Raw genomic sequence first — 288,358 nt, 5'->3', positions numbered from 1 at the left:
CGAGTTGTATGTGACTACCCAGCAGTCTTCCCTGAAGAGTTACCGAGCCTAGTACCAGACAGAGAGATTGAATTTGAGATAGAACTTATCCCCGGTATAAATCCCATCTCCAAAGCACCCTACCGCATGGCTCCAGCGGAACTGAAGGAACTTCAGGAGCAACTACAGGAGCTGCTCGACAAGGACTTCATACGCTCTAGTCACTCACCATGGGGAGCGCCTGTGTTGTTCGTGAAGAAGAAGGACGGAAGCATACGCCTGTGTATAGACTACCGGGCACTAAACCAAGTCACGATTAAGAACAAGTATCCTCTTCCCAGAATAGATGACCTGTTTGATAAGCTAAAGGAAGCAGCAACGTTCTCTAAAATAGACCTCAGATCGGGATATCACCAGGTGAGAGTTAAAGAAGGTGATATACCCAAGACAGCTTTCAGGACCAGATACGGACATTATGAGTTCGTAGTCATGCCCTTTGGCGTGATAAATGTGTTAGGATCGATGATCGTGGCTAGAGAGGGGGGGGTGTGAATAGCCGACCCTAAATCTTCGTTTCTTCCTACGATTAGGGTTAGCGCAGCGGAAATAACTAAATAGAAACGCAAAAAGGAAAGATCAAACCTCAAACTCGAACTCGACGATGTAACGAGGTTCGGAGATGAAACTCCTACTCCTCGGCGTGTCCGTAAGGTGGACGAAGCCTATCAATCCGTCGGTGGATGAGTCCCCAGAAAATCGGCTAATAAGAACTCCTTCTGGAAGGAGAAACCTCGCCACAATGTTTTTCAAAAGCAATACAGGAGTAGAAAGCAGCAAGAAGCAAAATACAATACAAATGTATGAAACACCTTCGCTTACTTGCCTTCTCTTCGACTGGATGAAGCAGCAGCTTCTCGGATCCAACCACAACAGCAACAGCAACTGATCAGTTGGTCCCAGCCGAGTGGAAGCTCACAAAAAGCTTCAGGAACGAAGAGCTCAGCAAAGCTCGCAGAAGAACTTGCAGCAACAAGAAGAAACAGAGAGGAAGAAGAAGAAAGCAGAAGTAGCCCTTGATCTCCTTTTATAACATCTGATATCCTGAGCCAACCTGCGAACCTGCAAGCAAAAAGGCCAGAATACAGAAGCCCGAAATAACCTAGCCGTTGAGTCACAACGGCTAGGGCCAGACCGATCAGGCATCACCCTGATCGGTCTGGGGCTGATCTGATCGGTCGTGGGGACCGATCAGGCTCTATGCTGATCGGTCCCCAGACCGATCAGAACGCTTTCACAGAGAGTTGCCCAACTCTCTGTGCGTACCCTGATCGGTCCCGGGGACCGATCAGTAAGCTCACAGAGGCACACTGATTGCTTTCTGATCGGTCTCCAGACCGATCCAAGTCTTGGTTTTTGCCCAAATCAAGTCCAAACCAATATCCGGTCAACCTTGACCTCTTGGTACATCATGCTTAGCATCCGATCACTCCCTTAACCTGCTAAGACTCCCCACCAAGTGTCCGGTCAATCCCTTTGACCCACTTGGACTTTTCTCTTCGTGTCAAGTATCTGGTCACTCCCTTAACCTACTTGACCTTCTCAACACCAGATGTCCGATCACCCTTGATCCATCTGGATTTTCCCTTGCCCGGCTTCACTCACCAGGACTTTCACCTAGCTTCACTCACTAGGGTTTTCACCTGGCTTCACTCACCAGGATTTCCAATCTGCCCGGCTTCATTCACCAGGACTTTCCAACTGCCTGGCTTCACTCACCAGGACTTTCCCACTGCCTGGCTTCACTCACCAGGACTTTCCGTCTGCCTGGCTTCACTCACCAGGACTTTCCACATCCGGTCCAGAGAACGAGCTACCGAGCCCTCTCTGACCACAGTTCGAAGAAAGAGCTACCGAGCCCTCTCCGACTTCCATCCGGTCCAGAGAACGAGCTCCCGAGCCCTCTCTGACCACAGTCCGGAGAACGAGCTACCGAGCCCTCTCCGACTTCCCATGTGCCAAGCTTTCATACTCGGACTTCTCCGTGCCAAGTCTCCATACTTGGACTTTTCCCGTGCCAAGCTCCCTGCTTGGACTTTTCTGAGTCAGGTCAACTCACCTCAGGTCAACCAGGTCAACCTTGACCACGGGTTGCACCCACAATCTCCCAAGCTTGTTCTCGTCAAACATCAAAATACAACTCGAGTCAAGTCAACTCGAGTCTGGTCAACCAGGTCAACCTTGACCTAAGGTTGCACCAACAATCTCCCATCATGTTCTCGTCAAACATCAAAATACAACTCGAGTCAGGTCAACTCGAGTCGGGTCAACCAGGTCAACCTTGACCTAAGGTTGCACCAACAATCTCCCCCTTTTTGATGTTTGACAAAACTCATAATCAAGTTAGGTTAACCCGATAACCTAACTTAGGTTTTCCAATGTTCTTCCCTGAACATTCTCTATTCTCCTCAAACCTACACTCTTCCCCTTTTTGACACACATCAAAAAGAGTGAATCAAGGTCAAGAGTTTCTTTCTAATGAAAGTCTCATACCTTTCATTGAAACTCTTAATTTCCCCCTTGATACTAAGGTCAACAATTAACTTAGTGATAATCTCATATCACTCAAGTCTTTAGGAGTAAAAACTCCCCCTAAAAGTCAACTCCCCCTTGACTAATAGGTAAAACTCCCCCTAAAGGTCAACTCCCCCTTGACCATTGCACCAACAATGTCTTGGAGAGTTTCAAACCTTTAGAACTCTAAAACACCACTTCCATAGCTGCAATTTCAGACAAACAGTCGAAATTCAACAACTTGGCACGCCCTGATCGGTCACCAGACCGATCAGGGATTCCCTGGATCGGTCACGGTGACCGATCCAGGCACCCCTGGATCGATCAGACTCCCCTCTGATCGGTCCACAACTCTGATTTCTGATTTCTTCTCCCGAAATTCAGAAACCTCTAGAAAATCACAAAAAATTCTAAAAATTGTAAAATTTTGAGGATACACTCCTCATAACATATACTATCATGGAAAAATAGTTTTATATGAAAATAAGTTCCATTTTCAAATCTTGATACAAAGTTCAAAAGTCTTTGAAATAGCTCAAAGTTAACTCATCTTTGTATCACTTTGCTCAATGATGAATGCTATCACTAGAAAAGCTTCATCAAGGTTTTTCAAATCAATTTTGAAATGATTTTAAATCATTTAATTTAGGACCACAATCTTTGGGCTAAATGTACATGACTTGTACATAAGCTTTCCATATGATCCCCACTTTCGAATTAGGCTCATCTAGGCACAAGAACTATGCACCTTGATCCTAACTCATCATCCTAATATCTCACACACATCTAAGGTGTATCAAACACATCCAAGTCAATTTTGATGTGAGATATGGGTTTAGGTTATCTTAGGCTAAGGTCTCATGCATTTTCTAAACATCAATTTGATCTCCATATTAAATTGTGTTTTTAACCTTAAATCAATTTCATTGATTATAAATGCAAGAAATGATGACATGGCATAAAATGATATCATACATAATAACATGTGCCAATGTCATGATGTCATGGCATAAAGTATGAAACTTAAATAAAGCATGACATTTAACTAACCTAAGCATTATCATGACATTTTAAATGATCATAGATTAAATATGATGTCATGACATGGCATATGGCAAACAATACATGGCAAATAGCATATAAAGGTATAGAAAATACCTAATTCTATCCTTAGTTGCCATTTTTGATAATTTCGATCATTTTGCCATAAATTCTATATTCCTAAGTGTGATAGACCTCAAGTCATATACCAAAGATGTTTAGATCACTATGTGCCAATTAGATTGACTCTAGACAACTCCTCAAATTTGATTGGCACATTCTAATCACCTTAGGAATAATTCTTAATTTCATTTTCAAGACTTGATTATACCTTGAAAAATCCTAAAGTGCCATCTTTTGCCATGATTAGGTTAACTACCTATTCAAGTAAGGTTGGCACACCCTAACTCATCTAGCGTGATGAAATCACGCTCCTAGGAACCCAATACCTATTTGAGCTCATTGGGTTCACTAAATATTCACTAGGGATGACTTCCCTAGCAACCCTCCTAATGACCCTCCTAGGCTTTGAAGCCTTGGTCATTTGGGACTCATCAAGATCAACTCTAGGGGTGACTCCCCTTGTGACCTTGGTGATGGTCTTCCTAGTCCTAGGTTTTGTTCCATAATCGAATGGAACATCATGGTAAGTGGGCTTGACCACTTGGGACTTAGGTTTGTGACCCAAACCTTTCTTGTCCTTGGACTTGGGTTTTTGACCCTTAGACCCTATAGTTGACTTCTCTAAATTTTTAAGGGTCTTTTCTAAAGTGTCAAGTCTTGACCTCAAGACTTGATTCTCCTTTTCTAATACCTCAAGTTTTAATTTGTCATTGTTCTTTGAGGTACTCCTAGGCATATGTCTAGTTGTTTTGGGATTTCTACCTAGGTTATCCTTAACCTTAGATGAGTTGATCCTAGGGTTGGCTTTCCTAGTGTTATCCTTATCTAGGCTCACATGTTTGGCACCTAAGCATGTGTATCGATTTCTATAATTATCATGCTTATCATTATTGTCAATTGCAATCAAACTACTAGCATGCATCTTACTAGTATTGCAATAATGTGCCTTAGAGATTACCTTAGGGTTTGCCTTAGCTCCCATCGATGTGCTCGGTCTCTTGTCCTTGTGAGATTGCCTCCCCCTCGGACATTGGCTCCGATAATGTCCCCTTCGCTTGCATTGGAAGCACACCACGTGCTCCTTGCCCTTGCGTGTTGGGACTCCGGCTTCCTTGACCTTTGGCGCCGGTGGAGTCTTTCTAACCCTCTTTGGACATTTACTCTTGTAATGTCCAAATTCCCTACACTCAAAGCACATTATGTGTAATTTGCTAGAAACTAAATGGCTTGAGTTACCCAGAGTTGAGGATGGATGAACGCTCTCTCCTTCATCCCTTCCGGAGGTAGAAGCTTCTTCTTCTTGCTCCGAACTTGAAGAAGAACTCTCCTCCTCTTCTTCTTTAGATGTTGAGTGGCCCTCAACTTCTAAATCCATTTCTCCATGAAGTGAGCTACTTGGCTCACTTGACTCCTCTTCATGACTTGAAGTGGAGTTCTCCTCATGGAACTTTGCCAAGTTGTTCCACAACTCCTTGGCATCGTTATATCCACCTATCCTACACAAAACATCATTAGGTAAAGAAAATTCAAAAATTTTCAATACCTCATCGTTGACTAGGGATTGGTGGACTTGTTCCTTGGTCCACTCCTTCTTCTCTAGGGTTTCTCCTTTCTTGTCCATCGGAGGCTTGAAACCTAATTGAACACAACTCCAATTTTCAAGGTTAGTCATAAGAAAGTACTTCATTCTTACCTTCCAAAATGCGAAGTCGTCGCGATCGTAGAAAGGTGGAATTGTGACGTCTTCTCCAAATAGATACATTTTCTAGCTCGTGCTCCCCCGGGTGTTGATCCAACGAAGAGCGACCTCGCTCTGATACCACTTGTTAGGATCGATGATCGCGGCTAGAGAGGGGGGGGTGTGAATAGCCGACCCCAAATCTTCGTTTCTTCCTACGATTAGGGTTAGCGCAGCGGAAATAACTAAATAGAAACGCAAAAAGGAAAGATCAAACCTCAAACTCGAACTCGACGATGTAACGAGGTTCGGAGATGAAACTCCTACTCCTCGGCGTGTCCGTAAGGTGGACGAAGCCTATCAATCCATCGGTGGATGAGTCCCCGGAAAACCGGCTAATAAGAACTCCTTCTGGGAGGAGAAACATCGCCACAATGTTTTGCAAAAGCAATACAGGAGTAGAAAGCAGCAAGAAGCAAAATACAATACAAATGTATGAAACACCTTCGCTTACTTGCCTTCTCTTCAACTGGATGAAGCAGCAGCTTCTCGGATCCAACCACAACAGCAACAGCAACTGATCAGTTGGTCCCAGCCGAGTGGAAGCTCACAAAAAGCTTCAGGAACGAAGAGCTCAGCAAAGCTCGCAGAAGAACTTGCAGCAGCAAGAAGAAATAGAGAGGAAGAAGAAGAAAGCAGAAGTAGCCCTCGATCTCCTTTTATAACATCTGATATCCTGAGCCAACCTGCGAACCTGCAAGCAAAAAGGCCAGAACACAGAAGCCCGAAATAACCTAGCCGTTGAGTCACAACGGCTAGATCATCGTGCATCACGGTCTGGGGCTGATCTGATCGGCCGTGGGGACCGATCAGGCTCTATATCGATCAGCCGTTCTCCTTCTTCAGCATTCTGTCTGATTACTGATCGGTCCCGGACCGATCAAATGACCCCCGGCGATCAATAAGCTCACAGAGGCACACTGATCGCTTCGATCGGTCTCCAGACCGAGGTCTTGGTTTTGCCCAAACCAAGTCCAAACCAATATCCGATCAACCTTGACCTCTTGGTACATCATGCTTAGCATCCGATCACCCTTGACCTGCTAAGACTCCCCACCAAGTGGTCGGTCAACCTTTGACCCACTTGACTTTTCTCTTCGTGTCAAGTATCCGGTCACTCCCTTGACCTACTGACCTTCTCAACACCAGATGTCCGATCACCCTGGATCCATCTGGATTTTCCCTGCCGGCTTCACTCACCGGGACTTTCACCTAGCTTCACTCACTAGGTTTTCACCGGCTTCACTCACCGGATTTAACCGCCCGCCCACTCACGGGACTTTCCAATCGCTGGCTTCACTCACAGACTTTCCCACCGCGCTTCACTCACTGTAACTTTCCCACCGGCTTCACTCACCGGACTTTCCGTCTGCCGGCTTCACTCACCGGACTTTCCACATCCGGTCCAGAGAATGAGCCACCGAGCCCTCTCGACCACGGTTAAGAACGAGCTACCGAGTCCTCTCCGACTTCCATCCGTCCAGAGAACGAGCTCCCGAGCCCTCTCGACCTACCGAGAACGAGCTACCGAGCCCTCTCCGACTTCCCATGTGCCAAGCTTTCATACTTGGACTTCTCCGTGCCAAGTCTCCATACTTGGACTTTTCCCGTGCCAAGCTCCCTGCTTGGACTTTTCACCATGCCAAACTCCCTGCTTGGACTTTTCCCATGCCAAGCTCCCTGCTTGGACTTTTCCCGTGCCAAGCTCCCTGCTTAGACTTTTCTGAGTCAGGTCAACTCACCTCGGGTCAACCAGGTCAACCTTGACCACGGGTTCCACCCACAATCTCCCAAGCTTGTTCTCGTCAAACATCAAAATACAACTCGAGTCAAGTCAACTCAAGTCTGGTCAACTAGGTCAACCTTGACCTAAGGTTGCACCAACAATCTCCCATCATGTTCTCGTCAAATATCAAAATACAACTCGAGTCAAGTCAACTCGAGTCGGGTCAACCAGGTCAACCTTGACCTAGGTTGCACCAACAAAATGCTCCAGCTACTTTCATAGATCTCATGAACAGAGTATTTAGAGAATACTTAGATAAGTTTGTTATTGTGTTCATCGACGACATTCTTATCTATTCCGGAACTCAGGAAGAACACGCAGAACACCTGAAAATAGTACTGCAGACCCTCCAGCAGAACCAGCTGTACGCCAAGTTCACGAAATGTGAATTCTGGCTCGATCAGGTATCCTTCCTGGGTCACATCATCTCCAAGGATGGTATCATGGTAGACCCTAGTAATATAGAGGCTATGAGTAACTGGAAAAGACCTAAGAACACCAGTGAAATCAAAAGCTTTCTGGGACTAGCAGGCTATTACAGAAAATTTGTAGAGGATTTCTCTAGGATAGCCTCCCCACTGACAACTCTCACCAGGAAGAACAGAAAATTTCAGTGGACAGAGGACTGTGAGAACAGCTTCATCGAGCTAAAAAGAAGATTGACCAGTGCTCCCATTTTGACTCTGCCAGGAAACACAGACAGCTTTGATATTTACAGTGATGCCTCTAAATTGGGACTAGGAACAGTACTTATGCAAAATGGCAAGGTGATCGCCTATGCCTCCAGACAACTCAAGGACTATGAGAGGAACTACCCTACTCATGACCTTGAGCTTGCAGCAGTCGTCTTCGCCCTCAAAATTTGGAGACACTACTTGTATGGAGCTCAGTGCAGAGTGTATACAGATCATCAGAGTCTGAAGTACTTCTTTACTCAGAAGGATCTGAATATGCGACAGCGCAGATGGCTCGAGCTGGTCAAAGACTATGACATAGACATCCTCTACCACCCAGGAAAAGCCAATAAGGTGGCAGACGCACTTAGCAGGAAGTCCAGTGTCACCTTACTATCCCTATCAGCCATGTCACTACCCTTATAAAAGGAGATTACATATTTCAGTCTCGAACTTATAGTTGGACAGCTCTCTACCATGACATTAGTATCTACTCTGCTTGGTGACATCCGGACAGCTCAAGATCAGGATCCTGAAATTCAGAAAATCAAGCAAGGGATAGCAGAATCAGGAAGTGGAGAGTTCAGAGTATCTGATGGGGGGGTATTGTATTTTGGTGACAGACTATGCGTTTCAGATCAGGAGGAACTACGGAGGAAGATCCTAGACGAGGCTCACAGGACTCCTTATGCGATACATCCTGGTTCCACCAAGATGTACCAAGACCTAAAGAGACATTTTTGGTGGCCTGGGATGAAAAGAGACATCGCTAGATATGTCAGTACCTGTCTGACCTGCCAGAGGGTCAAGGCAGAACACCAGAGACCAGAAGGAGTTCTGCAGCCTATTCAGATCCCAGAATGGAAGTGGGAGGATATCTCCATGGATTTCATAGTGGGACTACCCAGAACCACGAATGGTTTTGACGCCATCTGGGTGATAGTCGACAGATTGACTAATCAGCCCACTTCTTAGCTATCAGGATAACCTACTCCATGGAGCAACTAGCTTAGTTGTATCTCAAGGAGATTGTCAGACTGCATGGAGTCCCACGGACCATTATTTCAGACAGAGACAGTAGATTCACGTCACACTTCTGGGAGTGTGTACAGTCCGCAATGGGCACAGATTAAAGTTTAGCACAGCTTTCCATCCTCAGATAGATGGTCAGACGGAGCGAGTAAATCAGGTACTCGAAGACATGCTCCGAGCGTGTGCCCTAGACTTCAATGGAAGTTGGTGCAAATATCTGTGTTTAGTAGAATTTACATACAACAATAGCTATCATACCACTATCGGCATGGCACCCTACGAGGCTCTTTACGGATGGAGGTGTAGATCTCCAATCTGTTGGTATGAAAGCGGTGAACAGAAAGAACTAGAACTTCAGACAGATCTAGTAGTAGATACCACAGCAGCTATACAGCAGATCCGCCAGAGGATAGAGACAGCTCAGAGCCGCCAAAAAAGCTATGCTGATACACGGCGCCGACCCTTAGAGTTTTCAGTGGGGGATACAATATTCCTCCGAGTGGCGCCCATCAGGGGAGTAATGCGTTGTGGGAAGAAGGGCAAATTAAGTCCCAGATATGTGGGACCATACCTTATCACCAGAAGAGTTGGCAAGGTAGCATATGAGTTAGAGCTATCCCAGGAGATGTCACCTATCCATAATGTATTTCACGTCTCTATGCTGAAGAAGCATATCCCAGATGCCACCCAGGTGATTGAGCCTCAGTCGGTACAAGTCCGCGAAGACCTCAGCTATGACAGTCGACCTATTCAGATAATAGACCGAGCAGTTAAGAAATTGTGAAACAAGGAGGTACCATTAGTAAAAGTGATGTGGCAAAATCACACAGCAGAACAGGCAACTTGGGAGACAGAAGCTAGTATGAGACAGAAGTACCCAGAGTTATTTTAAGTTCGAGGATGAACTTTTTATAAGGTATGGGGGATTGTAACGCCCGAAAATTCTCAAATAACTTTTAGAAATATTCTATTATTTTTCTAGAATTTTAGAATATTTTTATGGAATTTTTGGAGTAGCAGAAGTAGCAAAATTAAATAAAAACGTAAAATAGCCTAAGCAGGAATTGAGCCCACGACCTATCAGACCCTACGACTTATAACATGACTTTTGTAACCAGGTGGCCCCAGTAGGGGTGTACTGAAAGAAGAGGAGAGAAATTATATTTATGATCGAGTTGGGTCGTATTACTCACTTAATATAAATAGAGAATTTAAGTGAGGGTTTATTACTTTGGATCAACAACTCTTCCTCACGACAAAAAAAAACGCCGACCTCTCCTTCTTCCTTACCCTCTTGGCACACCAAGCCCCAAGAGACCTAGGGTTCCATTCATAGGGTCGTAGGAGCACCTTCCGGCGACGACTTCGACACGAGGACGCTCCTCTCCGCGAGAAGAACGCGTAGACGCAAGAAGATCGCCGAAGAGATCTTCTCCTCCGGAAATCTAGCGATCAGAATTGTAAGAAACCTAGCGCAGGAAGTAAGTAACCCCTCACCTATAGTATAAGTAGCTAATCGCACGATTTTATGTTTTTAGTTCAGCCATATGCAGATTTTTTTCTCGGTATGTAGGGAGTATTTGACCCTCCCCGCAAGTTTAGAGTTTATTTGAGCACCTCTAGATGGGTCAGACGTGCATTCCCCTCCAGTTATGGGGTTTTAGACGCTGTCGGGTGCCTAGAGGTGGTCCCCTAATAGAGAAGAAAGTTAGAGCACACCAAGTGCTCGATAAAATGACTAGTACAGTTAAATGCTACAGTAGGTATTTTAATAGTTCAGTTAAATATCATAGAAGCATTTTAAATAGTATGCTTAGTCTTGCTTCAGTTTATATGGGACTACAGCCCATAGGTTCAGATAACCTAGTAAGAGCAAGATAAGATAAATCAGCTTATGAATCGATATTTTACTTTTATCAGTGGCACTGTACTGGATTCTTAGTTGTCCTTGGGTTGGGCTCGCATAGTCATCCCTAGGTTTAGATAACCTAGTAAACCTTACTAGATTCGGGACTAGCTACCTCGGGTCTAGTTAGAGATGCGCACATAGCAAGTACAGTTGCCGGGCCCATCAGCAGCATGATTATTATTTTTATCTATTATGAAAATAGTTTTCAAAACTTTACAAATTAGTTATACAGTTCAGATTCAACATTAGCCTAACATCAGTTTAGCTCAGCTTATGTATCAGTTCAGTTTTTTTATTGATACTACAAGATAGTTCTATGATCTGTATTTGATTGTCATGACTCATATATCAGTATGCCATGTTTTTAGCATTTCCAGCATAATTATCAGCATATGTTACAAATAGCATCTTTTAAAAGCATGATTTCATCGAATGCATGTTTTGTGAGGTAGATGGTTCTTACTAAGCTCCCAAACTTATAGTTTCCTTTTTCCTTATACTGCAAATAAAGGTAAAGGGAAGATGGATTAGCGGAGGCTGGAGGGCAATGTGTCAAGATGTGTGTGAGAAGGAACTTGGAATAAAGACTCTTGGGGACTAGCAAGTTTAAAGAATTAGAATTTCTTACATTCTTATTATTTCGCACCTTTATAATGTTTAAATGTCATGAATTGTGAAAGTATGCACCATGCTATGCCTCGACTATTAGTTATTTTGATGTTAGTTAATAAACTATGAACAATGACAGTAATGGCATGCCTAGTAATGTTATGATGCTTTTCACTTGATACATTGAATTGTATACGAATTAGTTGAGAAATGCTTATCATGCACTTACTCTGTTATATGGCATGTTTAGTTTGTATAAATGCTTAGTTTTAGTATGAAGTTGATACAAAGCCCATGGCTCCACTCGTATGCTTAGAAAATGCCAAAGCATGCTAAATTTCATAAAAACATGTATTAAATAGCTTAGAATATTAGTATGTGTTCTATCGTATGACAATTGCATGATAAGCTTAGATTCCATCCTTCAACATATGTACAATAATGAAATAGTTTTTGAATATAAATTCCAGATGTTATAGCAATTAGCAGAGATTTTAATTAGTTCAGCTTTCCGCACATTATACTTCAGTGATAGCCACAGAATAGTTTAGCACCCGTAGCCCCCGACCTTACAGCTTAGTCAATAGAAGGCGAGGCATTACAATCACGGACGATGGAACGTGTTGCTACAATGTTATATTGTTCAGATTGAAGAATGTTGGTGTCACCTACCAGAGGCTGATAAATAAAATGTTCTGATGACATATCGGCTATAACATGGAGGTATATGTCGATGATATATTAATAAAATCCCTCCGAACTGTTGACCTTTATGCAGACATCGAGGAGACATGCCGAACCTTAAGGATATATGGGATAAAATTGAACCCGAACAAATATATATTCGGAGCAAAGAGTGGTCGTTTCCTCGGATACATCATCACCGAACGGTGCATCGAGGCAAATCCAAGTAAAGTAAATGCACTACAGGGTATGCCCAGAAACTTGAAGGAGGCCCAACGACTGTCGGATGGATCACTGCGCTGTCAAGGTTCATTTCTAAGTCATCTAACCAAAGTCATCTATTCTTCAAGGTGTTGCACCGAGCGACAAAATTCCAATGGGATGCAGAGTGCGATAAGGCACTGAAAGAGCTTAAGGAGTATCTCAACTCCTTGCTTATATTGGCTAAGCCGAACGCTGGCAAGACGCTCTAGATCTACCTATCATCCACCGAGTATGCAGTTGACTCGACATTAGTAAAGCAGAATGATCACAAACAACAACTCGTGTATTTTTTGAGTCATATATTGAAAGATACAGAATCCTGCTATACCTGTCTTAAAAAATTAGCATACGCATTGGTGCTAGCCGCTCGGAGACTCCACCCATACTTCCTAGCGCATCCGATCATCGTGATGACCAACAGCGTCCTGGGAAGGGTCTTTCTTAACCCAGAGGCGTCTGGGTGGCTGATCAAGTGGGCAATCGATCTGAGTGAGTTTGGCATTCAATATTAGCCCCGAACGGTAATTAAAGCTCAAGCCTTAGTTGACTTCGTCACTTAAGTCCCGAATACTGAACCAGACGAAACCTGGAAAATATATGTCGATGGCTCGTCCACTCGGCAAGGCAGCGGGATCACCATTCTATTGATTTCACCGAGGGAGGATAGGATGCAGTTGTGATGTGCGTAGATTATATACACTTTTATACATGTTTGGACACACATCTACTTTATTGCACCCTATTTCTTTATAATATCATTCTTCCATTATATTTTGTTTGGAGATCTGCTCTTTGCTTATTTTTATTGACAGGACACTATTTAGAGTGAAAATGGAGCAAGAACGCACACGAGAACAACTTTAAAAGAAATCAAGCCAAGGTCGTGTGACCCACACGACCGTGCTCCCCCATTAGAAGCAAATCAAGCCACAACCGTGTGAACCACACGTAAGTGTCAACTTCCCTGTGGCCAGGCAGCACACGGTCGTGCTAATGTTCCAAAGACAAAGAAGACCACGGTCATGTGATCCACACGACCGTGTCAAATTACCAGAGGCGAGGAAGGCCGCGGTTGTGTGACTTTGGTAGAGAGGAAGAAGGTCATGGCCATGCTGAATTCTAGGCAGATTGCAGACCGATCGTAAAATGGCTATAACTTTGTGTTTCATTGGAGTTTCGGGCTGTTCTTTATACTGAAACATAGCTAACTTCAAGATTTACAACTTTGCTTCAGATCCAATAGAGAGATAGCATTGTCTGCCCATGCTAAATGACACGGTCGTGCTTCCCAACCGTGGGTTCATCTGGACCTCTACCCAGACTGCTGATCAAACTTTGAACCACCATAACTTTTGCCTCGATTTGAGTCAGAGCTCAATCCAAGTATCAAATTGAAGATAATTTCAAGAGATACAACTTTCGTTCAGGGTGAATCACGAGAAAACCTAGTTTAATAGGTGAAAAACCTGGTTTACCGGACCCCTATAATTCTGATTTTCATGGGCAATTTGAAGGAGGAATAAAAGGGTCATGATCCTCATTCTTTGACTCATCTTGGGTTTGGGACTTCGCCCCTCTCCTTGGGGAAGGGTTCTCCCATTAGGGGGAAACCCTAGAGCTTTATTCACTTCCATCCTTTCACGATTTGTCCATCTCCGGAGCAAGGAGGCATCCCCAAGACATCGGAAACATCGACAAGCATCTCTTCTTCCCCTTCTTCTCACATCTAGGGTTGTGAGTATGCTATATTTTATGTTTTAGGATTGTTCTTCCTTTGCAATGGAGTAGATCTCCAGATCTAGGATGTAGGAAGTATTTGTGACGTGATGGAGATGTAAAACTATGTGGATTTAACATGTTTCTATTCAATGACTTGTTAATACCTTGTTCATGTTTGATGATGTGTGTGTGTGTGTGAATGCTTATATATATCTTTTGCATGTTTTATCAAATAGTTGTGTAGAATTGTTAATCCCATAGGGGGTACCTTAGATCGTATGACTGAGGGGCATCGTGACAGGGCTGCCCCGCTAACAGACGTCTAGGGTATCACCTTGAAGGGAGAAGCAAATCTCCATAAAGAAGTAGGGGATCAGACTATTTCTATCTCTATGTTATTATGTGTTAGTGTGTTTCTATGTTGTATGACCGAGGAGCGTCGTGACAGGGTTGCCTCGCTAACAGACTTCATAGGAATCACTTCCATTTAGTAGCATAGGACATGGAGTAGGAGATCATGCCGGCTTATCCACTGCAGGGGAGAGTCGATAATGAATCTAACTTCCTTCAAGAGCATGAATATAGAGGATAGGAACTAAGCAATCTATGTAACACCACCTAGCATCACAAGGAAATCAAAATTCTAGAATCACACCTTAACCCATCTCTCACATCCTCTTAGCTCAACCCCTTTCAAGATACATTCTCTCTCTTCTCTCTTTTCTTTCTCTTACTTTCTTTCCTAGCTAATCTTACATTTGTCTAAATAATTCACCGTGCGAAGTTAACTAATGCTTAATCAACAGTCCCTGTGGATACGATAATCTTGTATATTATTGATGATGTAATCGTACACCTGCGGTAACGTAACAAGTTGTCCATTCATTTGGATTATCGGGACACCAATAATGAAGTTGAATATGAAGCTACAAAAATCCTTATCCACTCGAACTCTCAGTTAACAACTCAGTAGCTATCAGGGACGTTCAAAATAAGCAGCTCTAGACTCAAGCTATATACAGAAGCCTTCGAGAAGCTAAAGGCAAATTATCAAGAAGTCATTATACAGAAGATGTTGGGTTTTTCGGGCCACGAAAACCACTTTTTCGCGTCGCGAAAATCCCGAAACCCCCGACCACCGGATCCGTGCGAAGAAAAATAAAACAAAATATGAGTACAAGTTTCTATAGTCTAGATTTACACTAGATAAGAGCGTTACCCTCGATACGATGCCCTTCGCTATTCCACTAGTCCAACGGTTTGCCGGATCTCAAGATTGTCAAAGTAGACAACCCTCTAGAAGTATCCATGTAGGACCGTTAGATTCGATAGAGGGGGGGTGAATATCGATTCGAAAAAGACGAGTATAAACGCAGCGGAAAAATAAAATAGACACAGATGTTTTTACTTCGTTCGGAGCCTGTGACGACTCCTACTCGAAGGCCCGTGGTCCTTGACCACTTTCGTTGGGCAATCACTAACAAGTCGAAATATAATTACAGAATAAGTACAGGAAATGCTAGTGACAATAAAGCAATACCGACAAAGAAAATTAAATAAAAACCGGAGGAGCACTTTTGTCGGAGCATTGTTGACGTCGCACTTGAACGTCGAGCAGCAAGACCAGCAGTAGAAGAGTTCTCAGTAAAAATTGATTGTACTGAAGCTCCTGTCTGGGGCTTCTTTTATATGCTGTTCCAGGCGCCTGGATCCCTTCCGGGCGCCTGGAATGTGACGTAGCTGCACAAACCATGATGCTCCACGTGGCGACGACTGGTGGATAGAATTCGCCTTGGCGCCGGATCCCTGGCACCGGACCTCCGCCTTGGGACCACCTTGTTTGAAAACTCCCTTTTCTGCAAAACAAAGTTAGTCAGAGGCAAATATGTATCTGTAAAACAGTTAGCACAGTTAAAGTTCAACAGATGGATAAAAAGAGTATGACTTAGATTCCATCTTTCCAGGGGAATCTAGTCACGATCTCGACTTAGACATCCGAAATGGACCTAAGCGGATCGGCCTAATGTCCCTTCCGGGAGCGCGTCCTCACGGTCCTCCCCTCCAATGACTTACCTCACTTACCGCCAGAGGCTCAGCCCATCGACCCGTCTGGACTTCTCGCCAAGCGTCCGGTCAGCCCGTCGACCCGCTTGGACTTCTCGCCAGCTATCCGGTCAGCCCGTCAACCTAGCTGGACTTCTCGCCAAGCGTCCGGTCAGCCCGTCGACCCGCTTGGACTTCTTGCCAACTATCCGGTCAGCCCGTCGACCTAGCTGGACTTCTTGCCAGACATCCGGTCAGCCCGTCGACCTGTCTGGACTTCTCCTGCACACTCGATCAAAGTGTCAGACAACAACACAACTAACTTAACCTATTTGTCATTCATCAAAACCTGGGTTAAATCGTTAGTGCTAACCGCACCAACAATCTCCCCCTTTTTGATGGAATGACAACCTGGTTAAGTTAGTGTTAACATATGCAAGAAACAACATGCATTTATGTGGTTTTTAAAGTTAGTTTGTATTTTCAAGTTGGTTTAGCTAACTTAACCACCTAACCCTCCCCCTTTGGCATTCATTAAAAATAAGCAGGGGTAAATAATCATAGTGTTGAGTTACTGCAAAAAGTAATCAGATTTTGCAATATATTTTGATTTGATTTTTAACACCAAAAAATAGCCAAATTGACTTGGGGGAGACAAGTTAAATTTTGAAAAGTATAAAGTTAATCAAGTTTCATTTTTCAAGTGTGTAAAGATTTTCAAACAGGTTTTCAAATTTACTTTGCATGTTTAAATAACATTTACTTTTCAACAAGGTAAATTTTCAACTTCAAATTTTCAAAATAAAGCAAAAATTGAGCAAGTAAGAATAATTTTTCAAGAAGTAAAATTTTTGCCAAAATAAAGTTTTAAGGCTAATTTGATAAAAGCTAAGTTTGGAAAGTTGAATTTTCAAGCATATGTTACAAAACTGAATAAGTTTAAATTTGCAATATTCAACTTTTAAAATCAGGTTTAAAAATTAGGTGGGATTTAAACTTAGTTAAATTTAACTTTTTGAAAACTGGTGTTTTAAAAATAAGTTAGTTTTAACATAGATGTAAAAAAAACATTTTTCAAACATACATTAATTTCTTCCCCTGAACTTGACACGTATCTAAGATTGTGTTTACTGCCATCGGTGTTTTTATTTCTTTTGTATTTTCCATTCCGAATTTTTTAAGTAATTCTTTGGTGTATTTATGTTGAGAAATATAGTTTCCTTCATTTGTCTGTTTGATTTGTAATCCTAAGAAATAGGTTAGTTTTCCCACTAAGCTCATTTCAAATTCTTTTTCCATTAGATTAATAAATTCTTCTAAAAATTCTGAATTTGTTGAGCCAAATATTATGTCATCCACGTATATTTGTGCAATAAATATGTTTGTATTTAATGATTTAACAAACAAGGTTGGGTCAATTTGACCTTGTTTGAATCCTTTAGATGTTAGGTAAGATGTTAGCCTCTCATACCACGCCCTGGGTGCTTGTTTAAGTCCATATAGGGCTTTCTTTAATTTAAAAACATAATCAGGGTGTTCTAGACTTTCAAAACCAGGAGGCTGACCTACATAAACTTCTTCTTTGATTAGTCCATTAAGAAAGGCAGACTTAACATCCATTTGGTATAGTTTGAATCCCTTATGGGCTGCATAACTTAGTAACATTCTAATGGATTCTAATCTGGCTACTGGGGCATATGTTTCATCATAGTCAAGTCCTTCAACTTGACTAAATCCTTTAGCAACCAGCCTAGCCTTATTTCTAGTAATTTCCCAGTTTCACTTAGTTTGTTTCGAATACCCATTTTGTTTCTATTATTTTCTTATTCTTAGGTGGTGGGACTAGGTCCCAGACCTCATTACGCTCAAATTGGGCTAGTTCTTCTTGCATAGCTATAATCCAATCTGGGTCTAGTAGGATTCTTCCACTTGGTTCAATCCTTTGGAAATTAATGAAGACTTATTTCTAGTAATAAAGATGATCTGGTTTGAACTCTTAAGTCTGGGTCACCAATTATTTGATCAGTTGGATGATTTGGGTTTACCCTTATTGTTTTAGGAGGTTGATTCTCTTGATGTTGTTCCTCTTCTTCATGACTTAGAGTTTGGTTGGTTTCTGGAACACACTCAGGTGGTTGTGTAGGTTCGATGTCTTGTGTAGTTTCTTTAAATTTTACATTAGTAGTTTCTTCAATTTTTAAGGTAACCTTATTATAAATTCTGTAGCCTCTACTATTTAGGGAATATCCTACAAAAATTCCATTTTCAATTTTAGAGGTGAATTTTCCTAAGTGTTCTCTTGTATTTAAGATAAAAACTGGGCACCCAAATACCTTAAAATATTTTATGTTTGGTTGTTTATTATAGAACATTTCGAAGAAGGTTTTGTTATGAGTTTTGTTTATTGTTGTTCTGTTCTGTACATAGCAGGCTGTACTAACGGCTTCTGCCCAAAAGTATTTAGGTAGGTTATACTCATTTAACATTGTCCTAGAAGCTTCAAGTAAGGTTCTATTTTTTTCTTTCTACAATTCCATTTTGTTGGGGGGTTTTAGGACATGAGAACTCATGATGGTAACCATTTTCTAGACAAAAACTGTTAAAGTTGTGATTTTTAAACTCTCCCCCATTGTCACTCCTAATTCTTTTAATTTTAATATCTTTTTCGTTTTTAATCTGTTTGCAAAAATTTGTAAAAATTTCAAAAGTTTCATCTTTATGTTTTAAGAATTTTACCCAAGTAAACCTAGAATAATCGTCTATAATTACTAAACAATATAAGTTTCCATTTATGGATTTGACTCCATGGGAGTCAAAAAGGTCTAAATGTAGAAGTTCTAAGATTGAGTTAGTTTGTGGTTGATTTGTTTGTTTGTGGGTTGATTTAGTTTGTTTGCCTTGTTGACAAGCATTACATATGGTTGAATCTAAGTTAGGTAACTTTGGTAAGCCTTTTACAAGTTCATTTAGTTTACTTATATTTCTAAAGTTGGTGTGAGACATCTTGAAAATAATTTTTAAGTTAAAAATTTTGAAAATAATTTTTAAGTTTAAAATTTTGAATATAATTTTTAAGTTTAAGATTAGAATTTTGAAAATAAAATTTTGAGTTTGAAATTAAAATTTTGAAATTTTTTTTTTTAAGTTTAAAATTAGAATTTTGAAAATAATTTTTTAAGTTTAAAATTGGAATTTTGAAAATAATTTTTAAGTTTGAAATTAAAATTTTGAATATAATTTTAAATTTAAGATTAGAATTTTGAAAATAAATTTTGAAATTTAAAATTTTGAAAATAATTTTTTTTTAAGTTTAAAATTTTGAATATAATTTTTAAGTTTAAGATTAGAGTTTTGAAAATAAATTTTTTAGTTTGGAATTAAAATTTTGAAATTAACCCTTATTCATCTCACCCGATCTATATTATCAATCAGGGAGTCCTATGATTTTGTGAGATGAAATTAAATTTTTTACTTATGGAGTTTTGGTTTAACTTGTGTTAGATTCAGCTTTGGCCTCCACAAATAGGCATTTTTCGGATAAATTTCTAAGCTTGGTGAGTCACATGGACATCATTAGAAGTAACCAACCTTTCGAGATTTTTCGAATAGTCCTATCCACGGAGCTTAGTACTAAATCTTGATCTAACTGATTAGGATCCATTTAAGGGTAGCTTCGGTTAGTTCCACTTGGCCAAATGCACCAGATCGAAGCCATATCTTACTAGACATGCGATGCCCAAGCTTCCCTAACGTACTATCATCCAAAAACTTCTCCAGTACCATGATTCAGGTTAAATTTGGTCTCTAATTCTAATTACCCTGCCGGGTTAGTTAGTTTTGGGTTACCCTGTCGGGTAGGTTAGTTTTGGAGGTGCCAACTATTCTGGAGCCTCCCCCTGAATCATTGGCCATTCATTTGGTTTTAGGTTTGTGTCGATTCTTTTTATAGTTATGGTTAACTTGGTGATAATTTTGTTGATTTTTAAGGTGTTTAGATTTTGAATTTGTTTTAGGTTTGTATTTTGGATTTTGGTTTGGTTTATTCGATTTTATATAATGTATTTTTTCTTTAGGTATATAATATTGATTAATTCCTACTTGCGTGGTCAGACACGCTTTCGAGACCCAAGCTTGATTAGTTGATTTGTATTGAGTTATTAACGACTTAAAAGTTTTATTTGAGTTTGACTTGTATCCGAGTCCGGTTTATTATAACATGCCTTTTGATTATTTAGGATTAAGTCTAAATTTTTTGATCTTGTTGTGAACTTTTCTAACATTTCCTTTAAATTGTTGATCTCATTTTTTAGTGATAAATTTTCTTCCTCAAGTGTTGGATCTTGAGTTGGATTTGAATTTATGATTTGTTCCTTAAGGTTTTGATTTTCCTCAAGAAGTGATTTGTTTTCATTTTCTAAGTTAGTTAATTTACTATTTAAATAGGAAATAATTCTAAAAAAAAATTTGTTAAAATTAAAGTATACCTCATTCGGGCCTTCGGAAACGAGTACGGACTCGTGGCTTGTTTCGGGTTCAAACCCGTCTTCATCTTCCGATTCGTTTTCTGTTTCAGCTTCGCGGGCCATCAGTGCGAGGTGGCTCTGATGTTTCTGCTCTTCTTCCTCCGATTCGTCCGACGAGTCGTCCCACGTTGCTTTGAGTGCCTTCTTTTTGGTTGGCTTTGATTTGTCGAACTTCAGTCTTGGGCATTCGTTCTTGTAGTGTCCCTTTTTATTGCAGCCGTAGCAGGTCACGTTCTTTTGTTCTGAGGGAGAGTTGATCTTTTGAAGGTCCTTTTTGCTGAAGCTCCTCTTTCTCCTGGTGAATATTTTTCTTACCAAGTTTACCAGGTGTTCTTCATCTTCGGAGTCTTGGTCGGAGTCTTCTTCAAATTTAGGCTTGCTTCTCTTTTCTTTGGAGGACCCTGCAAATAGAGCTATACCTTTCTCGGCTCCAGCATTAGTTTGTTCGTGTAATTCTAATTCACAGAAAAGCTCATCTAATTTTAATTTAGAAAGATTCTTAGAAATTTTGTAGGCATCCACTATTGATGCCCACAAACTATTACGTGGAAAGGCGTTTAATGCGTACCTTATCAAGTCTCTGTTCTCCATCTGGTGGCCTATCGCATGAAGCCCGTTGAGGATGTCCTTGATCCTCGCGTGGAGTTGATTCGCTGTTTCTCCTTCCTGCATTTTTATATTAAAAATTTTATTTAAAAGCAGGTCTCGTTTTGTTACCTTAGCGTCGCTTGTTCCCTCGTGCAGCTCGATCAGTTTGTCCCACAGTTCTTTAGCGTTTTTGTGTGGACCGACTCTGTTTAGCTCTTCTCTTGTTAGTCCGCACTGTAGAGTGTTGATCGCTTTGTTTTCTGTTGACGCCTTCTTCTTCAAGTTAGCTGTCCATTCTTCAGGATCCAGTATATTCCCGGAGGTGTCTGCCGGAATTTTGTAAGGTCTCGTAATGCTCATCCACTGGTCAAAGTCAGTTTTGAGGTAGACCTCCATGCGCTTCTTCCAGTATGGAAAGTCGTCCCCGTTGAAGAGTGGAGGTCGTACTGTGCTGAATCCTTCTTGTTGGGACATTCTGTGCACAGGTAAATAACCAAAAAAAATATCCCAAGACTTGGTCTTGAATTAGTAGTGCGGGAAAAAATAGGAAAAATAAATCTAGATTCGTGTTGTACTAATATAAATTGATTAAGTTAACGAAACACCAGTTTTAAAATTAATAATAAAAAAAAAATTCACCCCCTGTCTGATTGGTGGTTGCACCAAATCAGGCGATACCTGCTCTGATACCACTTGTAGGGCCGTTAGATTCGATAGAGGGGGGTGAATATCGATTCGAAAAAGACGAGTATAAACGCAGCGGAAAAATAAAATAGACACAGATGTTTTTACTTCGTTCGGAGCCTGTGACGACTCCTACTCGAAGGCCCGTGGTCCTTGACCACTTTCGTTGGGCAATCACTAACAAGTCGAAATATGATTACAGAATAAGTACAGGAAATGCTAGTGACAATAAAGCAATACCGACAAAGAAAATTAAATAAAAACCAGAGGAGCACTTTTGTCGGAGCGTTGTTGACGTCGCACTTGAACGTCGAGCAGCAAGACCAGCAGTAGAAGAGTTCTCAGTAAAAATTGATTATTCTGAAGCTCCTGTCTGGGGCTTCTTTTATATGCTGTTCCAGGCGCCTGGAATGTGACGTAGCTGCACAAACCATGATGCTCCACGTCGCTGGCGATAACTTTTGAGTTTCGAGCCCCCGGACCACCTTTTTCTAAAACCTTCTTTTCTGCAAAATAAAGTTAGTCCAGGCAAATATGTATCCGTGGTTGTTATGATGTAATCAACAAGATAGAGTATGACTTATTTTGATTTTGATCCCTATGTCTAAGTCACGATCTTAGGATCGTAGGAATCGAACGGAAGACGCGCTACCGGGAAGCCCCTCACAGTCACTCCCCTCCAGTGACTTACCTCACTTACCTGCCAGACGTCCGGTCAGCCCGTCGACCCGTCTGGACTTCTCGCCAAGTGTCCGGTCAGCCCGTCGACCCGCTTGGACTTCTCGCCAGCTATCCGGTCAGCCCGTCGACCTAGCTGGACTTCTCGCCAAGCGTCCGGTCAGCCCATCGACCCGCTTGGACTTCTTGCCAGCTATCCGGTCAGCCCGTCGACCTAGCTGGACTTCTTGCCAGACATCCGGTCAGCCCGTCGACCTGTCTGGACTTCTCCTGCACACTCGATCAAAGTGTCAGACAACAACACAACTAACTTAACTTATTTGTCATTCATCAAAACCTGGGTTAAATCGTTAGTGCTAACCGCACCAACAGTATCCACACGAACAAAAGTAAGTGGAGGGGACCAAACAAAGGTGTGCTAGCACCTATGGTGTTCGGCCAAGAAAAGAGAGGGAGAGCTTGAGGAAGAAGATGATGGAATGAATAAGAATTACTCACAAAATGAAACTCTTCATGCAATTGATGTTGCCGACCACATTAAGAGGAGTTGTAACCTCTATGGAATGCCAAGAGTCACAACTCTTGATAACTCCCATGAGGTGGCATCCCACTTAAACAACCATGATGATGTGGAGCATCATCATTGGCCCACTCATTGCCAACTCACCAATGAGGTGGCATAAAATCAAGTCAAACTTGACTCTTCATCTTCCTCTCAAGTCAAGTCAAACTTGACTTAATCTCTCTCATGGTTGATCTAATCCAACCATTTAATTCAAGCCAATTTAATATAATGAATCTAATTCATTTAATTAAATTGATTCAATGAGTCATAATCTAAATTAGACTCATTGAACACATGAATTAACTTGAGTCAAACTCAATTAGCCCAATTAGGATTACTCTTAATCCAATTTGATTCATCAAATGAATCTAATCCTCTTAGTTCATCATATGAACCTAATCTCCATCTAATTGTCCTTAGTGTGTGACCCTATAGGTTCTTGTAACGTTAGCAATGCTTCTAAACCCATTTAGAAGCATAAGTAATGAGCGGTATCTAGCAATACATCATTACTACCCAAGTTATAAGAATGTTGAGATCCAACATCACCTTGTGACTACTAATTGTGACTTCTCACAATATATGACAAGTGTCCTTCTATCCTAGACATCTAGATTGATCAATGTGAGGCATAGACTGTGTCATCCTCTGACCAATCTAAATCTTGAACTCCAAGTAGACTCACTAAATCAAATGAGCTCAATATCTCATATTGACTCATTTGGGCATGGCCATTCACTTCGTGGTCTACTCTATCAAGAATATCGATGTCACTCCCGTCATGTAGGAGGGATAGATCCCATCTACATCACTCACATCCCTCCACATAATTTGTTACATACCCAGTAATCGCCTTTATAGTCCACCCAGTTACGGGTGACGTTTGACGAAACCAAAGTACATAACTCCTTATGTAGGGAACCATGGTGACTTCAGGTCTAAGGACTAGTAGTCATACTAATAGTCACATGAGAAAGTATATGACACTCATATAACAATCCATGATACTTTCTCATGGCGGGTTATTCAGTATACATTCTCCAATGCATACCCATGTGTCAACTTGATATCTCTATATCCATGACTTGTGAGATCAAGTCATCAAGTTGACCTACATGCTAGTCTCGTCGCATTAATATTGTCCCTGAATGTTAATACTCGACTAGGAATGATTAAGAGTAGTGTTCCCTATATCATCTCACTATCGATTCAACCAATCGATTGATATAGGTAAGAACATTCTACTTAAGGACGCTATTATACTTAGTTTATTTGGCATCAATACAAGTAAGTATAATAACCAAAAATAAATACCTTTATTTATATAAGAATATGATATAACAAGTCCATAATACAATCATCAAATGATTGGCTCTAGGGCTCTAACTAACAATCTCCCACTAGCACTAGTGCCAATCAGTGTAAGCTCTAAGCCCCAATGACCTAGTGTGACCATCATACTTCCTCTGTGCCAAAGCCTTGGTCAAGGGATCTGCGATGTTAGCCTCTGTAGGTACTCTGCATATCTTCACATCTCCTCTCTCGATAATCTCTTGAATGAGATGGAAGCGCCGTAGTATGTGTTTGGTCCGCTGGTGTGAGCGAGGTTCCTTCGCCTGTGCTATAGCTCCATTGTTGTCACAATAGAGCTCAATAGGGTCAGCGATACTGGGAACCACCCCAAGTTCGATGATGAACTTGATCAAGCGCCTCTTCATTTGCCTCGATGCGGAATGTACTCGACCTCGTCGTAGAATCGACTCGTGTCCTGCTTGAACTCTTCCACTCACGGACCACCATTTATGCTAAATATGAACCGACTGCGATCGATAATCATCACGATCGGTCTAGAAGCTAGCATCACTGTAACCCTTTGAGGTAGCTCATCATTGCCTCCATATATCAAGAAATATTCTTTAGTCCTTTTAAGTACTTAAGAATATTCTTGACCGCCATCCAATGACTTTCGATCTGACTGGTATCTGCTCATCATGCTCAAAGCATACGAGACATCGGTCGAGTACATAGCATGGCGTACATGATAGATCCTATGGCTAAGGCATAAGGGATCTGATCCATGCTGTCTCTCTCCTCTCTAGAAGAGGGACCTTGAGTCTTCGAAAAACTCACGTCATGTGACATCGGCAGAAATCCCTTCTTGGAGTTCTACATGGCAAACCGAAGGAGTACCTTGTCAATATATGTACTCTGACTTAGGAGAAGCAATCTCTTAGATCTATCTCTATAGATCTGTATCCCTAGAATGCGGGATGCTTCACCTAAGTCCTTTATTGAGAAGCAACTCCCTAGCCAGGTCTTGACAGACTAAAGCAAAGGGATGTCCTTCCCAATGAGTAGTATGTCATCCACATACAATATGAGGAAGACAACTATATCCCCTACAACCTTCTTGTAGACACAAGGCTCATCTTCGTTCTTGATGAAACTAAACTGTTTGATTGCATCATCGAATCGAAGATTCCAGCTCCGAGAAGCTTGCTTTAGTCCATAAATGGACCTATGCAGCTTGCATACTCTGCTAGTATGTTGTGGATCTACAAAACCCTCAGGTTGTGTCATGTACACATCCTTGAGCAGGTTTCCATTCAGAAACGCGGTTTTGACATCCATCTAACATATCTCATAGTCATGGTATGCTGCAATTTCTAGCATGATCCGAATGGACTTAAACATCGCTACTAGAGAAAAGGTTTCATCATAGTCAATACCATGAATCTGCTTGAAACCTTTAGCCACCAAGCGACCCTTATAGATAAGTCCATCCATGTCAGTCTTTCTCTTAAAGATCCACTTACACCCAATGGGTTTTACCCCTTCAAGTGGATCAACCAAAGTTCATACTTGGTTGGTGTACATGGATTTCATCTCGGATCTCATGGCCTCTGGCCATTTCTCGGAATCTGGTCTCATCACAGCTTCCTGATAGGTGGTAGGCTCATCATGGTCAGACAAGAGAAATGAGTATCTCTCAGGCTGACGACGTACCCTATCAGACCTGCGAAGAGGTATGTCTACTTGAACTGGTTGTTGTTCCTCATCTCTTTGTGGAACAACATCATCCACAACACTTTGTGGTTCCAGTTCAACTTCCATCGAGGTTTCAGTGCTATGATCCGCATCTTGAACTTCTTCAAGATCGAACGTACTCCCACTAGTCTTTCTAGAAATAAAGTCTCTTTCTAGAAAGACCCCAGTCTTTGCCACAACTACCTTGTGCTGACTGGGAATGTAGAAGTAATATCCCTTAGTTTCCTTGGGATATCCAATAAAGTAGCACTTGTCAGATTTAGGTCCTAACTTGTCTGAGACTTGACGTCGAACGTAAGCCTCACAACGCCAAATCCTCATGAAAGACACCTGGGCATCTCTCCCAGTCCATATTCTATATGGTGTCTTTATCACGGCCTTGGATGGAACTCGGTTGAGTATAAAAGCTGCCATGTCTAGAGCATAGCCCCAAAGGAATGTCGGAAGATCTGTGTGACTCATCATAGATCGTACCATATCTAATAGGGTACGATTCCTCCTTTCGGATACACCATTCCACTATGGTGTTCCAGGAGGAGTGAGTTGGGATAGAATCCCACACTCAGCTAGGTAGTCACGAAACTCATGGCTAAGGTATTCTCCACCTCGATCTGATCGAAGTATTTTAATACTCTTGCCAAGCTGGTTCTGTACTTCATTCTTGAATTCTTTGAACTTTTCAAAGGATCCAGACTTATGTGTCATCAAGTACACATAACCATATCTACTGAAGTCATCAGTAAATGTGATGAAGTACCTATAACGGCCTCTAGCAGCGACATTGAAAGGGCCACATACATCACTATGTATAAGACCTAACAAGTCAGTCGCTCTCTCACTGTGCCCACTAAAGGGAGTCTTGGTCATCTTGCCTAATAGGCATGACTCGCACGTCTCATAAGATTCAAAATCAAATGAGTCCAGCATACCATCCTTATGGAGCTGGGATAAGCGCTTGTCATTTATATGACCTAAGCGACAGTGCCAGAGATAGGTTTGGTTCATGTCATTTGACTTGAACCTCTTGGTATTTATGTTATAGATAGGGCTTTCAAGGTTTAGAATGTAGAGTCCGTTCATTAGAGGTGCACTACAATAGAACATATCTTTTAAATAAACTGAACAACATTTGTCCTTTATTATAAAAGAGAAACCTTTCTTGTCCAAACAAGAAACAGAAATTATGTTCTTAGTTAATGCAGGCACATAACAACAATCATCCAACTCTAATACAAGCCCAGAGGGCAGAGATAGAAAATAAGTCCCTACAGCAACAGTAGCAACCCGTGCTCCATTGCCTACGCGTAGGTCCACCTTGCCCTTCGCCAATGCCCTGCTATTTCTCAGCGCCTGCACATTAGTACAAATGTGAGAAGCACATCCGGTATCTAATACCCATGATAAAGAAATAGATAGATTGGCTTCTATAACATATATACCTGAAGTGGAAGTCTCACTTCGCTTCTTCTTAAGATCTTACAGGTACACCTTGCAGTTCCTCTTCCAGTGCCCGGTCTGACCGCAGTGGAAGCAGGTAGCATCCTTGGCGACCCCTCCTTTAGGCTTCAGTGCCTTGCCTTTGCCCATGGCTTGAGACTTTCCTTTGCCTTTGGGCTTGCCCTTGCCCTTGTGTTTATGAACCATCAGAACAGAGTGGGGCTTTGCCTTCTTAAGGTTCAGCTCAGCAGTTCTTAACATGCTAAGCAGGTCAGGCAGTGGCTTATCAATTTCGTTCATATTGTAGTTTAGAACGAACTGACTATAGCTATCCGGCAAGGATTGCAAGATCAGGTCAGTGGCCAGCTCTTGGCCAAGCGGGAATCCCAACCTCTGTAGGTTTTCTATGTACCCAATCATTTTGAGTACATATGGGCCTACGGGAGCCCCATCTGACATCTTGCACTGAAACAGTGCCCTTGAGATCTCAAATCTCTCATGCCTCGCTTGTCCTTGATACAGTTGACGAAGATGTTCAACCATATCATAAGTGCTCATTAACTCGTGTTGCTTCTGAAGTTCAGAGTTCATGGTCACGAGCATTAGACAGGGCACATCTAATGCGTCATCTTGATGCTTCTTGTAAGCATCTTTGTCTGCTCGCGTGACATTGGTAGGAGGAGCCTCCGGAATGGGCTGCTCCAGAACGTACAGTTTACGTTCCTGGGTGAGAACTATTCTCAAGTTCCTGTACCAGTCCAAGAAATTTGCTCCGTTGAGCTTGTCCTTCTTAAGGACTGAACGCAGGGAGAAGGAGTTCGTATTCGATGTCATGGTTATCTACAACAGAAAAATGCAGAAAATAAATATCATATTCTTTTAAATCATTTAATTAGGCCTTTAACTAAATGATGCTTCCACTGAATTCTATAATTCATGTGGGACAAGATCCATATCATACTATGCCTTGAGTTAGCTTTGGCTAAATCGCCCAAGACTTAGTATTATCGGTAGGTAACGATTTACCAATTACATCTCTATGCAACTCTTGTTTATAGGATCATTATCCGCAGTTATATTAAAACTTGAGTTAGCTTTGGTTAATACGCCCAAGAATTAATATAAATGTGATTATGTCCTATATTCCAACCGTTGGAAAATGCCTATAGTTAAACTCGATCCAACCGAGTTAACTAAGAATACTCAATCTAATTGAGTTTGTACTCGCCCATGCGTTGATAAGCGGGACCAAGATTGTCCCTCCGTACCCTACCGAGATAATATGTGTTGCTCTGCTTTGGCATATTCAACAACACATGTGATCGAGGTAGTGATAGGCATCACGGCACGGTAGGCATTAGAGTTGATGCGATTGAGATCTAATCTAATCGAGAGGGTGCATCTTGTACACGATTTAGATCTAATCTAATCGTTAGACACTAATTAATTACCAATCATGCATCACATACATACAAGCAATTAATTAAATTAATTTGTGATTAGTCATGACCCCACTATGATCTTCTCAAGCCAATGAGAAGATCAGATGGTCAACCTAGGGTCAACAGCTTCTTAAGCTCCTCCCTTTGACCACCTTGTGTTGCTCACGCCCTCCTCGTAACTCCGTCTCGAGTGGACCTTCCACGGCTCCAATTTTATACATTACAATTTTGAAACTCGAGTTACATTTGAGTCTAAACTAATTTACAACAAAAATAAATAGAGAAAGGCACGACGCGCAGGTCGCGTATCAAAAATACAACACACACAACCACACACTACAAGAAATTTTTGATTTAACCACACCTAATAGACAACAGTTTTTCAAGAAATTGTTGTCTTTTTTCCATTTAACAATAGTTTTATCGGAAACTGTTGTTGTTCACCATAATATTTTTAAAATAACAACAGTTTTTCAAAAAACTGTTGTCTAATATATGTTAAAGACAACGGTTTTAAAAAACTATTGTCTTTTAGTGTTGCTTATATGATAATATACAACAGTTTTATTAAACTGTTGTCTATTGAATGTTGTTGAATCTTAAAAACATAACAGTTTTATTAAACTGTTGTCTATTGAATGTTGTTGAATCTTGAAAACACAACAGTTTTTTTAACTTTATGAAAAAAACCTAAAACCCACTTCTCTGTAACTCTTCAACGAATAAAAACCTATCTCCGACTCCTTCACGACTCCTCCGTGAAAGACGCTCCTCGTCGCTCTCGCTGGGAACCATTAGGCGATGGGCTATGGGAGGAAGGACCTAACTTAAATCATTAGTCGAAGGCGACGGGATTTATATATAGAGTCCAATGCGGCGGGGAGGCGAGCTTTCGCTCTCCGATGGCTGGGAGAATGGCGCGGGGGAAGGCGGAAGGGGCCGTCGCGATTTGGGTCGTTTTGGTTTGCATCTGGATTTGCGATCCGAATCCGAGCTTCGCTTTTGGCGCTACCAATCCCAACGACGGTGAGTGAGTTGATAGTCTCGTTGAGGGTTTGATGTGTGCTTTCTCCTGGAAAGGGCTTGAACAATTTCTTGGCGCTCTTGAATTGCTTTTCTGACTTGGTGTTTTGGTTGATAAGTGTCAAATTCACGTGTTTGCAAAAGGTTGATTTATTTTTTTTCCTTCTGCAAATTATGATGCTGATCGATTAGTTTGCTTCATTTAGTTGCCGAAAGAGATTTTTTTTAAGGCTTCCTATTCTTCTTGTGACTCTTGTTTACCAGATTTATTATTCTAGGTATTCATCCAATAAGTAGAAAACAGGAAAAGAAATGTTTTAAATTTATGCAGTTATCCCACAAGAACTGCATGGTCTGAGTTTTACCTATAATACGCTTGGAGAAATTGTTACTTTATCCAATTCAACTTGATTCTTGTACTCAGTTTTCATGGTCCCTGCGCTGCTTCTGCTCTCTATGTTCTGTTCTGTTCGGGAGTTTGAATTCAGCATCATAGCTGTATTAGTGGGTGAGAATATAAGATATCGTAAAATAAATAATAAATATTATTGGACGAAAAATTTTATTGGATTTTTCAGAAATTTTTAGAAATTTTTCGGGATTTAAACAGGATTCATATGGCTCGTTTTGAGGGGATGAACCGATGGGACTAGTTGGAGGTCGATTTTGAATATCCAAATTAGTGGGAGTTAGATTAGGAATGGATTTAGGCTTTAATTAAAGCTAACCTAAGTTGAGATTAAGGTTAGCCTTATAAACGTCGAACTCCTCTTCTCTTCCCCCGATTTTCCCTTCTTCCCCTAGTCACGCGTCCCGAGCCTCACCACCGGCGATTTCTCCTCTCCGCTTCTTGGTGTCGCCGACGCAGCTGATGGTGGAGCGTTGAGGGAAGGCAAGCTACAAGCGTTCCTCTTCTCCCTCTCCCTCGCGGTTCCCCTTCCTCTCTCGCGCTCTCTCCTCGCCCGATCGCCGGCCGCCGCGAGCCCACCGCCGGCAACAATCTCTTTCTCCAGCGTGTCTCGGCTGAGCCTCCCCCTCCGCTCGCGACTCTGCCCTAGATCGCCGACCGCGCCTCCTCACGCCATCGCCCGACGCTATGCCACAGCAGTCGCCGGTGAAGCTTGGTGTTGCGATTATCCGAGGGTTGGCTTACCATATCTCTCTCTCTCTCTCGATTTATTGGCCGTACCCTAGCTCCGATTTGCCGATTGTCGCAGCCCTGATTCTCCGGTCATCGACACCTTGTTGTAGCTTTCTCTTGTGGCCAGCCATCGCGACCAGGTGCGAGCCCTAGTTTTGGTTCATTGCTTTGAGTGCTCATAGAACCACCACATAGAGAAAGTGGTATCCATGGCTAGGCAATACATTCACAACATCAAAGCTTCTGTTAAAAAACTAGCATTAATTCTTTCACCGTCACATCTCGGGTCTCATGATAACCTTTGCATGCCACACGGAAGCACGGAAGGCGACACACTTGCTCGGTGCATTTCTGAAAGCTACAGGTTTTTAATTCCATAAGCAATTACTTTCTTAAATATGTTTTCGGTCATAATATGGTAGACAGTAGATGAACTTTGAATTGTTTGCACTACATACACCAGTTTAAATCCTGAAGATATTTGTTCTTGTCAAAGTATATATTCTAACAAGTTGAGTCTTGCATGAACTTCTTTTATATGAAAAGGGGAAACCAATGATATTGCATATCTATCTATCCAATCGATTTTCTATAGTAACATTTTCAACTAATTTACATCAAAGATTTGTCTTTTTTCACTTTGGCACGCACAAATGACCAATTGGTCCACTGTCACCATTATGTGCCTCAAGATCTTAACTAATTGAGGGAAAAGACTTTATTATTCAAACGTAGGTTATATTTCTAGTCGTATTATTCCGTGTTCTTTGCAGCTTCAAATGTTTTCCAATATATATATATACATCTGTTCAGAAAAAACTTTTAGTAATTAAATGGTTACTCAAATTTATTTGTCATTTCTAATCATTTATACAATATCTTCTTTGTGGCATCTGATAATGTAAATGTCCTTGCTACTTTGCACAGGGTTTATTCAGGATCAGAATTGCTTGAATCTTCCACTGATGGCAGTGATTCACTTCTAAAGATGCTTTGGCACCACTCAAATGCAATTCTGTGCTGTACCACGACGGTTTGCACTTTACCTTTTTCTTTCATTATAGTTAAATTCAGAATCAACTAGCAAGATCGCTTTTTCCTCATGATATACTTTCTACTACTGTCTTCTCTGTTGTTCCATTTCTGTCATGAACTAATGAGCTAATTTCATGCATAGAAAAGGAATACCCCTTACACATGTTTGAAAATTGAAATCTCATGTCGGACAAATGATCGAAATATATCGGCATAGGTCATAACTATTTAGAAGTAGTGTTCATAGTGACCTGAACTAACCAGTTATCACCATAGATTTTATATCTCATCTTCACTTTGTTTTGGATGTCTCCGTTAAACATGGCAAGCGGTGCTTCAATATCTTTGACATACATAGCTTTCGAAAGGGCAATCCCAGGGTATAACCTTTTCCCTTGTTTATTCCAAAGTTTATAATTTGGAATACTTGTTTAGTTCTTGCATCAACTTGCAGATACGGAGGTGGAATGAGCTCAGCAAAAGCTGCATTGGAGAGCGATACAAAAGTAAGTTCAACTCTTTTGTAATTGTTGTATGTGAAATTGATTGTCAAGTCCGGCTAGTGTTTGGAAATATTTAAACCCAAACTATATGGTAGTTCACTCATCTAAGATTATATTTGGCAAAATATAGATTCAATAATTTTGATGTTTTCAGCATTTGTTTTTGGATGTAGGTGCTGGCTTTTGAACTGCACTTGCTTGCCACAAAGCATCAGGTAATTATATAATTAGTAACCATTTGGTGATTGTTAGCATACACGATATGATGGCTTTTCTTCAGTTCAATAGACATATTTTTACCTACTGCTCTGTATTCCTATGTTCCTTTCTCTGTCTATGCCATGTTTTACATTGATCTTTCAATTGGCATTTGACTCGAGATTTACCCACGCATGAAATTCTGCAGTTTGTTTATATCACTTGATTATAGAAATTTGTTGAAGAGTTGTCCTATTTTTGTTTATTTGATCTATGAATTTGTTTGCATTTGCATTATTTAATGTATGACTTACTCCTTAGCATCATATGGAGTGTGTGGGAACGTTTGCATTAGATTGTACCTTTTAGAATTAATGCTGCTTGATCACTGGGAAAAATAATGTTTGCATGGTTTATAATAGAAGCTTTGTATGCAGTGACATAAAATGAAAATTCTGCTTAATAAGAAATTTAAGAGCCACCATATTGTTTCAAGAGGTTACCATTTATGTTACATAGATAACGCTTTTTGCACTTCTGTTAGTTGACTAGATCAAATGATTTTTATGGTTATGTAACATTTATGCAGTGCAATTAGAATCACGCGTACAGTTTAGTTTCTAATTTGTAATATATATCTTTATTCGAATAGGTGCCCTCAAGAGTACTGGGAAGAATGCCGACAAACTAAAAAAATGGAGAGACTTTAACCAATTCTTCTTCACCGACATCTAAGTAGAAAATCTCGTGTTATATTGTTCTACTTTTGTTTTAATAGTGTTATCATTTTGTTGGTTGCTTATGAAATTTCTTCAGAATGTTATAAATATTATTTTTGAATGTTAGAAAATTGTATATTAAATTTTATTTTGAAATTTAATATTTTGAATGATTTATAATATTGGAAAATTGTGTATTAATTTTTTTTATTTTTTATCTAAAAAAGACAACGATTTTTCACCGTTTTCGTAGATAGTTTAAAACTGTTGTTGAAGATCCTGTTGTTAAAGGTAGACACTCAAAGACAACGGTGAAAAACTGTTGTCTTTGAAGGAAAAGACAACAGTTTTTCACCGTTGTAAAAATGTTGTCTTTGCCTTCAAAGACAACGGTTAAAAACTGTTGTCTTTGGGCACCCCTTTTAACAACACGGCCTTTAACAACAGTTCAAAATGGGCTACGACAACGGTGAAAAACTGTTGTTGTTAGGCTTTTTTCTTGTAGTGACATGACGGCACGCAGGCCGTATTATGAATTACAACACAAAATATACCAATCCAATTGGGTCCTTTTGGGCCATGACTATCACAAATTATACATAATTCTAAATTATGTATTTTCTATAATTTTCTGCAATTTTAATACCAATTTTTACAATTGTTACGAGTAAAAATTTCCGACGGTCCCGTTTAGCGATTTTCGGGCGCAATCGCGGAATGAACCCCCTTGCGGGGCCAGGGGCAGCGCCCCTACCCGCGATCTAACCATCGTGAGTGTCCCTAAGCGATCCTACAGCGCCTTAGTCCACTGTCCCAAAAAGTTTTGGGCCGAAACCTTGCCGTTTCGGAAAAAACTTCTCGGTAGTCGAAGCCTACAAGTGTATAAACACATGTGCTTCGCTTCTATGAGAAAATTACTCATAAAAATCCATAAAAACTTAAATTTACAGAAAATCACAGAAGCTATATTTTTTATAAAAATCAAACTAAACTCGTACAAGTCTTCGCACGTGGCTTTGATACCACTGTTGGGTTTTTTGGGCTGCGAAAATCGCTTTTTCGCATCGCAGAAACCCGAAACCCCCGGCCACCGGATCCGTACAAAGAAAAATAAAACAAAATATGAGTACGAGTTTCTAAAGTCTAGATTTACACTAGATAAGAGTGTTACCCTCGATACGATGCCCTTCGCTATCCCGCTAGTCCAACGGTTTGCCGGATCTCAAGATTGTCAAAGTAGACAACCCTCTAGAAGTATTCACACGAACAAAATTAGGTGGAGGGGACCAAACAAAGGTGTGCTAGCACCTATGGTGTTGGGCCAAGAAAAGAGAGGGAGAGCTTAAGGAAGAAGATGATGGAATGAATAAGAATTACTCACAAAATGAAACTCTTCATGCAATTGATGTGACCGACCACATTAAGAGGAGTTGTAACCTCCATGGAATGCCAAGAGTCACAACTCTTGGTAACTCCCATGAGGTGGCATCCCACTTAAACAACCATGATGATGTGGAGCATCATCATTGGCCCACTCATTGCCAACTCACCAATGAGGTGACATAAAATCAAGTCAAACTTGACTCTTCATCTTCCTCTCAAGTCAAGTCAAACTTGACTTAATCTCTCTCATGGTTGATCTAATCCAACCATTTAATTCAAGCCAATTTAATATAATGAATCTAATTCATTTAATTAAATTGATTCAATGAGTCATAATCTAAATTAGACTCATTGAACACATGAATTAACTTGAGTCCAACTTAATTAGCTCAATTAGGATTACTCTTAATCCAATTTGATTCATCAAATAAATCTAATCCTCTTGGTTCATCATATGAACCTAATCTCCATCTAATTGTCCTTAGTGTGTGACCCTATAGGTTCTTGTAACGTTGGCAATGCCCCTAAACTCATTTAGAAACATAAGTAATGAGCGGTATCTGACAATACATCATTACTACCCAAGTTACAAGAATGTTGAGATCCAACATTACCTTGTGACTATTAATTGTGACTCCTCACAATATATGACAAGTGTCCTTCTATCCTAGACATCTAGATTGATCAATGTGAGGCATAGACCGTGTCATCCTCTGACCAATCTAAATCTTGAACTCCAAGTAGACTCACTAAATCAAATGAGCTCAATATCTCATATTGACTCATTTGGGCATGGTCATGCACTTCGTGGTCTCACTCTATCAAGAATATCGATGTCACTCCCGTCATATGGGAGAGATAGATCTCATCTACATCACTCACATCCCTCCGCATAATTTGTTACATACCCAGTAATCGCCTTTATAGTCCACCCAGTTACGGGTGACGTTTGACGAAACCAAAGTACATAACTTCTTATGTAGGGAACCATGGTGACTTCAGGTCTAAGAACTAGTAGTCATACTAATAGTCACATGAGAAAGTATATGACACTTATATAATGATCCATGATACTTTTTCATGGCGGGTCATTCAATATACATTCTCCAATGTATACTCATGTGTCAACTTGATATCTCTATATCCATGACTTGTGAGATCAAGTCATCGAGTTGACCTACATGCTAGTCTCGTCGCATTAACATTGTCCTTGAATGTTAATACTCGACTAGGAATGATTAAGAGTAGTGTTCCCTATATCATCTCACTATCGATTCAACCAATCGATTGATATAGGTAAGAACCTTCTACTCAAGGACGCTATTATACTTAGTTTATTTGGCACCAATACAAGTAAGTATAATAACCAAAAACAAATGTCTTTATTTATATAAGAATATGATACAACAAGTCCATAATACAATCATCAAATGATTGACTCTAAGGCTCTAACTAACAGAAGATCCCCCGAACAGACAACCAGGCAGCAAATGAACTAGCTAAGTTAGCTAGTTCATTATCCCCGGTCATGATAAACCAGCCGATCTAGCATGTCTCACTGGTGGCGCACATCGATCAGATGGAGGGAATCACCTTTCTGAGCTACTGGAGGACACCGTTGATTGAATTCCTTCGATCAGGCGGCACCCCGGTCGATCAGGAAGCAACTCGTCTATTTAAAAGAGGGTCAGAAGATTTACCCTGATCGGGGACCAGCTTTATAAGCGAGTTTTCTCAACGCCGTTGCTCAAGTGTGTTGGATTAGAAGACATATAGTACATCCTCCAAGAAGTACATCAATACTCCTACGGAAGTTATCCGGGTAGCGATCACTAGGCCGGAAGATCCTTCTAGCTAGATATTTTGGGCCCATGCTTCGAGAAGACGTCGTTGGATAGTAGTCACTTGCCTGTCTTGCCAAAAATATCACAATATCCTGCACCGACCGATCGAGGAGATGAAGGTATTCATGATGTCTTGCCCGTTCGACTAATAGAGCATAGACATCGTTGGATGGTTTCCAATGACGACTGCTCAGTGAAGATTCTTACTCATCACAATGGATTATTTTTCAAAATGGGTGGAGGCTGAGTTGCTAGCAAAGATAACTGAATAGATGATCTTCAAATTTATCTGGTATAACATCTTGTGTCGATTCGGTATCCCTCGTCAGCCCATCTCAAACAATGGGAGGCAGTTCATTGGACGGAGGCTCAGGGAGGGTACGAAGGCTATAGCATTTAGCAAGCCTTCACCTCAGTGGTTTACCTCCAGAGCAACGACCAGGTGGAAGTCACCAATAGGGAGATCCTTAGAGGCTTACAGGCTCAGCTCGACCATGCAAGAGGTAGCTAGGTCGATGAACTTCCCAGTGTCTTATGGGTTCTTCGCACGATATTAAAAGAAGCGACCAGCGTCATACTATTCCAAATGGTGTGCGACGGCGAGGTGGTGGTCCCTATCGAGGTCGGAGTAGAATCCAACCAGGGGCAACTCTACGACGAGGGGAACGTTGAGCGAAGCCTCATGGAGCTCGATTTGGTGGATGAAGCCCGGGATAAGGCCACCATCCGGCTCACGACATACAGGTAGTGAATGAAGCAAAACTACAAATGGAGGGTGATCCCGAGGTCCTTCCAAGTCAGCGATCTGGTGTGGAAAAGAATAAAGTTGGTCAGCAACGTCATCAAGCTCAAAGCCCCGTGGGTGGGGTCTTACAAGGTAATGCAGAAACTTAGCTTGAGAGCCTACTACCTGCAGGACGAGGAAGGAACAAAGCTCGAACGACCTTGGAGTGTGAATCATCTCCAACCATATAGGGTCGGGTGAGAGGTATGTGGATGAATTCAGATGTATTTGTATAAGTGTATGTCTTGTGGATGCAAGAAGAGAATGAATAAAAATCCCAAGTATTCCAGACTTTTGTGCCGATCGGCCAAGTTAAAAGTCGAGCGACAACTATAAACTCTTGTCTACGCAAAGTCACCGTCAAGCGACGATGTTAACCCCTAGTCTTTACCAACTATTGAGCGGTGATGTTAAATCCTGATCTTCACCTATCGTCGAGTAGCAATGTTAAACTCTGGTCTTCATCAACCGTCGAGCAACGACGTTAAACTCTAGTATATACCAACCCTTGAGCGGCGACGTTAAACTCTAGTCTACACCAACTGTCGAGCGGCGACGTTAAACCCTCGTCTACACTAACCGTCGAGCGATGACGTTAAACCCTGGTATTTGCCAACTGTCAAGCGACGACGTTGAACCCTGATCTTCATCAACAGTCGAGCGGTGACTTTAAACCCAAGTCCGCGCCTTCAACAGTCAAGCGGCGACTATAAACCCGAGTCTACAGTGAATAACAGTTGATCGGTCGCTCTAAAACTAAGTCTACGACAAATGAAGAGGAACGACCAATATGTAAGCCAAGAGTAAGGCTGACCAGGAAACGTGCTGCTCGACGAAGCAACAGTTTCTACTAAAGTAAAGTCGTTTGGTAACTTTGGAGTGATCGCTCGGGCAAAATAGAGACTAGTTACATCAACGATCGGGCGAACATGGAACCACACTTAGAAATTTCTCACAAAATGTAAGTGGCTCGTAGTCCCACTTGAGCCAAGTGACGATGCAAGAATAGATGCGACGACCAAGAAAGCAAGGAAATGCCGAACGGTGATGTGTGACGATGCTTGAAAAGACATATTCAAATGAACAAAGGTACGTCGAACGGGCGATCTTGTATTACCGCTTAGAAAATTTTTACAAGATATCAAGGGGCAGCTCAAAAAGAGGCAAACTTCGTAAGAGGCAGGTTCACTAGAGGTAGTCCAACACATCATTAGGAAGCGACTTGGTCAGCTTGTCCCGACTGATGACTTTGTTGGTCAGAGTGGTAGGGATATAGCCACCACCCTTCAGCTGGTCAAGCATCCCATCAATGGCGACGTTGAAAAGGCGGAGGGCTCGGTCGGTGAGCCGATCATTGAAAGGGGTCGAGTGTAGGTAATCCCACTTCATAAGCTCAAACCGGCTTGACTCGATGCCTTGATAAATCTCCAAAGTCGTTCGAGAGGCCTCCAGTTCGGCTTTCATGGATGCTAGCGCGTCATCCTTAGCGTCTAACTTTTCTTATGCTGCTGCTTGTTCAGTCGATCGACACTCCCTCTCAATATTCAGAGATGCAACCGCCTCCTTCAAGTTTTGAGCCAGGATCCGAGCCTCCTTGTTCTTAATCTCTAGGTCCTTGATAGCTAGGAGCTTCCTAGTTCTGGCTAAAAGGATCTTCGCCTTGAAGGAGCTGGCCTGCTTATTGAGCCTCGCCAGTTGTGAAGCTTACTCGACACTCTTGCTCCTCTCTGCCTCTAGCGGCTCGGCGCTCTTTTGTAGATCGGCCTTCAGTTGAACGACCTCAGCAGTCAACTGCTCCACTCGCACCTCAGAAGCTATTGATTGGCTGCTCGGAGCGCGTAGCTGTTGGACTTCGTACTCCAAAAATGTGAGGCTTTGGCACATGGCCAGACTCTCTACCCAATACTCAATAACCAGGGAATTGTAAGGGTCGAGTGGATAAAAATAAGCAAACATAAAGGTAAGATACATACCCCAGTAGACATGTGGGTATGACTATTCGCGAGCTCCCCCTGAGAAATAGCCATCGTGTGGGCCCGTGTATCGACCCATATTTACACAAGCGGCCCTTGGATCCTTATTTGGTGCTCGGGGGTGCGACATGCGATGTCTCTGGGCCGTGCTACTCGTCTATCGGCAAATGGATGATTGTCGTTATTTGTCTCTGGTCGCTTGGGCCAAAAGGTTCCGAGGTAGCTCTACCCGCATACTAGGACGTTGGAGCCAGTTGGATGCGAGACACTTGGGCCACTGGCAACGATTGTGGCGGCATGAAGGTGATCGGAGGTGCACAAATGGTCCCCAAGGGTAGCCCGGACAACGATGGTGTCTGCTCAGATGAAAGGGAGGTGTGGAGTGCTGCGACTCCTTGTTCAGGAGAAGCAGATGTCGAAGTCTCGCCTCGCTCGGAGGATGGTCGCGAGCCTCCTTGCACTGGAGTTTGTAGGGCAGAAGTGGTGGAACGGGAGGATACTATCGCGTGATGTCTCTTACGCTGTCGCAGTGGCTCGCCAGAAGTGGTCGACTCAGAAGCCACCATAATTGGCAGCATAGAAGGTTGCTCGGGAGGAAGATCTGCTGTAGTGGTTGCTCCACTAGCAACTGTCTGGCTAGCTCCTCCTTCGCTAGCCAGCGCTTGCGTTCCTTCAGCTTCACCGAGCGGATCTTTGAAGGAGCCGACTAGCTACAGGTTGCGACTCTCCAGCTCAGGCATTGTCGCGGCATTGATCTCTGCGTCTGTGAGCTTGCTCTTGTCGGCCAGACACACCCTTAACATGATGGGAGCTGCAAAAGAAAGCAAAATCAATTAGATTCAAAGGTGAAGAGAAGAAAGAGTATACCTAGGCTGGACGGAAGCCACATGTGGATCGGGCTCAAGCCGAACACGTAAAGAACGTCTTCCAGCAGCAATCGATGAATGTGGTATTTCTAACTGGCCAAACTTGAAGCTGCCTAGAAATAGTGAGATCAACTTTTGTATTTCCTGAGCGATGGGGGATTCCTCACCTCTAGCTGCCAGCCGGTTGGGAAGTTTAGCCGCTTAGGAAAACGAAGGAAGAAGTAATTGTCCCTCCAATGTTTGTTGAAGGATGACATTTTATAAAAAAAGATCAAGCCCACTCGAGCTTGGAACAAAAAGGTCTCCGACTTGTATAATATTGGGTAATAAAAATAATGAAAAACCCGAGGGGTCAAAGGAATGTCGTGCAGACGGAACAAGACTACGACCCCGCACAGCAGCCTAAAAGAGTTCGACGCTAACTGATTGAGGAAAATATGGAAATATTTACAAACAACAGAGAAGAATGGATGAACGGGAAAACAAAGGTCGGCGGTAAACTGATCTTTAAAGAAACACAAAAAACCCGGTGGTGGCTCATGTGGCCGGTCGAATGCAGAAGGAATAGCGATTTGGTAGTTGGATGGAAATTGGTAGGCAGATTTCAGACTCTCAACATTGTCCCCGTCAAACCTGGACTCGGTGGAAGTATACTAGAGCCCAGGGACGGGAACGAGGGGTTGCGAGGAACTAGCCATCGAAAATAGAGGAGTCGATGAAGAACAACGAACAGATTCGAGTAAGAAAAAGGCAAAAAAGCTTACAGAAAAGATCACCATAGAAGAAGAAGAAGCGAAGCGTCACGGAGAAGGAAGAAGATGAAAGTGCAAGGAAGGAAGAAGACGGTGACGCAAGTGATGTTTATAAACCTCGCGGTCGATCTACCTAAGCCGTCCGATCTAGAGCTGCGAAAAACTAGGAGAAGATCCAGCTGTTGAATTTTGAAATGGCGCCTATCACGTTGCTAGTGGATATCCGCTTATCACGTCAAACATGCGACGACAGAAAGTGGGACACATGACGTTCAACTAGTGAAAGACATTAATGAGACTTAATTAAAAGGTATGGCTGCGTGTTCAGCCATAATTATCAAAGATTTACATGATTTTCAATAAATTTAGATGACGTTAGGACGCTTAGCTGAGGGAGCACAAGGAAAGGAGAAAATTCACCAAGTGTTGTCACCCATCATCCTGACCGGGCACAGATAATGGACTGTGACACAGCCGAACGACCAGGGCACCATCTACTTTAGGAGGTGTGCTCCGAGCGCCAGCTATTGACCCAGCCTGGCGAAACGAAGCCGAACGGTGAAGACGTTTGTGCCAATCAGAAATTCGGGACCATATGTAGGATCCGATCGGTTGTGCAAGACACCGGAGATGCTACTTGTCCAGTCAACCCGACTTGCAGCCTCCTTTAATTAGACTTGAGGGGGAGGCTTTTGATATGGTGATATAGGGGGCCTACCTAGCACGAGGTAAATTGCTAAGGTGGAGGTCAAAATCAAGGTGGTCAATGTCATAGTGTCAAATGACCGAATGGAGGACGATTGCAATGGTCGGTCGGGGCAGTCAGTGCTCGACCAATGGGAGATATGCTCGAGCAGACCATTCGTCTAGCTTGTGATAATATGATAAGATAATCGAATGCTCAATGTGGAGCAATAGGACGCCAAGGAGACTAGAGAGCTTATCTGAACGAGGAGGTCATGCTACTACACGGTCACCGTAGGGAAGAGCAACTGAGGTCGACAAAGCGAAGGAGTCCCGACCGAGCAGCTACCATGCTCAACCAAGCAGCGGGACCATTGTCAACTCTCTTAGGCCGACAAAGCAGAGGATTCACGGGCGAGTGGTTACCCCGCTCGGCCAAGCAGTGAGACCTGACCATCAATGGAGCGGAGGAGTCCCGGCCGAGCGGCTACCTTGCTCGGCCAAGCAGCAGGACTATGGTCGTATCTCTCAATATTCTTCTGGGAGATAGTGTCGCTGACAGTAGGTATGATCGACAGGCGGATCATACGGTGGAAGCTTCTACTGTCTTGTAAGAGATATGTATGTCCTGTTAAGGTATGATGTCAGAGGTCCTTTCCTTATATGTCCCTTCATAGGACATATTGGAAAACATGGGCAAGCCTCGAGGAGTGTGCACGTCACCCGCCAGAGCTCTATATAAAGGGAGGTTCATTATCAGCGGAGGTACGCATTATTTACTAATTGCGCTAGGGTAACTGTTGCTCCACTTTCTTCCACTATTCCAGTGACTGACTTGAGCGTTGGAGGGCCAACGCCGGGGACCCCTTCCTTGGCTCAGCATTGACATTACTTGTTTTGCAGACCGGAGTGAGGTCTACATCCAGTCACCGAAGACTCTGTTGGGATATGCCCGATGCGGTGTGTGCTAAAACACGTTTCGTAAACATACGTAGTGGAAAAAAAAATAATAATAATTCCTAAATTATTACATCACAAGCACCACATGCATACAAGGATACAACATGCCAAATATGATCGTATAATTAAATTTTTACAGAAAGTAAATTTACGTTAGGTGTACCTTACGGATGACCTGTAACGAGAAGGACATTAACCGTAGCGACGTTGTCGAACCTCGCCTCTATTCGTATCCACGCCGAGCTCCTCAAAATAACTCTTTGAGTACAAGTCTATTTTTCGGAAGTTACTAGCCATGAGCGAAGAAGAGGGATCAAGAGGAAGAGAAGCACACAAGGGAAAGTTTTCTCCCTTGTGGTGGCCACGGCAACAAAAGGGAGAGGAGAAGAGAAGTTGGGTTAAGGTTTTATAAAAACCTTACAAGCCAATTAATGATCTCATGTGTATAATATTCTCTCAACCATATCAACATACAACCCTCATTAATGAGTTGAATTAGAAAACCCAAATATAACTCATTATCCCTTAACAAAAAAATTAGCCCATTAATCCCTTGGTTTGATTCAAAACTAAACCAAGTTGGTTCGGTTCACAACTAAACCAAGTTGGTTCATAACTAATTCATAATTAAACCAAATATGGTCTAACTCTTCCATAAGAGATGTGACACATCCATGCTTCCATTGCAATAAATATTTCTAATTTATCTTATATATGGTCCAACCAAACATTTATCTCTTGATATAAAAATCCTATTCTTTAACTTGTTTTACGCCTTTTAGAGATTCGTTAGTGCGTGTGACCCAATAGGTTCCCGATTTATTTTGGTCGTCCATAATTAACTACTTAATTATAGAATGATCATCAGTGATACCTAGTAGTACATCATGATCTCTAATCAGCCAGAAAATCATAGTTGATCTTATAATTAATTCTAAACCCTTCAATATCTACAGTGAGTCCTGCCTCGTTCCTTTCACTCGTCTTATACCCACTTGGTTCAGGACATGATCTATGTGTCTTGTCCCGACTAGGTTGAGTACATCACACCTAGTCTAAGTAATACTTCCTCGTTCTGCGGATTCAAATTACTCATACACGTGGTCAAAAATTTAGTACTCTTAACATGTGATGCTTTGACCAAATACTTTGAGTAATAATCCTAATGAGTGACCATAGGGTATATGTTCCCTCGTAAGGAGCGATGAATCCTCTATGGGCTATTCAAATATCTTCGGACACTTCAACTTATATCCAATCATCCCGGGTCTACACCTCAATGAGATGCTTGCTTAGGATGTCAAAGTATAAGTCTTCATGACTAAGATAACTTGTATACCTCAAGTCGAAGGAAACTTGTACTCTTGCTGCAGTAAGAACTTTACAGACATATCTATATATATGTAGAGAACCATATGAAGTCTTATCGCGAGTCACTCTAATGAACTAGTTACTACAATCAACATCCACGTTTAACTCTCTACATCCCAATGTCTTCACCCAGTGAGAAAACAGCTGCTTGGTTGAATCAAGGAGTATAACCCGTGCCAGTCTTATAGAATTGATGATGTCCGCTGCCACATCCCAACTTTCCACCTTCTTACTTTCAGACAGGATTAGTGATGATTTCTTTGTATTGTTAATTTTGTTATAAATTTATGATGAATATTTTTATTCGTGAAAATTGATTGCTAAATCCATGTTTTTTTAGTGAGCAGTGATTTGAAATTTTTTAAAGTTTATGATTTTTAGATAGTTGGCGTATATACATAATTTATTATAAGATGTCAAAATTAAATATGAATAACGCTATTTTATTATATGTCAAATTTTTAAAAATCTAAATCTTTATATCTAACAATGGATTTTGACAAAAATTTATTAATGGACTTATAAAGTTTTGATTACATCGATTCTAACTCCTGCATACTTCTTTAGTACTCTAGAGTCAAAACATGATATTTTTTTACTATTTTTTAAAAATTAACATCATATTTGTTTAAGTTATAGTGTTGATTTTTAAATATTAATACCACTGTGTTTTTTTGTATAAAGTAGAGAAGAAAAGAAAAAAATCTAATAAAATTTAAGAGGAAAGAGATGTGTAAAAAGAAAAGAGAAAAAAACATTTATGGCAAGTAGAAGAGAGAGTAAAATAAAAGATATAGGAAAAAGTAAATTTTACCAGATGGGTAAAAAAAAAAATTGCATCTTGGATCATCTCAAACCTCAATTGCACGATTTGAAAAATTATCAAAGTTAAAAGGATAGATAAATATTTAAAATTATTTTAAAAATATATTGAAAAGTTATTAAAGGTGAAATTAATATTTATCTTTAATATTTTTATGTTATTTTTTAAAACTATAAACTAAAAAGAAATTAAAAATCAAATAGGGCTTTGAATTGTTATTATTATTTAAATTTGATTACGCCCAATAAGAATATTGTGCATTAAAAAACATTGAATAACAATTGACTCTAACCTCGCACAAAGTCTGCATACGAGGATCCGCCCTAACTCCCTAAACGAATCAGAAAGATGCGGTCGGCAGCAACTCACAGTCAATATAAAGCCGACATTAGGTCTTTCTCGTATTTTATTCCGCCATCACCCTCCGTTCTTCTCCGCTCCCGGCCAAAGGTGAGGCTTAACGGGGACACCAAAAGGGCGATGCCTCCTCCCTCCTCCTCTTCTCCCGCATCTTCGCCCCTCCTCCCTCCGCCCCGCGAAGTGAAGTCCGAGAACAGCAGATCCCCGTTCAAGCTCACCGAATCCACCTTCTTGGCCTCACTCATGCCCAAGAAAGAGATCGGAGCCGATCGGTTTCTTGAAGCCCACCCTACGTACGATGGGAGGGGCGTCCTCGTCGCCATTTTTGGTGGGTTTTCTTTTGTTTCTTTTCGAGCAACCTGAGCGAATTAGATGCTGAAACTAAGTTATAGAAGTTACTTTTTCTGTCGGATGGTTATAAAGTGATTATCTGTTGGACCCCTTGACACCGAAGAACATCATGGAGTTGGTTCTCTCGCTTCATTTTTTGCAAGTTGGTCGGTGTGCCGTGTGCTCTGTAAATATGAGTTTCTATGTAAGCAGCATTTTAATATATATTGATATACTAGTTAATTTCTCTAATAACTCATACTAGTAGTTATTACTTGGTAATGGTAATATCCTAAGATATGTTTTTTAATGCTAGTAGTGAAGTATTAAATACCTATATACTATTAATTTTCATAAATATTTAATTTTCCTTTTTTTTTTTTTTTTTTTCCAAATTTGTCTTTCCTCAAAAATTGATGTTGATTGCACAGAAATGTTGATTTTCATTTCTGACTTAAGTTCTCAAATTTCAATCAATTTCATGCTGATCCCTATTAATTTCCTCTAACATCATATTTCTTAGAATAAATTGATAATCCAAGTTAATCTACATTAGGAATGGTGGATTTTGAGTATTATGACCTTAATATTATTTACTCATTTTGCTAATATAGTTAAAGATTAGTCCATCTCTCAATCTAGATGTGCTTCCTTTGTTACTTATCCCATGACACCCTCTTGGAGACAGTGTCATAATAGAAAATCAAGAGCCATGCCAACAATCATTAAATATGAAATTTTTATCAAACAATATATATTCATTTTTTTCCGTAGAAGATACAGAAAAACCATACAATACCAAAAAATATATAAGGTATCAATTAAAACCTAAATCCTAAATCAACATATTAAGGATCTCTGTGCAACTTTATATAATGGTTGAGAGCAACTATAAAACTACCTTTGCTTGCAAAATTGGGCCAAGATAAAGAAAAAAGTGAGCACAAATGGGTAAACATGAAAGATATACTTGATCTTGTACATTAGATAACTCACCTTTTATATTACATCTTCAAGTATATATATATATATATATATATATATATATATATATATTTTCAACTCTTATTTTCATTTCAGTTATTTATCATCAATTAAAGTAACCAACTGTTCCTCTTATTTATCACTATCTTTTATCACAAGTTAATATACTTTTAATTATCATCTTCTTGTCAATATTAATAAATCAACTATCAATAAAACTATCACCAATAATCCACTAAGAAGTGAATTTCTAGTGGGTGGTGTTAGGTCCTCAAAGCGTAATAATATCATTAGACATCTGGGTTAAAGCTCTCTCTGGGGATATAGAATGACATATGGCTCTCACACAAATAATTATTGACTAAGGGTGACCATTCACTACCACAATCATGGGTGTGGTTAGGTACTGTAGTATAAGGGTTGTCTCAAAGTTTTACGTTTTAGTATTTTTTTTATTATTTATAATCTTTATTATTTCACTTTAAGCTTTACATCCTGAAGAAAGAGGGAAAAGGAAACAAGAAAGATGAGGAGACTAAGAGGGAGGGGGAAGTTAGGGAGATCGACGGATGTTAGCAACACATGTGTGGCACTAGAGATGTTTGGTGGTGTCGGAGAAAAGCATGAGAGAGTAGAGATCAGGTTGGGAGGTGGTGCACTAGTGTTGGGTGAGGACATGTGGGAGAGAATAAAGAGGGCGAGAAATATATGTAACCCCCAATTCCTAAAAATTTCTCGTCATTCGTCCCTTCTTGACTAAATTGGACTATCTCCATATAGAAATTTGGTTTGACCGCAAGTCTCCCAAAATAAATCTAAGCTGATCCCGGTTTGAACCCTTGTGACTCTAATCTTTATGCTTATTCAAAGGATTCCATCCAGACACAATTTGACTTCAACTCGATGCCAAAAATACAATTTATCAGTTAAATCTAACTTGGTTGTATAAAAGTTTTATAACAATTTATGACACGGAAAAATTAAATTGGATAATTTTTTGGTGTCATTCCAACTCTATTGATACTCAGTGGCCATATGTTTCAGTCACCTCAATGAAGTTTGATGTTTTAATTTGTTTATAATAATACAGTAACCATCATTACACATTGTTCTGGTTTCTGGTTGTTGTGTTAGATCCTCCAAGTTTGATTTTGGTTGAACATTTACTTCTAGTGTTTGTCGATATATACTTTTATAGTTCAATATTTGGGATCTGAAATGATTGTTGCTCTATTTTTGTTATTAGTGTTGACACACTTGTTTTCTTGTATTACTGACACTTGTTTTCTTGTTTTATTGACACACTTGTTTTCTTGTAGTATTGACAAGTAGTTTCTAAATTTTATGTGATGATGGTTGTGCAGTTTTATCTTTTCATTAAGTGTAATTATTATCCGTATTGTCAAAATTTGCCCTTAAAATGAATGTTGTTGGTCGTTTTTCTTTCTTTCTGAGTGAATATAGGGACAAACTGTTGCATTGCATGTGCACAAATGTTTCATACGAGTAATTAAATGCTAGAGAAATTTCCACTATTGAAAAGTCAAACCTGTTTTTTTTATTTACATGAATTAACAAAATTGACTTGGTTTCTTTAGTAGGGCAAAGTGAATCAGTTATGTGATAATCAGTATCATTCACTGTATAATTTCTATAGCATAGGCAAAATGTTTTAGATTATGATGACACTTTAATTGCACGTTTCATTATTATTTATCTAGGTTTCTTCATTTGGATATTGAGGAATTATGATGTGTTAGTATTACAGATGGGGAGGGAACTATATTTTTTCCAGTACCAAATACATTGTTGTTTTTCTAACTTATTTTTAGAATGATTTTTTTTCTATGAAATGGTGGTTTGCTTTACTGATTATGAGTAATGGTTACTTACCAACCTGTAATATTTTGACAGATTCTGGTGTAGACCCAGCAGCTGCTGGTTTGCAGGTGACATCAGATGGAAAACCAAAGATCATTGACATACTTGACTGGTAATTTCAACATTTGGAAGTGCTTGATATGTGTTGCTAGCATTGACTGGAAATTTGTCTACAAATTCTTAGTTCATTTTCTATCATTTATTTATTGTATTTCAGCACTGGAAGTGGTGATGTCGACACCTCCAATGTGGTGAAAGCTGATGTCGATGGTTCATTTGTTGGGGCATCTGGTTAGTTTGCATTAGCCAGTTGGTTCTTTAACCATTTTTCTATTTGATACAATTTAGGAAATTAAAAAGCAATTTAAGTGAAGAAAGTTATTCTATTTTTACATATTTGTCTTTTCCTATTCGTATCCTTCTTTTTTGACTTCAGATAGAACTTGGTGTGTTAGGCACTTGTTAGTCCCACAAACTATAAAAGTTTGCAACAAATGGTCCATCTAGTACCAGGATTATAGAGTGGCAACGAGTCTTGTCTCTATTTTCATACTTCTACTTATGTGTATACTAGATGGTTATTTTTGTAGGTACCATTTGTGTTGTAATATCATTAGAGAGGCGATGATGCATATCCAAATTATATATAGTTTTGCATGTATATTTATTTATTAAAATAAAAAACAGTTGCTATAGATTGGCAGAATTGTAAAAATTGAAGAAAAACTAAGTAGCTGCAAAGAAGCTAAAATTCTAAAATTTAGCTGCACCTCCAAAATAATGCAATTATATTGAAACATAAAGGCCAGTAGCTTATGGTAGTTCTATGACTAAACCAGATTTCTGTTTTATTAGTTATATCTAAGACAATTTATTCAAAAGTTTAATAGTGGCTTTTTCAATAATTAGTAGTTTTAAGAATCCTGCATTATCTAAAAGGATCTCATGTACTTCAGAAAAGAAATGGTTATCTTAAGAGTGAATCCTTCTTTAGCACTATGTAGGAGCATGTAATGATAGGAGATCTGCTTCCTATTATTGTACTTATTTTTGGAAATATAGTAACATAGAAGAGTGAAGAGTAGGTAATTAAATTTAGTGGCTTGGTCCAATGTGAGCATGTAATGATAGTCATAGGAGATCTACTTTCAGTTATTGTTCTTGTGTCTGTGAAATATAGTAACATGGAAGAGCTAAAAATAACATGTAGGCCTCATGAAGCTCTAAAGCTGAATGCAGTTATGGCTCATGCTTCCTCTGGGATAATGTGGGTTAAACTCTTGTAGAGGAGTTTTGAGTCGCCTACTTTGGGCTAATGGTCACTTACTTTTAGCCAATTACGAATTGTGACAAACAGGCATGTATCTATGTTGCTAGTTATTATTATTTATGAGCTTACCAAGCATTTTGAGGTCAATTGCAATTTTATATGAGATGCATAGATGCGCAAGAAAAATCCCTGCTACTTTCAACTCAAAAGCTGAACTTGCAATTATTTTTGCCAAATCAATTAGTTTGATGCATATTTCTAACTTATGTACTAAGAGGAGTGTTGTAATAGTCACAATTTGAAATCTCATGCCGTGCCATGTGGCGCAATTGAGAGAGACCATTTTTTAAATTACCAACACTCTATATATGGAATAGAATTAAGTGAATAAACCCATTTGGACTCATCTCAACAATCTTTTTTCACATATTGAATCATATTGAGTACTGGATCAATATGTAACTATAAAATTTTAAAGTGGAAGGGAATTGAAGGAGTGTATTTAAATTTATTTCAGCATACTTCAGTACATGATGAAGCATATTAAGTGTAAGTATAGTACAGTGATTAAATGATACTACTTATGCGACAGATTAGTTGGTTAAATTTAACTTCATTTAGCATCATATCTTCGCAGTGAGGTCTCTTGACTCGTGCACTCAATCTTAAATAATAGAACTCTTTAATTTTACTTTTTTGTGTCTTCTTGGCTGCTTCTCTATATTTTCAAGCAAGTTGCTACATGCTAAATCACTAATAATTTTTATGGTCTTCATATTGTGCTTTAGATTTCTTTTCTTTTATTATCTTTTGTCTTATTTATTCATCTATTAACATCTAGGAAGACGTTTGGTTGTGAATCCTTCTTGGAAGAATCCATCTCAGGAATGGCATGTTGGAGCCAGATTAATTTACGAGTTGTTCACCAGCACACTTTGTTCACGGTTAAAGGTGTATCTTCCTACTTGTGTCTACATTTTTCATATTATACTTGTATATTTTTGTTTACTTGTTGGCCTTCCACATATAACACAGAAAGAAAGAAAGAAGAAATGGGACGAAAAGAATCAGGAAGCAATTTCAGAGGCTTTAAGGCAGCTGAATGAGTTTGAGAAGGTCTTAATAACAATAGTTAGCAAATGCTCAATTATCTCTATCTGCTATTTCCTATCTATCTATCTTAAGTTAAATGGTAAATTTTCTCCACTGTCTGCATTAACTGTTTCATTCAGTTTGTCATCTACTTTTTGGTGTTCAGTAAGATTCCTTAAGGTTTGTGTTATTTTACATGGTACTCTGACACAATGTCTTCTATTCATTGTTAGCCATTTTCTCACTTTCCATTTTTTGTTGAATGTGCTTCATGAAACATTACTTTTGTGTTGAGTATCTTTTGAAACATGACATCATTTATTGCAGTAATAATAGATCTTAAGCACACTCACTTTCCAAGACATTCATCCATCCCATTCCTCCATTTGGTTCGATGGCAGATAACATTCCAACATTTATTTTCCTAGAGTTGACCAATCCACAAGTTAAAAGATAAATGACAGAAAAAATCATGTGGAGTTGTAGTTCACTGGTTCATATTCTGTATTTAGTCAAATAGTTAAATTACCAAATTTGGAATCTCTTAAACAGTTAAGCTAATATTTATAATTTTCAAGATGTGAGGTCATTCATAACCCTTCGAAGGGTCACTCTGTATTGTAATTTTAATTTGTTTTTCATCTTTTGATCTGTTTTTGTTCAATTTATGGAGTGGGCAAAGTGAAGTTCGTTGAAGTACTGATTGTACATTTTTTTTTAAAAATTGTTTCTCTATTTGCTCTAGATTTTTTTTTAATTGTGTAATGGTCCATGAGTGGATATAAAAATCATATTTTTATGCATTTGTGCAGAAGCATGTAAAATTAGAAGATTTGACGTTAAAGAAGGCTCATGAGGATCTTCAGAATAGACTTGATTTTCTGAGGAAGCAAGCTGAAGTAGGAAAGCTTACTTTGTTATTATAATTAACTTTCTTATTCTCCATAGTGATTTAAGGTACTTTCTCGTGTTTCAATGTTAGAGCTATGATGACAAAGGGCCAATTATCGATGTTGTTGCCTGGAATGATGGTGATTTTTGGAGGGTGGCTGTGGACACACAGAGCCTAGAGGATACTCCTGATAAAGGGAAACTTGCTGATTTTATTCCTTTGACAAATTATAGGTTTGTTCAATTTGTCAGTGCTGACTTGTTTTCAGTTGCTAATGTTTCTACTTATGATACTGTATGGCCTTTTGTTTTACTTTAGAGTATGAATGTTTTGCTAAATCAAGAGCAAGAAATACTAGTTTTTTGCTTGTATGAGAGTCAACTGACACATTTTTTGTTGCATTTTCATTGATAATATCTAAGATGATAGTATCTAAGATTGGAGATGATAGTATCTAAGATGAATAGATGGTCATGATAGTATCTAAGATGAACTTTACTGTCATTTTTTTTTGCTTGAGCTTCAGGATTATCTGGATTCTCAGCTACTGAAAGCCTTCCTACCAAGTTTGCCACAAAACATGATTTGGTTTTCTAATTGTAATTATATATTTTACTTCATATTTATCATACTATTATTATTATTTTAAGAATAGCTATATTTTTACAAATCCATCCATACTATGAACTTTTTCAGATTAGGTTCACTTGAGCCTAAGGCCCATCTATTCCATTTTCATTCCCATTTAGCAAACAATTCCTTTTTCTTCTAGCTTTGCCTGATGATATCTATTCATTGTTCTTTCTTCTTTTGGGAGTGTTATTGTTTTTTGACATGCTCGATGGTTATCCAATTGGGAACTAAATGTGCAGGACCGAACGGAAATTTGGTATCTTCAGTAAGCTGGACGCTTGTTCCTTTGTCACAAATGTTTATGATGATGGTAATCTCATAAGTATAGTAACAGATTGCTCGCCCCATGGTACACATGTTGCTGGCATTGCAACAGCCTACCATCCTGAGGTGTCATACATTTTTAAATAAATATAATACTGTGGTTATTTTCTTCAATTAGTTTTTGTTTTCATCATGCATTTGTCATCTAGGAACCATTGCTGAATGGAGTTGCTCCTGGAGCCCAATTGATATCATGCAAGATTGGAGATACACGCCTAGGCTCCATGGAAACAGGAACTGGTCTTACTCGAGCATTAATAGCTGCAGTTGAGGTTGGCTTAATTTTTAGACATGTAGTCAAATTTATTCTGGTGATCACCCCTGAAGTTACAAGTTATCCGATCCAAGTAGAATCTTTGAACTAAGGTCTTTCTAACCCACTTAAATTAAAATTAAGTCAAGTTTTGATAGCTGTGATTACTTGAGATTTCCCCCCTTTGATTTACTGTGATTTTAGATTTAGTAAGAAATTTTGGTTGATATTTTTTTGTAGTCGTACCATTCTTATTGAATCAAAGTGGCGTTTAACATGAGTGAAGCACTCTCATTCTTATTGCAATGACAGTACTGTTCCAAGTGCAGTTGATATCATCAGCATGGTTTATATGTATTATCATTTGCCTATTGATATCGATACTTACATTAAAACAAGTGGAAAGGGAAGACGAGAAACACCAATAGATGGTATGAATTGGGACAACAGGATTCTCTTCCATGATTCACTCTTTGATTCCATCTGCTGATCATAAGGAGTAGACGAAAGTTAAAGAGAGAGGGGAGGAGAAGACAAGATGTACCAACCTAGAGATCTAGAATAGCAAAGAGAAATGATATTAGAAACCAACAATAGCAAAGAGGAGTGACACTCTCAGTTTTAATTGTGCTATCTTAAGTTGACTTCTTAGTGGTTAGTTAAGATATCTGTGAATGTGAATACATAGATGTTCTTAATACATATATGGATTTAGGAAAATTATGAAATCTATCAAAATATGATATTGCAAGAACCAATGCTACTATCCAATGCACAATTTTCATTTTGGTATTAGGAAAACATACACATTGGGTGCTCATTGCGTTTATGCTTGTTGCCCACATCAATTAGTTTTGCAATAGTTATTGGCGTATATTTGGAGGTAAACAAGCTATATGGAAGAGGATTATAGATTATTTTATTTTTTCATTCAAACAAATTTCTAAATATGCATTAAATCACCCTGAAGTGTGTTGAGAGTAAACATGACATGGTACCAAAATTATGTCATTATGCTCTAAGATCAAATTCAATAATGAAAAATACGATTAAGGCTTATTGTCTATAATGGAATCCCGTTGAAGAGAAAGAATTATTAAGGAATGCTTTATATCAACATGGATGTGCAAGATTTAGCATATCAATAATTATCATTCTAATAACATCAATTTTTCTTAACTTCTTTGATCGGATTGATCTTGACCATTTGATTTTTTTAGTCAACCAAGGTGGCTTGGTTTACCATTTTTTGTTTGTCAATTGACACTATTAGCACGGTCAACTCCCGGCTTGAAATCTCATGTGATGCTAGAGTTTTGATCTCAAACCGAGCAATATGATTTTGGCATAGTGTGGTGTTGATACTTGGCACGCAAAGATACATGCCTATTCGTGAAGATGAATTCAAAGTAGCGTTAATCTTAGAATCCTCATTCACTTATCGTATTTACTTTTAAGCATAAATTTGTAGCAATTAGAAAGTATTTGAATTAAACTATCATAGTAATAAAAAGGGCAGTCCGATGCACGAAGTAGCTTTTGCCAATTTTGGGTCTCGTGGAAGAGTTAGACCACATTGGGTCTATTGTACGTAGCCTTACCTTGCATTGCAAGAGGCTATTTGATTAACATATCATAGCAATAAGACAAAATATTACTAGTGTTTGCACTATTGTACTATTGATTGTACTTTGCTAATATTAAATTGCTTTCACGCATAGAACATTAGTAAAATTTAAAGTATAGCTCCTTTCTAGAGTTTTAATCCCAACAATCGCAGAATATGGTCCTAACCAAGGTTTAAAATCTCGACCCGTACTGCGATTTTGGTCCTACACCGGAACGATACAGTTTTGGTATCGTATCGTGCCGTGCCGATACGTTTTTGATATGTTTTATTTAAACTTGAAATAATCTTCTAATAATAATAATTCAACTATCTCAATTTAGAATGATCAGAGGTGCACAAGATTAAGTGTTTTATTAGGAATAAAAAACTTGACAAACCTTTATCAAAATTTCTTAAAATAAATGACATATAATATTTCCTAAGCAAATTAATAAAGACATTCTAAGATAAAAATATATGTTTCATATATTAAGGAAATAATAATTCTAAAAGTAAAAAAACTAAATATCTTAATATTCATGGATCTAAATTTTAAATTGATTCTATATTTTTTTCTATAATAGTTATATAAACATTAAAAAATGCTACGTTATGTATAATAATTATATAAATTAACTATTTTTTAATTTAGATTAATTATTATTTTAAATAATATATATTTAAAATGATAAAACAATAGAATATTAATTAAATAGTAAAATGGGAAAACGTAAAATAATTAAAAAATATCAGAATATTTATCTGATTTATTAGAATTTTTATTTTTTTTAAAGATTTTTAAAATAAAATTTAAATTAGTAAAATTAATTTTCAGAATATTAATTAATAAAATTTATTATTATTTTTTTTAAATTTTAAATATATTTATATTTTATTGAGATAATTTAATTAGGCTTTATAAAAGTCCCTTTGAAATATCACACTTAGGAAATGTTTGAATAAATTAAATCAAAATATTTAATTTTTAACTTGAACGCCCCTAAATTAGCGAAATTCGCGAAGATGCTCCTCCGGCGACGTCGGAGATCCGCGGGGATGCCTCTGGGCCCACCGGAGGAGTCATAGGACTCCTCCGGTGCCGCTGGAGGAGGCGTCCTGCGACTCCTCCAGTGCCGCCAGAGGCCTCCCGCGACTCCTTCGGTGCCGCCAGAGGCCTCCCGCAACTCCTCTAGCGGCGCTGGTTGCGATGGAATCGCGATACACCTTCTGTCACGTGACGAAGAGCGTGTGCGATTGTCGAGCAACAACGAGCACGCGCGATTGTTGTGCGCGCGATTCCTTTGTCGCGTGTACGCGATGACGAAATTGTCACTAGATTAGTGCCGGTTTCGTTGCGATATCGTTATGCTCGGCACGGAACGAAATTTTCAACCATGGTCCTAACATCATGTTTTGTTGACAGTTGATACTCTTCAATATTGAGATGAAAAATGTTGTTTTACTTTTACTCTTTTAATACCCTTTAACTTAGCTTGCCCATTTGTAAAAACAAAACTATAACTATGACTTCAATTACTTGAATTTATTTATCTTGATGTGTGTTGAAACTTGAAACATGCCAAGTGTTGGGAAGATACGATAAGCATTTCCATGATTAACATGGATGACACGAGAGATATTACTTGACCTGATCATACCAAATTTTGATAATTTTCCTGTGTGAGTACATGACTACCATTGTACAAGATCCTCAACATTGGGTTAGATTATGCTTAATCCATGAAGATCCCATTAAGTTATATTTTAATAAAATTTCCTTTGTTTATGGATATTTGCATGTCATCCCCTTATGCTCACCAAAAGCAATGATTAGCTTTGCACTTGCATAATGTGCGTGAGAAGGACTTTGCATTTTATCACTTCACTTTGTTGTTTGGCTCACCATGTTATGACAAATTTCCTATTTGGGTTAGTTTTTGCTAGTGACGCATACGGTAAATCACACTGCTCCATCCACCACTTGGGAATAGTATAAGGAAATCACTCTTCATTTTCATTCTTATCTTTTATTTGTTCTTTTGCAATGTTTCTGTAGACATTTGATTATTTAGTCAACAAATTCTCTTACATCAAGGAAATGGTTGCTCTTTCTGTGTGAACCTAACCCATCACCATGCATGGGGATATGATTTATAGGACTAGTATGAGGAAATCACTCTTCATTTCCATTCCCTATCTGTTACTTGTTCTTTTGCAATGTTATTGTAGACATTTTTGATTATTTATCCAATAGATTCTCTATCTAAGACTTGTGAGACAGTGAAAAATTGATTGTTTTTGCTGAATGAACCTACACAATTAGTCATGGGCTATTTGAAACAATAATGACCCGGCAAGTGGTAGTACCACTAACGGGACAACATGAAATCAATGGAAGCAGAAAAGAAATGTGAAGAAATTTGTGTATATCTCATTGAAAGATGATACAAATATATACACAACTCTATAATGTATAATCTACCTTAGGAAAAAATTCCTATAATTAAGCCAAATAATTACATCATACCTTATTTGAAAGATTATGATTTTTATTCCTTATTTTACGTAATCCTTATCATCTCTTTCTGATATTATCTTTATTCCTTATTTTCCATGATAACTTTCCAACACTCCCCCTCAAGTTGGTGAATGGATATCAATCATTCCTAACTTGGATACATTTTCTTCAGCAACGGTTTAGTAAGAAGGTCAACATCTTGTGATTTTGAAGGCACACCCATGTTCAGTCTCAGATTTTATAAAGTTTCTGTCGATACAAACATGCTTTATCTGATCATGTTGAATAGGATTGTGAACCACTGCTATAGTTGATTTACTATCACTATACAATTTCATTGTCTTCAAATTGAACATGTAGATCTGACAATATTATCACTTTTCTTGAGAAGTATACCTTTTCCTGGAGTCTCTTCAAATATTGAAGAATCTGGTCGATTGCAATTTGATGTCTTAGAGTGGGGGCGTGGATAAATTGACTAACTATGATAGCACTATAGGCAATATTAGGCCTAGTAAGTGATAGATGGATTAGTTTTCCAACAAGACCTTGATACCCAGCATCATCTTTTTTATTTTGTTGCCTCAATTTTTTTTTTTTTTTCCATTCGAGCACTTGCTGGATGAGAACCAAGTTTTCCTATTTCCTTTAATAGATCGATTGTATATTTCCTTTGTGAAATGAAAATCCCAGTTTTGTTTATAGCTATTTCCATTCCAAGGAAATATTGAAGCCTTCCAAGGTCTTTTACCTTGAATTCAGATTGTAGCAGCCTTTTGAGGTTTGCAATCTCATCATTGTCATCCCTTGCGATCACCATATTATCAACATACATAATCAAAATAAATTTCTTTCCATTCATTGACTGTTTGACGAAGAGAGAATGATCCGCTTGACTTTGTGTATACCCAAAGCTTTTCATGATAGTGCTGAATCGAGTGAACCACACCCTAGGAGATTGTTTTAATCTGTATAGGGACTTTTTCAACTTGCAAACTCTTGATGTTTCCTTGGTCTTCATCATTAAGAGTCCCATTTAGAAATGCATTTTAAACATCTAATTGATGCAATTCCCAATCTAAGTTTGCTGCAATGGATGGAAGCACCCTTATAAAATTTAACTTTGCAACGGGTGCAAATGTTTCCTCGTAGCTTATATGTTTGTGTGTATCCCTGAGCCACCAAACGTGCTTTGTATCTGTCTATCTTGCCTTCCAGCTTCATTTTGATAGAAAAAAATCCATTTACAACCTACTATCTTCTTTCCTTTGTTCAGATTTACTATTTCCCAAGTGTCATTATCATTCAGTGCTTTCATTTCTTTAAAAATAGCATCCCTCCACTTTGAATTTTTTAAGGCATCGTATATATTTGCAGGAATCTCCACGTGATCAAGTTGAGTGATTAATGCCTTGCGATTGTTACACAACCGATCATAAGATACGTGCCTCTCAATTGGATGATGAGTACATACCCGTGTCCCATTCCTTAGAGCAATGGGAATGTCTAGATCATCTATAGGAACATTTCCTTGTGAATCTTGTTGTGGATCCACTATCATTTCTGATGATTGTACCTGCTAAGTAATTTGAGGCCTCCTTGAATAAATAATTGGTTCATTTTGTTGTTGTAATGATGACAAAGGTTCTTGACTAATTTATGTGATTACCTCATGTGATGATGTTGGTGGGAGAGTCCCAATGAGTAAGGATGACACAGGTAAAGAAATTGAAGGATCCTAATGATTAGCTTCCCTTGAATTCTCCTCTCGAAGATAAGCATTGGAATAGGACTCATCCTCTAAGAATGTAACATAATAGGACACATAATTTTCTTGTGATAGGATTGTAGCACTTGTATCCTTTTTGAGTGGGTGAGTAGCCAATGAATATGCATTTGATGGCTTTTGGGTCAAGATTCCCACATGCAGGACTGTTGTCATGTACAAACACTAGACACCCAAATACTTTTAGTGGGAGAGAGTTAAAATGAGGGATATAAGGGAATCTGTGTAGCATGGATACGGGTACGGGTATCGTATCGGACACGACACGGATACGGCGATACGAAATTTTTTGAAAATATAAGACACGATACGGCGATTATTAAAATATATAAATATTATATATATATATATATATAATATAAAAAATTAAAAATCCTACAATAGAAACCACATTACATCAATCATAATATCCATTACAAACAAAAAGTAAACATAACAAAATACAAAACACCAAATCCATCTTAAACAAGTAACAAAATCAAACATCCATATTTGTATCATCATCAACACCACCTTCGTCAGTAAACAAGACCGACTCCAACTCAGGTTCATCAAGAGACAAATTGGCAATTTCAAGGATAGAAGCACCCTCCATGTCCATAGAATCAAATCCATCTGCTCTAACATCCCACATCTTACTTTCTCCTTCACTATAATGTGGACTCCTCCTAGATAAAAGACGAAGATTATAGTGAACATACACCAAATCTTCCGCTCTTTGTGGTGTTATCTTGTTCCTCTTCAATGAGTATATGAAACTGTAGGTGCTCCAATTTCTCTCACAACAAGAAGAAGAAGATGGTTGTCCAAGTAGCTTTAAAGCTAAACTTTGAAGAGTTGGTGCAGAAGCACCATGGATAACCCACCACTTAGTTGGAGACATTAAACCTCGATCACGCATTGCATCATTATCAGAAAAATCATCAATGGCAGCTGAAAAAGAGGCAAACTCCTCATTGACACTTCTTCGTTCGGATGAATTGGAGTAATATCTTTCAATGCACTTTTTCCTTTCCCTTGAAACTTCGATGTCCCTATGAGGAGGAAGACGATTGGGAGATTCTTGGAGCCACTCATGGCTATAATACCTATATAAAAAGATTGATAGTTTAACATCATTCACAAACTAATATTTCTAATTTGCTAAAACTTAGAAAGTTAAAATTTTTTAGAGTTTTACCTTGGATTCAAATAATGCGCCAAACAATGTAGAGGTGTATTGCTTTTATTCCATCGCTCCACCAGAATATTATGAACAACCTCATAAAACTTTGAATCTTCACTATGAGCCCCCTTTGAGATAGCAACTCTCATTTTCTCTATCATTTCATTCCACCACTCATAGACTAAATGAAGACAAGGTTGATCAGTGTCTACTTTCCTTAGCATCTCATAAATCGGACTTGTGAAAGCAAGTATATAATCAATCTTTTCCCAAAATTGATCATCCAATATCTTGTATTTCACTACTCTAGCCTTCACTACATCATCCTCCTTGTACACATCCCATCTTTCACTAATCACCATGTTTTCAAGACATTTCTTGATTTGTCTGAACCTTTTAAGCATAATGATCGTGGAAGCAAATCGAATATCTGCAAGTGATAGCATCTTCAAGTTTGAGTTATCGTTGAACATCGATAGTCTCATATTGTGATTCAGGATAAAATTCTTGATCAATGAAGCATCATTTGCTACTTCTGCTATCCACTTGCACTCATCAAAGGCTTCTTTGTTTTGTAGAGAGTCAGTTGGTGCACAAATATTCTTCAAAGCAAGATTCAATGTGTGCACAACACAAGGAGTCCAAAATATGTGTGGATACTTTGCCTCAACGAGTAACCCAGCAGCTTTGCAAACAGGAGCATTATCGGTGACTACTTGGACAACATTCTGATGTCCCACTTCATTTATAACATTAATGAGCAACTTAGAGATGAAAATTTTATCCTTGTACTGGCCTTCACAATTTATAGCCTTCAAAAACATAGGACCACTTTCACATACGGCTATGATATTAATTAGCGGTCTTCTTTGCACATCCGACCACCCATCACTACAAATACTAACCCCCTTTTGTTTCCAAGCAGTTTTTGTTGGCTCCAACAACTTTTCAATATGAGCTTTTTCTTTTTGTAGAAGTGAAGTTCTCAATAAATTGTATCCAGGTGGAAGATAACCCGGAATCGTTCGTTGAGTAGCCAAACTGAAAGCACGAACATAATGAGGATTCCTAGCAATATTGAAAGATAATCCCCCAGTGTAAAAGAGCCTTGCAATTTCAGAGTGGAGCTCATCTCTAGCATTCAAGTTAAAAGCTTTTTCAAGAGGGCCAAGTTGTCCTTTCCTCTTCTTTGTTAGAGTTGGATCATCATTTTGCAAAGGACCAGGACCACTAAATGATGATTTTGAAGCCATGTTTGATGATACAGATGACGAAGGCAACGAAACTTCTTTTGGTTTAGAATTCTTCTTTCTCAATTCTGCATCATCCACAAGTTGTTGCATGCGCTTCATTTGATCCATTGTAACAGCTGTACAACCAGCAATTCCAGCCCCTTTTTGTTTTAACAGATGTGCTTTCACCCTCGAATATGATCCTTTGCACACTTTAGTACATATATTACATGACCAAGTGACATTTCCTCCTCCAACTCCCTTTTCCACCTTGGTTACAAATTTCCACAGAGGAGAATAATCATCAATATCCTCCTGTCCACTCTCATTTTGAAAACTTTCCATAGCAAATAGGCTGGAGAAATAACATAAACATATTGATCAATAGACTTTCCAGTTTCCAACAAATTAAAAAAGTGTTGTTCTATGGACTGGACCATTGCACTATTTGCACACTGTACAGGAAGCCCTAACCAAAATGTGCAGTGCAACTGAAATGTGCAGTGTTAAAACTGCTATGAGAAAGGTCTCATGGATGTGCAGTTCGGCAGTTCCTTTCTTTCAGATGAAAGAAAAGCGAAAAAACAAAAAAACAACTTCAGAACCGTGATTTCAGAAGAAAAAATAGAAAGGGAAACTTGCCAGAAAATAGAGGGCGGCAGCGAGTACGGCGAGCACGGCGAGCAGATCAGTGGCGAGGTGAGCAGAATAATGGCGACTCTGGCGAGGCGAGCAGAGCAGGCGAAGCGAGGCGAGAAGAGAAGCGGCGAGAGCAGAGCAGCGGCGAAGGTTTGCACGAGCAGCGGGGAAGGTTTGCAGCGAGCACCGGCGAAGGCTTGCACTTTGCAGCGAGGCGGCGAACTGGCGAAGGTTTGCAGCAAGGCGGCGAACGGGCGAAGGTTTGCGGCGGCGAACGGGCGAAGGTTTGCAGCGGCGAGAGTCGGGAGGAAATAATCGGGAGCAATACAAAACCAAAGGAATTTAGGGTTTTGTTATGTCAAATTCATTTTAATTTATTTATTAATCAATCCTTAGAAATTTATTATTTTTCAATTTGAGCCTTATAATTTTTAGGTTTTTTACATTTGAGCCCAAATATATCCGAAAACGTGTCCCATCCGTGTCCTAGCCGTATCCTAACCGTATCCGGCTGGTCAAACTCTAAAAAAGTCAATGACACGGATTTTGCCGTATCCGACACGCGTATTTGCGTGTCGTGTCCGTATCCGTGTCGTGTCCGATACTTGAAAAAAAAAAAATCTGCAGTGTCCGTGCAACATAGAAGGGAATTCTTTTTTTGAGACAATTGATTGGTGTTCTAAATTTAAGGACTTTTTTGGAAGCCTATTGATGAGATTGAATCATCCCAAAAGTGATGAGAGACAGAATTGGTGAGCATGAGAGATCTTGCCACTTCTAATGGATGACGATTTTTTTGTTATACAATCCCATTCTGTTGAGGTGTAGATAGACATGAGCTTTGATGAAAATTGCCCTTTTGAAGAAGATAATCCCTAAGCTTGTAAGCAAAGCATTCTCCCCCATTATATGTGCGGACTATGTGGATGTTACATTGGAATAAATTCCTCATCATTTTATGAAATTCTGGAAACACATATTCGACATCAAATTTATGTTATAGAGCAAACAGGTACGAGTATGGTCATCTATGAATGTGATGAACCATCTCTTGCCTGTTAAATTCCCCACCCTAGCTGCCCCCCAAATATCACTGTGAATTAGGTGAAATGGTTTATAAGATTGATAATTGTGCATTGGATAATTTTTTCTAGTTTGCTTAGCAAGGACGCATGACTCATAGTGAAAAAAAGATGGATCATTATTAAGGAATAATTTTGGATACAAGTGCTTCAATTATTGAAAACTTGAATGTCCTAAACGTCTATGCGAGTACCTCCAAATTTATTGAACTAAACACAGAGAGAGTAATTGTTGGCTTCAGTTGTAGGGAAGAACTAGTGAGATAGTAGAGACCTCCTCGTTCTTCAGTATTGCCAATCATCTTCCTCGAAGACGAATCATGAAATACACAATGATCATAAAGAAATGTTACTTTATAGGCTTGATCCTTAGTTATTTTGCTAACAGATAAGAGACTGTATTTTAAAGTTGGAACATGCAAGATAGATTTCAATTGAAATCCTTGAACAAAAACATCTCCAATCCCTGCCACCCTAATTGTATTTCCATTTGCCACTGAAACTTTCACTTCATCGGTGCGTATTTTGTAATTTGAAAAAACTATGCATTTCCCGTCATGTGATCAGATGCACCGGTTTCAACAATCCATTTATCTTTATCATTCCTTTGTGATAATAAGGTTGATGAGATATTACCTCGTCGGGTAATTGCAGCCTTAGGCGTGGAGTCCAAAATTTTAGGATTTTGATTTTTGTGGAATATGGACTTCAAAATCTCCATTTGTTCATGAGTAAAAGTTGCGGGAGGATTCTTCTTTGGCTTAATGGATTCAACTATGTGAGTTGATGGTTTTCCTATCCTTTGATTCTGCGGCTTCCAATCTGGTGGTTTTCCATGAATGTCCTAACAAGTTTCGTTGGTGTGATTTGGCTTCCCATAATGCTCACACTGTAGTTTATTTTCTCTCCGTTTATGAAATTGTGGTCGAGTGGCTGCCAAGGCAGATCCTTGCAGTTTCTCTCTGCGACGTTAAGAGTGGAAGGAAGAGGTTTGACTCCCAGAATGCAATCTTGCACATCATCCAAGTCTTTGTTGAGGCCTTAAAGAAAGTTGAATATCCGATCTTTTTCAAGGGCCTTGTTATACTTATACAACATTCCATCTTCAGCACACTTCCATGGGATTGTATAAAAAAGATCCATTTCTTGCCATAGATCAATCAGCTGGTTGTAATACTCAGTCACTACATTGATCCTTGCTTCATGTTCCGTCGATTTGATCAGATTTCAAAACTTTGAGCATTCTTGTAGAATAGGTAAGTCCTTCTAATTTGAGGCTCCATTGAATTAATCAACCAAGCCATAACAATGGAATTTTCAGCTTCCCATGTGTTGTACGTTGCATTGTTGTTGGTATTGGTGTTTCACCAGTTAGATAACCCATTTTTCCTTTTCCTCGAATCATCAAAAGCACGGATTGAACCCATTCTATGAAATTTGACCCATTCAATTTCTGTTGGGTAATTTGCAGAAAATGATTCATACTCGAAGCTGCGACAATGGTTCCAAGAGAATTTGACTAATCCATGGTCGAACTTTTGGTGTGATCGGGATCTTGCTTTGATACCATGAAATCAATAGAAGTAGAAAAGAATTATGAAGAAATCTGTGTATATCTCATTGAAGATGATACAAATATATACACAACTCTATGATCTCTACCTTAGGAAAAAATTCCGATAATTAACCTAAATAATTACATCATACCTAATTTGAAAGATTATGATTTTTATTCCTTATTTTATGTAATCCTTATCATCTCTTTCCGATATTATTTTTATTCCTTATTTTATGTAATCCTTATCATCTCTTTCCGATATTATTTTTATTCCTTATTTTCCATGATCTCTTTCCAACACAACATTGGTGAGTAGTGGTGATTGCTTGTTTGAAAAGGAAATCAGGGAAGGGTTTTTGACCAACATCATCTACTGATGAAATTTGCACATTGGAAGCAACAACAATACAACAAGATTCAACATTAGAAACAATATGAGCATGTTTCTTCCTCTTGGAAAGTAGGATGGACTTGCTGGTTGAGTGTGGATTGGGTCTCATCTTGGATGTTTATCTGTCATGAAGATTTGGATGCATGGGATGTGCTGAGCCTTGATACAAGCAACCTAGTGAAGACATCAAGAATCTCTTTAATGCTTGTTGGAAGATATTACTGATTAAGGCTAGATTAACATTGCTTTGGTGCTTCTTGTAAGAAAAAGACAAAGATCATGCTTATAATTTTGCCTAGCACCATTGCTAATCAAGGTTCCAAATCTTGAGTTGTGTCAAAATTTTGGTCTTTAGTTGGAATGATACAATTTCGGTATCATGCCATGCCATATTGTCCTGTAGTAATATGGTTTTGTGACTTATTTACTTTGAAATATAAATCTATACATTTATATTAATATTTAAGAGCAATAAATTTCAAATTGTTAAAAGCATCTTGTATGAAAATTGATATGTTAAATATTTATATTAATCTTATTAAACTTAGTATAACTTTTATAAGTTATTACTTATGATTAATTATATACTTATAATTATTTTTTGACATCTATCTACTTATAATTATGATGAATTATTTATTAATAACTATTTACTTGTAATTATGATTAATTATAAGTAAATAATTAATTATAATATAATTTATAATAAATTATAAATAATAGAAATTAATTAATATATTATATCTATTAATTAGCTGTCTAATAAAAGACTATCTTATATGGGAAAAAGAACGTAACTTCCCTCTAAGCCCTAACCTCACACTTGTTTGCTTCTTGCTATTGATAAATCACAACTCCAACAAGGTCCATGATTTGGAGAAATTATCCCTTCGGCATCCTTATCTCACTCCATCAATGTCCTTCAATTCTACTACTCTTTTATAGTATCTCCATTCTCTTCCCCTCCCTATCACTGACATAATTTTTTTTGACCACATACTTTCATGAGATTTAAGAGGGATGTTTATGAATATTAGGATGATCTAAAGCTGAAGATGCAGACAAATCTTTCTCATGAATGAATTTTATCCCTCGAGGAAAGTTGACTTTATTAGGGCAGCACAATTTATTATTGTAAAAAATTCTAGAAGCACTTTTTCTTGCAGAACAGTTATGAGGTGGACTTTAGAAATGCTAATTGATCTAAACTATTCATGACCTGGAATATGTGGACCTTGATCCCTTTTAGTACGAGATATAGAAGATACATAGGTAGGTTACTAGTAGTCTGAAATACGTATATATTTACTTTATATATATATATATATATATATTAGAAAAAACATGAGGCCACTTGTTTTGCCTATGCTAGGTTCTGCTCTAACCAATTAAATGTAGACCAGACATGCTGTATTGACACCCCTAGTCGATTGAATAGAAGTTGCATTACAATATTTAATCAATGAGTAAAACAAAGATTGTGGCAAAGAATCTATATACTTATTCACAAGAGCTATAACGGAAAAATATTTCAACCCTACTCACTATCACTATAAAACTTTGTGTGTGCGGCACTCACGAAGGTGGACAGGGACAAAGGAAGGGAACTTGAGGAATTCTTCAAAATGCTCAGACTCTTCCCTAGAGTTGTTACACAGAAGTCTATGTATTGTCACAAGTCTTCTTCTGTATGTGTGTCCTCAATGCCTTTGTATTTGGCCTACTAAATTCATGTGATGATTCCAAGGGCAAGAAGGAAGAAGCATCATATTTGAAGTAATCCAGAATGCAGTGATCTCCCTGAAAGCAGTGGAGGGTCCTTGCAAATGAGTACAGAAGTTGGAGCTTCTTGATATTTTTTGATGCTGTTTAAGCTCACATATAAAAAGTCAGAGTTGAAACATAGACATGAAAATTCACTTCCCAAGCTAATCTTCATGGATATCAAGCTCAATGTAAAGAAGATTTGCACATGTTGACTCTTGAGAAACTAATAACTTCCTTTGCTACGGTAGAGGCAAAACACCTTGGCTTAGTACATATGAAGAGTTTGAAACTGGATGAAGGTCATCAACTCTGTTCAATTTGGAAATGTTGGCAGTTTGAGGTGAGTTCCCTTAAGCTAGAGATTGAGATTAAAAAAACAAGTTTCAAGTGGTGTTAATTGATGATTTCAGAGTTGCCCATTGGAATAAATTTCTTTGAAAGGCTACATGCTAGCCTAATTCCCATTGACAATGTTTCATGCATCACAGATAGTGACGTAAATTATAGACTGCATGATTTCATTAGTCAGTAAAATTGCAAGCGTGCCTTTTAGAGACACTTCATCTAAGGGAAACAACAATCAGTAATAGTTATCTTGTAAATCTCATTGTTAGTACTTGTTATTTATCTGAGTTATTGTTATTACCTTTACCCTTTGAAAGAGGGTCTAGTGGTAAAATAAGTCTTGACACTTGCATTTCTTCTAATTTGATGGACATCTAATATAATTCTTTTCAGCATAAGTGTGATCTCATTAATATGAGTTATGGAGAGCCCACTTTGCTCCCTGATTATGGGAGATTTGTTGATCTTGTTAAAGAGGTAGTATGTTTTGTATCTTAATATGCCCTGCACCTTTTAATCCATTTAATGTTTTCTAAACTACACTAATTAAATTCTAAATTGTATCTTTAGGCTGTAGACAAGCATCATCTGATATTTATTAGCAGTGCCGGGAACAGTGGGCCTGCATTAACAACAGTTGGTGCACCAGGTGGCACCACAACAAGCATAATTGGTGTTGGTGCATACGTTTCTCCTGCAATGGCGGCTGGAGCTCATTGCGTTGTTGACCCTCCAGCTGAGGGTTTGGAATATACATGGTAATAGCTGCAGTTGGCTCTAAGAAATGCAACCTTATTAACTCACTTGGGAGTTTGCTTGATATCTGACAGGTCTAGTAGAGGCCCAACAGCTGATGGAGATCTGGGTGTGTGCATAAGTGCTCCGGGGGCAGCTGTGGCACCAGTGCCCACGTGGACTCTGCAGAGGCGTATGCTTATGAATGGAACTTCAATGGCATCACCATCTGCATGTGGAGGTGTTGCACTTCTTATTAGTGCAATGAAGGTTTGTAATTTTCTCAATTTGTTTGTTGTTTGTCTCTCTTTTGCAAATTAAGTTTCTCGTGAAGAAAAAAATATTAGCTTTTCCTTTATGAATGTTAGGCTGAAGGAATCATAGTCAGTCCATACAATGTACGGAGAGCACTGGAGAACACTACTATTTCTATAGGTGATGGGGCTGAAGAGAAGCTAACGACCGGCCAGGGGCTTTTGCAAATTGACAGGTTGCTTCAGTTTTTTCTTTCTTTTGATTCTTTATGATGAGCCTACCATTGATATTTCAAATTGGTAGTTTTAATTTGTAATACCTTTGAATCTTATGGTTTTTTTGTTTCACATGTCAGAGCTTATGAATATGTCCAGCAGTCTAAGGATCTTCCATCTATTTCCTATCATATTACAGTCAATGAAGCTGGAAAATCAAGTGAGTTATTCCTTTTTTTTTAGATTGCAATCCTTCTAAATTGATGACTTGATGTACATATGCAAAGGTATTATTATTTTTTTAGATTTTAAAATGTTCTAGGCTATTTTGAGTCAATGCCAGAAGGCAATACATATTTGTTTTTGAGGATTGTGAATGCTGACCTAAATATATTGATTTTGTGAATGTTGCTTTTGAGGACCAAATAGAACATGCATAACTCAATGTAGGTTGTTATAAATTACTCCATTTGTTTTCCTTTTAACTGCTGGTGGTTATTTTTGTTCTGTTCAAAGTAATCAATGGAAGATGGAAAAATATTGCTACTGAACTTTCCAACTTCAATATTTACTCGACAATGAAATATTGAAGAAAAACTGGTTTTAATTATTCTAAAATTTATGGATGGCAGCTCCAACTTTTCGAGGAATCTATTTGAGAGGAGCTAATGCTTGTGACCAAGCTAGTGAGGTAAGCTGTTATATTATCTCAAAGAATAACTCACTTTTTATGTCATATATCTAATATTTAACATTTGGTCAATGATGGTACCATGCTCATGAACATTTGTTGATTTATCACTATAATGGATCGATCCTCGGCCAGAATGATACAGTGCCAATGCCATGCTAGCTGTGTTGATAGGGAACCATGAAGGAAAAGGAAGGAGCTGCGATACTAATTCAAGATTGGATCCAGTAGATGAACACTAAGATGAAGAAATGCATAGGAGGAGGTGGGGTTGGTTTACCTTGAAAAACACACCAAAATGGAAACAATCCTCATGTTTGCTTCATGAGTCATCCTATTGCAGAAACTTAACCCACGCATCCCACTGTGACTTGCATTAGGCAAGTAGAAGTGTCTGGTCATCGATGAGGCTGGAAGCTCTATACTCGGCAAGTCATCTCATCATAGAAGCTCTTCGTGGAAGCCTTATTGCAAAACTCTAGTTTTCACTTCTAGTTGCCCTTGTGGAAGGCTGGAAGTGCCCCTCCCATTGTGTCACAACTTGTGGAAGGCCGGAAATCTCGCCCTTGCTTTATCTTGAGTCTTGAAGGAGTTTCAAGTGTCGGTTTGTGGGCGAAATGATGTTACGGTTCAATAGGCATAGCACATGATTTAAAAGCCAAAATAGACAAATATGCTAGTTCTTGTTTGATCACTGTGGTGGCACAATAACGTGTGACTAAATGCTATGAAAAAACTGGATTGTGGGCTACTTTGTAGTTTCTCACTGTTGGCTACGTGGTAGGCTTGGCCTTTAGCAGTTAATAAACAGATGGCTCAGGCATGTTCGAATACAGTCATCATACCTATAAGTAGGGACATGAATTTCATATTAAATGAATCTTCATGGAACATGACAAGAAGAAAATGTAAATGGGCTTAGATAAAGAATTAAGTTTGTCTCTGATAAATGTGAAAATGATGATGTTTTCCATATGTGACAAATATACACTGTCTGATACTAATGTTGACATATATTGTTGGTTGACAAAGAGGAAATCACTTTAGGATGTTTTTGTAATTTAACTTGTCATGACATAAATTATAGTTGAGCTAATTATTTGAGACCTCATTGAAAAACATACACAACAACAACAACCAAGCCTTTTCCCACTAGGTGGGGTCGGCTGTATGAATCCTTTTACGCCATTGAGCTCTATCTCCTATTATATCATCATCTATATTTAAATAAATTTTATCTTGTTTTATTGTTGCTAACCAAGTCTTTTTTTGGTCTTTCTCTTCCTCGTTTGATATGTATGTTTATTATAGTTTCACATCGCCTAACTGAAGCATTTATTGGTTGTCTAAGTACATGTCCGTACCATCTTAAACGTGTCTCTCGGAGTTTTTCCTCAATAGATGCAACTCCGACTTTCTCTCTAATGCTCTCATTTCTTATTTTGTCCATCTTCGTATGTCCACACATCCACCTTAACATCCTTATCTCTGCAACTCTCATCTTCTGCTCATGTGCTCGAGTCATAGCCCAACATTCAGCTCCGTATAACATAGTAGGTCTAACTACGGTTTTATAGAATTTACTTTTAAGTTTAAGAGGTACTTTACGGTCACATAAAATACTCGATGCTCCCCTCCATTGCACCCATCCTGCTTGTATTCTATGTAAGACATCTCTCTCAATCCCTCCATCATTTTGCAAAAATGATCCTAAATATTTAAATCTCTCGGTTCCGGGCATTTTTGCTCCTGATATTTTTCAATTAATTGTCTAAGAATATGTATAGCTTCTATTGTCGACCTTCCAGGCATGAACCCAAATTGATTTTCTGTCACTGTGGTCTCCTTCCTTAATCTTTTTTCTATTACTTTTTCCAAAGTTTCATAGTACGACTCATTAGTTTAATACCCCTATAGTTTGCACAATTTTGTACGTCTCCCTTGTTCTTATATAAGGGAACTAGAGTATTTATCTTCCATTGATCAGACATTTTTTTCGTTTTCAATATCATGTTAAATAATTTTGTAAGTCATTCAATACTTTGTTTCCCTTAGGCACTTCCATACCTCTATCGGAATATCATCTCATCCAACGGCTTTTTCATTGTGCATCTCATTTAAAGTTTGTTTTACTTCTGAAGTTTGAATTCTACGATAAAAATTAAAATTTCTATGCTCATTTGACCTACTTAAATTACCTAAGTTAAGTTGGTCACCTAAACTTTCATTAAAAAATTGATGAAAATACCTCTTCCACCTCTCTTTTATTTCTTCATCGTTTACTAATAACCTATTACATTTATCTTTAATACATTTTATTTGGTTAAGATCTTTTGTTTTCCTTTCTCTCACTTTAGCTATTCTATAAATGTCTCTTTCCCCTTCTTTTGTATCCAATTTTTGATATAACCATTCAAAAGTTTCATTTTTTGCTTCACTCACTACTTTCTTAGTTCTTTTCTTGGCTATTGTATATTTTTTTAAGTTTTTCTCGTTCTTACAAATATATAATTCCTTATAAGCTATTCGTTTTTCCTTTATTTTTTCTTGTACCTTCTCATTACACCACCAAGATTCTTTACTTAGTGGTGCATATCCCTTTGACTCACCGAGTACACTCTTAGCTACTATTTTCAACTTTGATACCATCTTATCCCATGTTGTATTAGAGTCATCGCATATTTCACCTAATGCTTGTACTTCTACCTTCTCCTTAAATATATTTTGTTTCCCATCTTTTAACTTCTACCACTTAATTCTAGGAATTGTATATATTTTCTTTCTATTGATACTATGTTTGAGGTGTATATCCAACACTATTACTTTATGTTGGGTAGTTAAGCTTTCTCCAGGGATGACTTTGCAATCTTTACAAATCTTTCTATCCTTCTTCCTAACCATAAGAAGGTCAATTTGCGATTTATTATTCTCACTTTTGAATGTGACTAAGTGTTCTTCTCTTTTCTTAAAAAACGTATTAGCTAATATAATGTCATATACTATCGCAAAATCTAATATAGCTTTCCCTTCCTCATTCCTCGTTCCAAACCCATAACTCCCATGTACTCTCTCATATTCCTAGAGTGACATGCCCATTTAGATCACCTCCTATTAAAATCATTTCATTTGGTGGAATATTTTGTAATATTCCATCTAAGTCCTCCCAAAACCTTGATTTAGTAGCTTCATCTAATCCTACTTGTGGTGCATATACGCTAATTATTTTCATAGTTTCTTTCGCCACTATTATCTTAAGGGTTATAATTCTATCCCCTTTTCTAACTACTCCTATAACTTCATCCTTTAACAAACTATCGATAATAATACTCACTCCATTTCTCGCTTTACTCTTTCCAGTGTACCATAACTTAAAACCGAGTTCTCTATCATCTTTGCCTTCTCGCCTGTCCATTTTGTTTCTTGTACACATAAAATACTAATTTTTCTCCTAATTATTATATCTACTATCTCCATTGATTTACCAGTGAGAGTTCCTATGTTTCATGTTCCAAATCTTAGATTATTAGTTTTCCTATCATATTTGTTCTTATCCAACATTTGGTGTGAGAACTCTTGCCTATTTAACACTACACCAAGTTCTCATGGAGATGTAGCGGTCCTTGCTGAGACGTTACAGTCGGACCCTGTAACGTGAACTCTTGCATATTTAGCACTATACCTGAGTTCTGGAGATGTAGCGGTCCTTGCCAAGACATTACAATCGGACCCTGCAACGCGTTCCTTCCGGAGAACAACCTAGCATTAGCACAATAGTTTAATGGATTCATTCATTGAATATTTGTCTCATTGAAAAACATAAAAGACACAAAATTGTATATTAGCTTGTTAAATATTTTTGCCTAGGATGAACTCCTTGGTATGAAACTATGGATAGATAACATGAAGGATGCCAAACTTTCTTTTATATATAAAAAAAGGGTAGCCCGGTGCATGAAGCTCCCTTATGCAGGTCCCGGGGAAGGATCCATTGTACGCAGCCTTACTCTGCTTTTTGCAAGAGGCTATTTCTAGAATTCGAACCTGTGACCTTTTGGTTACAAAGCAATAACTTTACTGTTGCGCCAAGGCTCCCCTTTCCCAAACTTTCTTTTATCTAAATGAAATTTTTGGGTGAGTTATTTTTTGAAGGTTAGGAAATTATATTGAACTTCCTAGTTAATTAGACAGTGACGGAGGCACATGAATCAATTTAAACTAAACCTAACTATCTTTTCCTGCAGTTCTAGATTTTGCAATTCATGAGCCTCTTTGATGTGGATACCCATCATGAAGTGTAGTTTAATTAACACATTCCACTTCAACATTCATATTCTAGTTACTTGAACAAAATGGTGCGCTATTGAATTTGCATGAATATATCTATTAAAAATATGAAGGTCACAATATTTAGAAGTTGTACGAACTCAGTTGTCACACCAGGCCAAAATAAAGAAAAGCATTTTGAAAATACTTATCTGTGTGGTGTTCAAATATTGTGTCAAGACAGAGTGACAGATATGAATGGGATCAAATTGGTTAATTATGTCAAAGGTGTCGAGATTCACATCCAGCCCTGATCCTCCTCTCTATTCATGTTCAATAAGTCAGTAAAACAGATGGCTACTCGTTTTGCTACAAAAATTACCTAGAAGTATCAGTTGTTATCTTGACAGTTATGTATTTCACATAGAGAATCAGTGTTACAACCATGATTAGTTTCTGTTTTCATTAGTTTATGAGAAATTGGAACCAAAGTTACTCTTCTGTTGATTATTATTTGTGTTATTTAATTTGAAGTTTTGTTGTAATCATTTCCCCTTGTTTTAGAAGCTAAAGTTAATATTTCTATTTGCCTAGTGGACTGTTCAAGTTGAACCCAAGTTTCACGAGGATGCAAGTAATTTGGAGGATTTGGTCCCTTTTGAGGAATGTGTACAGTTATATTCAAGTGATGGAGTAGTCATCCGTGCTCCTGAATATCTGATGTTGACACACAATGGGCGTAACTTCAAGTTTGTTTCGGAACCTTGTTGTTTTTCTAATACATTATACTACCACCCACATTCATTTGCATCTATAGATTTTTAATAAATATTAGTACTATTGTATTGTGTAATCTATGCATCCATCAATACACCTACATGTGCTGTGATATGTGCTCACATCTGCATATACTTTCACATATTTTAGTTTCTAACTGGGTTTGGGTACCAAGCTAGTTGATCACTTTAATCCAACTTATGGCATGTTTCACTGATCTAGTTTATGTTTAATCCATGCAAACATAAACATTTACAATTAATGCTTAAGGCATAAACAAGTCACACTTTGTTCATGCTAGAATCTTCCTGGAGCTAATGAGTTATTTCTTCTCTTAACTAAGGCAATCTAGATTCACTATATGCCTAATAAAAACTAGTACAATTTTCACAACATAGCTCAAACGGAGGAAGGAGAATGATCATTATGAGGAGTTTATTGATTATTTTCCATTTTGAATATGATTATTATACATACCTGCACTTCATTTATTTTGGATCTCCCTCCCTCACGTACATCTCTTTTACTATCAACTCAGAGTGAAGCAGTGGTAATATATTTTTTCTCTTTGAACTCTCTTCCTCCTCTCTCTTTTTATCTAGGCCAAAAAGGCATACGCTGGGAGTAAATGTAGCATCTAAATATTGAAAAGCTTTTGATATTCAATCATGCATTTTGTAGCTGCTTTTGAAAGCTATATGCCGAATGCCGAAGTAGACATGATGACGAAAGGATCTATGTACAGAAGAAACAGAATACATAAAATCCATCTTATGCATCTGTACTATGGAGCTGAGAGAGAGAAGATGGGACTAGGCAATGATTCCTACTAATAGGAATTTTCAAGCTTTGTTCTCGTACACATTCACAACATCATTCAATTTGTTCATTAACATTTGAGAGTTTTCCTAGTCCTTGAAAGCAAGGTTTGGAACCTCATTCGAAGATGGGGTTGGTCTTAAGTTGGGACAAGAAAAATGTTGTGCCATACCAAGGTGTGTTGACACATCGTGCCAAATTCATCAAGAAGAAGGAAGAGGATAGGGGAGAAGAGGAGGAAATTGATGCCCAGAATCATTGTCATTTGTGGCTACGTAGTTTCGTCGTTTGCATTTTCATCTTTACATTGTTTGCGGCTACAGAACAAGTGTCAGGGAAAGGATGTTGTTAGTTGGGGAGAAGGATGAACTCGTGATGGAAAAATGAAGGAGATGAGCTTGTGGCTTGCTTGCTGATGGACTCATGGAAGATGATGGGCTTGTGTCTCATTTGGACAAACTTGCGGACAAAGGATGAGCTTGTGGATGAACTCGGGACGTAGGATGAGCTCACGACTGAAGGATGACCTCACAATAATGGATCGGCTCGCTTGTGGATTTCACAACTTCTGGCATGCCAGTTGGGGGGCGAAACAACAAATTTTACCCGTGCCAATCAACTCTAAACCAAATTTGAATCACTGCTTGAACAAGCATTATTTATCTAGCTTTTCTTGACTTGTTTGTGGCCTTAGGAAGAATTGGTCTTTGTTAGACAAATGAAAGATACAAACACAAAGCAGTCATCCAAAGTGGTTCCGTGAGTGGCCTGGTCAATCCTTAGAGCTTTCTCTATGCCCCAAAGTATAGCTCAAAAGCCTCTGTCTACATTTGTGCTTTATGTTCTGGTATTCACATCAAACATATGCATGAAATTAGAAAGCTTTCTCAGCAATCTCAAGAATTGACATGATGACATGAAAAGTATTCAGAATATCTAGCAAACACACCACAAACCAAATTTTTGAAAAAATCTTATGTGGTTAATGCTTAAAGGGGGAAAAAATCAGGAGGCTGAAAATATGAAAACAATGTATCTAAACAATACAATGGAGGAATACCGTGATATGTCAAAGTAGGGTAGAAAAGTTTATATTTTTCATTGATCCTCTAGGAGAGAATTCAAGCATGGGTCACTGTAATCACCATTGTGTGCTTGGTTCACACCAGCCTTCTCACATGTTTTAGTGGTTGCTTTGGGATTACTGAATTCTCAAGGATGTCCTGACAACTTGTGGTTGACAAAGTCTATTAGGTGTGTAGAGCAAGAACATGGCAAAGATAGAAGTGCTAGGGCAACTATTGCTTCTGCAGGAATGGTCTTCACAGTCGCCATAAGTACTCAACGTTTGGGTATTGCTCGTTTCATGCGTTTGTGGGATCGATGACCAATGAAGGTGCTGTGGGAGACGACCAAGGTACCTGATAATTAACATGCTACATTCAGTCAATGCAGACATAGACGCCATGTCATACTTTAATGGCTACATGACAGAAATTAATAGAAAGATTTGTTATAAGCTTTGATATTTTAAAATTGAAAGAATGTAATAAATCTAATAACACATAATAAGTTTGTAATTTTATCGATGAACTCTAGAAAAATGTTACAAGTGATTAAAATGTTACCACCAATATAGTTTACATAGAGTTTAATTTAGGATACAGTTGATGTGGCTGATCTCAAACAGTTGGATTAGCACTGATTGATGGAGATAATGGTTTATTTTTGAAGGTTTTCTTATTTGTCAGTAGAAACACTTGTGAAAAGTCACCTTTTTTGATTTAACATTAATATTGTTAGTTTGTTATTGTTGAAGGGGAGCTTTGGAGCAACGATAAAGTTGTTACCGTGTGATCTTGTGGTCACGGCGCGGAAATAATCTCTTGCAATGCAAGGTAAGATTGTGTACAATAGACCCAATGGGGTCCGACCCTTCCTCGGGACCTCACATTGATAGGAGCTTCGTGCACCGAGCTATCCCTTTCTATTGTTAGTTTGTTATTGTTAATCTTATTCTTTGGTTCAAGTGTAGTTTTGCATTGAGCTTGATTGAGGATAAGATGATAATGGATTATTTTAGAAGTTTTTCCTAGTTGACAATGGAGACACTTGTGAAAAGCCACCTCTTTTGATTTCACATTGTTATTGTTACCGTGTTATTGGTTAAATCTTATTCTTAGGTTCCAGTATCATAGTTTATTAAGCATACTCATGGATCAAAATTTCGTTCCGTGCCGCCTGGCACAGACGAAATTTACCGTTCCGCTTGACGCATGAAACTGGCACCGTGAGCCACTTTGTTTCGTGCGTCGCTGCGTTCATCACAGCGGCGACAGTGAGGACGCGGGCATTGTCTGTCGGCCAAGCGAAATCGGCACATCATGCGGGCGCGTCTCGAGCAGTAGGGAGGCGTCGTTGGATGCTTCCGGTGTCGACGGAGGCGTCGCTGGACGCCTCTGGCGTTGTCGGAGGCGCCCGCGGTGCTTTCAGCGTCGCGGGCGATGGCGTCCGTGGGGTGTTGCGATGCGATGGCGGAGCCGAAAGCATCGCGGGACGCTTCCGGCATCGCCGGAGGCATCGTCGCGGGCGTGCGGGGGCGCGTGGGCAGGGGGAGCGAGGTTACTGCGCAAAACTAATATTACACTTTAATAAATCAAACAATTCCCATTCCCAAGTGTGATATTTTAAGGAGGCTTTTATAAACCCTAATTAAATTATCCTAATAAAATATAAAAAATATATTTAAAATTTTTAAAAATTAATAAATTTTATTAAATAATATTCTGAAATTATTTTTTATGTTTTAAATTTTATTTAAAAAAATTCTAAATTTTTAAAAAAAATTCTAAAAAAATTTATAAAAATTCTAATAAATAAAATTTGTATTCTGATTAAATATATATTATTTAAATTATTAATTAATTTAATAAATAGTTAATTTATATAATTATTATATATAAAGTAGTATTTTATATTAATTTATATAATTATGATTATTTAATCTAGACATTGGAGAACTATAAAGGTTATGTATCAATTTTAATTCGAGTCATTGATAGATTAATTTTCTTTAAAGAAAATTATATTTAATTATTTTTTTAACAATATTAAGTTGTTTAATAATGAGGAACTTATATAAAATTAATATATAATTTATTTTTAAATTATACATCATAAATATATTTATCTAATAATTACAATATATAAATAAAAAAAAAATACCGAAACCGTATCGTTCTGTTCTGGGACTGAAACTTTGGCATGGGTCGAGATTTTAAATCTTGAGCATACTGAAAAGACTAAGTATTATTTGAGGTAGAAGTTTCTTGTTATCTTTAATGTTTTATTGATTATACCCATTGCTGCATTGCCACTATATCATGCTGCTTCTAACACTCGATTGCTAATAGTTCTATGAGGTGAATTGTACACCTAGTTTAAGTTCTAGTTAGTCTATGTTTGAGAAGTGGAATATGATATGAATGATCTCTGTTTTTGTATTTGTGCAGCATAGTTGTGGATCCCGTTGGTCTTGGCGATGGTCTACACTATCATGAAGTTTATGGCATAGATTGTAGAGCTCCTTGGCGTGGTCCTCTCTTCCGGGTTCCCATTACTATAATAAAACCTATTGCTTCAATTGGCAGGCCTCCTATTGTTACCTTTTCAAATGTCTCCTTTTGTCCAGGTACCTTAAGAATGACCAATTTACAATTCCATTTGGAAGTAAAAAAAAACTGATAGATGTATATTCATCTAGTATTATGTGTTGCATCTCTAATTTCTAATTGAGTATAGTTTCATGATTTCAAATGTCAACTATCATCCATTGGGATGGTTGAAATATATTGTTGCAGTTATAGATCGATGTCAATATTTTGTCGGCATGAATATAGTTTCATGGTTTCAAGTGTTAATTGATATCCATTGATACAGTTTAAAGCACAAATAGATATTATTATTCCAACCAAATTTGGGTTTGTCTCAGCGGATATCATTCAAAGCCCAATGAGACAAGATTCTTTTCATATATATAGATATTTTTTCAAAATTTTGTTTGTTGGTTATGGGGAGAAGATAGAACACTAAAATGAGGTAGCAGGAGAAGATGGACCAATAGATGGCATCAATTGAGGCAGGCTCATCTTGTGACATTCATCTTTCAGTCAGAGCGAGTGGAGATATATCTCTTGAAAAATAAAAATAAAGAGAAGATTCATTAGTTGGAGCAGTAGTAGTAGTGAAGAGGAATGATTCTAAAGTCAAACAAACGTGACATTCATATCATGAACTTATTCCTTATCTAACCTTAATTGTGCTAATCTGCTTTCAACTCTTATTAATTAACTGAGAGATATGTGGAGAAATTACTTTCAACACTAGTTGTCCTAAAAGCATTATTCAATATAAATATTAAAAAATTATGGGATGAATCATGGTAGAATGCTATAAGAACCAATGGTCCATACATGGGATTCATTTTGGTATTAGGAAAATATATTTATTAGCTGAGGCATGTATTATATTTTTGTAGGTATTTTAATAATGGTAGATCTTAGACTTCATTGGTCACTATCACTGCAATGCTGAATAATTTCTTAACATCCATTTTTCCTATGAATTTTGACCTCTTTCCGGAAATATGTTTGCCTTCATCAAGTGTTGAATAAACACACATTTTCTCAATATTGAACCACTATGCTTGTATATAATTTCTTCATCTCTTAATGATTTCCATGTCTCTTTCGAACCTTGCTTACAATTGTGCCATAGCCTTAGTAATAGAACACAAAGTGTTCACGTAAATTTTCATAACATATTTACATTTATACCATTATATTTTCTGAGTTGTGCAAATTGTCAGATCCATCACATCAATATTTTACAAATTGAATGCTTTATTTATGTGGTCATCTCTTAGTTTTTATATAATTTCATCTAATGGTGCTGTTGGTATTTATTGAGGAACTTCATGAGACTTTATAATTTCATCTCTTACAGTGCTGCTGGTGTTTCTTGAAGAACTGCATGACTATTGTTTGCCTTAATCATTTGTATTGAAAACCATAATGTTATCAACTGTAATTTCTCATGATACAATTGTATTTTGATATGTTGTGAGAACTCATTACTAGCAAACTTCATATTGTTATATATAACCTTGTAATTGTTTGATTAATTAATACCATAATAGTTCCACATCATGTATATGTACTGCGAGACAATATGAGGTGCACTGCATAGCACTAGGTCTGCCACCTCAGGGTCGACCACCCTCTTTAGATTCTAATCAACCATTAGTGACTACCACATCAAGCATCCACCATTCTCAGGCCCTACTACCTCTACAGTTGGTTATTTATAGGATCAACGAACTTTATAGACTATACCACCTTAGATGTGCTCTTCACGATTTACCATTCACAGCATTGTACCTCAAGGTTTGCCGCCTTCTGGATCTGCTCATGCTTTCCGGATCAAACTCAGTATTTTATTATGTTGATTGGTTCATTAAAATTTCAAATATTTTTTTACTCTCTTCCATATGTCAGACTTCTCTCTTTTCAAGATGCATTTATCATCTTGCTTGCTAAAAAAATATTGCATGCCAAATAACTCTTCTGTTGTTTAAGTATTGACCATTTATCATTTCTCTCTTTCCAATGTTTTGAATTTATGCCTTTTCGTTTAACCTCATTATCCTATTTCTTATTAAAAAAGGAGAAAGTTTTTGGAATGTCCTACAATATTCTTTCAGCAAGATGTCTTTCCATGGGAACCTCCATGACCGCTTGACATGATTTTTATATTGACGACTTGATAATCTTTTCGACAATTGCTAAGTTGGATGGTAATGAGAATTAATACACAATGCTTAATGCCAAGGGTTAGAAGTGTTGTTCGATGCTGATGTTTTGGCCCTCAGTCAAATGAGATGTGCTAGTGTTTTGTCAAGCCCGGTGTCAATCCTTATGTCAATTGTAATAGCTAAAGAAGAAACAGCCTTGTAATAGCTAAAGAAGAAGACTTGGTTTAGGTCTTGCTTCGCATTGCCAAACAATTGTGCCTATTGTGAAAGCTCATTGTTGCATCTTGCATGGTTTGAAATCTCCTATCATGCTGAGCAAAATAGTCGAAACGTATCGCTTTGATAAATTATCGAAATTGGATACTTCTCAGCACCGAGACAATGTCTCCTATGTTATGTTAATTATGTCAAAAAGAATCATTTCATGTCAACACTCGATACCCTTTGGCATGTTAAAACTGAGATTATATATATATATATATATATATATATATATATATATATATATATATATATTTGTTGATTTTCTCTATACAAGATAATGTTAATATAATATCAAAACTGTAGTATTTAAGATAGAAGGCAAACATTGAACTTAACTATTTTCCACTGGCACTATACATTAGAACGTCAACACGATATTGAAATAACATCATTTTAGTCAAATATCAAAATCCTAACACGGCTTGGGATTTCAAATTTGGCATCTTGTCTTGTGTGAAACCTTGCATTCACCCATCATGAAAGCTCTCCCTTTTGTCTCGTCTTGTGTGAAGCCTTACATCACCTCAAAGTTCTCAAAACTGATAACACAAAGGACTATTTCAACTCCATTCTTGGTCCTTGTCAAAACATGGAATTGTTCGTATAAGTTCTTGTGTAGATACTCCACAACAAAACGGAGTGGCTGAACAGAAAAATAGACACTTGCTTGAAGTTGCCCGTGCCAATATGCTCACTAATAATGTTCCTAAACATTTTTGGAGGGAGGCTATACTTACAGCCACATATCTCATCAACCAGATGCCAAGTTGTGTTTTAAAATTCCAAACACCTCGTCATGTTCTCACCACAACACATCCTCAAATTCTTGTTTTCACCTCTGCGGATCTTTGGGTGCATCACTTTCGTCCACAGTCATCATAGTCATCATGCCAAACTCGATCCAAAATCACTCAAGTGTATCTTTTTAGGGTACTCTTCTCATGAAAAAGGTTATAAATGTTATTCTCCTATTACTAGGAAAGTATGCAATTCCATGGATGTTACTTTCTTTGAGAGTCAATCCTACTTTCCCAAATCCGACATTTAGGGGGAGCATAGTTCCAAAGAATATCAGATTTGGGATCTACTTTAGGATACTCAAATCATTTTTTGTTCCATTCGATCAACCTTTAAATTCAAGTACTACACCTGATTCCAGTGCCACTCCTTTAGATTCCAGTACTACTCCTATCCTTGCACCTCTTCAAACCATCTCTGTCACTACAGAAGCCCAAAATCCATTGCAACTTGATACCAATAACATTGAGCTTTGTGTCTATAGAAGGAGAACAACAACCAAGCAAACTGGAGAACTTTTGCAAACTCAGCACTTAAACACAAGAACCAAATCCCACTATATCTGACACTCACGATGGTATGTATTCCTCTCCTCATTATGCTCATGCTCCTATAATTGATGATTCAGATTTGCTCACTGCTCATAGAAAGGGATTCGTGGATGCACTGAACATCCAATTCTAAGATATGTTCCATATGGAAAGTTGTCTCCATCTTACAAGGCATTTGTCACAAATCTGGACAATGTTAATGTGCCCCTATCTATTCAGGAGGCTCTCATAAGACCAGAATGGAAGGAAGCTGTAAAAGAAGAGGTTCGGGCCTTAGAAAACAACACCTGGGTCTTGACAACATTACCACTTGGAAAAAATCCGGTTGGGTGTAAGGGGATTTTTACCGTCAAGTATAAAGTTGATGGAAGTATAGATAGGTTCAAGGCAATACTTGTGGCGAAGGGGTTCACTCAATCCTACGGAATTGACTATCAAGAGACCTTCACATCAATGGCCAAACTAAACACAGTTCGAGTGTTATTGTCCTTAGCAGTAATTGAGATTGGCCATTATATCAACTTGATGTCAAGAACACATTCTTGAATGGAGATCTCGAAGAGGAAGTCTATATGATCATGCCTCTGGACTAGAAAATAGGTCAAACTGAAACTTGGTGTGCAAATTAAAGAAGTCATTGTACGGCTTAAAGCAGTCTTCTCGCACATGGTTTAAGAGATTTGCTAAGACTTTGACAGCCAATAGGTATTCACAGTGTCAGTCAAATCACACTTTGTTTGTTAAAGGTGAATTAGGAGGAAAAATGACAATTCTTATAGTTTATGTGGATGATATCATCCTTACCGGAGATGATTCAGCGTAAATTCTTAGGCTGAAAAAATTGCTGGCAACCGAATTCGAAATCAAAGACCTCGGGACATAGAGATACTTTCTCGGAATGGAGGTGGTTCGATCAAAGGAGGGTATTGTTATATCACAAAGGAAATATATACTGGACTTGTTGAATGAAATTGGTTTTCTTAGCTTCAAACTTGGTGATACACCTATGGATTCTACAAAGAAATTGAATCGAAGTGAAGAAGGCACGCCAGTTGACAAGGGTAGGTATCAAAGGCGGATTGGAAAGCTCATTTACCAATCACACACTCGACCTGACATTGCTTATTCAGTGAGGGTAGTCAGCCAACATATGAATAATCCAACTGAGGATCATTTAGATGCAGTGACCAGAATTTTGAGATACTTGAAGATGACTCATGGTCATGGATTACTCTTTAGAAAGAGTGGAAGCCGTGTAGTTGAGATTTACATAGATGCAAGTTGGGCAGGAGAACAGACTGATAAGGTCAACTATTGGTTACTCTATGTTTGGGGGAATCCTGCCACTTGGAGAAGCAAGAAACAGGCTGTGGTTTCTCGCAGCAGTGTTGAATCGGAATATTTAGCTCTTGCTCTTGGTATATGTGAAGGAATGTGGTTACAAAGATTGCTAAGGGAACTTAATATTGAAGTTCAAGCCTTGGTGAAGATGTTTACTGAGCAGCCATCAATATAGCTAAAAATCTAGTGCATCATGATAGAACGAAACATATCAAGATTGATTGTCATTTTTTCTCTGAAAAGGTCAACATAGGAATCATTCAGCTTAGCTACATTCCTACAAGACAGCAGATTGCTGATGTCCTCACCAAGGCACTTCCAAGAGTCAGTTTCGATGAGTTGAATTCCAAACTTGGTTTATATGATATATACAACTCAGCTTGAGGACTCAACTTGAGGGTGAGTGTAGAAATAGGAGATTTAGTTTCTGTATTTAGAAAAGATTAAGATTTATTTTTTTTGATAGTATTGAATTTAGGATATTACAATCAACTAATTGATTGTCTTCCTAAATTATAGATATTCAGTTTCCTAGTTTTGTAGATGCATACTCTATATCTATTAGGATGTAAATTTTTTCCTATAAGGATGAGAAAAAAGGAAAATCATCAATTTCTTCAGTTTGCTCAAATTTTACCACTAGTACCCAACAAGGTTTGCTGCCAAAATTAACTGTGGTAGCAGCACATGCAAATATAGGAAGTAGGTTTAATTTTTTGGCTTGCTGCCCATGCAGACAATCCACTGAAAGGCACAGGGAACAATTCAATATTAGAGGAGGTGAAAGACAACTTTAGTTCTGCTGAGATTACCTAACTGGAGTACTTCTGGATGTTGTTCAAATGCAAGACAATTTGGTGGTGAGGTGTCAGATCGTGTAGCATGTATTTTTTTCGTGATTTGAATTTTTAATCTTATGCACTTTTTAATTAATATAGACATGTAAACATGTATTATAAGGCCATAAATGATGTTTAATGGGCTTTTAGGAGAATATGAGTGACATGCTATTGAGGACGCCTTATTGAACAAGTTCGGTGGATGGCGTATATCACTGGATTTGTTTTCTAAATCCTACTTCTGAGTCTCCAGGGCTATTACACCTTGGGACTTCTGATATGACAAACACTTCTGACCTATTTTCTAGCACTAGTTCATTGTTACCATAGTTTCTCTCAACAGATTTTTCTTTACAACTCTTACAACTCGTTCACCAGTTTTCATTCTCTTTATTGCTAGTGTAAGTTAAGTTTATATTAGTTTTGAGCTCATGAGCAGTTTTTAAATGAGTGTCAATTCTTCTGGTTCATTTGTCTCTGTTGTACTCTTAAAATGATAGGTCATATCGAAAGAAAGTTCATTGAGGTGCCTCTTGGAGCTACATGGGTTCAGGCAACAATGCGAGCTTCAGGATTTGATACAGCTCGAAGGTTTTTCATTGATACAATTCAGGTACAATGCTTTGCTGACATATTATGATATTGTGAACTTGCACTTTATGTAATATGCTCCTTCACAGATATGTCCTTTGGAGAGGCCTAGGAAATGGGAGTCAGTGGTGATGTTTTCATCTCCTTCAGTTAAATCATTTGCTTTTCCAGTTAAAGGTGGTTTTGCAATGGAGTTGACTGTTGCTCAGTTTTGGTCTAGTGGAATTGGTAGCCATGAAGCTACTCTTGTAGATTTTGAGGTAAACAATGAAGAAACTAGCTATTTCTTTTTTGGCATGCATCTTATCATTAAAATGGTGTGATAGAAAGATCTGAGGTGTCAGATCCACGCTTGCATGCATCAAATGTGTTTACTATGTCAGGTGACATACCTGGAACGAAAGTTTTTAACATGTGTTGGTGCTGCAGATTAAAAAACCGTTTAGTTTATTCATTGTTTTGCTTGTATATTATTAATTTCTTGCCATTCGATTTTGAGTAAACATGTGCTGGAAATGAGATATCTTGGTAATCGTGAGGAAAGTCAATTAATAGCTCTCACTGTGCTAATGCTAATTTAAAATTAAGATCTATAGAAGTATCTACTCATTTGGTCTTAGCATGCCAAATTTTTCTATATTTTCCAGGGTCAACAAATGAGATATACTTGCATTATGAAATATATACATTTTCCTTTAAGTGAGCCACTTTACCAAGGAAGGATTTGAGATCACAAAGTCTTCAGTCTAGAAGTGTTTATGATGACAATCTTTCAAGTGTGTAATCTAGTGGAGTTATCACTTGTAATTGATATTGATATAGATAATAAAAAGAGCATGGTTTGAAATATCGATCCGTTTCAGAGTTTCAATTTACGACGGGAATGATACAAGTATGGTACCGTATTATATTATATCGTATCAATTGGTTTTGTTTTTTTTTAATATAAAATATTTTAATTACAATTTAAAGTTTAATTTAAATATTAAAAAAATAAAAAGTAAAATATTTTTTAAAAAAGGGGAAAAAATTGCAGGATTGTGGGGTCTCTGCTAGCCTTTGTGACCCCACAGAGGTTAATGCGGGATTGCGACGCCTGCGCGACCCCGTGGAGATTGTCGCGATCTTGGGTTGGCTAGCTGTATTGGTGTCGGGCTCCGCTTGTTTCACTCGGCACGGTACGAAATTTTAAACCATGAAAAAGAGTACATCTTTTTGGTTGTTTGTGCCACTTCGTAGTTATATATTAAAGAGAGTTGAGCTAAAAGTTTCAAATTAAGGGAGCGTTTAGTTTAGGGTAATAAGAGTGGGGAATGAGAATAACAATCATTGATTGCCATTGTTGATGTTTGGATTATAGGAATGTAAATACAAATAAGGAAATGAATCCTTATTATTAGGTAATGACTCATTCCCATGTCTCCCCCCTTCAATGAGTCATTACTCTATTTTCAACAATCAAAATATTCCCCTATTCCAAAAATACCCTTGACCCAAAACTAAAATTCCCCCCCCTTAATATCAAATATCAAAATATATTTATTTAATTTTTCTTTCATATCAATTTTTTTCCTTATTCTCTCTCATCATATTTTCTCTCTCCTCATTTTATCACTAATTTTCTCTCTCCTTAATCTCTCTTATCACATTTTTTTTTTTTTTTTTCTCATTACACTTTCTCTCTCATCACACTTTTTCTCTCATCGTACTTCCTCTCTCATCATACACTCCCTTTTTTCTCATCACGTTTTCTCTCTCATCATGTTTTCTCTCTCCTCAATCTCTCTCATCACATTCGCTTTCCTATTTTTTCTCATCACACTTTCTCTCTTATCATACTTTCTCTCTTATCATACTTTTTCTCTCCTCAATCTCTCCCATCACACTCTCTATCCTCATTTTTCTCATTACACTTTCTCTTTCTTCATCCTCTGTCATCAGATTTTTTCTCTCATTTTCTATCATCATGCTCTCTCCCATCACATTCTCTTTCCTCATTTTCTCTCATCGCACTTTCTCTCTCTTCATTCTTTCCAATCACACTTTCTCTCTCATCATATTTTTCTCTCACATTCAACTTTCTCTCACATCTAATTTTTTCTCTTATTTTCCTTTAATGGTAAAAAAGGAAATTTTAATTTATTCCGATAGAAAATATTCAACTAACCAAACATTGTTTTTAAGAGTGATATCCATGCTATCCATTCCCATTCCACAATACTATGATTCCTATTCCGATTTCTATTCGTAGGAAAGAACCAAACGCCCCCTAAGTTCCTAGAGATCATTTTTATCATATATTGACTTCTTAAGTTGACATATGGGACCAATCTACCATGAGTAACAAATCTGTGTTGTTTCATATAGACCCTAGAGAGAGGAAGAACTAGACTGAAGGAATCTTGACCATTGGATAGAATTTATTAATTCAATTAATGCTGTCGACATGAGTATAGCCCTTAGCTACTAGACGAGTTTTGAGGTGATCAACAATATTGTCGGTTGAATATTAACTAAGAAGACCCATTTACTATCCAATGACTGACTTCCCTAGATAAAGAGAGACCAACTCTAAAGAGCAATTAGAATTGTAAGATTTATCTCATCGATCATAGTTTTTTTCCATCTTGGATTTAAAAATTTTGAAACATTTCTAAGATTTGACTGTAGAGATAAATAAGACACTAAGATAGAGTATTTGGGTGACAATTTCATAGGATATAAAATGGGAAAGTGGATAAGAAGCATAACACATATGAGTACCTTTTGGAAATACAGTGTCAAATTTAGTAGGGGATTAAGGATGATGATTAGTGATTCAAGAATAGGAGAGTTTTAAAGATGGAGTGGCTTCTCTTTGTGATTGTTGACTATATACCTGTATGGGAGGTGCCTCTTGTGGTGGGTCAACAACAACAATGAATACATGGAGGTCTATAGATGGCGGTGTAAAGGACAATATAATAGAAACAAGAGCACTCATATAGTGGAGTAGTGGGAATGAAGGGTGTTAACTCGAAAAGGTCATATTCGGAGAGAGATAAAGGCACAATGTGTCTTAGTAGAGTAATAACAATAGTTTGTTAGAGATGGAAGTAACTGGAGAAAATGCACTTGGTTCAACATAGAGAGAACTTGTCATGGCTAGGAGACTTTTGATTAATGTCAACAGAGAAAAGTTCAGAATTACCTTTCATTAGAAAATATCAGGTCATTTGAAAATCATCAGTAAAGGTCACAAAACATCTGAAACCAAAAGTAGTGCTAATTTGACTAGGACCCTAACCATTCAAATGAAGCAAAGCAAAGGGTGTGTAAGCTCACTTATAAATACTGCTATGGAAAGGAGGGAAAGGAAACCTACTTTGTTTGCATACTTAATATGATTCTCACTCAATAGCTTGAGGGGTTAATGATTTGGGAACCATCGGCATTAAGTCTATAGACACTGGTAGGGAAAGGAAACCTAAGTGCTGTAATATTCAACCCATCTTCAAGCCAAATAGGTGAAATTTGGTTCTGTTTTTTGTTTTCTGAAAAATTAGTCCTATTCAATTTCTATAGAAATAAATCGAATGGGGAAAATGAAGACTGAATTAGTTTTATTAGTTCATATCTGATTTATTTTGTGAAAAATTCATTAGGGAACAAAGTGATCTTTTTGTTCAAAGTGTTATGATAAATGTTAATAAAAAAAAACAGTGAATTGAGCTTCTTATGAGATATAGTTGCAAAAGCTTTGAGAGCTAAAGAGTTTTCTCAACCAAAAAGAACTCCAAATTAACTTAACTTTGTTCTTGAAATTAACAAATTGGAGGTTGTTTTTTTAACCTTGCGAGACTAATAAATCATCAGATTGTTTAGTTGGAGGATTTTTTTTCGGGAGGGGGGAGGGGGGGATGGATTATAAGGACTTTAGAGATGCTTATGCTTCACTGTTAAGAAGCAACTCACACAAAGCTTAATTTAACTGAAATGTGAGTGCTAAGATGGTTGTGTGAAGATTTTGGAAAAATTAAAATAAAAAACTCACTTTTTTTCGATACCCATCAGGTTAGATAGAGATGATATAGACATGTTCTAAAGTGAGTTATAGATTCTAGTGTAAGAACAATTGTATGTATTAAAGTGGAAGATGTAGGGGTGGAGAGAGACTAAAGAAGATTCGGTCAATTCGTTAAAAATGATTGAATAAGAATAATATTAGTAATATAGCCATTGAGATCAATGGAGGGAGAAAATTTAATGTAGCCAACTCTAAATAATTAGGAAAAACATGACTTAATTTCTCAATAATGACAGCATATTATTCACATATTTTTCCATGTTGTATATGCGTTATACATGATCCCACCTTGTGTTATCTTGATATGCTTTGTTGGTGAGATACAATTTTTGAAATCTTTGTTTATATATACACTACATATTTTTTTTATGATTAGTATACATCTTAGCAAGCCATTTAATGCTGGTTGACAACTTAACGCAATCTTCCTCCTTTATTTGGGCTTGGGAGGGTAAGTACTCTAGTTCTCTTATATAAGAACAAGGGAGACGTGCAAACTATATGCGTATTAAGCTAATGAGTCATACCATGAAATTTTGAGAAAGAGTAATAGAAAAAAGATAAGGAGACCACGATGATCAAAAATCAATTTTGATTTATGCTTGGAAGGTTGACAATAGAAGACAACTAATTAAACATATCGGGAGCAAAAACAAGATCAACACACGGTATTCATTGACTTAGAAAAAACTTATGATAGAGTCCCAAAAAAAATTATATGAAGAATTCTAAAAAAAGACGTGCTAACGTAACATATTGAACTAATTAAGGATATGTACACGGATGTAACGACCAGAGTAAAAATTTTGGGCAAAGTAATTCAAGCATTTCCAATAAAAATAGGGTTACATCAATGATCAGTTCTAAGTCTCGATCTTTTTATACTAATTATTATGGGCGAACTCACTGCACACATTCAAGACAGTATCGTGGTGCATGTTGTTTGTAGATGATATTATTTTGGTAGATGAAATATATGGAGTAAATGCTAAACTAGAATCTTAGCTGGAAACATTCGAAGGAAAATATTTTAAGCTTAATAAAATAAAGACAGAATATATGGAATTTAAGTTTAGGAATATTAGATGTAATGAGATAATTGTTAAGATAGGATATGTCGAGTTGCCTGGAAGTGAGAGCTTTAAATATTTAGGATTATTTTTGCAAAACGATGGAGAAATTGAGAGAGATGTCTTATATAGAATACAAGCAGGATAGTTAAAATGGAGGAGAGTGTTAGGTATTTTATATGATCATAAAGTATCTTTAAAATTTAAAGGAAAGTTCTACAAAATCGTAGCTAAACGTGCTATCTTATATGGAGTTGAATGTTGGGCTATGACTCGAGCATATGAGCAGAAGATGAGAGTTGCAGAGATAAGGATGTTAAGGTGATGTGTGGACATACGAGGATGAATAGAATAAGAAATGAGAGTATTAGAGAGAAAGTCGGAGTTGCATCTAATGAGGAAAAATTCCGAGAGACACGTTTAAGATGATACAGGCATAGATAACCAATAAATGCTCTAGTTAGGTGATACAAACACGCACATCAAATGAGGAAGAATACTAAAAAAGATTTGGTTAGCAACAATAAAATAAGATAAAATTTATTTAAGCATAGATGATGATATAGTAAGGAATAGAGCCTAATGACGTAAAAGGATTCATATAGTCGACCTCACCTAATGGGATAAAACTTGGTTATTGTTGACATCTTAGCAACCCCGTATTCGAGTGGCACCCACTCTTATTCTTCTTCCTCCTGTTTTTTTTTCTTCTAATCCTTCCTCTCTTTCTAACCGGTGGTGCTAACTGACACAAACTAGTTTCCAATTTGTTATTGCGAACTGCTTGTTTGTTTGTGGCTTAGAGTCTATGGTTCTCTTGGAAAACTTGTGTGATCTATGAATTCATGATGAGCTAAGCAAGATTATGCTTTATATTACCACAATATTTTTACATTCTATCATTTTACAATTGCATTTAATTTAGCCTTATTAATATGCACATCTTGGGTTATGATGAGAGCAATGTAATAACACAAACTTATGCTATACGTCTTAGATTGTGGTTTAATTCTTGCTGGGGGGAGCTGTGTAGTACAACTGTTAAAAAAAGATAGATGAAGGGTAAATTATTCCATAGTTTGCTTCCTTGCTAAATATAGATGTTTTTTCTTTACCTTGTAGATCGCTTTTCATGGAATAATTATCAATCAAGAGTCATTGATGCTTGATGGAAGTGAGGCACCTGTTAGAGTTTCTGCTAGATCTCTTCTGGCTGCAGAGAAACTTCTTCCTGCTTCTACTTTAAATAAGGCAAGTTCATCTGAAAAAAAGTAGTCAGCCATGGAATTCTCTAACCAAATGCATGATAAATGCTTGCCATATTACTATGTTTTTAACAACAGTTGTTTTTGATGGCCTTGAGTCCTGCAGATGAAAATTGCATTACATCCCGTTGATGCTAACCTCAAAACTCTTCTAACAAACCGTGACAAATTACCCTCGGGCAAGCAGATTATTGCATTGACTTTAACGTGAGACTTTGTTTCCTTTTTTTATAAATTTTAAATTCCCATTCTGTTTTCTATCAGCTTTACAATTATATCACACAAGCAAATGTGGGGACAATGGTTTTTAGAGTATTTTTTTCATGTACAAAACTTCGTTGTTTAAACTGTTCCTAGAGTTATCTTCATAATTGACTAAACAACACAAATCCCTTGGCAAAGAAGTCTTCTATGCTATGAGAGAAGAACAATAATTTGATTGAATTTTGTGCAAATTATTTGCCATGTTCTGGATAATTGGAACCACATTTTGAAGGTTCAATATAGATAGCCAACGCGTTCCCTTGTGATGGGCAGTTGACTAGCGTATGGTGATGTTGCTACCATAAGGTCTGGGGGGGTCAAATCACGGCTAGTAGCCGGGTGCTTGCCCTCCCTCATGCACTATTCAACTGCCCAAGGCTAGTAGTCATCCATGATTTACCTCTTTCGTGTTGGCCGGGGACGGGCAGACTTGGCGCTGGGGGTGAGCGAATCACCTTTTGCCACCAATATAAATGTCTCTTTCGATTTACTTGTATCTTATCGTGTGACTGGTCATACTGGGCTGCTTGGGGTGAACGATATAACTTTTTGCCCCAATATAGATAATCAACTAACTCTTGGGGCAATGATGCAGCGGCAAGACACTTTCTCGGTTTCCTAGAGCTCTGAGGATCGAGTTCCATCTCGACGAATTAACGGATGAATTTTCTTTGATAGACGGTTAACCTAAGGATGTTGGGCTGATAGACCGTGTGTTGTGAGTCTTCTCGATTTACCGTGATGTAGGTGGGAAACTTTCATGGTGCATATATATATATATATATATATATATATATATATATATATATATGGTGATAATTAATGTGGAAGGGGTCACAAGACCTTGTATGATCTTTAAATGTTGTATACTTGGACTGTTTCACGTACACCTTGCATCGAGTCAATTGACCTATTAGTAGTGTGACTCTTAATGAAACAACTATTAGGCAAGTATATAAAAATGGAGACAATTTAACATTCACTTCTGAAAATGGAGATGAGGAAAGGAAGAGTACAAAAAATATTTAAGTAGAAAAGCAGAAGGTATGCAAGTATAAGTACAATCATGTCTATGCCAAGGCAACCAATACAACATCACAACTAGTATTCAGTGCAAGAACACCACTAACCATAATATGATTATTAATCCTAATATTTGCATCATAACATTAGACCATGAGGTCTGAGATTCGAATCTTGGCAAAGCCGAGGTAAATGTCTCCCTTATGTGCTAGTAACTATTCCAAAGGCTAGTAGCCCCCCGTGATTTACCTTCTCCGTGTTGATCCTAGGACGGATTCGCAGGGGCGCTGGGGGCGAGCGTATTCGCCTTTTGCCACCATGATGCTACTACCAATACATACGTGCATTGTAATCCTAACCACATTGAACCCATCTTAGATTAGTACATCCGCAATAGTACTCTTTAAGAATTTTCACCATCTTATAAAATATAAGTGTTTGGAATTATACCCAGAATATACTTCTATAACCTAAAACAATATATAATAGGGGATTAAGCTCAATAACATAGGAGGATCCATATAATTTATCCCATTTAATGGGATAAATACTTGGTTGTTGTTGTAATATATTTCTATAACAATACTATGACTACAACGATCATGAGGGATAAAGGACTAAATTAGTTACTCCATATGCTTTGGATTCATCTTGAGAGTAGTACCACATATTCATTTAAATACAAGTGTGCCTACTAACTAATTATCTAGTGAAAATTCAAATAGTGTCACATCCAATGCCTTGCATCAACATATGGGATGCATCATAGGTACAATGCTGGTAAGGATTACTTGCTAGCTACAACTTTGTTGATATAAGGTAGATAAATATGATTGTTTGCCAAATCAAATAGCTGAAATCATGGTTTAAAATTTCATACCGTGGAGGCGAAATGGGTGAAATTTGTCATTTCACCTTTTGCCCGGTACCAACATTGGCACCGTGGGCTCCTGCTATCCCGCGATGATCTTCGTGAGGTCGCAAAGGATGTCGTGATCCCATGGACACCTTCATGGGGTCACGCGACCTCCGCGATCCGACGGCGACCTCTACGAGGCAGCTAGGATCCTGGGCCAATCTTTGCTTGGTCGTGGGGCTACCAGGATCCCGCGGCAATCATCGCGGGGTCGAGCAGGCATCACGATCCTGCAGTGACTTTTATGGGGTTGCAGAGGTTGCCACGATCTCGGGTGACCTCCACGGGGGCACCGTGATCCGATATTTTTGTTAAAAAATTATTTTTTAAAAATTTTTAATATTAAGTTAATTTTTTTAATTAATATAATTTATCTAAATTATATCGGCATGATACAATACGGTACCGAAACTTATTGTTTTGGTCATAAACGAAAACTCTGATATGACATGAAGTTTTAGACCATGTCTAGGATATATGTTATGTAACATTATACAACATTGCACAAATCTATCTAATAGGATCAACATCATTTCATTCGAGTCACATAAGGGGATTTATTCAAACACACAACCCTAGGTGACCGCCATTACCTATATATATACTTGTTATTGTAAATATGGGTACTTAGGATGTAGCCGAGCGGATAACCATGTGGCAGATTTACAACATGGAGCAAGGGTCGAATCCGAACGGAGCTAGTGAAAAAATGCCCTCCCACATGGGGACTTGCTTGGTACCTGATTTACTCTCTCCTAATGGCGTGGGGTCGTCGTGGGGGGTCGTCAGGGTGACGTATTTCACCTTTTGCAGCATTGTTATTGCAAATATGGAATATTACACGTACACTTTCCATCTTTTTATATGAACCCAATTTGTCCATAACACTTCCCCCTTCCCCTTAAACTGGTTCAAATATATTGAAAAAAAATTAACTCGCTACAAATATTTAATCATCTTAGGCCCTAAACAATTAAGTAAGCAAATATGCTAACTGATTGTTAAAATTAGAGTTCATGATATCATTACATTGAACTTTCTCCGTACTCTATATGCTTTGTCTTTTCGTGAAATGTGAAATTTGAAGGTAAATGCGTAGCAGCTTGATAGTCATTTCAAAACATTATTGGCTCTGCAATCGTTTTATCAAATTCAAAAGCTATGCTCCTATATTTTACCATTACATTTGATCTTTCCACCTTTGTGCTCACATCTTGATCTTTTTAGAAATAAGGATAGCTCCTAAGAGAACACAATAACTAAATGCGGATCCTCTATTTGTAAGGAAGCTTATCTACTGTACATCAAAGTACTCTACTATTTGAAAATACCTTCGATTATGGAATAAAATAGCTTTCCCTTGGAGTACTTTTTGGGTAGTTAGGACTTAGGACCCTCTCAGCTGCTACCTAATGACCATGACATAGATTTTTCAAATATTAACTTGTCACACTAACAAAAAATGGGATGTCAAAACATATGACCGAGATAATTCTTTTTCCCCTACAAGTCATTAACAACGATCATAATGTCGTCTGTGTAAACAATGAGAAGAAGAGTAAGTCTCCCGGACTACGAAAGAAGGTAACATTGAATAAAAATAACTAATCTATCTTTTTGGATTAATGGTTAACCAATCAATATTAATAATGTGAAAACATGACTTTGTAATAACATAATTTATTGTGTGAAATCATATTTCATGCATAATTACAATAACAATCGTATCATCAATTTTAGGCAAAACTGTATTAAGAATTTAGAGGAGAATCAAGCAACAATTTTCATACTCTTGAGTTTCTTTTCCAAAAAAAGGGCAGCCTGGTGCACGAAGCTCCCACCATGCGGGTTCCCGGGGAAGGATCCATTGTATGCAGCCTTACCCTTCTTTTTGCAAGAGGCTGTTTCCAGGATTCGAACCCGTAACCTTTTGGTCACATGGAAACAACTTTACCGTTGCGCCAAGGCTCCCCTTCCTTGAGTTTCTTTTCCAAAAAAAAGGAAATTGTTTCAAAAAAATCATTAACCTAAGCCACTAATGCATCTTGTAAAAGAGAAAGAGATGATTTATTTCCCATAAAATAATTTGCTTACATGTGCATATTTATATACATAAGGAGGGAAAGAGGATTCTATAATTATGATATGCCTATCAATCATTAATTATAATCAGTCTTAATCCCTATAATCATGCTAATCTAAATCAGTCATGGTCTCTACAATTAAGGGAATCTTTGGAAGTATTCAACACTCCCTCTAAGCTGGAGCATATATGTCAATCATGTACAGCTTGTCACAAAGTTCTAAAATTCGTTTTTCTCCTAATGCTTTAGTGAAGACGTGGACAACTTAGTTGGATGATGATGTGGAGTGGTAATTTTCTGACTCGTTATACACTCCCGAATAAAGTGACAATCAACCTCAATAGGCTTAGTCCTCTCATGAAAAGCTAGTTTAGTTGCAATGTGAATAGCGACTTGGTTATCATAGTACATTGGCAGTGGTTCATTGTAGGTGAACCTTCTTCAAGCAAATTCTTCAGCCATAACATCTCGGTTACCTTGTGAGCCATGACTCTATACTTGGTTTCGACAGTGACCTAGCAACAATAGTTTATTTTACTTTGCCATGTTACTAGATTTCCCTCTACACAAGTGCAATACCTAGAAGTGGACCGTAGTGTGCATCAGAATAAATTTCGATTTTAGTTGTCCATTTCTCTTAAATGACAACTCTTTTCTTTCTTAATGTACTTAAGAATCCTTAGTTTATCCATAAAATGACTGACTATTCCAATTGCAAAAAAGATGTCAAGTCTCGTTATTGTTAAGTAGATGAGTTTTCCAACAAGCCGTCTATATTTTGCCTTATCCTCAAAGAACTCTCCAGTATCATCCCAAACACTTGAATTGATATCTATAGGCGTATCAACCGGCTTCATTCCAAGCAATCTAGTGTCTTTGAGTAAATCTGTTGCATATTTCCATTCACATAATGAAACTCCAGATTTGTTGTGAACAATTTCAATTCCCAAGAAATACTTAAGATGCCCCATATCCTCGTTCAAAGTGTTGTTGCAAATACTTAGTTTTGTTAATCCCACCTATATCACTTTGGATATTAAGATGTCATCAACATAAATAATAAGAACGATAATCCCATTTGTGCTTAGTCGTATAAACATAGAATGTTCTGATTTGCGCTAATCGAAGCCAACAACACTGATTATATTTTTGAATTTATCAAACATGGCTTTAGGGCTTTGTTTAAGACTATAAATAGCCTTTTTAAGCCTGCAAACTATAGTAGTATTCTCCCCCTGAGTAAGAGGTTACTCCATAAATACAGTCTCGTGCAAATCACCATAAAGAAAAACATTCTTCACATCTTGCTGATATATTGGCCAAGATTAATTGACAGTCAAGGAGAATAGAACTCTAATAAAATTTAGACGAGCAGTATGAGAGAACATTTCAAAATAATCAACACCAAGTCTAGATAAATCCTTTGGCCACAAGATGAGCTTTATACTGATCAATAGTACCGTTAACTTTAAATTTCAGTGTAAATACCCAATGATGAACAACAATATTAACAGAAGGTGGTGCAACCACTAGCTCCCAAGTACCACGAGAGATAAGGGCAGACATCCATTGCTGTTTTCCAAGCCTAGTGTTGATAAGCCTTAAAGTAGGAAGTTGGAACTTCTATAGATGATAGAGAAACAGCAATAGCGCGGAACACAGGATCAAAGTAATCAAACAAGATATGATTAGACAAAGGATGAGTAGTGCAAGATCAAATACCTTTATGAAGAGCGATAGATAAATCAACATCTGAGGGGCGAGGAGGAGATGCAGATAGAGGAGGTGAGGGACATGAATCTGGTCTAGGTCCGAGCATGCTTGTGTGCACCTGCAAGGGTTTAGGAGACGGAGCATCTGTAGTGGGAGACATGGATGGTGGGATAGGTAGTGAAGGAGATGCTAATGTATCATGTGACTAAGCTACATGGGGGAAAAGTATGGTTGAGACTCAAAACGAAACATCAACATAGGTGTAATTGCATTTTGTGAGTGGGTCAAGACAACAGTATCCTTTTTATGTGCAAGAATATCCAAGCAGGATACATTTAATACAACGAGGAGACAATTTATCCTAGCCAGGAGTAAAATTATGAACGAAACAAACACAACCAAATATGCGAGGAGGCACAGAGAAAAGAGATTTGTCAGGATGAAGACAAGAGAAGGGGATATCCCCATGTAATAGACAACATCCTATTTATGAGAAAATAAGTTGTGAGAATAGCATCATCCCACAAAAACTTAAGAATATGCATATGACAAAGAAGAGTACGAGTTGCATCTAAAATATAACGATGTTTGCGTTCAACAACTTCATTTTCTTGGGAAGTGTATGAATAAGAGATTTGATGAATTATGCTATGAGAATCACAGAATGTAGACACTATCTTCTGAGTGAACTCAAGTGCATTATAAAATAATGTTAACACCTCAGGACATTTTTGAGAATAATTATCAACAAAAATTATAAAATACTGAAAACCTCCTCTCGACTCAACTCTACTAGGCCCCCAAATATTACAATGAACAAGTTCAAATGCAAAAGAATTATATTTATCAACTCTAGTTGGAAAAGAAGTACGATGGTGTTTGCTGAACTCACAGGACTCACACTGCAAATTAGTTGACGGAACGACAACTAAACTTTTGAGAGCGGAAGATAGGTGACCTAGACGACAATGCTACTGATAAGAAGACAGTCACTGAGAAGTATTGGCCATCACTCTCATGTCCTACACTGATCATCTTCTTTGTGTGTAGGTCTTGAAAAATACAATAGGATGGATAAAAGAATACATAACAGTTGTGAGCTTTTGTTAGCTAGCTTATGGACGGTAAACTAACAGGAACTTTAGGTGTAAAGAGAACATTATCAAGAATGATATTTGGCTTGACAACATCTCTTTTCATAATCGGAGAATAGGTGTCATTGGCTAGACGGATAGGGATAAAGATGAGGAAACAAAAGTGGAACAGAAAACAGACTTGTTACCAATAATATGAACATACGCACAGGAATTCAGCATCCAAGACTTATCACAAGATATAACAAACGCACCTAGAGAGGATGAGACAAGAGTCACATAGGGAATGCTACCAGAAGAGCGATTCAATTTCTCATAATCAATACGAGAAACAGAGACCGTATCATCATAATCGCTAATGTTTGGTGTTGGAGTCGATAGTTTGGTAGATGTATTATTAGACGAGTCAAGTTTACCAAACTTCGCCCAACACTTCTTGGAGACATGGTTGGAATGGCCACAATGAACACCCGAACCGCTACTCTTGGTAGTATGAATTCCACAATCACGATTGTGACTACTACGACCCCGAAAGAACCCACGACTGTGAGCAGCCATAGCCGAAGTATCGGAAGATGAGGAAAAATTGGTGTCCAAATAGCCCGTGGTCACACGAAGAACTCGAGACAAAACATTCAATAATGTGTGAATGTTATCACTTGCCCGCAGATTATCCCGAACCGGTCGTAGAGTGGAATCCAAACCGGATAGAAACTTCACAACCAAGAATTCCTCCCACTAATTATTTCGAATATGAGTGTCACATGGGAAAAGGATGGTATAACAAAATAATTACTAACAAATTGACCATCCTAGCGAAGAATTAAGAGTTTTTCATATAATTTGAAAACACGAGAAATGTTCTTGTCATTCGAATACATGCATCATAAGGCATCCCACATCTCCTTGGCAGTTTCCACGAACATAACATTAGTGCTCACGGACTCCTCCATGCTGTTGAGAAGCCAAGCCGTAACAGAACAGTCGTCTGAAACCCAATATGAATATTTTGGATCTTTAGGATTGACAAAATATGTTCCTTCTTCTTGTGAGACCCCGGAATAGTTCAAATGAACGTGACCACAGGAGATAGTTTGTCCAATTCACTTTAATAGTGGTAACCAAATTGGGTTTAGAATATGAAGACTTCATCGTAGGAGGAAATCATAGGCAGAACAGTTGTAGCAGATTTGGGAAGCGCTGGTTGATTCTCCTTCAGCGATCCGGCACTACGTGAGATCCTGGTCGCCGCAACAGGAGGCAGCAGCAATAGGGCAGTAGCAGCAGGAGGTGGCAGCGCTGGTTGATCCAGCAGCAGCAATAGCAGTAGAAGGTGGCGGTAGCAACAATAGATGGAGACAGCAGGAGGCCCACCAATAGTAGTGGCGGCAGAAAAAAAAAATTAGGTCAGAGAAGATGAAATATTTCCAATAAAATAATATGCTTACATGTAGGTATTTATATACATAAGGAGGGAAAGAGGATCGTATAATTATGGTATGCCTAGCAATCATTAATTACAATCAATCTTAATCCCTATAATCAAACTAATATAAATCAATCATGATCTTTACAATTAAGAGAATCTTTGGAAGTATTCAACACACATCTAATAAGTATATGCAAGGAGTGACTATAAATAATATCTCACTGCAAGGAAGAAAGATTAGACTTTCTGATTGTGGAAAAGGAGAAACTTATAAAGATATCTACACATTAGAAGTATGGTTAAGTGTTGACGCAATATAAAACTACATCTAATATATTCACTATCCCAACCACTGCCAATGACAGGACATAACAACCACAAGTAACTATGATCCCCCCCACTAGCTTTCATACTGCTGATAGTTGCTGTTATTTTCTTTCCACTTCCTCCGTTGCTTAGTTCTCATGCCTCCTCCTTATATCACCACTTAAGTGTCCTTCATTTGTTGACTTATCATTACCTACATGATTAACCAATCACACATTATTGTGTGAAACCATAAATAAAATAAGTGGTATATTTAAGTTCAATTCAAAACAATTAGTCTCGAATGAAACTATGGGTCAGAATCTGCACCATGTTTTGAAAGACTGAAACCTCTATATACTGTATTCAAAATTTCTTATTTTTGTTTATGCCTTTACAGATACAAATTCAAATTAGATGAAGGAGCTGAAGTGAAGCCACACATTCCACTTTTAAACAATCGTATCTATGATACCAAATTTGAGTCTCAGTTCTATACTATATCAGATTCGAACAAGGTCTGTTTTTTTATTATTTTTCTTTGAATGTTTCTGTGCACTAGAATGCTTTTATGTTGCATTCACCTTGCTTTATAAAGGAAATTTGTAGGGTTTCTTATCCCAGAGGACTACTTGTACATATATCTAAATTCGTTATTATAACTTTACACCTTATACAATATATTATTTGCAATTAAGTCTCTAAGGGTCCCTTTTCTGCTCCTACCATTTGGTTACATTCACTATTTTTTCAGTTTTTCATTCCGTCCATTTTTCCATCCTTTGAAGTAAATGGAGCCTAAGTGCATAACACTTTCAAATATATTATAGAAACTTAGCTTATTGCAAGCCTAGTCAATTTTATGAGTCTTTAAGGATTTGGTTAACTAGTTCCCTAGTTGATTATTGTAGATGTCACAATCAATCTCTATATGTTTTATTCTTTCATATAACATTGAGTTAAAGGCTTCATGCATTATAACATGATTTTCATAGTGCAACTTCGTAGGCTAATACAACTATGTCCTTTTTTAGTGTCTAACTATTAAATCTAAATGTGTTTTTTTTGTTAATAGAGCCATAATCCTATAATTTGCCTAGGGTGGACATTTAATAGTAAAGACTTATTTGCAATTCACAATAGACAGAGGAGGAGGATCTAACTGGTAAACACCTTTAGAATGGAGAGCATTTAATTAATCAATCATTGCCTGCCACAATCGGACATTGGAGACACTCCTAGAAATTGGTCATAAAATTGAAGATGATAGAAAGGCAAAAATTGGTTGACAACAAGTATATATAAATAGCAAGAAAGTATGTTGGTAGAACATTGATCAGTACTTTAAGGGGGTGAGTTAGAATGTTGTTTAGTGCTTTACAATGAGCAACAGTAAGGACCAAGCCCTAGGTAAGATTTGAGACAATGGTTGGCAACAAGAGGGTTGGAGTGTCTTGAGGAAGTTTGGAGCATTCTTAGGGCTTAGCCTTCATCTATACACTTGCAAAAGGTAGTTCATTTAGGGTGCAGACCATGCAGGAATGAGGTTTAGAAATGGCGTTGGTGGAGGAATAAGGATCTGTAGGTGCAGCGGGGCCGGCAAGAGAGGGGTGAATTACCTACAAAATAAAAGTATACCCTCCTCGGTTTTTTAACTCAAAATAAATAGCAATAACTAAAGGGAAAGGCAGAATTAAAATAAGAGACAAGAAATTAACTTGGTTACAACTAAGACGGTTGTTAATCCAAGGCTCTTGAACAGCTCCACTAGAATGTCTCCTTCACTGTAGGCGGAGAAGCCTTTTTACACACTAAAAGAGTTCACAAGTTGCTAGGAATTGAATGCTTGATTGAATGATCATTTCCTAGTTCCAGGGGCCTTTAAATAGCTCCTGAAAATTCTATCTCGAAGGTCCAAGGCGCCTCTAACAAAGGTCCAAGGCGCCTCTAACCAAGTCAAGCGGATAAAACTCTATCCGCGCTCAAACGGTCGAGTTGACCAGCTTGGAGGCGCCTAAAGCCGTGTTGAAGGCGCCTCCATTGTTTAAGGCGCCTTCAACAATTGTTGGAGGCGCCTCCAAGGTTGAGGATAGCGCAGGCGCCTTTAGTACTTCATTGAGGGTGCCTCAAGCTAGCGTTCCAGCTCCTTTAGCCTTCATTTTAGCTTTCGATGCTCTGATAACTTGGGTGATTGCGACCAACCGGAATAGGGCTCACCCGAACTCAATTCCTGGCCTTTTCCTCGAGCAGTCTTCCGGCCTGGCTTTACATCCCTCGAACGTCGTGCACGTTCTTCTCGCCCACCGGTGTACTCTTCCGCAGCTCTCTCGTCCTTCGGACGCATCGAGCCCGTCGGCTCCCTTCCCGTGCTGTCCTTCTCGCTAGCTGCGTCTTCCGCTCGACTTCCTGCGCTCCTAAGCTCCTGCACACTTAGACATAGGGATCAAAAACAAACATGACCTAACTAACTTGGTTGATCACATCAAAACAACCACGGGGTCCAACAGGATCATCTTCTTTACTGAATTAGGTGGGGGAAGAATTAAAGAAGAGAGAGTCAACTCAAGGTCAGAATAGGAATAGTAGAAATGAACACACAATATGACTGGAGAGTAGTGATGGTATCTCTTTCGGAGGTGAAAGTAGCCAAGGAAAATTCAGTTTTATACTCATATGGGAGGAGTATATGAAAAAAATTATTAACCAAGTTGGGTAACATCGAGCTTAGGGTGACTGGCCCGGCCCCACGGAAGTTTTCCACCGGCCACCAGATAAATCGGGAAGCACTTGCGGCGGGCGGCCCAGAAGTCCAACATCCCTTAGTTGCAAGTCCCATGTGGAGGAAAAATTCCTGCAAATACGTCGTAGCTAGAAATCGAACCGCAGATGCTTGAGAGACAACTGAACACCCTTACCGCTGCACCATAGTCATTTGGGAGGAGTATATGAAGCATCTTGAGGAAAGGGGCTATAAAGGAAACCTATCTATGAAGAGTAGAAGATGGCGTATAATCAATAAGATGATATGCAATAAAAAGTATATAACGCTAAAAGGAAAAAAAAAATAATAACGAGGAGCTTGCTTAAACTATCTTTGTATGACCCTAAAATCTAGCTGAAAATGTCTCCAAAGTCTCCACAAAAGCTTGGGATAAACTTATGTGAGTCTTTGTAGGCCAAACACTACACATTAAATTGAAAGCAGAAAGCATTGCTTTAAATCTTGAGCCATATAGGTCAACACAGTCATTAAATTTCATTTCAGCCACGGATTGACACACGAGAAGATTCAATACCCAATACATGAGCAGATGAGATGACTCTTTCCATTTTCCTATCATCATCGCAAGTATCTTCCATGAATCTGAGCTCCTTTTGCAATCCTCCCTTGAGCTTGACCATCTTCTGTTGTTCGTCCCAACCCTCCTCTAAGGTTGAGTGCCACTCCTTGCAAGCTCCTGCACAATCCAAAACCTTTGAATGGCTGCAAGGAGCATATTCCACTAGTTCTATGACTCGAGAAGCTCATTACTGATGTTTCTTTCATGTCAGCCGATGCCTTCTTAGGTAAGTTTCCTTCCCACACCTCTTCATCTTAGTCCTCTTTCTTCTTCTTTCCCTTCTTTCTCATCGAGTGACTGGTACTTCACCAAAACAATTCAAAATGGAATGGTCCAGTACTAAAACTATGGTAGGAGTCAAATTTTTAAATCTTGGTTGAAAGTATACAGATTTGAACCAGATTCAATTACATTTGACACCATAATTATAAATAGGAACCATATACCTAAAAGTCTGATCTAGGCACTTAATCAATCACCAAAACCTCCTATGTCAAGTTAGAATAATTAATTGATTTAGCTGATAGCATGAATTATTATCATACTTCTAGTAATATTTTCTTTACGGGAGCTTTTAGGCTAGAATAGTGTGTATAAAAAACGCTGATGTATATGCTGGAAAAATGAAGTGGAGCTACCTCCCAGTGCATGTTATTATATTCATAAAATATAATTGAAACAACTGCAAAAGTAAGTGGATATCAATAACAACTGCTTTTCTCTACAATGTAAACAAAATGCAAGTGAGATTAAGTTTCCAACGCTTACCTTATACAAAATGCAAGAAGCTTCTAAATTCGATTCTTAAAATTGTCAATCTTTCTTAGCAAGGACACTTTTCATTGCATTTTTTTCTTCCTTTTTTGGGTAAATAAATTTCTATTTTTTATCTGTTGAGTTGGCCAATTTACTATCAATTAAACATGAAGCTAGAAGCAAAAGGGACCTCCTTTTGTTTTAATCATCAATTAGACATTCATTTCCACTATTCATCTTTTGTCCAAGGGATCTCCTTCTTTTAATAATGTATTCTTTAATATTAAAATTAATATAAACTGGATAGGTAATTTATTTCACCTTAGTGTATGTGAACCAATTAATGATTGAAGTAATATGTGATTGCATGTTCATATGCAAGCATATGCTCTGTGGAGATGGTATTTTTGTATAAGGTTGCCCTAGTAACCATAAATTTCTTCAAAAATAATACATAAATGGAAGATAAACAAGTTTGCTTATAGAAGATTACATTGTTAGATTTGTTTTTGGCATTTTCAGACCAGTGAAACTATTTCTGAAAGTTTTTTTCTTTAGCAATTGATTAAGCATACTGATTATGTTTTTACTGGATATTTTTTGCTTTCCTTCTTTTGTTGTGTGTGGGGTTTGTTCTTAGTATGACTATTGCACACTGCCTATAAAGGATTAAATTTGTAAAAGATACCTCTATTTTGAAATTTTCTATTTTTTTCCTTGTTTGTTCACATTTTCTATTGATATCTTCTTTCATATTTTTTTGAAAACAATTTTCTTTTTTTTTTTCTTGCATAGCGTGTCTATGCATCTGGGGATGCCTATCCGGATTATGTGAAGCTTCCTAAGGGTGAATTCACTCTTCGTCTTCATTCAAGGTACTTATGATGATTATTTAAATACATTTAATCTGAAATAATAAGGTCCAAAATGTTGATTATGAAAATAACTGTTTGATTGCAGTAACAATCTATTTATCCTGATTGTATCTCGTGAGATTTTCTAAATGTCTTGCACTAAATATATTTTCTATTATGCTCAGGCATGAGAGTATTCATATTTTGGAGAAACTAAAGCAATTGGTCTTGTTTATTAAAAGGAAATTAGAAAGAAAGGTAATTATTAAAATGCAGTAATAATTTTGCCCTTCCATATTGCTGGTTATATTCTTAAATTAGTAGTCTGTATTACCATAAGTTTCTTTTAAATTATTTTTTGATTGTTTGTAGTAATTACATTTTTTGTATCAGCTTAAATTGTTTGTTTGCATTACCATAATTTCATAGCTTTAGGAATGAAGGTTGACGTTTGGGTCATTTACTAGTAATAAACTTTTTGATTGTGTTGTTATTCTATGAGACAACAGAGATCTTAAAGGTTTAAGCTCAACCTCAGGGGTAGTGTCTCTATCTCAAACCACTTGCATTCACCCTTAGCTCCTATTATCCCTTTCTTTCCCTTTCCTGAGTCAGGCCATGAGATGATGCATGTACTAGCAATGGGTTGTTCATAGACAAAGTTGATTTGGAATTATCTCTATGGTTGTATGGTTGCCTTTGAACACATGCTTTCTCACTGTTATTTGACCTTGAATGACACATATAATAATGATTTGTTCATAGAAAATGCTGATTCAGAATGATCTCTAAGATTGTATGGTAGCCTTTGAGCACATGCTTTCTCTCTATCCTTTGACCCTACTAGCTTGTACTTTTCTTTCTCAATTATGCCTAGTTATTTGCACCTTAAGTCAAGGCTATAACACCTGGCATAGAAACCCAATCTTGAGTGAGGAATGCTTCTTTGTGAAAGGACCTCTTATGAAAGAAAGAAAACCAAACCAGAAATTGGAAAGTGTTAGCACACTCCAGCGGCGCCATTTACTTTGACCTTAGTGTTCATGGCATGCACATTGAACTTTTTCCTTCATTTGCTCTCTATATGTTCCAATCCTATCAAATTCCCATCAAACCTCTGACACAGAAGGCAGTGATTATAGATTATTGGCGAGAACAACTTTTCTTAATTTTTTTTTTCCTGATTTCCCCTAGGACTGACACAGGAGGCAGTGATTATAGGTTATTGGTGAGAACAGATTTTTTTTCTGACTTTCCCAAGGGACTATCTCATTCCTTTTCTTAACAAGTCCCTGTTGAAGTCAAGATACTTTATTTGAATAACTGGCTTAGGTGGTAGCTTTTCTTTTCAATCATCTCTTCAAAAGAAGTTTGTTTTCAAGCAGTTGAAATTCAGTAAGAGGATTCAACCAAGTAATGAGATTCCTATTTTCAGGGATATTTGATAGTCTGTCCCTGGTTCAATGGAAGCAGCTCTGCCCTTCTCAGCCTTGTCACTCAACTCAGTTGCAAGGACTATGTTTCAAGCAGTTTCCTTGTGAGCCAGTTTCAGTTGTTGTCTTGCCTACAGGCCAATAAGACCTCCTGCGAAAACCTAGAGAAATGCTAGATGAAGTCTTCTTCTTAGAAGTTTTGAATAACCATAGGTGGTAATTTGACTATTAAAGAAGCCTATTGGTTGAACTCTTGGACTGTCATTGGCTAATCAGTGCATTTAACAAATTTGCTTGACTGAGGCATCAATATGGAGTAGCAATTAGTTGGAAAATCTACCAGCGGCATACTGCATGTTGAGTCCATATGCCTATGGTTTTAGAAATGGTCTACAAGACCTCTGTTGTAGCTGCTAGACTGGTCGTTGCTAACTGTTCTGACATTGGGGGGGGGGGGGGGGGGGATACTTTCTTAAGGGAATCATAGAAAAGGATTCCATTCCAACTGTTAGTGACTCATTACAGGAACTGTAACGAGTCCCATACCTTCAATGTTCTTTCATATGAAGCTGCATTGGCCAACCATTGATTCTGGCTGGTAAGCCTTCTGCTGCCGGAAGTCACAATGTACCGTCGTCATTACCATCTATGATGGTTCATTTGGTATCCAAACTTTGTTTAGCAACAGGCAAACAAGTGGGTGATATTGGAGTGAATTAAAAAAGTTTGGGTAAAGGCAAATCTAAGTTTTGACTAGGTAAGCATCCTAAAATAAAAGCAGTTATGAACCTTGTAGAGCATATCCATGGGGGCGACGAGGGGAGATCTCTAATTGTTAGAAACATTCAAAAAGTTTTGGACTTGAATAATTCTTCATCCCCTATGAGATTGGCTTATCCTATGATTCCAAGCCAATAAATTCATTGTGGAATTTTAGAGTTGACAAGAGTCATAGGCAAAGTAATAAGGACTGTGCCATGTAGTTTCATTCAAAACTGATATTGTTTAGTTTTTTATTTAATAGAATCTGTGTTAAGTATACAAGTAATTTTGGAATAGAAGAATTGGATTTTTCAAATTCCACTTTTCTCATTTCCAATACTCGGAACATATAATTATAAACACTCATAAAGTGATCATGGTCTCATCATGTTTTAAAACCGTACGGAATAATCCATGTAGTAAACAGTTAATTATTTTCATTTAGCTAAGGAGAATTCTGATAGAATGGCTCTCTCATTGACATGTTTAGTACTTGTTACATATACATATTCAATTTTTGGACTTGAATAAATTAAATCTTAGATACCTTGAAGTTCATCCATAACAGAAGGTCACTGTTTATTAGTAGCTTATTTGCATAGTTCTTGAAAATACTGATAGAGCTAAGTTGTAATGCAGGACTACATTCAATTGAGCTTCTTTTCTGTACCTGATGGTCCTATTATGGGAAATGGCACCTACAAATCTTCTGTTTTAGTTCCAGGGTAAAGTCTATCTATACTTGTCTTTCACTTTATTCAGATAATGTGAATTGATGTTGGATATGCTTCCAGACAAGATGAAGCCTTTTACATTGGTCCGCCATTAAGGGAGAAGCTTCCTAAGGTACTCTAGAAAGTTTTAAACTTTCCTGTTGGAGTATGTTATCCTAATGTTATTTTTGGTTTGTTTCCTGATGCCTCTCTTTCAGAATTCTTTACCTGGCGTCATGTTACTCGGATCGATATCATATGATTCTGTAAACCTGGAAAATGGTAAAGGTAACCAAACTCAACAGTCACCGATATCTTATAAGATATCTTATCTTATCCCACCGTCTAAGGTGATTTCTGGTGCTTGGTTACCTTGTAATCAATGAGGACTTCTTGGTAGAATTTGTAGCCTCAGATAAGTAGATCTAAATACCTAATAAATTTTGCAGATTGATGAGGAAAAGGGAAAGGAAACAACTGGGGTCACAAAAAGTGTCTCTGAACTCTTAGATGAAGAGGTAAATTAAGCTTAACCCAAATTTCTCCTTCTATACAGTATATATCTAACAATAACGTCACTACACTGCCCCACTGCCCTGTTCTTGAATTCTCTAATGTGTTTTCACATTCATTTCATTAGTTCATGTTTCATTCCATTTATTAGCTTCATTGTGTCTATATTACATTTATGTTTTAGCTCTAAGACATCAAGTTCTGATGTGATGCATTTGCTATAGTCATACTAACAGCTGGTTGATGAATATAAGACTACCAATTTGCCAAGTTCTATAATTTAAATCTCGTAGCTGATCTTTACTGTTTCTTTAATTTTGTGTAAATTGTTAAATTGTGTTTATTGCTGCTCACTAACTTCCAATTTTTTACAGTTAAGAGATAATAAGATAAAGTTTCTTGCGAGCTTAAAGAGAGAGACCGATGAAGAAATATCTGCATGGAGTGCACTCGCTGATTCTCTTAAGGTAGATTCTCTCTCATTTTGTTCTGAGTTCAATCTATTCATTTATATTGTTAGTCCAGTTAGTTTATGTTGGAATCTAACTAAGATTTTCACAAACAGAAAAAAAAACTTCTTGTTAAATAATTTTTTACAAGGAGGAAAAAATAGCCATGCTAGTTTGAACATACGAGTATGGATGTAGGTTTCAATTATATCTCATTATCAACTGGGAACATAGTGTCAAGGAGATTGTCATTGTTATGAAATATTGTTTGTGTGCATAGCATCGGTGCTAAAGTTGATGGAACATATCTATTCCCTATCACGCTCCAAGTTTGTCTTCATGATCATTGGAATGGCATGGAGCTCATAATGTTTGTATGACAATTTCTTCAGTACCTCATGAACATGAAATATCCATACAACCAAAATATAGTTTACAAAATTCAAACTAATAAATACCGCCACATTTACACAATCATGATATAAAAAGCAGTTAAGTTGAACATACAAAATATAAGCAAAACAAAATCATAAAGTCCAACAACATAGTAATGCAACTGAAAAAGATAATATGCAGAAAGCAAGATAATGTACAATGATAGTAAAGTTCACATGTATAAATACTATACTACATAAAATCCAACATGTATAAATAAAATCATCTAACTATTGTCTTCTAAATTCATGCAACTAAATCAGCATAATTTGCACTCACTTATAGGTGCTATCCCTTGTACATTATCATTTTGAGATATGGAGTGGCACCATGTGCACATTCTATATGAATGCAAACTATCTAAGGCAGCCCAAGTTCTTCCTCATCACGATCAATGAACAGTCGAGAGAAAATGACAACATGATTTGCAACAAATTAATCAACTATTAGGTGAAGTTGCATATGAATATCACATGATATGATTCAACATTTAAAACTCGAGTAACCCAACATATAAATCTTCACAAATACTCTACATGCTTGATAACCAATCTGATGTATGAATAAAGAATCTTGTAGAAGCCGACACGAATATACAAGCAAAATATGAAAAAGAGTCAAAAAGGTAATATTAAAGTTTCTCATAAGGATCAACACACTGATCTCATTTAATCCACACTTACCTCTAACCAACCCAATCCAACCTCATGGTTTGACATCCAAGATACAACCATTACACTAGAAAAATTCCATGACAACATACAACATCAAGCCTCCATCTAAACCTTCCACTCTTAATACTCACTACTTATCCTCACTCGAATCTCTGCTTTTAATCTCAAGCAGTATCTTCTCAAAAATCACCCTCAATACACCATGACACCTCCACGATGGTTCACTTCTATTCTACCACTTGGCAACATCAAACTTCCATGATGGTTCACTTGTTCAATCCACCACCGCAACTACTTTGAGGATTTCTTACGAGTCGAAATTCACTTAATCGATTTTGTGACCTCTTATAGTTCCAATCAATTCAAAGGAGAGAGAAGAACCTAAACTGTGATTCATACAAGGTTTAAAATCTCGACTTGTGCCGAGGTTTCGGTCTTGAACCGGAATGATACGGTTTCGGTATCATATTGTGCCATGCCAATATAGTTTCGATATTTTTTACATATAAATATAAATGTATATTAATATTTGATTATTAAAGATATTTTATATTTTGAGATGTTGTATATTTTAATATTTTTGCATAAGATAATGGCTATTAAAATTTTATAAAAACTATTTTATAAAAACTATTTTTAAAAAATAGTAATTCTTAATATTCAAAACTAAATTTAAAATTATAAAAATAATTATAAAATTATTTGAAAATTTTAAATTATTTTTTTAATGTATTTGTAAATTTTTAATTTTAAAAAATAATAATAAATTATCAGAATATAAATGTGATTTAAAAAAAAAAATAGAATTTTTAAATAAAATTTCAAATAGTAATTTTTTTCAGAATATTAATTAATAAAATTTATTTAATTTTTAAATATATTTTTTAAATTATAAATATATTTTTATATTTTATTGGCATAATTTAATTAAGGTTTATAAAATGCCTCTTCGAAATATCACACCCAGTTGGGAAATGTTTGTATTATTTAAATATTGTGTCTTTTTCGCCGAACAGAAACGCAGACGTGCGGTGCGGGAGGCGCCCCACGCTGCGTCCGACGGTGTCGAAGGGGTTCGATGGAGCCGAAGGCGTACGACGACGCTTTCAGTGGCGCCGGAGGCGTCCCGCGATTCGTCTAGTGGCGCCTGCGACGTCATGACTCCGTGGCTTTCGTGATCGAAGGCGCCTCCAAGACTGCTTTTGGCAGCTTTGGAAGAGTCTCGTGACATCTCCGAAGCCTCCCGTACGCCTTCGTCGCCTTTGATAAGCCACATGCTTGTTTAAGTCAAATTGAAATTGTACCTATCCGCCTTGCCTTGCCGCTACCTCCCCTTTTGTTGCGATTCCTTTCGTTCGCGACGAGCGATCCTTTTGTCGCGGAACGCAACGCGATTCGCGATGTGATTCTTCTATCTTCTAAGTTCTATGATCTGTCCGTGACGCACGAAAGGCGTTCGACGATGCTTTCGGTGGCGTCGGAGGCGTCCCGTGACTCGTCTAGTGGCGCCTGCGACGTCATGACTCCGTGACTTTCGTGATTGAAGGCGCCTCCAAGACTGCTTTCGGCAGCTCCGGGGGAGTCTCGTGACATCTCCGAAGCCTCCCGTACGCCTTCGTCGCCTCCGATAAGCCACATGCTCGTTTAGGTCAAATTGAAATTGTACCTATCCGCCTTGCCTTGCCGCTACCTCCCCTTTTGTTGCGATTCCTTTCGTTCGCGACGAGCGATCCTTTTGTCGCGCAACGTAACGCGATTCGCGACGCGATTCTTTTGTCTTCTGAGTTCTGTGATCTGTCTGTGACGCGCGAAATTACCCCGCCTCCTGTGTCGGTTTCGCTCAAGAGGTGGAACGGTAAAATCCGTCCGTGCCGGGCGGCACGGAACGGTATTTTAATTGTTGGATTCATCGATCAAATACCAAAAGCGCTGATATGGTTGGAAGAAAAGCTTTTTCTTGTTACTACAGAAGATCCACCACATGCACTCATAGTTTTCAGAAATGGACAATAATAGGTATAAAATATACTCGAAAACCCCAAAAATTTCAGCAACCACCAAACTTACTCAGTCACTGCACAAAGGAAAAGCAAGGTTGCTGCTCACTCTTGAGTAGGAGATGACTAAATGACTACTGTCATTCAATCACTACACAAAGGGAAAAAGGTTGTTCATGCTCAAAGAGAAAGGGAGCAGCCAAGGCTATTCCTTAGAAGAGGGGAATAGGAGGGATTCCATTATTCCTATTGTATAATTGGAGATGCAGATGCTGGGCAATGACAGTGTTGGGATGAGGGGAGGATGATGAGCAACAGTGCAGGCTGCATGCGGCAGTGGTTTGGCATGGCCTGCATCTGGTAGCAACAAGGGCAACCAGCAAGAGACGATGAGGTTGTATGTGGCCAAGTGGGGGTGTTAAGGGTAGAGCACACAAGAGGGAGAGAAACTAGGGAACCAAAATCTAACCAATTTGAGCCTGAAGTGAGTCCAGTCATAGCCCAAAGCACACCAAATCAAAATTGACCTAATAGATCTCTAAATCAGCCAACCAAACTCTAAATTGAAAACCCAAACTTAGAGCATATACCCTCAAATCAGGCCAAAAATACTAATTGGTTCTGCCATAAATGTATCTAGTTACCCTCAACTAACCCTTTAATATGCTTAGCCTTAATAAAATTCCAACACATGACCTCACTAGTTCGCCGGATCTCGAGAGTGTCAAAGTAGACACTCCTCTATGTGTATCCACACAAGCAAGAGATGGAGAGACCAAACAAAAGGTGTGCTAGCACCTTTTTAGGGTTCGGCCAAGGGAGGAGAGGGAGAGAAGAGAAGAGCTTGAGGAAGAAGATGACTTGAATGAAAAATCAATTCAAGCTTGTAACTCCACAAAAGTGGCCGGCCACCTTCAAGTGAGTGGTTATATACTCTATGGAATTTCAAGAGTCAAAAACTCTTAATCTCCCTCATGAGGTGGTACACCATGAAGTGGTCTTGATGATGTGGCACATCATCATAAGTCCACTTAATGCCAACTCACCAATGAGGTGGCAAATGGTCAAGTCAAACTTGACCCTTCATCTTCTTCTCAAGTCAAGTCAAACTTGATCACTTCTCTCCCTTGGTTGATCTAATCTAACCATTGGTTCAAGTCAATTTTAATTTAATGAATCTCTATTCATTGAATTAAATTAATTAAATGAGTCTAAGTCCAAATTACTCACTTAACACATGAACCAAATTGAGTCCAACTCAATTAGCTCAATTTGGATTACTCTTAATCCAATTGGGTTCATCACATGAGCCTAATCCTTTAGGTTCATCAAATGAACCTAATCTCCATCTAATTGCCCTTTCGTTGGCAATTCTCTTAAATCCATTTAGAAGCATAAGTAATGAGCGGTATCTAGCAACACATCATTACTACCCAAGTTACAAAAATGTTGAGATCCAACATCACCTTGTGACTACTAATTGTGACTCCTCACAATATATGACATTGTCCTTCTATCTTAGACATCTAGATTGATCAATGTGTGTCATCCTCTAATCAATCTAAATCTTGAACTCAGTAGACCCACTCAATCAAATGAGCTCAATATCTCATATCGACTCATTTGGGCATGCACTCGTGGTCTCACTCTATCAAGAATATCGATGTCACTCCCGGGAGGGATAAATCCCATCTACATCACTCACATCCCTCCGCATAATTTGTTACATACCCAAGAATCGCCTTTATAGTCCACCCACTTACGGAAAGTACGTAACTCCTTATGTAGGGAACCATGGTGACTTCAGGTCCAAGGACTAGTAGTCATACTAATAGCCATATGAGAAAGTATATGACACTCATATAACGATCCATGATATTTTCTCATGGCGGGTCATTCAGTATACATTCTCTAATGCATATCCATGTGTCAACTTGATATCTTCATATCCATGACTTGTGAGATCAAGTCATCGAGTTGACCTACATGCTAGTCTCGTCATATTAACATTGTCCCTGAATGTTAATACTTGACTAGGAATGATTAAGAGTAGTGTTCCCTATATCATCTCACTATCGATTCAACCAATCGATTGATATAGGTAAGAACCTTCTACTCAAGGACGCTATTATACTTAGTTATTTGGCACCAATACAAGTAAGTATAATAACCAAAACAAATGCCTTTATTAATATACAAGAATATGATACAACGAGTCCATACAACAATCATCAAATGATTGACTCTAGGGCTCTAACTAACAGTGTACCCCCATCATCATTGCCCATTATTTTCTTCTTATCAATTGCACTATTATCAACACCATTGTCATCTTTTTGGACTGCATCAAATAACAATATCTTAAGGTGATGAAGTCTACTTGCCTCCTTCAAACTCCTCTCTTTGATAGCATTTAGATGATCATCTCTAATCAATAATGCACCCTTTATCCTGTTCTCTATTTCCATTTGCTATTTGTTATATGAACTTCATTGATATCTAACTTGATATTGTTGGAGCTTTATCTTTCACTTTGTCAACATTGTTGAATTATGGATGGTGCTGGGAATTTTGTAATTGAGATTGTGACAGGTTGATCATGAATGTTAGGATGACTTCCATTGAATAAAAAATCATAGTCGTGATCGATCCTTTGGCTCAATATGTAATGGATCAACTTTAACACCCTAAACAAACCCATTATAATGTCATCTAAACGAAGAATCAGGATGATGAGGGAATATTGTGGGGGAGGTAGAGTAGGATAGGAGGTTAAGCAGTGATTTGGTTGGGAAAGTTGCATGCATTCCCAATTACAAGATATGTGATCAGAAGTGTTTGTTCCCTAGAAGGATAACCACAGAGAAATAGCCATACCAAGGTGGAGGAAAAAGGAAAAAGTGTAATTCAATGAGGGATCAGGTTGCACCTCATGTAATATACTCATACAACAGCAACAACCAAGCTTTATCCCACTCACGTAATATACTCATACATGACATTAATAAATTTATCCAATTGGAACTGTACTGCTTATTATATTCTAACAGCCTCCAATATTGTTGCCAATATATATAATATATAAATCATGAATTTTCGATATTTTTTAGGTGTCTTGTACTTGATTTTTTTCCCTAAATCTTGTAGTTTGCTTCACAGTTATTCATCTAATAGGTATACAAATCACAAATCATTATTGGCAAATGCAAGTCTGCTTGTCATCTCACAAAGACAAAGAACTTCATAACTTCAGGAAAAACACACTATAGATTCAAAGAAAATAGCTAGAATAGAAATTTAATGATTAGTCAATTGAGGTTAAAAAAAACAAAATAGGTTAAAATTTGTTCAAATTGGAATGACTTTAAAAAGCTTCACCAATCTAGCCTTCTCATTGATCCCTGCTGACATGGGGAGGATAGAGATAGACTTTGTTGCTTGCATAAATTACTTAGCCTTGCCATAGCTCAAGTGTCACATAGGCTTGGGGAACCCTCATTCACCTTTGTTATTACTCAATTAACTTGACATCTTACCCCATCTCTGTCACTATTGATCGAGAAAGATCAGTGAATTGAGAGATAATACAATAATCTCTCCATCAGCAAAAATGCTAAAACTTAAACTTAAATTCAACACATATATCAGATGTAATTAGGACCTTACTATACTGTATACCATATACTATGAATTTTAAATAATAAATACTTTTATTGAAAAGATACTGTGAAAATTACTGATGGTGTTAGTGAGTAATCTATACTAAACTACCATTTTATTATTAGTTATAATCTATTTTTATTATTCATTAAATTTTATGTAAATAAATGTGACTCATTATTTGTATATTGTGTTATTAGTAATTTAATGTGTAGTGACACAATAATTATCCTTAAGATGTTAGAACATCTTTTTAATCTTGTATATGAAATACTTTTATTATATCTTATTCGTTTTCTTTTAATAAAATTATAACATTCCCAATTTCATCAATCCTACCAATTTTATACTACTGATACTTAAATGTTTGATTATCCAATGCCATTGTTGATACGTATTTTGACAACTGTTGTTTGTTTGCAGTGAATCTTGTCTTCTCATTCCTGCATATGCAAGTTTTAAGGTTGCTATATTTTTGAATGAATACAGACGTTTTTTTCCATATTGTTCTGATGTCAATGTAGATGGAATATCCAAATTATACGCCATTACTTGCAAAGATCTTGGAATGCCTAGTCTCTGGAAACCCTGAACAGGACAAAAGTTGTCATAATAAAAAGGTATGTATATTGTTTATACATTCTGTTATCATGATGTTGTTGTCTTCTATTTTCTAGCCTATTTTTGTATTACTTTTTATGGGGTTCAAGAATTTTTAAAATGAAAGCTAATATGTTTTTGCTATTTTCAGATTATTAATGCTGCTAATGAGGTGATTGATAGCATTGACAAAGAAGAGCTGTTGAAGTTTTTGTCTTTAAAGTCTGATAGTGAGGATGAAGAGGCTGAGGTGATAATTCATTTAAATGTCTGTTAGATAAACTAAGTGACCACTTATTTCCAAATCTAACAGGTATTCTTAAAATTTCTCCTCAAATGGAGTGGAAAGACTAGAGTTAACTAGCCCCTCTCCATTTGCATGAACTTGTAGATTTGTTTCTAAATTTTGCCACACGCTAACTCCTATTTTAATCCCATGTTAGGTTTGATTAACAAACCATGAACCCAGAAGCCCAACCTATGCCTTTTATATTCTTAACAGTATCCATGTTAATGATTCTTGGTAATTCATTTTCTTTGTTAACATACTTGGAAGATCTCATGTTATGCTGCCAATTGGATATATGCATTAAAGAAATAGTTGTGTTTGAGGCATGATTCATTTGCAGCACTGTTTATAATTTACAGTTTGGATTTATGTTGGCATAGCAAACTTAAATTATCATATTTTCATTTGCATGTCTCATATGCTCTCTTTGTGCAATGATCACAAAATTAAATAAGCCAGTGTTGCCTTGGCACATGCCAATCAGAAAACTTTGCACGATACCGAAGTTAGTACATTTAGTCTCTTATAAAATGGAAATTGTATTTCTAGAGATTATTATATTTATAATGCATTAATGGTAAACATTCACTTACTATCTTTTCCATTAATTCTTGCTGATTAAAATTTAGTTTATTTGTGTCTTGAATAAGTCTTGAAAAATACTTATGTCATTTTTGGAATCATCATTTAGAAACTAAAGAAAAAAAGAGAAGTCACTCGGGATCAATTGGCAGAGGCATTATGCCAGAAAGGACTAGCTCTTGCAGATGAAGAGTCATATATGGTAAGGTGTTTTCGCAGTCATCAATTGGTTTATTTACTTAATTAAATATTTTCAACTGGGATCGTCCTCAGTAGTCTTTTTGACAAATTCTATGCTCTTGTCTAGGGGTGGGCTTTGTTGGGGTTAAAAAATCCCTGAACCCTAACTCTAACTTGGTTTTATAAAAAAAAAAATCTAAACCTGAATTTTTTTTAGCTAGGTTGGTGTGAGGTTTCCTTTCTCCCTTTTTTTTGGTTTATATTAATTATTATTTTCTTTTTCCTAGTTGAACATTGCTACCAAATTGTGCCCCGCAAAATCCCTTCGTAATAGTGACTCAATGATTCATCATTCAATCACCCCTCATCTTAGATCAATTCATTGCCATTGATAAAAATTAATATTATCAAACCTTTTTTTTTTAATTTTTCTCATTTTTGAAGATTCTTATATTATTATCCTTTTGTGGCAAAAAGGCGAAGGGGAGCCTTGGCGTAACGGTAAAGTTGTTGCCATGTGACCAAAAGGTCACGGGTTCGAATCCTGGAAACAACTTCTTGCAAAAAGCAGGGTAAGGCTACGTACAATGGATCCTTCCTCGGGACCCCGCATGGCGGGAGCTTCGTGCACCGGGCTGCCCTTTTAACTCCGCTCATGATGGCCGGTCCCAAGTCCGGATAAAGGAGGAGGGTTGCGTTAGGTTGTCAGCCAATGTCAAACTATGACAAATATTCAATGAATGAATTCATTAAACTATTGTGCTAATGCTAGGTTGTTCCCCGGAAGGAACGCGTTGCAGGGTCCGACTGTAACGTCTCAGCAAGGACCGTTACATCTCCAGAACTCGGGTGTAGTGATAAATATGCAAGAGTTCGTGTTACAGGGTCCGACTGTAACGTCTCAGCAAGGACCACTACATCTCCATGAGAATTTGGGTGTAGTGTTAAATAGGCAAGAGTTCTCACACCATAGGTTAGATAAGAACAAATATGATAGAAAAACTAATAATCTAAGATTTGGAACATGGAACATAGGAACTCTCACTGGTAAATCAATGAAGGTAGTAGATATTCTGATTAGGAGAAAAATTAGTATTTTATGTGTACAAGAGACAAAATGGATAGGTGAGAAGGCAAAGATGATAGAGAACTCGGGTTTTAAGTTATGGTACACTGGAAAGAGTAAAGCAAGAAATGGAGTGGGTATTATTGTAGATAGTTTGTTAAAGGATGAAGTTGTAGGAGTAGTTAGAAAAGGAGATAGAATTATAGCCCTTAAGATAATAGTGGCGAAAGAAACTATGAATATAATTAGCGTATATGCACAAGTAGGATTAGATGAAGCTACCAAATCAAGGTTTTGGGAGGATTTAGATGAAATATTACAAAATATTCCACCAAATGAAATGATTTTAATAGGAGGTGATCTAAATGGGCATGTCGGAGTGAAAAATGAGAAATATGAGAAAGTACATGGGAGTTATGGGTTTGGAACGGACATGTACTTAGACGACCAATAAATGCTCCAGTTAGACGATGTGAAACTATGATAAACATGCATATCAAACGAGGAAGAGGAAGACCAAAAAAGATTTGGTTAGCAATAATAAAATAAGATAAAATTTATTTAAATATAGATAATGATATAATAGGAGATAGAGCTCAATGGCGTAAAAGGATTCATACAACTGACCTCACCTAGTGGGAAAAGGCTTGGTTGTTGTTGTTGTTGTTGTTGTATTGTGGCAAAAAGGCGAATACGCTCGCCCCCAGCGCCCCCGCCAATCCGTCCCAATGCCAACACGGAGGAGGTAAATCACGGGCGGCTACTAGCCTTTGGAATAGTGACTAGCACATAAGGGAGGTATTTATCTCGGCTTTGCTGAGATTCGAACCTCAGACCTCATTGTGGTAACACCTTATGCGCTAGCCACTAGACCCATCCGAGGGGACTTATATTATTATCCTTATGATTCTATCTAGTGTTGATAAATTTTAAAATGATTGTTGATATCACGATATTGATGACTTTTATCTAGAACCAAAAATTATTGTTGATACTTCAATTTTGATTTATATCTAGAACCCAAAATCATTGTTGATTAATATAACATTTCCTATAAGTGGATTTGCAATTTTACATATAAAATTCTATCTACCTTTTATTAAATTTATTAAAGGATAATTTGCAAGTATTATTTTCAGTAATTTTAGTATTAGTATTACTATTATTATCTAATATTTAAATTTAGCATCTTCTAATTAATTAGTGTACGAGTAACTAAACCTATAATGAACTCTTAATGGGATTCATTTATTGCTGCACAATTCTCTTGACCCCGTCCTCTCCAAGATCCAAGCCCCAATTCTAGTCTGAGCCAAGCTACTATAGTCAGGCCGAGGCTAATCAAATGACATCAACCTCAGGATAAGCCCATACTCATACTCATCCAGCTACTACTCACATTGGGTGATGTGAACCTTATTGATAAAAATGACAGACTATCATTATCAGTTGTGTCCTAACCATGGCAATTACAAACTCAAGCAATTGAAAGTTGAAGCGACTCTTAGTAGCTCACTACAACATGGAGATGAGCAGATGGCTAAGCCCAAAAAACATAACTCTCTGAGTAATCAAATGCTCATTTTTCCCAATAGTTGCATTTATAAAATCATGAAATGACAATCTAGAAGTTGTACTATGTTCCATTTTCCACCAATTTTTATGTACACTGGATTCTAATGATATTTATCTACCATAATGTCTACTACTTTTTTGATATTTAACTTTTCCAGTATATCAAATTTTGAAACATGCATCACCTATTCTGCTAATGCTCTTTCTGATCACTTTTTTTTGAAAGCATATTATATTTTCTTAACCATCATATCTGCATAGTTTAATCCTTTTCATGATGGTGTTTATATGTTTCAAGTTATTAACCTTTTCCTAAACCGTGGAATAACTGATTGAATGGTATGTATACAATTTGTTGTCATATCCCTATTTTGTTTATTTTAAATTTGGTGGATTAAGATATGTTCTTTTCTTTGTTGATTATTGTTCCTATATCTATGTATTTTCTTGAAACTCCATTTCTTTTTCAAATTGTTGCTTTGAATTCCTAAAACATAGCTGAAAGCGTTCTATACTTTGCTGACTGTCTAGGTTGAGCAGCCTAACACATCCGATGTTACTAGTGATATACCAGATCTTTTTGAAGAAACATTTAAAGAACTAAAGAAGTGGGTGGATGTTAAGTCTATAAAATACTGCATGCTTTTGGTTGTACGGGAGAGGCGCTGTGGAAGATATGGAACCGCTTTAAAGGTTTTTTTTGTTATTTATTCTCAGTTATTTTACACAAACGTGTCCAACATAAATGTCATGTATAATTGTCATATATATATAATGAGGCTGATAATATGCTACACAAAGATTTAAGTTCTTGGCTTTAAGCAATATGCTCTAATGTATAGGATAAGAGAATATCTTTAAATGACGAAGAAACAAAAGTATTTTTAACACAACTTCTCTGTTCAGAAGCGTTTGGTTGGTTAAGTATCATATGAGGATTATAGATTCACTGGAACTTGAATCTCAATGAAGAAAAACCATGCTTTGAATTTAAAATTTGGAACTGTTGATTTATAAGCTTACTTGTGATTGCAGGAAATGCTTTGACATGAAAGGCCAAATAGTTATATCCATCATCTAATTGTACTTTAAGATTTTGCTTTGTGATTCCAAAAAATTTTCTTGATAAATTCGGGCCACTACGTGGCCAGGACATATATTATCGAACACTATAAACTTGCAATGACTGTTCTGTTAGTTAAAATTAACATTTTTTTTCATGAACTATTGAGGACCGAGCTTGGTAATTGAAGAACCTGACATGAATTTCATACTTAATTTTCAGCATTTGAATGACATGATTGAGGCTGAGGGAGAACCAGCAAAGAAGAAGCAATATGAATTGAAACTTCAATTACTTGATCAGATTGGATGGACTCATGTGGCTTCCTATGAGAGAGAATGGATGCATGTCCGTTTTCCTGCCACCTTGCCTCTTTTTTGATTTTAGTTCACATTTGATGATTTACTTCAATTACTTGATCTTATTGTTCGCACTAATAAGCTTGTGTGTCACATGACTCCACTAATGGTGTATTTTGTTCATCAAATGAATGGGGAAAAAAATAGTTATTCTTTGATGAAGTTCCTAACTAATCAGTTTTACCCGATTGACTTTTGTCTGAACTAGCTCAATAGGTTTGGTTGACCTAATTACCCAATCTATGTTGACTTTTTTTTTACTTCACTTAATCGTTCTTCAAAAACAAATATTAAAATAAATAATAATAATAATAATAATAATAATAATAATAATAAAGTAAGTGATTCCCATATCGAGGAAGCAACTGAAGATTTGATTGTATCAAATGTTTTCTCGTTGACAAAGCCATACTTTTAACAGCCATCGATTTGCACAAGAAGAAATTCGCCTTAGTAAAACACAAAATCTTCTATTTATTTTTCTTGGAGCTTTGATCAGTTGCGCGGCCATGGAAAAGCAGGAACCTCGGCCATGGTATTCGCAGGAGAGTGAAATTTAGGATGGTTCTGTACACAGACACAGCTTGCCTCTCAGGTACGCCACTGCACCCTGTTCTATCTGTTCCCACCATGTCCGCCTCTACCTGCCCAACATAAATAAACAATTCACAGACTATAATCCAGTGATAAAATCTACTCAAATAAGTGAAATAATCTTGTACCGATGCATACTTACATTTGAAATGAACTTTAGCCCAACCTTCACCTCGCCCTTGTATGTTCCATCTCTCAGCACCACGTTGTATGGAGCTGGCTTTAGCTCTATCTGACCTTTTTGGTTTCCTTCCTTGAGAACACCTCTCAAGTAAACTCTACACCATAACTGAGTTAGCCATAACCCAAACTTATGCAGTTTTAATAGTAATCATAGCAGAAATTTTAACAATTAGCACAAATGACATGAACTATTACGTCGCTTCGCCAGCAAAGTGATCCTCATGGAACTTGTCCTTCTCCATGATACTCAACCTCAGCTTGGTAACGTCTTTCCATTCTGAAGGTGATAACTTAAATACGAATTTCTCGTTCCACCAAACTTTTTTATCTCCTTCTGTAACAGCAGAAGGAAAAAGAGGAATTAAAAGCACAGATCTCGCATATGATTGTTTTAAAACAGGCTTCAGTTACCTTGTGTGATTTTGCTAGTGAAAACTTCGCTGCCATAGCATAGAATCACATAGTATTTCGATGAACCTGCACATTCAAAATGCTAGATCACATTGCTTGCATGCGAGTCGTATTATCGATTTCTTTTTCAGCTGTTCGAGGACAGGAGAGTGAACCTAGTATGTGAGCATGTTTAAGGTCTTCGGAACTGACCAAAAGAACTTCTAAAACACCACCTTTCATCTCAATGATCAAATGAACAGCAGAATGTGCAGAAGAAGCCTGGAAGAGATCTTTCTTGACCAAGCATTGTTAAGCCGTGAAGGTATGGTAGCTGAAACAATTTATAGTGGAAAAAGGGGAGTTTCAAGCACAGATTTTCAGAAAGAGTTACTAATCCATTGTGAGTTTCAAGTTTGAGAATGCTGATCAGTTACATGACGTCCATTAGAACATCAGGTCAATTCCATGAAGTCAATTTTGATTTTTATGAATAGTAAATTCAAATAATACATTTAAAATTTGGAAGTTTAAATTAATATTACAATGGCAAAAATTATTGTACTGCAAAAAAGAAAAAAAAAAAATCTCCCGGACAACCCTCCATGACTGTCCCACATCATTAGGAGAGAGTAAATCAGGAAATCAAAGTAAACTATCACATGAGAGAGAGGATATTTCGTTGACTTCGTCACTAAGAGGCCCCACGTGGCAAAGGGGCACAGGCATCGCCTCCCTCATCTCCTCACGTGTGTGAGACACTGCATCCCTTCTTCTGACGTTCTCTCCCCTTTGTCTAAGGTTTTCTTTCTCTCCTTTTCGAGACAGCGAGAGTCGCCACTACCGAGCCTTGACCCCCATTGTCGAGCTTGCCTGCATTGCCATCTCCTCTCCAACGCGACGCCGCTACACTGACAAGAGCTAAGACGGTGCCCCCTCTTTCCCGAACGCAAGCTCTGCCCCCCTCCGACGCCACTTCCTTTCGGCACCTCGGCCTTATGCCGCGACACACCCTCTCCTCCTTGTGTCGCGGTGTCGGCGTTGCTGGAACAAGCCGAGGACATCCGACCGATCGACACCCTCGCCTTCAGATTCGACTAGCCATCACTCTCGCCTTCAGATCCGACCAACTGGTAGCTGCTATCTCCGAGCCCTCGACGTCACCTTCTTCTTCTCGTACCACCACAACCACCACCGGATCTCCTCCTAGACCTCCGAGAAGTGCCGGAGATCATCTTTCTCATACCACCAGCTCCTCGTCATCGGCACAGCCGCTCTTGCAACTCTCTTCCCTCTAATCCTCGCTATCGTATGCCCCTGACATCGATCCAGCACAAATTAACCGTCATGGTGCTTTGCCTCCACTGGCCTGCAAATCCAGCATTCCATTTGCTTCACATATCTTGATATGATCAGTTTACTTGACTCTAGGGTTCTAACTCCCCGGTTGGATACTTAAGGAGCCTAGCTCCTCGATCGGATACTCCATGGGCCCAACTCCCTGGTTGGATACTCTCGGGGCTCAACTCTCTGATCGGATATTTAGTTTATGTCCGATCGACCCTGTTGTTTGGATATTCAGTTGAATATTCGATTGGGCCTGCTGTTCGAATGTTCTGGCTCATCTCCACTTCGATCTGACACCTCTCCCAAGCTTAGATACTCAGATGCTTTAGTACATGCATTGGAATAACATGTGGAACAGTATGGTGGACGTAGCATGATCCCACGAGATCTTCTATAGTACCAAATATGATTGATGTGACCTTCTAAAATAGTAATGTGACATCTCCCATATGAGATATGACATTCTATTAGAAGCGTATCATCCCCTCTAACAGCCGCCGATGTGATATCTTCCTCTTTCAAGTTATAAAAAGCCTCACCCTCGCGAACCAAGGTAGTGCTCGTCTACAGAGATACATATTACTTTATTGCATTGTTCATCTTCTTCAATTCCATCGGCAGGGATCTGACTTGAGCATTGGAGTGGATGGTCAGGGTACCCCTCGTTGTCCCTCTAATGCTCCGTTTCCATTTTCCTATCTTCTAGTAGCCTTGCAAGAACAGTTGATCAGGGATTTTCTTACACTTCAACTCCATGTTCTTGGCTTTTTCTTGGGGGTCTAGCAATTCAATCAACCTAGAAGATAGCATACCCTTTTCTTCCTCCTGGTCATGGTAACTTACTATCAGCAATAGCTTACTGGTGGTCTAGCTTTTGATGATTTAAAATAGCATCAAGTTTGACACCATCTGTGGGAATGTATACCTAGTCTTGAATGTGAAAAAGGATGACGCTAAAAAACTCTTAGTCACCACCATGACCCTGGAGGACTTCGACAAACGCGACACTACCATCGTACAGGAGTAAGAAATCAGAATTTCGTAGACATCATTCTCGTTCAATCCTTAGTCGGCATAGGAGCTTGGTTTTTCATTATTATATTCTCCCCTAAACTCCACAGGTTTTCAGGAGTCAGGAGTTGGGAGATTGTGTTATTCATTCTCTCAGTAAATTTTCTCCTCGACTCCAATGATACTTAGGAGTCACAGGATTGAGTTTATCACTTATCTCCAGCGAGGATTGATATTCTATTCTCTCCCTAACTGCGGGGGTATTTGGGAGTCGAGAGATTGAGTTATTCATTCTCTCAACAGATTCTCTCATTGACTTCGTGGATACTTGGGAGTTGCAGGATTGAGTTTATCACTTATCTCTAGTGAGGATCGCTATTTTATTCTCTCCCCTACTCATTGACTTCGTGGATACTTGGATATATTATGTCCAGCTAGCATCGCTGCATCGGTATTCTACTCTCTCCTTAACTTCGCGATGATCTAGGAGTTGAGGGATTGAGTTAAAGTCACCTCAAAATTGTGCATTAGGTTTGAGTCCATATAGTTATATCATTCTATATGAATTGTTACTCTTCACATTTCTCATTAGACACATAGATAATAGCCTTACGATAGATTTGGATTGCCTTACGACAGAAAAAGAGACCAGGAGTGCCTTACGATAGGCAAAGAGATCAGGGATGTTTTACGATAGGCAATGAGACTAGGAGTGCCTTACGACATGTAACGAGGCCGGAAATGCCTTTCACGGGCAATGAGATTATGACTGCACTCTTGACAATGACATTATAGCTGTTCACTTGGCATTAACATTATAGTCGTTCGCTCGACACTGACATTATAGCCGCTCACTTGGCACTGACATCACAGTCACTCATTCGGCATTGACATCATAGCCGCTCCCTCGGCACTACCCCCACAGTCACTCACTCGACACTTACAACACAGCTGCTTGCTTGGCACTACCCTCACAACTGCCCGCACGACATCAACACATCCATTTGCTCGATACTTACAACATAATCACTCGCTCAACATTACCCTCACAACCACTCGCTCGGCATCAACACAGCCACTCGATTGATATCGACACAGCCACTAACTTGGCACTTACAACACAACCACTTGCTCGACACCACCCTCATAGCAGCTCTCTCAGCATCGACACAGTCGCTTGTTTGGCATCACTACGGCAGCTTGCTCAATATCACTATGGCCGCTGACTTGGCACCACTAATGTAGCTCGCTCGACACCACTACAGTCGCTCGCTCAGCATCCTTATTGCTCCCTCCGACGCCTAGGGCTTTGCTCCCTTTGGCGTCACGGGCTTTACTCCCTCTGGCTCCCACGAGCTCTGCTCCCTCCGACTCTTAGGGCTTTGTTCCCTCTAATCCCTAGGGCTCTACTCCCTCTAACGCCATGGGCTCTGCTCCCTCATACTCTAGGAATTTGCTCCCTTCAACTCCAAGGCTTTGCTCTCTCATACTGCTAGGGCTTTGCTCACTCTGACTCCAGTGCTTTGCTCCCTCCGGCTCCCATGGGTTGCTCCCTTCGGCTCCCATGGGCTCTGCTCCTACCGACCTATAGGCTCATCTCCTGCCCAACCCATGGCTTTGCTCCCGCTCGATCCATGGGCTTATCTTCCATCGACCAATGGGCTCTACTCCCGCTCAACCCTTGGGATTTGCTATTCTTCCTCGACTTCTCAATTAAAGGGTTGCCTTATGATAGGCTCATTGATTCTTACTTGACTTCTCAGTTGGAAGTCATTAGCCTTATGGCAGGCTTGACGATCTTTCCTTGACCCCTTAGTCGGGAGTGATTCAGCCTTACAATAGGCATAGTCTAGTCACTCATGTCTTCTTTGACTAGATTTGAATTAGAGGCTTGTGATGTGGATATAGCTAAGCGACCCCACCTGACAAAGGAGGGCATAGGCACTGCCTCTATCATCTCCTCACACGTGCGAGCAACGCCGCCTCCCTTCTTCTAACACTCTCCCCTTTTTTCTGAGGATTTCTCTCTCTCCTTTTTGAGATTGTGACAGTCACCGTTGTTGAGTCCTGGCCCCTATTGTTGACCTTATGGCTCTTGTCGCCGACCTTGCCCGCATCACCATCTTCCTTCTCCTCCCCACACGATGTCGTTGCACCGGCAACAGCTAAGACACTGCCCCCTCTTTCCCGAACATGAGCTCCACCCCCTTTTGCGCCCCTTCCTTCCGACACCTCTGGCTCACTCTACCACACACTCTCTCCTCCTCAGGTTGCGACACTGGCGTTGCTTGAACAAGCCGAGGTCATCTAGGGGTGTAAATGAACCAAGCCACTCATAAACTATTCGGGTCTCGGTTCAAAAAAAAAGTTTATTTGAGTTCGTTCAATTAAGTCAACAAGCTGAGCTTCAGCTTGATTTCAAGCTCCAAAACATTATCAAGCTCGAGTTTAACCGTATTTGGTTTGTGAGCTTATGAACATGTTCATTTAAAGACCCGCGAATGTGTTTGTTAAGGGGCTCATGAACATGTTATATATATATATATATATATATATATATATATATATATATATATATATATATATATATATATATATATAAATAAATAAATAAATAAATAATAAATATGATGTCACAGCGGGGGCTGGCAAGAGGGGTGAATTGCCTAAAAAAAATACCTTCTTGATCCTTTAACTCAGGTTAGTAGCACACTTATAAAAAGAAATTTGACAAAAAAAAAATTAAATAAAAGACACAAAGGAATTATTTGGTTACAACTTAGGTGGATGTTAATCCAAAGCAAAAGAAAGCGTTGAAAAGATCTCTTTCGTGTAGGCAGAGAAGCCTATTACATCTGTTAAAAGTTAATAAATGTGCTAGGAAATGAGTATTAGAGTTTTTCTATATTTTTTAGCTCTAGGGGTCTTTTTATAGCTCCTGAAAAATCATATCCGTGGGCGGAAGACGCCTCCAACAAGCTGGAAGGGGCCTCCAGTAAGGTGCCAAAGGATAAAGCTTTATCCTTTGGCAACGACTAATCTTTGCTTGGTCGAGCCCTATGGAAGACACCTCCGGCCCTATGGAAGGCGCCTTCGTACTATTCATTGAAGGCGCCTTCCAGCCATGGAGGGCGCTTTCCACAGGGAAGGTGCGGAGACACGCGGAGGCACCTTCAACTCCCTTTAAAGGCGACTCCAGTAGTATTTCCATAATTCTTTTTTCTTTTCTGCTACTTCGATTATTTGGGTGATTGCGACCATCCGAGATATGGCTCACCCGAACTCATTTTCCAGCCTTCTCTTGGAGCAGACTTCTGTTCCGGCTTCTCGTCCCTCGGAAAGTCGTACACGTCCTTCTCGTCCATCAGTGTACTCTTCCACAACACTTTGTCCCTCGAATGCACCGAACCCGTCGATTCCCTTCCCGTGCCATCATTCTCGTTAGTTGCGTTTTCCGTTCGACTTCTTGTATTTTTAAGCTCTTGCATACTTATACACAAGGATCAAATACAACACGACCTAACTTAATCTGGTTGATCACATCAAAACCACTATGGGATTCCAACAATCTCTCCGTTTTTTATGTGTATCAACCCAAGTTCAAGTTAGGGTAAAAAAATTGCATAATAACTTGAGTAGAAATTTTTTTTGCAATACCAAAGTGAATAAAAACACTAAGTCTAACTTCCCCTTAACTTGTACCTATTTCTCCCCCTTTGATCACATCAAAAAATAATGTACTAAAAAATATTTAATAAGATAAAAAAAATCTAAGGAAAACTGTAAAAATATTGAAAAAATATAACTCTTTTCTAACAACTCTAAAACAATTGAGTTCTTATTATATTTTTGACAAATATTGAAAGTATTATTCAATTAATATCAACATGTTTATCAGTTTATCAATTAAACATTTATTTCAATAATTGGCTTCTAGGCTGTGGCAAGACACTAGACCTTCTTGGTTATTGGAACAACAACACTTTCTAGACAAAAGTCTCTTAAAGAAATTAAACATTTAATTTCCTTTTCTGACATTTTAACCCTTTTGAAAATTAAAGGAATTTTAGACTAAGCATAATTTTGAAACCCAATATGGGTTCCTATCTACTGGATTAATTAAAAATTTGGGGGGTACATACCTTCTAAGGATTTTTCTAAGTTGTCCCTGGTGTTTTTTAATGCACCAGTTTAGCCTACCATAATTTCTAATTTTTTATTTTTGAAAATTTCTTAGTTTCAAACATACATGTTCTTTTTCCAAATTTTTTATTTGTATTTTTAATTTATCATTTTCTAATTTTAAATTGTCAAACAAATCTAAGGGGTATGTCTTTGCTAAGTCTAATTTTAACTTAGCATTTTTTTTAAAATTTTATTAAATCTTTGGAAAGTATCTTAATAAAATTAAAAGACTGTTTGGGAGATAGTGTACGTACCTCATTTACCTCATGTTCTGATGCTCCTACTTCATCACAACTTTCTTATAATGATCCTTCCCCTTCATCAATGCTCATTTCTGAGTTGCTTTCATTTTCTTCTTGATGGTCGGCCAGTAGGGCTAGTCCAGAGAAGGCATCGATCTCAGACTCAGAGGATGATGATTCATTCCATATGACCTTCAAGTTCTTGTGCTTTGGTCTATTGCCCTTCTTTTTCTCCTTCTTCTTTAGTTTAGGGCATTTATCTTTGATGTGCCCTTCCCCTTGGTAGTTATAGCATTGGACCAATCGGATACTCCGAAAGTACTTATTTGCCTGTGACTTATTAAATTTATTAGATTTAATGTATTTACTAATTTTTCCTTACCATTAGAGCCACTTAGTCTTCATCAATTGACTCTTCGGAGTTTGGATCGTCTGTTCTTGCCTTTAGGGCAATATTTTGACTCGGTCCTTTTCTTTGTCCTACACACCGAGATTCGTGTAATTCGAAAGTGGAGAAAAGATTTTATAAAGCACTCACCTCGAAATCTTTGGAGATATAGTAGGAGTCTACTATAGATGTTTATTTTGGTGTTCTCAAGAACGCATTTAAAGCATACCTTAGAGTGTCCTGATTGGTTACTGTTTTTTCGAGATTTGTTAGACCAGTGATTAGCTCCTTGATTTTTCCGTGTAGTTGAGCAACCGATTTACCTTCTTCCATTCAGAGATTGCTGATTTTGTTCCGGAGTATATCCCGTTTTGCGAGTTTGGCTTCGAACGTACCTTAGTGTGGTTCCAGGAACTTCTCCCAAAGTTCCTTTGCTGATTCGTAGGCGCCAATTCTGTTGACTTCTTGCGGAGGTAGCACGCTTAGTAGATGAAATTTGGCTCGTCCATTTGCCACGAAATCCGCTTGCTCCTTTTTGGTCAATTGATACTCCTCTTTGTCTTTCGGTGCTACAAATCCATATTTTAATATTAACAATAACTCAAAATCGGGTTTAAAAAATACCTCTATGCATTTTTTCCATGATGCAAATTCTCCCTCAAATTTTAGTGGATAGATTATCGGTCTGACCATCTTTTCAGTGCTTCAGTCGATGGTTAGTCCTTCTGAGATGATTGAGCTTTTATACCACTTGTTGGCGCAGCAAAGCCGACAAGAGGGGGTGAATTGGCAAAAAAAATAAAATACTTTCTCGATCTTTCAACTCAGATTAGTAGCACACTTATAAAAGGAAAACTGACAAAAAAAATACACAAAGGAATGACTTAGTTACAACCTAGGTGATTGTTAATCCAAGACAAAAGAAAACACTGAAAAGATCTCCTTCGTATAGACGGAGAAGCCTATTACACTCGTTAAAAGTTCAAAAATATACTAGGAAATGGATACTAGAGTTTTTTTATATTTCCTAGCTTCATGGGTCTTTTTATAGCTCCTGAAAAATCCTATCCATGGATGGAAGACGCCTCCAACAGGCTAGAAGATGCCTCTAATGAGACACCAAAGGATAAAGTGTTATCCTTTGGCAACGGCTAATCTTTGCTTGGTCAAAGGCGCCTTCCATAGGACTGGAAGACGCCTTCGTAGTATTCATCAAAGGCGCATTCCAGCCATGGAAAGCGCCTTCCACAGTGAAGGTATGGAGGCCCCTTTAGCTCCCTTTGAAGGCGCCTCCAGCAGTATTTCCAACATTCTTTTTTATCTTCTGTTGCTCTGATTGCTTGGGTGATCACGACCATCTGGGATAGGACTCACCCGAACTCATTTTTCGGCTTTCTCCTCGAGCAGGCTTCCTCTCCGGCTTCTCGTCCCTCGGAACGTCGCGCACGTCCTTCTCGTCCACAAGTGTACTCTTCCGCAGCACTTTGTCCCTCGGATGCACCAAGCCCATCGGCTCCCTTCCCGTGTCATCCTTCTCGCTAGCTGCGTCTTCTGCTCGACTTCTTGTGTTCCTAAGCTCCTGTACACTTAAACACAAGAATCAAACATAATCGGACCTAACTTAACTTGGTTGATCACATCAAAATCACCATGGAATTCCAACAAAATATAATAATAGATTATTAATTATTATAGCTAATTATCTTAAATGAGCTTGGACTAAGCTCGTTTAATTTTTAAATGAGCATTTTTTCAATCGAGCTCAAGCCGAGCTCGAACTATTTAATTTTATTACGAGTCAAACTCGAACTTAAGAACTAAAGCTCAAATTGAACTCGAGCCAAGTTCAAGCTTAGGGATAACAAACCAAGCCCGAGCTCAAGCCACTTATTGTTCAACTTGACTCGATTCAATTACACCCCTAAGGACATCTGACTGATGCCTATAGCTTCATATTTGATCGACCTGTGCTCTGTCTTTAAATCTGACTAACTGATAGCCGCCATCTCCTAGCCCCCGACGCCACCTTCTCCCTCTCACACCACCATAGCCCACTGCCAGATCTCCTCCTATACCTCCGAGCAGTGCTAGAGCTCCCCTTTCTCATACCACCAACTCCTCATCACCGACATAGCTGCCCCTGTGACTCTGTTCCCTTTAATCCATACTGTCATACATCTTTGACACCGATTCAGAACAAATTCGCGCCATCAGAGTATGCATCTCCCCCAGGCCAGATCTCGTTGTCATCGCCACCTCCTGTAACCACTACATTTGGGTCGCCTGAGCTGCATCCAGCAGCTGAGCCTTCGCAGATGTGCCCCTTGATGTCCTACTCCGCCTCCCGGAGCCCTCTGGCTTTTAAGCCTCTACTGTTAATTGTGCCTCTGAGCCCTCATTGTCATACCCTCGTGGTGCTTTGCCTCCACTGACTTGCAAATCCAACGTTCCATTTGGCTTCACAGATCCTGATCCGGTCATCCCACCCGACTCTAGGGGTCCAACTCCCCAATCGTATACTTCAAGGGCTAGCTCATCGATTCGATACATCAGGGATCTAGCTCCTTGATCAGATACTTCAGGGGTCCAACTCCCTGATCGGATACTTCAGGGGATCAGCTCTTCGACCTAATATTCAATTATGTTTCATCGGTAATGTCGTTCGGATGCTCCAGATCTCCTCCACTCCGACCTAACACGCCTCCTAGGCCAGATACTCAAATGCTCTAGTATGTGCATTGACATGACACGTGGAGCAATATGGTGGATATAGGGTGATCCAACGAGATCTTCTACCATACCAGATATGATTGATGTGACTTTCTAATACAACGATGAGACATCTTCTATATCGGGATAGAACATTCTATCAAAAGCGCACCAATCTCTCTGACAACCGCAGATGTGACATCTTCCTCTTTCAAGTTATAAAAAAGCCTCGGTATGTGTGTGTCTATAGAGATACATATTATTTTACTGCAATGTTCATCTTCTTCAGTTCCATTGTTAGGGATAGGGATAACAATTTCATCCGAACCCGATAGATGATTCGATATTCAATCTGAATGGAGGAGGATATGGAGGGACTATCAATAATCGATATCTCACCTGAATACTCAATTAAATTATATATATATATATATATATATATATATATATATATATATATATATATATATACTTGAATGGAAGGAAGAAAAATTATTAGTATAAAAGATATTTAATTTTTTAATGGGTATGAGTATAAGGATGAATATCTTATACTTGATGGATATGAGGATGGAGGATATGGAATCCGATCCAAACCTGATCCATTGTCATCCCTTAACCGAGAATCTGACTTGAGAGTCAGAGTGGAAGGCCGGGGCACCTCTAGTCATCCCTCTAATGCTCTGTTTTCCTTCTCCTGTCTTCTAGCAGCTTTGTAGGCATCGTTGACTAGGGACTTTCTTGCACTTCAACTCCTTATTCTGGCTTTTCTTGAGGGTCTAGCTATTTAGTCAACCTAGAAGACATCACACCCCTCTTCTTCCTCTTGGTCATGGTGACTTTATCAACATCAGCAACACCTCACTGTTGGGGTTGCAAGGTTACAAACATAGTCCCACATTGAAAACACATGGGAAAGATCATGAGTTTATAAGAGAAAGATATCTCCATTGGCATGAGGCATTTTAGGTAGAGTCCAAGAGCAAAACCATGAAGACTTAGGCCCAAAGTGGACAATATTATGCAATTGTGGAGATATCTAAATTCTTTCGATCCTATAATTGGTATCAGAGCTCGGACTGTCAGAGGGTTTAATCGTCGACTGTGCATAAGAGTTATGGTCTGATTGAGCCATGTGACTACAATATTGACCTCAAACAAAGAAAGTCGGGGCTCCTATGTTCGGATCAAGAGGACTATACACTAGGCAGGAAGTCCTAGTTGCGGCTAGGCAAGGAAGTCCTAGTAGGTCGGGTGGGCCGAAGGACAGGAAGACCTGGTGGCTCGAGAATCGGACGTGGGAAGTCTGTCCTCCTTTGTTTGAGGGAGGATAAACACATGTGAAAGATCAAAATCATGAGGACTTTAGCTTAAAGTGGATAATATCATGCAATTATAGAGATATCTAAATTATTTTCGATCCTACACTCACAAGTACTCCAATCAAATGAATCGATGTTAGGGGTATTTTGGGTATGACATTATAGTAGGGATATTCTTTTGAAATAGTTTTGTAAAATTAGAAGTATCTTAATGCAAAAAAGAGTAGGCGAGGGAATAAATCACTTTTGGAGGGTATTTTTAGAATTTCGTGAAGTGGAAATTTGTCCGCACTCTTCACTTCTCTCCGCGAGACGCGCCGGCGCCTCCTCGCAAAGCCGCCGTCTCTCATCTTCCCCCTCTCAAGCGGATCCCTGAGCAGGCCCTCGCCGACCCCCGCTAGAACTGGACAACACGAGCGCGCAAGATCTCGATCCGAGGCTGCCGTTGCGACTCCGAGCGCTGTCGGCCTCTCTCCCTCTCTGTGAGCGGCGCCTCCCGGTCATCCCTCTTCTGTGAGCCACGCGCGATACTTCCTTGCTTCTTCATCGGCAAACTACAAGCCCCATCGCCATCGATTTCTTGCGTCAAGTTCATTGAGCTTCTGCTTTCCCTTTCCCGCAGTGTGCGCAGCAACACCTCTTCCTTGGTTTGTTTGGTACGAGCAGCAAGTTGGGGGGTGTTCTGCTCCCTTCGCGTCGCTTACCAATCGACGAGAAGCGGCCACAATGAGTTCAGCATCGAGCTTCTCCTTCTGCCCCTACTTTGAGCCTGTCTAAAACCCTCATCTTATCAAATTTATCTCGGCATTGGGAAAAGTTCTGCGACAACAATGCACCTTCGGTATGTAGCTGCGTTATCTTTTTCTTCTTCGTCTTCTTGCTCTCTCCATCTCCAATTTGACACCATCCGCTGACAGTCTGACACGTTATGGAAACGTACCATTCCGATCAAGGAACAAGAGATGGTACTACTGCTTAATGTGCATTGCTTGATGCATGCCTTATTCCATTTGTTTGACCAACTTGTCCTCAATAGTTGATTGATCATTGTACTTTCCAGCTGTTTGGATGAAAATATTTATTAGTTAACTTGCAATTGTTATCTTTGCCTTTTTGTTTGTTAGCCTAAGTAAACTTTTGTTGATGAAAGTGTTTAATCACTCGGAATTTTAAACTCGGCCTATTATTTGAAGCTCAGGGAAGAACTTTTTATCTCGATTTTTGAATCTATTTTGCACTGAATAGTGTCTCCTCCTGTACAAGTTTGAAGACTCTTATATGTGGCATTTGATGCCTTAGTTTTTATGTTATTTTCCAAATGTTCCATAATCTATACTATATATATCCAGTTTCATATAATTAACTTTGTGTGTTTTTTCACTCAAATTAGAAAGTAGTAAACTAATCAAAGTTCCTCTAACAAATGTATCTGTCAGCTATTTCATTTATTTTGCCAGTTTGTTTTGCTGGTGCAAACTGAAATCTAAGTTGAAATGAAGTCAACGTTAGTATGGTTGACTTATTTTCTGCACCTTGATTCATGCCGTGCATCAAATGAAGCAGAGGAAATAATTTAAACCTGTATGTACCTAGTGTTTTGCTGACCATACTAGAAAAAGCACCTGAGTAGTTCAACTCCTAACGTCTGAGTTTTTTCCCCCCTGCTTTCCCATTTTTGTTATTGGCAATTAGGTGTTCCGATTTCTGTGGGATCTTACTCCATTCTATTTTTCCAAGAAAATATTTTCATTGGCAAATTGTTACTTGGATGAAACAACCTTACCTATCTATGAAACATCACATAAATGGATCTACGATGGATGATTATTTTCCCTTTCCTGAGAACTTGTCCTGGACTAGATGTCAGGTATTTTCAACATTTTTTTGCAATTTGCATGTACCATTTTTTGGCCATCTTGCTCATGTCTATACATAGAGAAGTTTCTGTACAGTTTTGCCATTCTGTTCTAACTGTTAATCACCATTTAGTTTTTATTAGAGTGCTTTACTCTCTTGGAAATTTCCCAATATATTGTATCATTATTAACATTTGCAGAACTTCAGCATCAACATCTGCAAGACTATACTTTTCTGAAATATTTAGGCACGAGGAATTTTCCAGTTTTCAGATTTTCTGTATGCTAATATGGTAGTACATTTTAATGCATCCATGCAATTAATTCTTCCATTCCCTGAAAGCTGTTAATAATAGTTAATCTGATCTGATTGTTTTACCTGCAATTTATCCGGATGTCTCCCAGCTAAATTTTAAGAATGGCTTCTGATCATCCATGTTCAAAGAATGAAAAATCTTCAAACAAACACCGGTGGCTTCAATTGGATGTGCACCCTTGTAGGCCAAATTCAAAATCTCACCATAATGCGGCTTCCAAAGCTCATACAAAAGGTTGTGCACATTGTGAGACAAGACCGCCCATCCAAGGGGCAAGCACTTCCAAGTTTTTGTCAGTAGTTTCCACGTTCTGGGAATATGTTGAAAATCCAGCTGTATTACACAAGGATGAGGACTTGAAAATATGTGATTTTTTTCAGAAAGAGAATATCACATGTGGGTCTGACCAAAGAAGATCCAAACCAGCAGGTTCTAGAATCACAAACCTAACTAATAGACTCGAGTCTAAAATATCTTCAGCATCACCACTTAGATCAAGCTTTGAGAAATTGAAAAATATCAAGAAACAACTAACTTTTCCATCTTACAAGGGATATGCAGATAAACCTTTTGTCTGGAGGCATGCATCATTAGCTGGTTACCATCCTCTTTTAGACTATGATAGGGTGCTTAGGAGAGTGACTTCTAATGTGCAAGACAACCCATGTGAAAATATATATGATAAATCTGCTGTGGATAATCTGAAAGTTGTTAACGGGTCTGTTAGCACTAGCAGGAAAGCTCCATTTCAAATATCTTCTATTGATGCTAAAGGAAATGCTGCTACTGATGGGGGTTATGATCCTCGTGACAAGTCCATGAATGTAATAGGAAAGGATTTGCAAATTCTTGTTTCTCTATATACAACAGATTCACTTAAACAAATGGAGACTATAAAAGAGACAATTGTGGGATTTAGAAAGCATGATTCTTATCGTCATTTTGTGTATAATTTTGATTTTGTAACCCTGACTGATTGCAAGCATGATCAATGTCAACAAGCTTTGTCAGTGACATCTTCATTTGCCGAGAATTATGGGGAACTTCGCACCTCCAAGGATTGCAATATCCACAAAAGTTATACTAGCTCATCTCCAGATTTACTTTTTGAAGAACAATGTTCACAAAATAATTGGTTCAAGCTGCAGGATAAACTCCAAATGGTACTTATGAAAAATAAACATGCAATAGCTGGAGCATTGGCTGGAACCACAGTTAGTCTTTGCCTTCATCCAATTGATACAATTAAGACTATCATTCAGGCTGATGGTATTAGTCAAAAGTCAATTTATTGCACCTTCAGAAAAATCATTTTAGAAAAAGGTAACATCACAGTCAAAATCTTAGTTACTCTGCCTAATTGAACTTGCATAGGTAGATTATGAGTGTCCATGTATTTATGTCTTTGGTTTGAGTTGAGAACGGATTCAGAATTTCTGAGACAGGAGATATTCATCTTAACAGGCATACAAGGGCTTTATCGAGGGATTGCTACGAATATTGCTTCCTCTGCACCAATTTCTGCAATTTATACCTTCACATATGAATCAGTTAAGGGAGGTCTATTACCTATTCTACCAAAGGTGGGCCTGTCACCATTTAATCTGTCCTTTTGTTTCTCATCGGGCTATAATGTCTATTTTCTGCGATTTCTTGACTATTTATCCATTACAGGAATACCACTCCATTGCTCACTGCTTTGCAGGTGCTTGCTCAAGCCTAGCAACTTCTGTTGTCTTCACTCCTAGTGAACGGATAAAGCAACAGATGCAAGTTGGTTTACAATATCAGAACTGCTGGTAAAATTTATGTCATTTTTCAGTTTTATGTTGGGAAAAAATAAAACTGATATTGGTCAGCAATAGCCAAATATATGCTGTCAAACTATGCAATCAAATTTTTGATAGTATGTGAAGCAAGTAACATGCCTCCATTTTCTTCAAACAAATGACCGTGTTAGACATGCAACATAAGATTATGGATTTTGTTTCCACTTTTCATTAGTCATGATTCATGTGTGATTTTGTATTTTTTGGCTCTTGTTTTATTACTTCATGTTATTTATGGGGGGTGGATTTGCATGTCAAAAGGTCAGTTGAAGTTGTGTCTATTGTAAATTTGTCTTGGATTTGATAACAAAACATAAGTTTAATTCATTCCAAAGAAGGCATTTTTTTATTTTTTATTTTTATCATTGCTTGGTATTTCTGAGTGGATTCTATGTAACCTTATTATAGTAAAATAGGATGGTTAGCTTCAATACTTTTATTCTACGACAAAATTTGGAAATATTGCATGTTTTCTCACTAACAACATCAACTAGAAAATGCTGTTGCAGGAATGCCTTCATTGCATGTAAAAAAAGGGGTGGGGTGCTTTCATTGTATGCTGGATGGACTGCAGTTCTCTGTAGGAACATTCCACACTCCATTATTAAGGTAAGTTTCAGTGTTAACTTTTTCTTATGGTTTCTGCTAGATGATAAGTGACTCGTTAGATTTAAACTTGCAGTTTTACGCGTATGAAAGTTTGAAGCAAAGCTTTTTGAACTCGGCAAAGCCTGTTTCAGGTCTCAATACCTCACAAACTGTAAGTCTAATTATATGCTAATCTAGAATTATATGAGTGGCAATAATACACGTGCCTTAAAATATTATGTTTTCCTGCTACTTTTTGTGTCAAAGCAGTCGTAAGATTGGCAAGATAGAAAACCCATCAAATTTTATCACAGTTAAATTTTGCACATTGTAATTGGTACCATTAACCATGGTCTAAAAATACTGTCCTGCTAGTCTGCATAGTGAAGCATTTCATTTTGCCCACTGTTCGACTGAGGCACACAGAAAGCACTCAAATCCCCCTCAATTCCTTGTTGAGACATACAAGATGCAAAGCCTTATCTTTCCACATTGAGATAGAAGAAATTGAGCATTCTTAGGAAGTAGGTTTTGTTTGATTCCACCCACCATCGCATTCTTGAGGAGAGAACCCAGAGAAAGCACACAGAACTTGTCAAGACACACAAGAACCCACAGAAAGGAATCTGGCCCAGTTCTTTCCTTGTCAAGAGGAACAGAAGCCCTCTGGTTCCACATCAAGACCACAAGAAGTTGAGCACTTAGAAAGAAGATTTCGTTCAATTCCGTTCACTGTCACATTGTTGTGGAGAACTGAGAGGAAGCCATGGCAGACATTTGAGCTTCATTTTCAGCTTATGAGTGAAACCTACTCTATAGACAAAAAAAGAGGTGGCGACCTACCTTGTGTTTAGGCTCCAACTCCATCTCGCATTGAGGTGGACTTGTTTCTTGTAAGCTTCTTCTCAAAGAACTCATACCAGCTCAGTGGTCATGCTCGGCTAAGCCAATCTAGGACATGTTGCAGTAGCCGGTTATTGAAAAGAACGAAGAACTCATTGTATCAGCTCAGTTGTGATGCTCAGCTAGGCCAATGTGGCCTGGAAGACAACTAATTCATGCAGAAAGAATTGAGCTTCAGAACATTTGTAATAAAAATTAAGCGGATATTCATTGTAACAAAATCAAATTATCTAGGTTGACAAATGAAACGCTTGCATGCAAAACGTTAATTTTTGACGCAATTAGTGAAATATTACTTGAAATTTAACTTTATTTATGAGAGGTTAATTGCATGAAATTAAATATTCTGTTCGATGCTATTGGCATAGGGAGATATAGCAACATATTCTGATAGAGAAGCCCAAGAGGCCAAGAGTTGGTAACTGATGGAGAGCCACTCTTTATAAAAAAAAAAGTTAGAAAGAAAAATTAAGAAAAATCCTCAAAATGCGGAGAAGTCTCAATTTTCCTCTGTTTTATAGATAGATATATAGCAGTCTCTGAATGAGTCACTGATATAGTTACACTTTAATTAATTAACTTGCCATAATCCAATGGTTAGAAATTCCATTTCAAATGATTGCAGATACCAGTATGTCTTGCTTAAAATCTCGGACCCAAGTAGAAGAGTATAGTGGGCCCTGCCTTTTGTCAAATCAAAATCTTAATAACAGCAGGTCAGATTTCTTGAGCATGCCAATCTTCTGTAGCTAATATACCATTTTGAAGTTGGACGGGCTAGGCTAAAAACTTTATCCAAATAAGGTTAATATATAAAAATGGTTTTACATTGGGGACACATACTGTGCCTGCTTAGAGTGTTTCAAAGATTTTCTTTTCAGCGATGGTGGTTTCTGGAGTCTGGTTCTAATCAGGTGGACTATTATGTGGGTTTTACTTGGACTGTGCCGGGTTAGCTAACTACAAGGGTACATATAGTAGTTAAACAGGATATATAACCTGCATACAACACTAATCTTAAATTTCATCACAAGAACCAAATTCTGGTGCCATATATTTATTTATAGATGCTTCATTTGCTGTGCTTAACCATATCACTTCTAATGCTATTTTTAATGGATTCATCCGTATTCGTTTGTAGATGCTCCATGTGTTCTGCTCAACCATGTCAGTCTGAGTGCTATTTTTAATGCATTCTCACATATGTATTTCACTTTATCGCATTTATAGAGTAGTTATAGCTAATTCAACTAACAGATCTTTAATGTTTATAGCTATTATGTGGTGGTATTGCGGGATGTACTGCAGCCCTTTTTACAACACCCTTTGATGTGATCAAGACTAAATTGCAGACACAAGTGAGTTTTTTGTGTATGTTTTTTTAATGGGTGGTTTACATAGGTATACATTGAGCATGGACAAACTTCTATCACAATTTTGCCCATCCAATGTAATTTCTCTTTTTAACCAGGTTCCTGGAACTCGGGGGAAATACAATGGAGTTTTCCATGCTCTGCAAGAGATTACCAGGCAAGAAGGTTTGAAAGGACTTCACAGGTAGACTATATTGTTATGACTCTGGTAGTTTGGTTACACATTTGCCTAGTCCTGGCATTTGTAAATGTTGTCACTATATCTTTGTATTTAGACGTTTTTATTTTCAATCCATAGCTGCTGCAAATTGCTTGGGTATACTAGGTCCTTTTCTTTTGGCATCCATTTAATCAGGTTTTCCTTCTCACCATCTTCAGGGGCTTGACTCCAAGATTGGCTATCTATATGTCTCAGGGAGCCATCTTCTTTGCATCATACGAGTTTCTCAAATCAATTTTCGATATGACAGTCAAGTCACCTGTTCAGTCTATTCATAACAAACAAATTGCCAATAGTTCCACGTCATCAGAAATGAGCAAACTACATTCTTAAAGCCAAACTTCATGGTCTGTCAACTATCCAGGCATAGTGTAGTTTTTGGTGAACGAAGGAATTTTGTTTCCGGCGAGCCAAGGAATCCTTATTTATTTGGAACACAAGTCGCTGAGCAGATTTTTGGAAACTGTGTTGTTTTCACGGCCGGAGATTCAGAATATTGCCACAATCGGAGCTCTTTGTTTTGATGTTCTTCTCCATCTGCTTTAACATTATCCTTTCCCCTATGGCATGTATATTGCCATTTCATTCTTCAAGAGTGGCCAGTTCTGTTTCTCTGCATGCCTAACTCAACTGGAGTGTAAGAGAATGCAATCAGTCCTTGGCATGAGATGGAACAACATTTTTCCGGCATTGTTAATAGTAATGCCAGTTTTCAAATTTACAAATTCATTATACATTTTGAGAAAACAGTGTTTTTTTATTTATTTGTTTTGTTTTCTTGTTCCATCTCCTGTCAAATTGGAAAATTATGATGTACATGAATTTTATTTCCATGTTGCAAATAAAGAGCATTTTATCAGATTATATGGTGCATTTTACTTTAGTTTTAGCTCTACTAATTCTTGCTTTCCTGACAATTCCTTCTGGTGGCAGTGGCCGGCGTAAAAATAGAGGTGGAGCGAGCGGCAGAGCAGAGCAGCGGATCTTTCTTAGGCGGGCGGCAGCAAGTCCGGGCACCTCTGTTTTTTAAAAACTCCTGTTCTTGTTAAGGAATTAAATAAACCAATATAATTCCTCACGATCCATACCGAAAGCTGGCAAAGCCTACGCACATCCTCAGGAACTTCGTCAAAATTCAAACCGAGTTGAAATATCGTGAATCCGACAACATTGCTCCTCGATTGATTCGCATGCCAGTCGAGGCATTCACCAATTGTAGCCGGCCTTCCTCAATTTGTTCTGTTTCATTTGAGCTCACCTCCGACTCCGACACTACATATACAGCCTCCAATCCATGCAGAGAGCCATCACCAAACGCATCAGCAATGGCGGACCTCAAAAAGACTCGCTTCCCACTCTGCCTTCTCTCGTTCCTACTCTGCTTTGCTCTGTCTCAGGCTTCGTATGATCTGACCGCCGTCTCGCAGCGCCGGACTTACATAGTCCAGGTGCGGCAGCAGGAGGGCATCTCGTCGGACCTCGAGGCCTTTTATAGATCTTTCCTCTCTGCGGTCAATCCGGAGCTGCAAATGATCTACGCTTACACCGAGGTGTTTACCGGCTTCGCTGCTCAGTTAACGAAGCCCGAATTGGCGGCAATGTCGGCGTTGCCTGGCTTCCTTGGCGCTTTCCCCGACCGCTTATACCAGCTCACGACCACCCATACGCCGGACTTCTTGGGGTTGAACCTGCAGCGGGGTTTGTGGAATCAATCCAACTACGGCCAGGGGATCATCATCGGACTACTCGACACCGGCATCTACCCGGACCACCCTTCCTTCAATGGCTCCGGATTGCCTCCGCCGCCGCCGAAGTGGAAAGGACGATGCAGCTTTAACGTGTCCAGCTGCAACAACAAGCTCATCGGCGCCAGAGCATTTATTGGCGGCTCGGCGACTGAGACGCCGATAGACGATGTGGGACACGGAACCCACACGGCCAGTACGGCAGGTGGAGCACCGGTCCCCGGCGCTCAAGTCCTAGGGAACGCATACGGCGTGGCCACTGGCATAGCGCCCCTCGCGCACATCGCCATGTACAAAGTTTGCGCTGATGTTGGTTGCGCCAGCAGTGATATATTGGCCGGAATGGACGCGGCGGTGTCCGACGGAGTCGACGTGCTCTCTCTTTCTCTCGGAGGTCCCTCGCTACCATTTGACGAGGACTCCATCGCTGTGGGCGCCTTCGGAGCGATCGAGAAGGGAGTGTTCGTGAGCTGTGCAGCTGCCAATTCCGGACCAGATCCGAGCTCGCTGTCCAACGAGGCGCCCTGGATCCTCACAGTCGCTGCCAGCACAATGGATAGGGAGATCAGGTCGACGGTGAAGCTCGGCAATGGCCAAACATTCAACGGAGAGACGCTCTACCAACCGAAGTCGTTCGCCCCCGATCTCTACCCTTTGGTCGATGCCGGAACAGGCTCTTCATCACTCTCCCAGTACTGCGCCGATAGTTCCTTTGACGGCGTCGACGTCAAGGGAAAAATCGTGTTGTGCGAATCCGGAGCGGTCTCAGGTGTCCAAAAGGGGGTCTACGTGAAGAACGCCGGCGGCGTCGGCATGATCGTCATGAACCAGTTCTATCAGGGTTACACTACCTTCCCCAGCGCCCACGTTCTCCCGGCATCGCATGTCAGTTTCGCCGCCGGCGATCAAATCAGAGCGTACATCAACTCGAGCTCCAATGCCACTGCGACGTTCCTGTTTGAGGGCACCGTGCTGGGCACATCCCCTGCTCCGGTCATCTCATTCTTCTCTTCAAGAGGCCCAAGCTTGGCTAGTCCCGGAATTTTGAAGCCGGACATCACCGGGCCCGGCGTCAATGTCCTGGCAGCCTGGCCGTCCAATTTACTTCCGGTGCCGACGCCCGGCCCAGGATTTAATATGATATCAGGGACATCCATGTCCACACCTCACCTCAGCGGCATTGCTGCTCTCATCAAAAGCGCGCACCCAGACTGGTCTCCGGCCGCCATCAAATCAGCGATCATGACGACCGCCAGCGTGGTCGACAACGCCGGAAACCCCATCCTAAACGAGCAGCACCTCCCGGCCGATATTTTTGCTATCGGCGCCGGCCATGTGAACCCCGCCAAGGCCGGAAGCCCCGGGCTAGTGTACGACCTCTCTCCCGATGACTACATCGCTTACCTTTGCGGCTTGGGTTACACGGACGCTCAACTCAAGTTGATCACCGGCAGAGATGTCGCCTGCCAAAACGCGACTAGCATCCAAGAAAAGGACTTGAACTACCCTTCGATCTCAGTGGTTCTCAGTGCCAACGCAACGACGGTGGAAGTGAAGCGGACGGTGAAGAACGTTTTCGACGGACCGGCCACCTTCATTGCCGAGGTCGTTGTGCCATCGGGAGTGTACGCCCGTGTCTACCCGCGAATTTTGAGCTTCTCCGGCCAGAACGAAGAGGCGATGTACTATTTGACGTTCCAGATGCGCGGCGGCGGCGGCGGCGGTGCAGTTGCGGCGCAGGGCTATTTGAAATGGGTTTACGGCAAAATCGAAGTGAGGAGTCCGATCTCTTTTACCTTTAAGTAGGACGAGAGGAGCAGCTCCCGGCGAGCTTGTCCAGCAATAAAACATGTGAACGGTGTGGTGCATTATTCAAGCGTCTGGTAGCGTTACGTGGTACTTTAATGACAAGAAGATGTGGCGACACTTCATTTATTTAAGCATACATATGAATCTTAATGATGATTTTACTCTTCTCTAATGTTTATTGTTATCCTATGGTAAATTAGCTCTTTCAATCTACAACAGAATATAAAGATATGAATTTAGGGCAAAATTTAAACGTATTCTTTATTTATGTCGTTCAATACACATCAATTAAGTGAATAAGCTTAAACAATTTATTAAATTATATATATATATATATATATATATAGTTAATATTATTTATTAATAATATTCATGAACAATAAATAATATTCAAAAATAATATTTTTAAACAATATTTATAAACTATATTTATCAATAAAATTTTTTAAAAATAAATAAAGAAAATTTTAAAATAAACAAATAAACTTGTATTATCAAGCTAAATAATTAATTAAATAAATTTTAAATATAAAATTTTCAAACAATCAAATGAGCTTGAATTGAGACTTCGATATATAACATATAAATGAATTAATGCAGTAGAGCTTTGTAGTCTTACGTGTCCCATAGGATAGAAAGTCATGCTGAACTGTCAATCAAAGTCAAGATGCGGTAGATACTACCTATGAAGGGTCAAACTCATCAACTCAAGTTAAGTCTGTTAGGATGTATACTAAAAGTCTAGCTTTTTGTATGAACATTTATTTTGAAGTGAGAATCATATTGGCCAAATGTCTGCATGCAGTTGCCCATTTAATTTATATTGTAGATAACATGGTGTGGTGTCACACAGAAGATCATGTTATTAGTTCCTTATAAATTATAAATAGTAGCTCACAACCAAGATGGATTGAGACAAACCATTGGAATGATTGTAGTGTAATTTGGTATTAATTTGTCTTGACTATAAAATTACACTAGTACACTATGTGTGTATTGAGCAGGACCATTTGAGGTTGTTTCTTTTTATACTGACTGCATAAAAGAACAGAACCTCTGTTATTATGGATGTGCGTACTCTTAATCACGATATAGTAACAAGCACATATACTTAGTATTTATTTCTTTAATTTATCAATGGGTGAGATTTATTCGTTAAATCAATAGGCCTGATAAGCTGGGAAATAATATTATTTATATGGTGTGTTGTTAATTATAGAAGGAAACTATGCCTTACTTATCTAGGTTGATGATGCCCTCTTGATGAGCTCATAAGGATTATCATGTAAAGCCTGCAGGTGGATTCGGCTAGAGAGGAGAAGAAGAAGATGAAAAGCTAGGTTTTCATCTCTTCCATTCCCTTTTATACTAAGTGGAAGTTGAAGCTGTTGGAACCCCGAGGTGTTTTGATGTGATCAAACCAAGTTAAGTTAGGTCCTGCGTTGTTTAACCCTTGTGTCTAAGTGTGCAGGAACTTAGGAACACAGGAAGTCGAGCGGAAGACGCGGCTAGCGAGAAGGACGGCACGGGAAAGAGCCGACGGGCTCGGTGCGTCCGAGGGACGAGGTGTCCGCGGAAGAGTACACCGGTGGACGAGAAGAACGTGCACGGCGTTCGAGGGACGAGAAACCGGGAAGGAAGGCTGCTCGAGGAGAAGGCCGGAACATGGGTTCGGGTGAGCCCTATTCCGGATGGCCGAGATCACCCAAGCTAGTGGAGCCGGAACAGAAGACCCGGACCGAGACGAGCTGAACCGAAGCGGAGCGACCAGACAGAAAAAGTCAACCAGAGTTGACTTTTGGGGTCCGGGGCGCCCGGAACCATCCGGGGCGCCCGGAACCATCCGGGGCGCCCGGAACCATCCGGGGCGCCCGGACCCCTCCGGGGCGCCCGGAACCATCCGGGGCGCCCGGAATGATGTTTTTGACCAGATCGAGTCAAACTCGATCTGAACGTTGGGGGATAAAGTTTTATCCCCCCAGGGCGCCCGGAACCCTTCCAGGCGCCCCGACCAAGGCTATAAATATAGCCTTGGTCCAGAAGCAAATTAATTTAATCAGAACGACGAACTTGTAATCAACTTCTGTGTGCTTTACTTTTCTTCTTGTACGTTCAACGCTGTAAGAGGCTACTCCGCCCAGAGGAGAATCAGATAGTGCGCTTTCTTTGCCTTAGATTAGCAATCCTCTGATTGCAAACCAAGTAATTCCTCTGTGTCTATTTTCTGTTTTAATTAGTCTCTGCTTTTTTAATTACAAGTTCTTTTAAGTTAGTTGAATATCCGAGAAGGGTTTTTGTTTTATCTTGTAGGGCAATTCACCCCTCCCCTCTTGCCGGCCTCCAAAGGGACCTACAGAAGCATCTCTCCACATATAATGAATAGTTTTCTATTTCTAATGTGATGCTTTACCACCACCTAATGACTACTTAAACCAATCTTGAATCAAAGGTCTAGGATTCAAATCCCAGCCGGGTCATTTATATATATATTTTTATTTCTTTTCTCTTCTTCTATTTCTTTTTGCTCTTTTTTGAGGAAAGAAAATTTACGGGTGTTACATCTATGGAGGACTTACTTTTGGATTTGGACTTAGAGGATATCTTAGAGTGGGGTTATGATGATTTAGTCGAAAGGGCAACAAAAAGGTGACTGGTGGAGCGAGGATCACCCCGGTTGGCAATCCAGAAAGTGAGGGTGTCCGTTCAAACGAGGCGAGAGTGAGTTGATTGGTCGCAGTTTCAGGAATGGCAGAGGAAGAACTTTCTCTCCGCTCGGATGGTGGATGGGTGACTAGAGCTTTGGTGGAGATTTGTTGCACAGGAGTGGATGATCGACCGGGAGTGGCCGATCGGCGCCTCTTGCGCCTGTGGTGGTGTAGTAAGGGCTCGTCTGATGTGGAAGACTCAGATGGAACATCCAGAGGCAATAGCGATGGTTGAGGAGGTGGTAGCTCCTCAATGTTCATGGCCGCATCACTACCTGCAACTCAGCTGGCTTCCTCCCCACCGATCGTCTCTTCGCTCAGGCCAATCTACATAAGTCCATGGCTCTCCAACTAGGCCACGCCTCGCTCGTCCATCTCCGCATCGTCTAGCTTCATGGAGTTGCCAAGATAGGCCTTCCACATTGTTTTGGATGCAAAATAGAAAACAAAATCGGTTAGATTCAACAACAAAAGGAAACCAAAGATCTCATCGAAGGTATTCGGTAGCCAGACTTGGATGGGGCTCAACCCAAACATGCATAGTACAACTTCCAACAATAGTTTATGGATGTCAAATTTCAGACTAGACAACTAAGCGGAGGTCATGATGTAGACCGACTCCCAGCGATGCACTCCCAACTTGGGGGGTAGGGGGCAACTCCATTTGCCACTCGGTCGGGAAAGCTACTGGAGGAACTAGTAGGATGTAGAAGTAGTTGGACTTTCAGCCCTTGTTAGACGAGGGAATTTTATCAAAGAAGATAGCGTGCACTCGGGCATGGAAGATGAAAACACTCGGTTCAGACTTCTTCGAATAATAAAAATAATGAAAAATTTGAGGGTGCAGTGGAACTTGGTATAGACGAAACAATATTATAACCCCGCATAGTAACTTGATGGAATTAGTGGTTAACTATTGTAAGTGAATATGAAAGTAATTATAAACATCTGTGAAAAATGGATGCAAGGGAAAACGCAGGTTGACGAAAAAATAGTCCTTGAAGAGAGTGATGTAGCTGATAGGAGGAAGGTTTGGATGATTATGACCTATCAGGATTATGATATGGTGATTGGAGGGGATGTTGTAGATAAGGTGCATTTGGTCCACCTCCCCGCCGTTGAAATCAGAGATGGTGGAGGTGTACCAGAATCCGTGGACAGCGACAGGAGGAGCAAAAGCCATGAAAAAAAGGGAGAAAGATAAATGGAGGAAGGGAAGAAAGGAACTTACGATGAAAGCAAAGGATTCGAAGAATCGCTAGCGAAAACAAATAGAAAACAAAGAGGAAGAAGATGGGGACAAAAACATGAGATTGACAAAGTTGCATCAAAATGTGAACCTTAAACACCCTACTGAGGGTCTCTGAGAGCCGTCCGATCAAGAGTACAGAGGATGGAGATTTAATCTGGATTGTTGGATTTGAACCGCTAGGCGTCACATCGAACCTCAATAGGCATCTATCACATCAAATATTCTTTTCACAGACATGTGACATGTGGTAGCCGGCTACAAGTCGCATTTATAAGGGATGAGAAGTAGCAGGATTATGATGAGAAGGTGTGCTCATCATGCTCAACATTAATGATAAGTGACGTGTCTTGTTTCTAAGGTGCCAAAGTGACGTCAGCTTGGGCTAAGTGGAAGTACAGAGAACAAGCATCCGGTTGGGAAACAAGGGACCACAGAAATACCAATAGCTAAGTATAATATCAACTTGAGCCGAACGGCGGAGCGAAGGCTGAACGTCTAATTGAAAGAGTCACAAACAACACAAATGTCTAGTCAGTCAGATCTACAATCTCTTTCAACTAGACTTGAAAGGGGGGCTTGTGATACGGTGGATGATGTGAGACCCTCAAGGTCAAGTCAAAGTTCAAGAGGGGTCTGACATGGTAGTTAAAATCAAGGAGGGATCAACACTTGAGATCGACACGGTCAGTCTTCTCGGTCGAGCGGTCATCTGATTGGACTCTTGGTCCGGTCGGATCTTGGATCCCTCAGTATTGATGAAGGTCCGAGCTAAGCTAGTACCATTCAGAAAAAAGTCCATTTCGTCACATGGGATAACATGATTACCTATTCCGGCTGAGTGATTTGGTCGGTCAGACTATAGTGTCGATCGGACATATTGGACACTCGACCCAACCGAACTTTTTGGCCAAACAAAGAGGTCGAGCGAAGATTGAGTTCTTGATATCTGATACGGCTGATGATGTGGGACCCTTGAGGTCAAGTCAAAGTCCAGGAGGGGGTCTGACATGACAGTCAAAGTCAAGGAGGTGTTAACACCCAGGGTTAACACGGTTGGTCTTCTTGGTCGAGCAGTCATCTGATTGGACTTTTGGTCCGGTGAGATCTCGGGTCCCTCAGTATTGATGAAGTCTTGAGCTAAGCCAGTAACATTCAAAGCAAAGTCTATTTCGTCACTTGGGATAACATGATTACCTATTCTGGCTAAGTGATCTGGCCGGTCGGACTATAGTTCCAATAGGATATACTGGGCACTCGGTCCGACTGGACTTTTTAGCCATAGAAAGACCGAGTGAAGATTGAGTTCTTGATATCATTCCTCAATCCGACATGGCCGCTCTTGCGAGCGACATCCGATTGAACTGCAAAGGAGACTCAATTGGTCTGCCATTTAAGCATATTAAGGGCCCCCATATTCAATGACCCAACATTCCTTCTTATCGTTTTGTGCAACAGCTGTCAGAGAATCAAAAGAATATTTCCTATGCCAGCAGTATAACGGAAACTTCTACGTAGAAATTGCGGGTCCATTTTGGGAAAGGTGTCAGAGTATCATTATGGACTGTCATTTTTTAGTAATGCATCGAGATTCGTGCAGAGAGAAAAATTAATATTATAAAAGGGGGTCTCCACCTATAAGCGTAGGTATGCTTACGCTACGCAAACACCACACATCCATTATTTAGCTACTATTCATTACCTTCTATTCGATCGATCACTAACTTGAGTGTCGGAGTGCCTACGCCGAAGACCCTTCCCTAACCTGGTTGCTGACGTTCCCTTTGTACATAGGACCACTTGAATTCATCTTTTTTCCAACTAGGAGTCTTTGTATTGTCAACATCAGAGTTACCTGTCCGGTGTGCCATATCCTCCGCTTTCCGATAGAATCATTTGGTTTCTAGGAAAGTAGTAAATTATGTTCATCAATGCAGATCTTATGATTGCTTAGGATTATCTCGTGTTTGTCGTTTAAGAAGATTGTTTGGCTAAGGCTGAATAAGTCTCATGATTTCCCCTTTCAGAGTGTATGAGACTGCTTTAGAGGGGCCGCTAAGGTAACGATTTCACATTTTACCACCCGTTGTTACACAAGTCTAAAACCAACCTCTTCCTTGCAAAAATGCACTCGAACTCAAATGAACTTCTGAAAACATTTCAAACCACGAAGATCTCCAGTAGCATCCGCATTTACACACTTCTTCAGATTATTGAATACAACACAAGATATTAAACTAATAGCCCACACATCAAGTCCATTCAAACTTCGCAACACTTTACAGTAAGAAAAGAAAAGATTGATGCAATCTAAGACTAGCTGTGTAAATGCGAGTCTTAAATTTTTTTGAAAAAGGTACTGATCCTAGGATTCTTGAACCTTTCCCTGTTAGTATTCAATCTTGATTATCTTGTAAACTCAGAAATGATGAATCCCGAAGAACTCAACACATAGAATCGAAAACAATTTCTTTTACTGCATCATCTAAGATGGCATCACATAACTTATTGGTGATATTCTCAGCTTCGAATCGAAGGTCTATCCAACACTGACCCTCCAAGCCCTTTTTCACTACTTGATCTAATGTGTTGGGCAAGTGTATTCGAAGATGCCACTCGAGTCCTTTTCCAACTTCATGGATTAGGCTTCCACCAAGAGGAACAGGTAGGACATTCTGCTTGATGAAAGACAGCCATGGGGTACATTTCAAGAACTTTTCATGCATCTCTGAAAGGACTTCATTCATGCAGTCGAATAGAAGCTTAGGGTCGTCTTGCAGAAAGCAAAAAAAGATCCCGATTTCATTGAACAAAGATGGTTCAAGTAACTGGTCCTCCATATTCCATTTCCTTGGGAATTCATTGGTTAGGCCAGAAGCTTCAAGGACTACTTTAACATAGTCAAACCTTGCTTGATAGTCTTGAAGATAGTCTCTTAACCTGACATTTGAATCTGGTGACTCGACAATTCCCACAAAGTTGTTTCCATCTTCATGAACAGCTTGTTGATGTCGTACTTGATTATCATCTGCAAAAGGGATACAAATTCAAACCGAAAACCTAGATTGACACATTCTGAAGAAGTGATGCTATTCTATTTTGCCTGATCATACAATTATCAATGTCAGCAGAGTTAGGATTGTTAATATCATCTGATACTAATGGTTCGAGCACAGATACTGGACTTGGTTGCTCTGGCTTTTCATTGATGCTTCCAAGAGTTATTAAGTTCTCCCTGGCTAAGTTACTTGGTCGGAGGTTGGACTGCACCTACAAGAACAGTAGTGTGTTCTTATTAACAAGAGAACATGTGCAAAAACAAAAAATAAAACTAATTTCACATTAGTTACCGAGCCTGGTGATGTAGTAGATTCCTCTTCACATATTTCATTGACAACTATTAGTTCACTTCCACTTGATTCCAACGGTACAGCCAACTCGTTAGAATCCACAATGCGCTTAGTATCAACCATTTCAATTATCTCTGTACTTCCTGCTAAAAGATTTTAGAGTTAATAATATATGATCACCATAAATTAGGAGGATCTTATCTTATAAAAGTTGCCTTCCAGGTTTCAAGTCTTTACCGACATATGTTGCCTCCGGTGAACTGGTTTCAGCAAATTCTGCAGTTAAGGTCAGAAATAAATTTCATCACCTGGAATGCACACAGAAAGGCGAACTTCACACAAATTATATTTTTAGATTTATTGGTTTCACCTCCTTTATCTAAATGTCGTAATGAGGAATCTCCTGTCTCTTTAGATGACATTGCAAATTCATCTCCTTGAGGACTGGATGCAGGAGATAGCTCATTGAAATTTAAAAGAGAAAGTAGTTTAACCAAAGGTTCCGAAGCTTGGACTCTCGGCAAACCATCAACTCTTGTGTCCAGCATCTCAGCAAGATGCTTCCTAGCTTCCTCGTATATAAAAGACTCAGATCTCGATGCAGTGTGAGAAATATGACTATTGCCATTGACTTCAAATTTTTCTTCTGAAGTAATCTTCTTACTTACATTGTCAAGATCAAATGATCCAGTCAGCTTGTTATCATCACAACAATGACTTACTGAGCTTGCTGCTGCACTCCCACCATGTATCAGTTCAGAGAAATCACCATAGTCAGTGGATCTGATTGGAATTCTGTGTCGAATACCATCCATGGAAATAACATGTGTTTGCCTGCTCTCACAAAATATTTGCTGGATTTTCCTCTTAATTTCTTTAATGGAAAAATTGGATGCACTTCTTTCACCATTTTCATTATACTTAAGCACATGATTGGATTGTGGTGAAGAACTCGGCGTAATAATGAAAGAAGAATTTAGAGATCGTACTCGGTTTGGTCTGAGAACAACAATTTTGCTCAAAGCTTCAGAACTTGAGTTCTGCTTTGTTTGCTTTGTTGCCTTTAACTTGTCTTTTCTCCAGAAAAAGTTGTATCTCTTTTGTTTTTGAAGTGATTGATCACCATCAGATTCATTGCTCTTACCTGAATTGCCATTCTCCTCTACTAACAATGCGACATTCTCTGAGTATCTTTCTGATCCTAGTTTGGATGCTTTCTTTACCTGAACATCATGAAGATTTTGAATAAATTTAAGCAAAAATGAATCTGGATCTTGGAGGAGCTTCATGAATAGCTCCTTATCTGAATTTGCAACATCTAATCGATCCATTAGCTTTTTCGGTTGCACAGACAATTGTCCATGGTTTTGTCCCTCAATCATTGACTTCTGACCAGCAATGATCTGAGCAAATTCAGCCAATGTATGCTGAACTAAAGAGATTTTTTCATCAAGACTAGTACTTTCCAAGGAAGGACGTGAGTCAAACTTATCATTAGAACCAACATTGGCTTGTTGGCCTGTATAACTTTCCAAGTCTAAAAGAAGTGCCGGGACGTCAAAGGTGAGAGAAGATATCTCTGTTAGATCCATACTACCTGAATGAATCCCATCCAAGCTGCCTGAAACATCCATACCATTTTTTCCCTGGTTGCCATGAATTAATTTTGATTTTTGTCTTCTCAGCTTGTAGTTCCACCTGAGGGGTACTTCCCTTTGCGTGCTAGAAGTTACCCTTTGAGCTTCATCCATTGAAATTTTCTTTATGAGAGATTGAAACATCTCTTCCTCTATCAATTCTTTTACGCTAGCCAAACCCAAACTTGCTTGATCTTGTCTAATTTCATCGACAAGCTGATGGAATAAAAAAGCAAAGAGATAAATGTAAAACATCAAAGAGAGATGTAGATAAATGATACAAAAGTGGCATTCTCAGAATGTAGTATGGCTTAGCATGGTTATTAACATAAGAAGTAAAGTCCTCTGTTTATGATAATGAAAATTTTCATAACTCACAGTGCCAGTTTCATGTGAATTTCTGAGTGAATCAAGCTTAATTTTAGAGTATCCAGTACCTGCATAAAATACAACATCCATAAGTTTCGATTTTAAACTGTCCATCAAATGCCACACACAAGAACTTGAACAAATGATGAATATGAAACATTGACTAGTTCCTGCCAAAGTTAACTCACTATTGTAAAGAATACAGGCTATTAAAAATTTGTATGTTTTCTGGAAATTAAACGAAAATATTAGTGAAGTCGAGTTTATGCATAACAACATTATTATTATGTATTTATATAACTTAAAAATAATCACACAGTTTAAGATCTAGAGAAATTCTTAATTGCATAAATATTACCAATATGTCTATTGCTCCCATTCTTTTTATCTGAAAGTAACTTCTGAGTTGGATGGCCTCTACGGAAATCGAACAAGTTAATCAAACCCCACATACATCCAACATTGTTCCTTTGAGGTTGTGTTGGACATCTCTTTGATCTCTTTGCCATAATCTCAGCCCAGAGTTTCTCAGTCTAGAGCTCAAAGTTGAAAGAAGTGAATGAGAAAGGTTTGAAGAAAAAAGTAGAGTCAGAATGTGATTGGACAGATCTTCCAAAGAAAAAAAATAGTAATTGTATAAACTAACATAAAACAGAAAGTTTTCACTGAGGAATCTTTGCGGCCATCAAGAGGCGAACAACTGAATTAAATGACAGAAAATAAGAGGCAGATGAGAAATAAAAGGCTTAGTGAAGCCATAAGCTGTTAGCCAATTTGCTTCAAAACCATTTATGCTAGCATTTGATAGATCATATGATGGTTGTCAGTTTGAGTTTCTATAAGGTAAATTACTATATATGTTCCCTTACAAGCTTAGTTACAGATTGAACATGTTTGATAAAAAATTGTGGATAAAATCTCTACAGCGGGTTACATTTACGCCGACTAGTGTTTGCTCTTCTTTCAATTTTTTTATAATAATGACCACTCATAAGTTACCAAGAGCAACATAGATGCTGATCTTATGGTTCTCATCATTGTTCCTCTTTGGTTTTCCTGTCACTGGAGATGATATGGATTATGGATGAAAGCAATCTTTATAAAGGTTTAAAGTGAAAATGAAGGGAGAAAAAACAGATGACAATAAATCACTTCATCAAATTCACATTCTTTCTATTTGTTTGATACTACTTTCCAGTCTTTTTTTTTTGTTGGAGGCACAGAAGGAATGGTGGAAATCTGAAATATTTACAGAAATTTGTGGTTTTAACAACATATAACTGGCCTGTTTGTTTAAAGAACTGGCAAAGAGAAAACTCTGGATGCTAAGGTAAATATTGATGTAAGATAAACATGGATAAAGATGCAGAGAGGTATCTAGATGTGTATAGATATTTTCAATGATTAACCAAAAAGGATGATTCCATAAGATCATTCACAGTTATATTGTTGAAATAAACAAATCACTAGATCCCAAATTTTTTGTGGCGAACTGTATAACTTGTGGTTTCAGAAGTGAAATCACAAGCAAGCATAGCATGCAAACAAAAATAGTTGATGAAACAGCGATTCAACTGTGCAGGCACGATATTGAGGACAACTAATTCCCACACTTAAGAAGAGAAACACATCAAATCCATCAACACCATCGCCAGGATGATCAGAGAAGACAAACCTCAAGGGAAGAACCAAATCTAAAAGGAAAAAACCAATTACAAGGGCAAGCCCAGCAAGAGACGAAAGTACCTGAGTTCCAATTTCTAGACCCCCTTCCTTATTCTCAAAGCCTCATATTGTTGCACATGAGATGGCCTGTTTGGTTGCTATGTCCAAGGAAGGAATAACAACTTTCCCTCCTCTCTGCGCTGGATGAGCCAAACTCGGCCCCTTTTCCTACTCGAATGCAATGGCCTTAAGAAGCTTGAATCTGCCAACAGAATCAATATAGAGTAAGCATAGCCCTACGGGGGGCAATTAATGGAGAAGCAGAATCGTAACCTGTTGGATGGGGATTTCTCCGTAACCTGCATGTCGCATCCTTGAGTTCCACCCAAAATCATTTTTTTAGACTTGTTCTGCAGTCTGACGCGATGGAGAGAGCCAGAAAAAGGAAAAAAGGCAAAGTGCCTAGAAAAGTTGCTCCACCGGCCTGCACAAAGAGTGCGTCTCATGGCGGCACGCTGCCGCCATTAAGCGAAGGAGAAAGGATTAGGAAGACGGAGCAAGCGCTTTGGCGGAGTGGAGGAATAGTAAGGTCGTTGAGCTTCTACCGCCTTTATTTCCTTGCGCTTTTTACCCACTCAACAGCAGTGGTGACTACTGACTCGTGGGTGGCTCGTTGCCATTGCTTGCCCTGCCCTTAGTCAACGTAGAATTGGTAACAGTGGGACGAAAGATCTTGGCACGTCACTCCGCAAGCACTGCCTTTGCTTACGTTAATATAATTGCATGATCAAAATTCAAATACTACATAGTTATTGTTTGATATTAGATAGAGATACAGAATGAATAGTTAAAATTGAAAGAAAGCAACTGAGGCCAATTAATAGCTAGTTGATATAGTTAGTGGCCATGAGCCGTATGAAACAGTAGGTACTTGGAGAATATTGATTGATAACTTAGTTATAAGTGTTTGAAACAGTTGACGCTAATCTTGTTGATGGTGATATTGCTTGCTCTACGTCCTGCATGCATGCCCTTAAACCCAAGGGGCAGCCTCCCCCAACCTTAGTTAATTTAGAGTGTCGGTTGGCCTTTCACAATCGAGACTGGTCGCCATCCGTGGAGGAAGACTTTCTTCATTTGGTGAGATTTCGCCATCTAGTTCGTTTATGGAGATCGATCGATGCTGCAAGTTGAGCCTGTGATGACAATAATGGAAGCTCGAAGGTCGCTGAGGAAGAAGACCTTGCATTGTTAGTTTAATGGCGTTCTTTGGGTGTGGATTAGGTCCTATTTTGTCTTCTCTATTTCTCTGTCTCATCATTGTCAGATAGAGATTATGAGACGGACTGAGTGCCTTTTGTGTTTCACCTTATTTATATATAAAAAAATCATAAATTAAATCTATGGTGCCAAACTAAACAATAAATACTTTAGTTAGATAATCTCAATGACTATTATTACAGAGGAGATCTTCTTGGGGGGGCCACGGCCCCAGTCCATGTGTAAATCCTGGATCAACCTTGCTTTTAGCTCTCTTCTAACGAGCAAAATTTGAAGAGACTCAAGCAGAGATATCTCTTCGAAATTGCCGTCCGGAGAAACCAGAAGTTGGTGGATCATGGTGAAGGTTTATCCGAACACTGAAGCATATTGCATAGCCAGTGGCATTGAGGTTGCTAATGACGAGAAAGATAAAAGTAGGGTGCTGATAGTGTGGAGGAAGTCTCTACTCTTCAGTTGCAGACTTGACAGACTCCATATCTTCTAGACTGGAGTGTTCCAAAGAATAAGATACAATGAATATTCAACAAAGGATAAACTAAACCAAAGAAAAACATTGACAGACTCTAGATCTGCTATTACAAAATTCAAGGAATGGAAATAGTGTATATATTGATGATAGGATGCCAAATAGAGGCATTTTGCGATCAACAAAGAGACCCCCTGAAAAACATCGAGCTCTGTTGGTCAACAGTGAAGAATTTATTGGGCTCTACAGGTGAAGTTGAGTAGGTGAAAGCTATATATATTTTTGTTTGATGGCAAATAGAGTAATAGATAAGGAGTACCTGCATATGAAGAATGCCACGAATGTGAGAGGAAAGCAATTCGAATACTCAGACGCTTCAACTTGATGTAGTAATTAGAGTACCTAATCAATTAATAAACCAATATTATGAATAGCAATAATGAAATGCAAAGCAATAGATGCTGAATAGATGTGAATGATCAAAAGGATGGCAAATTGAATTCTACCCTAACAAGTTCGCATGTAGCTCCGATGTGAAACAAGGACCGACAGCTTATTTCAATGTCACAATATTATTTCGAGATATTGATATCAAACTACCAATAGAAAATTTAGGTCACGGAGTTTTCTAAATATGTAATGAATTCTAAATTCTCCCACACAATCGACAATGAATATAGCGACACAAGTTTTGGCCCCCTCAATATTCAAATCCTGGATCCGCCCCTGATCCTCTTGATCGTAAAAGCAGAGAATTCGACCTCCTATTATTATTCATCGATCTCATGATAAAACACAGAAATATTTTATCCATATTTTATATCCATTAAAAATGGATCTTAAGATTAAATTTATTGGAGCAAACATCCTTCAATGGACTATGCATTAATCCTTAGGTTGTGAGCTGGAAGAGGCCCTCAATGGACCATCCATGATCTCCAGCAGTGGGACATCGACACTGTTTTTTGCCTTTTTGGAAGTGGTCTCTCTATCTTATCCATCACCGGCCCTAGCTAAGATCTCATCGCTCAGTCCAAATTCATCCATCCATTAATACAGTGTCCTTTCAAGAAAACTTATACAATATTGTTTGAAGTGCTAGGTTTAGGTGGAAGGTCAGGCAGTGTAGGCAATTGCTGCTTGACAATGAGGCAAAGCTAGCTCCAATATTTAAATGCTAAATCAGCTTTAGGTGGATGATCAATTTTGCTTCCAGATGGATAGTGAAGGAAAGAAACTCTTGACGCAACAATCATGATAATCGATCTCTATTGATTCCTTCCCAACTAGCTAGCACCACAAGGTCCTGAAACAAGGGAGGCGTCTGTACATGTAGACGTCCATTCTGCAGTGTCAACACCAAGAACCAGAAACTTTGAGTTAACTTTGGCAGGAACAACCCATGCATTCAAAAGTGAAGAAGAAGTTAAGTCTGGTGGGTAGACGTCATACGGACCCTAGCTAGCTACTACAGCCAGAGAGTGTCGGCACAAAGCGGCTGATGAGGAAAAGAAGAAAAGGTTAACATGCAGTACTGGCTGTGGTGATAGACAACTTACTTAACAAAAGATATATATATACAATCTACATGCATTGAAATCTAAAATTAACTCCATAATAGAAAAAGTTTTTCTAGGCCCCAGAATTAAGGTGCCGATCATCGATAATCACTGTTGCCTTTTGTAAGGTGGAGAGGGAGAAGAAGAAATTATTGAAGGGAAAGCATGCTTTTAGGGAGGTGGCGTAAGCAAGTGCAGTGTTGAGGGGAAATTATGGGGTTTAGGAATTAGGGCCACACAAATGGATGCGGTGGGTAGCAAGCAGACTCTGTTCTCCTTCCCCACGCATAGCGAGTTGTCTTGAACGCATGCACACTTTTGGGCTTTCCTTCCGTGTGCTGCATGCCAGCGTAAAAGGAGCAAGAAGATTAAGGAAGAAGGAAGAAGGAAGAAGGAAGAAAATGCAATTTTTCTCAATTTTATTTTATTTTATCTTTATTAATATATTTGGGGTTCAATTCTGGATTTTGTTAAGGATTTTAGATTTTATTTTAAAGATTTTTTTTGTGAATTTTGAGATCTTTCTTAGTTTAAAATTTAAAATATACATATATGTGAAAACCGAATTTTTTTTTTTTTTAAAAACGATTCTTCTGCGCTTTTTAATTTTTTTTAAAACTTATTTGTGATTTACAAAGATTTGGATGATTTTTTTTATTTTTAAAAAATTTAAGATAATGAATTTGAAATTCAAAATAATAAAATAAGTTTAAATTGAGTTGAACCTATTTGTTTATTTTTCTGGATTTTATAAAAAGTTATGAATTTACGTGATTTTTTTAGATAGTTTAGAGTTTTTTTTTAAGTTTTTAAAATTTTTTATTGTTTTTATTTTATGGACTTAAAACATTTATATCTGAATTTTTAATTTCTTTTAGAAAATTTTAATTTTGTATGTTCTTCAATGATTTTTAGAATTTTAAATAATAACAAATTTTAAAAAACAATCTCATCCTGTCCGAAAGTCGTGAAGAAAGCTAATTGAGGATGTGACTCCTTTGTTGACTTCGTGAAGCTTCCGCTCCGATCTCATGAAGACTCGGTTTCGATCTGCAATATAAAAAACGTCAGTGCCAGACTAGTGAAAGGGTCATCGGAATTGACTCTTCGATGCTCAAGTCAGTCATCGGAACAGTAGAAGAAGGCAGAGCAACATAGTAACAGTAAAAGCACAAGTGTAAATAATGAATAGCACATACATTCGCCGGTGCATGGACCCTCCCTTTATATAGTGCTACAGTAGGCGATGTGGACACTTCTTAAGGCACAGGCGCATTTTTCCAACCGTCCTATGAAAAGACATGTTAGAAAAGTGTCTCTGACACCATACCTTAACAGGGCATACAAATCCCTAACATAACCATAGAAACTTCCGTCGTACGATTTGCTTGTTGACCATGCTCTGTTGTCAGCGACATGACCTCCTAAAGAGATATTATGAGATATGGGAGGGGCCCCACTATTTGGTCGAGCGGGGTAGCCGCTCGGTCGGAACTCCCCTCCCAGTCAATCTCAATTGCTCTTCTTTATTGTAGTCTGGTTCGGCCGATTGTCTCTAACTCGACCGGACATGAGCACCGGTCGGCCTGATACTTGCTTGGTCAGTTGTGTGCCATCTGATGTTCTTTCTATATGACCTGTCCGGAAGAGCGATCTACTTCGATAAGCTTCCTGGCCGATCGGACTCTTCAAGTTCGATCGACAGCTGAAGTCGACCTCCGTTCGGCCCACTTTTGGTGAGCCTGTTGGTTCCCTAGTGTTGACCGCCTTGACTTTGACCTTCACATTGGCCTTGACTTTGACCTCGATGTTGGTTGCTATCTCTTGGTGGACCCCCTTATCACCACATCACAAGTCTTCCCCTCAAGTCTAGTCGAAGGAGGCTGTAAGTCCGACTGATTGGACGAGCAGTGTCTTCGGTGACCTTCCCCTGACTGGGCATTCTCTATCTCAAGCTTCCAATTGGCTCATATCCTCTTCATAGTCGCCATTCTACTTTATCTTACTTACCTGAGCTTAGAACCGTAGCTCAGCTATGGTGAACATTAAAGTTGATTCTATCCATGGATTTAGAGTTCCTGCTCGGCTAATTAATTACACACCTAAGTTTAGAGCCGTCACTCGGCTATCATTTTTTACACCTGGGTTAAGAGGCATCGCTCGGCTATCATTTTACACATCTAGGTTTAGAGTCGTCACTCGACTATCATTTTACACACCTGAGTTTAGAGTCGCCACTCGGCTATCATTTACACACCTGGGTTTAGAGCCACGACTCGGCTATCATTTTATACACCTAGGTTTAGAGTCGCCTCTCGACTATCACTTAGTCAAAGATCTGTGTTGGTCGCGATGGTTGGTGACAACACTTAGAAATTTTTTCACATCATGCTGCTCCCTCAGACGAGTGTCTTTTCTAGGTTGCTGATGTCCTCTCAATTTTTGGAAGATTGTGCAAATCTCTGGTCATTATTATCGAGCACGCTACCCATACTTTTTAATTAAGCCTCATTAATGCTCCCTTGTCGCCCGTCGCCCGTTGCTACGTGTCTCCCCCTCTATCGCCGCACACCTGATGTGACAGGCGAGTATCCGAGGCTGATGTGACAAGCTCCGTTTCGAATTCAACGGCCAGATCTTGACCTTGTTTCCTGTAACCCTCAATCGAACGGCTTAGAGCGACCGTTCGCTGGGCTTATAAGCCCTTACTGTCATCATCGCCATTTTCATCCTTTGTCGCTTTTCTTCTTCACACACGCCCTCCGCTGATTTCCTTCTTCTTTATCGCCAGCAACCTTCATCAGTAAGCTTTCCTTCCCCTTCTAATCATGTCGTTGATCTTTTTCCCTTTCTATTTTCTATGGTCGTCTCCCCTCAACCTCCTGAGCCCATCCCCAAGATTTGGTACACTTCTACCGGTTCCAAGTTTAACAGGAATGAGATTGATCAGATAAAACTCACATACAATTTCCCCTCCGACTATCAAATCGTCATCCCATCTGCCTGCAATCGACCCCATCTACCTTCCGACGATTTTTACCCTTTTTCAAGGATCAGTTTTGCACTAGCCTTCGCTTTCCTCTGCACCCTTTCTTTTCCACTGTGTGTAAATATTTTCATATTTCCCTACACCAAGTAGTGGCCAATTCCTTTAAGTTGTTGTGCGGGGTGTTTGTGCTATTCCATCTACACGGCATCCCCTTAGTACCTAGGGCATTTTATTATTTTTATTATCCCAAGTTGTCCGAGTGGGGGACCTTTTTCTTTCAAACCCGAATGGGCACTGTCTTTTTTACAAAATGTTGTCCTCCAATATGCACTAGAGGGAGCATTATTTTTACATTCATTTTCTCGCTCGGTCAAACTTTCTGACCAGCTAACAGATGGAAGTGATGAAGCCTCTGTCGCTCGGGAGAGCCGAGCATACTACCTCCAAGTAGCCTCTAGTCTGGTCGGTCAGAAATATCATATCCATCGGCTGCCATTGGAGAGTGTCCTTTATGTGTTCGGGTTAAGCCCAATCCGCATGCGGCTGCCCCTTACCCTAGGTATACTCTTTCTTCTCCCGATCTTTGAATCTAACTAATTTTTCCTACTTTCTTACAACTAAAATCATGATAAGGGCATGTCTGAGTGGCAAGAGCAGGCTTGCCGACGTAGAGATTAACGCCAAATGTGTTGCCGAGTTAGAGAGCAGGGGACTATTACTGATTGAGCAGTCCGATGATCTGACCGGCAAAGCAGAAGGAAGTCATACGACAGCCAGTGAGGCAGGAGGAGGCAGACGACGGCTAGCAATGATGTGGCCGCCACAACTGAACTTCCACCCGAGCGGTCATCTATGGTGTCGATCGCAGTGCCCTCGGAATCGTCCACATCGGATGAGCCTTTAGTCTGCTGCAAGAGGCATCGCAGAGAAGGATCACCCCGCTCGGCAACCTCTGCCCTACAGACCTCCATTCCCAGTGTCGTTCGTCCACCTTCTGAGTGGGGCGGAACCCCCTCTTTTGCCTCTCCCGAGCGGGAGGTTGCGACTATTTCCACTTCTCTATCATCCAATCGAACACCCTCGTTGTCCGCCCTGCCCTCGGAGACCATATGTGTGTTGCCCGTCGCGTTCATTCCACCTTCATCGTCCCTGCCGGCCACCTAGGTATCCACCATTCTCTCTTCCCCCATGCTCAGGTCCACGAGGCAGGCTACCTCCGAGTCATCTGGGCTGAGTGGCCGTAACCACATAGCGGTCATCATCCATCTGCCTACGGACAAGTGGCGCCATCCGGACAACACCGAGCCGCGCTCCCCAAACATCAAATCAAAATTCAAGGACCGCTGACATAGGTATGGGCCGATGCTAGGGCCCACGCGGTGACCATTCCTCCAAGCGAGCTCATTGACGGCTACACTCAGAAGTCCACTGGGATATGTGTATAAACCTTATATTTACTTGTGTATTTTTCGATCAGCCATGCTCAACCTATTTTTAATGTAGTTCTAGATTGAAAGCCTGGCCATGTGCCAGAGGTTGGCTTTTTTGGAGCACAAAGTGCAACAGATGCGTGCCTCGAGTGACCCGTCAAAGGCTTCCCGGGCCCATTTTGAACAACTGACTATAGAGGTGGCTCGGTTGAAGGACAAACTGGAGAGGAGTTCCAAGCAACTAATTGGCTCCGAATGGGCGCTTAACGCAGAGAGGGTCAAGAATAATGATCAAGCCCTACAGATCAAGCGGCTCACCAAGCAGGCCAGCAGCTTCGAGTCCAAGATCAATTCCGCCAATGCCAAGAAACTCCGAGCCATCGAAAACTTAGACATCAAAAACAAAAAGGCTCAAGTTTTGGCCCAAAATCTTAGGGAGATGGAGGCTGCTTTGGTGACCAAACGAGAGAGCTGATCGGAGGAGTAAGTGACTTATAAGCTTTAGCTCGACGCCAAGGATGTCAAGCTGGCTTCCCTGAAAGCTGAGTTGGAGGCGTCCCGAGCAGCCTTCAAGAAGTACCAAGAGGAAGATCCCAGACGATTTAAAGTGCTAAAGCACAACTATCTCCTATTCGACCCTTTCAATGATAGGCTCATCGATCGGGCTTTTCGCCTCTTCAACTACAACATTGATGGGACTCTCCAACAGCTGAAGGACAATGACTCTCTTTCTCCCGTGTTAACCAACAATGTCATAAACAGAGAGAAGCTTACCGAGTCATTGTTGGACGACGTGCTTGACTATCTTCAGTAACCCTCTTTTCAGTTTTTCAAGCCACTTTTTGTACTCCTTCTCGATGTACTATAAAAATTTTCTAAATATCAATGAACATGCGCCCATTTGGCGATTTCTTAGCTTATGTGGTAAGTCATATTATTAAACATTCCAAGTGTCCTTTCCTACATCCCCGCTCGGCTCCATAAGACTATCCAGTTTCCCATCTTACAGTCTGATAATACTCGTAAAAATATTCTAAGTGTGAATCCTTGTACTCATGCTCTTCCATATAACTAGTCGCTAAGATGTCCGACTGACCATTTCCACATAGGTCGAACAGCCTCTTACCCTTTCTAATCAAATATCTTATCTGCCAATCGACAGTAGAACCGGGGTTTATAGTTACAGCTCGACTTTCTTATAACGTCCTGCTCAGGTTTATAGCCGCAGCTCAGCTTTATAGCCGCAGCTCAGCTTTATAGCCGCAGCTCAGCTTTTGTTTGACGTAAACTCTTGGGTTTATAGTTGCCGCTCAGCTATTGATTCATTGACTCGAGGGTTTATAGTCACCGCTTAACTTTAGTTGATGTAGACTCTCGGGTTTATAGCCATCGCTTGACTGTTGATTCGTCGACTTGAGGGTTTATAGTCACCGATCGACTTTAGTTGATGTCGACTCTTGGATTTATAGCTGCCACTTGACTGTTTATTCGTCCACTCAAGGGTTTATAGTTGTCGTTCGACTTCAGTTAGCGTAGACTCTCGAGTTTATAACCATCGCTCGGCTATTGATTCGTTGACTCGAGGTTTATAGTCGCCGCTCAAATTTAGTTGACATAGACTCTCGGGTTTATAGTCGTAGCTCGGTTGTTAATCCGTTGACTCCCGAGTTTATAGTCGCCGCTCGGCTTTAGTTGACGTAGATAATTTTGTACCCGTGGTTTATAGTTTCTGCTCAACTTTTGTATTGTCGACTCAAGGGTTTATAGTCCATACTCGACTGTTGATCTGAGGTCTATAGTTGCCGCTCAACTTTATTTGGCGTAGACTCTCGGGTTTATAGTTGCTGCTTGGCTGTTAATGTCGTTAACTCAATGGTTTATAGTGGTTGCTTGACTATTGATTTGTCAACTCGAGGGTTTATAGTCGCCGCTTGACTTTATTTAGTGTAGACTCTCAAGTTTATAGTCGTCGCTCGACTTTTAATCCGGGGTTTATAGTCGTCGCTCGACTTTTGATCTGGAGTTTATAGTCGCTGCTCGATTGTTGGTCTGGGATTTATAGTCGCCGCTCGACTATTGTACCTTTCTTTTTGAGTAATTTTGTATCACGGGTTTATAGTCGTCGCTCAACTTTTAACTTGGTCGATTAGCGTAAGAGTTTAGGACACTTGGAATTTTTATTTATCATTCCCCAGCACTTACAGGATATATGTTTACACAAGTGTATCTAAATTAACCACATACCTCTCACCTAACCCTATAGGGTTGGAGATGGTTTGTGTTCCAGGGCCACTCGAGCTTTCTCCCATCTTCGTCCTGCAAATAATAAGCTCTCGATCGGAGCTTCTAAATAACTTTATAAGGTCCTCCCCATGGGACTTCTATCTTGGTGATGTCACTGACCGACTTCACTCTCTTCTATACCAAGTCGCCGACCTAGAATGATCTTGGGATCATCCTCTAATTATAGCTCTGCTTCATGCATTGCTGGTATGCCATTAGCCGAACAACGGCCTTTTCTCGCACTTCATCTATCAAGTCGAGCTCCATAAGCCTCCGATCGTCATTTCTATCATCATAAAGCTGCACCTGGTCGGATTATACTCTAACTTCCACTGGAACCACTGCTTCACCCCCATACACCAGATGGAACGACGTTATGTCGGTCACCTCTCTTGGTGTGGTGCGATGAGCCCACAATACGCTGGGGAGTTCATTATGTTAGATTTTGAGAGATGTCCTAAAACAATTGCCTTATGGTTTTTACTATTTATTTGATAAATATAGATTTACTATTTTGGTGCACATTCTTTATGTGTATGATTGGATCTTAAACTCATATACTGAATGCCCGCGATATGATTCTTAGCATGAGAGAACTTATAATTGGATCACAACTTATGAGCATCTCTACATGTACAATTATGAATGTATTAGAATATTCCCTAGTCATTGAATTGATGAGTTTAGATATCATCGATTTTGATAGACTAGAACAGGTTATACTCCTTGGTTTGGCCAAACAACTATTTTCTCACAGATTGGAGACATTGGGATGTCGAGAGTTAAACGTGGATACTAGTTATGGTAACTAGTTCATAGAAGTGACCTAGTGTAAAACTTCGTATGGTTCTCTTCATATATAGATATATGAGATTACGTGAGAAAGATAATTAGGGCGAGAGAAATAGGTTTTGTGAAAAACGTTTTCTCCTCTCTCTCTCACGAATTCTCTTCCCCTCTGCGTTTTTTGTCGCCGTCGAAAACAAAATAGGATTTTGCCCTATTTTTGGTCGTCGTTGTCACCCAAAGAAGCATTGTTGCCCAACTTCACTGGCCACTAAAGTAGGCCACTGGAACTCTGGAGCACCATTGACAACCCCAAGACACCGATTGCAGTAAGAGAACTAACAAATATTAGCCTATGGCTGCTGTCCCGTGGGTGTAGGAATCGCTGTTGGCCTCCAAGCTTGTTGGCATCATCCAAAAGGGATCATTGCTTGTTCAAGATTGCTGAACCTTTATCGGACTTGTTGCTATGGAGCGACCACTATCCATTGCTTCTACTGCCACCTGAGGAGAAGCAATCTGTTGCTGCCATCATATATAGCTCCTGTCGCCACCTGAGGAGCAACAATCTGTTGCTTCCATTGGTCACACCTTCTATGCCGTCGGCAAAGTACTACTCTGCCCTAACAGTTTCTGTGCCACCAGAAAATGGCTGCTCCACCCAGCCATGTTGCTGCATCGTCTGACATCTTGTTTTGCCTGAAAAACTACTGTTCCAGCCAACAACTCTTGCTACCGAAACTCAGCTCTCACCAGACCCGCTATCCCTTGATGGCACTGGGATTTTACCTCCACACAGCAACATCCGATGTTGTCATTCATCACGTTCATGTCTTTTGGTTGTCTCAACCATTGGACATGAATCGAACCGTGATCCCTCTCTCGGATCGAACCGTCTCCCACCTTTGGTTAGTACTGAAGCGGAGACACGACTTAGACTTATTAAAGTCGTTTCAAAGATAGCTCGGCATGGATACAAGTAGAAGTGAGGTTTCCGAGTGTCGCTTGGTTGATCTCCTTCCCACTCCGAATCATCCGATGGAATCTTCTATGCATCATCCGACAGGTATACCTAGTGTAAATTTACTTTTCGTAAAATTTTTATTATATGATTATGTCTGGAATGTTGTATCTTTGTATACGTGTGGTGCGTGTGATGTAATAATTAAGGATTGTTATTATTTTTATTTTCTGCTGCGCATGTTTACGAAACATGTTTTAGCACGCACCCGCATCGGGTTACCCAACACATTAGCCCAGCTGCCTCTAGCATGGTCTAGCCGAGCCCGGAGCCCTCTGAGGATCTCCCTGTTGATGACTTCTGCCTGGTCATTACTCTGCGGATAAGCTACTGAGGTGAAAGTCTGTGCAATGTCATAGCCCTCACACCACTTCTTAAGCCTCCGCCTTGCGAACTGTCTTCCATTGTCCAAGATGAGCCGGCTAGGGGTGCTAAAACGATACAAGTGTTTTGCCATATAAATTTGTTAATCATATGCTCAGTTATCTTGGCTAGCGAGATTTGATAACCATATGCTCAGTTATCTTGGCTAGCGGCTTGACCTCTACCCATTTTGAGAAATAATCTACTACCACGAGTAGAAACCTTCGTTGACCGGTCGCTATGGGAAATAGTCCAATGATGTTCATACCCCATTGGTCGAACAAACAACACACTGCGAATGCTTTCATTTCCTTGGTGGGTCAGTGCGAGAGTTATGATACCTCTGGCATGACATGCAAGTGGACATCATCTGAGCGACGACGTCTTGCAATGTGGGCCAGAAGTACCCAGCTAACAAGATCTTTCGGGCCAGTGATATGCCGCCCGGATGACTGCTGCAGGAGCCTTAATGAACCTCTTGCAATATGTACTCAATGTCCTCCAATCCGATGCACTTGAGCAGCGGTCTTGAGAAAGCTCTTTTATACAACTGGTCTCCAATCAAAGTGAACAGTCCGACCCTCTTTTTTAACAAGTGAGCTTCTTTTTTATCGGCTGGTGTGATGCCCGATCGGAGGAACTCTATCAGTGGCGTCATCCAGATGCTTAGGAAGGGTATTTTGTTCATCCTGTAGATGTATGCCACTAGTGAGACTTGTTCGACCGGCTTATCTATGATGATCGACGATAATGCATTGGCTGACTTAGCCAGCTTGTCCACAACCTGGTTGTCTGACCGGAGGATCTTCTGTATAATCACTTCCTGGAAACTTATCTTCAATTTCTCAAAAGCTTCGGCATACAGCTTGAGCTGGGCGTTACTTATCTCGAACGTGTCCGATAGCTGTTGAGCTGCTAGTTGAGAATCCAAGTAGATGAGGACTCTTGTGGATCCTACATGTCGAGCTGCCTACAAGCTAGTTATTTGGGCCTCATATTCTGCTTCATTATTTGTGGCCCAATAATCCAGCCGTACGGACAGTTGCATTCTATCCTCTCGTGAATGACAAATAAATCCAGAGCGACTATTGCTCAAAGTCGTTCTTCCGCACCAATGTTGAGCAAACAATATGCTCTGTGGATGACAAATAAATCTAGAGTGGCTCTCCGACATTGGGCTTTTGCTAGTGCAGCTAAGGAGGTAAGATATTTCTTAAGTTCCTCTAGCGCCTTGCTACACTCCACATCCCATTGGAATTTCATCGTGCGCTGTAGTATTTGGTAACTTCGATCGGATGATTTGGAGATGAATCTTGATAATATGGTGATTCGTTTGGTCAGCCGTTGGGCTCCTTCAAGTTGCGGGGCAGGGGTATGTCCTGTAGCCTCTTCACTTTGCTCGAATTTACCTCGATTCCCTGTTTGGTGATGATATAATCAAGGAAGCGGCCACTCTTTGCTCCGAATAGACACTTGTTCAGATTCAGCTTTATTTCATATGCCCTCAGAGTTCGACAAGTTTCTTCAATATCTGCGCAAAGGTTAGCGGCTCAGAGAGATTTTATTAGGATGTCATCGACATATACCTCCATGTTGCAGTTGATCTACCGTCGGAATACCTTGTTCATCAATCTTTGATAAACGGTGTTGGCATTATTCAGTTCGAATGGCATGACATTGTAGCAGTATGTCCCGTCGGTCATAATGAAGCTGACCTTCTCTTGATCTTCATGAGCTAGCGACACTTGGTAGTAGCCCTGGTACACGTAGAGCACACAGATCAGCTCACAACCCGACATGGAGTCCAGGATTTGATATATTCGAGGCAGAGGATAGAAGTCCTTCGAGCAGACTTTATTTAAATTGCAGAAGTTGATGCAGACTCGCCACTTGTTGCTTGGCTTAGAGACCAGGACGATGTTGGCTAGCCAACTAGGAAATTGAACCTTGCGGATGTGACCGACCTCCAATAATTTTTCTATTTCCGCTCGGATGATTTTGTTCTGCTCCGCGCTGAAGTCTCTCTTCCTTTATTTTACCGGCTGAGCGTCTGTTCGAATGTGAATCTCGTGCTGAGCCACGGTTGGTGAGATGCCCAAGAGCTCGTGTGTTGACCATACGGACATATCGTGGTTTCGTCTAAGATAGGTGACCAGCTCTGCCTTCTTCTCGTGTGGCAGGTCGGCAGCAACGAATGTGGTGGCTTTCGACTGACTAGGGTGGATCTGAACTTCCTCCTTTTCATCATAAACCAGCGCAAGCAGTTCCTCCATGATGGTGTTCACCTCTAAAAGTTTAGTCTTCCATGTAGCATCACCGAGCGGCCAACTAGTCGCCCTTGACTTCGCCTACCTCATTGTCCACTGGGAACATTATCTTCTGGCAAAAGGTGGACACTACGACTCAAAACTCATTTAGGGTCGGTCGGCCCAATTTTACGTTATAGGCGAACGACACATCTACCACGATGAAGTTTGTGGTCTTTGTCCTCTTGAGAGGCTCTTCTCCGAGCGATATGGCGAGTCAGGTCTGGCCTATCAACAATACTTAATTGCCTGTGAACCCATACAGTGTCGTCATCACGGGTTGCAACTCGCCCTGATCGATCTACAGCTAGTCGAATGTCTTCTTAAAGATGATATTCACCGAGATGCCTATGCATACAAAAGTTCAGTGAATAGTATAATTATCTATTACTGCTTAGATCATCAAGGCGTCATCATGAGAGATCTCCACTCCCTCTAGGTCTTTAGGGCTAAAACAGATTTATGGTCCCTCGGCCTTCTCTTTGCTGCAACCCACAACATATATCTCTAGTCGTCGGGCATGCGACTCCTTGGCTCTGTTGGAATCACCGCGAGTTGACCCCCCCAGCAATCATTCCAATTTCGCCCAGAGAGGTATTGCTTCGGTTTTCCTCCTCCCGAGCCAAGGGTCTAGTCCACTCAATGGAAGCTCTGGCAGGACCTGCGCTACTTCTCCATTGAGGCTGACATTGAAGCCGCTCGACCACCGTTCTTCCTTCTTCCCGTCGCCTGTCTGATTGACGGTGATGATGTCGATCGGGAGATGGTGACCGACAACGATATCCTAGAGAAGGTGGCAGACTTGAAATTAGCCTCAAGTCGCAGCAATCTCGGGTGGTATGTGTCTCCGATTGATGGAACGAGCAAAACAACAACATCCAAGTCCTACCTTTAGCAGTTTTAGGCTGGTCTACTACTACATGATGCACGACATACGTTCCGGGCTTCTGGTGCAACTATGCTACTCCTGCTCGGGTGCCCTTTGGTGGTGATTGGCTGCTCACTATCGTCGTTTAGGAGGTTCCATATGGTCAGTGGGCACTTCCTTCCTTTGTGCCTCGTGGACCTCCTTCATGTTGGAACCCCGGGTTGTTTTGATGTGATCAAACAAGTTAAGTTAGGTCCTGTGGTGTTTTGACCCTGTGTCTAAGTGTGCAGGAACTTAGAAGCACAGGAAGTCGAGCGGAAGACACAGCTAGGGAGAAGAACGACACGAGAGAGAGAGCCGATGTGCTTGATGCGTCTGAGGGACGAGGTGCTGCGGAAGAGTACACCGGTCGACGAGAAGGGAGCGTGTGGTGTTTCTGAGGGACGAGAAGCAGGAGCGGAAGATTACTCGAGGCGTAAGAGACACAACCAATGAGAAGGTCGACATGGGAGAGGGACGATGGAATATGTGCATCCGAGGGACGAAGAGCTATGGATGAGTACGCTGGCAGACGAGAAGGAAGCATGCGATGATTCCGAGGGACGAGAAGCCGGAGCGGAAGCCTGCTCAAGAAGGCCGGAAGTTGGGTTCGGGTGAGCCCTATTCCAGATGGTCGAGACCACCCAAGCGAGCGGAGCCAAAGATGGAGGCTCGGAGAAAAAGTCAACAAAATGTTGACTTTTTCATTTGGGGCGCCTGGACCAGTTCGGGGCGCTCGGAACAATTCGGGCGCTCGGAACCCAATTTTGATCGGATCGTGTTTAACCGCGATCCGTTGCGAAGGGGATAAAACTTTATCCACCTTCCAGGTGCCTGAAACCTTCTAAGCGCCTGGAACCCTCCAGGCGCCTCGACCTAGGCTATAAATACAGCCTTGGTCTAGAAGCTTTAGAATAGAACAAGATATTCAACACTTGTACGCTTCTCTTGTTTAGTTTAGCTTCTCATTTATGTGCTTGAATGTTATAAGAGGCTTCTCCGCCTGAAGGAGATATCTATTGCGCTTCAACTTCCTTGGATTAATAACCTCCCAGGTTGTAACCAAGTAAACTCATGTGTCTTTTCCTTTTAGTTTATTGCTTTTAATTATTTATACAAGTATTATTTCAAAAGTCCGAGAAGGGGTTTGTTTTTATATTTGTGTAGGGTCATTCAACCCTCTGATAGTCGGCCACCAACGGTCTCAAACAAGTGGTATCAGAGCAAGGACGCCTCAGAAGGACTAACCGTCAACTGAAGCAACGAGATGGCCAGAACTAACATCTATCCATCAACGTTCTAGGGGGGAGTTCGCGTTTTTGAAGCGACGAATGGAGGTATTTCTTAAAACAGATTTCAGTATTTTGCTAATAATGAAATATGGTTATCAAGCACCAAAGAATGCGAACGAAGAAGAAATTGAAAAACGCCTCTGGACCAAAAAAATAGTGCGACGGTTTCATGTCAAACGGTAAGGCTGAATATCATCTCATAAGTGTATTACCGGTGGAGGATCTCAACAGAATCGGCAACTACCAAAGTGCAAAAGAACTCTGGGAAAAGTTCTTGAAGCTCCACGAAGAACCGATTGAAGCCGAATTCGACTCCTCGATGGACACCGAGTCGTCGTCTAAAGAATCCGAGACCGAAGAAATTGCCGGGACAACCCTTATAGCTGAATTCCTTCCCGAGGATATAGAAAGCTCATCCCAGATGAGCATCGATGAAGGGGGAGAGTCTTCGGAGGAAAGCAGCTCTATAGGGGGAGGATCAGAGATCGACAAGGTAAGTCAGGTACGGTCTCTACCGCCTGACCAAATGTTTAAATTTGTTAAATTATTAACTAAAGATGGTTACATGCTAGAAAAAGAAAATAAAAAGTTGAAATTATTTTAGATAAATCAAGATTTTAAAAGATTAGAATTAGAAAATGATAAATTAAAATTAGAAAATGATAATTTGAAAATACAAATAAATATTTTGAAAAATCATGCATGTTCAAAAAATCAACATATTAAAAAATTTTATAGATTAAATTAGTACCATAGATATCATAAGGGACAAATTAGAAATATTTCAAAGAAATATACTCTAAGAAATATCTAATTAATCCAGTTGGCTATAACCTATATTGAGTTCCTAAGTCTTGTCTTACTTGAACGTTAATTTAGTACGAGTCATAACACAAGTTGGAGAGTGTAGGAACCTCTATAATGTCCTTTTAGCTTCTTTATTTTGAAGGCTTCTATAGTTTTTTCTCTTTAATGATTCAGATGTCTAAATTTTATCCGACTAATTCTGAAGGTGCATAGAAAAAACTCTCTTGATTCGTCTATCAGGTTTCACATGCATTGTTAAGCCTTCTTCAATTAGCTTAATTTATTTGTATTTTGGGGTAGAATTTGAGTCAACTATTTGAAAGGGAAATTCTTAATGGAGGATAAATTTGTAACAATGTGGATTCAAAGGTGAATAACTTGCAACATATGGAATGCCAAAAGTTTCTAATGTTGTGATTCTAGTTTGATAATTTAATGACTTATTACGAGATGAACTCAAAGATAATTAATGATTAAAAATTGCTAATAAGGTTAAGTTTAGAATAATTAATATTTCTAAAATTTTATTATTTTAGAATGAAAGTTTATAAAATTTAAGGATACTAATTTCTGCAATCTTAGATTGTGATGCGGTGATAAGGGGGACCCACCAAGTGTGAGTCAATGACCGAGATAGCAGCCAACGTAGAGGTTAAAGTCAAGGCTAACGTGGAGGTCAAAGTCAAAGCGGTCAATGTTAGAAAACAAACGAGCTCACTAAAAGTGGGTCGAGCGGAGGTCGACGTTAGCTGACGATTGGGCTTGAAGGGTCTGATCGGCCAAGAAGCTTATCGAAGTAGATGGTTCTTCTAGATAGGTCATATAAAAAGAATATCAGATGGCTCACAATTGACTAAGCGAGTACCAGGTTGACCGGAGCTCATGTCCAGTCGGGTTAGAGACAATCGGCCAAACGAGACTACAACGAAGAAGAGCAGCTGAGATCGATCGGGCAAGGAGTTCCGACCGAGCGACTACCCAGCTCGACCAAATAGTGGGGCCCTTCCCATATCTCATAATATCCCTTTGGGAGGTAATATCGCTGACAACAGACATAGTCAACATGTAAATCATATGACAAAAGCTTCTACAATCATGTCAAGGATTTGCATGTCCTGTTAAGGTATATGTGTGAGATACTTTTCTAACATGTCCTTTCATAGGACGGTTGGGAAAATATTCCTATGCCTTGAGGAGCATGCATGTCACCTACTGTAGCACTATATAAAAGGGGGTCCATGCATCGGCGGAGGTATATGTTATTGTTACGAACCGCAAGTGCACGGTATACATTGTCAGTAATATAAAAGATATCGAACCCACAGAGACTGTTGATTAAGCACTAGTCAACTTCGCACGATGAATTATCTAGACAATCTAAAGTGGTTCACAAACGCTAAAGAGAAAGAGAAAAGATAAAATAGAGAGTAAAGAGCGTGAGTGAATGAAGGATGATAGATACTAGGATTTGGGTTTCGTTGCGATGCTAGTTAATGTCCCTACGCATTATTCACTTACCTAACTCTTATATTCATGTAGGAATTCTAACTAAAGTCTGGTACAATCCCACGAAGATCACACCGAAGAATTTACCCAAGTTCTAATGTCATTAAGTAGAAGAGGTAATTTAGGAAGTCCGGTTATAGGGTTATCCTTCTGTCACAAGACCCCCAGTCATACGTTCTTAGATTACACAAGTCACTTCCTAATGGTAGATTAATGCAATTAAGTAGAAGAGATAATTTAGGAAGTCCGGTTATAGGTTTATCCTTCTGTCACCAGGGCCCCCAGTCATACGCTCCTAGATTACACAGATTACTTCCTCGCATTAATTTGGGAGAACTCTCTAAACTCTAATTAATCTTCCTAATAAGCATTAGTCCCTGTGTTAAGATCTTTTGACTCTAGAAATTGGGTAAGTATCGATATCCTCTATCACGAAGGGCATAATATGTCCGGTTGAATGGGTATCCTTCTGTCACAAGGATCCCTCGGTTATCCAATCTAGTAGCAACCTTAACATAAAAACAAATCCCTCATATCTATATGAATTTTCCTCACACATATTTCGTCAAACACATATAAAGGTACAATACACAATAGAATATGATATAAACACTTCATAGCATAAGGAAACATCCAAATACATAGTTTATACATCACAACGCATCACAACTACTTTCTACATCCTAGATCTAGAGATCTACTCCATTGCAAGGGAATTTACAACCAAAGACGATAAGTAAAGCAAACTACAACTCAATACATGAAAATATAGAAAAGAAAAAGCTTATCCTTGATGTGTGGCATCCTCGAAGGCACTTCCTTGCTCCGAAGGAGGATGGATTGGCGAGGATGGAAGATCTAGGACCTCCCCAAAGGGGAGAACCCTTCCCCAAGCAATGGGGAAGAGCCCCAAGCCAAAGATGGATGAAAAGGGGAGAAAAAAACCCCCTTTTATAGGCTTAGACATGGGTCATGACATGTCTCATCCACATGGTCGTATGGACCACACGGCCATGTCTTGTTTCTTCTCTGGACTAGTGACACGACCATGTGGCTCACACGACCATGTTCTACTTTAGTTCTAGATGGGCTATACGGTCGTGTGGCACATATGACCTAGCTCTTTTTGACCTCTGGAAATGCTGCATGACCATGTGGCTCACACTTCCTAGCTGTTCTTACTCTCTGGAAATATTGCACAGCCGTGTGGCTTACACGACCTAGCTCTGGTTGTGCTAGTGGAGTGATACGGTCGTGTGGCTCACACAACCTAGCCTTGTAGGACATTTTATCACATCTTATCGTGGTATTATTGAGTTGAGGTCTTCATCAAAGTTGTAGATCTTGAAGTTAGATACAATTTGGTTTAAAGGATGTCCCAAAACTCCAACGAAACACAAAGTTATGCCTGTTTTAATCTTGGTGTACAGTGCAGAAAATGCAGGATTTGACACGGCCATGTTCCAAGGTCGTGTCTCATAGAAATGCATTTTAGACCTTCAAGATGCGACTTTCTCTGATTGAAGTCTTCATAAGAGTTGTATATCTTGAAGTTATCTACATTTTGATCTAGAACGACTCATAACTCTAACCGAGCAGAAAGTTATGACTATTTTACTTTTGGTCTGCAGTGCTGAAAATGACATGGCCGTGTGGAATTGACACACCCGTGTGGAATTGATGCGGTCGTGCCTTTTAGGCACGACCATGCTGTGTGGACCTTGTTTTGTGCCATATTTTTACACATCCATGCCTCATAAGCACGACCTAGGTATTTTGGAAGCTCTAGACTCCATTTAAGCTCCATTTTTACTCTAAATCATGTCCCGTCAATCAAAATATGTAAAGAGCAGATCTCCGAATAAATATAATAGAAGTATGACATTATAATAAAATAGGGTGTAATAAACATAGATTATGCTAATAAAATACAAGTAGATATGCGTTAAAGTATGCATAAAAGTGTATATAATCTACGCACATCAGCTATTCATTATTCATGCTTGTGCTCTTGCTGCTATTACATTGCTCTGCCTTCTTCTACTGTTTTGGTGACTGACTTGAGGATCGGAGGGCCAATGTTGATGACCCCTTCCCTGGCCCAGCACTAACGTTTCTTGTGTTGTAGATCGGAGCCGAGTCTTCACAAGATCGGAGTGGAGTCTTCATGAAGTCAACAGAGGAGCCACATCTCCAGTTAGCCTTCTTCATGACTTTCAGACAGGATCATATTGACGCCATCTGTGGGAATGTAGCTTGCATCCGAGACATGGAGATGGAGAATGTTGGACGACTCATGATGATAACGCTGACGAAGGAGGAGTTAGATATGTTAATACAAGCTCCAGCAGCTAAAATGCTGGAGCAACAACAACAGGCGATGACCAAGCGAAACGTAAATGAACTCACGACATCAGCAATGGGGCAACAGGCTAGATATAGAGACCGAGTGGAGAATATATCCGTTTAAGGGTAGAATAAGAAGTCGACTGGTATATACGAGGATGCACCGAATGCACTGATCCCCTTTCATCAGGTGTTGTTCCATACTCCTTCAGAGGAACACAATCTATAGGACAAAGAACAAGGATCCTCTTCCGACGGTGCGCCCATTTGGGATGTGTAGAAAGAGGAAAAGCACCAAGAATAAATGATTCGTCCGAACAGATCAATCGGTAATTCTCTCAAGGGATTCTGGATGATCCACTACCCCGACACTATACTCCACTGACGATCCGGGAGTACAATGGGACTAGCGACCCAGAGGACCACCTGGCCCAGTTGGATAACAAGGCAACGCTCCACTAATATACCGATGGGGTGAAGTGTCGGGTCTTCCTTACCACTCTTTCTAGATCGGCATAGAGGTGGTTTAGGCACCTCTATCATCCTTCATTCACTCACGCTCTTTACTCTCTATTTTCTCTTTCTCTTTCTCTTTAGCGTTTGTGAACCACTTTAGATTGTCTAGATAATTCATCGTGCGAAGTTGACTAGTGCTTAATCAACAGTCCCTGTGGGTTCGATATCTTTTATATTACTGACAACGTAAACCGTGCACTTGCAGTTCATAACAATAACACATACCTTCGCCGATGCATGGACCCCCTCTTATATAGTGCTACAGTATGTGACATGCACACTTTGTTGGAACCCCAAGGTGTTTTTGATGTGATCAAACAAGTTAAGTTAGGTCCTGTTTTGTCTAACCCTTGTGTCTAAGTGTGTAGGAGCTTAGGAACAAAGGAAGTCGAGCGGAAGATGCGGCTAGCGAGAAGGACGGCACGGGGAGAGAGCCGACGGGCTCGGTGCGTCCGAGGGACGAGGTAATCGCGGAAGAGTACACTGGTGGATGAGAAGAACGTGCGCGACATTCGAGGGACGAGAAACTGAGAAGGAATGCTACTCGAGGAGAAGGCCAGAACTTGGGTTCGGGTGAGCCCTATTCCGGATGGCCGAGATCACCCAAGCTAGTGGAGCCGGAGCGAACAAAACCGGAACCGAGACGTGCTGAACCGGAGATGAAAAAGTCAAGTTTTGTTGACTTTAAGGCTCGGGGCGCCTGGAACCATTCCAAGCGCTAGGAGCAACCCGGGGCATCCGGAACCCTTCCGGGCGCCCGGGATGAAGTTTTTGACCAGATCGATTCTAACGCGATCTAAACGTTGGGGGATAAAGTTTTATCCCCCCAAGGCGCCCGGAACCCCTTTGGGGCGCCCCGACCAGTGTTATAAATATAGCACTGATCTGCACAGTTAATGCATCTCACTTGTAATCAACTTCTATGTGCTTTACTTTTCTGTATGTGCTTTCAACGCTGTAAGAGCCTACTCCGTCCAGAGGAGAATCAGATAGTGCATCATCTTTGCCTTGGATTAGCAATCCCTAATTGCAAACCAAGTAAACCCTTTGTGTCTGTTTAAATTCTGTCTAATTAGTCTCTTTTATTTTTACAAGTTCGATTAGTAGTTGAAAATCCGAGAAAGGTCAGTTTTATTTTTCAGGGCAATTCACCCCTCCCCTCTTGCCGGCCTCCAAAGGGACCAACAAGTGGTATCATAGCAAGGTGCTTCAGGAGGACTAACCGGTGATCAAAACAACGAGATGGCCGGACCAAGCATCGTTCTACCAAAATTCGAGGGGGACTTCGCAGACTGGAAGCGTCGTATGGAGGTATTCCTAAAAACTGATTTCAAAATTCGGTTTATTATGAAGTATGGGTGTGTAGCTCCGATGAATCAAGATGGAGAAGAAAAAGAAGAGAGCCATTGGACAAAGGAGCAGAATGAGTCTGTAGCGAACAGCCGTGCGGAATATCACCTGCTGAGCATGTTGCCGCCTCAAGAGGTCAACCGCATCGGAAGCTATTCATCTGCTAAAGAACTCTGGGAGAAATTCCTGGAACTCCACGAAGGCACGTCCGAAGCGAAGCTCGCTAGAAGAGACATCCTCCGGAACAAGCTGATGAACATCCATCTGGAAAAAGGTGAGAAGGTAGCCAATTTACACGCGAAGGTAAAAGAACTGAGTACTAGTCTCGAGAACCTCGGAGAAACGGTAACATATCGGGACACAATACGCTATGCACTCAATGCGTTTTCCAGAACTTCAGAATGGACATCAATCGTCGACGCTTACTACATTTCGAAAGACCTGGAGGTAAGTACTTTAGAAGAACTGTTTTCCACTCTTGAATTGCATGAAACCATGTGTGCAGGAACAAAGGAATCAAGCCAGATGATCGCACTAAACACAACCAAAAGGGATGAACCCGAGTCAGATTCAGAAGATGATCAGGAAACATACATGGTAAGAAACTTTAAAAAGTTTTTTAGATCTAATAAATTTAAAGAAATGCAGAATAAAAAGAATCCAAGAAATAGAAGAAGGATGCGTTGCTACCAGTGTCAAAAGGAAGGACACCTAAAAGAAGATCACCCAGAACTAAAGAAGGACAAAGGCAAAATTCCCAAGAAGCACAAGAACCTAAAAGCTACTTGGGACGACACCTCTTCATCTGAGTCCGAGATTCAAGAATATGCCGGGATAGCACTGATGGCAAGCTACGAAGGGCAAAGTACACTAGAACCTAGCATCGATGAAGGGGGAGCGACCTCAGATGAAAGTAGCGAAGCAGGGGGAGATTCAGGCTTCAAGTCTGATATGGTAAGTGAGGTATGCCTCTTACCCCCTGATCAACTTTACTTTGGTATTAAGGCAATGGCAAAATCCATGTATAAATTAGAAAATAAAAATACCAAATTAGAAAATGAAATTTTAGAAACAAAAAGAATTTTGGCAAAATCATGTCTTATAGAGGATTTTGAAAAATTAAAAATTGAAAATGAAAAACTAAAAGAAGAAATAGTAAGGCTGAAAAAGTCTAACGGTTCAAATGTTTCTGCTTTTAAAAATTATAGAGGATTAAACTGGTATTATAGGTTTCACCAAAATCAAATTAGAAAAATGTCAAAGTCCTATGTACCTAGAAAATATTTAATTAACCCTGTAGGTAGGAACCTCTATTAGGTTCCGAAAACATGTTTAACTTAAAATTTTAAATTAAACTTAGCATTTTTCAGCAAGAAAGTTAAACAGATAGTTTCTTTATGAGACTTTGTCTAAGGAAGTGGTTGTTGCTCCAATAACCAAGAAGACCTAGTGTCTCGCCACGACCTGGAAGCCAAAATACTGAAATCAAATGTTTAATTAACTTTCTTGAAAAAGTATTAAAGTTAGAATTAAATAATGCTTAAAAGTTGTTAAACATTTGTTTTGAAAATTTAGAAAACGTTTCTGTTGCAAATATGCTTTAAAGGGTTATTCAATTTGTTTTAGAAAATATTTTCAAAAATATTCAGTTTAAAAAAAAATTACTTAGAATTTTTTTTTGAAATTTCCTTAGAAATTTTTTTTACCACTTATGATTTTTTTTTGGCAAATGTTTATATTTTTTTATTTTATGAACTTTTTTTTTGAAAGAACAATTCTGAAAAGTGTCTTTACTTAGACATTTTTGCAAAAACTTTTGAAAATGTTCTCAAATTAATAAAATGAATTCTGGACTTAATTGGATATTTAAAAGGAGTGTTTCAGGAGAAATTTTTTTATTTTTTATTTACCTTATACTTATTAAAAGAAGCCTCATTTTTTATGTGATCAAAGGGGGAGAAGAATGTTAAGTCTAGGGGGAGGTACATTTTAAAATTGAAAAATCTTTAGACTTATTTGCAAATTAATTACAAATTAACTATTTTTATTGCATTTGTTTACCCTAGCTTAACTTGGGTTGCTCACATCAAAAAGGGGGAGATTGTTGGAACCCCAAGGTATTTTTGATGTGATCAAACAAGTTAAGTTAGGTCATGTTTTGTCTAACCCTTGTGTCTAAGTGTGCAGGAGCTTAGGAACACAGGAAGTCGAGCGAAAGACGCGGCTAGCAAGAAGGACGGCACAGGGAGAGAGCCGACGGGTTCGGTGCGTCCGAGGGACGAGGTGACCGCGGAAGAGTACACTGGTGGATGAGAAGAACGTGCGCAACATTCGAGGGACGAGAAACCGAGAAGGAAGGCTGCTCGAGGAGAAGGCCGGAACTTGGGTTTGGGTGAGCCCTATTCCGGATGGTCGAGACCACCCAAGCTAGCGAAGCCGGAGCGAACAAGACCCGGACCGAGACGTGCTGAACCGGAGACGAAAAAGTCAACTTCTGTTGACTTTAAGGCTCGGGGCGCCCGGAACCATTCCGTGCGCCCGGAGCAGCCCGGGGCGCCCGGAACCCTTCCGGGCGCTGGGAATAAAGTTTTTGACCAGATCGATTCTAACGCGATCTAAACGTTGGGGGATAAAGTTTTATCCCCCCAAGGCACCCGGAACCCCTTCGGTGCACCTTAACCAGTGATATAAATATAGCATTGATCTGCACAGTTAATGCATCTCACTTGTAATCAACTTCTGTGTGCTTTACATTTCTGTCTGTGCTTTCAATGCTATAAGAGACTACTCTGCCGAGAGGAGAATCAGATAGTGCGCCATCTTTGCCTTGGATTAGCAATCCCCTGATTGCAAACCAAGTAAACCCTCTGTGTCTGTTTAGATTCTGTTTAATTAGTCTCTTCTATTTTTACAAGTTCGATTAGTAGTTGAAAATCCAAGAAAGGTTAGTTTTATTTTTTCAGGGCAATTCACCCCTCCCCTCTTGCCAGCCTCCAAAGGGACCAACACACTCCTCAAGGCATAGGAACATTTTTCCAACCGTCCTATGAAAGGACATGTTAGAAAAGTATCTCTCACATATACCTTAACAGGACATGAAAATCCTTGACATGATCGTAGAAGCTTTTGTTGTACGATCTACATGTTGACTATGTCTTTTGTCAGCGATATTACCTCCCAAAGGGATATTATGAGATATGGGAGGGGCCCCACTGTTTGGTCGAGCTGGGTAGCCGCTCGGCCGGAACTCCTTGCCCGGTCGATCTCAGCTACTCATCTTCGTTGTAGTCTGGTTTGGTCGATTGTCTCTAACCCGACTGGACATGAGCTCCGATCGGCTTGGTACTCGCTTGGTCAGTTGTGTGCCATCTAATATTCTTTTTATATGACCTATCTAGAAGAACGATCTGTTAGGACCAAAAGTAGCTAGAGGGGGGGGGGGGTGAATAGCTCGTCGCGTGCTCGTCGCTTGCCGTTGCTTGTTTCTTCAAGGATATGCAGCGGAAAATACAGAAACAAATACAACCACGCTAACACTAGGATTTTACTTGGTATCCACCTCCAAAGGAGGTGACTAATCCAAGGATCCACACCACGCACGCACCCTCCACTATGAAACACTCCTTTTCGGTAACTACCGAGGGCGGAGAAGCCCTACAAGACTCTCAGTACAAGAAGAAGAAAGGGTAGTAAAGATTAAGTAAAAGCTTACAAGAAATGCAGTGAAAACCCTAACCCTAACTTCTTCCTCTTGCAATGGATCCGCCTCTTGACTTGGAAAGCCTCCAAGAACCTTCAAGAACTGGCGATCACGTGCTTGTAGAGAGCTGTGGAGAAGCTGGTGAAGAGCTGGAATGAATCGGTGAAGTTCTACTCGCAGCCATCGCACGCCTGCAGCTATAAACGACGCCAACGGTCGGATCCCGATCGATTCAAATGTTCCGAATCGATCGGGGAGGCTTTGGATCGATCCACGGATCGATCCAGCACTTGGTTTTTGCCCAAAACCAAGTCCCAAACCTCCCTAACCAACATCCGGTCAACCTTGACCTGTTGGTACATCATGCCTAGCATCTGGTCACTCCCTTGACCTGCCAGGACTCCCCACCAAGTGTCCGGTCAATCCCTTTGACCCACTTGGACTTTTACTCGTCGTGCCAAGTATCCGGTCACTCCCTTGACCTACTTGGACTTCCCAACACCAGATGTCCGATCATCCTTGATCCATCTGGATTTCCTTCCTTGCCAAGTATCCAGCCAATCCTTTGACCTACTTGGACTTCCACCAGATGTCTGGTCAACCTTGACCCATCTGGATTTCCTTCCTTGTCAAGTATCCAGTCAATCCTTTGACCTACTCGGACTTCCCAACACCAGATGTCTGATCATCCTTGATCCATCTGGATTTCCTTTGTCTGGCTTCACTCACCAGGACTTTCACCTAGCTTTACTCACTAGGGTTTTCCATCTGCCTAGCTTCACTCACTAGGACTTTCACCTGGCTTCACTCACCAGGATTTCCTTCTGCCTAGCTTCACTCACTAGGACTTTCACCTGGCTTCACTCACCAGGATTTTCACCTGCCTAACATGCCAATTAGGACTTCCCAGTCAAGTATCCGGTCAACCTTGACCTACTTGACTCTTCTTCGATCAATATCTTATTGTCAAACATCTAAACCCAAACCAAGACTCAGCTTGGTTAACCAGGTCAACCTTGACCTGAGGGATGTTGCACCAACAATCTCCCCCTTTTTGATGTTTGACAATACTACAATCACACTTACAATACCACATGTAAGTTAGGCTAATCCCATAGCCTCATTCTTCATGCCACTAGGTAATGAAAGCATAAGTTAAGCTCTTCATTCTCCCCCTAAGAGGGCAAACTCCCTCTAGGTAATGACAGCCTAACTTACTCCCTTTCACAAGCCCTTTCATTCTCCCCATATTGGCACACATCAACCCCTTACTAATAAAAACACATCAACCCATCTTTGGACACACATCAACCGATGCTCCAATTTTGGGCACACTTCAACAAATCCATTGTTGAAAAAAAACTCTCCCCCTGAAGAGTTGCTCATCGTTGTTCACAACATCACTTATTGTGATCAACACAATACTGAAGGTCCCATACCCTTCATTATCCTTACCCTACATTCTCCCCCAATGTAGGTAAATGCCCATTCTTGAGCATTATCCTTTGAAAACACTTGAACAATGAGGATATCCACTCCCCATTAAAGTTCAATCGCTCAACCTTGAGCTTTTTCAAACAGAAGGTTAACCACCTTCCAAGGTTCATGAAAAAAATAAATTTTCATGTCTTTAAAGAGTCCCTCCCCCTAAAGACATGGTGGTAACTTCTGTCATTGCACCAACAACGACTTGGAATCCCTAAACCTTTAGGAAACCCAGATTTAGAAGTTTTGAGGTTCAAATGTTCAAAATTTGAAACAAACCTCAACCTAAACTTCAATGAAGTCTTCCTTAACCATTCCATCCTTGTTTTCAGCACGAAAACACCCTTTTTATGTATACAAATGTGTTTTAAGGGTTTGGAATGGTTACCTAGACTAAAATAGGTTCAAAGTGCTGAAATCAGGCTTTCCCAGCCAAACTCAGCAACTTGGATCGATTGGAGTTGGGTTCCAATCGATTGAACCTTTCTGAATCGATCCACTGATCGATTCAGACTGGATCGATCGGCTGATCGATCCAGCGAGCTTCGCTCGCGGGATTTGCTTTGAATCGATCCATGGATCGATTCAGCAACTCAATCGATCCATGGATCGATCGGAGCTCTGATAGTTGCTGAAATTCCATTTCAGTCAACTTCAGAAACCCCTAGAAAATTCTACAAAAATCCAAAAATAATGAAATTTCGTGTAGACATTGTTTAGGGCATATATTATCAAGGAAAAATAGTTTTCTATGAAAATACATCATATTTTCAAAGATTGACACAAACTTGAAAACTTGCAAAAACTTTAGTGTTTTCTTCAAGTTTGTGTCTAACTATTCAATGGTGATTACTATCAAAAGATAGCCTTCACCAAGGTTTTCCAAAATCATTTTGAAAACTTTTTCAAACCAATATCCCACCATATTCCTTGGGCTTAATGCACATGACTTGTACATTAGCTTTCCCAATGATGGGAAAACACATATCTATGTGTTTTGATGAAACTAAAACTCAAAAGAATGCACTAAATCAACATCTTGAGTTTTGTTCATCATCCTAACATCTCACTTGTATCTAATGTGCACTAAAACACATACAAGTCATCTTATAGGTCTTTGTGAGATGTAGAGATTGGTTTTGCCCTAATCTAGGGATCATGCATACTATCTAGGCATTTTGGAGATATTAGACACCCACCTAGGATGTCACTTGTTAATAAGTGTTGTTAAATGCCTTTTGTCCTTGATTACAAGGAATTAAACTTAATGCATGATAATGTTATGACATACATCAAAAGGAAATAATTTTCAAAAGAAAATATCCTATAACTACATGATGTATGAATGTCATGACATGGTATTTTTGTATTTTTCATAATAAGTCATGAATACAAAAGTAGACATGATGTCATGGCATATGATGGGCAAGCAATCATGGCAAGATTTAGCATAAATAAAATATACCTAGATTAACTACCTAAGTATCCTTAAAACCTTAGCTAAACTTAAACCTAGATTGCCCTTAAGTGCGTCAAGAAAACGCCAAAACCTAAATTGGCATTTCTAATTTCCTTGATTAATTTATGCCAATTGAAATTAAGCATATTCCTCAAATGTTGGCATATTTCATTTTTCCACAAGAGTAGCACTTTAAAGTTAAGGCCCGGATTGCCTTAAATTTCCTAAGAACATACCAAAATTCCAACTTGGTAGCTCTTATGAATTTCCCAATATGTGCCTTTTAAGATTAAAATCAACTTTTCACCACTAGGCACATTTTACTCTTTCAAGGAGTAAATAATAGTTCCATTTCATTTTCAAAGGTTAACAGAAACCTTGAAAATGCTCCTTGAGTGTCAATTTCCTCAAAGTTGGGTTAACTACCCTTCTAATTGGAGTTGACACTCTCTAACCCATTTATGGGGTAGAGAAGATGCTCCTAGGAACCCAACACCTATTGGTGCTCCTTGGATGCTCTAGGTACTCACTAGGGATAACTTCCCTAGATACCTTCCTAGTGACCTTGTTGGGCTTCTTAGAAGCCTTGGTCACATTTTCTAGGTCAACCCTAGGGATAGCCTCCTTGTGACCTTGTTAGTGACTTTCTTAGACTTCTTAGAAGTCTTAGTCACTTTGGTTGCAAAAATACTCTTAGGGATGACTTCCCTAGTATTCTTGACTTGACCACTAAACCTAGGGTTTGTTCCATAACTATATGGAACCCTATGATAACTAGGCACATCCTTCTTAGCCTTTGGTTTGTATCCCAAACCTCTATGGCTATTTGATGGCTTTGACTTTCCTAGCCCTAGGTTTTGCTCATTTTGCCCTTTTAGGATATTTTCCATCCTTTTTAGGGTCTTTTCCATTTTATCAAGTCTTGATCTCAAGACTTGATTTTCTATCATTAAATCCTTAGAATTTGGTTTTTCATTAAGTCCATGAGCATTTTTGTTTCTAGGCTTATAGCTACAATCCTTAGAGTTCTTGCCTAAACTTTTACCTACATTCCTAGCCTTAGGTGTAGTAGTTTTGGCATGTAGGGCCACATGCTTTTCCTTAAAGCCCTCATGCTTCCTATTCTTATGGTAAATCGCATTAAAATGATAAAAATTAGAACTATCATGCTTTTTACCATAATGTAAAGGAGTAGGCTCAATAAATGTTACCTTCTTCTTTACCTTGGAGGCTCCCCCTTGACTAATGCCTCCTTGAGCCTTGACCATCTTCTTCCCCTTGAGGCATTGACTCCGGTAATGCCCCTTTTTATTGCAAGAGAAGCATATAATATGCTCCTTGCTCTTCTTTGTGTTGGGGATGGTCTCCTTGGGCTTCACCTTGCCCTTTTGTGCCACTTGGCCCTTCTTCTTGGCTAATTCAGGGCACTTGCTCTTGTAGTGCCCATGTTCCCTACATTCAAAGCATATAATATGATTTTTATTATTAATTGAAATATTTATACCTTTGCTTGTAGGGGTGGCATCTTTTTCTTTGGATCCGGAGGTAGAAGCTTCCTCTTGATCGGACCTTGATTCTCCTCCATTTGATTTTTCTTGACTTGTGGAGGTAGAAGCTTCTTCCTCCTCTTCTTCTCTTGACCCGGATGTAGAAACTTCTCCTTCTTCTTGATCCGGTGTCACCAAGGATTGCTCCCCCTCAATCCTAGAGGTGGAGGCTTCATCATCTTGAATATGAAACAAGGAGTATGCTCCCTCCTTGTTCCCTTCGTTGCATTCCTTTGAGGATGAAACTTCTTGGATTTCCTCTTCTTCGGAGGTTGAGCATCTCTCAACCTCGGAATCCTCCTCTTGGTCTTGCTCCAAAGAGTCACCCTCTCTGGATTCTGCTTGCTCTTGTGGAGGGGATCTCTTCATGAAGCTTGGCCAATTTGCTCCATAAGTCCTTTGCATCTTCAAATTCTCCAATTTTGCAAAGAATGGTGCTTGGCAATAAATTGACCAAAAGCTTGGTCACTTTTTCATTGGCCTCGCACCTTTGGATTTTCTCCGAGCTCCATTTGCTTTTCTTGAGAAGCTTGCCCTTGGAGTTTGTTGGAGCTTCGAAGCCTTCCATTAGAGCAAACCATTGCTCTATCTCCATCATAAGAAAGGTTTCGATTCTTGATTTCCAAGAATCGAAGCTTGTGGATGTGTATGGTGGAGCCACCCTTGTGTCAAATCCAAGTCCATCTTGGAATTGCATCTTGAAGTTGAGCTTGATAAAATCTTGAACTTGAAGAATTTGCTCCAACTTCTTCACCCTCTAGCTTTTCTTGATATGCTTGACCCTTCCGGCGATGATTCCGGTGAAGAGCGGCCTCGCTCTAATTTGAAGAAGATTATAGCTCGTCGCGTGCTCGTCGCTTGGCGTTGCTTGTTTCTTCAAGGATATGCAGCGGAAAATACAGAAACAAATACAACCACGCTAACACTAGGATTTTACTTGGTATCCACCTCCAAAGGAGGTGACTAATCCAAGGATCCACACCACGCACGCACCCTCCACTATGAAACACTCCTTTTCGGTAACTACCGAGGGCGGAGAAGCCCTACAAGACTCTCAGTACAAGAAGAAGAAAGGGTAGTAAAGATTAAGTAAAAGCTTACAAGAAATGCAGTGAAAACCCTAACCCTAACTTCTTCCTCTTGCAATGGATCCGCCTCTTGACTTGGAAAGCCTCCAAGAACCTTCAAGAACTGGCGATCACGTGCTTGTAGAGAGCTGTGGAGAAGCTGGTGAAGAGCTGGAATGAATCGGTGAAGTTCTACTCGCAGCCATCGCACGCCTGCAGCTATAAACGACGCCAACGGTCGGATCCCGATCGATTCAAATGTTCCGAATCGATCGGGGAGGCTTTGGATCGATCCACGGATCGATCCAGCACTTGGTTTTTGCCCAAAACCAAGTCCCAAACCTCCCTAACCAACATCCGGTCAACCTTGACCTGTTGGTACATCATGCCTAGCATCTGGTCACTCCCTTGACCTGCCAGGACTCCCCACCAAGTGTCCGGTCAATCCCTTTGACCCACTTGGACTTTTACTCGTCGTGCCAAGTATCCGGTCACTCCCTTGACCTACTTGGACTTCCCAACACCAGATGTCCGATCATCCTTGATCCATCTGGATTTCCTTCCTTGCCAAGTATCCAGCCAATCCTTTGACCTACTTGGACTTCCACCAGATGTCTGGTCAACCTTGACCCATCTGGATTTCCTTCCTTGTCAAGTATCCAGTCAATCCTTTGACCTACTCGGACTTCCCAACACCAGATGTCTGATCATCCTTGATCCATCTGGATTTCCTTTGTCTGGCTTCACTCACCAGGACTTTCACCTAGCTTTACTCACTAGGGTTTTCCATCTGCCTAGCTTCACTCACTAGGACTTTCACCTGGCTTCACTCACCAGGATTTCCTTCTGCCTAGCTTCACTCACTAGGACTTTCACCTGGCTTCACTCACCAGGATTTTCACCTGCCTAACATGCCAATTAGGACTTCCCAGTCAAGTATCCGGTCAACCTTGACCTACTTGACTCTTCTTCGATCAATATCTTATTGTCAAACATTTAAACCCAAACCAAGACTCAGCTTGGTTAACCAGGTCAACCTTGACCTGAGGGATGTTGCACCAACACGATCTACTTCGATAAGCTTCCTGGTCGATCAGACCCTTCAAGCCCGATCGACAGCTAACGTCGACCTCCGCTCGACCCACTTTTAGTGAGCTCATTTGTTTTCTGACATTGACCTCTTTGACTTTGACCTCCACGTTAGCCTTGACTTTAACATCTACATCGGCTGCTATCTCGGTCATTGACTCACACTTGGTGGACCCCCCTTATCATCACATCACAATCTAAGATTGCAGAAATTAGTACCCTTAAATTTTATAAACTTTCATTCTAAAATAATAAAATTTTAGAAATATTAATTATTCTAAACTTAACCTTATTAGTAATTTTTAATCATTAATTATCTTTGAGTTCATCTCGTAATAAGTCATTAAATTATCAAACTAGAATCACAACATTAGAAACTTTTGGCATTCCATATGTTGCAAGTTATTCACCTTTGAATCCACATTGTTACAAATTTATCCTCCATTAAGAATTTCCCTTTCAAATAGTTGACTCAAATTCTACCCCAAAATACAAATAAATTAAGCTAATGGAAGAAGGCTTAACAATGCATGTGAAACCTGATAGACGAATCAAGAGAGTTTTTTCTATGCACCTTCAGAATTAGTCGGATAAAATTTAGACATCTGAATCATTAAAGAGAAAAACCTATAGAAGCCTTCAAAATAAAGAAGCTAAAAGGACCGTATAGAGGTTCCTACACTCTCCAACTTGTGTTATGACATGTTGCAATTTGTCATTATAGTTTGTGGAGCTTGAGATGTTGAAGCTTTCAACCTTAGTCCAAGCAATTTGATTCCTCTTGGCAGTTGATCTTGATAAGCATAGGAAACTTAAGAGTTTTAAATACCCTAGAGTTCTTCAAAGGTAGATCCGCTACCTTAGCGGTCTCCTAGAACTGGTCCCACAGATATGAATGGAGGTTCATGCAGGTACACAAGCATTGAGCACATGGTGAGATCAACCATATCGGTCATCACCTCGAGGGATCAACCCCTGACCATTACGTCAGAGTTGTCATGCGTCTACCGTTTATGCTACACCCTAGGTCAGAGTTATCATGCGTCCACCGTTTATACTACGTCCTAGAGCACCCTAGGGTTCTTCAAGATCTTATCTACTTTGACCCTCTAATGTTCACTTATTAGACGACTCCATTAATTTGGCAAAAATCGCAATCAAGTCAAATAGGTGATCCATAATTGACAAGGATAATATTTCACTCCATTGCTTAACTTTTTAGTCAATTAAAGACCCTCTAGTAAAAAATCGACCAAAGTTTAAACAAAAAGATTATGTGTCCAAATTATGCATCCAGTATAGTAGTAAACGTGGAATTCATCATCCCAGTAATCCCACACCATCTATGAAAAGGAAAAATTCAAAATTTATAGTTGATCAATATGGGGAGGGCTTTTTTTCTCATCTTTAATGAGATTTGAACTCTTATCCTATGGTAATAATTCTACCCCGCATTAGCCAACTTAACTATGCCCGGGGGCCAAATCATGCATCCAGTCTACTATAGATCATTGCTAGTGAATTGATATGCTTCTAATCATCAAAATAATTGGATAACTCTCCTTATATACTTACAACAGTAAGTGAACTCAGAGAACAACTAGATTCGGAAAACTAAAATCCAGGGATGAAAAAGAAAGCTCAACTCAATGTTGTTGGAAATTTTTATATGTATATAGATCTTCAGTGTTGATCTAACAATTATGCCTAGTTAGTCATCTCGACGATGAGTCGATGACTTGAACACATTTTAACTCTCGACACACTCTTTCGATTATCGAGGTACCCCTTTAGGTAATGGACATACCCCTTTTCGTATCGTCATTGTCGACTTACTTTCGTCGGTCGTCAAGTTATCCCTTCAGATATCGACACATCCCCTTCAGGTAATCTTATCCCTATGGATAAGAATATTAAGGTCGAGGTGAAAGATAGGTCTTCTTTCCTTAAGACAATATTGTCTCACCCAGGTGTTTACAATTTATTATCAATCATCTCCTAAAATACAACGACTTGCGTTTTGAAATATGAGCACTTCAAATTTCGAGCCTTGTCGAACTTTCAAAACCTTGAAACTCTTAAAAGAAGAGATAGAGAAGAGAACTCAAGAGGAGAATTCACAACTTGAGAATTAAGTGAAAATGAGTGATTTAAGTGAAAGGAATGATGTTTTTTGTTATAGGGATGAAGGGTTACTTCCAAGAGGTGAAAAGTTTCTTCCAAGAAGTAAAAAGACATGAGATGTGTTTTTTAACTTAAACCTTATCAATTATCATTAATTCAAATCATTAATCTGATTAATTATTTACTTAATTTATTGTAAATATTAATTAATCAATTAAATAATATCACAATAATTAATCTTTTGATTAATCAATTTGATTCAATCAAAGAAATTAATTATAATTTTACACCACTCAATGGTTCTGCATAGTCGAGTTAGCGTTCATGTAATCTCATCTATGAATCCAACTTATGTGCGAGTCAAATAACATACAGATATTAATTTCTCATTCACTCGAAAAATTAGTTTACAATTGTCTACTTGTAAAATAGTCATCTTATCCTTATTTAATTTATTGGCCACTAAAACCAATTTTCTAACCATCATGCTCGAGCCACATACACCCTCTAATGTGACTTGACAAATGAAGAACTTGATCGAGTTGGTTACTTCAACAATGCTAAAGAATTTGGGATAAGTTGGTTGAAATTCATCAGGAAACTCACACTCTAAAGGTAACAGAAAGCAATCTTAATTTAAATAATTTTTCTAATAATAACATGCAGGACAATGAATCATATTCAGAGGAGTTGGGCGAGGAGGAACCAAAGCAAAGAAGCTTCATGACACTAACGACAAAAGAACAAATAAACAAACCCGAGTTTGAGCATGAGATTGAGTCTGTGTTTGATTCTGAGTATGAGAAAACCACATATCTGTATCCATTTCAGAAGAACTAGATGAGGTACCCCCCACCCCCCCTAAATATAGAATGCTTAAAATAATTAAATGTTTGTTTAAAAAATTGGCTAAATCTGAGGATTAAATTAACTTGCTACTCAAGGAAGTTAACCACCTTAAGGAATAAGTCAATTTAAATCTCTCAACTAACCATGTTCAAGATGGAATTTTAAATCAAGTTGCAAATCTTGAGGAATAAAATTCTACCTTAAAAGTCTAAGTAGAGGTACTCAAGAAAATATTAGAAAAGTTCAACCTGGGTTTCAAATGTTTGAATATGATACTTGGATCCCACTGAGCCGTGTACAATAAATCTGGACTTAGATACAAAGCTAACACAATGAATAAGTCTTGCATGTCTTTATTCAGTCAAAATATTAGAAATCAAATCCAAACATGGGTCTTTAAAACATGTTTACTTATCTAAAATAGAGCAAATAAATATTGGATCCCCAAGTATCAAATTCATTACTTAGGTACCATATCAAGGTTATGATTCAGAGAGAGCTAATAAAAAAATAATCATTTTTTTGTTAAATGCATGTTTGTTTATTAAATTGCTTTAACATGCATGCTTAGTCTAGTTAATAATTTAGAATGGTTAGAAGTGAAAAGGGTTAACCAACCTTGACAATATAGCATTAGAATGGATTGAGATAATAATAAGCTAAAGAAACTCTATCAAAGATATGTCTATGCTGAATCATATGTGCTCTACCTAGTGTACTATATTTAATAAATTTATTTGAAACTACCCAAATTAAATATGAGTTAACTAGACTAAAATCTAGTATTAAGTTCTTTGAGTTAGTAATTTTTGAAAAGTTTTACCTAGACACATGATTACTTTAATAATATCTATTATGACTCACCACAGCCTAGAAACTTACTTTATAAACTCTTTTCTTGATGAATCCAAAGTTGAGAAACTTACTTTATAAACTCTTTTCTTGATGAATCCAAAGTTGAGTTTGAAGTAATATAATTTTAACTTAATTAACTTTAATTTAATTATTTTTTAACTCAATAATATTAATATAATTTTAATTAATTAATTCAAAGTTAATTTTAATTACTTAATCAAATTGATTTAAACTTTAATCTGAAGTTAATCAAATTCAATTCTAAAATTAATCAAGAAAATCTAGAATGAACTAATTCAAATTCTATTATTAAATCAATCTAAAGTCTTAATAAAATTAATTAATTATCTCTCAAATATAAGGTTACCATGTTTGAAATCTAGAATGGATAATATGCTAGAAAAAATAAATAAAAAAGATTTTTGAAAACTTATAAATTTATTTTTAGTTTTTGAAAATGATTGTTGACTAAAACCTAAGCTCATATATTCATATGAACTCCTAGACCCCTTAGACACATAGGTATAACATTCTTGTGGTTAACAAGAGTTTTCTAAGGAAGTGTTCGGTTAAGGGGAAGATCTTCTTGAAAGACGCATTTTGAAAAATGTTCAAAATAAAACATTTTTGAAAATATCTTCAAAAAGAGTTTGAAAAATTTTATCTTCAAATATTCTCTTTTGAAAATATAATTCAACATAACTTCTTTTCTTGTCAAAATTCTTTTAAAAATATTCTTCAAAATCATGCTTTAGAAAATATTTTGAAAAACTATCTTTTGAAAAATATTTTGAAAATCTTTTAGAAAAATAGTTTTGAAAATGGTTTTTTTTTATGCATATGTTTCAAAACTTTTGCCTTAAAAATATTTCAAAAATATTTTATAACTATTTTTGAAAATTGTTTTCAAAAACTACAACTTGGTTAAAACTCTAATTCTTTCAAACATCTTTTGAAAAATATTGTACTTAACATATTTTTAAGCAATAATCACATTTTGATGTGTGTCAAAGAGAGAGAAAGTATTAAAAGTTAAGTGAGAAAAAAATTTAAAGGTAAGCATTGAAAATTTAAGAAATCTCAAAGATGTTAAACTCAAGGAGAGAGTTATTTAATGCAGGGGGAGTTTAACTTGACGAGAAGTTATTTCTATTAAACTTAATCTGAATTTTTATTAAACTTAACTTTAAATCTGGATTGCTAGATATCAAAAAGGGAGAGATTTTAGTGTAGGGTGCAACAAAATCAAACATATGTTTTGATGTTGTCAAAGGTTCAAGTTAAGTCTTGTTGTTATCTAATGAATTGAACAAGTGTGCAGGATGCTCAACTTGAAAAGTTCTAATTAAGGCTTGCCATTGAAAAGCCATAGTTGCGGCTAGGTAAGAAAAGTCTTAACAGATCATGAAAACCAGATAAGAAATCTATATGGGTCATATGAACCTGACATCTAGCTAGTGGATTCAATAGGTCTAGAGAACCTTGTTGTAGCAATCGGTGTGACCATTGGTTTTGATGTTTGGGTAAATGTTTAAGTTAGTTTTATTGGTATATTTGATATACACTTGTGAGTGTGCAGAATACAGGTACAACAAGGAAATGTCTAAGTGTGTAGCCTTGGCGGTATAAGTCCAAGTGTATAGCCTTGGCCACGTAAGTCCAAGTGTGATCTTGGTAAAGGTAAAATTCTAAGTGGAGTCTTGGCGATGTTAGTTCAAGTGCGTAGTCTTGGCAATATAAGTCCAAGTGTAGCTTGGCAAGAATGAAGACCGAGACCGAAGGAAGCTCTTGAAGGCAAGTCATGAACGATGGGGAAGCATCCGAGGGATGCAAGGCTGATAGAAAATGCTAGAAGGCAAGGTCATGGTGAAAACCCGACAACAAAGATAAGGTGTGAAGGATGGGGAAACATCTGAGGGACTCGAGGCCAGAGTAAGCATCTTGAAAGCAAGACGTGAAGGACGGGGAAGCATCTGAGGGACGTAAGGCTGAGGGAAGATGGCTAGAAGGTGAGGTCAAGGTTGTACGGGCGAGAACAAGTGTATGAGTGATTGCACTCATGGTAAAAACTCTAGTATTAGGATTTACTAGTTGACTGGTATGAAAGCCAGTTGACTGGTCCAAGGCATAGAATATTTCTGTGCCTTCGGTTGTGAAGATCAATTGACTGGTAAGGATACCAGTCAACTGGTAGATAGTCTTTGATAGAATCATGAATTCTGTAGAGTGTTGTTGGCTATGTTCAATGGTCACACTAGTCGACTGATAAGGAGACTAGTCGACTAGTAGGCGAGGTTTCCAAACTTGTGGCTTATATAACCAAGCCATTAGAGCTTGGTTATGGTTGGAAAAAATAGGAGTGGAAAACCCTTGTTAGTAGTCTACCTTGAGTGGTGATCGGTGTGCATTGTATTGATCAAGGTTGTGCGAGGTTTACTCCACCGAGAAGGAGTTCATGCTAGCCGGAGTTCAAAGGCTTGATCCAGCAAAGGATCACAGGTATTGTACACCTTATGGATACATCGTAGAGTAGGAGCTTTATCTTCGAACCACATTAAACGAACGTATTGTGGTTTGCTTGCTCTTCTTGTCTTTAGATTAGCTTTCTACTTGTTTTATTTTTCCATTGCGCTAACATTCATTGTAGGAAGTTAATGATTCAAGATGATCATCTATTCAACCCCCCTTCTAGCCGGGCCACGATCACCAACAGACTCGATATCAAATCAAGAGAAAGCCCTAGTAGACCAATTCGATGCTTAGTGGTTAAAGTTCAAATAAGTTTAGAGGACCTGATGTTTGACAGGTGAGTTGACGTAAACTCCTAGAGGGAGTGCAGTAAGGTCGTGTCCTGATTGAGACTAACCTTAGGTGTTGATCCAACTAAAGAAACTAATGAAGGTTTCTTAGTTGAAATCAGGACATTCCTAACTGTCATAGTTATGTATATTTAATATCTCTTATCTAACTCTATTTTATAGGATCATGACCTCTTAAACTTCAAAGGATCATAACTCTTGACTGAGGACTCTAAATCAGGCTCTGTCAGGGTCATGCACGCAGAACTTGTTGGTCCCCTGGTGACCAACTAGAGAAGGGTGAATAGCCCTGAAAATGCAAACTCAAACCTTTCTCGATTTTATAGTTTGATTAAAACAAACACTTGTACAAAAAGAATTAAGAAGCTAATTAATTAAAAGAAAGAGGCAAGAAAAGATTTACTTAGTTTGCAATCAGAGGATTGTTAATCCAAGGTAAATGAAGCTCACTATGAAGATCTCCTTTGGGTGGAGTAGCCTCTTATAACGTTGGCAGCTCACACAGTAGTAGACCAGAAAGAGAAATTATTTACAAGGGTTGTTGTTCAACTATTGAAATCAGGGTTGTATTTATAGCGCTGATCCAGGCGCCTGGAAGGGTTTTGAAAGCCTAGGGGTGGATAAAATTTTATCTACGATGCAATGAATCGCAACAGCTCGGCAAAAGATAAGTTTTATGGTCTGGGCACCTAGACCAGGTCCGAGCACCCAAATTGGGTTGAACTAGCCCTCAACTAGGGTGTTAGCCCAGGGCGGCCTGGCTGCCCCTGAGGGTCCCGCCCGAACCATGTCCGGGTGCTTGGATCGTCCGGGTGCCCCAACCAAGTCTAGGCTCCCAGACTGTAGTCATCTTTGAGTTGACTTTTAATCCGGGTCTGTGTTGGATCGAAAAGCGCTAGAGGGGGTGAATAGCGCTCGTGGCTTTCACTTTTCATATTCAAAGAAGTACGAGTAATTGCAGCGAAAATTAAACAAAACACAACAAAGACACTAAGATTTACTTGGTTCGGAGCCTAGGGCGACTCCTACTCCAAGGCCCACGCTCGTTGAGCGTTTACTTTAGGCAACAACTATAATCACACAAGTTTATAGATATGTAATACAAGTAAATCAATAATTAACTTTATACCGACAATAGAAATGAGAAATTTGAAGCTCCTGGTCGTCGGGGTGTTGCTACAGCAGTTCTAGATCGTCTCGTGAGTAGCGTACTGAAGAAGGATTGCTTTGGAAGTGATTATTGAATTTGCTGGTCGAGATCTTCTTAAATAGGCTGTTGAGGGTGCCTCCCATGCCTCATGGAGGCGCCTCAAACCCCAAAATCTATCCCGCCATCAACGCTGTCGATAAGCCTTCGCAGCCTGATGTTTATCCGCCTGAGGGTGCCTTCATCGTCCACTGAAGGCGCCTTCAACGTCCACTGAAGGCGCCTTCAACCAGCAGTCCAGGGCGCCTCCAGCTCCTCTGTGTAGCCAGCTTCTGCCTTGCACCCGAGGCACCTCCAAGCTCCATGGAGGGTGTCTCGGGTACTGTTCATCCGAGGCAAAAGTGTCTCCTTAGTCCCTGCAAGACATGTTAGTGTTGGTGCGGTTAGCACTAACGGTCTAACCCAGGTTTTGATGAATGACAAAATAGGTTAAGTTAGTTTTGTTGTTAATCTAACACTCTGACCGAGTGTGCAGGAGAGGCCCAGACAAGTCGACGGGCTGACCGGATGTTTGGCACGAAGCCCAGCTAGGTCAACGGGTCGACCAGATATCTGGCACGAAGTCCAAATGGGTCGACGGGCTGACCGGACGTTTGGCACGAAATCCAGCTAGGTCGACGGGCTGACCGGATAGCTGACGCGAAGTCCAGACGGGTCGAAGGGCTGACCGGATGTCTGACAGGTAAGTAAAGGTAAGTCACTGGAGTTGAGTGACTTAGAGGGCGCGTTCCCGGGAAGGGAACTTAGGCGCCGATCCAACTTAGAACCATTTCGGAACTCTAAGTCGAGATCGTGACTAGATTCCGGTCTCGAAAAGACGGAATCTAAGTCTACTCTTTTTCTGTTAAACTATGAATTGTGCTAATAATATGTTTTGCAGGGTATAATTACCTCGGACTAACGTGTTTCTTGCAGGAAGGAGTCTGCTGGAAAACTTGGGTCCGAGCGCTCGGGAGGTACCCGGGCGCCCGGAGGTAAAGTTTTATCCCCTTCGCGTCAACGCCACATGGAGGCTCCTGGTTGGGCCAGCTATGTCACACCGGGACACCCTGAAGGTTCCAGGCGCCCTCGAACCTCCTATATAAGGAGGGTCAAGGCTGAAGCTCCAAAAATAACTCAGAATTCGCTCTCCTGTGCTCCTGCGATGCTACGAAGCTCTCTGACAACGCGCTTTCCTTTTCAGTTCTTACTTTCTGTCGATATTTTTTTTAATAATTCCTGTACTCAATTCTTGTAATCATTTTTCGAATTATTAGTGAATTGCCCATCAAAAGCACCCTTGTGTGGGCCTTGGAGTAAGAGTCGTCAAAGGCTCCGAACCAAGTAAAAAGAACTTGTGTTAGCCTTGCAATTATTTTCCTTATTCTTTTCCGCTGCTTAACTCGCTTCAAAACTTTTGTTATCGATATTCACCCCCCCTCTATCGATTCTTCACGATCCAACAGTTAGTCCACAAACAAATCACATATCCTGTAAAATAAAGTTAGCACACACAATAAACATAATAATATGAAAGTTTGACAGTCGCAGACTGTCCGGTTCTGACTTCGGATTTCCTATCGGAAATCCTAGGTCGAACCGACGCCTATTGTTCCCTCCGCGGGGAACGCGTCCTCATCTACTCCACTCAGGAGAGCGTACCTGATGCCAGTCTGGTCCTCCAAACCGACTGGACTTTTCGCCTAGGGTTACCACCCCCTAAGACCTAGGGTTACCACCCGCTAAGATTTTTCGCCACCTAGGGTTACCTCTCCCTAGGACCTAAGGTTACCTCTCCTTAGGATTTCCTCCACCTAGGGTTACCACCCCCTAGGACCTAAGGTTACCGCTTCTTAGGATTTTCTGCCACCTAGGGTTACCTCCCCCTAGAACCTAGGGTTACCACCCCCTAGGGTTTTCCACCTGCCTAACCGCAGTTAGGACTTTCTTGAAAAACCTCATTCACACATGTTAGATAACAAAATAACTTAACTTTGAATCCCTTTGCCATTATCAAAACTTGGGTTCGATCATCGGATGCTTCCCGCACCAACAATCTTCCTCTTTTTGATTATGGTAACGAAAATTCAAAGTTAAGTAAAACAATGATATAAAGGATTTTCAAAGATAGCATAAGTGTTAAAATAGGACAAGCAAATTTAAAAAACTCCCCCTTAATAGAAGCTTAAAAAAACTCCCCTTAATAAAAGCTCCTCTTAAAAATTTAATTTGAATATTTTGTTTGAATATACTTTTGAATTTTTGAATTTTCTTATACTTTTGAATTTTCTTCTACTCTCCCCCTTGGCCATATATCAAAATAAGCAAGAAAGTAAAGGAAAGTGATCAATGGCCTTAGCTAAGAATAACTTCTTTTTGAGAGAAAATTTATCTTTTTAGAATGTTAAAATAGAGAATTAGAAATACTTTGATAAACACTTAGGGTGTGTTTGGTTTTTCCCATTTTTATTTTCATTTTCTAAAAAACGCGCATTTTTCATTTTTTAGAAAATGACTTTTTCGCGTTTTTCGTTTTCTTAGAAAACGCTCTCTCATTTTCTTAAAAATGAACATGGAAAATGCAAACCAAACGCGTTTTCCATTTTCTCAGAAAATGAAAACAGAAAACAGCATGGAAAACACAAACCAAACGCCCCCTTAGCTTTTTAGAATAAATTTCCTTCTAACACTTTTAGCTAAGTGAAATCAAAAGTTTTATCATAAATTTAAAAAATCTCTTTCTTGAAAATTTTGAAAAGTTTTTGAAAAATACTTAGCCAACTTTTGAAAAACCTTTTTTTTTGAAAAATACTTAGCCAAATTTAAAAGGCTTTTGCAAAATACTTAGTTAAATTTGATAAGCTTTTGCAAGAACACTTAGCATTTTAGAGGAAATTTTCTTGTAAGATTTTTGAACTCAAAATCTCAAAACTTGATTTTAGAAATAGATTTTAGCTAAGGAAAAGTTTTGATTTGAAAAGTAACTTAGCTAAAAAGTTTATAAAAAATAGATGATAAGACTTTAAAATGTTAAAAAAATCTTCTAGAAAAGAACTCTTTTAGGGTTAAAAGGCTAATTAAATTTAGCTTAAATTTTAGCACCACCACTTGATTTAAATAATTTTAGCTAAGGTCATCCTCACAAGAAAACATTCAAAAAGTCCTATAGTCCAAGCATGAGTAACTAAATAAAGTTAAAACTCAATACTTAATTTTCTTGGCCACATGTCTAACAATTAGCTACTAGCTGTTTACGTAGAGGGCAACAATTTTCACTTGGTTAGTCAAGTTAAGTTAGTGATCCAGTTATATTTGACTATGTCTGGATAACTTAACTTGATTAAGTTAGGTATTTTGTAGCCCAAACTTATGTCGAGGCAGAGGCATAAGCATACTGAAGTCCAGGCAGTACTCTATGCATCTCATACCATTCTAAGTATCTTTCAAACACAAACAAGTTAATCCTAGTGTGCTTGTGAGATGCTCTGGCTGAAACTAGGGGTACATGATTTCTAGGGGATAAATTCCTAGGCTAAACCAGATTTTTGGAAAACTAACAAAAGAGGAATTTTGAAAAATATTTTTCCTAGGATTTTAAAATCAATTTTGAAAATAAGTTGAGAAAATATGGCAAGTTCTATTCTACTAAGCACATCCCTATTTGTCTTCTAAGTGAACTGAACTCAAGTTCAGGTAAGGGCTTTGTGAATATGTCAGCTAGGTTTGATTTTGACTCAACATAGTTAAGTACAATATCACCCTTAGCTATGTGATCCCTTATAAAGTGGTGCTTTACTTCTATATGTTTAGTCATTGAGTGGTGAATTGAGTTTTTGGTTAGATTAATTGAACTTATATTATCAATAGAAAATTTTATTTTCTGATATTCTAGTTGATAGTTTTTTAGGGTATGCATCATCTATAATAATTGAGATGCACATTCACCTAGGGTTATATATTCTGCTTTAGTGGTAGATAAAGCAACATAGTGTTGCTTTCTGCTTGACCAACTTACTAGGCACTGACCTAGAAATTGACAACTACCACTTGTGCTTTTTCTATCTAGCTTGCACCTGACATTGTCTGAGTCAGAATAGTCAGTTAGATCAAGGGTGCAAGATCTAGGGTACCATAATCCTACATTTAGGGTTCCCTTAATATACCTAAGTATTCTTTTAACATATGTGAAGTGTGACTCTTTTACACAAGATTGATATCTTGCACACATACCTACTGCAAAAAGAATGTCTGGTCGACTCGCAGTTAGGTACAGTAGACTCCCTATCGCACTTCGATAGTATTTCAAGTCTACTGATTTTTCTTCTAAGTCTGAGTCAATTTTAATGTTGGTAGCCATTGGTGTATTAATAATTTTTGAATTATCCATTCCAAATTTCCTAATTAATTCCTTAGCGTATTTAGTCTGAAAAATATAAATTCCATCTTTGGTTTGTTTAATTTGTAGACCTAGAAAAAAGTTAAGTTTACCTATTAGACTCATTTCAAATTCATTTTCCATTAATTTGGTGAATTATTTTAAAAATTTAGAATTAGTTGAGCCAAAAATTATATCGCCTACTGATGTGCGTAGATTATATACTCTTTTATGCATGTTTTTACGCACATTTACATACTTTGAGCATGCTTGATCTATGCACTTTTATACTTCCAGCTTTCCTTTTAGCATATTTACTCTTTTGGTTCGGAGATCTGCTTTTTGTGCATTTTCTGTACACAGGAGTCGAAATTGGTGAAGATTATGCGTCCTCGGACAAGCTTGGAAGGAATTGAAGGGAGAGAGAGCATCAGGCCGTGTACCACACACGACCATGTAGTTTTAACAGGAAGGGAAGAGGACATGGCCGTGTGAATCTCACACGGTCGTGTCTTGATTTGAAGAAATTAGAGCAGATGCCTTACATGGCCGTGTAGATCTACACGGCCGTGTGAGGTTTCCAGAGGCCAAGCAGGTGGTGGCCGTGTGCACCACACGGCCGTGTAGCATTTCCAGAGAAGACAAGGGTCCTGGCCATGTGAGTCACATGGCCGTGCAGCTTTGGTAGAGAAGGAACTGGTCATGGCCGTGTGAATCTCACACGGCCGTGTCACGGGGGCGTGTGGCGCCTGATTTCCTCCTCTATTTAAACCCTCCTTCATGAATTGAAAGGGGATCTCTCCCCCTTTGGGAGAAGGCAAGATTTGGTGGTATCCTCCCATTCTTGGGAGGATTTCTGGGCGATTCGAGGGGAGTTCTTGACGATTTCGACTCCGGAGTGAGGATTGGATCCGAAGACGAGGCTTCTTCGTAGATAAGTTTTCTCTTTCCCCCTTTTCTTGGTTTCTTGGATTGGGGATTTAAGAAATGCTTGTAATCTTTATTTCTTCGGGTATTCTTCCTCGATTCATGGAGTAGATCTTGTATTCTAGGATTAAGGGAGTATTTGTATGATGGATTGATGTAATCTCTTATGGATTTGCCAATTTCTTGTTTCAATGACATTGTCTTGCTTGTATCAATTAGATCTTGAATGATTAATGGTGATTTGTGCTTAATTCTCATTCTTGATTGATTGTTTGGATTTCTTGTGGACTTTGTAAAGATAAACTCTCACTCGATCATCCGAGGGATCCACGTGACAGGTGCAAGCCCGTGTAAGGACGTTTGAGAGATAATCTTGAAGAGGAAATAGGAATATTCAAGAGAGTAGGATGGATCTTGTGATTAGTCTCTTGTATCTTGATAGATTAATAAGTTGTGGGCTTCTATGTTGATATCCGAGGAAGGCATAGTAATAGGTGCGCTTCTGTGTAAGGACAACGTAGATTCACGTCTAATTGATCATATTTAGATACATTTCTCAGTCCTTAGCTGGTTATCTATTGCAAGAGAGAACCGACAACTTTCTACAAGTGTTTGGCAATTGAGGGATAAGAATTAGTGAACCATTTACATTCAAGAAATCTTACAAAGAAACCGAAACTCCTAGAATCTCCCTTTATCATAACCCAAAATACTAAACTCTTGTTTGTTGATCTTTAATATTAGATTTGTTTACCTTCACTTTGCATTCGAAACAATTGGATAGTTGTTTAGCTAATTCGCATTGAGACATTTCTAGTGCTTATTCCAGTCCCTGTGGATACGATAATCTTTTATATTACTTGCGACATTTCCGTACACTTGCGGAGCGTAACAAGTTTTTGGCGCCGTTGCCGGGGACTGCGCTATAACATTAGGAATTATCAATTGAGTTAGACTAAACATAACATTTGTTTTCCTTTCATATTGCATAGTTGTAACTAATCATTAGATTTCTGTTTTTACTTTCTTGTATAACTTTTACTTCTTGTTAATTCTTCTTGTACAAATTCAATTCTGCATTTTTGATTCTTTTATTTTTCTTTTTCTGTTGAATTGTCATTTGCTATCTTGTTCTTGTGTATGCGAAGATCTAACTTTGCAGGGGAATTCTTTCCTTTTGACCCTGAGATTGACAGAACTTTCCATAAAAGAAGAATTCTGCAAAGGTAAATTGAAGAACAAGAACATTTGAACATGGCGAATAGACCACTCAAGGATTATGCAACATCTTATGCAAGAGGTTTTCGATCTAGTATTTCAAGACCTTCAGTGGAAGCTAATAACTTTGAGATCAAACCCGCAATTATATCTATGGTGCAGCAGAACCAATTTGGTGGAGGACCTCATGAAGACCCCAATCAACACTTAGAGGTCTTTTATGAAATATGTGGTACCATGAAAATGAATGGAGTTCCTTCAGAAGTAGTTAGATTATTATTATTTGGGTTTTCTTTAAGAGATAGGGCAAAACAATGACTGAATTCTTTGGCCCCTAATAGCATCACCACTTAACCAGGGATAATTGCATAAATTCTATCCACCAAGCAAAACAACTCATATGAGAATTTAATTGCAAGCTTCAGACAGACACTAAATCTCTTTTTGAAGCGTGGGATAGATATAATAGTATGCTCGGACAATGCCCACATCATGGGTTGGAAAGATGGTTAGTGTCGCACACTTTTTATAATGGTATCAACTATCATACCAAAGTGTCCCTTGATTCAATGGTTGGAGGGCACTTATGAATAAAAGTTTAGATGAAGCTGAAGAAATTATTGACAGTGTAGCACAAAATCATCATCAATGGGCAAATGAAAGAAGTGGTGGCTATTCTTCTGTAAACCCAACAATTAAAGCATCAGGGAAGTTTGATGTAGATGCAGTCACTCTTTTGTCTGTAAAATTGGACGCTCTTACAAAGAAATTTGAGAATATGGGGACTAGTGCTAATATGGTCAATGTTATTAGTACATCTTGTGAAGTATGTGGGAGTTCAGAGCACTCAAATGACTCATGTCCATTGGGAGCTATCACTGCACAAATCAATCAACTGGAATAATGTGATGCAATCATGAGTTACAATCAAAGGCAGAACAACCCATACTCAAATACTTATAACCCTGGATGGAAGAGTCATCCCAATTTTTCTTACAGAAATAATCAAGATCAAGGACCATCTATGGGGGCAAGACCAAATTTTCAAGCTGGGCAACAAAATTTTCAACATCTATCTTCTCAAGGCTTACCAAAGTCAAATATTGAAAAGATGCTTGAAGAAATTATCTCAAGTCAGAATGAAATGAAGCAAGATTTAGCAAAGCTCATTCAGAGAATGGATAATTCTGAAAAGCATCAAAAGATCCAGGATAGTCAAATTGCCCAACTAGCTTCCTCATCATCCAGAGCACCAGGACAACTTCCAGGAAAACCTGATGTGAATCCTATGGAGCATTGCAATAGAATTGAGCTTAGGAGCGGACGGACCTTGGGAGACTCCCAAGTGACTGCTCCAAAAGGGATATAAAAAGAAGAAGAGCTCTCTCCTCTTATACCAAATCAGATTCAAGCTAATGAGGAGAGTACCATTGAGGTTGAAGAGACTCTTCCACTGAACCATCAGAGCAAAGTTGTCCCTTTTCCTCAGAGACTTACAATGCTCAAGAAAGATGAAGAATTTGGCAAGTTTTTAGAAAAAGTTAAGGAAATTTGTGTAGAGGTACCTCTTATTGATGCTATTCTTCAAATGCCTAGATTTGCCAAATTCCTAAAGGATCTCATGTCAAACAAGAGAAGAAGAGGAGAGGTTGAGACCATTGCGCTTAGTGAGGAATGTAGTGCTATTTTGGAGAAGAACATTTCCCCAAAACTAAAGGACCCAGGGAGCTTTTATATTCCTTGCAACATAGGAAAAGAATTTTTTGAAAAAGCTTTTTGTGATTTGGGGGCAAGTGTTAGCCTCATTCCCTATTCAATTTGTAATAAATTAGGTCTCAAAAACATTAAACTTACTACTATGACACTTCAACTTGCCGATCATTCCTGCAGGTACCCTTTGGGTATTATAGAAGATGTGCCAGTAGAGGTGGATGGGAATGTTATTCCCACAGATTTTGTCGTGTTGGACATGGAAGAGGACCCCAGGATTCCTATCATATTAGGAAGACCTTTCCTTGCTACAGCTAGAGTTATAATTGATGTCAAGAATCATAAGCTTTCTTTGGTAATTGGTAAGGAAAGGGTGGAATATGATTTATCTAATATCTCTAACCATGTCTCGTCTCTTTTAAATGCTTGTAGCAGGACAAGCATTTATAAACTTGAGGAATGGAATTTCCATCCTCATGGAAGGCCACCAAACGAAGGAGACAATGTGGTGGAAGATGTTGGGAGAAGATCTCCCAACAAAAACGAAAAGTATATCTGTCCTCCAAGGGCGAGGAAAAGAAGTGAATGATCAAGTTTGGTCGAGCTAAAGACCTTAAACAAGCGCTTCTTGGGAGGCAACCCAAGGGTTCTTTTAGTTAGTTTTGATTCGTATTTTAATTTCTTTTAGTTTGATGCATTCTTTTGATTTTGTTTTCAAGTTAGGTGCAAAACAGAGCCTGGCCGTGTGCTATACACGACCAGGCAAAGGTTGCAGAGAAGGGAAGTGCTTGGGCCGTGTCATCCAGACACGGCCGTGTAGGATCTCCCGAGGAGAAAAAGGTCTAGGCCGTGTCTCAAACACGGCCATGTAAAGAATCCCGAGGAGAAAAAGGTCTAGGCCGTGTCCCAAACACGGCCGTGCAAAGAATCCCGAGAAGAAAGATAGAGAGGCCGTGTCCCAGACACAGCCGTGCGAAGAATCCAGAGAAGGAAGAGGGGGAGGCCGTGTGGATCTGCACGGCCCGTGTAGGAGAGTTATTAAAGTCTTCTTTCTACCTTACACGGCCAGATCTTGGCCGTGTTTCGCACACCCCCAACTCTCCAAAACATCTCTTTCTCTCCCAATCTCTTAAAAACTCCTCTTTAATCTCTCAAGATCTCTTAGATCCGGATTCTCCTCCTCTCTAAGACTTGGACTTTTTATTCTCCTAACCTAAGATCTTTGCTCTTTGAAGTTTTGTTCTTTGAGTTCCATTTTTCCAACCCTAGACAATTCTTCCCCTATCTAAACTCATCAAGATGTCTAACATTTTGAAGAAACTTCGCAGAGGAGGTGGTGGATCCAGTGGAGACAAAGAGAAGGAGTCATCAAGGGACAAAGGAAAACAACCAGTGAAGGGCAAAGGCAAAAGGACTTCACGCAACGAAGGTAATGACAATAAATTCAATATTGTGTTTAGAAATGATGATCAAGTAACTAGATTTGCAATTCTTGTCAATAGAAAGATAGTGTGTACTAGATATATGGACCCAACTGTTCTTGATATACTTGGAATTAGGGAGGATGTAGATTTGATGATTGGGTTTTTGGATTGGAGTGATATTATGTACACACATTTGCCTACATATCCTCGTCTTGTTTTGGAATTTTTAAGTTCATTGGATGTCCATTTTACTAATGAAGATGATTATTTTGGAAAAATCTCATTTAGGCTAATGAATCAAGAATTTCTATGGGCATTTAGTGATTTTAATTCTTGTTTTGGATTAACCACCGGTAGCCCTCGTAGGTTTGATCCAAGGTTTAATTGGAATCATTTTTGGAATGCAATAACTGGGTTAGATCAACCTTATGAGCCTTCAAGAGCTAAGGCCTCCCATATGCAAAACCCCATCTTTAGGTATCTACATAGAGTCATGGGTAAAACTATTTTTGGTAGGGGAGGGAGTGATGGGGTGGTTAAAAAGATAGAGCTTTATGCTTTATGGGCTATGCTTTATAAGGTTGAATTTGATTCTGGTTTTCATTTTGTTCAAACCTTATTAAGATCTGCTAGGGCATCATCGGATCAATTGTTTTTGGTGGTTTGATTACCCGAATAGCTTATAATTTAAATCTTGATGTTGATGGGTTGGAAATAATTCATGGTAATGACATGATTGACATTGATGCATGTCTTGCTATGAAAATGATCGTTCGGGATGAGAATGATTTCGCGTTTCCTAGGAGGAGTGGTTCTCCTTTACCCCTTCCTTTTCCTGAACGAACTACTATTCGTAACCCGGCTAATTGGGTAATTTCTGAGTTAGATTTTGAGGATAACCCTTCTATACCTGGAGACACTGAGCCACATCATGAGCCCTCGTCATCTGGACACCCGCAGCCTTCTAGTTTTATGGAGCTTGCTAGGCATTCTTTTGCATATGACACGGGATCTTCTAGGTTTGATTTTTCAGATTTTCGTACGTCTCTAGATTCACTTTATGAGAAGCAAGATGCCCAACGAAAAATGTTGGAGGGGTGCTTCTCTTTATCTGATGATCAGTTTAGGGAGGTACAAAATCATTTTCAGTTTACGAGGAATTTTCAAGGTCAAGTGGCTGAGTTTGTGCAGGATTATGATACTGATCAGGCTAGGATGAGAGATTTTATGCAGAGCATGACGCTTACTAGCCAACAAGTAGATGCTTTATATGAGTATCATAGATCCTTGGGTGAGATTCCAGGTTTTCCTAGTTTTCCTATTGGCCAACCACGTCGTAGACCTCCTTTCCCTCGTCCACCTCCTCCACCATATTGATTTCATCGGCACGATGAAAAGTTTAAGTCTGGGGGGTGTCATGTACTGTTTAGTTTGGTTTTCAGTTTTTAGTTTTTGTTAGTTTTTCATGTTGGTTCTTATTTTCATTGCTTGTTGCTTTATTTTGCTTGTTTTTGAAATAATCATGGAAAAAAAAAAAAATTTCAGAGAACATCAAATCTTCACTTATATGCTTTCTTGGATTCAAGTGAAATGTTAGCACGATTATTGTCTTTATTCATGATGTTCGAATGATGCTAGTAGTAAACTTTGTGTAGTTCTTTTTTCTATCTTGGGAAGCATTAATAAGCTAAAAATCTTATGGTGATGAGTTTTAGTTTTGGTTCAACCTTAAGGATTTTATCTTCACTACACTTGTGCTTGATGCTTGAATAGTTGATGTCATTGAAATAGTCATGATTCATCTTGTTTGCTTAGTACTTGGTTTCCATAGTGATTTCTCAACTTTCATTTTGGTTACTGGATGAGGCTCAAATCATTAAAGCTCATTTGGAAAAATCAAAATATCCCAACATGTGTGCTAAAAGTACATTTGTGAATAAGTTTTGCACAATGCAAACACTTATAAAAAAAAATTAAAAAAAAAAGAAAAAAATAAGGGATATAAAAAAATAGTTGTCATGAGTGGAATCTAGCAAGTCACCCCTTTGAGACCGAGTTAGGTTACTGGGGAAATGACTGCCTAGCTTCCCTTGAGATTGAGCATACCTTTGAGACCTTGAGTTAGTTGAGAAATATGAACCAAATGAATGGTGAGTAAGTGCCTATCACTGGTTACTTGTCTTTCACTAGAAACATTAGGAATTCAAATTTGATGACGACTTGACTAGGACATGGATTGAGACTTGAAGGGTGTTGAGTTACTTTTACACTGTGCACAAGATTCTTATGCTTGAACCATACTTTACTTGTTTCCATGATCACGCTTGTTAATGAAACTTTTTGATAGAGTTAGGAAAGTGCACTAGGTTTTATGAATGTGTTATAGAACATATGAATTTAGACTGCAACATTTTGCTTGAGGACAAGCAAAGGTTTAAGTCTGGGGGTGTGATGTGCGTAGATTATATACTCTTTTATACATGTTTTTACGCACATTTACATACTTTGAGCATGCTTGATCTATGCACTTTTATACTTCCAGCTTTCCTTTTAGCATATTTACTCTTTTGGTTCGGAGATCTGCTTTTTGTGCATTTTCTGTACACAGGAGTCGAAATTGGTGAAGATTATGCGTCCTCGGACAAACTTGGAAGGAATTGAAGGGAGAGAGAGCATCAGGCCGTGTACCACACACGGCCGTGTAGTTTTAACAGGAAGGGAAGAGGACATGGCCGTGTGAATCTCACACGGCCGTGTCTTGATTTGAAGAAATTAGAGCAGATGCCTTACATGGCCGTCGAGATCTACACGGCCGTCAAGCAGGTGGTGGCAGTGTGCACCACACGGCCGTGTAGCATTTCCAGAGAACAGAAGGGTCCTGGCCGTGTGAGTCACACGGCCGTGCAGCTTTGGCAGAGAAGGAACTGGACATGGCCGTGTGAATCTCACACGGCCATGTCATGGGGCCGTGTGGCGCCTGATTTCCTCCTCTATTTAAACCCTCCTTCATGAATTGAAAGGGGATCTCTCCCCTTTGGGAGAAGGCAAGATTTGGTGGTATCCTCCCATTCTTGGGAGTATTTCTGGGCAATTTGAGGGGAGTTCTTGACGATTTCGACTCCGGAGTGAGGATTGGATCCGAAGACGAGGCTTCTTCGTAGATAAGTTTTCTCTTTCCCCCTTTTCTTGGTTTCTTGGATTGGGGATTTAAGAAATGCTTGTAATCTTTATTTCTTCGGGTATTCTTCCTCGATTCATGGAGTAGATCTTGTATTCTAGGATTAAGGGAGTATTTGTATGATGGATTGATGTAATCTCTTATGGATTTGCCAATTTCTTGTTTCAATGACATTGTCTTGCTTGTATCAATTAGATCTTGAATGATTAATGGTGATTTGTGCTTAATTCTCATTCTTGATTGATTGTTTGGATTTCTTGTGGACTTTGTAAAGATAAACTCTCACTCGATCATCCGAGGGATCCACGTGACAGGTGCAAGCCCGTATAAGGACGTTTGAGAGATAATCTTGAAGAGGAAATAGGAATATTCAAGAGAGTAGGATGGATCTTGTAATTAGTCTCTTGTATCTTGATAGATTAATAAGTTGTGGGCTTCTATGTTGATATCCGAGGAAGGCATAGTAATAGGTGCGCTTCTGTGTAAGGACAACGTAGGTTCACGTCTAATTAATCATATTTAGATACATTTCTCAGTCCTTAGCTGGTTATCTATTGCAAGAGAGAACCGGCAACTTTCTACAAGTGTTTGGCAATTGAGGGATAAGAATTAGTGAACCATTTACATTCAAGAAATCTTACAAAGAAACCGAAACTCCTAGAATCTCCCTTTATCATAACCCAAAACACTAAACTCTTGTTTGTTGATCTTTAATATTAGATTTGTTTACCTTCACTTTGCATTTGAAACAATTGGATAGTTGTTTAGCTAATTCGCATTGAGACATTTCTAGTGCTTATTCCAGTCCCTGTGGATACGATAATCTTTTATATTACTTGCGACATTTCCGTACACTTGCGGAGCGTAACACCTACATATATTTGAGCTATAAAAATATCATTTTCTAAGATTTTTACAAATAGGGTTGGATCTATTTGACCTTGGTTGAACCCTTTAGATATTAGATAATTGGATAGACGTTCATACCAAGCCCTCGGTGCTTGTTTTAGTCCATATAGGACCTTTTTTAGCCTAAAGACATTATTTGGATATTCTAAGTCCTCAAATCCTGGGGGTTGACCTACATATGCCTCTTCTTTGATAAATTCATTTAAGAAAGTGGATTTTACATCCATTTGATAAAGCTTGAATCCTTTATGTGCTGCATAGGCCAGCAACATCCTAATGGATTCAAGTTTGGTTATAGGGGCATATGTCTCATCATAGTTTAACCCTTCTACTTGGTTGAACCCTTTAGCTACTAATCTTGCTTTGTTTCTAACTATTTCACCCTGATCATTTAACTTGTTCCTAAAAACCCATTTAGTATCAATTATGGTTTTGTTACTGGGTTTAGGTAATTCCCAGACTTGATTTCTTTCAAATTGGACTAATTTCTCTTGCATTTCTAGTGTCCAGTCTGGGTCGGGTAGGGCTTCGTCTACAGTTTTGGGTTCAATTTTAGAAATTAGGGCTATTTGGCTTAGGTTCCTATAGGATGACCTAGTTCTGACTCCTAGAGTTGAATCGCCCAAGATTTGGTCAGATGGGTGATTAGTATTTGTTCTTGTTGGTCTTATAGTTGGTTCAGTAACTGGTTCTTGTAATTCACTAGGTTCAAGTGGAATTTCTTCATCATCTTCTAAATTTCTTGAGTTAATATTTTCTATATTGATATTTTCATTTACTACATTAGGTAAGTTATTTTCTTCATCAAAAATTACATTTGTAGTTTCTTCAACTTTTAGGGTATTTTTGTTGTAAACCCTATATACCCTACTAGTTGTTGAGTACTCTAAAAATATTCCTGGGGTTATTTTTGATGTAAATTTTCCTAAATAGTCTTTGGTGTTTAAAATAAATACTTTACAGCCAAATACTTTTGAGTAGTTTAAGTTGGGAATTTTATTATAATATATTTCATAAGGTATTTTATTTTGATATTTATTAAGTAAAATTCTATTTTATATATAAATGCTGTATTAATTGCTTCAGTTCAGAATTGGTTAGATAATTTGTATTCATTCAACATGGTCCTAGCAGCTTCTTGTAGGGTTATGTTTTCCCGTTCTACTAGACCATTTTGTTGGGGGGTCCTAGGGCATGAGTATTCATGTTTATAGCCATTAATTTCGCAAAATTCAATAAATTTATGGTTTTAAATTCTCCCCCATGGTCACTTCTAATTCTTTTTATTTGGGTGTCTTTTTCATTTTCTATTAATTTGTAAAAGATTTTAAAAACTTCAAAGGTTTCATCTTTAGTTTTTATGAATTTTACCCAAGTAAATCTTCAGTAGTCATCAATTATTACTAAGCAATATTGATTTTTGCTTAGTGACTTGGCTCTGTGTGAATCAAACAAGTCTAGGTGAAGGAGCTCAAGTATTGAAGTTGTTCTATTTAGGTTGGTTAACTTATGGTTTGACTTGGTTTGTTTATCTTGTTACAAGCATCACAAGTTGAATTTTCAATAAATTTTAATTTAGGCAGACCTCTAACTAAACCATTTTGACTTATTGTTTAAATGAGTCTAGTATGAGTGTGACCCAGTCTCCTGTGCCACAACTCGGTTTCCTCTTGTTGTGTCAATAGACACTCTTGTGAAGAGGTAGGTGTTGGTGCAATCAACCTCCAAGGTTTTAATGTCAGACAAATATGTTTAAATATGCTTAAGTATGGAACTTGATCAAGGGAAGTCCTAGTTGTAGGCTAGGCAAGGGGAAAAATCTTGGTATATCGTGGAAGCCAAGTGAATAGGTCTGGAGGACTTAATCCCTAGGTAGCCGAATATTGAGTCTTGGTGAGTGAAGCTAAGTGGAGAAAATCCTAGGGGGTGGTAACCTTAGGTCCTGGTGAGTGAAGCCAGGTTGAGAAAACCCTAGGGGGTGGTAACCTTAGGTCCTAGTGAGTGAAGCCAGGTTGAGAAAACCCTAGGAGGTGGTAACCTTAGGTCCTGGTGAGTGAAGCCAGGTTGAGAAAACCCTAGGGGGCGGTAACCTTAGGTAACGAGAAGTCTTGGAGGAGTGAACTCCAAGCAAGATTGTTCGGATGGTTTCCGGTCGACCGCGCGCAGTCGACCGGACCAGCGGATCTTGGTAAATCTAGGTTTAGGTTTACCATTGTATTCTGTATTATTATTATTGCTGTTGGCTAATGTAGTATTGTAGGAAAAGTCTTAGTGGATCGGGCGATCAGACACTAAGCAGGAAAAGTCCAAACATGTCTGGAGGACCATGTTTGGCAGGTAAGTTGAGGTAAACAACTGGAGGAGCGATAGTGAGGTCGGTTTCCTGAAAGGAACAACCTAAGGTCGTTGATCCAACTGAAGAACCCGGGAAGGTTTCCAAGTTGAGATCAAGATAGTTCTATTATCTTTTATACTATTCATGCATTATAATATTACTGTGCTAATCTCTGTTTTACAGGATTATTATCTAACACTGTTTTGCAGGTTCGACCCGATCGGTCGACCGAACTAGGTCAACTCAAAGTAGGTATCAGTTCAAACCAAAACAGAGTACAGTCCGGTCAAAGCTTGATCGGTCGACCGAACCAGAGGATCGGTCGACCGAACCATGATGACTCAGCACAGCCAGTTCATCAGCACTGATCAGCAACAAAATGAAAAGAAGCGGATCGGTCGACCAAACCTATGGATCGGTCGACCTAACCAATCAGCATTAATGGTGCATTGAATGTTGATCTCGGCGAATCAAGACGAACAGGGAAGGAAGTTGATCGGTCTACCAAAATAAATGGGATCGGTCGACCGAACCATTCATGATCATTTATTGCGAAAGATCGAGCCAGCTTCAGACTCCAGCTAGGAAGGAAGGGAGCGGGTTCGGTCGACCGAATAGTGGGATCGGTCGACTGAACGCCCAAGGCACCTATAAAATGAGGCTCAAAGTCTAAGGCCAGAACAACTCTTCTGATCATCTCAAAAGCTCTTCTTCGCGTACGGATTGTGCTACACATCTTCAATAACTCAGCAAGTCACTCCGTCCGGAAGTACCGACCAAGCTACATCCTACGCATACTATTATCGATATATTTATTTTGTATTACACTTAATTTTAAATAAGATAGTAGGGTTGTTACTATCTTATACTTCTTATATCTGTACGATCTGCCTCTTTCCGAAGGTTTCGGAAAGAAGAGTTATAGTGATTACCCATCAGTGCGGTCAAGGACCGCGGGCCTTCGAGTAGGAGTCGAGCTAGGCTCCGAACGAAGTAAATGAACCTGTCTCCCTTTTTACTTTCCGCTACATGATTCTGATTTAAAAGTAAAAGAAGAGTTTTAAAAGAAAGCGATATTCACCCCCCCCTCTATCGCTCGCATCCGATCTATCAATAGGTAGGTCTATTGTATAAATATTCTTTTTCCTAATTCCCTTAAGTGTGATTTCAGGATTATTAATATTCTTAATTATGCATTCATTTTTTGAAAAAGTGACTAAATATCCTGAGTCACATAACTGGCTAATACTGAGTAAATTAAAACTAAATTGTTCAACTAATAACATTTTTCGAATATAAAAATTAGAATTTAATTGGATATTACCTATTCCGATTACCTTAAGGGTTCCGTTGTTGTCGAACGCAACCGACCCTAGGTTCTTGAGTTTCAGTTTAGTGAATTTCAGTCTGTCTCCAATCATGTGCCTGGAGCATCCACTATCTAGCATCCATTGATCCAATTCTTTATGTTCCTACATAAAAGTATTTTGATTTGCACTACAACAAAAACCCTCATAGACATCGGTTTTCTACCGGTGTCTATTACATTTTCGACCGATGTCTATGAAGGCGATGTAAAAGGTTTGTCATTTTAGACATCGGGTTAAAACCGGTGTAGTATCACTTAACAACACCGGTGTTCGAATCGGTTATTAACCGGTGTAGTATCACTTAACGACACCGTTTCATCAACGGTGTAAAATTGATGTAATATTATATGTTAATAACACCAGTTTTGGCAGCGGTGGAAAATCGATGTAATATCAATATTGTTTAACGACGCCGATTCGATTTCTGAAATAGTGAAAAATCGATATTATACAACATTTTAATAGTACAAAATTTAGTTAATATTATTATACATTGGTGTATCTAAACACACCAAGTCAATATCCATGTAACCAACACATAAATATTATTCTTACAATATAAAAAGATAATAGATATTGTACACATCAAGTCCGTATCCACAAATTACACAAATATTCTTCTTACAACATCAAAAGATAATTAACTATGATGCCTAAATCGCATTGGCTGATGACAAATCACCGACAGGGGCTAAATCACCTTGAAAAATTATATCAAGCTTATAGTTGCAGGGAGCAGTGTTGTCATTTTCGGTCAACTTCTATAAAAATCTTCTACCATTGTTGACTTTATGTTTGTAGCTGATGCCAAATGCATTTCATCAATTTCTATTGTAAGCAAGGCGTCGCATACAACCCGTCCAACTTGGAGAATTTTTAGGCAACCTGATTGAATGTAGTTGTAATGAGCAAAAAGATCAACAACGAAAGATCAACTGCAATAGATAGGGCACTTACCTGCAACTGGGCATCGAGGATGTGGTTTCTTTGTGCTTATGTAGTGGATTACTGGTTCCTTCTCATAAATGTGCTTGCAGTCCATCCTGCTTGATGAAGAACAACAGACAAAAAGAACACGGTTTATGACTTTAATAATAATAATAACATACCTTTTGCTTGGGAAACAAAAAAAAAAAAGTGAAACAGACTAGTCATAAGCTTCTTCATCACTTGATAAATAAATATACATTAAGCATTATTCAAGGTCTAACACCCCACCCTCCTCACTACTAGTCTGGGAGGGTGGAGCGCTACTGGACTACTAACTTATCTTAACTAATATTGCACACATGTAATTATCAATACATAAACTCTCTAAACATGCAACTGATAGCAGCGGAAAACATAAACAACTTATCTCTACATTCTACTCCAGCATATGAACACAACTAAAACTATACATCGATCTAAACATGCTGAAATATATGTATTAATCTGAACATGCATGCAACAATTGTACAACTCAGATAATAGGTCTAATGTGCATAACAATTTAAATGAAAGAATTCTAAATACATGGCAATCTTAATAAATTCTTATGCAAAATCCCAAGGCTTCTATAGTCCAGGCATCATACATCCATCCGCACCTCCTTGTCGCCTTCCTTTGCTATAACTTTTCCTTTCCTTTATCTGCAGTAAGAGGAAATGCAATTATAAGTAAAATTGCTTAGTAAGCGCTATCTAACTCACAAAACTCGAATATGCATGTGAATAAAATAAATATAAAACTGAATGCTTTAAAGGAAATACTACACATGCTCATCTAATAGCAAAAGAAACAAGACATGCTGAAATGCTAAACATGTAAAGCTTATTTCACTTATTCAAAACTTATACTTTTATACTTCAGAATAATAAGTTTAACTGAACTGATACATAAGCTGAGCTAAACTGACGCTAGGCTAATGCTGAATCTGAACTGTATTCACGTAACTGATTTGTGAAGTTTTGAAAACTATTTTCATAATAGGTAAAAATAATAATCATGCTGCTGATGGGCCCGACAACTGTACTTGCTATGCGCGCATCCCTAACTAGACCCGAGGTAGCTAGTCCCGAATCTAGTAGGGTTTACTAGGTTATCTAAACCTAGGGACGACTATGGGAGCCCAACCCAAGGACAACTAAGAGTCCAGCACAGTGTCACTGATAAAAGTAAAATACTGATTCATAAGTTGATTTATCTTATCTCACTCTTACTAGGTTATCTGAACCTAGAGCTAGGTTATCTGAACCTAGGGGCGACTATGTGAGCCCACCCATTGGACCATAGTCCCATATAAACTGAAGCAAGACTAAGCATGATATTTATAAGAATTGTAGAATGAAATGCTAACACTTGTAAACTTAATAAAATTTGCAAATCTAATTAAGCTACTAGAGATCTAATTGGATCTTCCAATGCTAAACCATCAAAACTGCCATGCTAAACAATTCAAAATCTGCAATGCTAAACAAATCAAAATCTATAATGCTACACATAGCTATTCCACACTAAAAATCTGTTAAAGCTTAATACCTATGTAAAGCTTATACTTGTATAGAGCAATAGAGATCTTTAAGCATGTTACAACATGATCTAAACTGGAATACTAAGCTAAAATCACAAACTGAAAACTAAATCTGCATACTATACTAATCAAGATTCTGCATTCTATGATACACAATTTCTGCATACTATGCAAACATAAATTCTACACTATAATACTTAACCAAACTGCACTATAATCTTTTTTTTAAAAAAAAAGAAACTACACTATAAGTTTCACAAAAAATCTGCACTATAAATTCCACCAAAAATCTGCACTACAAGTTCCACCAAAAATCTGCACTATAAACCCTAAAGGAAAACTATCCGTGCCCCCTTTATAGCACCATCCGAAATCCACAGAACTTCAAAAGGAGCTGCTTTTACTTTCTTTTCCATTGCACAATACCAAGTTAAACTTGCTGAAATGTTACTATAAACTCTAAACAATTTGAACTAAATTTCATGGCAACAAGCACAAAACGATCCTCCTTACAAACTTGCTATGAAAATCAAGAAGAAGAAGCTCACATGAATCCGAAACTACTCTACTGCAGGTGAGGAAGCACTTACCTTGCTTCTTGGACTCACAACCGAGAATAAGAGCTCTAGGGTTTCCGGTTAGCTCGAGCTTTTCGGCCTCCTCTTGTGCCTACGCGTTCACCTTGCCGGAAAAGTCGCAACCGCGTGAAGAATCCCTCGGATTGAACCTTGGTCGACCACCGAAGACGATGCCTTAACTCCTCCTTGCGCTTTCGCCCGAGCTAAGACCGACGTCGCGCGATAGGAAGATTGGGAAAAGGTTTAGGTCACGGCAACATCACCCCAACTTATCCCCTTTTTATAACTCCCATATTCTGTTAACTAACTATCCTTTAAATTATTTCCGCTCGATATTTGCTCAGCACCGCCCGCTTGGGCGCTTGGTCATTGCGCTTTGCTTAAGGTGTGGACCGGGTCGGAGGTTGCGGGTTCGAATCTTGGCCGCAACTCTTTTATACTTAATATTTTTTGTTTAACTACTACTACTTAAAATATTTCCGCTATCTTTTCTAAACAACACCGCTCGCTTGGGCACTTGGCTATCGCGCTTCGCTTAAGATTTGGGTTGGAGGTCGCGGGTTCGAACCTCAACCGAATCCCTTTTATTCCTATTTATTTTCTGTTTATTAACTACTATTTAAATAAATTTCACTCTTCCTTTAATCAGCAACGCCCGCTTGGGCACCTGGTTAGCCGAGACAACTAAAGGCTTTGCTTAACCGGAGGTCTCTGGTTCGAATCTTGGCTTATCTTTTTATTTTTTTGCAACTTGTTTCTTTTGGTAAAAATACCAAACGAACTCCAAATATTGCATAAAAATACTCTAAAAATTTCTAAAAATCTCTAGAATATTTATAAAGTATTTTAAAATATTTTTTAACTACTATTAAAACTTGTAATGAGGAAATTTGGGTTGTTACACAAGGAACATGAACAATTGAATCAACAGAATCTGTTAAAAGGTTTTTTTGAGTTGTTAGAAGGAAATATAAGTAGAAAGCTATGGAATGTTGTCTACGACATTAACATATCTTGGGAATATGCAAGGACCAATGTTTAATTGTATATGATACCAATGTTTTATTGTATATGATATTCTCATTTTCTAAAAATGCATTATAAACGATTCTAACGTTTTTCCATTCATAATTTCCAAATGGCTTACTATTAATATTTTCTTCAAATTAACATTAACAAGTACAAAAATTTACTGCCTCCTTTGGTCTTGAGCACAGTAAAATGTTTTAAGGATCGAATATACTAATTACCATGATGTTGCAAATCAATCGGAAGAGAGCTAAATCACTGCTTGGTACACTCTACACACTAACAACATGATTCACAAACATAACTACTACTAGCATTGTAGATCAACATTGTACAACATATGATTACCCAGTATGTAATATTTTTATATTACCAAGATACAGAATATGAAAGAAACAATTGACCAAACCCAAATTCTAAGGTTTTTTCAGTATCAAGAAAAGGAAAAAAAAAGCAACATGCAAGGATGATCTGAACTTAACAACCATATAAAAAGCATAGAGATTTTTCTCTTAGTGAAAGATGAGACTTGATAAGAAGACAAACACAGTCCCAGAATATGCAATCAATGAGTTAAAGATCGATGCAATGAACTTGCAGGATAATCAGAACAATAAGATAAGATGACATTCATAATTGTATTATTATGCCATAACTAAAATCCATGATGAAGCAATGCTAACTCCATCAGATTCTTTCCTACTTTGACAAACACACTCATAATAGCATTAAATAGAAAGTTGACCATAAAAGATTCAGCAACGCCTACTTTATACATGAAAATGCATCAATCAATGAACTTGCCACAAATGAAAACAATATGAGGCATGCATGATAGCAAGGATACACTTTCTAGCATATGAAGGAAGAAGTCTCATTTCAGTGACTTTTGACAATTCCAAATCATCATTACTTTCTGAATCTGAGCTTTCAGACTCTTCATCTTCGTCGCCTATCTCGATCTGATGAAGAATCCAGCAAATAGTACATAAGCAATAAAGCAAAAAATAGCACAGGAGCCATCAGCCAATCTGACTATCCTCAATGGTGTAACTCAAATTTACCCCTCAAATAATTCAAATCCTTCAGGACATTATTACTATAAAGGACCATTCTCAGCTAGTAATCACCAACTCAAATAGGCAACCTCAAGCACCAACATGTAGCTATCCAAGAAACAGCTTACCGGTAGCCCCTTAATTCATGCTTAGAAAATTCAAGTCAGAGGCAACAAAAGTTCAAGTTTACCAATCAGTGAGGGAAAATAGCGCATTATCGAGCACCACAATGAATTCTCCAAAAAAACACAGAAAGCTTTCTAATGTTCAAGATAAACAAAAAAGAAAAAAAAGTTACGTTTTGTAATTTTGATCCTTTGGATTCAATAGAAGTTTAGGTAGAACCTCCCCAAACTCAGTCATAGATCAAATACCTGAGTATAGATGCAAGGAAAGGGGTAGGTCTCCAGGTCCCTTGACACAGCGTGGAGGGACAACGACAAGAAATCCACCGCATACCCTTTCCCTTTGTCGGCGTCGCTCAGCCAAATCACCCTCCTGCAGGATCCACTCACATCTGAGAGAAGACAAGAAGCAAGAAACTGAGTGAGTGTGGCACTGATACCTTGAGCTGACGTAGAGAGTTCCAGGCGACTCCATGGGTCGGGAACCGAGGGCGACGGCGACGCCAGGCTCAACATGCGTCAGCTCCTCGCCGTCGTCGGATTCCAGCAGGGGTCGTCCATCGTCGTCGACGATGCAACCATCGAAGTGCAGCAACCCTAAACCCATATCGGGAGTATCTTAGGGTTCCCAGGACACAATGCCCCTTTTTAATCTAGCACAGAGAGCTCAAAGGCCTTCTTCAAAAGGCCTCTCCGGTGCTTGGAAAAGGTCACCTGCCGGCTGGTCAGGTTCTCTATCCTCCTCATCTGTGTCTTCCCCCTCACCATGTCGACCGATTAGTTGATAACACACCTGGAGGCAGCGCCGAATCCTACCGCGAGCAGCAAAATCAGCGAGCAAGGAGCTCCGATCAGTCCTGGCCACGCGAGGATCGACAAGGAGGGATCAAATCAGAAGAAGGAGATGAGGAATCGAGGTTACCAGATATGGGATCGAGGAAGAGTGGAGGAGGGCGACTTCTAGCCACCCGACGATGACTCCAAGCCACACAGGCAGCCTCTTCTCACCCAATGGGAGGAGTTGGAGGAGATGCGGTGTGGTTGGACGGAGAAGCAAGGACGTCCTGTGTTGATCCTGATCGGGAGAGGAAGGGGCGTCGATCTAGGAAGGGGAAGAGGGAGATGAGGCGACGATATACGGTGGACAGCGCGATATAGGTTTAGGTTTAGAGGGAAGAGTGAAGTGTTGCAAATTTCGGCTAAGTATTGGTGGGAAAATTATATTATTTTATTTTATCATAGACACCGGATTTTAAAAATCACTATTAAAATCGGTGTCTATTAACGAAAAAAAGGCGCTCATAGACATCGGCTTAAAAATCGATGTCTATGAGCGAAAATCTACGTTTATAGACACCGATTTTTAGAAAAATCGGTGTAAAATACTCAAAGACATCGATTTTTGCTTAAAATCGTTGTTGTTCCACCGATGTTTATGAGGGTTTTTCTTGTAGTGTTGGGGCAATTTGATGGATTTAGAAGATAGTTTGACTGAAATTAACTTAATGTTCTATCTCACCCAGTCTAGATGATCAACTATGGTATTCCTATGGGTGTTTGTGAGATGATTAATTAATTTTATTTTATTTAGTTTATTAGTTAAGTCGATTAGTTAAGTTAATTAATTAGATTTTAGTTAAGTATTAAGTTAATTAATTTCTTAAATTGATTAATTAGAAATTGAGTTAATTATTCGGATTAAATTATTAAGTTAAGTAATTAGATTAAATTATTAAGTTAATTAATTAAATTAAATTATTAAGTTAATTGATTAGATTAAATTATTAAGTTAATTAATTGGATTAAATTATTAAGTTAATTAATTAGATTAAATTATTAAGTTAATTAATTTAATTAAATTATTAATTTAATTGATTAGATTAAATTATTAAGTTAATCAATTAGATTAAACTAAGTTCAACCTAGATCCATCTCACCTGATTCTAAGTTATTAAACAAGGAACCTTATGTAGTTTTGTGAGATGGTTATCTTAATTTAGATTATTTCTAAGGATTAATTTATATTTGAGTTAAACTTAGATTTTCCAATTGGTTAATTAAATATACTTTTCGAAGATTGGCTCCCAGGCTGTGGCGAGGCATTATGCCTTCTTAGGTATGTGATCATCCACCACTTCTAGACAGAGCCTTTCAAAGAAAATATATATTTAATTTCCCTTTTGAAACCCCTAAGTTTAACTAAACAAGTGTAAATTATGTCTAGGTCCTTAATCTATCCTAGTCTAAACATGCTTATTACAAGAAAAAATAAACAAGTATCAAGCAATTTTTTATCTATTTATTAAGATAATTTTTCTATTGGCTCCCCTTGGATCATAGCCTCGATATGGTCTATCAAGGTAATGTACTTGATCTTTGGGGACCTAATATTGACCAAGTCCAACTTGATTGACCAAGTTGGACTTAGGAACCCATGCTTGGACTATCTTTCTATTCGGTTTGTTAACCAGTGATAAATAAGACTGATATTTTCTTTTAGCTTTAAATCCTAGTCCGGATCGATTGTATACGGCTTTCTGTTTTCTAAGAATTAAATCAAGATTCTTGAAACCCAGTGTAAATCATTCCAATGTAGTCTTTAAATCCTTGACTTGAATTTTCAGACTGGAATTCTCTTCCTCAAGTTTTTGGACTTGAGTTGAGGTTCTAGTCTGACCAGTGTCAGCCAAGGATTCGGTATTAGTCACTTCTTTAAGGGATGTTACTTCCTTTAGAAGCGACTTGATCCGAACATTAGACTTAGCTAGTTTACGCAGTAAGTAATTTATTAAATTATACAAACGAAATTTACTTACAGAGGAGTTCGGCCCTTCGGAAATAGATACGGATTCGTGGCTTCTCTCGGACTCAACTTCCGATTCGTCCTCGCTTCCGGATTCGTTGAGTTGGTATGGGCCGTCACTGCCAGAAAACTCGTCTGCTCAAGTTTCTCGTCGTCGGACTCCTCTGAAGAAGACTCGTCCCAAGTCGCTTTCAGGGCCTTCTTCCTTCTTTGTTTCTTTGCATCTTTTTGGTTCAGGCAGTTGGCCTTGATGTGCCCCTTTTGGTTGCATACATAGCACGTCACTTCAAACTTTGCCTTTGGTTGGGCCTCCTTGGACTGGATTATCTTTTTTACATCCTTCTTGTTGAAGCCCCTCTTCTTTCTGTAGAGTTTCCTCACCAGGTTGACAAGTTCGGCCGTGAGCTCGTCGTCGTCATCGTCCGAATCTGATTCTTCTTCTGATTCTGGTTCGGTTCTGCGCCTTCTGCTTGTACCTGCAACCAAAGCTATACCCTTCTCGGCTGGGCGTGCATTAGTTTGCTCATGCAATTCAAATTCAGAAAAAAGTTCATCTAACTTTATTGACGAGAGATCCTTGGATACCTTGTAAGCATCTACCATGGATGCCCACAAGATATTCCTAGGAAAAGCGTTGAGTGCATACCTTATAATGTCCCTGTTCTCCACCCTTTGACCGATTGCGTGGAGTCCGTTCAATAGGTCTTGTATGCGGGAGTATAGTTGGCTTGCCGTTTCATTTTCCTACAATTTAATGTTATATAGTTTATTTAAAATAAGGTCTCTCTTGCTTACCTTTGTGTCTGATATACCCTCGTGTAGTTCGATCAGCTTTTGCCACAACTCCTTTGCACTTGAGAAAGGTCCTACTCTGTTGAGTTCCTCCTTTGTCAGGCCACACTAGAGGGTGTAGGTCGCTTTGGCATTTGCTTCTACCTTCTTGATTAGGGTTGCATCCCAGTTCTCGCAAAGTATCGGTTTGTCGTCGTCATCAGTTGGAAGCTCGAGTCCGATTTTGATGATCATCTAGACTTCAAAATGAGTCTGGAGATACACCTCCATCCGGCCCTTCCAGTAACCGAAGTCGTCTCCGGTGAAGAGCAGTGGGCGAGCGGTGCTATAACCTTCTTGGAGAGCCATTGAAGATCTAGCACGAAAGGACGAAAAAGAAACGTGTCCCAAGACTTGATCCTAGATTAGTAGTGCGGTTTAAAAGAAGAATATTACACGATCTCGAGTGGTGTTGCACCAACTTCGAGAAAAAATACGATTACGAAAAAACACTAGATCAAAAGATGGCAAGAATACTGATTCCTAATCAACTCCGAAAAACTTAAAAAATACCACGAAAAAGTGCTTGATTGGTGGTTGCACCAAATCGAAGCTACCCCGCTCTGATACCAATTGTTGGATCGAGAAGCGCTAGAGGGGGGGGTGAATAGCGCTCGTAGCTTTCACTTTTCGTATTCAAAAAAGTACGAGTAATTGCAGCGGAAATTAAACAAAACACAGCAAAGACACCAAGATTTACTTAGTTCGGAGCCTAGGGCGACTCCTACTCCAAGGCCCACGCTCGTTGAACGTTTACTTTGGGCAACAACTATAATCGCGCAAGTTTACATATATGTAACACAAGTAAAGCAATAATTAACTTTATACCGACAACAGAAATGAGAAATTTGAATCTCCTGGTCGTCGGGGTGTTGCTACAGCAGTTCTGGATCGTCTCTTGAGTAGCGTGCTGAAGAAGGATTGCTTTGGAAGTCATTGTCGAAGTTGCTGGTCGAGATCTTCTTAAATAGGCTATTGAGGGTGCCTCCAATGCCTCATGGAGGCACCTCAAACCCTAAAATCTATCACGCCATCAACGTTGTCGATAAGCCTTCGCAGCCCGTTGTTTATCCGCCTGAGGGCGCCTTCATCGTCCATTGAAGGCCCCTTCAACCAGCAGTCCAGGGCGTCTCCAGGCTCCATGGACGCGCCTCCAGCTCCTCTGCGCAGCCAGCTTCTGCCTTGCACCCGAGGCACCCCCAAGCTCCATGGAGGGGCGTCTCGGGTACTGTTCATCTGAGGCACAAGTGCCTCCTTTGTCCCTACAAGATATGTTAGTCCACAAACCAACCACATATCCTGCAAAAGAAAGTTAGCACACACAATAAACATAATAATATGAAAGTTTGACAGTCGCGGACTGTCCAGTTCTGACTTCGAATTTTCGATCGAAAATCCTAGGTCGAACCAACGCCTACTGTTCCCTCCACAGGGAACGCGTCCTCACCTACTCCACTCAGGAGAGCGTACCTGATGTCAGTCTGGTCCTCCAGACCGACTGAATTTTCGCCTAGGATTACCACTCCCTAGGACCTAGGGTTACCACCCCCTAGGATTTTTCTCCACCTAGGGTTACCTCCCCCTAGGACCTAAGGTTGCCCCCCCTTAAGATTTCCTCCACCTAGGGTTACCACCCCCTAGGACCTAAGGTTACCGCCCCTTAGGATTTTCCGCCACCTAGGGTTACCTCCCCCTAGGACTTAGGGTTACCATCCATTAGAGTTTTCCACCTACCTAACCGCAGTTAGGACTTTCCTGAAAAACCTTATTCACACATGTTAGATAACAAAATAACTTAACTTTGAATCCCTTTGCCATTATCAAAACTTGGGTTCGATCGTCGGATGCTTCCCGCACCAACAGTCCGTTCGCTTGAGTGATTTCTGTCATCCGGAATTGGGCTCACCCAAACTCATCTTCTGGCCTTCTTCTCGAGCAGTCTTCCGCTTCGGCTTCTCGTCCCTCGAAAGCTCCACTACTTCCTTCTCGTCCACCAGCGTACTCTTCCGCAGCATCTCGTCTCTCGGACGTGCCGAGCCCGTCGATTCTCTCTCATGTCGTCCTTTTCGCTAGCTGTGTCTTTCACTCGACTTCCTATACTCTTAAGTCCCTGCACACTTAGACATAAGGTATCAAAAGACAACATAACCTAACTTGACTTGACTGATCATATCAAAATCTCCATGGGGTACTTACAGAACTCAGAGATCTAGGTTTGTTCAGTCAACCAAACCAGGGGAAGGGGTTTAGTCGACAAATAAATATGATCACTCAATCGATCCAGCCATAATGTCATAGATCAGATCGAAGTTTCTAAACTTAGTATAACAACCTATTCAGTTGACTGATAAAAGTGATCAGTTGATCGATCCATAAAAGGAAATGATAGATGATCAGATTAGATCTCCCAGAAAAGGAAATCCAGAGGTTCAATCAACGGATAAACTTGATTAGTCGATTGAACATCGAAAATTAGATCGAATTGGGACAAACAAGGAAGGATACGAAGTTCAGTCGACTAATAAGATGCTCAGTCAACTAAATGGGATTTCAGTCGACCAAATGATGTCTATAAAAGAATGTCTTGAGGTTTGAGCTAAACATAACTCTCTACTATGCTTCATTTTGTCCTTATTGCTTTTGCTCATGCAAGTTCTGCTGTTACTATGTCAAAGGGTCATTCAACAACTTACACCTAAGATTTAATTCTTCATTGTCGATATATTTATTGTATTTGTATATTATTAGAATTGCTCATCTTTTACTTGTACTATTCAATCATTTAATAGATTGCCTAATAAAAGCGATCAATCCTACGATAATAAGTCATTAAATTACCAAACTAGAATCCACAACATTAGAAATTTTCGACCTTTCATATGTTGCATGTTATTCACCTTTAAATCCACATTGTTACAAACTTATATTCGATTAAGAATTTCCCTTTCAAATAGTTGACTCAAATTCTACCCCAAAATACAAATAGATTTGGAGTCTGCTAGCAAAACGTTGAGACCCCCTATCACAATTCTCAATAATTAAGCTAATGGAAGAAGGCTTAACAATGCGTGTGGAACTCGATAGACGAATCAAGAGAGAAGACTGTGCACCTTCAGAATTAGTCGGACAAAATTTAAACATCTGAATTATTAAAGAGAAAAAACTCAAGAAACCTTCAAAATAGAGAAGCTGAAAAGACCATATAGAGGTTCTTACACTCTCCAACTTGTATTATGACTCGTTGCAATTTGTCATCATAGTTTGTGGAGTTTGAGATGTTCAAGCTTTCAACCTTAGTCCAAGCAATTTAATTCCGGCAGCTGATCTTGATGAGCATAGGAAACTTAGGAGTTTTAAATACCCTAAAGTTCTTCAAGATCTTATTGACTCTAATATTGTTCACTTATTGGATGACTCCATTAATCTGACAAAAATCACCATCTAGTCAATTAGGTTATCCATAATTGACAAGGATAATCTTGCACTCCATTGTTCAAACCCTTTAGTCAAAAGTCTACCAAAGTTTAAACAAAAATATTATGTTTGTCCAAATCATGCATCTAGTCTCCTATAGATCGTTGCTACCGAATTGATATGCTTCTAGTCATCAAAATGATTGGATAACTCCTTATATACTTACAACCTGTTTTAAGGTCACTATAAGACCTCAAACTTGATACATAACTTGGATAACTAAAGTTGGAAGACTTAAACAATCAAGTCTTGGGTAGCTAGCTCTCTATTATCTAAACAATATAATTATACATCAATATAATCTATAAGTATTTGAAATTTCAACTCCTTCTCAATCGGGACTGTCCGCTGGTGAATTATCTGAGCATCTCTAAGCCTTCAATCTCCTTCTTCATTTGAGATATTTGTTCTCAAATCACTCAACTATATCCTCAAATTGAGTTACTTCGCCTTGAGTTTGGACTACGTTTTCTCTTAAGTCATCTTAATTAGCACCTCTCGAAAACCTACCTTACCTTGAGTTCATTAAGGGGGCGTTTGGTTCTTTCCTAGGAATAGGAATAGGAATCGGAATGGAAATCATTATATTGTGAAATGAGAATGGGTATGAGCATGAATATCACTCTTAAAAGTAATGTTCGGTTATTTGCATATTTTCTATCGGAATAAACCAAAATTTTCTTTTTTACCCTTAAAGGAAAATAAGAGAAAAAAAATTAGATGTGAGAGAAAGATGAATGTGAGAGAAAAATATGATGAAAGAGAATGATGAGAGAGAAAGTATGATGAGAAAGAATGAAGAGAGAGAAAGTATGATGAGAGAATGAGAAAAGAGAGTGTGATAGGAGAGAGCATGATGAGAGAGAAAATATGATGTGGGAGAAAGTATGATGGGAGAGGATGAAGAGAGAAAAAATGTAATGAGAAAAAATGAAGAGAGAGAATGTGATGAGAGGGATTAAGGAGAGAGAAAGTATAGTGAGAGAGAAAGTATAATAAGAGAGAAAGTATGATGAGAAAAAAAGAGAACAGTGAGTGTGATGGGAGAGATTGAGGAGAGAGAAAGTATGATGAGGGAGCAAGTATGGTGAGAGAGAAAGTGTGTTGAGGAAAAAAAAGAGGGAGTATGACAAGAGAAATTGAGGAGAGAGAAAGTGTGATGAGAGCGAAAGTGTGATAAGAAAAAAAAAAGAAAGAGAGTGTAATGGGAGAAATTGAGGAAAGAGAAAGTATGATGAGAAAAAAAAGAAGGAAGAGAGTGCGATGGAAGAGATTGAGGAGAGAGAAAGTATGATGAGAGAGAAAGTGTAATAAGAAAAAAAAGGAAAGAAAGTGTGATAGGAGAGATTAAGGAGAGAGAAAGTGTGTGATAAAATGATGAGAGAGAAAATATGATGAGAGAAAAAAATATGATGAGAGAGAACAAGAGAGAGAAGTGATGTGAAAGAAAAAAATAAATAAATATATTTTGATATTTGATATTAAGGGAGAAAATTTTAATTTTAGGTCAAGAGTATTTTTGGAATAAAGGAATATTTTGATTGATGAAAATAGGGTAATGACTCATGAGAGCAGATCCTCTGGTCCGTAAATTACAGACCAAGGGATGGTCCATTACATAATGACCCTTGATTTGGATGAACCACATCTTTAAATAGGTGGGGTCCATCCAAATCAAGGGTCCACATCAGTGGATCATCCTCTGATCCGTAATTTGCAGACCAGAGAATCTTTACTGAATGACTTATTGAAGGGGAGGTACATGAGAATGAGTTATTACCCAATTTCAAGGATTCATTCCCTTATTTGTATTCCTATTCCTATAATCCAAATATTAGCAATGATAATTAATGATTCTCATTCCTATTTCTCACTCCTATTCCCCTAAATCAAACGTCCCCTAAATTATTGTTCAATCTTAGTTAACTTTTTTTTGAGTCCATAGAACTCTTTCTCAACTTGGGCTATCTACCCTTTAAAAGAACATAATCGAACTTAATCATGAAGGAGGAATTATTTTTCTTAATGACCTTCTTATTTGTCATCCTATTTTAAATAATTGGCTTTTACCTACCGTAATAATAATAATAATACAATGACTAAATATGAGACGGATAATCTATGTAATAAGGATTTGATTCCTTGTTGGATATGACCAAACGGCTGAGGGGTTCGAATTAAGCTTTCTAATTGTGATGATCGATGAACGGAGGACTGGTTTTAAAAAAAATAGTTGGACACATAAATTATTTTATACCTTTCTTCTAACAGAAAGGCGAAAGAACTCTCAGGAATCGTTTCGGGCCTTCGGCTGCAACATTCTCGTCAAAACTTTAGTGTTCGACAAGGAAAGAGGAGACATTTTGGACGACCACGTCGCCTTCATCCAACAATCCCAATTCGATTTCTACGGAAGAAGAAGAAGAAGAAGAAGAAGAAAGAGTGAGAGATGCTTCAGAAATTTGCTTTGGCCTTCAAGTCTAAGACCATCGAATTCTTCGCCGAGGATGAGGAAGCGGAGGAAGACGAGGAAGCTGCAGCGGCGGTGGCGGCGGCCGACCCTGAGTCGGAGGAGATTATCACCGGCCAGCGCGTCGTCGTCCTGAAGCCAGACCCTGCCCCCTGCCCTGGCCCCCAAGCTCTCGTCGCCGCTGCTCTCACCACTTTCTCCTCTTTTCATGACGCTTACCTCCTCCTCCAGACCGCGCAGTCGCCCTTCCTCCCCGACGACCTACGAACTGCAGACCGCGCCGCCGTCTCCCATCTCCGCCGCCTATTGGAGCTCAGGCGCACTTATCTTGAACTCGGATCGACTCCCTTCGTCCCCCTTTCCTCCCACTTGGAGGCGCAGGTGCAGGAGAACCAGGATCTACTCCGCGCCTTCGAGGCCCTCGTCAATCGCCTCCAGTCCGACATCGACGGCAAGGACGCCGAGACTGGCGTGCTTGAGAAGACGCTCGCGGAACTCAACGCGAACTGTGCGCGTCTCGCTCACCGACTCGAGCGCGCCTGTATGCCGGCGGAGGATAAGGTCGAGGCGCTGCTCACGGTTGGGGTCTTTGATTCCGTGCTCAGGGACACCTGCCGCGTCACTCATCGTTTCGCCCGCATCTGGGTGGATTCGATGAAGATTTCCGGTTGGGATCTGCGTGCCGCAGCGAATTGCATCTACCCGGACGTCAACTACGCGAAGCCAAGACATTTCCGGTACGCCCTCCTCTCCTACATCTGCTTGGGGATGTTTGGAGGCTTTGACTCCTATGACTTCTGCGAAGATGGAACCGGAGTTGAATTGAGGGACATTGATGTTACCATTCGAAGAAATGATTCTTTGCAGCAATTCATCGATCATTCCGCTCTTGATCCAATGGAGACAATGCGAGATTTTCCAGGTTGTGATTTTGCAAACTTCTGCCAGAAGAAGTATGCAAAGCTCATCCACTCAGGCATTGAATCATCCCTTTTAAGGAATTTAACTAAAAAAGACTTGTCACTGGGTTTGCTGAGCCAGTCGAGTCCCCTGTACGAACCGTTTGTGACCATGGCCAGCTCCATGTGGACGCTTCACAAGTTGGCCTGGGCATACGACCCTGTGGTGGAAATCTTTCAGCTTGCGCGGGGGACTGAGTTCTCTATGGTTTTCATGGAGAGCATTATCCGTAAGGTAAACATGATGTGCGTTGATGGCCAGAGGACTACTCGGCCAAAGGTCGGCTTTACTGTTGTTCCAGGTTTTCGAGTTGGCAAGACAGTGATCCAGTCCAGGGTTTACCTGGATGGCACAAAGCATATATTATAGTTCCATATTCTTTGCTAATGGAAATCCTATTTGTTGTTCTTGTCAAATTTCAGCTATTCCACCTCTGTGCTTAGTGGATAGATGGATTAGTGGTTTCTTTTGAACACAACTGTATGTATTTCTCAGTCTCTATTCAATTTGATGGAATCTACCATAAATAAAAGAACTTCTATGATCTGGAAATTTAAGAGGAGCCACAAGTTAATGTGAGCAGAGTTTATTTTTCAAACCTTGGTTGATAGGTTATTAGCCAGTTGTTAGATACATATGAGATCAGTTTGATTCTGTTGACCAAATACTTGTTTGCAGAATTAGTGAACGTCAAATACCACTTTGTTCCTACAAGTCTATGCAGATTTATCTGGTTTTTGGCAAGCATATTAAGCAAGCCTTTCATTTTCACTTATTTCTTTTTTATTTCACCCTTTGGTACTTAATGAGAACACTGATGTACAGGTATGCTCAAGTCTACAATGCTTACGTCTACAATGTTTGGACTTCGATAGTTTGATATTTCAGAACTATGGCTCTACTATTACTGCATGTATATAAATATGCAGATATGCCCTCCATTCTTTTTGATATTAGGATCGATATTTATGGCCAAAATTTGTAATAAATATTTATGATAAATTTTAAGTTACAAGACAACTACAGTTTGTCTCCATCTGCTTTTGTTGTTAATTGACTTATTTGAAATGTGCTATTCATTGTTTGCAGCTTGAGACAGGTTGTTGAAACGCACCTTTCTGAGGTTGAGGCCGGATAGTCTGCATGGAGGTGGAGCAGGTATTTCCTCTCTCATTTTTTTTTTGTATTGAGAAAGGTTGTTGAAAGGCAGCTTGCTGAGATTGAGGATAGATTCCTTTCTTATACCTGTCAGCATGTAGGTGAAGTAGGTATTTCCATTTTTTTCTACAAAAAACAAAAAAATCTTTTAAGATTCCTGTTTTGAAGCTGGAGGATGATGCTCAGAAATAAGGTTCATGGTTTTGAATTTTCTTTTTAAACTTTTTCTGAAATGACAAGTGAACCCGGTTGTTAATTAGGTTCAGAATTTATGTACATGAGGATAATTTTGAACAGTGCTTTGCTACCGGTAACTTTCAACAAATATCTTCGAGATACACTAGTGAGAGGAACCTACTTACTCCATTGCTCTTTACCTTTCCTTGTTGGAAATGCTTTGACTACTTATCAGAATATTTTGGTGAATAACCTGATTTCAGGATATACATTAGGAGTATGGCTCTTGACTCAGAAAACAAAGATGAATTTGCACGTCCTTAACACTTGGCTATTCCTTATATCTTATTTTAAGGACTATTATGGAACGTGCCTACCAATTAGGTCTACCTGCTAGTCAAACCAGGCTTTGTCATCAATGGATGATAGATTTCTTAATCAGTACGGGAATAATTCACAGTAACTAAACATGTGTAATCAAAGATATGTTTTCTGTAACTACTTGTGTATTTTGCCACATATTGTATTTTAGTTTACATGTTGATTGTATTAGGATGAAATAACCATTGATGCTATTCATCCTCCAACCCCTACAAGAACATCTGAAACATTTTGGTCTAGATTGTATCTACAAATTTAGTAATTAGACTCTGGACCTGATTTGTGGTAAATCTAAACTGCATTCAGCTAGGAAAATTTCTCTCTTAACATCGAATTTTATGAGATCCAACCCAAATGGTAATATTTAATCCTTGTCCAAAGAAAGTAGCATCTGAAACCGCCTTGACTAGAAACCAAGAAGAACAATTTGTAGTGTATCATATCAGTTTAAAATGAAGCATTTAAAACGTTCAATTCCACTGGTGCTTTAGCAGTAATTGGTTAACCCATCATACAACTAGAAGTTATGTTTACAAATATGTTTGTGTATTTGTTGCCTTTGCTCTGATCGCCCAACTGGTGCCGTAGTTCTTTCCATTTCTCAGCATTTCACAAAATGTGTGATGCAAATTAGTATGGTTTTCATTCAAATTGCGAGAGTATGCATCATGGGTTAATGTTGATGACTCAATACATTGTTTATGGTTTGTGATTTTAGCTGCTCATTAAATGGCCTTCGCATCGTACATCATTTATTAGTTGCTTATTTACTATTGTGCAAATGGTGCTTAAAATATTGTGAATGGAGAGAGCCTTTGTTACAATGAAAAGCAAAAATAAGAGATACGCATGCATCTTTTGGTTAATAGTAGTAGATCTGATGAAAGACAACTTACTTGATAACACTTTTTTTTTCTTATATCTACACGTGCAGATAATTTTAACAATGCTAAAGGTGCGACATTAAGTCCTGTATGCCGATACCGAAATACATGCAACACATTCGGTATGATTATTTTATGTTTTTTTTCCAGAACTTATAGTTCCAAGGTGTGAGATCGAATGGATCTTTATTTAAAGATGATATAGCATCTTTCATGCTTTTAAATCGTTTATAGGTATAAATTTTAATCTACTAAGATACCGTGAAAACATATAAAAAATACAGTTCAAAAGAACGTACAAGATATTCATCAAATATATAAAGTAAACATAAATATTCTAATATCTACAAAATTGCAAATAGACCAGGTTCATTCATCGTTAAACATATTATAGTAAACACATTCTAGCAGCTCAACACGATCGATCTTACTATATGCGAGGAGGTAAATTTGGAAACTACAATTGACCACTGCAAGGAGAGTATTTTTCTTGACTTTGTTGAGATTCAACACCTTGTCCATTGTAACAATATCTATCCCGTATTAACCAATTCAACCATATCCCGAGGACGATATTTAATTTTGTTAGTAAAATTTAAAAGGACAGTTTAATATTTTGCCAATGATTATTTATACAATTAAAAACAGTCATCAATTAGGCCACGTAGCAATAACTTTATCTTATATCAAATCTCATTTTTTTTATTATTAGTAAAATTTTAAAAATAAAAAATATTTTATGTTATCTAATTAGAAACAATAATAAATTATTGTAAGTCTATTAATATATATTTTAATTATACTTTTTTTAATTAAAATATCAATCATTTTTAACTTCGAAAAAGGAAAGTTTCGACACAACAGTAAAATTATTGTGTGACATAGAGGAATAGGTTCGAGTACTAGATATAGTTACTACGTAGAATATATTCTTCCTCGGAATCTCTCATTGACTGGAGCTTCATGAACTAAACTATCTTTTTATCAATTTTAACTTTGATAAATTATTAATAAAATTTATTTATCCAAAAATATTTGGCTAGAATATTTTGATAAATTATTAATAAAATTTATTTATCAAAAAATATTTAGCTAGAATATATTGACGGTGAATTATTTAAAAAAAAGTGAAAGAAAAATAAAATTTAAGAAAGAAATAATACTGCATTATTGAATTTTTTTTACTTTCAAAAGTATGTTTATCAAAATATATATATATATATATATATATATATATATATATATAAATTAAGTGTAACCAATAAATATTTTTAATTTATTAACAAAATTTAATTTTGATTAATAAATTAAAATTTTATCATTAAAAAATTTAAAATTACTAATTAAATTTTAATAAAAAAAAAATTACCAATTAAATCTAATTTTAATAGTAAAAAATTAAAATTATCAATTAAATCTAACACGAGTAAAAAAATAAAAATGATCCAAATTTAATCTATAAAAAATTTAAAATTTTTGACCAAATATAGTTTAGCTAAGTAAAAAAATTAAAATTATCCATAAAAATAAATCTCAATTAAAATTTATTTTAACCATAATTTTGAATATTTAATATCTAGACTCATATATTTTAAATTAATATTCATATTTAATTTATATAGGTATATATATTTAAATTTTATGGGCTCCAATATAATAGGGGCTCTAGGCATGGGCCTTAAGCCTTGAGCCGGCCCTGAATTTGTTATATATTCCTTAAATTTGATTGGATTTGTTGGTTTAATTCTACTGCCACTCAATCCAACTCTGATCCTTACAATTCTAGTTTGGTTGCATCTTCCATATAACTTGACTTGGTCTCTCCCCGCTGCTGCCATAACCACCTTGTGTTTGTCGTGCTTAAGAACTTGACTTGGTCTCTAATCTCACTCTCTTTATAAAGCTGCACTTCTATTTATTTGTTCTAGATTTAATTCTCATTTTATCTTTTTTTTTCTACTTCATTTCTAAATTATATACGTAGGAATAAAGTAGACTGCCAAATTTGCTCATTTTATCATTCAAGTCGTGAAAAGAGAGGAGGTCAATGCTAATATGGGCTGACGCTTACTTGAAAGATGAGAGGAGGTCAATCTACCGCAATGAGCATTCGTAGTTTGTTTGGTGCACTTTTTATTGAACATTCTTTTTTATTATTATTAATCATTAATAGGGCATCCTATACCTCCTTTTTGATAGCTGAATTATCTCTTCTTAGTCGGTTTATGAAAAGTAAATCATTTATGCATATATTTTGTAGTAGCTATGGCTTATAAATGTAATATATTGATCAGCACCTGTACATATGTTATACCAATTACGACCTACTGTTGACTATTGCTGATTAGTTGTATAGGATCTTACTTGTATACATATTGTTGTAATTCGATTATATGATTCTAATAAAAAAGGGTTGCATGTTGTTATCTTTTTCTTATCGAATGGAGGTAAATAAATTATATATTATTATTTTTTCCTATTTTTACGTGGGTCAATGAAGGAATGTACGTGAATGAGCTAGTTAAGAAGTTTGAAACGAAGAATACTAAAGTGGCATCCAATCTAATGGTACCAATTAATTTTAAGCTGTCATAGTATAGTATTAAGGTAGATTACGTTGATAAAATGATTCAAAATTAATAATTAAGTTAGTAGGTTCATTAGGTCAATTAATGGTAGTAGTGGTATTTAGTGGTTAAAGACAAAATGTCTTTGTTCAATGTAGTTACATTAGTTGAATTAATGGAGTAGAATTATGGAGTTAGTGGTTTACTTGAGCTATGCAAATAGCTTATAAATATGCTACGTATTTTATGAATGATCAATTGAAATTGAAAATTATTGTGTTTTACTTGTCTTTTCTTGTCCTCTTATTATCCTCCCTTTTTATCTAACTGTGATATCAGAATGTCGGGTTTGATGTGTCCTAATTTACTTGTAATAACAATCAATAGAGTTTTTCGACTCCTCATCCTTAATTTCAAAGAAGAGTGCTATGAATTTTAGAATATCAAAATGAAGACTCTATTTAGATTTCAAAATCTTTAAGATTTAGTAGAGAAAGATTTTGACGATGAGGATGTCGATGAAGGTTGATTAAGACAGAATAGAAAGAAAGATTCAAAAGTACTATTCATCCTTCACCAAGTAGTACATGAGATGATTTCCTCAAGAATTGCAACTATTTTTTTTTTCCAAAGAAGTATAAGAAATATTGTAGAATGAATTCCAAGGCTCCTCTAGAGTAAGAGCAGTGAAACTCCAAACTCTCATAAGCAAGTTTGAGGCCTTGCTTATGAAGGATAATCTTTGTAAGATTTTTTATTTAGAATAATTTTGATTGTTAGTCAAATGAGATCTTATGGAGAAAATATAACCGATGCAATTATTATTTCGAAAGTTTTGTAAAATTTGACTTCTAAATATGATTATATAGTAACTGTGATTGAGGAGACAAAATATCTCTCTATTTTCTCTTTTGATGAACTAATGGATTCTTTGCAAAATAGACAAGCGAAATAAATTTATTGAGAAGAATGAAGAAAAGATATTTCAAGCTTTTCAAGTGAAGGGGGAGATAGAAAAAAAAAAAAACTTTGCTGCCAGAGGTAGCGAAAGAGGAGGTTTTCGTGGTGGAATACGTGGCAAAGGAAGAAGTCATTTTGATAGACAAGAGAGGCAAAAAATAGAATAAAAATTTCATTCAACGTTATGGTTGTAAAAAAATTTGGGCAGATAAGAAAGAAATGACTCACAAACAAATTATGTGAAAGAAGAAAAGAAGGAAAGTAAGTTATTTATGGTTCATGCCCATTCTAATGAAGTTTAAAACGATATTTGATTTTTGGATAGTGGATGTTTGAATCACATGACGGATAATAAGTCATTAGTTAAAGTGCTTGATGAGTCACAAAAATGCTAGTAAGATTTGGCGATAATAGACAGATATAAGTCAAAGGCAAAGACACTATTGCCATGGAGACTAGTGATAGTAAAGTAAAATTATTTTATAATGTCTATTTTGTTTTTAATTTGGCACGTAGTTTGTTAAGTGTTGTACAATTAATGATTAGTGTCTATGTAATTTTATTTGATAACAGAGTTTTTGTTATTACTAATAAAGATCCTAGACAATCTATTATTAGTATACAAATGACAAAAAATAAGATATTTCCATTGAAGATCTTTAATGTGGGAAACCAAACGCTTATTGCTAGAGAAGATAATAAATTCAAGATGTGGCACTTGAAATATGAGCATCTCAACATTAAAGGAATACAACTTTTACGTTAGAAAGGTATGATTTTTGAATTACCTCAAATTAGTTCTCTTGATTTATGTGAAGGATATGTATTTTAAAAACAAACAAAGAAACCTTTTCCAAGTAGGTAATCATGAAGAGCTTCAGAATGCTTTGAGTTAATTCATGCTAATTTATGCAATCCTATGAGAACTATATCATTTGATGGAAGTAAATATTTTTTTTGATATTTACTAATGATTTTAGTTGAATAAATTGGATTCATTTTCTAGCAAATAAGTAAGAGATTTTTGATAATTTTAGAAAATTCAAAACGCTTATGGAAAATTAAAAGGGTACCTTAATAAAGACTCTATGTATGGATCAATGAGGTGAATTTTTATCTAAAGAATTTAATCAGTTTGTGAAGAATATAGTATCCACAAGGAGTTGACAGCATCTTATACACTCGAGCAAAATGCTGTTGTCAAGCGAAAAAATCGATCGATTATAGAAATGGCTAAGAGTTTATTGAATATCAGAGGACTTCTAAATTTTTTCTAGGCTGAAGTAGTGGCCACATCAATCTACTTACTAAATATTTGTCCAACATGGTTATCTTGAATCAAATATCATATAAAGCATTATGAGGTAGAAAATCATCAGTAAACCATTTGAGAATTTTTGGTTGTGTTGCATATGATTTGATAAATTCTCAATTTCGTCATAATTTAAAAAGAAATCTGAAAAATACATTTTTGTTAGATATTGCAATCATTCAAAAATATATTGATTGTATAATCCTCTTATTGCAAATTGATTATAAGGCTGGATGTAGATTTTGATGAAGATCCGAGCTGGAATTGGAATATACAAGGTGAAATCCACTTTCTATACCAATAGAGAACAGAAGTCCAATAACTGAAGGTGTTAAATCATCTCCTTTTATGTCACCAACTTCCTCACCATCAAATTCAAATAGCAACTCATCTTCTTTTCAAGAATCTTCTGATTTGCTCTCTTTGTTATAAATCCTACAACTTTTGAAGAAGCAGTATCAAAAGAAGAATGATGAAATGCAATGAAAGATGAGTTATTGACAATCCATAAAAATAAAATATGGGAGATGGGGATCTACTTGAATGTAAGAATGTGATTGGGCTCAAGTGATTAGTTAAAACAAAATATCATGCTGATGGAACCATTCAGAAATATAAGACTCAGCTTGTGGCAAAAGGGTATTCACAACAATAAGGTATTGATTTCGAAAAAACTTTCGTTTGCTAAATTTGAAGCTGTGAGGATTATTTTAGCATTAGCTGCATAATTACATTGGTCTATTTATCAATTTGATGTTAACTGTATATTTTTGAATGGAGACTTGCATGAAGAAATTTATGTAGCTCATCCAAAAGATTTTATAATTGAAGGCAAAGACGTGAAGGTATACAAATTAAGAAAGACATTTTATGGATTAAAACAAGCCACACGAGCATGACATATTAAGATCGATGGCTATTTTTGACAAAATGATTTCACAAGAAGCGAAAACGAATCCACTCTTTATGTGAAGAAACAAGGTAGAGATTGTTATGTTATTGTATTCCTTTATGTTGATGATATAATATATATGAACTCTTCTAATTCTCTGTTAATTAATTTTAAATATAATATGATGACCATATTTGAGATATCATGTCACGCCCTGTACGAGCTAGGTTTGCCGCGACACTAGCTTCGCTCATCGCGCTTGAACTATAACCATGTTAGAGCAAAATCAAACAAAAGCTAACTAAACCGACAATATGCATATCTTTGAGGTAATTCTACTAATATTATGTACATATTTCAGCAATTAACTTGGAGATCATTGAAAAACAAGAGTGAACATAAATTGCAAAGTGGAGATAAGAGAGATATCCATGAAAATATAATTAACGAGGACAGCATTATAATTTACAATTATACTCCATGTCCTTAAGCATCATTTTATTTATTACTCCTCATAATTCATCTTTTATCCTCTTCTTAATTTATTTAATCAGTTCTCCTTAATTTTTCATTTTCCAACATATCACACATTATAGTCTTATGTTCTCTCACAACTTAATATAGTTTATTAAAATTGTGAACCGCATATATAATATTTTCATCAAGAATGTGTCGTATAAATATACGAACATCATGTATATATGTAAATAAAAGGGTGAGCGACTTGCAACCCACCCAAAAAGAATATATCATATATGAGAGTAAACGATCCGTAATCCGCTCGTAACGAAAATGCATCATATGTATGCACCTATACATACATAGGTAAGGTGAATGATCCGCAATCCACCCAATACGAACTACATATATCATGTGTATGCACATATACATACAAATATAGGATAATGATTCGCAATCCATTCAAAAATGCCTCACAAAAAAAATATGATGAACTATCCGCAATTCATTCTATGAGGTGTCTTACATAAGAATAGGATGAACGACCCATAATCCACCCCATGAAGAAAAATCATCTCAACTTAGTCGAAGCCCATGAACGTGCAAAAAGACTCAACATTCCTCTTTATGCACTAAGTTAATTGCTTTATACTACGAGTAATCATGCAAACTCTTAAAAAATAAAACCAAAGCTCAATGATGCGGTGATGATGAGGGGCCCCACCCGACTGCCATAGTGGAGGTCAAAGGCGGTCAAAGTCAAGACGGTCAACAGGTGTACGGTGTTGGCCGGTCGGACGAGGCATACTCCGACCGGGGCTTAAGCACCGATCCATCATCTTTGACACAAGGAATAATCAAACCGACGCTCAAGGGACGCGCAGAAGCCGAGACGAGTGGCTCCTCTGCTCGGCCTAGCAGCAGATTCGACATCAGATGAGCACGCCGACAGTGAACTGTGTGTCGAGCGACTATCTCGCTCGGCCCGGCAATGTGGGCTTCTTGCTGAGCGGCTATCCCGCTCGACCTGACAACGGACGACACTTGGACAGTGGACTTTCAGCCGAGCGGCTAGCCCGCTCGGCACAACAGTGAACTTTCAACCGAGCGGCTTTCCCGCTCGGCGTGACAGCAGACAATGCAGGGATAACAGAATTCCAGTCAAGCGGCCACTTTGCTCGGCCAAGAAACAGACACAGCAGGAGATTTTTTGATATCCTTTTGGGAGCTAGTGTCGCTGACAGGCGACATGGACAAATAGAAGATCGTACGACGGAAACTTCCACTGTCACTTCAGATATATGCTCGACCCGTTAACATACTATGTCAGAGACACTTTACTGACATGTCTTTTCAGGGAAAGATTTGTGATGTGTACTCACCTTGGGAAGCATGCACTTGCGCTTCCAAGGCTTTATATAAAGGGGGGTCCAAGCATCGGCGGAGGTATGCTTTGCACATGATTTCTGCTGTTGCGCTACAGTTCTCATTGTTTCTTCTTGTTTCTTCTTGCTTCGTTGGAGACTGACTTGAGCATCAGAGGGCCATCGCCGGGGACCCCTTCCCTGGCTTGGTACTGACGCTACTTGTGTTGCAGGTGGGAGCGGAGTCCATGAAGTCCACAGGAGATCAGCAGGAGTGTCATGTCCCCGGCATCCATCTCATCGACTTTCGGACAAGATCATATTTGGCGACGTCAGTGGGAACATCACCTGAATCTGAGCCGAGAAGATGGAAGACGCTGGACGACCAACCACTGTGACACTCACTTAAGAGGAGCTGGAGATGCTTGTGCAAGCACGAGAAGCAAAAATGATAGAGCAACAACAACAACAGGCGCTAGCCGATCGGTTAGCGCCGTAGCCTGCGACATTGGCGGTCAATAGGCGAATGGGGCAAGAAGACCGAGCGGAGCAACTCTTCGTAAGGGGGCAAAATCGAAGACCTACCGACACCCAAGGGGAAGCGTCGCTCGTGCCGATCTCCTTCCATCGAGATCTGTTCTAAACCCCCTCGCAGATAGCCCAAGCGCATCAGGAGCAGGGATCATCTTCAGACGATGCTCTCGTTCGGGATGCGCGGAAGGGTAAAGTGTCCCGAAGCGCCGCATCTCCTGAACGAATCAACAAGCAGTTCTCAAAGGAGATCTTACAAACCCTCTACCCCGACACTACACCCTGTTGGCGATCAGAACGTACAACGGGTCGACCGACCCAGATGATCATCTGGATCGGTTCGACAATGAGGCTATGCGGCACTAGTACACAGATGGAGTGAAGTGCAGGGTCTTTCTCATGACTCTCTTCAGATCGGCACAACGCTGGTTCAGAAGACTGTCAGACGGCTCGATAGGAAGCTTTAAAGACTTCCGAGCCTCCTTCCAGCACCACTTCACTAGCAGCCGACGCTACCAAAAGACGAGCGTCAGCCTCTTCGCCCTGAGGCAAGGGCCCAAGGAAGCACTCCGAGCGTACATTCAGCACTTCAACTAAGTGTCCATGGGCATCCCCTTGGTATCGCCCGAGATCATGATGAATGTCTTCACCTAGGGGCTCGTTAAGGGAGATTTTTTTCGATCACTCATCAGGAAGCCGCCAAGGGACTTCGACCATATGCTCAAGAAGACCAACGAGTACATCAACGTGGAAGAAGCCCAAGCAGGCAGAAGAAAGGAGGCGCCGACCGAGCGCCGACCGGCTGGCAACCATCTGCCGCCCAAAGGGCCAAGGGTTGAAGAAGCATGACCACACCAGGAGACCAGGGCACAGGCCGTGCAGTATGTGGCGTCTGGTCGTCCTAAGGCATCGAAGGAAAAAGTATAAATGCCTATGTTTTGTTCATTCCACCAGTCGACAATGCATAACATGCGAGACTGTCGAGGACTGACGTCGATCGTCAGCCGACCAGCACCCAGAGGATATCACGCCGCTCCCCATCTCTTGATCGACGAGATCATCACTGCTCGACTGGGTGATGAGAGGAAGAAAGAAGGGAGCTTGAGCGCCATCAGCGAAGGGAGGAAACTGATCCCTCCATGATCCCAGTAGAGCGAAACATATCATCCGTCCGGGAAGAGGAAAATAGGAACAACACTTCCTAGGGAGAGATAGGCATGATCGCAGGAGGGTCGACCGGCGACGACTCCAACTGAGCCAGGAAGTCATACGCTCGGCTGTTGGAGATCCATGTCGTGGGGTGCAGCAAGGAGAAGGCCGAAGGGCCTAGATCAGCTTTGGCCCCAGCAATTTGGAGGGTGTCGAGATCCCTCATGATGATTCTTTGATCGTCCGAGCGGTGATCGCTAACTACACCATTCACCGGACCTTCATCGACACAGGGAGTTCGGTGAACATCATTTTCAAGAAGGCATTCGATCAGCTGCAGATCGATCGCAGCGAGTTGCTGCCTTTGGCGACCCCGATTTATGGATTCACAGACAACGAAGTTTTACCGATCAACCAAGCAAGATTGGCCATCTCACTGGGAGAAGAGCCGCTGAGGAGGACCAGGACTACTAACTTCATAGTAGTGGGCGCGCCATTGGCTTACAACGTCATTTTGGGTCAACCGGACTTCAACGAGTTCCTGGCAGTAGTGTCGACCTACTGTCAAAAGGTGAAGTTCCTAGTGGACGATTAGTTGGGCGAGGTCAAGGGTGACCAACTGACCGCTCGGTGCTGCTATGTGGAGATGGTCAAAACCGAGGCCAAAGCCGCTCGGAAGACTCCGCGGCTAGAGGTAAATGCTATTACTGAAAAACATCCCACTTTTGTATATGAAGAAAAGGAGGAGGTGCAAATCCACCCAAGCCTGTCGGAAGCCACGACCTTCATCGCCGCCGACCTGGAGGAGAAGAAGAAAGCAGAGTTGATTGCCTGCCTCAAATAGAATTACAATGTGTTTGCTTGGTCGACACATGAGCTGCCCGACATCTCCCCGAGCGTGGCTCAGTACGAGCTTCACGTTCGATCGGACGCTCGGTTGGTCAAACAAAGAAAAAGAGATTTCAGCGTAGAGCAGAACGCGATCATCCGGGCAGAGATAGAGAAGTTACTAGAGGTCGGCCATATTAGGGAAGTCCAATTCCCGAGCTGGCTAGCCAATGCTATGCTATTCTCCAAGCCGAGAAATAAGTGACGGGTTTGCATCAACTTCTGTGACTTAAACAAAGCGTGCCCGAAGGGCTTCTATCCACTGGCCAGGATAGATCAAATGGTGGACTCGACGGTGGGATGCGAGCTGATCTGCATGCTCGATGCATATCAACGATACCACCAAGTGTCGCTCACCAGCGAGGACCAGGAGAAGGTTAGCTTCATGATGGCCGACGGGACATACTGCTACAATGTCATGTCGTTCAGACTGAAGAATGCCAGAGCCACTTACCAGAGGCTAATAAATAAAGTGTTCCGACGACAGATCGGTCGTAATACGGAGGTATACGTCTATGACATACTCATCAAATCCCTCTGAGTTGCTGACCTATGCGCAGATATCGACGAGACTTGTCGGACGCTAAGGACATACGGAATAAAGTTGAACCCGAGCAAGTGTCTGTTTGGCGCGAATAGTGGCCGCTTCTTGGGCTACATCGTCACCGAGCAGGGCATCGAAGCCAATCTGAGCAAGGTCCAAGCTTTGCAGAACATGCCTCCGCCTCGAAATTTGAAAGAAGCTCAGAGGATGACCGGTCGATCACGGTGCTATCCAGGTTCATATCCAAGTCATCCGATCGAAGTCTTCCATTCTTCAAGATACTGCGCCGAGTTACAAAATTCCAATGGGACGCAGAGTGCGACTGAGCACTAGAGGAGCTGAAAGAGTATCTGAACTCGCTGCCTGTATTAGCCAAGCCGGTAGTGGGTGAGCCGCTCTTGATCTTTTTGTCATCCAATGAGCATGCGGTCGGGTCGGCTCTAATTAGGCAGAACGGCCAGGAGCAGTAGCCTATATATTTTCTAAGCTATATATTGAAGGATGTTGAATCCCGCTACACCGGTCTCGAAAAAATTGCATACGCTTTGATTCTAGCCGCCCGGAGGCTTCATCCTTACTTCCTAGCGCACACGATCATCATGCTGACCAACAGTGCTCTGGGACGAGTTCTTCTCAACCCAAAAGCATCAGGTAGGCTAATCAAATGGACGATTGAGCTGAGCGAGTTTGATATTCAGTATCAACCCCGAGTGGCAATCAAGACTTAAGCCTTGGCAGATTTTGTCATAGAAATCCAGAGTGACGAGCCGACAACAACGTGGAGGATATATGTGGACGGCTTGTCCACTCGGTAAGGCAGCGGGATCGGCATATTGCTTATCTCGCCTCGGGAGGACCGAATGCAGCTGTCCATTCGGCTGGACTTCAGAGCCACTAATAATGAAGCAGAGTATGAGGTGTTGATAGCCAGCCTACAGGCAGCTCGGCACGCGGGAGTAGTTAAATTCCTCATCCACTCAGACTCCCAGCTCGTCGCCCAATAGCTTTCCGGGACCTTCGAGATAAGCAACACACGACTAAGGCTCTATGCAGAGGCTTTTGAGAAACTGAAGGTCAACTTCCAAGAGGTCGTCATACAGAAGATCTCCCGATCAGAGAACCAAGCAATGGATGAGTTAGTGAAGCTAGCCAATTCGTCAATGTCGATCGTCATAGGATAGTCGATCGAGCAAGTCTCACTTGTGGCGCACATCGACCGGATGGAGGGAATCATCAATCCCAACTAACTGCACCTGGTACACCCCAACATAATGATGTAGTAGAAAGAAGGTATAGGACTCTTATGGAAATGATTAGATCGATGATGAGTTATTCACAATTACCAAATTCGTTTTGAGGATATAATCTGGAAACAGAAGTGAATATAGTACCTTTTAAGTTAGAACTCTCTACATACATAGAATTGCAGAATAGGCGTAAGCCTAATTTCAAGCATATTCGGATTCAAGGTAGTCCAACACATGTGCTGAAGGGAGACACTGATAAGATGGATAGGAGTTTACTTGTTTGTGAGTTATCCTAGAGAAACAAAAGGAGATTTATAGTCCTAAAAATCAGAAGGTCATTGTTACCACCAATGCCCGATTTTTAGAAGAGGACTATATAATAAACCACAAGCCCATAAGTAAATTTGTTCTTAAGGAAATAATAAAGGGCACGTCTAATCTAGTACCAACTGTACAAGATGAAATATCACAAGAAACTGCAACATGTATCACAAATGATATATAATTGCAGACAGTGCCTCATCGTAGTGGGAGGGTTGTTAGGCAACCGGAAAGATTCATGTTTTAGGAGAGTCTTTGGACTAAATCCCTGGTGAATATGAACCTGTCGGACATATAACGAAGCACTCCAAGATAAAGATGCATCATCTTGGCAAAGAGCAATGAATATAGAATTAGAATATATGTATTCTGATAAAATCTGGGAGCTTGTTGAATCACCAAATGGTGTAAAAGCTATTAGGTCTACAATAGAAAAAGAGGGACAGACGAGAAGATGGAAACTTTCAAAGCAAGGCTTGTTGAAAAAGGAAAATCTTTTATCGGTAGCCATGCTTAAGTCTATCCGGATTTTTTATCTATTGTTACTCATATGGATTATGAGATTTGGCAAGTGGATGTCAAGACAAGCTTTCCTTAATGGAAGTTTTGAAGAAAACATCCATATAAAGCAACCAGAGGGGTTTATTGCAAAGGGCTAAAAGCATCTAGTATGTAAGCACAATCGGTCTATGGACTGAAGCAAAAGCTTTAAGATCTTGGAACATCCGATTTAATGAAGTAATCCAGACCTGTGGATTTATTCAATGTTCGGATGGATTTTTGTGTATACAAGAAGTGTGATGGAAATGTGGTGGTATTTCTTATACTATACTTAGATGACATTTTTAATAGTTGGAAACATATCAAAGTGTTGTCGGAAGTAAGAGTATGGTTGTCCAAGCAATTCGATATGAAGGACTTGGGAGAATGCGCACATATTCTAAGGATCAAGGAATCACAAGAAAAGAATGTTGTGCTTATCCTAAGCCTCATACAATCCTAGCTCGTTTTAGCATATAAGACTCCAAGAAAGGTTTTCTACCTTTTAGACATGGAGTAAACTTTATCTAAAGAGATGTCTCCGAAGACATCAAAGGAGATAGAAGACATGAAGGCAGTTCCTTATGCTTCGACTATCGGAAGCCTAATGTATGCTATGCACGAGATAGGATATCTGTTTTGTCGTAGACATGGTTAGCAGATATCAAAGTAATCCAAGACCAGGACGCTGGACTGTCGTAAAGCATATATTAAAGTACCTTAGAGGGACTAAAGATTATATGCTAGTTTACAAGGCAGATAATTTGATCTCTGTGGGTTACATGGATTTTGATTTCCAATCAGATAGGGACAATAGTAAATTGACCTCGGGGTTTTGTGTTTACTTTAGGAGGTGAAGCCATAACTATGGAGGAGTGTTAAGCATAGATGCTTTTCCGGACTCCACCATAGAAGCTGAGTATGTGACAGCCTCTAAGGCAGCCATAGGAGTTATATGACTCAGAAACTTCATGATGAACTTAGACATGATTTCTGGTTTGTCCAAAGATTATTACGATTTATTGTAATAATAGTGGTGCAGTAGCAAACTCGAAGAAACCATAAGTCCATAAGGCAAGTAAACACAATAGGGCACAAGTACCACCCAATACGAGACATCGTATAACGAGGAGAAATTGTTGCCGCCTAGATTGTATCAGATGATAACCTGAGAGATTCTTTCACTAAGGCCCTTCCGGCGAAAGCTTTTGATCGACATGTTGAAGGGATGAGAATCAGATGTATAGCAGCAGATATGGCAGCTTAGTCTTTTAGTATAAGTGGGAGATTGTTAAAGTGTATACTAAAAGTCTAGCTTTTGTAAACATTTATTTTGAAATAAAGAATCACATTGGTCAAAAATGTCTACATTTATGCTAAGTGTAGTTGTTCAATTAATTTATATTGTAGATAACATGGTGTGGGGTGTCACATACAGAAGATCATGTTATCGGTTCTTTATAAATTATAAATAGTAGCTCGCGACTAAGATGGAAAGGAACAAACCATTGGAATAGTCGTAGTGTAATTAGGTGTTAGTTTATCTTGACTGATAAATTACACTAGTACACTTTGAGTGTACTGAGCAGGACCATTTAAGGTAAGTTCTTTTTATACTGACTTGATAAAAGAACAACACCTTAGTTATTATGGAAGTGTGTGCTCTTAATCCTAATATAATAACAAGCACATATATTTAGTATTCATTTCTTTGACTTATCAAAGGGTGAGATTTAGCTCGATAAATCAATAGGCCCGATAAGTTGAGAAATGATATTACTTATAGTGTGTGTTGTTGATTATAGAAGGAAACTGTGTCCTAATAATCTAGGTTGATAATGTCCCCAAGAGGAACTCATAAGGATTGTCATGTTAAACTCTACAGGTGGATTTAATCTGACATGACGATAAGGTTGAGTGATATTACTCTTGGACTAAGACATTAATTAAAATGAGTTGTCAGTAACTCAATTAGTTAGTGGACATCCGACATCTTAAACACAGGGAGACTAACACACTCATAATAAGAAAGAGCCCAAAATGTAATTTGGGATTGGTGCGGTAGTTCAATAATAATTCTTTAGTGGTATGAATTATTATTGATGAAATTAAGTTGGGTGTTCGGGGCGAACACGGGGAGCTTAATTTCATAAGGAGACCAAAATCAATTCCTCCTCTCGGTCCCTATCGTAGCCTCTTGTATATAGAGAATTATACCCACCTATACCCACCTTCTTACCCACTCTTTGGTGGCCGGCCAAGCTAGCTTGGAGCCCAAGCTAGGGTCGACCAAGACCCAAAGATTGAGCCAAATAGAGGGGTCGACCAATGCTTGGAGCCCAAGTATGGTGTGGCCGACCCTAAGCAAAATAAAAGGATTTTTATTTTAAAATTTTTCTTATGTGAATTCCATGGTTTTAAAAGAAAGTTTAAAGTTTAAATCTTTCCTTTTATAGCTTTCTACAAAAGATTAAGAAAAGATTTGATATCTTTCCTTATTTGTAGATTGATAGAAAGATTTTAATTTTGATAAAACTTTCCTTTTTTGTAACCATGTTCATGATTTAAAAAGAGAGTTTTAAAATTAAATATTTCCTTTTATAAGTTTCTACAAAAGATTAAGAAAAGATTTGATATCTTTCCTTATTTGTATATTGAAAGGAGATTTTAATTTTATTGATAACTTTCCTTTTTGGAAATCATTCACATGTTTTAAAAGAGAGATTTTAATTTAAAGAAATTTCCTTTTATAACCAACCATGAAGGGATAAATTATTAGAGAAATTTTAGTTTTTAAAATTTCCGGAAACAAATAAGGAAGTTTTAATTTTGCTTAAAGCTTGCCTATTTTGGAAGCTCTTGACGTGGCCGACCATATAATTCTAGAAAAGAAATTTGGTTTTAATTAATTAAAATTTTCCTTTTCATGACAAAGGAATTAAAGAAGTTTTTATTTAAATTTCCTTATTTGCCAAGACCAAGGATTATAAAAGATGGGGTCGAGATGCCTTCATGAGTGACAACTCTATTCTATTTTCCTCCCTCTCTTCCTTGGTGGTGGCAGGCCCTAGAGATTCTTCTTCTTCTCTTCTCTTCTTCTTTAGTGGTCGGTTTCATCTCTCTCTTGGAACTCTTTTTGGTGGTCGGCTCAAGCTAGGAGAAGAATGAGAGAAAGGAGGTTTTGTTTCTTGCATCCCTTGGAGCTTGGTGGTGGTGGTCGAACCTCTACTTCTCTTGGAGAATTGGTGGTGGCCGAATCTAGCTTGGAGAAGAAGGAGCTTGGTGGTTCTCGTCTCGGAAGATTGTTGCACACACAACGTCTGAGATTAGAAGAGGAATATGGTAGAAGATCAAGAGGTTATTTGCTTACAAAGGAAGGTATAACTAGTAATTGTTTTCCGCATCATACTAGTTTTTCTTTGTATGATTTCGAAACACAAGAAACATATGATTCTAGAGTTTCGGATTTGTTTCGAAGTTGTGTTTCTTTTGTTTTGTTTTTCAAATTTGTGATTTGATTGTTCTTTTCGGTTAAACCTAATGTTATTTTAGGAAATTAAATATTGAATTTCTATTAAAGGCTTTGTCGAGGCAGTGGCGGATGATCCCATACCCAAGAAGGCTTAGTGCCTCGCCATGTTTGACCTGAGAGCCGATTTTAGAAATAAATATTTAATCAACTTTATAATGTTGGTGTAATATTTCCTAGGTCAAGGTTGACTTGGTTGACTGAGCTTGAATTGGGTCAAGCTCGAGTCTTGATGTTTGGGTTTCGATGTTTGACAATACATGGAGACAAGATATGGAGATTGCAGGTGCAATTATTCATATGGTGAGATTGTGAAGGAGAGTCAAGTAGGCCAAGGTTGACTGGATACTTGACTGGAAAATCCTAGTGCGTGAAACCAGGTGAAAGTCCTAACTGGGAGGTTAGGCAGAAGGAAAATCCTAGTGAGTGAAGCTAGATAAAAGTCCTGGTGAGTGAAGCCCGGCAGCTGGAAAATCCTGGTGAGTGAAGTCAGGCAGAAGGAAAATCCTAGTAAGTGAAGCTAGGTGAAAGTCCCGGTGAGTGAAGCCGGGCAGCTGGAAAATCCTGGTGAGTGAAGCCAGGTGAAAGACCTAGTGAGTGAAGCTAGGCAGTATGAAAAGTCCTGGTGAGTGAAGCCAGGCAAATGAGAAGTCCTAGTGGATGAAGCTAGGCAGAAGGAAAACCATGGTGAGTGAAGCCAGGCACAAGAAATTCAGATGGATCAAGTTTGATCAGACATCTGGTGTTGGGAAGCCCAAGTAGGTCAAAGGGATTGACCGGATATTTGGCACGGGAAATCCAGGTGGATCAAGGTTGATCGGACACCTGGTGGAGATAAGTCCAAATGGGTCAAGGATGACCGGACACTTGGCACGAGGACAAAAGTCCAAGTGGGTCAAAGGGATTAACCGGACACTTGGTGAGGGAGTCCTAGCAGGTCAAGGGTGACCGGATGCTAGGCATGATGTACCAACAGGTCATGATTGACCGGATGTTGGTTTAGGGGACTTTGGACTTATTTTTGGGCAAAAACAAGAGCTGGATCGATCAGCTGATCGATTGGCTCATGCCCAATCGATCGGCCGATCGATTGGGAGAGTCCCCGATACAAGCCTCCTCCCAATCGATCAGTGGATCGATTCGCGCGAACAGAAAGCCTCCCAATCGATCAGCCGATCGATTAGGAGCCTCCGATCAATCGGGCGATTGATTGGGAGGTGCGATTTCGCGCGATAAGCCCTGGATCGATCCGCTGATCAATCCAGGCAATTCCCAAGAGCACAGAGGCGCTCTGGATCGATCAGTCGATCGATCCAAAGCCTCCCCAATCGATTGGGAGCAATCCGATCGATTGGGATTAGACCGTTGGCGCAAGATATAGTTGTTGGCGTGCGTTCGTCTTCGGCAGAACTTCCACGGCTTCGATTCTCTTCTACACAGCAGTTCTCCACAGCCTTCTTCTCCACTCTCACGCCAGTTCTTGAAGGATCTTGGAGGCACGTCCAAGTCAAGAGGAAAGTTACAGCAAGAAGAAAAATCTAGGGTTAGGGTTTTCATTGCATATCTTGTAAGATATTTCTTGTATTTCTCTTCCCTTGCTTTCTTCTTGTATTGAGAGTGTTGTAAGGCTTCTTCGCCTTCGGTAGTTACCGAAAAGGAGCGTTTTCATAGTGGAGGGTGTGTGAGTGTGTGGATCCTTGGATTAGTCGCCTCTTCTTGAAGTGGATACCAAGTAAATCCTTTGTGTTAGCGTTGTATGTGTTGTTTCTTGTATTTCCGCTGCATATCTTTGAAGAAACAAGCAACGAAGATCACGAGATTGGGCCGAGCTATTCACCCCCCCTAGCTACATAATTGGTCCCAACAATTGGTATCAGAGCGAGGCCACTCTTCACCGAAATCATCGCCGGAAGGGGCAAAAAGGTAGAGGGTGAAGAAGTTGGAGCAAATTCTATCAAGTCAGAGACTTCATCATCAAGCTCAACTTCAAATGGAATTCCAAGATGGTCTTGGATTCGACACAATGGTGCCTCCATCATTCACAATGATGAGCTTCGATCTTTGGTGATCAAGGATCGAGAATTTCTTAATGGTGGAGATAGAGCAATGGTTTGCTCTAATGGAAGGCTTCGAAGCTCCAAAGAATTCAAAGGGCAAAATTCTCAAGAGAAGCAAGTGGAGCTAAGACCAAATCCAAAGATGTGAGGCCAATGACAAAGTGACCAAGCTTTTGGTCAATTTATTGTCAAGCAATATCTTGGAGCAAATTGGAGACTTTGAAGATGCCAAAGAACTATGGAGTAAATTGGCCAAGATTCATGAGATCCCCTCCACTGTACGAAACAATGAAGAATCCAAAAAGGGTGACTCATTGGAGCACGACCAAGAGGAGGATAATTCCGAAGGTGAGAGATGCTCATCTTCCGAAGAAGAAGTCCAAGAAGCTTCATCTTCAAAGGAATGCAATGAAGAGGGCAAGAAGAGAGCATACTCCTTGTTACATGTACAAGATGAAGATGAAGAAGCCTCCACCTCTAGGATTGAGGGGGAGTGTAGATCATTGACACCGGAGCAAGAAGAAGCCTCCACATCCGGGTCAAGAGAAGAAGAGGATGAATAAGCTTCCACCTTCATAAGTCAAGCTAAATCAAATGAAGGATCAAGTGTCATCCCTACACATGGAGGTAAAAATATTTCAATTAAAGATAAAAATCACATTATATGTTTTGAGTATAGGGAACATGAGCACTACAAGAGCAAGTGCCCCAAATTAGCCAAGAAGAAGGGCCAAGTGGCACTAAAGAGCAAGGTGAAGCCGAAGGAGACCGCCCCCGGAACAAAGAAGAGCAAGGAGCATATTGTGTGCTTCTCTTGCAATCAAAAAGGACATTACCGGAGCCAATGTCCTAAGGGGAAGAAGGCGGTCAAGCCTAAGGGAGGAAGCATGAGTCAAGGGGGAGCCTCCAAGGTAAAACGAAAGGTATCATTTATTAAGCCTACCCCTTTAAATAATGGTAAAAAGCATGATAAGTCTAATTTCTATCATTTTAATGCTATTTATAATAAAAATAGGGAGCATGATAGCATTAAAGAAAAATATATGGCTCTCCATGCTAAGACTACCACACCTAGGGTTAGGAAGGTAGATGGAAATCTAGGCAAGAAAACTAAGAATTTTAGTTATATGTCTAGAAACAAAAATGCTCATGGATTAAATGAAAAACCAAAAATAAGGACTTAATGGTGGAAAATCAAGTCTTGAGGTCAAGACTTGATAAATTAGAAAAGACCCTAAAAAGGATGGAAAATATCCTAAAAGGGCAAAATGAGCAAAATCTAGGTCTAGGACAACAAGGGTCATCCAATGGTCATAGAGGTTTGGGGTATAAACCTAAGGCTAAGAAGGATGTACCTTCTTATCATAGGGTTCCATATAGTTATAGAACCAACCCTAGGTCAAATGGTCAAGTCAAAAATACTAGAAAGGTTATTCCTAAGAGTATTTTTGCAACAAATGTGACTTAGACTTCTAAGAGGTCCAAGAAAGTCACAAAGAAGGTCACAAGGGAAGAAATCCCTAGAGTTGACCTAGAAAAGGTGATCAAGGACTCTAAGAAGCCTAACAAGGTCACTAGTAAGGTATCTAGGGAAGTTATCCCTAGTGAATACCTAGAGCATCCAAGGAGCACCAATAGGTTTTGGGTTCCTAGGAGCATTTTCTCTACCCCTTAGATGGGTTAGAGAGTGTCAACTCCGATTAGAAGGGTAGTTAATCCAACTTTGATGAAGTTGACACTTGAAGAGCATTTTCAAGGTTACTATTAACCTTTGAAAATGAAGTGGGTTTTCAATTACTCTTGGGAAGAGTAAGATGTGCCAAAATGGAAGAAATTTAAATTTTACAATTAGTTTGGCACATTTGGAAAAATCATAAGAACTACTAAGTTGGGATTGTGGTATGTTCTTAGGGAAGTTAAAGACAAATCTAAGCCTTATTTCAATTTGTTACTCTTGAAAGAGTAAAATGTGTCAAAATTTGAAGATTTTGCTTAATTTAAATTGGCACAAATTAGGAAAAACAAAAGAAATGTCAAAATTGGATTTTGACATTTCTTGGGACATAATGGGCAATCTAAGTTTTAAACTTTTAAGTTAGTTAGGGTAAAGGATACTTAGATAGATAATCCAGGTATTTCTTTTATGTTAACTTGCCATGCTTTATTTGCCCATCATATGTCATGACATCATATTTATTTTTGCAGTCATATTTTATTATGAAAAACATAAAAATATCATGTCATGTCATACATACATCATATAGTTATAGGAAATTTTCTTTTGAAAATTATTTCTTTTTGATGTATGTCATAACATATCATGCATTATTTTAATTCCTTGCAAGTAAGGACAAATGACATTTATTAACAAGTAACATTCTTGGTGGATGTTCACAACTCAAGATGCCTAGGTAGATATGCATGATCCCTAGATTAGGGCAAAACCAAGTTTACATCTCACTAAAGAACTATAAGGTGCCTTGTATGTGGTTTCATATACATTAAATACAAGTGAGATGTTAGGATGATGAACAAAACTCAATATGTTGATTTAGTGCATTCTTTTGAGTTTTAAGTTCATCAAACGCATAGTTATGTGTTTTCCAATCATTGGGAAAGCTAATGTACAAGTCATGTGCATTGAGCCCAAAGAACATGGTTGGAAATTGGTTTTGAAAATGATTTCAAATATGTTTTGGAAAACCTTGGTGAAGACTATCTTTTGATAGTACTTATCATTGAAAAGTTAAACACAAATTAGAAAAAAATACTAAAGTTTTTACAAGTTTTCTAGTTTGTATCAATCTTGGAAAATATGAAGTATTTTCTTAGAAAACTATTTTTCCATGATAATATATGCCCTAAGGAATGTCTACATGAATTTTCATGATTTTTCAAATTTTGTAGAATTTTTGGGGAGTTTCTGAAATTGACTAAAAGTGAACTTCAACAATTTCAGAGCTTCAATCGATCACCCGATCGATTGAAGTGCCTCAATCGATCGGGCGATCGATTGAGAAGGAATCTCTCGCAAGCAGAAGCTCGCTGGATCGATCAGCTGATCGATCCACGTAGTCTGAATCAATCAGTGGATCGATTCAGCAGGGTTCAATCGATTGGGACCCGACTCCAATCGATTGGGGATGCTGATTTTGGCTGGGAAAGTCTGATTTCAGCATTTTGAACCACCTTTAGTCTAGGTAACCATTCCTAACCCCTCAAAACACATTTGTATACATTTAGGGGGAGTTTTCATAATGAAAACAAGGATGGATTGGTTAAGGAAGACTAAGTAGAAGTTTAGGTTGAGGTTTGATTTCAATATTTAATTTTTGAACCTCAAAACCTCTAAATTTGGGTTTCCTAAAGGTTTAGGGATTCTAAGTCATTGTTGGTGCAATGACAGAAGTTACGTGAATGTCTTTAGGGGGAGTTACTCTTTAAGGACATGAAAATTTATTTTTCATACACCTTGGATGGTGGTTAACCTTTTTTAGCGAAAATGCTCGAGGTTGGGCATTTGAATGTAATGGAGAGTGGATATCTTCATTATTCAAGTGGTATATGCTCAAGGATGAGCGTTTAGAATAATGAAGGGTATGGGACCTTCGTTATTGTGTTGTGAACAACGAGTGAAGTTGTCAACAACGTTGGGTAACTCTTCAGGGGGAGAGTTTTTGATGTGTGCCAATAAGGGGAGAATGTGTGGTTAAGTTAGACCTTCATTACTTAAGAGGGAGTTTTCCCTCTAGAAAAGGAGGAGAATGAAGGAAACCATCATTCTCATATTGGCATGAAGGAAGCTGAGGCTATGAGATTAGCCTAACTTATAAGTGGTATTGTCAAACATCAAAAAGGGGGAGATTGTTGGTGCAATATTCCCTAGGTCAAGGTTGACATGGTTGACTGAGCTTGAATTGGGTCAAGCTCGAGTCTTGATGTTTGAGTTTCAATGTTTGACAATACATGGAGACAAGATATGGAGATTGCAGGTGCAATTGTTCATATGGTGAGATTGTGAAGGAGAGTCAAGTAGGTCAAGGTTGACTGGATACTTGACTGGAAAATCCTGGTGCGTGAAACCAGGTGAAAGTCCTAACTGGGAGATTAGGCAGAAGGAAAATCCTAGTGAGTGAAGCTAGGTAAAAGTCCTGGTGAGTGAAGTCGGGCAGCTGGAAAGTCCTGGTGAGTGAAGTCAGGCAGAAGGAAAATCCTAGTGAGTGAAGCTAGGTGAAAGTCCCGGTGAGTGAAGCCGGGCAGCTGGAAAATCCTGGTGAGTGAAGCCAGGTGAAAGACCTAGTGAGTGAAGCTAGGCAGTATGGAAAGTCCTGGTGAGTGAAGCCAGGCAAATGAGAAGTCCTAGTGGATGAAACTAGGCAGAAGGAAAACCATGGTGAGTGAAGCCAGACACAGGAAATTCAGATGGATCAAGTTTGATCAGACATCTGGTGTTGGGAAGCCCAAGTAGGTCAAAGGAATTGACCGGATACTTGGCACGGGAAATCCAGGTGGATCAAGGTTGATCGGACACCTGGTGGAGATAAGTCCAAATGGGTCAAGGATGACCGGACACTTGGCACGAGGATAAAAGTTCAAGTGGGTCAAAGGGATTGACCGGACACTTGGTGAGGGAGTCCTAGCAGGTCAAGGGTGGTCGGATGCTAGGCATGATGTACCAACAGGTCATGGTTGACCGGATGTTGGTTTAGGGGACTTTGGACTTGTTTTTGGGCAAAAACAAGAGCTGGATCGATCAGCCGATCGATTGGCTCATGCCCAATCGATTGGCTGATCGATTGGGAGAGTCCCCGCGACAAGCCTCCCCCCAATCGATCAGTGTCGATTGGGGAGAAGTGTCGCGCGAACAGAAAGTCTCCTAATCGATCAGCCGATCAATTGGGAGCCTCCGATCGATCGGGCGATCGATTGGGAGGTGCGATTTCGCGCGATAAACCCTGGATCGATCCGCTGATCAATCCAGGCAATTCCCAGGAGCACAGAGGCGCTCTGGATCGATCGGCCGATCGATCCAAAGCCTCCCCAATCGATTGGGAGCAATCCGATCGATTGGGATTTGACCGTTGGCGCAAGATATAGATGTTGGCGTGCATTCATCTTCGGAAGAACTTCCACGGCTTCGATTCTCTTCTACACAGCAGTTCTCCACAACCTTCTTCTCCACTCTCACGCCAGTTCTTGAAGGATCTTGGAGGCACGTCCAAGTCAAGAGGCAAGTTACAACAAGAAGAAAAAGCTAGGGTTAGGGTTTTCATTGCATATCTTGTAAGATATTTCTTGTATTTGTCTTCCCTTGCTTTCTTCTTGTATTGAGAGTGTTGTAAGGATTCTCCGCCTTCGATAGTTACCGAAAAGGAGTGTTTTCATAGTGGAGGGTGTGTGAGTGTGTTGATCCTTGGATTAGTCACCTCTTCTTGAGGTGGATACCAAGTAAATCCTTTGTGTTAGCGTTGTATATGTTGTTTCTTGTATTTTCGCTGCATATCTTTAAAGTTTCAAGCAACGAAGAGCACGAGATCGCGCCGAGCTATTCACCCCCCCTCTAGCTACATAATTGGTCCCAATATATAACATAGGTGGATTTGGGTTAATAGTATTAAGATCTGCTTGCAATCCAAATCTAAATCATTAAGAACAGATAAGTTAAATTTGGAAAGCTGGAAGTACGAAAAATGCATAGATAAAGCATGCGTAAAGTATGTGAATGTGCGTCAAAACATGCTAAACAAAGGTATATAATCTAAGCACGTCAGTAGTATCTCGCCCCGGTTGATCTGCAGTTGATAGAACGCCTTCTTGAAAATTATGTTCACCAAGCTTTCTATGTCAACAAAGATACGGTGAATGGTATAATTAGCGATCACTGCTCGGATGATCAAGGCATCGTCATGAGGGATCTCAATTCCCTCTAAGTCCCAAGGTCCGAAGCTGATCTCGGGCCCGTTCGCCTCCTCCCGGCTGCATCCTACTATATGGATCTCCAGTCGTCATGCATACGACTTCTGGGCTCGATTGGAGTCACCGTTGGTCGTGTTAGGATCTTCGGATGGCTAGAGAGGGGGGGTGTGAATAGCCTCCTCCAAACGCTTAAGGAATTTCTTCCTACAAATCGTTAGCGCAGCGGAAATATGCAAACAAAAATGTAATACATGAAAAAGAAAGACAAGCACCACTAACACCAGTATGTACGAGGTTCGGGGATAACTTACCCCTACTCCTCGGCGTGTCCGTAAGGTAGATGATTCCTTGATCTTTCGGTAGATTACATCCCGGATAGATTCCGGCTAAAGATTTCCTCCTTCTCGGTGGAGTAACCTCTCCACAAAGTCTTCAGAGATATGTAAATGAAGCACAAGACTTACAACAATCAGTGGCTAGAAAGAATGAAGAATACGCTGACAGCCACACGAAGACGATAGCAGAGCGCAAGAAGGAAAAACAACAGCTTCTCAGCCAAGAGCTCGAAAAAAAAACTTTTCACTTGCTTGATCGATCCTTGTTCTTCTATCATCTTCCTTCTTCTTATGCCTCTGTTTTTCCACTGCGTTCAACCTGTACAGAATCACTGTCAACCTGCACCGAATCGCTGCTGCAAGCTAAGGCGTCGTCAATCACTCTTCCTCCTTATCTGATTCTCTGAACTCACACCAATAGAACCCATGTTCTTCACAGGTGTCTCTGAGCTCGAACCAATAAGCAAGAGTCAAGCTGACTGTCAACTGATCGCAGCCAGATCGCAGCCAGTGAACGTTGATGCTCCAATTGCACCATTTGTAGCGAAACACAGTAGAAAGAAACCTTTGTTTTATTCTCCTGATGGAGTTTAATTTGAATTTAAGCATTGGCATGATACCTGCAACCTGCAAATTAAAAAGCTCACAGCAGTTGGTTAAGTCAGACGAATCAGAAGTTGCAGAGAAACAACAGAAACTACAGACATTATCGTGGATCGGTCAGCAGACCGATCCACAACCTTTCTGACCGATCAGGCCATAGCCTGATCGGTCCAGGAAGGCTCTGATCGGTCTGTGGACCAATCAGGCTATAGGTGGATCGGTCCACAGACCGATCCCCTATCCTTTCTCCCGAAATTCGTTGCCTCCTGATCGGTCACCAGACCGATCAGTAATTCTCACAGAGAGTTAATGATTGGTTACTGATCGGTCACCAGACCGATCAATAATTCTCACAGAGAGTTACTGATTAGTTACTGATCGGTCTGGTGACCGATCAGATAACCATAGTATCACTGGATCGGTCAACAGACCGATCCAATGCCTATGTAGGTTTAGAGCTTCCCAGCCCTAAACCCTAAAGCCTTCCTGGTCTAGAGAATGAGCTACCGAGCCCTCTCTGACCTAGTCCGGAGAACGAGCTACCGAGCCCTCTCCGACTTCCACATCCAGTCCAGAGAACGAGCTACCGAGCCCTCTCTGACCTAGTCCGGAGAACGAGCTGCCGAGCCCTCTCCGACTCCGTCCGGTCCAGAGAACGAGCTACCGAGCCCTCTCCGACTCCGTCCGGTCCAGAGAACGAGCTACCAAGCCCTCTCTGACCTAGTCCAGAGAACGATCTACCAAGCCCTCTCCGACTCCGCGTGCCAAGTTTCCATACTTGGACTTTTCCCTTCCATCTGATCAACCTTGATCAGTAATCAATCTGAGTTTAATTAATATCTGATACAAACTTAAATCAGTGTCAACATCAAAACAACAGCCAGGTCAGACTGTATTAACAATCTCCCCCTTTTTGTTGTTTGACGACACGATTTAAGTTTAGATCAGAAATGCTCATCTTCCATAATTTTAGGGGAATCAAGATCCTCCCCCTAAGACGGATACAACACTATGTAAGGAAGTCAATAATCCTCAAGGTTATCCTCTCCCCTAAAATCAAAACTTCATTCATCTCTAAACTTAGTTATCTTCTCCCCCTTTGTCAAACACCGAAAAGGTGCAAATTAGGTAATAGGACTTAAAGGACTCCCCCTTAACCCATACTGTCTCTTTCTTAATCCATATAGAATTCTTTCTAAGTGTACAATCAAGATATGACATATGAAAAGTATATAAATAGCCAATAAGAACTGAAACATAAAGAGAAACAAGTAATAGAAAAACGAGTAGCATAAATATATGAAAACAGCTAATATCCAGGTCAGACACATGTATCTATCAAACAGTATCCGAAACATAGACAATCAAAATGACCAACATAAAACAAAGTGTATCAATCAACATCCTCAATATGAGGAGCATCATCATCATCAGCTGGAGGAATGAGTCCTTGAGTCGGCAAGCTGCTGCTCGAGGGTGGATAGTACGAGAAATACTGCGGAGGTGGGTAGCTGGCCATCCATCCCAGAAGCACCTGCTGCGTCGCCAACTGCTGACTGCGTAGATCATCGTAACGCTAGTCAATCCGAACGCGCAGCCCATTGAGCTCAGCGGCCAGCAGCTTATCGTGTTGATCGATGCGGCTCTCCAGCTCAGCGATCTGCCAGCGCAGATCAAGATCTGCCTCTCCATACTCAGCAGCAGCAGCAGGAGGAGCAGCAACAGGAGCAGCATCAACCTGTCGTGGAGGTGCCCGTGGTAACTCACCCAGTGCTCTCCCGTCCTTCCAACGAACCTCCCCATATTGTCCTATGATGCCAGACTTGGAAAATGCACGTTTTCCAAGTCTGCAGTCCTGCCTCACCATCTTGACTGTCCTTCCCTTGGAGACATCAATATGTAGGGTCTCGAGCCAATCCGTAATTATATGCCCATAAGGCATATAAACGGTGAAGCTGTTAGACTCACTATAGGAGATGATAGACGAATAAATGCTCGACATGATGTCAAAATCAAGACGCCGACGCAATCCATAAAGCATCAAGCAGTGATATGGTCGGATCTCTGACAAGGGTTTAGATGTGATTGGTAGAAGGCAATTTGTGACAACCTTAAAGAGAATGTAATCTGGGGTAGATAATCTCAGGGCTGCAAAGGTAGGAAAATCAACATCTAACTCATCTTGTCCACCCGGTCTTGGATGGCCGAAGAAATACTCATAAATGGAGTCAGATGAGACATTAAAAGGAGAAGGTAAGGGGTCTGGTAAATCAGGGTATATGGAAAAGACATTTCCTGAACACCTCCGGCAAACTAGATAATCAAAGAAGGTCGAGAAATTGAAATCAATAGTCTGCTTAGCAACTCTAGTTTTATAATTAACATCATTAGTTTGATGAAGATTATTATAAAACTCAGATACTAAGTCGTAATTGATGTCCCGTTCTAAATAGACTAAAGAATCAAGTTTGTAATAGGCAAGTATTTCCGACACAGATGGACAAAATTCATCCATGAATTTTTGATCCACAGACCTACACGGAAGCAGTTTGAAGGTTCTTTGTTGAAAGGCTTGTTCAAAGTGATGGTTTGGAAATCTTCCAGAAACAGATGGTTGAGGTCGGGAGGGAGCCTTAGGTTTAGATTTCTCAGTTGATGACTTAGAAGGTCCCTCACCAACTTATTTCTTTCTAAAAGTTAAAAATGGGACACGGACGGGGGTAAGTAGGTGAGCACGGAAGCCACCAACAACCGAGAACCAAGCCAAATTACACAGATCTGGTGAGAAATGAAAATGAAGTGCCAAAATGAGTAAAGCTTGGGGAGAATGAAGTTACCTTGGTGCCATCTATGTATCTTTCGAAGAACGGAGAGAAGAGTTGAGTCGTAGGAGGGTGTCGGCTAGGGCTTCGGCGTGTAATGGGAAGAGAAGGGATCGGGAAGAGTTAAGAGGGATGGGTGATCATGATCGGACAGCCGTCCGATCATAAGAGATCCTGACCGATCAGGGAACCTCCTGACCGATCAGGGAACCTCCTGATCGGTCAGGGAATACCCTGATCGGTCGGCAGATCTATCAGGGAACCTCCTGATAGGTCCCTGGACCGATCAGAAAGCCTCCTTGTGTGTCAGAATAACCTGATCGGTCTTTGGACCGATCAGTAAACAAACAGAGAGCTCTGGATCGGTCGATAGACCGATCCAGCCTCTTCTGATCGGGCTGTGAACCGATCAGTGTCTGACAAATTGAAATTTCAGTAACTGAATTTCGTAGAAATTTTCTATCGAAAATTCTGAATATTCAGAACTGAAAAAGTTCAGAAACTTCCAAATTCAGAACCTAGAACCTGAAGAATCTACAAACATAAATATTTCCGAAAGATGAGCTCTTACGGTCTGAAATTGTTCAGAACCGGAAAGTTCCAAACATTTAAAAACTCAGACCAACTCCAAACGCATAGAGTTCATACCAAGGTTTCAAAACCAAAGAAACTTCTGAAACTATGATCTATAGTGAACCAAGGTATTAATCAAAACTCATGCTTTTTATTACCTGGTTCAAAACACATCCTTGCTATGATCAGTTTCAAGTTTGTCAAAATATATCCAAATTGCTATCATTACCTCAATAGCTTGTCTTATTTTCAATCAAAATCATGAAAGGTATCGATAAAAAATATCAATCAACACATTGACCAAAGTTAGATAAATTCTAGGTAAAGGTCCAACCAAGTTTCCTTGGTTGGAATATATAAGTAAGATCTAGGAACCAACTACACATGAATTATGTAATGGTCTTCCCCATACTCAATTTATGTCTCTTCAACCTAAGTATTCAAGGGATGCATGATACATTTTGAATAATTTGGCTAATCCTAGCATCTCACCTCATTTCTAGCAAACAAAAATAATTTGTTAAACCTTATAGTTTGTGTGAGATGTCCCCAAGTTGCCCAAATTAATTTCCCAATTTCTCTTGTCGTGCTAATTGTCCTTATTGATCATGATGAAATCCAAATGACCTATTGAGCCAAACACATCCCCAATTCTCTTCTTAAATGACTAAATTCATTTTCCGGAAGAGGTTTAGTGAAAATATCGGCTAGGTTTAACTTTGACTCAACATATGTGAGCGCAATGTCTCCCCTAGCTACGTGATCTCTAATGAAGTGATGACGCACTTCAATGTGTTTGGTCCTTGAATGATGGACTGGATTTTTCGTTAGGTTTATTGTGCTAATGTTGTCACACAACACTTGCACTCCCTTATACGAAAGCTCATAATCTTCTAGGGTGTGGATCATCCACAACAATTGTGATACACTCTCTCCCATGGCAATGTATTCAGCCTTGGTCGTGGAGAGAGCAACACAATGTTGCTTCCAACTTGACCAATTAACCAATGATGAACCTAAAAATTGGCAACCCCCACTAGTGCTTTTCCGATCCAATTTGCACCCAGCATAATCGGAGTCGGTATAACCTATCAAATCAAAAGACTCAGTACGAGGATACCAGAGACATACTCTAATTGTGCTCTTAAGGTATCTCAGGATTCTCTTAACTGCAATTAAATGAGATTCTTTGGCACAAACTTGATATCTAGCGCACATGCCCACAGCAAAAACTATGTCCGGTCGACTAGCTGTGAGATATAGAAGACTACTGATCATGCTTCTATATTGCGTTAGATCAACTGGTTTTCCATTCTCATCATTGTCAAGGCGAGTGTTTGTCGCCATTGGAGTGGATACTTCCTTAGAGTCACTCATTTTGAATTTCTTGAGCATCTCTTGAGTGTATTTTGTCTGATGGACATAAATGTCATCTCGAGTTTGTTTGATTTCAAGTCTAAGGAAGAATGTCAATTCTCCCACCAGACTCATCTCAAACTCACTTTCCATGTGAGTGATAAATTCATTCAAATAGCCCTTGTTATTTGAGCCACAAATTATGTCATCGACATACACCTGGGCTACAAATATGTTTTCACCATCTCTACGCAGAAATAGTGTTGGATCTATTTGACCTCTTACAAAGCCCTTCTCTAGTAGGTAAGTTGACAACCTTTCGTACCAAGCTCGAGGTGCTTGTTTAAGCCCATAAAGAGCTTTCTTGAGATTGTACACATGGTTTGGAACTTCGGTATTCACAAACCTCGGTGGTTGTTCAACAAAGACCTCTTCTTTAATGAAACCGTTTAAGAAGGCCGATTTAACGTCCATTTGATAGAGCTTGAAGCCTCTATGTGCAGCAAAAGCTAGCATTAAACGAATGGACTCTAATCGGGCCACGGGAGCATAAGTCTCATCATAATCGAGGCCTTCGACTTGACTATAGCCCTTGGCTACAAGTCTTGCCTTGTTTTTTACGACTTCTCCCTTTTGGTTTAACTTATTTTTGAAGACCCATTTGGTTCCAATAATGGTGGTCTTCTTAGGTCTAGGAACTAAGTCTCACACTTGGCTTCTTTCAAATTGACCTAACTCATCTTGCATAGCTATGATCCAGTCAGGATCGTGCAATGCCTCATTAACTAATTTTGGTTCGATTTCTGAGATTAAGGCGACCTCATTAGACTCATTTCTAAAGAATGATCTGGTCCTAACCCCTTGTTGGATGTCTCCAACAATCTGGTCTTGGGGATGACTAGATGCTATCCTAGATTGCCTTGGTGTTGGCGGTGTCTCATGAGTGGTCTCACTGGACACAGGCAAGGACTCAATACCAGGCAAAGGATCATCCTGAGCCCTTTGTTGCCTTTGTTCATCATCATCGGAGTTAACTTCGACTCTTTCTATGTTTTGATCATTCAAACTTAGACTTCTAAGTTCAAATTGAATTTCTCCTACATCCCTCGATTGATCATTTGATTTAGGGATTTCTTCAAATGCTACATCCGAGGACTCTTTAATCAATTTAGTCCTATTGTTGTAGACTCGATAGGCTTTGCTGGTGAGAGAGTACCCGACCAGTATCCCTTCATCAGCCTTAGTCGTGAACTTTCCAAAATGATCCTTGGTGTTCAAGATAAACACCTTACAACCAAACACCTTAAGATGTTTAATTGTAGGGGGTTTCCCAAACCAAAGTTCATGGGGAGTCTTTCCTAAAAATCTATGTATCAATACTCGGTTTTGCACATAGCAAGCTGTATTTACAACTTCAGCCCATAAGTAGCTCGGTAGTGAGTACTCATTGAGCATGCTTCGTGCAACCTCTTGCAAGACTCGGTTCTTTCTCTCCACAATCCCATTTTACTGTGGGGTCCTTGGAGTAGAGAACTCATGCCTATATCCTTTTTCTTGACAAAATTCTAAAAATCTATGGTTTTGAAATTCTCCACCATGATCACTTCTAATTGTTTTAATTGTTGTTGATTTTTCATTTTCAGTTCTTCTACAAAAAGAAACAAAAATATATATGGTTTGATCCTTATTTTTCAAAAAGAAAGTCCATGTATATCTAGTAAAATCATCAATGATCACTAAGCAGTATCTACTTCCATTCAATGAAATGACATTACTGCAATCAAATAAATCAATATGCAATAAATCTAAAGCAGTAGATGTACTTACAGCGCTTTTACCTTTATGAGACGCTTTTGTTTGCTTACCCTTTTGACATGCATCACATAATTTTATCTTTTGGTACTTGATGCTTGGTAGGCCTCGCACTAATCCTTTGTTGGCCAGCTTTTGAATATTGTTCATGTTCACATGGGCCAACCTCCTATGTCAAAGCCATGATTCTTCTTCTTTTGACATGAAACACTTAGCAGAGGCATTAGTAGCACTTTTAAAAGATACTTGATAAATATTATCTACCCTTGTGCCTACTAGTACCGTGTCAAGTGTGGACCGATCAGGCTATAGGTGGATCGGTCCACAGACCGATCCCCTATCCTTTCTCCCGAAATTCGTTGCCTCTTGATCGGTCACCAGACCGATCAGTAATTCTCACAGAGAGTTACTGATTGGTTACTGATCGATCACCAGACCGATCAATAATTCTCACAGAGAGTTATTGATTGGTTACTGATCGGTCTGGTGACCGATCAGATAACCATAGTATCACTGGATCGGTCAACAGACCGATCCAATACCTATGTAGGTTTAGAGCTTCCCAGCCTTAAACCCTAAAGCCTTCCTGGTCTAGAGAACGAGCTACCGAGCCCTCTCTGACCTAGTCCGGAGAACGAGCTACCGAGCCCTCTCCGACTTCCACGTCCAGTCCAGAGAACGAGCTACCGAGCCCTCTCTGACCTAGTCCGGAGAACGAGCTGCCGAGTCCTCTCCGATTCCGTCCGGTCTATAGAACGAGCTACCGAGCCCTCTCCGACTCCGCGTGCCAAGTTTCCATACTTGGATTTTTCCCTTCCATCTGATCAACCTTGATCAGTAATCAATCTGAGTTTAATTAATATCTGATACAAACTTAAATCAGTGTCAACATCAAAATAACAGCCAGGTCAGACTGTATCAACAGGTCGGACCGCCAACGATGATGTTTATTTCTCCTCGGGCGGCATTGCTTCGATTCTCTTCTTCCCGAGCTGAGGGCCTTTTTCGGTCGTCTAGGCCCTGGGCGGGCTCAGCATGCTCTCTTCGTTGGTGTTGTCGCTCGGGCGATCTTCCCGCATCTCGTTGCCCAGCAGATTGATGTCTGTGCCGCCGGTCGGGAGAGGGGGTCGGCGGTAGTAGCTTCGCTGAGCTAGTCGACTGACGATAGGCATCAATCCTCAGCAGTCGCGTGTGTTGTGCGACGTGGACTGATGGAAAGAGCAAAACATAGATGTTCATACCTTGCCCTTTGATGCTTTCGGTCGGCCGAACGCGTCATGCTGCATGACATGCGTCCTTGTTTCATGTGGCCACCCTCCTTCGGGTCATGGCCCCCTGGGTGGCTAGTGGTTGCTCATCGGTCGGCATTCGTCCGACGTCGAGAGCTCAGCTAGTGTCTCCTTCCTTCTGGTCGCTTGGGCTTCTTCCACGTTGATGTACTCATTGGCCTTTTTGAGCATGTGATCATAATCCCTGGGCAGCTTCCTTATGAGCGATCGAAAGAAGTCTTCCTTGACGAGCCCCTGAGTGAATGCATTCATCATGGTCTCGGATGAGACCGAAGGGATATCCATAGCCACCTGATTGAAGTGCTGAATATAGGCTCGTAGAGCTTCCCTTGGTTCTTGCTTTAAGGAAAATAAGTTGAGGCTTGTCTTTTAGTAGCGTCTGCTGCTCGCGAAATGGTGTAAGAAGATCGTTCTGAAGTCTTTGAAGTTTCATATAGATCTATTCGACAGCCTTCTGAACCAGCGTTGCGCCGAGCCGGAAAGTGTGGTGAGGAAGACTCAGCATTTCACTCCATCCGTGTACTGGTGGAGTGTGGCTTCATTATCGAACCTATCCAGATGATCATCTAGATCGACTGAACCATTGTAGGACCCGATTGCTAGCAGGGTATAGTGCTTAGGAAGAGGATCTCACAATATGTCTTCGGAGAACTGGCGGTTGATCCGCTCGAGGGATATGTTGTCATGAGGCGCCTTGCCCTTTCGTGCGTCCTGAACAGGCGCTTCGTCCGAAGAAGATCCCCACTCTTGGTTGGCTTGGGCTATCTCCGAGGGTGTTTGGAACAGTGCTCGATGAAAAGGTCTGGGCGCGGGTGGCGCCTCTCCATGCATGCCGGTTGGCACTCGGTTCCGCCCACAAATAGAAAGTTGCTCCGGGTGGTCCTCCTATGCTGCTCAGCCTCCTGTTGCAGACGTTGCTTGTTGCGCTTGCCAATCAGCTAGCCCCTTCTGATGTTGTTGCTCGACTATTTTCTGCGCTTGAGCTTGCACGAGCAGGTCAAGCTCTTCTTGGGTGAGTGTCACTGTGTGAAGTCGTCTAGTGTCTTCCATCCTCTCGGCTCAGATACAGGTTGTGTTCTCATAGACAGCGTCAAATATGATCCTGTCCGACAGTCGAGGTGACGGAAGCTGGGGATGTAGTGCTCCGGTTGACCGTGTGTTGACTCCTCGCGATCCTGGAACCACAACCACGTAAGTGCCGAGCCAGGGAAGGGGTCCCCGGTAATGACCCTTCGACGCTGAAGTCAATCACTGATGGTGTGTGGAAACAAAGCAAAGTAGCGAACAGTAGCAGCAACAATAAATTATTGCATACCTCCCTTGAAACTTGGACCCCCCCCTTTTATATAGGGCTCCTATAGCGCACGTGCATGCTTCCCAAGGTGTGTATGCTTCTCGAAACTTCCCCTGAAAAGATGTATCAATAAAGTGTCTCTGACACAATACCTTAACGAGCCAAGCATATCTCTGAAGTGACAGTGGAAACTTCTGTCGTACGATCTTCTGTCTGAACCAGTCGCCGACCATGCCGCATGTCAACGACGTATGCTCCCAAAAAGATAATATCCAACTAGCGATGTCTTTTACTGGGTCGAGTGGGATAGCCGCTAGAAGGATAACTGCTCGATTCGGGTTCTTACTTTCTGCTCGACTGAGCATATTATCTGGCCGAGCGGGAAGGCCGCTCGACCGGTGCTCCCACTATCCTGATCCATGAGGCATTATCTGGACGAGCGGGAAAGCCGCTCGGCGTGCCCTTGCAGATACCTAACAGTCTTTCTGAGCGTCGGAAGTTCGGAACCCAGCCGAGCTGTTATGATGTCGGATCGGGTCTTCATTATCCCGATCGGGTGAGCGTGCTACTCGATCGGCCAGTGATATAGGGGTGTTTGATCACCTTGACTCTGACCTCCATTATGACATTGACCTCTACTATGGTAGCCGGGTGGGGCTCCCCCCCCCTCTCTTTATCACCGCATCATAGATATTCATTTACATTCATTTGAAACTTAATTACAAATGATGAAATTATGTTGGAGTGCTGCAACAAATATAAATAAGTGGTGAATATCTTGACCAAATTACTTTCAAAAGATAAATTTATTTATTTAAGATTAAGTCTTGATATTTATAATTTTGAATAAGGATGAGTACTAATAATTAAAATGATTCAAAATTAATAATTAAATTAATGGATTGATGAATTAGTGATTGTAGTGGTACTTAGTGGTTAAAGAAAAAAATATTTTTGTATTTATATTAGTTGAGTTAATAGTGTAAAATTATAAAGGTAGTAGTTTATTTAAATTATATAAGTATTTTATAAATAAGTTACGTGTTTTATGAATAATTAATTAAAATTAAAAGTTATTATGTTCCACTTATATATTCTTGTCATTTTATCATCCTCATAGCTTTTGGTGCTTATTTTCAATCTAGTCCAAAGAGTTCCCATTTTATTATCATCAAATGGATCCTAAGCCACCTTTCAGTTTATGGCATATGCCAAGATGCACAAAAGCACAAGCGAAAGCCATGCGACGGTGGAGAAGAATATGAGACCCGAAGGGCGCAGTGCCTACACGAAGCTAGCCAGAACGCAAGCAGGCATCATGGAAAAGGCGGGCGAGAGTATCTCCGGTGGCGGACATGGTGATTAGACTTTTGCAAAGGGATCCATGCCGCGGATCAATCACATCAACATGTCATCGTCGACGTCGCCCATCCATTCCCTCCATGCATCTTTTTCCTCATGTTTGGCTACAGCACAACTCAGCACATCTGATTGATTCAATGCTCCACTCCATCCCCACCTCTGCGTAAAGTATTCATTTAAACACATCTGCCATGTCTTCTTATTCATCTCTCTCCTCCTTTAATCATGTACACACATATCTGGTGGGTTGTGGGCAGGTTCGAGTGCAACCTCATGGGGGGTCGGATGTAATCAATTATTGCATGGCCCATCGTTCTCCCATGCCTCGCTCCTGTTTCTGTATCAACAGTGTTTTCATGGAGAGCCCCTAACCAAACCTATCAAGCAAAGACTTTGTTGCTGCAAATGATTGAAGACAACAGGTGGGACACTGGAGGTCTCTTTCCTTCTCCCTGCATCTATTGTTTGGGACAGTGTATCACTGAAATTGGCACTCCAAAAATGTGAAAGTGAACTCTTTTTTTTTTCTTTCTATTTAATTAACACTTAGGTGTTTTTACCCCATGCTAGACTATGTTATTGTAAAATTATCTCTAATTTAAAGCAAATAAAATGAGATTTTAATGAATGACCACAAATTGATGTACTAATTCAACTAATTAAGAGTTTTTTTTTTAATGAAATAAGCCTCTTGTATATGATTTATCTTAAAGTAAGTCTCAATTTTAATTTAGTTTTTTTCATACTTAAAAGAAGAGGTTGAGGGATCAATGGGCCCTCGTTGGTTGAATATGGTCGAAGGTAAAGCATTGGAAAACCGAATTAGTAGGAATCCAATAGGATGTAATGATTATATATATATATATATATATATAATTAAAATAATAAAATTTCAATTTGCCTTTTGTACATGAAAATTTTACATCCTATAAAAAACACAACAATATACTTTCTTCAAAATTATCTGAGAGTTCGCATTCGTGATATGACAGCTGAGAATTAATTCTACTGAAGAGCCTACACTACACTAGGCTCTACCATTTGCATCTCTCTTCCTCTTTCCTGGAGGCAATTAATTCAGTGTTTTAGCTGCCCTCTTGCTAGTAAAGGCTACCTCAATGCCTCATAGCCATTTCTTCATATCGCTTGCAACAAAAGGTCATACACGGACTACGGATGCCCCATATAATTGACCATGAAATCATCTCTAATTGACCATGTCAGAAAATTATAGTTAACCAGCATATAGGAGGGCGGGCGTTATACACTTGTAGCTATTAGTGAAGCTTAGGCTACTTGCTAAACCATGCCATGGAGACTGCCATAAAACTAGAGTACGTAACTCAAGCTCATAGTTTAATTGTATATGCTTGCATATGGATATTAGATAAATACAGTAGCTATAGAGACGTCGAAGCTGATTAGCCACAATGCGTGCATGAACAGATGGAACTAATCAAAACGTAATCTTGATGTTTTAGTTAATTAACATTCTGGCAAACGTTTGCCATAACTTGAATTTTTCGAGGCGCGTGTTATATAAGATTAATATTTAACCTGCAAAGTCTGTGTCGATTCTGCCTGTTGAGGGACATGCAATAAATGGAGATTCATACGTAGAGAACAGTAGCAAGATTGTCCTCTTCTCAGCTTCCCAATCTCATGTTCTAAATTAACCAAAAGTATTATTATATATAAGCCTTTTTGTAAAATCACAGAGCATACGATGAAAAACTATTTTGGCCAAATAGTTCCTTCTCTAATGCTGAAGTAGGAAAAAAAAGATTTTTTAATGGTGAGGATGTTCATGATTCTCTTTTCATAGGATCAATGGAAGCCAATTTAATTACCTCCGCGGACATAATCGAGTTAGTACATGAAAACAGGAAATGAATCTGGGATGAACAATTTTTGGGAATAAATCCCTTCAATTATTCGATCATTATGATTTACGTCCTTCATATTAATGTAGAGCCGACTTTGAGGAGTACTGAGGGTGAATGAGTCACCTTTCACCACAATAAAAGGTCCAATTTTTTTTGTGATAATTATATTATATATCTTTTGCAATAAAAAGTGATAAACCTCATCCGAGGGCCCTCTAAGATTGTCCTACACGACTTGAAAAAGAGATAAATCACGGAGGCTTCGTCCAACACAACTTCCCTTTGCACGGGGTCAGATGACCGACCAGTGAGGCATTGTGTACATGTTGGGGATCAACCTTCTGATTTATTGAAACAACACTATATGTAGGTACCAACTGTGTAAACTCATGAGGGCAAAGATATTATATAAATATATATCTTGATTAAATAAAAATAAGGCTTAAACATATCTAGATGGCGAGTAGTATGATTAACTAGTTTCATATGAAAAATGGTTGTACATGTTATGCATGGTAGATTTCTGAGGCTTAAAGAAATTATATTGTAGCTTAACTAAACAATGCTTACTTAACTATTTCAGTCGTTTCACATTTTATTGACAACTTTCTTAGTTTGATATAGTGAAAGTATTGATATTAAGGAGCAAATTACATTTGGAAATAAATAGCATGTTTCTTAAAGATGAGAAAGAGTAACTTAGAAGGGGCGCAATAGTAAATTATTATCATATGACTTTGGTAACGAATTCAACTTATGAAAATAGTCTCTTGCAATGGAATGTAATATTGTATACAATAGATCTAATATGATCTAACTCTTTTCTGAGAGACCCGTATTAATAAAAACTTCATACACCAAACTACGTACCCTTATGAGAAATTGACCAATAACTTTAGCTAGACGAGTACCTACGAGGAAGCTAATGGATTCAAAGTGACTTTTGGTAAGTGGATCTACATAATTGGATCTTAATTACAATGATTTTTACTGTCTTGCTAGGGATAACCCAAAGACACATATAAGATAGGTAATTCATACAAATTGCGCACAATGCAATGCATTTCATTGCACCAAATAGACAAAATAGCAATATTAACATGCTAGTTATCTATAGTCGAAAGGATGTAGGGGACCTCCCTAAAAGGTCAAGCTATGTCATCAACCAAATCAATTACACACATACTTGGTCTTGATATCATATTAGAGTTTTAGATAAAGTAAGAGAGCAATGTATTATCAAGGTGGAGAATGTTGAATCTATCGGGCTTGACTATTAGCCTAATCATCAAGGTGAATGTTTTTTAACATGGTTATGTATGTGAAGGCACTAATTAATTAATATAGAAACATCAGTACAATTAATCAAGTTGTTTAATTCTTTTAATCAAACTCCAATATTAGCATTGATTCTAACTAGTATAATACATACACACATGTATACACACAGACAACCTACTGAATTATGAATTCAGGTGTATGAATCAGGAGTCAAAAGCAACCACACAGGGATGATAAAACCTGAAGTATCTTTTTGAGCCTGGATATGCATGCATGCATGCATACCTGGTGGCGAACATTGATGAAGAGCAAAGCCTAACGACAAGCATCTAAAAGCAAATAGGAACAATAGAAATATAGCACTTGCCAAACAGTTCAAAGTCTTTCCACATAGCGAGAGAGACTGAGAGAAAGAGAGCACACGCGTTGGTAGACAAATTAAGGCACGGCTAGTTAGCCACGGGCGAGCGCACACCAACCTTTTCCCTCAGGCGTTTGCACCCTCCGCAGCCGTGCCGGCCCAAACTCGACATCCATTTAAAGTACAACAACTCGGAAACAAAAGAAAAGAAAAGAAAGAAAAAAGAAAAAGAAAAAGAAGTGAAGAAGAAGAAGAAGAAAAAAAAGAGGAAGAGAAAATAAGCGAAAGTAAAGGGGTAGTAGTAACCCTAAGAACAACAACAGCAGCAACAGTAGCGGCAGTAGCAGCAGAGGGGGGAGATGGAGAGAGAAGGTGTGTTTGTTTGTGTGTGTCGTCCTTGGCGCTTAGAAAGGAGTGACTCCCGTGTTTGCAGCAGCAGCGGCAGCGGCAGCGGCAGCGGCAGAGGCAGCGGCAGCGGCAGCGGCTGTGGGGTAGAAGCCCTCCTTGGGAAGAACATCCTCAGCCCCTTCCTGCAAATTTAAAGATACAAGAGAGGAAAAGAAAAAGGTGAGGGTGTAGTGGTAGTAGTAGTAGTGGTAGTAGTATTAGTGGTAGAGTAGTGGGCTTGCAAGATTCTTCCTGCTCTGATGATCTACGGTGCATGTGTATTCGAGCTAAAACCCAGAAAAAGTATAAAGAAGGAGAGGAAGAGATGTGACCAGGGGATTGACAAGCTCTGGAAGAGATTTAACTTTAGGTTTTTAGAGCAAAAGAAAACATAGTTTCGCTTGTTTACCGGAAGCTGGCGCAGGTTGGCCTTCTTCAGACCCTGATCGGGCATCAGGCCGAAATGGATGTGCGGAAAGTGGGCCCACTGAAACAGCAAATATTGTGGCTCATCTCTTCAACATCCATCAAGGTTCAATCCATCGATCGTATGCACAGTAGTTAAAGTTTAGCAAGCTTACGTTCTTCGCAGCGGCGCTGAAGGCCTCCCTGTGAGTGATGTCGGGATTCCCAGCCTTAATGCGTTGGATTTCGTCCCTGCAGCATTTGACCATGCATGTACAAGAATTATTAATGGATAGCCTTAGCTTGTAATTTAGCCATGGACGCTCTGCCCTTCACTTACTTGATGAATCGATTGTACGCAGATGGAACTCTCTGCCTCTTCTCCGGAGCTGCACAAGTTTAATTACATGCACCTTAATTCCATCGTTAATTTTAAAGCTACAGCTTGCGTTATATATATATATATATGTTGTGCAGTAATCAGCAATTAGGATATATGGATATTATAGTTGCGGACGATCGAGCAAGCTAGCGAGTGATGATGAAGGGAACAGAAATTATGGAGAAGAGAGTGAGGAGGGAAGGCACTATTGCTACAGGGAAGAGCTTGAAGGCGAGGTACGCAGTGCAGTTATTGCAGCAGATGGCTTTCCTCTGGTAGACCAGAGACCAGAAGACAAGCTCCTGTGTGGCGATGCAATGAGCTGCTTCTGCAACACATTCTCGCTATTTTGTTTGCATTCTACTCGATTGCACAGTCTTATGCCTCCGTCGCAATTATTCCTTTTGCTGCAGGCTGGAGGAAGATGATGGTGGTGGAGGGAGGGAGGGAGGGAGGGGCAGATAAATATAGGGTTTCAAGTTACTGCAAGTGCAAGTGTAATGCGCATATCGTAATTAGCTAGAGAGGGAAAGGGAAGCGTTTTTAAAGATGAGGAAGAAGCTCTCACGTCTGTTGACCACTGGGGCGCGTGGGAGCTGGTCGTCTTCCACCCCTTTCACTGCAGGCGCCATAGCGTTGCCGTTGTTAATGCCGGCGGCGGCGTTGCTGCTGATGAGGCTGCTGCCGTTGTTGCTGCAGCTGTTGCCGTTGTTAGTATTGCATAGCATGGAGGGATCCAGCAGCAAGCTCGGCGGCTGGCACTGCAGCTCATCCTGATCCGTTAACCGCAGCGCAGTAGATGTAGTCAGCTAGCTAGCGAACCAAACAATCACGAGCACATGGAAGCTTAAGCATATCACATACCAGGAGGTTTTGATGAGGTGGGTTGAAGCAGCCATGGCTGAGGTGGTGGAGCTGGTTGGCGGCGGGGAGAAGAAGGCCTCTCATGTTGACGGAGAGGAGGTTGGTGCAGTGGCCGCACCTCACCGTCACCGTCTTGAACAAGCTGGTGTAGGGAACGCTCACCTGCATGGAGATCATCAGCAGGAAGAAATCAATCACCTGAAACTCAGCAAAATCGAAGAGGAACAGGGCAGGAAAAATCTAGAGATGGACAGGAAGGGAATAAATCAGAAAGCGAGATGGATATAGGCATATGCATATGTACCGCGAGGACGGTGTCGCAAAAGTTGCAGTGGACGTAGCAGAGGTGCTCGGAAGGGGGTGGGGAGAGGTGGTCCAAGGAAAAGGCGGCTGAGGAGGATGACATGGTGGTGGGATTTGACGGGTGGTGGGTGGTCGGGTGGGTGGCCAACCGACGCGATCGATCGATGGAATGGAAGGAGCTAGGCGATCGAGGGGACGGAATCCTTGCCCTCCCTGCAGCCGCCGCGCGCGCGGGTGCTGTAGTCGTGGTAGTGTTTGTCGCCTGAGAGAGACTGGGGAGGGAGAGAGCTAGCTGAGATGAGCGAATAAGATTCTCTTCCTAACTGCTTTCGCTATGATTCTTGATTTGATGCTTTGATTTGATGCTTTGATTGATGGATGATTCTATATTTCCTCGGATCTGTAGTTCCCCGATTTGAAAAATGGGAGGAGAGAAGGCGGCCAGGGCGAGCCCGAGTGAGAGAAAGAGGTGGAGATCAGCAGGGTGAATGGAAAGATGGTGGAAAGAAGAAAGAGAGAAGAAAGGAGATAAGAAAGAGATCGAGCTAGCGAAGAAAGGAAAATGGTGGAGCTGATGAGATGAGATGATGGCTCAGGCCTGCGTGATACAGAACAGAGAGTAGTAGTAAACATATAGGCAGGCCCAAAGAAACCAAGGCAGAGAAAAGAAAAACTCTTCCTCTCTCCTCTCTCCTCTCTCCTCTCTCCTCTCTCGCAACATATAAGACACAGTACAGCCACCGCAGCACACCTCCACTGTTTAAAGAACACTAAGGTATGTGGATGGAGTGTTAAGGAATGGTCTCCTTTCCACTGTTTCAGCCAAAGAATGTTTATTATCTTTATGTAGGGCTAATCAAATTTCAGTTCCTGCATGTCTCGAGTAAGGATATTGGCCATATATATCTTTGTCATCTCTACGACCTCATTTTTCAGATCATGCCTTGCATTTAGCAAGATATGCTTGGTATATAGTCCTAGCTAATAATTATTGACTCTTAATTCGCCAAGGATTGTTGGTGAGCCCTACCTACATTGAAATCAAGTTTTGTGGAGAAAGTTTTATTTTTCTTAAAAGGAATTTATCGAGATATATATGAGAATGAGCTGTCTTTAAAGTCATTGAAAAGTGTTCTATATCAATTAATTGATGTATTTCAAAGCCTGATGAAGAACAGATAAACTCTCGTGAAATTAGCTAGATAATATCACAAATATATTCAAGAATGAATGATAAGATAGAATTTTTTTTATTATATGTTGAATAAATCTTTTCAAACAACGAAGATGTTTTCACAAAGAAAACAATGGATTTTACTTTCTTAGCCACAATGACTCCAACTCCAATATCTAAGTCATTACATCAAATTACAAATAATGAAACAATAGGGTCTTAATAATCCTCTTCTTGATAAAGCATTATTTAGTTAATAGTTGTCTTTTTAGGGGTGATACAATGGTTAAGATATGGGATGTTATCATATGAGATATTGGGGTCGAAACGACTTATCCAAGCATATTTTCTCCAAATCTTAGTCACTTGTACTAATAGCTAGTAGTCACCCGTGATTTACCTCCGCTATGTTGACCTAGAGACGGATTGGTAAAGGCGCTGGAAGCGAGTGAATCGTCATTTGCCACATTATTTAGTTAATAGTTAGGATCTCCTCGGAGCAGTGTGATGGTTAAGGTATGGGAACTACCTGTACTAATGGCTAGTAATTATTCGTGATTTTTCTCCTCTATATTAATTTATGGATAAATTGACAGAGATGTTAGGAATGAGTGAATCACCTTTATCATATTATTAGTTAATAGTTTGATGAAGATATAAACAATCATATTGTGCATGGAGATACATAAGTCAAATAGTTGTTGATTAGCTAGACATCAAATTTTCACATGCTTTTGCAAGCATCAAAAATTGGATTTATAATAAGACATGCCTCTTCAATATTGTATTATCAAAGTTTAGGTGCAATAATAGTGCACAAATATAAAAAAATATTAAACTAGATAACGTCGAATTGGTCCAATTTTATTGAAGTTTTTTTATTGATTATCAAAATAAATGAATCAATGAATAATCCAGAAACCTAACAACCTAACCTAAGTGAAACATCCTTATTTTAAGTAGTGAGGAATTATTTTAATGCAGAATGTGTCTTCAAGGTAGTGAGGAATTATTTTAATGGTTTATTGATATGATAGTGAGAAGCACACTTGAGAAATATAATTTCTCCTCGAGATTGGGGAATTTAACATCCTAATAAGTGAAACATTTCAAGTATAACAAAGGAAAGTGTCTACTTATTTCTAAATACTTTATTGACATGACAGTGAGAAATCATAACGAATCTACTATGACTCCCTCATACTTGGGGCTTGCTAGGGTTTCACCACAAAAGTCCATGTCCTTAACTTTTTTTTAGAGGAATAACCTATTAAACTACTCAATTTTCCTTCATGTGTTTAGCTAGCATAGTTGAGTTTTATCTTCTTTTTTTTTATCTTTTTCTTTTTTACATTTTTTTTTTGGTCTTCTTTTAAGGATGCAGAAGACATTTTGGGGGATAAATATACTTTACCTCAAGTGAAGTAGAACACACTTAGGAGATATATTTTTACCAAAAAAATCTGCTAGATACTTGATTAGTTACTCATGAGGAACTAAATGTTCCATCATAGGCAAGAAATATCACATACGACAAAGGAAAGTGGCTACATGTCTCAACATATTTTATTAACACAATAGTAAAGTGTTAGACGATCTTGTTGTCAAAAATACAAGAGAATGTCGTCTGAACGAAAATTACAATTAAAACAATTCAAACTTATTTGTTAAGATATCTTGAGCTAATAATCTCAAATTGTCGGCATGAGTTAGATTAAGCCAAGTTGTTGGAACATTGTTGGTTGACTGCTGAGTGTCTACTTCTTGAGTCCAAGTGGGAAGCGAAATGTTGAATCGAAACACCGAGTTCTGAGTTAGAATAGTTGAGAGCCGAACCGATCTAGTCGCCGATAGAAGTATAAACGAATCAAACCGCTCACTAGCTATTTGGGTCTTGATAGATTCGAAAAAAAATTTCATTCGAGTTGTTTGATTGGGTTAATAAGCCAAGCTCAAACCTAATTTTAAGTTGAAAAATATTATTGAGTTGAGCTGAAACTTAATAGTATTTGGTTCATGAACTCATGAACACGTTCGTTTAGAAACATGCTAACGTATTCGTTAAGAGGCTCACGAGTATGTTCGTTGTTGTTATTATTATTATTGTTATTATTATTATTATTATTATTATTATTATAGTTAAATATAATAATATCTTAATAATTATTAAAGTTGAAAATAATAACTAAAAGTGTACTTAGTAAATCAAAGGGACATGCGTGGTGGAATAAGAAAGTATAAGAGAAAGTGAAGGAAAAATGAACCGCTTATAAGAAATTATATATATGTAAGAATGAGAAAAATATAAAATAACCAAGAAAGAGTCTAAGAAAATAGTGAATGAAGTAAAAAAAATAAAACTTTTAAACGTAGATACAAAAGAAAATGAAAGTGATATTTATAGAATAGCTAAAGTGAGATAAAGGAAAGTAAGAGATCTTATCTAAATAAAATATAATAAAGATGAATGTAATATGGTACTAGTAAACGATTAAGAAATAAAAGAGTTGTGGAAAATATATTTTCATCAATTTTTTAATGAAAGTTTAGGTGATCAACTTAACTTAGGTAATTTAAGTAGGTCAAATGAGTATAAAAATTTTAATTTTTATTGTAGAATTCAAACTTCAAAGGTAGAACAAGTTTTAAATATGATGCACAATGGAAAATTTATTGGACCAAATAATATTCTGATAGTGGTATAGAATTACCTTGGGGAACAAGGCATTGAAACTTTACAAAATTATTTAACATAATATTAAAAATGAAAAAAAATACTTTATCAATGGCAAGTAAGTACTCTAAATCCCTTATATAAGAATAAGGGAGAAATATAAAATTATATAAATTATAGGAGTATTAAACTAATGAGTAATATCATGAAACTTTAGGAAAGAGTATAGAGAAAAGATTGAGGAAGGAGACCATAGTGACCGAAAATCAATTTAGATTTATACCTGAAAGGTCCACAATAGAAGTTATACATCTTCTCATATAACTAATTGAAAAGTATCGGGACCAAAAATAAAATCTAGACATGGTATTCATTGACTTAGAAAAATCTTATAATAGAGTCTCAAAAGAAATTATATGAAGAATTCTAGAAAAGAGAAGTGTTAGAATAACATATATTGAACTAATTAAAGATATATATGAGGATATAGCGATCAGAATAAAAAACTTAAGGCAGATTAACTAAAGCATTTCCAATAAAGATACGATTATATCAAGCATCAATTCTAAGTTTTTATCTTTTTACACTAATTATAAATGAACTCACTCGATACATTCAAAGCACAGTGTTGTGGTATATATTATTTGTAGATGATATTCTTTTGGTACATGAGACACGTAAAAAAGTAAATAATAAACTAAAATCTTGGTGGAAAATATTAGAAGTGAAAGATTTTAGACTTTGTAGAGTAAAGATAGAATATATGGAATTTAAGTTTAATAATTTAGATGTAATGAGAAAATTATTAAGATAGGAGATGATGAATTATCTGGAACTGAGAGTTTGAAGTATTTAGAATCAGTTTTATAAAATAATAGAAGGATTGAGAGAGATGTCTGACATTAAATACAAGCAGGATTGTTGAAAATGGAGAAGAGTGTCAAGTGTTTTATGTGATCGTAAAGTACCTCTAAAACTTAATAAAAAGTTCTATAAAATGGTAGATAGACCTGCTATGTTATATGACACTGAATGTTGAAATATGATTTAAGTATATGAGCAGAAGATGAGAGTTGTAGAGATGAGGATAAGGTGGATGTATAGTGATGCGGTGATAAGGAAGAGCCTACCTGTCACAAGTCAATTGTCACAGTGTAGGTCAAAGTCAAGGCGGTCAACACCAAGGCTTAAGCAAGGCTCGGCTGCATCCGAGCGGGAAGAGGTTCATCGGCAGATCGGAGGGATCCTTGTCTAATCAGCCATTTGAGAAAACAAGTATAGTTAACCCGGTCGGCAAGAGAACAAGCTAAGCGGGACGGGAGCCCGAGCCAAGCGGGCCACCCGTCTGGCTCAGAGAATGGCGTTGGCATTATACACATAATGAGTTGATAAAATGATAAGAGAGGAAATGAAGGATAATTAATAAAGGAAAGAGAAAATCAAATAGAACACTCCATCTATCATTAAATGAGAAGAAGGCAAGACAAAGATATCTTCTATCGGTAATCAATATCATTAAATAGGAGAAGATGGAGGGTCACCAGAAAAGGTATATAAAAAGGGAATGCCAGAAAGGAGCGAGGTCTTCATCCCGTCAGCAGAACAACCATCTCCCCGGCTTTCCAATTTCGTGCCTTCGGACAGGATCATTTTGGCATCATCTGTGGGAACGTAGCCTGCATGCGAATGAGAAGATGGAAGACGCAGAACGATTCACGATAGTAACGCTGACGCAAGAGGAGCTCGACAAGCTGATACAAGCCCAGGCCACCAGGAAAAAAGAGGCACCCGTCGAACCAGCGGTGACATCCAAGCGGCGTCAACCGAGCAGCCATCAGCCTCCTAAAGAACCCCGATCAGGAGGAACTCAAACACAACACAAGCCTAGGACGCACGCCTTGCAGCATGTTGGGGTCGAGCGCCCAAAATCCTCCAGGGGCAAAATGTAGTCGTCGATGTTTTGCACCTTCCATCAGTTGACGACTCATAATACACGAGACTACTATCTGGCTAACAGACCGACCCCAAGAAGGTAGTATCGTCAGTCACCGTCGCTCGATCAGAGATATTGTTGGAACCCCAAGGTCTTTTGATGTGATCAAACAAGTTAAGTTAGGTCCTGCGTTTGTTTAACCCTTGTGTCTAAGTGTGCAGGAGCTTAGGAACACAGGAAGTCGAGCGGAAGACACGGCTAGCGAGAAGGACGGCACGGGGAGAGAGCCGACGGGCTCGGTGCATCCGATGGACGAGGTGACCGCGGAAGAGTACACCGGTGGACGAGAAGAACCTGCGCGGCGTTCGAGGGACGAGAAACCGGGAAGGAAGGCTGCTCGAGGAGAAGGCTGGAACTTGGGTTCGGGTGAGCCCTATTCCGGATGGCCGAGATCACCCAAGCTAGCGGAGCCGGAGCGAACAAGACCCGGACCGAGACGAGCTGAACCGGAGGCGAAAAAGTCAACATTGTTGACTTTGGGCTCCGGGGCGCCCGGAGCAGTCCGGGGCGCCCGGAGCCCTCCAGGGCGCCCGGAACCCTCCGGGGCGCCCTGAGCAGTGAAATTGACCAGATCGAGTTTTGACTCGATCTGAACGTTGGGGGATAAGTTTTATCCCCCCTAGGGCGCCCGGAACCCTTCCAGGCGCCCCGACCAAGGCTATAAATATAGCCTTGGTCCAGAAGCTTTAGAATGAACTCACTGATTGTAAATCCAGTGCTTGCACGCTCTCCTTTAGTCTAAGCTTCTGTTTTCTGCGCTACATTGCTGTACGAGGCTTCTCCGCCTGAAGGAGATTTTTATTGAGCTTAATCTTCCTTGGATTAACAACCACATCGGTTGTAACCAAGTAAATACTTTTGCCTCACTTTTTCTTTATGCTTTTAATTTACTGCTTAGTTGATTTATGTAAGTGTTAGCTTAAAGAGTTCGATGAGGGTTTGTTTTTCTTTTTGTGTTAGCAGGATATCCAACAACCCCCTCCTAGCCGGCCCAATGGTCCTACAAGTGGTATCAGAGCCGAGATGCCTCAGAAGGACTAACCGCCATCTGAAGCAACAAAACAATGGCAGGAGCTAGCGACTATCCACCAACATTCGAGGGGGAGCTTGCTTCTTGGAAGCAACAAATGACGGTATTTCTTAACTCTGATATTGGTATTTCTCTAATAATGAAAACAGGTTATGAAGCATCAAAGACAACGAATGGAGAAGAACTCGATCTACGCCTATGGAACAAGAAGCAACGTGACGAGTCAATGGCAAACGGTCGGGCAGAGTTTCACATTTTAACCGCAATACCAAACGAAGACTTTGATAGAGTTGGCGAATACAACAGCGCAAAAGAACTTTGGAAAAAGTTCTTAAAACTCTACGAAGAACCGATTGAAGCCCTCCCCTCAGTAGACATCGAGCCGTCATCAGAAGAATCCGAGACGGAAGAAATTACCGAGACAACCCCAACAGCCGAAGTACATCCCGAGATCGATGAAGGGGGAGAATCTTCAGAAGAAATTAATTCAATAGGGGGAGAACCAACGGCCAACGAGGCAAGTAAGGTATGGTCTCTACCTTCTGAACAACCGGTTAATTCAATAGAAAAATTGCCTGAAGATTTTTGCGATTTAAAAATTGAATTACCGAAAAAAAATTTTGAATTAGAAAATCAATTGTCAAATTTGTCTTGCAAATTAGAAACATTATCAAAAGAAATTTGCAAATTTAAAAATATTTTGACAAAAGACTTATGCAAATTAGAAGAATTTTTTGAATTACAAATTACTCTCTCGGAAGAATTTTGCGATTTAGAAATTGAGTCACCGAAAAGGTGTTTCGGATTAAGAAATCTATTGTTAATAGATTCCTGTAAATTAGAATTTTTGTTGTTAAAAAATTCTTGCAAATTACAAAATATTCTTTCGAACGAATTTTTCTCATTGCCGAAAGAATTTTTTATATTGTCGAAAAATTTTATCAAGTTAGAATCTATGCTATTTGAATATTTTTGTGAAGTTGCAATTCAAAAAATAATAGAAATTAACATGATACAAATTATTGCATGTTTAATATCTGTGGCTTTAAATTTGAAAAAGTGTAATTTGAGAATTATGAAAAATTGAAATGGAAATTTAAAACTTGCTGATATAAGTATCAGTATAAAATAAATAAATAAATAAATGCATAGAAAATTTATTTTTAATGCTATCAATTTTTTAAACTTTCTTGCATAAATTTTTGGGCTTAAAAAGATTTATTTCTGGTAAAAACTTAGAAATTTTTCAAGAGTCATTCCTTGACTTAGAAATTTTGTTTAACTTGGAAATATCTTTTCTCCGAAAAACATTGAAATAGATTTCTATAATTTTTCTAAGTGTCAAACCCTTAGACTGTTTTTGAAACCCCTATTTTTATGTGATCAAAGGGGGAGAAGTATGTTAAGTCTAGGGGGAGGTAATATAATTTTTCATTTGGAAAATATTTGGACTTATTTGGAATATAAATTGTTTTTATTGCATATGGTTACCCTAACTTAACTTGGGTTGCTCACATCAAAAAGGGGGAGATTGTTGGAACCCCAAGATGTTTTGATGTGATCAAACAAGTTAAGTTAGGTCCTGCGTTTGTTTAACCCTTGTGTCTAAGTGTGCAGGAGCTTAGGAACACAGGAAGTCGAGCGGAAGACGCGGGTAGCGAGAAGGACGGCACGGGGAGAGAGCCGACGGGCTCGGTGCGTCCGAGGGACGAGGTGACCGCGGAAGAGTACACCGGTGGACGAGAAGAACGTGCGCGGCATTCGAGGGACGAGAAACCGGGAAGGAAGACTGCTCGAGGAGAAGGCTGGAACTTGGGTTCGGGTGAGCCCTAGTCCGGATGGCCGAGATCACCCAAGCTAGCGGACCGGAGCGAACAAGACCCGGATCGAGACGAGCTGAACTGGAGGCGAAAAAGTCAACGTTGTTGACTTTAGGGTCCGGGGCGCCCGGAACCCTCCGGGGCGCCCGGAACCCTCCGGGGCGCCCTGGCAGTGAAATTGACCAGATCGAGTTTTGACTCAATCTGAACATTGGGGGATAAGTTTTATCCCCCCTAGGGCGCCCGGAACCCTTCCAGGCGCCCCGACCAAGGCTATAAATATAGCCTTGGTCCCGAAGCTTTAGAATGAGCTCACTGATTGTAAATCTAGTGCTTGCACGCTCTCTTTTAGTCTAAGCTTCTGTTTTCTGCGCTACATTGCTGTACGAGGCTTCTCCGCCTGAAGGAGATTTTTATTGAGCTTAATCTTCCTTGGATTAACAACCACATCGGTTGTAACCAAGTAAATACTTTTGCCTCGCTTTTTCTTTATGCTTTTAATTTACTGCTTAGTTGATTTATGCAAGTGTTAGCTTAAAGAGTTCGAGGAGGGTTTGTTTTTCTTTTTGTGTTAGCAGGATATCCAACAACCCCCTCCTAGCCGGCCCAACGGTCCTACAGATATAAGCGCCGATTAGCTGGGCGAAGGGAAAGAGAAATGACAGAGGTTGAACTACGTCACAATCAACTCAACAATGGAATAATCTAAATCTTGATTGGCAGGCCAAACGGAGACGACCCTCAGCTCGAGAGGAAGAAAATAAGAGCAACACCACTCAAGGTGAGATAGGAATGATCGTCGGGGGACTGATCGGCGGTGATTCCAATCGAGTGATAAAGTTGCACACTCGGCGACTTGAAATTCACGCGGTCGGCTGCAATAAGGAGAAGACCAAAGGACCTGTGATCAGCTTCAGTCTGAAGGATTTGGAGGGAGTAGAGATCCCCCATGACAATGCCATGATTATCCGAGAGATAATAGCTAATTATGTTATTCACCGTACTTTTATGGACACAGGAAGCTCGGTGAACATTATATTCAAGAAGGTGCTCAATCAGCTGCAAATCGACCAAGGCGATTTACTGCCCATGACGACTCCACTCTACGGGTTCACGGCAACGAAGTGTTGCCGATCGACCAACTGCGCCTGGCCATCTCGCTCGGCGAAGAGCCACTGAAGAGGACACGGACGACCAATTTCATCGTGGTGGATGCGCCATCAGCCTACAACGTCATTCAGGGCCGACCAACACTGAATGAGTTCTGAGCGATAGTATCCACTTTCTGCCAGAAGATCAAGTTCCCGGTGGGGGACAAGGTCAGAGGCGATCAGTTAGTCGCTCGGCATTGCTACGTTGAGATGGTCAGAACGGAAGCATGAACCGTCGGAAGACACCACGCTTGGAGGTGAGTGCTATCATGGAGAAACCCCTTGCTCTAGTCTACGATGAAAAGGAGGAGGTCCAGATCCATCCAAACCGATTGGAGGCCACTACCTTTATCACCACTGATCTAGATCTCAGTTGGCTACCCAACAGCTATCAGGGGCATTCGAGATTAGCAGCTCCCGATTCAAATTATATGTAGAAGCCTTCAAGAAGCTAAAGGTAAATTTTCAAGAGGTCACTATATAGAAGATCCCCCGATCGGACAATCAAGCAGCAGATGAGCTAGCTAAGTTAGCTAGTTCATTATCACCAGTCGTGATCAACCATCCAATAGAACAGGTCTCGCTGGTGGCGCACATTGACCGGATGGAGGGAGTGGTCTGCTCAAGCGATTGGAGAATGTCGCTGATCGAATTCCTCCGATCAGGTATCACGCTGGTAGACCAAGAAGTAATGCGACTATTAAATAGGAGGGTTGGACTGTTCACCTTGGTCGGAGATTAGCTGTATAAGAGAGCCTTCTCCAGACTCTTACTCAAATGCGTTGGACTAGAGGACGCAGAGTACATCCTCTAAGAAGTTCACCAAGGCTCCTGGGGGAATCATTCGGGCGGTCATTCGCTGGCTCGAAAGATCCTCCTAACCGGGTATTTTTGGCCAAATCTCCAAGAGGATATCGCTCGGACAGTAGCTACCTGTCTGTCCTACCAAAGGTATCATATATAACATCCCACATCGACCAACCGAGGAGATAAAGACATCCATAGTGTCTTGCCTGTTCAACCAATGGGGTATGGACATCGTGGGGTTGTTCCCCATGGAAATCGGTCAGCGAAGGTTCCTGCTCGTCGCAGTAGACTACTTCTCAAAATGGGTGGAGGCCGAACCATTTGCCAAGATAAGTGAACAGATGGTCATCAAGTTCATCTGGCAAAATATCTTGTGTCGGTTCGACATCCCTCGACGGCTTGTCTTAGACAACCGGGAGGCACAAAGAATGGTGCAAAGGCTATGGTATCCAACAAACCTTCACCTCAGTGGCTTACCCCCCAAAGCAACGGCCAGGTGGAAGTCACCAATCAGGAGATTCTCAGAGGATTGCAAGATCGGCTCGACCACGCAGGAGGCAGCTGGGTCGACGAACTCTCTAGCGTCCTATGGGCCCTGCACACGATGCTAAAGGAGGCAACTGACGTAACGTCATTCCATCTAGTGTACGGTGATGAAGCACTAGTCGCGGTGGAAGTCAGAGTGGAGTCTGATCGGGTGCAGGACGACGATGAGGAGAACGACGAGCGGAGACTGATGGAGCTAGACTTGGTCGACGAAGCACGGGACAAGGCTACCGTTCGGCTTATGGCATACTGGCAGCGGATGAAGCAGAGCTACAACCGGAGGGTTAACTTATGGTCCTTCTAGGTCGACGATCTAGTGTGGTAAAAGATAAAGCCAGTCGATGACGTCACCAAACTCAAAGCTCCATGGGTGGGACCCTATAAGGTCGTGCAAAAACTCCGCTCGGGAGCATATTATTTAGAAGACAATGATAAAAGATGGCTCGAGCGACCGTGGAATGCGAACCACCTCCAACCCTATAGGGCTGGGTAAGAGGTGTGTGAATAGTTATATTTACCTGTATGTGCGTGCATGACTTCCAAATACATGACAAATATAAATAAAATCACAAGCGGTCTAGCGGCGACCCTAAACCCATGTCGTCATCAGCGGTCAAGCAGCGACCTTAAACCCTAGTTTTCATCAGCGGTCGAGTGGTGACCTTAAATCCATGTTGTCATCAGTGGTCGAGCGGCGACCTTAAACCCTAGTCTTCATCAGCGGTCAAGCGACAACCTTAAACTCATGTCGTCATCAACGGTCGAGCGGTGACCTTAAACTCTTGTCTTTATCAGCGGTCGAGCGGCGACCTTAAACCCTAGTCTTCATTAGTGGTCGAGCGGCGACCTTAAACTCATGTCATCATCAGCGGTCGAGCGGCGACCTTAAACCCATGTCATCATCAGCGGTCAAGCGGCAACCTTAAAACCTAGTATTCATCAGCGGTCGAGCGGTGACCTTAAACCCTTGTCTTCATCAGCAGACGAGCGACGAACTTAAACCCTAGTCTTCATCAACGGTCGAGCGGCAACCATAAACCCAAGTCTTCATCAGCGGTCAAGTGGTGACCTTAAACCCTTGTCTTTATCAGCGGTCGAGCGGCAACCTTAAACCCGAAACTAATCGGTCGGCTACACAGATAACTCTTTGCCGATCAACAAAGTCACACTTGAGTTTGCACGACAACTCTTGAACTAAAATGCAAGTCGAAAAATTAAAATACCAAACGGCGAGAAAGAATATAAGAGTTAGCCGGACGGACGAGCATTCATTGATACTTAAGAAAATTTTTACAGAAGCAAAACTCAACAGGCTCACTCCAAATAATCCAAGACATCGTCATGCAGTGACTCAGTCAGCTTGTCTCGACTGATGACCTTGCTTGTCAGGGTGGAGGGGAGATAGCCGCTTTCCTTAAGTTGATTGAGCATCTCGTCGATAGCAAGGTCAAATAGACGAAGTGCCCGATCGATGACCTTATCATTAAAAACATCCAAGCAGATGTAGGCCTGCTTCATGAGATCAAACCTACTTGATTCAGCTCCCTGGTAAGTCTAAGGTCGCGCGACAAGCCTTCAGCTCTTCCTTCAAATTAGTCAACTCTTCATCTTTTGTGGCGAGCTAGGTCTTCACTATGGTCTACTCGGATGACCATCCGTGCCGCTTAGCCTTCAGCGCAGCCTCATCCTCCTTCAGGTTCTGAGCCAACACCCGAAACTCTTTATTTTTTATCTCTAGATCTTCAATGGCATGGAGTTCCTGGTGTTACCCGAGTGGATTTTGGACTCAAAGGAAGCAGCTTGTTTATTAAGTCAGGCCAGATGTACCGCCTGCTCATCACTCTTGCCTTTCTCTGCTTCGAGCTGCTCGGAGCTCTTATGCAGATCGGCTCTTAGTTAAGTCATCTCAACACTCATCTGCTCCAGCTGCGCCTTGGAAGCAGATGATTGGTCGATCGATGCCCGCAACTGCTTGACTTCCTACTCCAAAAATGCGAGCCTTTGGCACATGGCCAAACTCTCCACCCAATACTACGAAGAATGAAAAAAATTTTAGAGACGAGCAGCGATGAATACTAACATGTAAAATACTTACCCCAGTGGACATCTGGGTATGACTATCAACAAGCACCCCTTGAGGCATGACCACCGCACGGACCTTGGCATCGGCCCATATCTGTGCAAGTGACCCCTGGATAATTATTTGGTATTTCGAGACTCGGGAGTTAGCGCTGTCAAAATCGTGCCACTCATCCATTGGTAGATGGATGACTGCCATTATCTAGCACTGGCCACTCAGAGCGGACGGGGCTGAGGTTGTTCTGCCCCCCCCCCCCCCCAACGATTGAGATGTTGATGCCAGGTGGATGCGAAACTTCTGAGTCTTCGACGGTGGAGGCGGTAAGAAAGTAACCGGCGACGCACAGATTGTTCCTTGTGGCAGACTAGACAATGACAACATTCGATCGAATGAAAGTGAAGTATGTGGGATGGTTGTCACTTGCTCGGGCATAGGTGTAG

The 288,358-nt window shown here is 39.4% G+C and overlaps 7 protein-coding genes and 2 long non-coding RNA genes across 15 annotated transcripts; 5 read left to right on the top strand and 4 right to left on the bottom strand.

Annotated features, from left to right (window-relative positions):
* Positions 1-32,698: 32,698 nt before the first annotated feature.
* On the top strand, positions 32,699-33,711 carry LOC122017560. The gene is made up of 4 exons (XR_006121393.1): positions 32,699-32,716; positions 32,791-32,842; positions 33,013-33,054; positions 33,690-33,711. It is a non-coding gene; the product is annotated as an uncharacterized LOC122017560 (long non-coding RNA).
* An 11,818-nt stretch (positions 33,712-45,529) lies between these two features.
* On the top strand, positions 45,530-121,959 carry LOC122014734 (tripeptidyl-peptidase 2-like). Of its 2 annotated transcripts, XM_042571124.1 has the most exons (34): positions 45,530-45,884; positions 48,785-48,863; positions 48,969-49,042; positions 50,863-50,972; positions 51,057-51,137; positions 51,926-52,012; positions 52,096-52,238; positions 52,878-53,028; positions 53,112-53,234; positions 67,701-67,784; positions 67,878-68,065; positions 68,138-68,312; positions 68,411-68,532; positions 68,653-68,732; positions 69,145-69,203; positions 74,061-74,215; positions 78,575-78,753; positions 85,168-85,280; positions 85,348-85,518; positions 91,517-91,645; positions 91,766-91,866; positions 100,889-101,006; positions 105,381-105,460; positions 105,625-105,697; positions 108,274-108,359; positions 108,429-108,480; positions 108,566-108,697; positions 108,797-108,865; positions 109,235-109,327; positions 116,600-116,695; positions 116,827-116,925; positions 117,656-117,748; positions 120,899-121,060; positions 121,653-121,959. In XM_042571124.1, exons 1-34 carry the CDS (start codon positions 45,545-45,547, stop codon positions 121,809-121,811), a joined length of 4,056 nt encoding a protein of 1,351 aa, XP_042427058.1. In that variant the 5' UTR covers positions 45,530-45,544; the 3' UTR covers positions 121,812-121,959. The 2 variants fall into 2 exon arrangements, with proteins under 2 accessions (XP_042427058.1, XP_042427059.1); XM_042571125.1 differs by lacking the exon at positions 117,656-117,748.
* A 12,476-nt stretch (positions 121,960-134,435) lies between these two features.
* LOC122014971 (adenine nucleotide transporter BT1, chloroplastic/mitochondrial-like) lies at positions 134,436-142,105 on the top strand. 3 transcript variants are annotated; one of them, XM_042571543.1, is made up of 11 exons: positions 134,436-134,673; positions 134,783-135,001; positions 136,217-136,309; positions 136,422-137,656; positions 137,798-137,916; positions 138,008-138,132; positions 138,672-138,771; positions 138,845-138,922; positions 140,928-141,011; positions 141,125-141,210; positions 141,405-142,105. In XM_042571543.1, the coding sequence occupies exons 4-11, from the start codon at positions 136,435-136,437 to the stop codon at positions 141,577-141,579; spliced, it is 1,989 nt and encodes a 662-aa protein (XP_042427477.1). In that variant the 5' UTR covers positions 134,436-134,673; positions 134,783-135,001; positions 136,217-136,309; positions 136,422-136,434; the 3' UTR covers positions 141,580-142,105. The 3 variants fall into 3 exon arrangements, with proteins under 3 accessions (XP_042427477.1, XP_042427476.1, XP_042427478.1); XM_042571542.1 differs by having other exon boundaries at positions 134,436-135,001; XM_042571544.1 differs by lacking the exon at positions 136,217-136,309 and having other exon boundaries at positions 134,436-135,001.
* Positions 142,106-142,436: 331 nt separating this feature from the next.
* LOC122013578 (subtilisin-like protease 3) lies at positions 142,437-144,972 on the top strand. Its single transcript, XM_042569835.1, has one exon. It carries the CDS (start codon positions 142,437-142,439, stop codon positions 144,795-144,797), a length of 2,361 nt encoding a protein of 786 aa, XP_042425769.1. The 3' UTR covers positions 144,798-144,972.
* A 5,919-nt stretch (positions 144,973-150,891) lies between these two features.
* Positions 150,892-156,525, bottom strand: LOC122015132. Of its 4 annotated transcripts, none has more exons than XM_042571856.1 (9): positions 156,109-156,525; positions 155,857-156,037; positions 154,469-154,643; positions 154,120-154,178; positions 152,475-153,957; positions 152,342-152,380; positions 152,105-152,250; positions 151,868-152,024; positions 150,892-151,782 (listed from the first exon to the last, which is right to left on the bottom strand). In XM_042571856.1, exons 3-9 carry the CDS (start codon positions 154,617-154,619, stop codon positions 151,199-151,201), a joined length of 2,619 nt encoding a protein of 872 aa, XP_042427790.1. In that variant the 5' UTR covers positions 154,620-154,643; positions 155,857-156,037; positions 156,109-156,525; the 3' UTR covers positions 150,892-151,198. The 4 variants fall into 4 exon arrangements, with proteins under 4 accessions (XP_042427790.1, XP_042427792.1, XP_042427791.1 ...); XM_042571858.1 differs by having other exon boundaries at positions 151,868-152,018; XM_042571857.1 differs by having other exon boundaries at positions 152,105-152,247; positions 156,109-156,523.
* Positions 156,526-157,512: 987 nt separating this feature from the next.
* LOC122016184 lies at positions 157,513-158,228 on the bottom strand. Its single transcript, XR_006121078.1, has 2 exons — positions 157,845-158,228; positions 157,513-157,544 (listed from the first exon to the last, which is right to left on the bottom strand). It is a non-coding gene; the product is annotated as an uncharacterized LOC122016184 (long non-coding RNA).
* Positions 158,229-219,522: 61,294 nt separating this feature from the next.
* LOC122013577 (chloride conductance regulatory protein ICln-like) lies at positions 219,523-220,521 on the bottom strand. The gene is made up of 3 exons (XM_042569834.1): positions 220,355-220,521; positions 220,164-220,287; positions 219,523-219,693 (listed from the first exon to the last, which is right to left on the bottom strand). The coding sequence occupies exons 1-3, from the start codon at positions 220,519-220,521 to the stop codon at positions 219,523-219,525; spliced, it is 462 nt and encodes a 153-aa protein (XP_042425768.1).
* An 8,678-nt stretch (positions 220,522-229,199) lies between these two features.
* LOC122016949 (protein GRAVITROPIC IN THE LIGHT 1-like) lies at positions 229,200-231,166 on the top strand. The gene has a single exon (XM_042574390.1). The coding sequence runs from the start codon at positions 229,472-229,474 to the stop codon at positions 230,819-230,821; it is 1,350 nt and encodes a 449-aa protein (XP_042430324.1). The 5' UTR covers positions 229,200-229,471; the 3' UTR covers positions 230,822-231,166.
* Positions 231,167-272,203: 41,037 nt separating this feature from the next.
* Positions 272,204-275,363, bottom strand: LOC122014289 (protein YABBY 4-like). The gene is made up of 7 exons (XM_042570479.1): positions 274,645-275,363; positions 274,341-274,502; positions 274,045-274,249; positions 273,435-273,483; positions 273,271-273,346; positions 273,099-273,176; positions 272,204-272,832 (listed from the first exon to the last, which is right to left on the bottom strand). Exons 1-7 carry the CDS (start codon positions 274,744-274,746, stop codon positions 272,707-272,709), a joined length of 798 nt encoding a protein of 265 aa, XP_042426413.1. The 5' UTR covers positions 274,747-275,363; the 3' UTR covers positions 272,204-272,706.
* Positions 275,364-288,358: the final 12,995 nt, after the last annotated feature.

This window comes from Zingiber officinale, chromosome 8B, assembly GCF_018446385.1.
Source record: "Zingiber officinale cultivar Zhangliang chromosome 8B, Zo_v1.1, whole genome shotgun sequence".
Lineage (NCBI taxonomy): Eukaryota > Viridiplantae > Streptophyta > Magnoliopsida > Zingiberales > Zingiberaceae > Zingiber > Zingiber officinale.
This window is presented reverse-complemented; position numbering and strand designations above follow the sequence as displayed.

What these genes read in the sequence shown, in the direction of transcription:
- LOC122014734 (XM_042571124.1), top strand. Translation starts at nt 45,545, where the DNA reads ATGCGGTCGGCAGCAACTCACAGTCAATATAAAGCCGACATTAGGTCT. An exon ending in CAATGAAGCTGGAAAATCAA is followed by an intron (nt 68,733 to 69,144) that starts GTGAGTTATTCC and finishes TATGGATGGCAG; the next exon opens with CTCCAACTTTTCGAGGAATC. An exon ending in ACTCTTCGTCTTCATTCAAG is followed by an intron (nt 105,461 to 105,624) that starts GTACTTATGATG and finishes TATTATGCTCAG; the next exon opens with GCATGAGAGTATTCATATTT.
- LOC122014971 (XM_042571543.1), top strand. Translation starts at nt 136,435, where the DNA reads ATGGCTTCTGATCATCCATGTTCAAAGAATGAAAAATCTTCAAACAAA. An exon ending in AAAAATCATTTTAGAAAAAG is followed by an intron (nt 137,657 to 137,797) that starts GTAACATCACAG and finishes TCATCTTAACAG; the next exon opens with GCATACAAGGGCTTTATCGA. An exon ending in TATTACCTATTCTACCAAAG is followed by an intron (nt 137,917 to 138,007) that starts GTGGGCCTGTCA and finishes TATCCATTACAG; the next exon opens with GAATACCACTCCATTGCTCA.
- LOC122013578 (XM_042569835.1), top strand. Translation starts at nt 142,437, where the DNA reads ATGCCAGTCGAGGCATTCACCAATTGTAGCCGGCCTTCCTCAATTTGT.
- LOC122015132 (XM_042571856.1), bottom strand. Translation starts at nt 154,619, where the DNA reads ATGGCAAAGAGATCAAAGAGATGTCCAACACAACCTCAAAGGAACAAT. An exon ending in TGGGAGCAATAGACATATTG is followed by an intron (nt 154,179 to 154,468) that starts GTAATATTTATG and finishes TATTTTATGCAG; the next exon opens with GTACTGGATACTCTAAAATT. An exon ending in ATTCACATGAAACTGGCACT is followed by an intron (nt 153,958 to 154,119) that starts GTGAGTTATGAA and finishes TTATTCCATCAG; the next exon opens with CTTGTCGATGAAATTAGACA.
- LOC122013577 (XM_042569834.1), bottom strand. Translation starts at nt 220,521, where the DNA reads ATGGGTTTAGGGTTGCTGCACTTCGATGGTTGCATCGTCGACGACGAT. An exon ending in ACTCTCTACGTCAGCTCAAG is followed by an intron (nt 220,288 to 220,354) that starts GTATCAGTGCCA and finishes TGGATCCTGCAG; the next exon opens with GAGGGTGATTTGGCTGAGCG. An exon ending in TTCCTTGCATCTATACTCAG is followed by an intron (nt 219,694 to 220,163) that starts GTATTTGATCTA and finishes ATTCTTCATCAG; the next exon opens with ATCGAGATAGGCGACGAAGA.
- LOC122016949 (XM_042574390.1), top strand. Translation starts at nt 229,472, where the DNA reads ATGCTTCAGAAATTTGCTTTGGCCTTCAAGTCTAAGACCATCGAATTC.
- LOC122014289 (XM_042570479.1), bottom strand. Translation starts at nt 274,746, where the DNA reads ATGTCATCCTCCTCAGCCGCCTTTTCCTTGGACCACCTCTCCCCACCC. An exon ending in CGCCCCAGTGGTCAACAGAC is followed by an intron (nt 273,484 to 274,044) that starts GTGAGAGCTTCT and finishes AAACTTGTGCAG; the next exon opens with CTCCGGAGAAGAGGCAGAGA. An exon ending in CCAACCTGCGCCAGCTTCCG is followed by an intron (nt 272,833 to 273,098) that starts GTAAACAAGCGA and finishes TTAAATTTGCAG; the next exon opens with GAAGGGGCTGAGGATGTTCT.